Here is a 288,358-nt window from a genome sequence, read left to right as displayed (position 1 = left end):
GTTCATCCAGCTTTTTTCTACGTGTTGATTTGACCCCAGCATCTGCAGTGTACCTTGTGTTTGCATATTAAAGCTTCCCCCCCTCACCCTAAACCGGTGCCCTCGATTTCTCAGCTCTGGGGAAAAAGACTGTGCCTTCACTGCTCGGTAATGGCGTTATTAGGTACAGGAGGTGCCTAATAAACCGGCCTCTGTGTCTATGCTTGTGGCCTTCTGCTGTTGTAGGCCATCCACTTCGAGGTTCGACATGGTGTGTGTTCAGAGATGCTCTTCTGCTCACCATAGTTGTAACACATGTTTATTTGAGTTACTGTTACCTTTCTGTCAACTTGAATCAGTCTGCCACCCTCCTCTCATTAACAAGACATTTTCACCCACAGAACTGTGACTCAATGGATGTTTTTCTTTTCTCTGTAAACTTTAGAGACTCTATGAAAATGCCCAGGAGATCAGCAGTTTCTGAGATACTCAAACCACCCCATCTGGCACCAACAAGCATTCCACAGTCAAAGTCATTTAGATCACGTTTCTTCCCCATTCTGATGTTTGGTCTGAACAACGAATGAACCTCTTGACCTTGTCTGCATGCTCTTATGCATTGAGTTGCTGCCTCATGATTGGCTAATTAGATATTTGCATTAATATACAGGTGTATAGGTGTATCTAATAATGTGGCCACTGACTCTGTTTATACACTGGTATCTTCAAATGATTTGGTTGATTAAGATGATCTCTTAAATCTCACCCCGTAGCTTGTGTATGAACCTAACGGGTTACCTGGACAAACACAAGTTCACAGATTGGAATTTGAGTTGAAGTTATTATTGTCTCACGTATCAAGATACAGTGAAAAACTTGCCTTGAATGCTGTGGAATGGACAGTCACTTTGTCACAGAGGTTATCTCCCTGACATGCATTTCTGCACATTCCCCAGCAGGAGGCAGCAGAGGGCAGCCTCTGCAACGTAGTCTGGATGGTGCCCTTCCTCTCTGCAGTAATACCAGGCAATTGTCGTGTTGCTATGGGCAACCAGGGAAACAGAGATCTTTAACTTCAGTGCACCTACTGAAGGTATAGTGCTGGCCAATATTTTAAAAATAGGGATGTGATTTTACTGCTAATCACGTTTGTGTAATTTTATCAACTGGGTACACAAAAGCTATACCAAATTCATGCAAAGGGAGATGAGCTTTGACCATTAGCCTGGAGTGCGCCAATTTTAATAAATTGCCCGTTACTTCAAACACCAAATCCGCATAGCATTTCTGTTTGAACATAGAACACAGAACAGTACAGCACTGTATGAGCCCTTTGGCCCATTGTGTTGTGCTGACCTTTTGATCTACTCCAAGATCAATCGGACTCTTCCCTCCTACACAGCCCATAACCCTCCATTTTTTCTTACATCCACTTGCCTGTGTAAGAGCGTCTTAAATGTCTCTATTGTTTCAGACTCTAACACCACGGTCTGCCAGGCACCAACCACTCTGTGTAAAACAAAACTATCTCTGACATTTCCCCAAAGTGTTCCTCCACTTGCCTTAAAAAGATAACGGCTGGTTTTAGCCATTGTCACCCTGAGAAAAAGGTTCTGGCTGGCCACTTTATCAAAGTCTCTTATCATCATTATCAAGTCACCTCTCATCCTCCTTCACTCCAAAGAGTAAAAACTCAGTTTGCCCAACCTTTCCCCGTAAGACATGCATGTTAGAGAGAAACTTGATGACAGTAGGTTAAGATTGCAAAATGCTAGTTCAATTAAATAAAAAGCTAGGCCTTGATTCCTCCAAAGGGACCATAATTTTGTCGTAGGGTTTGGAGGCTTGCTTGCCTCAACGACTCCGAAAGCTATGTTGGCTGGAATCAGGACTTTATTGTTTTGGCTCTTGGTAGGGTCACCCACGCCAAATAGGTTAAAGGGTAGAGGCCAGACTAAGAGTGGTCTACTGGTCCTCCAGGTTTGAGGGTGCAGATCAGGGCTAACAACCCTGACTGGTAACAGAAACAGCGATGAAGTGTGACATCTGAGTGTGACGGTATTCCTGAGTCTCTATCTGGGACTACATGACTGACAGTAGTGAAAACCGAGAGGAAGGTACTGACACGATGAAGGAAGCTTTGAACACCACCAGAGATGGAGGACCTTCACTGCTGCCCTAAACACCAGCAGCATAATGGGCCAAAAGTAAGTAGGCCTCGATTACAGAATAAAATGATTATCCACGTCTAACTTAGTTAACAGTATTACAATAATGGTTGTACTCAATAATATAATTAACTTGGGTGCCATCGCTCTGCTTACAAGTTAGCACAATCCACATCCCTGCAAGATATTAGCCCTTGTGATCCTTTCCCCGACAACACAACTAGTCACACAAAGGCTGACTCCTGGTATGATTTAAATCGTTTCTGATGGGATCTTGTCATGCAGAATTGCATGTAGTCATGGAGAGTCGTGGAGCACTAAGCAGGCCCTTCAGCCCATCTAGTCAGTGCCAAACTGCTGTTCTGCCTAGTTCCATTAGTTCCATCAATTTGCGCCTACATAACCCTCCCATCAATGTGCTTATCCAAACTTCAAAGTTCAAAGTAAATTTATTATCAAAGTACATATATGTCACCATATTCAACCCTGAGATTCATTTACTTCAGGGCATACTGAATAAATCCATAGTAGAATAATAACCGCACCAACTTGGGTGTTCAACCAGTGTGTAAAACCCAATAAACCGTGCAAATACAAAAAAAGAAAGAAAGAATAAAACATAAACAAATAATCAATAGATATCACAAACATGAGATGAAGAGTCCTTGAAAGTAAGTCCATTGGTTGTGGGAACATTTCAATGATGGGGCAAGTGAAGTTGAGTGAAAGTATTCCCTTTGGTTCAAGAGCCCGATGGTTGAGGGTAAAAACTGTTCCTGAACCTAGTGTTGTGAGTCCTGGGGCTCTTGATGGCAGCAGAAGAAGAGAGCTTGTCCTGGACAGTGGAGTCCTGATGATGGATGCTGTTTTCCTGTTGTTGTGGCATCATTCAACCAGATTTTCAATCTCCTTCCTACATGCTGATTTGTCACCGACTTTCATTTGGCCTACGACAGTGGTGTTGTCAGCAAACTTGAATATGTCATTGGAGCTGTGCTTAGCCTCACAGTCATAAGTGTAAAGCGCGTAGAGCAGGGGACTAAGCACACACAGCCTCGTGCTGCACCTGTGCTGATGGAGATTGTGGAGGAGATGTTCCAAACTCACTGGGGTCTGCAAGTGAGGAAATCCAGGATCCAATTGCACAAGGGGGTATTGAGGCCCAGGTCTTGGAGCTTATTGATTAGCTTTGAGGGTATTGAATGCTGAGCTGTAGTCGATAAAGAGCTTCCTGATGTATGCATCTTTGCTGACCAGATGTTCCTGAGTTGAGTGACGAGCCAATGAAATGGCATCTGCTGTGGACCTGCTGTGTCCTTAGGTAAAATGGTAAGCAAACTTCTCTTAAATGTTGAAGTTGACTGGGAAACCGAAGCAGACTGGGAGACCATTTCGCTGAACACCTATGCTCTGTCCGCCAGAGAAAGCAGGATCTCCCAGTGGCCACGCATTTTAATTCCATGTCCCATTCCCATTCTGATATATCTGTCCATGGTCTCCTCTACTGTCAAGATGAAGCCACAATCAGGTTGGAGAAACAACACCTTATATTCCGTCTGGGTAGCCTCCAACCTGATGGCATGAACATTGATTTGGCTAACTTCCGTTAATGCCCCTCCTCCCCTCTTACCCCACCCCTTATTTATTTATTTATCTATCTATCTATCTATCTATCTATTTATTTATTTATTTGTTTGTTTGTTTGTTCATCCATCCATCCATCCATTCGCCTTTTTTTCTCTTTTTTCTCTCTCTGCCCCTCTCACAATCATTCCTTGCCCGCTCTCCATCTCCCTCTGGTGCTCCCCTCCCCCTTTCCTAGGCCTCCCATTCCCATGATACTCCCCCTTCTCCAGCCTTGTATCCCTTTTGCCACCTGTCGGTAGGTGACCAAAACTGCACACAATACTCCAGAATAGGCCTCACCAACATATTAGTACAACTTCAACATAACATCCTAACTCCTGGATTCAGTGCCCTGATTTAGGAAGGCCAATGTGCCAAAAGTTCTCCTTACGACCCTATCTACTTGTGACTCTGCTTTCAAGGAATTATGGATTTGTATTCCCAGATCCCTCTGTTCTACCATACTTCCTTACTGCCCTACTGTTCACTATGGAAGTTCTACCCTGGTTTGTCCTGCCAAAGTGCAACAACCCACACTTGTCTGCATTAAATTCCATCTGCCATTCTTAGCCCATTTTTCTGTCCTGTGTTCTAACTCAGTGGGTCAGGTGATGTCTGCAGAGGGAAAAAATATAGACACAAGAGGAACTGCAGATGCTGGAAATCTAGAGCAATACTGTACACACAATGAGCTGGAGGCTCAGCAGGTCAGGTAGCATCTGTGGATGTGAATAAACAGTTGATGTTTCAGGCTGAGACCCTTCATCAAGGCTGGAAAGGAAGGGGAGAAGCCAGAATAAGGTGGGGGAAGGGGAGGAAGAAGTACAAGGTGGTAGGTGATAGGTGAAACCGGGAAAAGGGAAGGGTGAAGTAAAGAGCTGGGAAGTTCTGGGAAGAGATAAAGGGCTGGAGAAGGGGGTATCTGATAGGAGAGGATAGAAGACCAAGGAAGAGAGGGAAGGGGAGGAGCACCAGAGGGAGGTGATGAGCAGGTAAGTTGAGAAGGTGTGTGAGAGAAACAAGAATGGGAAAATATCTTTACATTTTTTTCCCCGCAGATGCTGCCTGACGTACTGAGTTTTTCCATCTTCCTGTGTGTTGCTCCAGATTCCAGCATCTGCAGCTTGTTCATAGAACAATACAGCACAGTACAGGCCCTTTGGCCCACAATGTTTTGCTGACCCTTAAACCCTGCCTCCCATATACCCCTCCATCTTAAATTCCTCCATATACCTGTCTAGTAGTCTCTTAAATTTCACTAGTGTATCTGCCTCCACCACTGACTCAGGCAGTGCATTCCACGCACCAACCACTCTCTGAGTGAAAAACCTTCCTCTAATATCCCCCTTGAACTTCCCTCCCCTTACCTTAAAGCCATGTCCTCTTGTATTGAGCAGTGGTGCCCTGGGGAAGAGGTACTGGCTGTCCAATATCTTGTATACAATATCTTGTATACTTCTATCATGTCTCCTCTCATTCTCCTTCTCTCCAGAGAGTAAAGCCCTAGCTCCCTTAATCTCTGATCATAATGTATACTCTCTAAACCAAGCAGCATCCTGGTAAATCTCCTCTGTACCCTTTCCAACGCTTTCACATCCTTCCAACCAGAACTGATCACAGTACTCCAAGTGTGGCCTAACTAGAGTTTTATAGAGCTGCATCATTACCCCGCGACTCTTAAACTCTATCCCTCGACTTATAAAAGCTAACACTCCATAAGCTTTCTTAACTACCCTATCTACCTGTGAGGCAACTTGCAGGGATCTGTGGACATTTATCCATAAATCAGAAAAAAAACTCTGTCCATTAAGATGTTGGGGGCTTGTGGTGCCAAACCAATAGATTTGAGACATCAATGTGGAATAACATCCAATAGTTAATAATACCCCAACACTTTCCACTGCTGATATACAACAATGTAATAAATTTTCCGGTGCAAGAGGTGAGTTTCAAGGGGACTAGAACTAAGTGTCCTTGGTATGGCAACATTACAACCACTTTGCCCGAAATAGACATTTTTTTGTTTCCATGTTTTTTTATATATAATTTTGTTTAATTTGTGTTTAATTTGTTCCCCCCACCCCCATCTGATGCTCTGTGGCCGGTGATGCTGTTGCAAGTAGATTTTTCGTTGCACCCATGCAGACCCAAGACCTTAGGAGCAGAATTAGACCAACACATACAAAATACTGGGGGAACTCAGCAGGCCAGGCAGCGTCTACGGGAAAAAGTAAACTTTTTTTCCATAGATGCAGCCTGGCTGGGTGAGTTCCTCCTGCAGTTTGTGTGTGTGTCTGTGTGTGTTGCTCGGCTTTCTAGCATCTGCAGATTTTCTCTTGTTTGTGAGCAGAATTACTGTAGACCATTTATTTAATTATGGTTGATTTATTTTCTCTCTCAATCCCACCCTCCTGCATTTCCCCATAACCTTTGACATCCTTGCTAATTAAGAACTAGTGCCTGTGCATATAACAATAAACTTAAATTTGACCTGTTTTTTGACAAGTTTTTCTTTTCTGATTTATGGAACAGACTGCAGATCCTGGAATCTGGAGCAACACACAGGAAGCCGGAAGAACTCAGTCGGTCAGGCAGAATTTAAGGGAAGGAGTTGGAGGGGGGAGGGATCGGTGACCCTGGTGTGCGGGAGGGAATACGGAAAACACGCTATGTTGTGTTGAAGGGAGTGCAGGAACGTACTGAACCATTGGGTCGCTCACCGTCCAGGACATGCCCGCTTTGCACTACTACCATTGAGGAGGAGGTACAGGAGCCTGAAGGCGCACACTCAAAGACTCCTGGCTATCACGAGCAGTCCACGGTCTATGATTGACTGTTATTTATATAATAAAGTCCTCTGGGGAGGTCAAAGCCCTGTGTAAGCGGCCCCAAGTCCATGTCCAGTGGAGGCCCAATCTGGGGTTAAAGGACTGTGTGGGTGGGAGGAAAGGTGGCTTGCTTGTGCTCTGTGCTGTTCTGCTGAACACGGTGGGCACTGGAACGTGAGGCGGCTCTCGCAGGCTGCCTCGGGCGCGATGCTTGATGGTGCAAACAGCGCATTCCACTGTAATGTGCTGGTTGTCCGTCGTATCCGACGATGACGGGGAAGCAACCTGTCCGGGTGAGTTTTTCGATTGGAAAAGACCTTGCACTGTGGGGCAATTCCACTCTCTTGGCCTCAGAAATCCGGGTCCAGTGGTACGAACAAACGTCACCAACTGGGGTTTGCATTGGATGACCACGACGTCTTCTGTGCCTTGTCCTGCTCTCCGCTCTCCACGAGCGTTGCAGTGCCACCTTCCTGGCCGTCAGATCTCACTGTAGATCTCGTTCGCCCAGTCCGCCAGAGCTGACATCGCACACTGGGACAGGCATGTCCCTATCTCACTGGGGTATGAGGCCACCGGCTACCCTCACCTGCTTTAGCCCACCCGTTGAAGCAGTGTACCAGGATGTGGCCACTGTCACATGCAAACAGCTACTTGGAACCACAGGTGAGAGCTGAACGTCTGGTGGAGGACCAAAGGTGAGTGAGGTGCCCCGGAATGGACATTACAAGCCTCATCACCAGAGGTGCTACCCCCTCCCTGGACACTCCATATCCCCCAATCACACATGACAAATAAACTTGAATCTTGAATCACAGAGAAAGAGAGTCCCACAGACAGAAACAGGCCCTTCAGCCCAACTGATCCATGCAATCTATCCACACCTGTCCCACATGCTTGCATTTGGCCCATAACCATCTAAGCCAGTGTTCTCAACCTTTTTTTTTACATCAGGGACCAATAACATTAACCAACAGGTCCGTGGGAACCACTGCAGTCTGAACCTTTCCCATCCTTGTACCTTTGAAATGAGGGTAACCGGGTACCTCCAACCCCAGTGAGATAGGGATATGCCTACCTCAGCATGTGAAGCCAGTTCTGGCTGACTGGGCAGATGAGACCAACTACAAGATCGAATGGCCAGGAAGGTGGTGCTGCATTGCCTTGTGGAGAGTGAGGGGCACGACAAGGCCAGAAGGTGTCACGGCTATCTACTGCAGCCCGGGAAGTCTCCAGTCATGACTATTCCTTGTACCATTGCACCAAGGTTTTTCAGGCCGAGTGAGTGGAACTGCCCTGGTGCAATGGCTTTTTCACTACCAAACAGGTTATGGCATCGTCAGGAACAGCGGACACCAACACCTTTTAAATGTCATCAATGTACCTGCCTCAACCACTTGCTCTGGCAGCCCGTTACATAGGCAGACCACCCACTGGGTGAAAAAATCTGCCTGGCAGGTACTCGTTAAATCTCTCCCCTCTCACCCTAAACCGGTGCCCTCGATTTCTCAGCTCTGGGGAAAAAGACTGTGCCTTCACTGTGCACTCAGTAACTGCGTTATTAGGTACAGGAGGTGCCTAATAAACCGGCCTCTGTGTCTATGCTTGTGGCCTTCTGCTGTTGTAGGCCATCCACTTCGAGGTTCGACATGTTGTGCGTTCAAAGATGTGCTTCTGCGCACCATTTTTGTAACACATGTTTATTTGAGTTACAGTCACCTTTCTGTCAACTTGAACCAGTCTGGCCATTCTACTCTGAACTCCTCTCACCAACAAGACATTTTCACCCACAGAACTGTGACCCAATGGATGTTTTTCTTTTGTTTCACACCATTCTCTGTAAACTCTAGAGACTGTTGTGTGTGAAAATCCCAGGAGATCGGCAGTTTCTGAGATACTCCAACCATCCCATCTGGCACCAACAATCATTCCACAGTCAAGGTTACTTAGGTCACATTTCTTCCCCATTCTGATGTTTGATCTGAACGACTGAACCTCTTGACAATGTCTGCATGCTTTAATGCATTGAGTTGCTGCCATGTGATTGGCTGATTAGGTATTTGCATTAATGAGAAGGTACACAGGTGTACCTGATTAAGTGGTCACTGAATGTATCTTGTGTTCCTCATGAATTTATACTCCTCCGTAGGATCAGCCCTCGTTCTACTCCTGATGACTTTATCAGAAAGGGAAAGACTTGAGTTTGAGTTTCATGGCCTGTGAGCGACAAGGTGATTTACAGCCATTGGCAAACGTCCAGCCACACACACACACACAGACACGTACACACACACACACACACACACACACACACACACACCCTGGGAAAGGACAATAGCTGTGTAATGAGTCCTGACAGGCAGTCCATCCATCACCCTAAACATTTCCTTCCTGCCCTCTGTGCCAGCCACAAAGCACGCTGTGTTACAGCCCAAGGTTACTGCAAGGCGGCCTCCCAAACCCACAAACTTAACCACCATGGTCAAGGGCAGTGTGCATAGGAGAAACCAGAGTGTTGTAATGCTCAGCCAGAACAACACTGGAGGACATCTCAAGAGGCAGCACCCAAAACTAAAGACCCTCACCATCTGAAACAAGCCCTCTTCTCATTACAATCATCAGGGCACAGGAGCATGAAGAGCCACATCCAACAATTGATCAACAGCTTATTCCTGGTCACTGTGATCGGTCCATGAACCCATGAACAGACACCTCGTTAGTCCTCTCATTTGACGGAAGTGTGTAAGATGATCGCAGGCATGGATAGAGCGGACAGCCAGTGCCTTTTATCCCAGGCAGTAGTATTGAACCTGGGAGGATGTAATTCTAAGGAAATTGGAGGAAAGCGTAGGGTGGACGTCAGAGGTAGTCTTTTTTTTAACGGAGAGTGTGGTGGGTGCAAGGAACACCCTGCCAGGAGTGGTGGTAGAGGCAAATACATTAGGATCATTTAAGAGACTTCTCGATAGACACATGGATCAAAGCAAAAGTGAAGGCTATGTAGGAGGGTTAGGTAGATCTTGGAGAAGGTTAAAGGGTCAGCCCAACAACCATGAGCAAAGGATTGTGCCACAACGTTCTTTGTTCAATGTTCTATTTATGCATTTTTGTAATTTACAGTAACTTTTATGTCTTTGCACTGTACCGCTGCTGCAAAACAACAAATTAGTGTCATCTAAGCCAGTGAATAAACTTGATCCTTCCTGGTTCTCATTCTGATTCTTAATCCTGCAACCTAACCAGGAAGTGTTCCTCTTCCATAGTCACTGGGTCAAAGGTGAATACGGGCCGGGGTGTTCTCACCTGGAGTTAGCTCGGTGTTAACTGGTGAGACCGTGGCCAGAACATTCCATACAAATGGGTAAATTACAGAAAGGGTGAGAAATTACCAGTGAGAAATTTAACCCCTGTCCTGGGAACTCCCTACCGAGGTTCTGCAGGTGCTGGAAATCTTGAGCAACAAACACAAAATGCTGTTGTAATATTTAACAACGGTCTAATACAGTGGGCACAGTCCGGTCCATCACAAGCCAAGTCCTCCCCACCATTGAGCACACCTACAAGGAGCGCTGCCACAAGAAAGCAGCATCCATCATCAAGGACCCCCACCATCCAGACCATCCTCTCTTTTCAATGCTGCCGTCAGGAAGGAGGGACAGGAGCCTTGCATCCCACACCACTAGGTCAGGAACAGTTATCACCCTGCAACCATCAGACTACTGAACCCACATGGATACCTTCACTCAACTCATCACTGAACTGATTCCACAACCTTTGGACTCATTTTGAAGGACTCTACAACTCTTGTTCTCAGGGTTATTTATTTAAGTGTTCATTTACTATTATTTGTTTATTTTAATTTGCAGTTTGTTTTCTTTTGCACATTGGTTGCTTTTCCATCGGTCCTGTTGTATTTCCTTGTTCGACTGTGAATGCCTGCAAGAATATAAATCTCAGAGTCATATATGGTGACACTACAGTATCTTGACATTGAATTTATTTTGAAATTTGGGCCTTGAATCTGCTTCATTGTCCACGACACCAGCAATCTACAACATTACTTATTATTCCATCTCAATTCTCATCTGAATCACTTATATATATATATATATATATATATATATAACATCAAGGTCAGGAACAGAGGACCCAGCACTGAACTCCATGGCACATGACTGGTCAGAAGTGTCCATTCTGACAATCAATCCTCTTCCACCCTCCGACTGGCCAGCTCACCATGTGATCTGAACTTCTGGATCAGCCTGCCATGTGGGACCTTGTCAAAAATCTTTCTAAAGTCCATTCAGACTACTTCTATCCTCCATTCTTCCACTAATCCTCTTGGCCACCCCTTTATGAGGCATGCACAAAGCCATGCTGACAATCCATAATCAAGTCTTTGTCTTTCCAAATGATGGTGGATCCTGTCTCTCATATCCCCCTCCAATTGGAAACACCTGGTCAGACCTGGGAGATTCACCCTCTTTCTTGAGTTTCAGACCCTCTAACATCTCCTCCATGAAGTTGACATGCTCCAGGTTATCACTGGCCCTACACAAAATGCTGGAGGAACTCAGCAGGTCGGGCAGCATCTATGGAAAGGATTTGGGTGGGGACCCATCATCTGGTCTGCCAGAGTGTGTGTTAGGCATCCTTGTCAAAACTGACGGCCTTCCTCTGTGAAAAGTGGGCACTCAGATACAGAGGGTGGGGAAGGGGTGGTTAGGGAGAAAGATGGAGGAGATAGAGAGAGAGATAGATTGATAGAGAGAACTAGAAAGAGAAAGAGGAGAGGGAGGGCGTGGGAGAGAGAGAAAGAGAGTTCAGGAGAGACTTCAGTACGTGACAGTTGGTGTTTCCAGCGAGGTTTTGAAAGACTGCCAAGTTAATAAGGTTATCCTAGTGGCTTCCAGAGAGGACACGAAGAAGGTCTCTGAACCGTGCCTCCTTTAAGATAAAGCACTGGAGCTCAGTCTCGCCTGTTCCCTCCCGGTCCAGAATCTTTCGCACACCCGTGACGTTTTCTGTCCGTGGGTTGCACATGCTCGTTGCGGGAGGGAGGCATTCCTCGGCGTTCTCCGTGAGGAATCGGAGAGGGAGAGAGGAGGAACGGGAGCAGCAGGACAGGCGCAAAAGCCAACGGTGGGCTGGTTCTGCTCCGCAAGGTTTCTCGGGCGTGTTTTGGAGCCACACTGTCACCAGCTCGCCCCCGGAGCTGACACCCGCCGTCTGGGGGGAGCCGGCAAGAGCCTGAGGTGAGCCTTGTTAAAATACCCGCTGGCATTCTGACCACCTCGCTGGAACTTCTGACGGGAATTGGTTTGCGCGGCTCTTCTGCGCCTCAGGGAACAATGTCGGGGTGTGAAGCAGAGTGTGTGTGGGGAGAATGTCGGTGCCTGTGTGAGGTGATATTTCAGTGTGGGAGGAAGTATGTTTAATGTGTGTGCAGGGGTGTTTGGTATGTGTCACACACCGCTTCTGTGTGTGTGCATGCGGGGAGAGAATATATGGGTGTCAGTGTGAGGGGGAGTGTGTCGGTGTGTGTCCCCATGTCTGGGGGGGGGTTGTGTGTCGGTGTCTGTCCCCATGTCTGTGTGAGGGGGTTGTGTGTCGGTGTCTGTCCCCATGTCTGTGTGAGGGGGAGTGTGTTGGTGTGTGTCTCAATGTGTGAGGGTGGAGTGTGTTGGTGTGTGTCTCAATGTGTGAGGGTGGAGTGTGTTGGTGTGTGTCTCAATGTGTGAGGGTGGAGTGTGTCAGTGTGTGTCCCATGTCTGTGTGAGGGGGAGTGTGTCAGTGTGTGTCCCATGTCTGTGTGAGGGGGAGTGTGTCGGTGTGTGTCCCCATGTCTGGGAGGGGGTTGTGTGTCGGTGTGTGTCCCGATGTCTGGGAGGGGGTTGTGTGTCGGTGTGTGTCCCCATGTCTGGGAGGGGGTTGTGTGTCGGTGTCTGTCCCCATGTCTGTGTGAGGGGGTTGTGTGTCGGTGTCTGTCCCCATGTCTGTGTGAGGGGGAGTGTGTTGGTGTGTGCCTCAATGTGTGAGGGTGGAGTGTGTCGGTGTCTGTCCCCATGTCTGTGTGAGGGGGAGTGTGTCGGTGTCTGTCCCCATGTCTGTGTGAGGGGGAGTGTGTCGGTGTGTGTCCCCATGTCTGGGAGGGGGTTGTGTGTCGGTGTCTGTCCCCATGTCTGGGAGGGGGTTGTGTGTCGGTGTCTGTCCCCATGTCTGGGAGGGGGAGTGTGTTGGTGTGTGTCTCAATGTGTGAGGGGGAGTGTGTTGGTGAGTGTCCCGATGTCTGGGAGGGGGTTGTGTGTTGGTGTCTGTCCCCATGTCTGGGAGGGGGTTGTGTGTTGGTGTGTGTCCCCATGTCTATGTGAGGGGGAGTGTGTCAGTGTCTGTCCCATGACTGTGTGAGGGGGAGTGTGTCGGTGTGTGTCTCAATGTGTGAGGGTGGAGTGTGTCAGTGTTTGTCCCCATGTCTATGTGAGGGGGAGTGTGTCAGTGTTTGTCCCCATGTCTATGTGAGGGGGAGTGTGTCGGTGTTTGTCCCATGTCTGTGTGAGGGGGAGTGTGTCGGTGTGTGTCTCCATGTCTGTGTGAGGGGGGAGTGTGTTGCTGTGTGTCCCCATGTCTGTGTGAGGGGGAGTGTGTTGGTGTGTGTCTCAATGTGTGAGGGTGGAGTGTGTTGGTGTGTGTCCCCATGTCTGTGTGAGGGGGAGTGTGTTGGTGTGTGTCTCAATGTGTGAGGGTGGAGTGTGTCAGTGTGTGTCCCATGTCTGTGTGAGGGGGAGTGTGTCAGTGTCTGTCCCATGACTGTGTGAGGGGGTTGTGTGTTGGTGTGTGTCCCCATGTCTGTGTGAGGGGGAGTGTGTTGGTGTGTGTCTCAATGTGTGAGGGTGGAGTGTGTCAGTGTGTGTCCCCATGTCTGTGTGAGGGGGAGTGTGTCGGTGTGTGTCCCATGTCTGTGTGAGGGGGAGTGTGTCGGTGTGTGTCCCCATGTCTGTGTGAAGGGGGAGTGTGTTGCTGTGTGTCCCCATGTCTGTGTGAGGGGGAGTGTGTTGGTGTGTGTCCCCATGTCTGTGTGAGGGGGAGTGTGTTGGTGTGTGTCCCCATGTCTGTGTGAGGGGGAGTGTGTTGGTGTCTATCCCATGACTGTGTGAGGGGGTTGTGTGTTGGTGTGTGTCCCCATATCTGTGTGAGGGGGTTGTGTGTTGGTGTGTGTCCCCATGTCTGTGTGAGGGGGAGTGTGTTGGTGTCTGTCCCATGACTGTGTAAGGGGGTTGTGTGTTGGTGTGTGTCCCCATGTCTGGGAGGGGGAGTGTGTCGGTGTGTGTCCCCATGTCTGGGAGGGGGTTGTGTGTCGGTGTCTGTCCCCATGTCTGGGAGGGGGTTGTGTGTCGGTGTCTGTCCTCATGTCTGGGAGGGGGAGTGTGTCGGTGTCTGTCCCCATGTCTGGGAGGGGGTTGTGTGTTGGTGTGTGTCCCCATGTCTGGGAGGGGGTTGTGTGTTGGTGTGTGTCTCAATGTGTGAGGGGGTGTGTGTCGGTGTTTGTCCCCATGTCTATGTGAGGGGGAGTGTGTTGGTGTGTGGCTCAATGTGTGAGGGTGGAGTGTGTTGGTGTCTGTCCCCATGTCTGGGAGGGGGAGTGTGTTGGTGTGTGTCTCAATGTGTGAGGGGGAGTGTGTTGGTGAGTGTCCCGATGTCTGGGAGGGGGTTGTGTGTTGGTGTGTGTCCCCATGTCTATGTGAGGGGGAGTGTGTCAGTGTCTGTCCCATGTCTGTGTGAGGGTGGAGTGTGTCAGTGTTTGTCCCCATGTCTATGTGAGGGGGAGTGTGTCAGTGTTTGTCCCCATGTCTATGTGAGGGGGAGTGTGTCAGTGTGTGTCCCATGTCTGTGTGAGGGGGAGTGTGTCGGTATGTGTCCCCATGTCTATGTGAGGGGGTGTGTGTCGGTGTCTGTCCCATGTCTGTGTGAGGGTGGAGTGTGTCAGTGTTTGTCCCCATGTCTATGTGAGGGGGAGTGTGTCAGTGTTTGTCCCCATGTCTATGTGAGGGGGAGTGTGTCAGTGTGTGTCCCATGTCTGTGTGAGGGGGAGTGTGTCGGTATGTGTCCCCATGTCTATGTGAGGGGGTGTGTGTCGGTGTTTGTCCCATGTCTGTGTGAGGGGGAGTGTGTCGGTGTGTGTCCCCATGTCTGTGTGAGGGGGGAGTGTGTTGCTGTGTGTCCCCATGTCTGTGTGAGGGGGAGTGTGTTGGTGTGTGTCTCAATGTGTGAGGGTGGAGTGTGTTGGTGTGTGTCCCCATGTCTGTGTGAGGGGGAGTGTGTTGGTGTGTGTCTCAATGTGTGAGGGTGGAGTGTGTCAGTGTGTGTCCCATGTCTGTGTGAGGGGGAGTGTGTCAGTGTCTGTCCCATGACTGTGTGAGGGGGTTGTGTGTTGGTGTGTGTCCCCATGTCTGTGTGAGGGGGAGTGTGTTGGTGTGTGTCTCAATGTGTGAGGGTGGAGTGTGTCAGTGTGTGTCCCCATGTCTGTGTGAGGGGGAGTGTGTCGGTGTGTGTCCCATGTCTGTGTGAGGGGGAGTGTGTCGGTGTCTGTCCCCATGTCTGTGTGAAGGGGGAGTGTGTTGCTGTGTGTCCCCATGTCTGTGTGAGGGGGAGTGTGTTGGTGTGTGTCCCCATGTCTGTGTGAGGGGGAGTGTGTTGGTGTGTGTCCCCATGTCTGTGTGAGGGGGAGTGTGTTGGTGTCTATCCCATGACTGTGTGAGGGGGTTGTGTGTTGGTGTGTGTCCCCATATCTGTGTGAGGGGGTTGTGTGTTGGTGTGTGTCCCCATGTCTGTGTGAGGGGGAGTGTGTTGGTGTCTGTCCCATGACTGTGTGAGGGGGTTGTGTGTTGGTGTGTGTCCCCATGTCTGGGAGGGGGAGTGTGTCGGTGTGTGTCCCCATGTCTGGGAGGGGGTTGTGTGTCGGTGTCTGTCCCCATGTCTGGGAGGGGGTTGTGTGTCGGTGTCTGTCCTCATGTCTGGGAGGGGGAGTGTGTCGGTGTCTGTCCCCATGTCTGGGAGGGGGTTGTGTGTTGGTGTGTGTCCCCATGTCTGGGAGGGGGTTGTGTGTTGGTGTGTGTCTCAATGTGTGAGGGGGTGTGTGTCGGTGTTTGTCCCCATGTCTATGTGAGGGGGAGTGTGTTGGTGTGTGGCTCAATGTGTGAGGGTGGAGTGTGTTGGTGTCTGTCCCCATGTCTGGGAGGGGGAGTGTGTCGGTGTGTGTCTCAATGTGTGAGGGGGAGTGTGTTGGTGAGTGTCCCGATGTCTGGGAGGGGGGTGTGTGTTGGTGTGTGTCCCCATGTCTGGGAGGGGGGTGTGTGTTGGTGTGTGTCCCCATGTCTGGGAGGGGGTTGTGTGTTGGTGTGTGTCTCAATGTGTGAGGGGGAGTGTGTCGGTGTGTGTCTCAATGTGTGAGGGGGTGTGTGTCGGTGTTTGTCCCCATGTCTGGGAGGGTGTTGTGTGTTGGTGTGTGTCCCGATGTCTGGGAGGGGGTTGTGTGTTGGTGTGTGTCCCCATGTCTGGGAGGGGGTTGTGTGTCAGTGTTTGTCTCAATGTGTGAGGGTGAGTGTGTTGTTGTGTGTCTCAATGTGTGAGGGGGTGTGTGTCGGTGTTTGTCCCCATGTCTGGGAGGGGGTTGTGTGTTGGTGTGTGTCCCGATGTCTGGGAGGGGGTTGTGTGTTGGTGTGTGTCCCCATGTCTGGGAGGGGGTTGTGTGTTGGTGTATGTCTCAATGTGTGAGGGTGAGTGTGTCGGTGTGTGTCTCAATGTGTGAGGGGGTGTGTGTCGGTGTTTGTCCCCATGTCTATGTGAGGGGGAGTGTGTTGGTGTGTGTCTCAATGTGTGAGGGTGGAGTGTGTCGGTGTTTGTCCCCAAGTCTATGTGAGGGGGAGTGTGTCAGTGTCTGTCCCATGACTGTGTGAGGGGGTTGTGTGTTGGTGTGTGTCCCCATGTCTGTGTGAGGGGGAGTGTGTTGGTGTGTGTCTCAATGTGTGAGGGTGGAGTGTGTCAGTGTGTGTCCCCATGTCTGTGTGAGGGGGAGTGTCAGTGTGTGTCCCCATGTCTATGTGAGGGGGAGTGTGTTGGTGTGTGTCTCAATGTGTGAGGGTGGAGTGTGTCAGTGTGTGTCCCATGTCTGTGTGAGGGGGAGTGTGTCAGTGTGTGTCCCATGTCTGTGTGAGGGGGAGTGTGTCGGTGTGTGTCCCCATGTCTATGTGAGGGGGTGTGTGTCGGTGTTTGTCCCATGTCTGTGTGAGGGGGAGTGTGTCGGTGTGTGTTCCCATGTCTATGTGAGGGGGTGTGTGTCGGTGTGTGTCCCATGTCTGTGTGAGGGGGAGTGTGTTGGTGTGTGTCTCAATGTGTGAGGGTGGAGTGTGTTGGTGTGTGTCTCAATGTGTGAGGGTGGAGTGTGTCGGTGTGTGTCCCATGTCTGTGTGAGGGGGAGTGTGTCAGTGTGTGTCCCATGTCTGTGTGAGGGGGAGTGTGTCGGTGTGTGTCCCATGTCTGTGTGAGGGGGAGTGTGTCGGTGTGTGTCCCCATGTCTGTGTGAAGGGGGAGTGTGTTGCTGTGTGTCCCCATGTCTGTGTGAGGGGGGAGTGTGTCGGTGTGTGTCCCGATGTCTGTGTGAGGGGGAGTGTGTTGGTGTCTGTCCCATGACTGTGTGAGGGGGTTGTGTGTTGGTGTGTGTCCCCATGTCTGTGTAGGGGGAGTGTGTCGGTGTGTGTCTCAATGTGTGAGGGTGGAGTGTGTTGGTATGTGTCCCCATGTCTGTGTGAGGGGAGTGTGTCGGTGTGTGTCTGTATGCATGAGTGTGGATGTACATATCTGGTTCGCTCGCCACACAGTTAAAAATAAAATCAGTTTTCTCTGTGACTGCGTTGGGCAGGAGGGACCTGGCAATATCTGCTCAGCTGCTTTTGACTATTTCATACCAGCTATCACTTTACAGCCTTTTGTCAAGAGTTTGCGCACTGGACACTGGCCAGGTCTGGAGGGAGTAATTCCCCCTTCTCGGCTTTTTATAAATCCTGGAACAATTTTGGCAGTGAGCGGGGAATTGTTCCTTTTCCTATATGGAAGGATTGAGTTGTTCCTTAAAGGGACATTCACTCTGGGTAGAACTGTCCAGCTGACGTACAGCTGGGTTTGGGGGAGGGGTGGGTGGATGAAATGGTGGAGCAGCCTCGATGGTCTAATTCTGCTCGTATATCTTATGGTCTTCTGGTCTTTGGAACGTGAGGGGAAACCGGAGCACCTGGAGGAAACCGACGGGGTCATGTGTGGAACCTGCAACCTAACAGGCAGCGGCTGGAATTGAACCCGGGTTGCTGGCACTGTAAGGCATTACACTAACCCCTACGCTACCTTGCTCCCTCGTTCTTGTCACACGTGCCAGGAATTAGTGAAAAGCTTTCGTTTCGTGCACCATCCAGATAGATCACTCCGTACGTAGGTACATTGAGGGAATAGAAGGCAAACAGAATGCAGAATAGAGTGCTACAGGGAAAGTACAGTGCAGGTAGAGAAATAAATTGCAAAGACCATGACAGGGGTAGACTGGGAGACCCACAGTTCATCTTCGACTGGATGAGTTAAGGAGTCTGAGAGCAACAGCATAGAAGTTATCCTTCGGCCCCAAGGTACTTCAGTACCATACATATACTCTTTGCTGGGGGAAAATCTCCATTCAATGCAGGTTGACACTTCCACTGTATCCTGACAGACCACACTTTGTGCTGCTTCAGAGCTGTGTGTCAGACTTGGCTATAAGCAGCACTGGGGCCCCACAGGGTGATGTATTGGTTCCCTTCCTGTTTACCCTGTACACCTCAGACTTTAGATACAACACTGAGTCATGTCATCTGCAGAAATTCTCCGATGAATCGGCAGTAGTTGGGTGTACACGGGGAGGTCAGGAGGATGAATTCTGGGCCATAGTGGAGGACTCTCACATTCCAAAGGCCGAGTCAGAGTGTTAATTGGCTGCTCTAAATTGCCCCCGTGTGTGAGAGAGGGATAGAATCATGGGGGGCAATGGAGAATATAAAATTCTGAGATTTATGCAGGATTAGTGCTTGATGGTCAGCACAGGCTGAAGGGCCTGTTTCCCTCTCCACAATATGAGTCTATATGTTTAAAGGGCTCCCTGGGGACTCAGGCCCCCGCCCCCGTGACTCTTCTGTGGGAATCACAGCCTGGTGAATCATCATGATTTCGGAAAAATTGGATAGCAGATTATTGGAGTATTCCTGTTTATAAAACAAATTCAGAACTTCCATCACAATGAGGGGACCAAGGTCAGAGTAAGTTTATTATCAAAGTACATATGCAACTCTGAGATTTGTTTTCTTGCAGGCATTCACATTAGAACAAAGAAATACAACAGATCAATGAAAAGCAACACAGACTGACAAATAGCCAATGTGCACAAAAGAGACAAGTTGCACTAAATAAATGAATGAATGGATAAATGAATTGATAAATAGGGGGATAAAAACAATACTGAGAACGAGTTGTACAGTTCTTGAAAGTGAGTCCATAGATTTAGGTGAAATTCTGAGATTTCAACAGATGGATTTAAATGGATTGTCCTTTTCATTATTCTTTACTTCCTTGTGAAATTTGTGCATAATTGATGTTTTTGGTTTTCCTGTGAGTGCTGCCTATCTGAAGCTCTGTGCTCTGTGCCACAGATTGGTTCAGTGTTGGTGTGAATTGAAGTGATCACATTTGGCTCAAGAGTCTGATGTCGTGAGGCTCCTGAAACTCCTTCCCCACAGCAGGAGTGAGAAGAGAGCACGGCCTCATAATGAATGCTGTGTTTTTGTGACTGAAATCACAGTGTTGTGTATGATGACATATATGTACTTTGATAGCAAAGTTACTTTGAACTTTGCAGCAGCACTCTTTGTAGATGTGCTCAAAGTTTACCCTTTTGTCTTTGCTATGCTATCACTACATTAATAGCATCAGTTTAGTTCAAAGTAAATTTATTATCCGACTACACATATGTCGCCATATATCACCCTGAGATTCATTTCCCTGTGGGCATTCACAGTAAGTGGAAAGAAAGACGATAGAAACAGTAAAAAAAACCGCACAGAACAGTGATTGACGTGCAAAAGACAACAAATGGAAATATAAAAGGAAAATTTTAAAAAGTAAGCAGTAAATATTGAGAACACGAGTTGTGGAGTCCTTAAAAGTGAGTCCATGGTTTGTAGAATCAGTTCAGCGTTGCGGTGAGAGAACTTATCCCTCCTGTTTAAAGAGTCTGTGGTTGAGGGGTATTAACTGTTCCAGAACCTGGTGTCAAGGGACTTGAGGCTCCTGCAGCTTCTTCCTAATGCCAGCAGTGAGAAGAGAGTATGGCCTGGGCATCTTTAAAAGTGCACTCTTTCTTCGAGCATTCCCTCCAAATACCACACTTTAATGTGTTCTGTCTCTCTCTCTCTCCCTCTCTCCCCCTCTCCCTCCCTCCCCCCCTCCCTCTCCCCCTCCTTCTCTCTCTCTCTCTCTCTCCCCCCCCCCCCTCCCTGTAACATAGTGTTGTAGTTACAAATATCAGCAAGGCATGGGGCCACCATTAGACTGACTATATTCAAGGTGCATTCTGACAGATGTTCAGACATTGTTGTATAAGGATGGGGCAGGAATGTGGACAAAGTATCAGGAATTATCTTACCGCAAGGCAGAACAGAAAAGCCCTGAGGAGCTGTGTGAGCCACTCCCAATTAGTTCTGTAATGTGGACAGCTCTGGGCCTGTCGTGGGAAAGGTTTACACAGCTAATCAGAGGCACAGGTTCTGCAGATGCTGGAAAATCTTGAGCAACACACATAAAATGTTGGAGGAACTCAGCCGATCAGCCTGCACCTGTGGAGGGGAATGAACAGTCGACATTTCGGCTCGAGACCCTTATGTTCAATTCCTCTCTATAGATGCTGCCTGACCCGCTGAGTTCTTCCAGAATTTTGTGTGTGTTTCTATAAACTTCTTGTCACTGACTTTCTGTACAATGTTAACACTGTTCTAGCAACTGCCAATGATCCAAGTCAAAGTCAAAGTGGTGTTTATTATCATCTGCACAATTATGGGTGTGCATTGGAGCAGAATTAGGCCATTCAGCCCATTGTGACTAGTACACCATTCCATTATGATGTAATGAAAATCCTTCTTACAGCAGCATCACAGGCTCAGAGCGTCAGATAGACAGAACTCACAGGAAAACCAAAAACATCAATTGTACACAAATTTTACAAGAAAGTGTAGATTGCAAATTGTGAATACAAGAGATTCTGTAAATTGATCAGAATCAGGTTTAATATCACCGGCATTTGTCATTAAATTTGTTGTTTTGTGGCAGCAGTACATTGCAATACATGAAAAACTATACATTACAGTAAGAAATGTAATAACTTTAAGTAGTGTAAAAAAAAAAGAAGAAAAAAAGCGCACAGGTTTATTGTCCATTCAGAAATTTGATGGCAGAGGGGAAGAAGCTGTTCCTAAAGTGCTTAGTTTGTGTCTTCCGGCTCCTGTATCTCCTCCTTGATGGTAGCAATGAGAAGAGGGCACGTTTTGGGTAATGGGAGTCCTTAATAAGATCATAAGACATAGGAGCAGAATTAGGCCATTCAGCCCATTGTGTCTAGTCCACCATTCCATTATAGCTAATTTATTAATCCTCTGACACACATTTTCTTGCCTTCACCACATAACCTTTGACTAATCAAGAACCTATCAACTTCTGCTTTAAATATAGTCAATGACAGCCACCTGTGGCAATGCATTCCACAGATTTACCACTCTCTGGCTGGAGAAATTCATCTTCATGTCTGTTCTAAATCTATGGCCCTCTATTATGAGATAATGCCTTCTGGTCCTAGACTCCTCTATTATAGGAAACATCTTCAAAGTTTCATTTGTTATCAATGTATACAACTCTGAAATTCTTCTCCAGATAGCCACAAAATCAAGATAGAAAAGAACAGCAGCACGATCATCAACCCACAAATTTTCCCTCCTCAGTACAAAAAAACCAACAAAAATGGAACAGGCACATTGGACCCCCCCCCCCACCCAAAGACCCTCCCCCACACACACAAATTGAAAAAGATTGAGTGAAAAACACAGATCATAAAAAAAACTGTAAGACTTTAAAAAAAAAAGTCCAAGTCCATATCCAAAACGCAGAAAACCTGGGTGATGCTCTCCGGACACAGCAGCAGCCTCTCCCCTGTCCGGCAGCAGAGTGATCCCACCAACAATCAAAAGGCAGTTTCCCATCTCCAGTAGCAGAGTGATCCCTCCAGCAATCAAAATACAGGCAACCAGCGCTCACCCTCTGCATTCGCCACTATGTTTCAGTCTCCCTCGTCACTTTAATCGACAGACAATGGAAGTTTTCATCAGCGAAATGGAGTCGGACAGCCACTCCCACCCCGCCCTGCAGTCTTCTCACCACGAGGTTTGCGCACTCTGCCTCTGCCTCCCAGATTCCTCTTGGAGGCTGCAGAGTGTTGAAACACCCAAACGGTATCTAAACTGCAAATCACAGGCTCTAACAGTTCCAGAATCACACTCAAGATGAAAAACAAATGTAAAGGACATAAAAGAAGTGAAATATATGGTTTCATGATCTGTCCAGAAGACATCGACCATGGGAGTGTTGCACACAGGTGCCATCTTGACCAGAATAGCAATAATCACATCTACTTTAGCTAGGCCTTGCAATGTTCCATAGCTTTTAATGGCATCCCCTGGTTCTTCTAAACTCCAGCGAGTGCAGGTGCAGAACCATCAAACGCTCCTCATACGTCAACGCTTTAATTCCCAGAGTCATTATAATTATTCTCCTTTGGACACTCTCCAATGCCAACACATTTTTTCTTAGATAAGGGGCCCAAAACTGCTCACAATATTCCAAGTGCGATTTGACCTGTGCCTTAAAGTCTCAGCATCATATCCTCGTTTTTATATTTTGCTCCTGTCAAAATGAATGCTAACATTGCATTTGCTTTCCTTGCCATTGACTCAGCCTGCAAGTTAACCTTCTGGGAATCCTGTACAATGACTCCAAAGTACATTTAAACCTCCTGATTTTTTATTTTTTTCCCCATTTATGCGTTTGTGCTTTTATTCCTTCTACCAAATTGCATGACCATACTCTTCCCGATACTGTATTCCATCTGCCACTTCCTTGCCCATTCTCTCAATCCAAGTCCTTCTGCAGATTCCCTGTTTCCTCAACACTACCTGCCCCTTCACCTATCTTCATATCGTCTGTAGACTTGGGCACAAAGCCATCAATTCTGACTTCCAAATCATTGACATATGTGCAAAGAAGTGGTCTCTACGAGAATAGGCCCCCTTTATTCTCACCCTTTGCCTCCTGCCTGTCAGCCAATCCTCAATCCATGCTAGTGTCCTTCCTGCGATACCAAGGGCTCTTATCTTGTTAATCAGCTTCATGTGCGGCACCTTGATAAAAGTCTTCTGAAAATCCAAACAAACAACTGCCTGTTACTTCCTGAAAGGATTCCAACAGATTTGTCAGGCAAGATATCCCTTAAGTAAACCAGCCTGACTTTGGCCTATTTTATCATGTGCCTCCAAGTACCCCAAAACTTCCTCCTTAATGGATTCCAGCATCTTTCTAATACTGAAGTCAGTCTAACTGGCCTATAATTTATTTTCTTCTCCTTTCTCCACCCCCCCCCCCCCTTTGAAGAGTAGAGTGACATTTGCACTTTTCCAGTCCTCTGGAACCTTTCCAGAGTCCAGTGATTCGTGGAAGAGCATTACTAATGCTTCCACAATCTCTTCAGCCTCCTCTTTCAGAACCCTGGGGTGTGGTCCATGTTGTCCTGGTGACCTTCAGACTTTTCAGCTTTCCCAAGCACCTTCTCAATAATAGCAACTACACTCGTATCTGCCTCCTGACCCTTAACAATTTTTGGTATGCTGCTAGAGTCTTCCACAGTGAAGAATGATGTAAAATACATAGTTTGTCCACCATTTCTTCGTCCCCTATTACTACTTCATCAGTGTCCTTTTCCAGTGGTGTGATGGCCTCTTTGCCTATTTTCACTTTTCATAGTTGAAAAATCTGTTGGTATCCTCTTTGGTATTATTGGCTAGCTTACCTTCATATTTCATCTTTTCACTTTCTATGGCTTTGTTAATTGCCTTCTGTTTTTAAAGACTTCCCAATCCTCTAACTTCACACTATTTTTTGCTCTATTATATGCCCTCTCTTTTGCTTTTATGCCGCCTTTGACTTTCCTCATCAGCCACAGTTGCCTCATCTTCTCTCCGATGATGGATGCCATCTTTTTGAAGCACCGCACTTTGAGAATTTCCTCGACGCTAGGGAGGCCAGTGCCCATCATGAAGCTGGCTGAGTTTGTAACTTTCTTCAGCTTTTACCAGCCCTGTGCAACACACACACACACACACACACACACACACTCTCTCTCCCCTCCTCCTCCTCCTCTCCCCCCCCCGTTTATGAAGGGAATGTGTGGTCGCCATTTCAGGCGGGTCCTGAAATCCTGCAGGGAAACACAGGTGAATGGGAGCAGGAGGAGGTGATAGAGTCTCGTAGAGAGAGACAGCATAGAAACAGGCCTTTCAGCCCATTGAGTCTGTGCTGACCATCAACCACCCATTTACACCAATTCTATTTTATTTTTTGCACATTCCCAAAAACTCCCCCTTCCCACAATAAAATCCTGTCCCCCCACACACTAGTGGAATACAGGAGCAATTAACACTGACTGGCGTGTCATTGGGATGTGGGAGGGAACTGGAGTACTTGGGGGAAAACCGCATGGTCACAGGGAGAATATGCAAACTCCACGCACAAGCAATGACAGAGGTCAGGATTGAATCCGTGTCGCTGGCGCTGTGACGCAGTGACTCTGCCTGCTAAGCCACAGAGTCACCCAGTAGGTACACGCTATGGTCTTCCCTTTCTGCAGTCTCTCTTGGTCCAGCCTTGGAGGGTAGAGGGTGTTCTGGAGGCGCTGAGATGGCCTTTCCTGGGTTAGAGGACAGTGTGTGTGGGAGGGAGGGGCTTATTTTGTTGATCTATTTCTGCTGAACATTGTGGGCATGCTATGTTGGCAGTGGAGTGTGTGGTGACACTTGCTATGCTGGTCGTTAAGGTAAATAATAAATTGCACTGCATGCTTCAATGCGATCTGAATCTTCAAAGGTTCAGTTTATTGTCAAAGTATGCATGTACAATGCATGACCAATATATTGGTCTTCTCCAGATAGCTATGGAATACAGAAAAACCATGGCAGTCGTTGAAAGAAAAAACATCAAACCCCCCTCCCTGCACAAAAAGAAAAAAGAAACAAAACTTGCAAATCCAACCCCCCCCCCCGGAACAAAAAACACTAACAGATTGCCCACACGGAGAACAGCAGCTGGAACACCAACCCCTCCCTTTCAAAAATAAACAGCGACAACATCAAGCCCTCAACCCCCTCCTCTGCTGAAAGAACAGCAGCACCAGTTGAACAAGGACCGATATTGTTTAGTTGCACTGAGTGCAGGATTTGGGGCTTCGCACTGTGGTTGGTGAGGCTGCGCTTGGTTCAGTTTTGGTCGCCTTGCAGTAGGTAGGATGTCATTATGCTTGAAAAAGTGCCAAGGAGATGTACGAGGATGTTGCCGGGACTCGAGGGACTGTGTTATGGAGAGAAGTTGGGAACCTTTTCACTGAAGTGTGGGAGAATAAGGGCTGACAGTATAGAGGTGTGTAAAACTACAGATAGAATGAATGCATACAAGTCTTTTTTCCCCCCAGGGTTGGGGAATCAAGAACCAAAAGGCAGAGGTTTTTAAAATCAAAGTAAATTCATTATCAAAGTACACACCATATACAATCCTGAGATTCATTTTCTTGCTGGCATTTACAGGAAAAATACAGTAACGCGATAGAACTTGTGAAAAACTGTGTATAAACAAAGACTGACAAATAACTAATGTACAAAAGATAGCAAATTGTACAAATTTTAAAAATAACGTGCGTTGTAGAGTCCTTGAAAGTGAGTCTGTAGGTTGTGGAAATATTTTCTCCCAGAGGGTGGTCCATATGAGGAAGTGGTTGAGGCAGGTACATTAGCCACACTTAAAGGTACTTGGACGGGCACGTGGATAGAAAAGGTTCAGAGGGATATGGGCCAATAGCTTCGATGGGAATCTTGGTCAGCACAGCCCAATTGAGCTGAATGGCTTGTTTCTATGCTGTATTACTCTACGAAAACAGACAGGGCAGCAGTGATGGTGACTCCCCAGCAGAGAGCCGTTCTGTTGGACGTCCCTTTAGAACAGAGATGAGGAGGAATTTCTTTAGTCAAAGGGTGGTGAATCTGTGGAACTCATTGCCCCAGGCGGCTGCGGAGGTTAAGTCGCTGGATATACTTAAAGCAGAGGTTGATAAGTTCTTGATTAGCAAGGGTGCTAAAGGTTATGGGGAGAAGGTAGGAGAATGGGGTTGAGAGGAATAATAGATCAGCCATGATGGAACGACAGGGCAGATTTGATGGTCTGAATTGCCAAGTTATGCTCTTATGTCTTTTGGATCTATGGACAGAGTCACCAAAAGTGGGATAGATACACTTGTGGATTGTTGAGTAAGTGGAGGTGAAGACAGTGATCGGTTTTGAACAGCGGATAGAGGGGCCGAATAGCTCACCCTGTGCTGCTTATGTAGGAGTCAGCTGATAATCGTTTGAGTTGTGTGGCAGCACAGATCCGATGCTTTTCCATTGGCAAGAGAGGGAAGTGTTTAGTCAGAGAAACCGTCCCACTGCCCCAGTTCTACGTTGTCAGTTTTGATGCCAAACAGACTCTGTCTCCCTTCTCCAATTATCGGCTGAGCCGAGCGATGCGACAGACTTGGACCGAACCCGGCCAGAACTCTCCACGTGACATCAAACCTCAGGGAAGGAGGAGGGGAAATCTGGGAGGCAACGTGAAATTAAAGGCGGCGGCAATTATTTCGGGCTACCGGCTATTAAGGATAAAGTTTCATCACTATCTCCGCGGAGTGCGCTTTGGAGACGGGCCAAAAGTTAACCCAGTATTTCCCCCGTGGTTCTAATTTCACTTCTTTTCCCCTGAAATGAGCATAAAGTTCTGGCAAGATTTTTTTTATTGACAAGAGGGAAAGTTCTTCAAGAGAAACAGCTGACTGTGCTGCAAGTTTTCATTGGCGTGGAGTTTGGGCTGGAGCTGGTTGGACGTGGGGAGCTGCCTCTCGCTGGAGAGCACGATTAGAGTGTTGAAGCTGGGAGACAAAAACAAAAATTCCATTTCCCTCCCGTGTCTCTAAAAAAAAGAAATAGATCAGTTTTCTGGGTGGAGATTTTAAGTGCTGGAAAATTTCACTGTACGAAACTCCGGTTTAATATCACTGACACATGTCGTGAGTTTGTTTTTCAGCAGCAGCAGTCCAGTGCAATACTAAATTAGAATAAGAAATATATATTGTATATAATAAATTAAATCAAATAAGTAATGCAAAAATAGTGAGGTAGTGTCCCTTCGGAAATCTGATGGTAGCGGGGAAGAAGCTGCTTCCAAAAGGCTGAGTGTGTGTCTTCAGGCTCCTGTACCTCTCTCTGACGGTAGCAATGAGATGAGGACATGGCCTTGGTGATGGAAGTCCTTAATGATGGATGGCTCCCTTTTTGAGGCTTTGCCTTTTGACGGTGTCCTGGATGCTGGGCGGGCTAGTGCACACGATGGAGCTGGCTGAGTTTACAACCTTCCGCAGCTTTTTCCAATCCTTTCTTTCCAAGTTCTTTATTTTAAACTTTTTAAATTTTACTTTTGAGATGCCTGGTTTCTCTAGGTAGGTTCTTCAAGCCAGGCCGCCACGCTAAGCCCTGACAAACCTGATATGTAGCTTCATATTGAGATTTCATAATTCTTTATGATGCAGAGTATTTGGCCCATCGAGTTGATGCTAGCTCTCAGAGTAAATTCATTCAAACACTATTTTTCTCATGCTGCACTAACTCCTCCCAGATTATACTCCTCACCCTAGGGCTAATTTACAGCCGACAGTAAATCAGCCCACTCACACAACTTAGGAGCTGAGTAATCATCGGGAAACGATGCAAACTCCACACAGACATTGTACTCCAATGGACCTCCTCAACAGCAGAGATTCTGCAGATGTTGGAAATCTTGAACAGCACACACACAAAATGCTGGAGGAACTCTCCTCCCACCACCTTACCCTGTCATCCTCTCCAGGTCTGTTTTATACTCTCAGTAGTCACTTATTCCCCACCCCCCGTACCTAATAAAGTAGCCTCTATGAGTGTATGTTCATGGTCTTCTGCTGCTGTAGGCCATCCACTTCAAGGCTCAACGTGTTGCCCGTTCAGAGATGCTCTTCTGCACACCACAGTTGTAACCTGTGGTTATTTGATTTACTGTTGCCTTCCTCCCAGCTTGAACCAGTCTGGCCATTGTCCCCTGACCTCTCTTGTTAACAAGACATTTTTGCCCATGTAACTGCCACTCACTGGGTGTTTTTTTTTATTGCTTCTCGCACTATACTCTGTAAACTCTAGAGACTGTTGTGCATGAACATCCCAGAAGGTCGGCAGTCCCCGAGATGCTCAAACCACCCTATATGGCACCGACAAAGCCATTTCGATCACATTTCTTCCCCATTCTGATGCTTGGTCGGAACAATAACTAAACCTTGTGACCATGCCTGCATGCTTTAATGCATTGACTTGCTGCCACATGATTGGCTGATTAGATATTTGCATTAACGAGGTATTCCTGATAAAGTGGCCACTGAGTGTTTGTGAACAGCCCCTGTGTCTTGTCATGGGCCTCTGAGAAAAACAAGAGAAGACATTCCTGCAGAAAACAGTCACAGTGCAAGGGAGGTCAGGGAAAACGCTCCGGAAAGATGGCACAGTCAGGAACATTAAGGGATTGTCAGTGGGAAGGCCTGGGGGACCAGTGTGAGACTGAATCAGTGGGGAATCAGAGTTAGATTTATTATCACCAGCATATGTGGTGAAATTTGTTATCTTTGCGGCAGCTGTACAATGCAATACTTAATAATAGGAAAAAATACCAACTACAGTAAGTGTGTGTGTATGTGTATATATATTTTAAAATAAGTAGTGCAAAAATAGAAATTTAAAAAAGTAAAAGTTCATGGGTTCAATGTCCATTCAGAAATCTGATAGCAGAGTGGAAGAAGCTGTTCTTGAATCATTAAGTGTGTGCCTTCAGGCTTCTGTACCTCCTTCCTGATGGTAGCAATGAGAACAAGGCATGACCTGGGTGATGGGGTTTTTTTGATGATGGATGCTGTCTTTTCGAGGCACTGCTCCTTGAAGATGCCCTGGACACTACGGAGCCTGGTGCCCGTGATGGAGCTGACCGAGCTTACAACTCCCTGCAGCTTATTTTGATCCTGTGCAGTGCAGTGCCCCTCCCCCACTGGAAAATCTGTAGAAATTTGCTGGAGTTTTTGGTGACATACCAAATCTCTTCAAACTCCTCATTCAGTAAGCTACTGGCCTGCTTTCTTCATGATTGCATCAATGTGTTGGGTCCAGGAGATGTTGACACCCAGGAATCTGAAACTGCTCACCCTTTCCACTGGTGACCCCTCGATGAGGACTGGTGTGTGCTCCCTCGACTTCCCCTTCCTGAAGTCCACAATCAATTCCTTGGTCTTACTGATGTTGAGTGCAAGCTTGCTGTTGCAACACCACTCAACCAGCTGATCTATCTCATCCCCATATGCCTCCTCGTCACCGTATGAGATTCTGCCAACAACAGTTGTGTCATCGGTGAATTTATAGATGGTGTTTGGCTTCAGGTGGAGCAAGAGCTAGTGAGGCGGGGTTTGCTAGGCAGGTGGGGGAGTGGGAATGGTGTCAGAAGCTGGCAGATGATTGGTGGAGGTGACAAAGGGCTGAAGAAGATGGAAGCTGATAGGAATAAAGGGAGGGAAGTGGGGAGTCAAATGTTTCCAGCTGAGATCCAAAATCTGGACTGATGAAGAGTCTCAAATCATAGATGTGAGAAATTCTACAGATGCTGGAAGTCACACAAAATACTGGAGGGACTCAGCAGGTCAGGCAGGAACTATGGAAATAAACAATTGATGCTTCATGCCAAGACCCTGTTTCAGGACTGCAAAGGAAGGGGGAAGATGACAGAATAAAATGGTGGGGGGGAGGGGAGGGGAAGATTCTCGACCAAAAGATTGTACTGAGCGATGAAGATGCTCAACCAAACCATCAACTGTCCATCTCTCTCCTCAGATGCTTCATGATCCATTGAATTTCTCTTGCAACTTGTTTGTTGCTTGAGATTGGCTCAGAATGAACGTGGGATCGAAGCTGCAGTGGCCAATTACTACCCTGTGGTTGGGATGGGTGAGAGAGAGAGAAGAGCTTAATTTTCCACATGTACATTGAAACATCAAAACCCTACAGCCAAAATGTGTAATTTTTGCATCAAATCAAATCAGCAAGGATTGTGCGGAGAGCAGCCTGCAAGTGTTACCATGGTTCCAGAGCCAATGTGACTAACCCATACATCTTTGGAATGTGCGAGGAATCCGGAGCACTTGGAGGAAACCCACGTGGTCATGGGGAGAACATACAAACTCCTTACAGACAGCAGCAGAAACAAACCCCAGCAGATTCACGGGTGAAGTGTTGCCTCACCTGGAAGGACTGTAGCGACCTTGAATGATGTGAGGGAGGAGGTGAATGGGTAGGCGTAGCACCTTGGCCACTGCAAGGATAAGTGCCAGGAAAGAGATTAGTGGAGAGGGATGAATGGAGAAGAGAATCGCAGAGGGAGCGATCCCTGAGGAAAGCGGAGGAGAGTTTGGAGATATGGGTGTTGTGTGAGGTTGTGTAGACAGGGAGGCGGGTGTGTGAAGACAGAGAAACTGTCATGTGGGTTTGGGGAGGTGGGGAGACGGTTGTGTGGGGTTGGAGAGGTGGGGAGAAGGGTGTGCAGGGTTAAGGAAATGGGGGCACTGTGTGTGGATTCAGAGAGATGGGTTTCTGGGGTCAGATGGGGAAACGAGTGTGGGGTTGGGCGGACGGGAGGACAGGTGTTCTGATTGGTGATTGCTGGTGTTGTAAAGTGATTGTGCTAGCCTCTGTTAGTGTCCTTACCCCCCCCCCCACCCCCCTTGGTAACTATGCTGTGATTGTATGGGACTGTGGCGGGGTTAGATTATAACTGCACTCTGGCTGCATTGGACAGTTATTGATTTGGAGATTTGCCAATCTAAATAATAGACGGAAAAGGCCAACTTGAATAAAGTGTAGCAGATCTGAAAGGGGAAGGCCTCTCTTCCTGATGAAACCACCATGCCCAGGATGGAGTTGTGTCATTTTGAAATCAACAGTCTTGTTTACTTTATTCTTTAACACGCAGCCTAGGGAGAAATTGATCAGATTTTCCATACATTCTGCAGCTCAGACCCTGGTCAGAAACTGTGCAAAGGACTGGTGTCAGGAAGCTACAGCAAGATCACTTGAATCAAATGGGCAGCAGCGGAAGCCCTGAAGATACTGAGTGGGGGGGGGGGTGTTTGGCTCCAAGTGGTGTTCGAGCTCAAGGTCTCCCTTATCCTATCTGTGACCTGGTTCCATTGTGGTAATGAAAAGCAGGAATAATATCCCCACTGTGTTTAGAACAGCCCAGGGAAAGTTCGGCTTTATCTGTGCTCTGTCATTAAACTGAGGAACTCATGCTCTCTAATCTGGCTGTAAACCAGTCCCACAGAATCAGAAAGCAGATCAAGACGGATCAGGTCTGGGATACATTACAAGGAGCCTGAAAGGGTTAGTGAGCTGGAAAGATGCCTCTGTCCCTACATTAATTGAATGGTTTTCTCAAGTAATGTTATGTCTCAGTTTGGAAAAAATTAGAAATTGAACTTTTGATCCCCGATTCGATTTTGAGTGAAGATGGGGCTCATTTGCCAACTATTATCATTTAATTTGAATTATTTTATATGGTTTCCTTCCAATCTTATTTTATATAAATATGAATTGGCGGTTGATGATTCTTTTTCTTTATATGTATAAAATGGTAAGACGTATTGCTCTGGGGGTGATTCCTAATGGTTTTCCCCCCTTTTTTAGTAGTCAGTGGGGGTTTTTTTCTCTTAGATGGGGTTCTTTTTTTCCTTCTTTTTCTTACATATAATTTTTTTTTCATTTTTATATATTACGATCAGTTTTTATTTTCTTCAGCTTTATTAATTGAATATATATTAATTTGTTGAAGTTTTGTATCATTTTATAGCTGTAGAAGATTATGTACCAATAAAAAGATTCTAGAAATGAAAACGAAGTGAGCTGGGGGACATAACGCTTCAGGAACAACTTCTTCCCCTCTGCCATCCAGTTTCTGAATGGACATTGAACCCATGAACACTACTCCACCACTTCTTTATTTCTATTTTTGCACTACTTATTTAGTTTAACTATTTTCACTGGCACAGCATATGCCGGTGATATTAAACCTGACTCTGATTCTATATCAGCACTGGAAGCATGGCAACACTTGCGAGCTGGCCCCAGCACATCCTTGGACTGTGTTGGTTGTTGAAGCGATTGACGCATTTCACTGTATGTTTCATTGTACACGAGGGACAAATGAAGCTAATCTGATCTAAAGACTCACAGTCAGTGTTTCAGGAACAGCTCCTTCTCCTCTGTAGTGTAGCAGCCAGCATAACGCTTTACAGCACCAATAATCGTGATTGAGTCTGTAAGGAGTTTGTACGTTTTCCTGTGACCACGTAGGTTTCCTCTGGGTGCTCTGGTTTCCTCCCACATTCCAAAGATTCACAGGCTAGGGGTGGTAACTTATGGGCATGCTGTGTTGGCACCGGAAATGCAGAGACACTGTGATGTCTGTGATGGTTGTTGATACAAACAACTCATTTCACTGTATGTTTGGGATTAGAATCTGCCCAGTACAATCTTCGCTGATCTGATTTGACACCAATGATGCATGTCGCTGTATGTTTCGATGTACATGTAACAAATAAAGTTAATCTTCATCTCTTTCCCGCTATCAGATTTCTGAACTGTCCCTGAACCCGTGAACACCTTGTTATTCACCTTTTACACTCTCCATTTATTTTTGTAACTTCTAGTCATCTTTATGTTTTGCCACAAAACAACAAATTTGACAACATGTGATTCTGATCTCTCTGCCTTGGTTTGCAATACCAAAACCCAGATCACGGCTGATCACTGCCACTGTTTGCAAAAATCATCGGTCACCTACAACACTCACTGGGCTCCTGAAGTAAACCCCGTGGGAAATCAAAATGTCTTTTCTGGGAACACTCACTAGATTAGGCAGTGTCCGAGGGGAGAGAAGCAAAAAGAACATTGTATTAGTTCAAACTAAAGGCCTTTTCTCAGGTTTGGGTGAATCAAGAATTTCAGGGCATAGGGGTTAAGGTGAGGTGGGGGGGGGGGGAGAGGTAATAGGAGAGGCTTGTTCACCTATGGGGTGGTCAATATATGAACCAGCTGCTAGAGGAAGTGGTTGAGGCAGGTACATTAATAATGTTTAAAAGGTACTTGGACAGTACATGGATAGGAAAGTTTAGGGCAAGGGTTCCCAACCTGGGCTCCACGGATCCCCTGGTTAATGCTGAAGGTCCATGATGTTTAAAAAAAAAAGTTGGGAACTCTGGGTCTAAAGGGATATGTGTCAAATGCAGGCAAATGTCACTCTTGGTCGGCCATAGTGGTCGAAGGGCCTGTTCCATGCTGTGTGATTCTGAAGATCGAACCGTGACCCGCACTTCAGTAGGTGGGTTATAGGTGGTTTGCTGCCCCTCCCCTCCCAAACCATCCCACCCAATACCTTCCCCAACCTCCTCCATTGTCCCCTCACCCTCCCTCCCATCACTCAAACCCTCCCCCACCCCAACACTCCCGCAGAAACCCCCGCAGTATTCCACCCATCCTCCATCCCCTTCCCCACTCTCTTCCCAATACTCAAACATTCCCTCAAACCCCACTCCAACTGTCCATCCATCATCTCACCCCTCACAAAATGCTCCTGCCCTCCCTCTCATCACTCAAACCCCTCCATCCACCTTCCCACCCCTCCCCCACCCTAACACTCCCTCACTGCTCCACCTATCCTCCACCCCCACCCCCACTCTCCTCCCAACACCCAAACACCCCCTCAAACTCCATCCCCCCTTTATCCCACACTCCTCCCAACACCTCTTCATCAAACCCCACTGTATTTCCAACAAGGAGAGAGGAGTTCCACCCCCATCCTCCCCCTCAGACTCTGCTTTGCCCCTTCAGGGAGGCTTTAGCTTCAGCTGATGGCCTCAATGCGCTGGCTTCTCCCAGCCCCTGTCCCCTCCCTGCCCTGGGCAGCTCAGTTGCCCTGGCTGAGAGTTGCATTATTACACAGAAACCAGGGCTGTGACTGGGCTGATTGACCGTGTCCTCACCACACATGGATGCACACATGCATGTACCACACAAAACCATACGTGCAAAAGAGATGTACACATATGAGCATCCACACGAAAGCACATACACAACAAAAACATGCATGCAGAAACACATTCATATGCACAACAATGCACAAAAACATGCGTGCATGGTTGTCTTTCTCAACTTTGGAGTGTTGAAGGCTGAGGGATAATAGAGTTAAGAGTCTTTTTTTCCCCCAGGGTAGAAATGTTAAATAGTAGAGAGAATGTGTTTAAGGTGAGAGGGGGTAAGTTAAAAAGAGATGTGCTGGGCAAGGTTTTTTACACAGAAAATGATACAGGGGGCTGGTGGTGGAAGCAGATATGATGGAGGCACTTGGGCTGTTAGACACATGAATACACAGGGATCGGTGGGATGTGCATCAAACACAGTAAGAGATTTAGTTTAATTCGGCATTGTGTTCTGCAGACTTCATGGGCCTGATCCTGTACTCTACTGGTGTATGTTCCATGTACTAAATCTGGAAATTAAAAGTAATATCAATAATGATAACTATATTGTTGTAAAAGATTTAAAATGTTCTTCAGATAATATCGGCAGAGATCATCCAGTTTGGTTTTCACTGGAATTGGTTTATTATTGACACGAGTACCGAGATAACAGTGAAAAGTTTGTCTTGGATAGTGTTCATACAGATCAGATCATTACATGGAGCATTGAGATAGAACAAGGACAAACGGTAACAAAATGCAGAATAAAGTGTAGCAGCTACAGAGAAAGTGCAGTGCTGGTAAACAATGAGGTGCAGGATCATAACGAGGTAGATTGTGAGCTCAAGAGTTCGATTCTCCTACTAGGGAACTACGCAATAGTCTTATGGTGGCGTAGAAACTGTCTTTGGGCCTGGTGCTACGTGCTTTTAGACTTTTGTGTCGTATGCCTGTTGAGGTGGTGGGGAGAGAAGAGAGATTGTCTGGGGTGGGTGATTATGTTGGCTGCTGTGTTACTGAGTCAGTGGAAAGTGCAGGAGTCCATCGAGGTGACTCCAGATGAATCAACTTGCGATTAGTTCTCAATTGCCCTGTGAAGTGGCCCTCACAAGTTCAAAGGCAATTGGGGGGGGGAACAGAGGGGATGATAAATGTGGGCAAAGGTAACCGTGTCCAGTTGCTGAAATCTAAAACTGAAAATATTGCCAACACTCAGCATCTGTGGAGAAAGAAACAGTCAATGAAATGCTTCAGGTTCAAAGCCCTTTCGCTGCTAGGTACTTCCTATAAATGAATTGTAAAAGTTGGCTTCGAGTTTGTTTCTGTTTGATGAGCCCAATTCGGTTGTCTTGGTGACATATCTGCAATCAGTTCCTGGAAGCTGGATGTCCAGGAATATGGGGAAAGAAAAGACTGAAACAAGTAATAACTTGATTTGGGGGAATTCATTGTGATTCCAATATGATGTGGCTTACTGTAAATGGCACAAGTCAGTCTCTTAGAATCAGTTTTGCTATTACTGTACCACCCTGTGACCTCTAGAAGCCACAAATTCTCCGACAGACAATGAAGCTGTTTGCAAAGGTAGGCTCTACTGGAATGTTGAATGACGGCACTGGTCAACAGATATGGGTTGAGCAGGTTTTAGTGGTGCTGTTCAGGGCCAAGGCATAGGGAGAATAGTCCTCTTGTGTTCATAGGACTGTCATGTCCTCGAGGAACAGGCGTGGCCTCTGATTACCATCTCGTGTCCAAGAAAGTTCCTCTGACAGTTCCATTCTACCACAGTACAAGATTTATCGATTCATACAGCTCGGAAACAGGCCCTTTGGCCCATCTAATCCAGGTTTTTATTTATTTAGCCATAGAGCATGGAGTAGACTCTTCCAGCCCTTCAAACAGCTCTGCCCCAGCAACCCCCAACTGATCACGGGACAATTTACAATGACAACTTAGAGCGGGCGACGGAGTAGAGGGAGACAGAGTAGGAAGGCCTTGGTTCAATGGAGCTTAGGCAATAATGGGTCGAGGTGAGGTATGTTACTTGTGTAGAATACAGACAGAAAATATGTGTGTGAGGCTGGTTTTCTGTGCTCGGTGTCGGATAGCCACATCTGTATCAGGTGTGTCAAGCTGCGGCTCCTTAGGGACCACGTTAGGGAACTGGAGATGCAACACAATGACCTTCATCTGGTCAGGGAGAGTCAGGAGGTGATAGAGAGGAACTATAGGCAGGTACAGTAGTCACTCAGGGGCCTCAGGAGACAGATAAGTGGGTAATAGTCAGAAGAGGGAAGGGCAAGAGGCAGATGCTAGAGAGTACCCCAGTGGCTGTCCCCCTTAACAATAAGTACTCCTGTTTGAGTACTGTTGGGGAAGATGACCTACCTGGGGGAAGCAACAGTGGTCGTGCCTCTGGCACAGAGGCTGGCCCTGTGGCTCAGAAGGGTAGGGAAAGTAAAAGGATGGCAGCAGTGATAGGGAACTCTATAGTTAGGGGGTCAGACAGGTGATTCTGTGGACACAGGAAAGAAACGATACCTTGAAGTGAGAAGGAGAACAGCCAGAGGTCATGGTACATATTGGTATCAATGACGTAGGCAGGAAAAGGGAGGAAGTACTGAAAACAGACTACAGGGCGTTAGGAAGGAAGGAAGTTGAGAACCAGGACCTCAAAGGTAGTAATGTTAGGATTACTGCCTGTGCCACGTGACTGTGAGTATAGCAATAGAGTGAGATGGAGGATAAATGCGTGGCTGAGGATTGGAGCAATGGTCAGGGATTCAGATTTCTGGACCATTGGGACCTCTTTTGGGGCAGTAGTGACCTGTACAAAAAGGACAGGTTGCACTTGAATCCCAGGGGACCAATATCCTGGCTGGGAGGTTTACTAAGGTTATTGGGAAGAGTTTAAACTAGAATTGCTGGAACCGAACTGAGGTGATGGAGGAATGGGCGGTTGGCTCACAAATAGAGAAAGCTTGGAGAAAGTGCAAGAGGGAGGATAGGCAGGTGATAGAGAAGGGAAGCGCTCAGACCGATGGTTTGAGATGTGTCTATTGTAATGCAAGGAGTATTATGAAGCTGATGAGCTTAGAGCGTGGATTAGAACTTGGAGCTATGCTGTTGTGGCTATTACAGAGACTTGGATGGAGCTGGGGCAGGAATGGCTACTTCAAGTGCCAGGCTTCAGATGTTTCAGAAAGGACAGGGAGGGAGGCAGAAGAGAAGGGGGCGTGCCACTGTGGATATGAGATAGTGTCATGGCTACAGAAAAGGAGGAAGTCATGGAGGGGTTATCTATGGAGTTTCTGTGGGTGGAAGTTAGGAATAGGAAGGGGTCAATAACTCTACTGGGTGTTTTTTATAGACCACCCAATAGTAACAGGACCATTGAGGAGCAGATAGAGAGACAGATTCTGGAAAAGAGTAGTAATGACAGGGTTGTTGTGGTGGGAGATTTTAATTTCCCGAATATTGATCGGCATTTCCCTAGAGTGAGGGGCTTAGATGGGGTGGAGTTTGTTAGGTGTGTTCAGGAAGATTTCTTAATACAATATGTAGATATGGCTACAAGAGGAGAGGCTGTACTTGATCTGGTATTGGGAAATGAACCTGGTCAGGTCTCTCAGTGGGAGAGCATTTTGGAAATAGTGATCACAATTCTATCTCCTTTACCATAGCATTGGAGGGGGATAGGAACAGACAAGTTAGGGAAATGTTTAATTGGAGTAAGGGGAAATATGAGGCTATCAGGCAGGAACTTGGAAGCATAAATTGGAAACAGATGTTCTCAGGGAAACGTATGGAAGAAATGTGGCAAATGTTCAGGGGATATTTGCGTGGGGTTCTGCGTATGTACATTCCATTGAGACGGAAAGGATGGTAGGGTACAGGAACCGTGGTGTACAAGGGCTGTTGTAAATCTAGTCAACAAGAAAAGAGCTTACGAAAGGTTAAAATAAACTAGGTAATCATAGAGATCTAGAAGATTATAAGGAGCTTCAGAATTCAATTAGAAGGGGCCATGAGAAGGCCTTGGCGGACAGGATTAAGGAAAACCCCAAGGCATTCTACAAGTATGTGAAGAACAAGAGGTTAAGATGTGAGAGAATAGGACCAATTGAGTGTGACAGTGTGAACCAGAGGAGATAGCAGAGGTACTTAACGAATACTTTGCTTCAGTATTCACTATGGAACTGGATCTTGGTGATTGTAGGGATGACTTGCAGTGGACTGAAAAGCTTGAGCATGTAGATATATTGGAAAGCATCAAGTTGGGTAAGTCACCTGGACTGGATGGAATGTACCCCAGGCTACTGTGGGAAGTGAAGGAGGAGATTGCTGAGTCTCTGGCGTTGATCTTTGCATAATCAATGAGGGTGGGAGAGGTTCTGGAGGATTGGAGGGTTGCGGATGTTGTTTCCTTATTCAAGAAAGGGGGTAGAGATAGCCCAGGAAATTATAGACCAGTGAGTCCTACTTCAATGGTTGGTAAGTTGGAGAAGATCCTGAGATGCAGGATTTATGAACATTTGGAGAGGCATAATATGATTAGGAATAGTCAGCATGGCTTTGTCAAAGGCAAGTTGTGCCTTACGAGCCTGATTTAATTTTTTGAGGATGTGACTAAAACATTGATGAAGGTAGAACTGTAGATGTAGTGTATATGGATTTCAGCACAAGGCATTTGATAAGGTACCCCATGCAAGGCTTATTGAGAAAGTAAGGAGGCATAGGATTCAAGAAGACATTGCTTTGTGGATCCAAAACTGACTTGCCCACAGAAAGCAAAGAGTGGTTGTAGATGGGTCATATTCTGCATGGAGGTCAGTGAACAGTGGTGTGCCTCAGGAATCTGTTTTGGGACCCCTACTCTTCGTGATTTTTATAAATGTCCTGGATGAGGAAGTGGAGGGATGGGTTAGTGAATTTGCTGATGACACAAAGGTTGGAGGTGTTGTGAATAGTGTGGAGGGCTGTCAGAGGTTATAGTGGGGCATTGATAGGATCTAAGACTGGGCTGAGAAGTGGCAGATGGAGTTCAACCCAGGTAAGTGTGAGGTGGTTCATTTTGGTAGGTCAAGTATGATGGCAGAATATAGCATTAATGGTAAGACTCTTGGCAGTGTGGAGGATCAGAGAGACCTTGGCATCGGACACTTACAGCTGCTACTCGGGTTGACTGTGTGGTTGAGAAGGCATATGATGCATTGGCCTTCATCAACCATGGGACTGAGTTTAAGAGCCGAGAGATAATGTTGCAGCTATGTCGGACCCTGGTCAGACCCCACTTGGAGTACTGTGCTCAGTTCTGGTCACCTCAATACAGGAAGGATGTGGAAACCATAGAAAGGGTGCAGAGGAGATTTACAAGGATGTTGCCTGGATTGGGGAGCATGCCTTATGAGAATAGGTTGAGTGAACTCCTTAGAGTGAATGAGGAGGAGAGGTGATCTGGTAGAGGTGTACAAGATGATGAGAGGTATTGATCGTGTGGATAGTCAGAGGCTTTTTCCCAGGGCTGAAATGGCTAGCATGAGAGGGCACAGTTTTATGGTGCTTGGAAGCAGGTACAGAGGAGATGTCGGGTAAGTTTTTTATGCAGAGAGTGGTGAGTGTGTGGAATGGGCTGACAGCGACAGTGGTGGAGACGGAAACGATAGGGTCTTTTAAGAGACTCCTGGGTGGATACATGGAGTGTAGAAAAATAGAGGGCTATGGGTAAACCTAGATAGTTCTAAGGTAAGGACATGTTTGGCACAGCTTTGTGAGCTGATGGGCCTGTATTGTGCTGAAGATTTTCTGTTTCTATGACCAATTAATCACTCGGTACATCTTTGGACTGTTTGGAGGAAACTGGAGCACCCTGGGAAAAGCACAGCATTCCACAGGGACTACTTACAGACAATGTTTGCTTGATGTCTGAACTCTGACACCCCGAACTGTAATAGTGCCATGTTAGCCGCAAGATTTTGATTAAGATTCCCATCTGAGCTAGTCCAGTTTGCCTGTTGAGTCCCTGAAGTAGGTTGTGGAATATTGGTTAAACAGCATTTTGAAAAGTGTGAGCAATTTTGGGCCCTGTATCTAAGAGAGGATGTTCTGACATTGGAGAGGGTTCAGAGGAGATTTATGACAATGACCCCAGGAAAGAAAGGGTTAACATATGAGGAGCATTTAATGCTATGAGCCTGTGCTCGCTAGAGTTTAGAAGAATGAGATGGATTCTTATTGAACCCTACTGGATATTGAAAGACCTAGATAGAGTGGAGATGTGTCTCTACGAAAGGAGATGTAAGATGCTCCTTCCGTGAAGCCAAGGGAGCTGGTGGTGGATGGTTGTATGAGCAGCTGGTGTACATCACAAGTCCTGGTTATGCCTGTCGACCACTGGCGCCAGGCAGACCGTCTCTAAAGAATATTGATAATGGCTGGGTTCACCCACCTTGTAAAGACACTGCCCAGAAGAAGGCAATGGCAAACCTCTTCTGTAGATTTGCCAAGAACAATCATGGTTATGGGACCATGGTCGCCCACGTCATATAACACAGCACACTATGAACGAATGAGATAGCGGTTGTGGGAAAGTTAGTGGGAGAGTCTAGGACCGGAGGGCACAGCCTCAGAATAGAAGGCTGTTCCTTTAGAACAGAACTGAGGAGGAATTTGTTTAACCAGAGGGTGGTGAATCTGAGGAATTCACTGCCACACATGGTTGTGTCAAGTCATTGGTTATAGTTAAAAGTGGAGATTGGTAGGTTCTTAATTAGTAAGGGTGCCAAGGGTTACGGGAAGAAGGTGGAAGGATGGGGTTGAGGCTTATATAAATAGCCATGATGGATTGGTGGATCAGACTTGATGGGCCGAATGGACTTATAACCTCAGTCTCAGATGTCTGCTGGTGGGTGAAGGAGAGAGTTGACACACCCTCGTATCCTGACAGAATTTGATACGATTGGGAGGAATAGGCAGCCAGTATCTTTTTCCCAGGGTTGAAATGTCCAATACTCAAGGACATACACTTAAAGTGAGAGAGGGAGAGTTCACAAGAGTGGTGTAGGACAAGGATTTTCACACAGACAGTGGTGGGTGCCTGGAATACACTGCCAGGCATTGTGGCAGAGACAAATATGATAGAGGTATTTAAGAGGCTCTTAGAGAGACCCAAAATATGCAGTGAATAGAGGGATATGGGTGCAGAAGGGATTAGTTTAGTTAGACATTTATTTTGTTGTTTAGTTGGTTCATTGTGGTGGTTCCCATGTTGTACTGCCCTCTGTTCTATATTCTATCCTACATGGGGCTTGGACTTTACACCTGAGGGATGATGATCTACAAATGTATGCTCCACATCCTGTTGCCCCACTCCCAGGGCAGGGACACAGCCGGGCTGAATGGAGACAGGTGGGTCCATGGTTTCTGCAGTTCAGTCTGCGGCAGGTTAGAGCCAGGATGAGCTGGAGGCAGGTGAGGTACAGATGGAGATTTGGGGGGGGGGTGAAAAGGGACAGCAAAGCCCCCCCCCCTCCATCATTGAGCATATCTACAAGGAGCACTGTCACAGTAAAGCAGCATCCATGTTCAAGGCTCCCCACCACCAAGGCCATGCCCTCTTCTCTCTGCTGCCGTCAGGAAGGCTCGGGTCCCACACCACCATGTTGAGGAAGAGTTAATAACCTTCAACATGAGCCTGCTGAACCATTTTGGATAACTTCACCTACCTCAACACTGAACTGATTCCACAACCTACAGACTCTCAGTCATGGGATTCCACAACTCAGCTTCTCAGTATTTTGTTTATTTGCATGATTGTCTTCTTTTGCACATTGACTGATTATCATTTTTGTTCCTTATATTCTGTGCCATATGATGTGATGATCATGGTCTTTCCATGACTGTGATGGTTCTTGGCAAATTATTTTCTACAGAAGTGGTTTGCCATTGCTTCCTTTTGGGCAGTGTCTTTACAAGACAGATGACCCCCAGCTATTATCAATACTCTTCCGAGACTGTCTGCCTGGTGTCAGTGGTCACGTAAGCAGGTCTTGTGATATGCACCAGACTGCCCACCACCTGCTCCCATGGCTTTATATGACCCTGATTCAGGGGGCTAAGCAGGTGCTACACCTTATCCAAGGGTGACATGCAGGCGAGTGGAGGGAAGGAGCACTTTACACCTTCTTTGGTAGAGACAAATCTTCACTCTACCTCCCAAAGTTGTTTATTTGTCTTTGTTCATGTATAGTTTTTCAAATTCTGTTGCATTTCCTAATGCCTGGAAGAAAGTGACTCTCAAGATATCTATGGTAATATATATGTACCCTGATAATAAATTTACTTTAAACTTTGAGCTTTTAAAAGGCAAGATGACACAAGGGAAAAGTAAGTCCCTAATGTGATAGGAGACAAAGTTACAAGAGGAGGAGGTGGTGATATTAGAACACAATATCAGAGGACAGAGGACCAGGCCATTCGGCCCTTAATACCTGTGCTGGACGTGACACCAATCAAAACTATTCCCATCTGCTTGTAACAACACCCACCAAATGCCGGAAAAATTCGTCAGGACAGGCCACATCTATGGAGGGGAATAAACAGTCAATGTTCACTCCATAGATGCGGCCTGACCTGCTGAGTTTCCAGTGTTTTTGCATATGGTGCTCAAGATTTCCAGCATCTGTAGAACTCTCATGTTCCCATCTGTCAGTACATTGTTGACATTTCTCCTTTCCCAGCATGTTCTAAATGCCTCTGAAACATAGCTATCCTATCTGCTTCCAGCACCTCCTCTAGCAGCACATCCCAGGCACCTTACACTCCCTGTGTGTGTTTTTTAAAAAAAAATCTTGGCATCTACCACTCTGTGTTTATTAAAAAAAAAGAAAAAAAACTTGCTCATAAATCTCTCACCGTAAACCTGTGACTTCTAGTGTTTGATGTTGGAGAAAGAATCAATCTACCCTCTCCATTGCCTTTCATAACCTTCTGTGCTTCTATCTGGTCTCCTCTCAGCCTCCAACACTCCAGAGAAAGCGGTCCAAATTTGTCCAACCTCTCCTTGTAGATAATGGGTAGGGATGGGGTTCCGGAAGTGTTAGAGTCAGAGAGCTGGTGAGGTCGCAGTCTTCCTCACTATGAACACTACCTCAGTACTTCTGCTCTCTTTCTGCACTACTTAATTAATTTTAAATTTAATTCAATTTGATTATTTAAATTTTATTTTTTTAAAATTACATATAATTTTAATACATGCATAACATTTTAATTTGTATATAATTTTATAAACTTTAATTTTATACATGATTATTCAAAATCAGATGTTTTGTCACGGACGTGTGTTGTGAAATTTGATGTTTTGTGGCGGCAGTACAGTGCGATACATAAATGCACTAGAAATTAAAATAAGAAATATGAAATTATATATCTATGATTTTTGAACAGTAATGAACCTGTGGGCAACACTTCACTATTCATCTTTTGCATTCTTTATTATTGTAATTTATGGTACTTTTAATGTATTGCAATGTAATGCTGTCACGATGTATGTCAGGGATAGTAACCTGATTCTGAGGTACACGCTGACCATCAGCCACCTATTCTTGCACACCCTCCCATCAATTCTCCTCAGGTATACTGCTCACCCACACAACACAGGCAAGTTACAGTAACCTATGCTTTTTGAGATGCTGGGAGCAAACTAGAACACCCGTGAGAGAAGGCTCTGACAAAGGGAGAACATGCACCTTTCACACAGGCAGAGGTCAGGATTGAACCCACGTCACTGAAGCTGGAGTAATTTTGCACTGTTCTCACAAAGACCGACTAACACATGGAAAGGCCAACAACTGGTTAATGCATTTATATAGCACCTTTGCTGAAGAAAAATGTCCTAAAACATCTCATATTTGAGAATTGGGTTTAATATCACTATCATATGCCATGAGATTTGTTTTGCGGCAGCAATACATTAAAAATTACGATAATTTGCAAGAATAAGATAAACCAAGTTATAGAAGGAATGTTGAAATTGACTAAACGCTTGATGAGGAGGGAGAGAGAATGAAAGGCAAAGAAAGACAGAAAATGAGTAAGAAAGAGACAGCGAGGTAGAAAGAAAAGGGGGGGGGGGAAGACAGATGCAGAGAGTTTAGACAGGGACAGACAGGAAGACAGGCAGACAGTTGGTGAGTGGGCACTTGGCTGGTGTAAGCCACCTCTTCGATTTAGGTCCAGTCACAAACGATTGTTTACTGTCTTGGCTTTGAAGGTTTGACCACCATGCGAGGAGTGGTTAAGACTGGAACATTTCTGGGCCAGCAGTGGATACGGGAGGTCTGAGGGAGGGCCAGAGGACAAGACAGAAGAACAAAAAATAGAAGCAGAATCTCAACCAACCAGGTGCTATGAAGACTAGGGAAAGAGACTAATGCTTTGTACTTGTCTCATTATCTCCTAAAACAGCCCCTGTACAAGGACATAAAAAAGAAGATTTTATTTTGTTGGCAATGCGAACAGCTGTAATTTGAAACCTTGCTTTGTCTGATTTGGCTGGGGAGATGTTACTGTGGCCACAGGCATCTGCTTTTAATCAGCGCCACTCTCCTCTTGGATACAGCAGAGCCTAATTGAAACCACATTCAGCGGGGCGGGCCGGTAGCTCGGTGGTTGGGTTCCAAGCCATTTGCAGGCTTGGGGAGGGGTTGAAGGGGGCAGGCAGCTGACTCCACACGTGTCCACGTCACAATCAACTTCATTCATTGGACCTGGGGCAAGGAGATGTACAGACTTGGACCCAAGTTCACATCTCAGCATGGGATCCAAGGAACTCAGATAAACTGCAAATTGGTGGAAATCTGGAGCCACAGTGATTGGATAGAGCAGTGGCCTGACGTGGGGTCCATGGTCTCCTCAATTAATGGCAAAGATCCATGGCATAAAAAAGACTGGGAACCCCAAGGAGAGTGGGATTTGGGCCAAGCATAGAGAAGTGGGTCAAGGTCAGATGGGCACCTTGGTTAACATGAATTATTTGGGCTGAAGGGCCTGATTCTGCGCTGTATTTACACTTAAAACATAGAATACTACTGCATAGTACAGGCTCTTTGGCCCACGATGTTTTTGCCAGCCTTTTATCCTACTCTAAGATTGATCTCGGATCCCTTGGTTAATGGTAAGCCTCCATGGCATTAAAAAAAAGATGGGAACTCCTGATCTAACTCTTCCATCCCACATTGCCCCTCTCTTTTCTATCATCCATGCACCTATCTAAAAGTCTCTTAAATATCCCTAATGTATCTGCCTCTATCACCACCCCTGGATGTGTTCCACCACTCTGCAAAGAAAAACTTGGCTCTGACGACCTCCCAATACTTTATTCTAATCTCCTTAAAATGATGTCCCCTCATATTAGCCATTTCTTCGCTGGGTCGAAGTCTCTGGCTATCCACGCAATCAATGCCTCTGATCATCTTGTTCACCTTTATCAAATCACCTCTCATCCTCCTTTGCTCTAAAGAGAAAAGCCCTATCTCGGTCAGCCTGTCTTCATAAGACATGCTCTCCAATCCAGGCAACATCCTGGTAAACCTGCTCAAGCTTCCACATCCTTCCTATAATGAGGTGAGGTGACCATTACAGAACACAATACTCCAAGTGTGACCTAACCAGAGTTTTATAGAGTTACAACATTACCTCATAGCTCTTGAACTCAATCTCCTGACAGGTGAAGACCCAAATACCATACGCCTTATTAACCAACGTATCGACTTGTGTGGCAACTTTGAGAGGTCCATGGACATGGACTCTACAGTCCCTCTGTTCCTCCACGCTGTTAAAAATCTGGCCATTGACCCTGTATTCTACCTTCAAGTTCGACTTCACTCTTTGCTGCTTGTTGGATTATTCCATGACTCGATGATACAAGAGTGCAAGGCACGCTCAACTTGGCAGTGTTGGTCTTTGAGCCAACCTGACCAAACCTTACAGTCCCTGTTGGACTTGATGCAGGGAAGCACGTTGTGAGGGCAGGTGGGGGCGCGCACACACACACACACACACACACACACACACACACACACACACACACACACACACACACACACACACACACACACACACATACACACACACACACACACACACACACTTCGATAGTTGCAGAGCACAGACTCTGGGACTGGGGAGGAGTCTTAAGGAACAGACCTTGATGCTGGCCAGTTTGGTGGGAGCCCTCCAGTGCTGGGGCCCTGAAAACACTGGGCTTGAAGAGAACACATGAGGCTGGCCCCTCACTCTCCTGAAATGGTTACTTTGGCAAAACGCCAAGGGTTCTGAAATGCAAACATGAAACTCAATTCCAGTAACTGGCTGTGTCCTCCCAAAATACGGCCAGCACTCAGAGCGAGGCAGTGACACAGTCCACCCAGGATAAATTTAGGAGCCTGTAATACCCCCCCCCCCCACTCCCCTCAGGAATAGCTGCTCCTGATAACAAGAGCCAACCTGCACAGTTCATCTATCTGTTTCCAACCAGAACTTCCAAGTGGCTGACACCTGATGTCACTGGGTGTGGCTTTCTGAAACAGCTGCTGTGTTACATTAACCATGACTTGGCTACCCATTAGTGATCTGTGTGTTTTCATTTATCTATCCTCAAATGGCTGGTGGCTCAGAATGATTTATTTTTAAGGTCTATTTTTTTAACTCCTCCCCAAGGTATGTCTCCAATTTTAGCCACTTTGAGGATACAATTCTATTTAAGGATACAACTCTATTCAGAGTTCAGTATTCAGATTCATTTATTTATCGTAGATGCCTTGAAACATGGTGAGACACGTTGATGAGTTGTGGATATGGTGCAAGTGGTGCCTGTGTGTGTGTGTCTCGCTCGCTCTCTCTCTCTCTCTCTCTCACACACACACACACACACACACACACACACACACACACACACACACACACACACACACACACACACACACACACACACACACACACACACACACACACACACACACACACACACACACACACACACACACACCAAGCAGAACAACACAGAGCACGACAAGCAACAAAACAACAGCAAAACGAGCCCCCCCCCCATTTATCCCCCCCACCCCCCCCCGATCACCCACACACATGGACAGTTCTCCAACCACAGGACAGGCCTCTGGGCCTCCAGGCTTCAGCCTCCAGTCTCTGATTGACCTTCGGGCTTTGATCTTTGCTGTTGACCCCTGGACTAGCCGCTGATGGGAGCCCAAACTCTAGGCCTCGAACTCTGGGCTCGAAATCATGCCACGTGCTCGCATGGACATCTCACCTTGGCCCCGTCAGGTTTTGAAGTCCAGACTTCCGATTGACCTTTGGGTTTTGATCTTTGGTGTTGACCCTTGGACAAAGCCGATGATGGGACCATATACTCCATGCCTCTAACTCCTGGATCAAAATCGCATTGCCTGCTCGCACGGACATCTGATTCCGGGCCATTCTGACCTGGGACAGTCCAACTTTATCTTCTAGACCTTTCCTGTCTCTGTATCTTTAAATATTTTTAATCTATCTGATTGAACCACTTCCTCTGGCAGCCTGTTCCACACATACACTATACTATATATATAAAAAAAACTAAGTTGCCCCTCAAGTTTCTATTAAATCTCTCCCTTCTCACCTTAAACCTATGGCTTTTAGTTCTTTATTCCCAACCCTGGGGAACAAAACTGAGTACATTCACCCTCATGATTTTATATACCCCTAATAAGATCACCTCTCAGTCTCCTGCACTCTAAGGAATAAAGTCCTAGCCTGTCCAATATAACTTAGTCCCCCGAGTCCGGCGGAGTCCTTGTAGATCTTTTACGCACTCTTTCCAGTTTAAATAATATCTTTCCTGTAGCGGGCAAGCCAAACTGAACACAGTACTTCAAGTGTAGCCTCGCCAGCAGTCCGTACCACTACATGACCTGACGATGTCTTGCAAATGAACGATGTATTACCAAAAGAACTCTTTCATAGTCCACACTTGGAGTTTTGTGTTCCGTTCTGGTCACCTCATTCTAGGAAGGAGGTGGAAGCTTTAGAGAGAGTGCAGAGGAGATTTATCAGGACGCTGTCTGGATTGGAGGGCGTGTCTTGTGAGGACAGGTTGAGTGAGTTGGGGCTTTTCTCTCTGGAGTGAAAGAAGATGAGAGGCGACTTGATAGAAGTGTACAAGATGATAAGAGGCATAGATGGAGTGGACAGACAGGATGGCAATGGGTAATGCAAGAGGGGATCATTTTAAGGTTACTGAAGAAAAGTAATGGTAAGTATTTTATACAGAGAACAGAATAGGGCATGGGACACCCTGCCAGGGGTGGTGGTAGAGGGGCTCTCAGATAAGTACATGGATGATAGAATAATGGAGGGCTATATAGGAGGGAATGGTTAGATTGATCTTAGAGTAGGTTTTTCAGTTATCCTTCTCCTGTATTTGCTGTACTGTTCTATGTTGTATGTTCTAGAAGTTACAGGGTAGGATTGGTGTTTCAACGTGTGGGCTCTCTGTGCTCTTCCCCCTTTCCCTGGCCCCATCTCCCACACCATGTCCTCTGCTGTCTCTGCACACCAGTTCAGCTGGCCATTGAACCTGCACACTGCGCGATGGAAATGCTGCAGCTGACGGTGAATATCCAAGCTCATTGCCAGAGATGAACGACTCAACGTCTTTGTTTAAAAGAGCATTTCCAGGTTCTCCCTACTCTGTTGATCTATAATTAACCATCAAAAGGCACAGCATCTAACACTTTTATTGCCTCCATAAACCTCTGATCAAGCCTATTTGCTTTTGGATAAATAGACCACCCTGTCTGCTACCTAGTCACAAGCAGCCGTGATCTATTTAACAGTACCTCTGGCACCTAATAAAGTGGCTGCTGAGTGTACATTTGTGATCCTCCACTGCTGTAGCCCATCCACCTCAACGTGTTGTGTGTTCAGAATGCTCTTCTGCACACCACTATTGCAACATGTGGTTATTTGAGTTATTGTCGCCTTCCTGTCAGCTTGAATCAGTCTGGCCATTCTCCTTCGACCTCACTTATTAACAAAGCACTTTCACCCACGGAACTGCCACTCATGGGATTTTATTTTTTTGTTTTTTGCACTGTTCCCTGTAGACTCTGGAGACTGAGTTGGCTGGTTAAATATCTGCATTAATGAGCAAGTGTACAGGCGTACCTAATAAAGTGGCCACTGAGTATAGTCACAGCATTACAGCACAGAAGCAGGTCATTCGGCCCATCTAGTTTGTGCCAAACTATTTATCTGCCCAGTCCCATCAACTCACACCTAGACCATAGCCCTGTATACCCCTGCCATCCACTTACTTGTCCAACCTTCTCTTAAATGTTACAATTGATCTCACATCCAACATTTCCACTGGCAGCTCATTCCACACTCTTACCGCCCTCTGAGTGAAGAAGTTCCCCTTCGGGTTCCTCTTAAATATTTCAGCTTTCACCCTTAACCTCTAGTTCTAGTCTCACCCAACCTCAGTGGAAAAAGCCTGCTTGCATTTACCCTATCTATATCCCTCATAATTTTGTATACCTCTATCAAATCTCCCCTCATTCTTCTACGCTCCAGGGAATTAAAGTCCTAACCTATTCAACCTTTCCCTATAACTCGCATCCTTGAGTCCCCATGGTACGGTAGCGTAGTGGTTAGCACGATGCTTTACAGTACCAGCGACCTGTGTATGATTCCCACCACTGTATGGAATTTGTATGTTCTCTCCATGATCGCGTGGGTTTGCTCCCATAGTCCAAAGATGTACTGGTTGGTGGGTTATTTGGTCATTGTAAGTTGTCCCGTGATTAGGCTAGGGTTAAACTGAGGGATTGCTGGATGGCGCACTCGAAGGGCCAGAGGGACCTTCTCCGCAATGTCTCTCAATAAATAAATTTTCTCTGTACTCATTCAGTCTTATTGATTTCTTTGCAGTGGGTAGGTGACCAGAATTGCACGTGGTACTCCAAATTTAGCCTCACCAATGTCATAACATCCCAACTCCTGTACTCAATACTTTGATTTATGAAAAGCCAGTGTGTTTGTTTGTTATCATGGGCACACATACACAGAATCAAAACACACAAAAATCTGCAGGTGCTGGAGATCCAAAGCAATGGTGTAGGAATCCTGCAGGTCAGGCAACATCTATGAAAAGAGTAAACAGTTGATGTTTTGGCCCAAACTGTCAACTGTACTTTTTTTCCATGGATGCTGCCCGGCCTGCTGAGTTCCTCCAGCAATTTTGTGTTTGTTGCATAAATTAACACAAATTAACATAAATTCAGCATAAATTGTGTGCAAAATAGCAAGACTAATGCAAGACTGAGATTGAGAAACCACTGTAGTTCAAGGGAGCATTAGGGCCTTTCAGGTGGGTCCAAGAATGTGCTGGGAGTGGGGGAAGAAGCTGTTGTTAAAGTGTGAGCCTTCAGGTCCTGTGCCTCCTGGTTGGTAGCAGCAATGAGAAGAGGCCATGGCCTGAGTGGTGGGGAACCTTCCTGAGGCATTGCTCCTTGTAGATGTACTCACTATTGGGGAGAGTTGGAACTGGTACAGCTGTCTGCAACCCCTGCATTCTTGTGCATTGGAGGCTGCAAAGCAACCAGACAGGATGGCTGTATTTAGTTCATTCCCAGAATTATCCACACTTCAGGGTGAGACCGACAGAGACAGAGGTTTCCGGGGGGGGGAATTTCACTCTGCCGTAGGGCAAGAAGTGGAACCAATTATTCATGTGGTGAGAATTGGGAATCCTCTGAAACACACCCATATTAAATTGCTAGGACATGTTTAGCACAGGCAGCCTGTGCCAGGGCTGTGTGATCTGATTTCCACACATGCTCACAGGCCAGCTGCTAGAACACTTGCTTCAGATGTGGCCGTAACTGACAAGAGCTCATCCCTTGCTGTCCTTGAGAAGGTGACGGGGCCACCCAGGGGGACAGGGTTGATATAATGAAGGGGGGTTGATATAATGAGAGGGGAGTTCATATGACAGGAGAATTGATATAATGGGTATAGATATAACAAGGATGAGGAATAATATAATGAGAGGGGTTGATGTATGGGTAATGGGAGCAGAGGGTTAATATAACAGTGAGGTCAATATAATGGGGACAGGTGGGGGAGTGTTATAACAAAGGGAATGTTGATATAATGAGGGGCTTGTTAATATAATGGCGGGGGTAGGGGTTGATACAACTTGTTAATAGGGTGGAGGGTTGTGATTACAGGAAGGGTCTATATAACGGGTGGAGAGTTGCTATTCCTGTGGTGGGGAGTGTTGGTGTAACAGAGGCCTTGCTGGGCCATACGAAAGAATCGGCAGTGCTGCCTTGGTGGGGGCGTTCCCTGGATCCGTGGAGAGGTCTAGCTGGGATCCTGAAGGAAACCCAGGAGCTGTGTCTCGGCCTGGCATCGGTCCTGGAGCCGGGGAGTGGCCATTGTGGCCTCGCAGTCAATGCAATGCTGCTGAGTCGTTCCAGCTCCTCTGGGAAGCTGCCCACTGCGTGCTGGGTCTGGCGGTGGGGATCGGAATCAGGTTTATCATCGCAGATAGAGGTTGTAAAATTTACTATACAGTGCTGTGACCCACCCCACGTGCGCCAGCCCTGACCCTCCCCTCTCAGTGTGTACCAGCCCCACCCACTCTGGCTTCACCCCAAACCAACCCACATCCCATATGCTGCAGCCCCAACCCCACCCCCTCTGCCTATAGCTCTAGCCTTCTCCTGCGGTCCTGAGCACTCTCTATCTCTCTCTCACTCTCTCACAGCCAGTGCCCACTGGGGGCTGAGCAGAACGAAGAGGAGCAGGGCTGCTACGTGACCCACGCTCTGCAGCGGTGAACGTGAACATTCACGCTCCCTCCACGACTGACCGATAAACTGTGTAACCTCTCCCTGCCTCTCCTTTGCAGCCCGACTTGCGGGGAGAAACTTGAAGCAAGGGGAGCGTGGGAAGGAGCGAGAGAAGCGAGCGGGCACCATGTCTCTGAAGTACTGCGATGCGCCGGGGCCTGAAGCAACCAGAAACAGCTTCTGGATGGTAAGTGGTCACAGACCAACTTAACAGGCTGGGTGACATAGCATGCAAAACTTAACTGCCGTCACGGTGAGTAATGTGTTGTTTCATCAAGGAGCTGAAAAATACATAGAACGCAGAACACCGCAATATTGTGCTGGCCTTCTGCATGATCAATCTAACCCTTCCCTCCCATGTAGTTCTCCATTCCTCAATCATTATGTGATATCCAAGAGTTGTTAAATGTCCCTAACGAATCAGCTTCCACCACTGGTCCAGGCTGTAGGTTCCAGTGCACACCACTCTCTGTACAAAAAAAGCCCATCTCCTGATACTTTCTTTCACTCGCCTTAAACAGATGTCCTCCGGTATTGGCCTTTGCCACTCTGGGGGAAAAAGTCTTTGGCTGTCAACTCTCTCCATGGCTCTCATGATCTTGTACATCTCCATCAAGCCACCTCTCATTCCATAGAGAAAAGTCCCAGCTTGCTCAGCCTTTTCTCATAAGATAACCTCTCTAGTCCGAGGCGTGTCCTGGTAAATCTCCTCTGCACCCTCTCTAAAGCTTCTACATTCTTCCTATAAGAGGCAACTACAACTAAAGATAATATTCTCAGACTTATATAGAACTGTACCATTTATAGGCACTGACGCAACAAATAAAAGACGTTCTCTTGTTGCTCAGCCAGCCTTGTGATCTTTATCTGAAAGGGACGTGGTACGTGTCCATGAGTGTGTGAATGACTGGGAGATGTAATCAGTCAGAATGTTACAGTTAAGTAAAATTTAAAAAAACACAACTGCAGATAATGAAAACCTAAAATAAAGGCATATTCTACCTTGAAATTCAGGCATTTAAAGAAAATTAAAGAAATGCAATAGGATTTCTGGAAAAACGCTAAACATAAACAAAGACTGACAAACTACCAACGTGGAAGAGATGACAAAGTGTGCAAGTAAAAAGAAACATAACTGAGAACGTGAGTTGTAGTGTAGGTGGAATCAGTTCAGAACTTATCGATGTTGGGTTCTGGACCCTGAGGGCCATAATGTTCCTAGGCCTGGTGTTGTGGGACCCAAGGCTCCTGCACCTTCTTCCCGATCGTAGTAGTGAGAAGAGAGCATGGCCTGGGTGGTGGTGGTGGGGGCCCCTGATGATGGATGCTACTTTCTTGTGGCAGTGCTGCTTGTAGATGTGCTCAGTGGCGGGTAGGGCTTTGCCTGCGATGGGTGCATCATTGCAGGAATACCGGCAACTGAGGGTAGGTAACTAGTGCATGTGTGTGCATGCGTGCGTACGTGTGTGTGTGTGTGTAGGATTTCACTGGCTCTATTTGGGCCGTGTACACACTTTAAAAAAAAACAATGATAGTGGACCGATCTACATATCTAAACCAAACTGTAGCAATCACTTGAAAATAAACCAAAACCACTGAGAGACTAAGCCAAGGTACTTGACGTTGTTTCCAAATTGAGAAAGGTACAGTCAATTCTTTATCACAAAACCAGAACCATCTGGTAGCAGGAAAAAACTAACAAAACTAAATTAGTGATATAATGGTCTAGGTTGCAGTCTAATAGCAATATTAGTGTTTGAACAGCCATCTAGTTCGTAAAATAATTAGCATAACTAATTGACGTATCAACAAAAATATCATTCTCCATGCACAACCCCTAACTAACCCCAAGGTGAATATGTAACTAGACCCACTTGCATCTACCAAGCCCCAACCTACAGGACCGATTACCATAATAAACACACCACAAAATACGATACAGAAAATAGATACATGGTTCCTACACAAAGCACGGTAGACCTTTGATATCTGACCTGGATACTTTTGCTTTGACCAACCTATCCAGATGAAGTCAACAGTCTGAACCCCCCGTATAGTCCATTTGAGGTTACCTCACCATCCAGCCCCCTTTGGAACAGTTTTTGGTTCCTTAACCACACTGGAGTATAAACCCCATTGAGACGATCCAGTCAGGAGTCACTTTCTTGAACAGTGTGGTTGATTAGTTCCGTCAGTGGGAGAGTCTCAGATCCGAAGGCATAGCCTCAGAATAAAAGGCTGTGTCTTTAGAGCAGAGACGAAGAGGAATTTCTTCATTTCAAGGGTGAAGTTCGTTGTCCTCACCTCTGACTGAAGAAATTCAGGCAATGAAATCTGGAGTTTGTTGCCTTAGAAATGTGGTAGAGGCTGAGTCATTGGGTGCAGAGATTGATTGGTTCTTGATTTGTAAGGAGGAGAAGGATTACGGGAAGATGGTGGGAGAATGGAATTGGTGGGAAAGAAATATCAGTCATGTTAGTATGGCGGAGCAGATGTGATGGGCTGAATGGCCTGTTTTTGCTCCTATCTCTGATCTAATGCTTTGATGTCCTCCCTTCGCAGCCAGACAATTATAGAAGCACAACGAAGCAGGTTGACGATGGCTATAAAGTCTGCAATGACATCATCCTGTGTTTCCAAGAACGGGCAAAGATCGAGAAGCAATATGCCCAGCAGATCGCGGCGTGGTCACGCAAGTGGAAGCCGCTGGTCGAAGCGAGTGAGTATATCATGGAGTGCTTGAGAGCTGTTTGTGGGGTTTAGCCTGGGTAGAACTGGCCCCTTCCCTCCCCATGTGGTTCCCATTGTCACCAACACAAAGAATTCTGTAGATGCCAGAAGCCTTGAGCAATGCATATAAAATGCTGGAGGACCTCAGCAGGTCAGGCAACATCTAAGGATAAGAGTTAACAGTCAATGTTTCAGTAATGATGGAGGGTTTTGGCCCAAAGCGTCGTCTGTTAATTCTCCTCCATAGATACTGCCTGATTTGCAAAGTTCCTTCAGTGTGTGTTGCTCAGTGGCAGAAGAACCAGTATTGGGGGTTGGAGAATGTGGCAGCAAAGGGAAGGGATGTGAGAGAGGTGGCTGGTTCAGGAGTCTGACGGCAGTGGGGAAGAAGCTGCTCTTGAGTTTGGTCGTGCGGGCTTTCAAACTCCTCCTGGAAGAAAAGCGAATGGTAGGCAACTTTGGCGATACTGTTGGCTGGCCTGAAGCAACGCACCGTGAAAGTGGACTGGATGGAAGAACATGACACGAATGGGTTGTGGGAACTTTAACATCAATTACATTTGTAGAAGACACCAGAAAGGCTGCACTTAATAACAACATCATCCAATCACCTCCATTCTGGCCTGTCATGGTTGGTCAGACTCGGTGAACTGGGTGGACACCATGGTCGACATGGACTCAGTGGGCCGAAGGGCCTGTATCAGTGCTGTATTGCTCTATGAACTCTGCTGAAGGTGAACAAGGCTGAATCTTTGCTCAGAATTTATATGCAACTGTTCCCCACTCGTTCACTGTTCTTCAGAAATGACACCGGTGTTAATGGAAGAAGTTGCCGTCAGTTACTGGGTTTTGCTCACTGGGTAAATTGATGCTGTTTACTTCACAACATTCAGTCCCCACCCAGTCGAGTGTGATGTTTTTTCTAAGGGTGGAACTTGGGTGGTTATAGAAGCTGGTCTGATATCGATATATTTTCCCCTTATCTGTATGTGACATTGTTTAACATGGGGAGGATGATGCATTTGCAGCCACTCCATGCTCCTTGACAGATTAGGGTCAGGGAACAGTGGTGTGGAGTGCAAGATGTCTGGGGACCCTACACTGCCGTTGTGATGTGTCATCATCTTCCACCAGATCCACCATTGAAGACTTGGTTGGATTGCTCTTTGTCTGGAACCTTTTACTGCCTCAAGTGACCCTACCAGGAGTTAAACTCCAAACAGCATCACTCTCAGGATCTCAGGGATTCACAAGCCACAACAAAGTGACGATCCTTGGAGAAGCTGTCCACGTCCATCGCAGTGGCTGTTAATGTCACCATCGAGTCCTTTGAGAGAGGAAGAGCTGGTGGAACAAGTCTTGTACAGTCACACACACAAAATGCTGGAGGAGCACAGCGGATTAGGCAGCATCTGTGGACGGAAATCAACAGTCGACATTTCAGGACAAGGCCCTCGAGTATAGATGGAGGGTCTTGGCCTGAAACGTCAATTGTTTATTTCTCTCTATGGATGCTGCCTGACTTGCTGAGCACCTCCAGCATTTTTGTGTGTGTTCCTCAGGCTTTCCAGCATATGCAGAATCACTTGTGCCTCCATCACAGCAACGATAGGTTGAATGGTCCATTGGTTCTGTAGTTACCAGTAAGTGCCAAAGGTAGGCTCCAAGATACCCAAGGTAGTGAGAAGACAACGGCTATATTTCGTTAAGGGTTTGAAGAGATTTGGTTTGTCAACTAAAACACTCAAAAACTTCTATAGATGTACCATGGAGAGCATTCAGACAGGCTGCATCACTGTCTGGTTGCGGTGGCGGGGGGGAGGATTGGGGGGGTCTACTGCACAGGACCAAAAGAAGCTGCAGAGGGTTGTAAATTTAGTCGGCTCCATCTGGGTACCAGCCTCTGTAGTATCCAAGGCATCTTCAAGGAGCGGTGTCTCAGAAAGATGACGTCCATTATTAAGGAACCCCATCACCCAGAACATGTCCTCTTCTCATTGTTACCCTCCGGAAGTAGGTTATAGAAGCCTGAAGGAACAAACTCAGCAATTCAGGACAGCTTCTTCCCCTCTGACATCCAATTTCCGAATGGACATTGAACCCAAGAACACTACCTCATTTTTTAAATATACATATTATTTCTGTTTTTGCACAACATTTAATCTATTCAATGAACATATATATACATACAGTAATCTATTTATTTATTTTCCTATTTCTATATTATCATGTATTGCATTGAACTGCTGCTGCTAAGTTAACAAATTTCACGACACATGCCGGTGATAATAACCTGATTCTGATACACATTGGAAGTGTGGGTTCAGCTGAGGTATTTAAATCCTTGGCCTCGATGGTACAATAGTGGTTAAATCAGTAGGCTAGCAGCAGAGTGGTGGAGCGTTGATTAAGTGTGGCACAGTACGAGGTGTCTCCTCACAACTCCAGAGACACCGGTTCAATCTCGACCTCAGGTGCTACCTGTGTGGAGTCTCCCAGTTTCCTCCCATATCCCAAAGACATGGAGGGTATTACTTTAGTTGGCCACTGCAAGTGTGTGCGTGTGTGGGTTAGAATTTGGGGGGAGTTGATAGGAAGGGGGTGAATAAAATGAGGATGGTGTAAATGGGTGGTAATAAGACTGAGGTCCTTCCCCAAAGAGTCTTTGTGGTGGCTGCACCCTTCAGCATGGACCCCTACAGCCTGGACCGTGCCAGTCGGCAGCATTCCCTCACGGACATCTCACTGTGCTGGCAGACCAGCAAGTTTCAGGACAATCGAAGGGGTCTTTCATGGCCTTCCATGGCCTTCCAGCAGCATCTGACGTTTGTCCCTGTAGATCAGAGAACTCCCTGCTGGGGATGAACCCAAGAACCCAAGATCCTTGTTATCTTCTCCACACCCGCTTAGCAAATCCCCAGTCCGCAAAGAGATGGGTGGCCATTGCTCCCACCTCAGCCAGCGTGCATTGGGAGTGAAATTCTGGCTGTATCGGAAGGATCTGACTGGTGGGAACCCTCTCACTGATGTGTTGGTGAACTCAGGCAAAGAGATGTTCTGCCATAAATAAAACGATTTTATTTAGAGGTACAGTGCAGAATAGTTCCTCCGGCCCTTCGAGCTGCACTGTCCAGCAACCCCCAGCAACCCTGCTTAACCCTAACCTAATCGTGGGATAATGTACAATGACCAAATTAATCTATCCGGTACGTCTTTAGACTATGGGAGGAAACCGGAGGTCCTGGAGAAAACCTACACTTTCCACGGGGAGGATCCAGGTACAGAGACTCCTTACACAAAGCTGGGATTGAACTCTGAAATCCGACGTGCCGAGATGTAACGCATTGTCTGTGGCACCCTGACAATCTGCTGAGGGAACGACCCTGCAGTCTGCATCAAATCCTTGTCTCACTGTGTCTGCAGGCCAGTCAAACAAGGGCACTGGGTTCAAAAAATAAGGTTATTCAAGGCTCTTGTGGGGTCTGGGTGTGTTAAGGCCATTGCATACTAAACAGACTGAAGGGATGGGGGGGGGGGAACACAAAACCCCAGAAATTTCAGTCTAGAAATTTGAACCAAAGACTTATCACACTCAGCATCTGTGGTCCAAAGTAGAGTTCGTTATCAAAGTACGAATATGTTAACGTAAGCTACCTTGAGGTTCATTTTTTGGAGGCTTTTATAGGTAAAATGATAAAATACAAGAGATTCCCAAAAGCTATACATAAATAAAGACTGATAAATAACCAATGTGCAAAAGAAGACAAACCGTACAAAATAAAAACAGAAATGGTTAAGAGTCCTTGAAAGTGAGTTTGTAGGCCATAGGATCTGATCAGAGAATGGAACTGACTCTGCAACCCTACTGAACTGAATTAGAAGAGAGTTAGTCTTTCAGATTGATGGCCTTTTGTGTGAGGAACTTGGCAGGTCTATAGAGAGGAATAAACATACAACACAGAACAGTACAGCACAGGAACAGACCCTTCAGCTCACAGTGTTGTACAGAACCAATTAAATTAGTAATCAACTGACCAACTAAACTAACCCCTTCTGCCTACACAATGTCCATATCCTTCCATTTCCCTCAGATTCACGTGTCTAAACAACTCTTAAAAGTCTCTGCCTTAATCACCACTCTCTGTTTTTAAAAATTAATTGCCCCTCATCTTCTTTGAAATGATCCCATCTCACTTTAAATGCATGTCCTCTGGTACTAGACATTTCAACACTGGGAAAAAGATATTGTCTGTGCACTCTATCTATGCCTCTCATAATCTTGTAAACCTCTATCAGATCTCCCCTCAGCCTCCGTCGCTCCAGAGAAAACAATCCGAGTTTGTCCAACCTCTTGTTATAGACTGTTGTCATTTTTTGCCAAGACTCTTTATCGGGACATTTTCATTCTACCAGAAACTGTGTGTACGTGCGTGGCGTTGCGTTGCTCTGGATTTCCAGCATCTGCAGAATCCCTTGTGTCCGAATGTAGGGAGGGAGGGAGAAAGTGAACTAAAGGGAGGGTAGGGTGAGACAGATTGATTGTATACCCAGCCTGTCTGTCGTACTCACCAGGTCCTATGTACGGTACTCTATTGAAGGCGTGGCACGCCTTCCTTACCTCCGCAGACCGCCTGAGTGAACTGCACGTGGGGATCCACAAATCCCTGCTGACCGAGGATACGAGCAGGATTCGGAAGTGGCAGAAGGAAACGTACCACAAGAAGTTCTTCGGGGGCTTCAAGGAGACTCACGAGGTGGAACACGGCTTCCGAAAGGCACAGAAGCCCTGGACAAAGAAACTGAAAAAAGTAAGTTGTCACTTGATGGTTAGAAAGGTTGTGGGGGGTCTGCTCTGTGCAGCAGATGTCGGGTGTGCCTCCTGCTGTACTCACTATAAAACTGCCATCTACAATGCACATACCCGGTGTCCACTGTGAAACGGTAAATTAGTTTAATATTGTCACAGGTAAGGCTTTGAACAGACTGCACTTGGAGTATTATAAACAGTTTTGGGCCCCTTATCTCCTGATACACTCAAAATCTTCTATATATGTACCGTGGAGAGCATTCTGACAGGCTGCATCACTGTCTGGTATGGGGCGGGGTTGGGGACTACTGCACTGTACTGAAAGAAGCTGCAGAGGGTTGTAGATTCAGTCGGCTCCATCTTGGGTACTTGCCTATAAAGCACCCAGGACATCTTCAAGGTACGGTGTCTCAGAAAGGCAGCATCTATTATTAAGGACCTCCAGCACCCAGGGCATTCCTTTTTCTCACTGTTAAAATCAGGTAGGAGGTATAGAAGCCAGAAGGCACGCACTCAGCAATTCAGGAACAGCTTCTTCCCCTCTGTTATCTGATTCCTAAATGGATATTGAACCTGTGAACACTACCTCACTTTTTTAATATTCTGTTTTTAATATTACTGTTTTTTGCATGATTTTTAATATACGTATTCAATATACTACACTGCTACTTATTTATTATTATTTTATCTATTGTATTATGTATTGCATTGAACTGCTGCTGCAAAGTTAACAAATTTCATGACACATGCTTGTGATAATAAACCTGATTCTGATTCTAGTGTAGGAGAGGGTCCAGAGGAGGTTCACAAGAATTATCCCAGGAATGAAAGGGTTAATATAAAAAGAGCATTTGATGGCTCTGGGACTGTACTCACTGGAGTTTAGAAGAATGAGGGGAGGATCACATAAAAAGCAATCGAATATTGAAAGGCCTAGATAGAGTGGATGTTTCCTATAGTGGGGAAGTCTAGAACCAGAGAATGTTGCCTGGATTACAGGGTATGAGGGAGGTTAGAGGGCACAAGGACTTCCATTTAGAACAAGGATGAAGAGGAATTTTTTTAGCTCGAGGGTAATAAATCTATGGAATTTATTGTCACAAACAGCTGTGCAGCCCAAGTCATTGGATATACTTAAAGTGGAGTTTGATATGTCCTCGATTAGTCAGGGCATGAAGGGAGACAGGGAGGAGGCAGGAAAATGGGGCTGAGAGGGAAATGGATCTGCCATAATCAAATGGCCGAACGCCTAATTCTGTTCCTATATCTTATTGTATTACGTACAGTGTAAAACTTGTCTTGCACTCTGTCCATTCAGATCTATTCTTTACAATAGTACATTGAGGTAGTACAAGGGAGAACATTAAATACATTAATAATATCTGAGATACGCACAGGGCATAAAAGAAAACTGGAGGGCTATGTAGGAGAGAAGGGTTAAATTGATCTTAGAGGAGGTTACAAGGTCGGCACAACATTGTGGGCCGAAGGGCCTATACTGTTCTGTGTTCTAAAACAATAAGAGAATGCAGAATAAAGTGATACAGTTACAGAGAAAGTGCAGGCAGACTATAAGGTACAAGGTCATAGTGAGGTAGATTGAAGTCAGGAGACCATCTTACTGTACTAGGTGACAGTTCAGTGGTCTGATAACACTGGGGTGGCAGCTGTCCTTAAGCCTGGTGGTACATGCTCTTGGGCTTTTGGATCTTCTGCCCAGTTGGAGAGGGGAGAAGGGAGAATGGAGGGGGAAGGGCTCTTTGATTATGGCGGCTGCTTTACTAGATATTGGTCTTTGTTCTTTAACTGCGTGGACTGTCCACAAGACATTGGGATGCATCCATTAAGTAACTGGTACATTAAGTATTAAATTATTTTATTATTGTCACATGTACCACAGTACAGTGAAAAATATTGGTTTGCATGCCATAAATACGTCATGCCATCCCATCGGGATGTCGGAAAATAGTAAGAGAGCATAGTGCTACAGTTACAGAGAGTGTGCAGTGCCGGTAGAGATTAAGGTGCAAAGACCATAACGAGGTCAAGAATCCATCTTTTCCTACCGGGGGAACCATTCAGCAGTGTGTATGAGAGTGTGGCATGTAATAGGCATGGATGGATTTGAGCAGGAGTTTCCAGTACCTGGAATGCACTGCAAGGGGTGGCAGTAGAGCCAAATACAAGAGGTTTGAAGTTCTCTTATGCTGCCACATGAATGTGCTCAGGCAGGAGAGATTAGGTGTTGTACACCTCTGTCAAATGATTTCTCATCCTCCTTCACTCCAAAGAGAGCTCACTCAACCTATCCTCATAAGCTATGCTCTCTAATCCAGTCAGCGTTTTGGTAAATCTCCTCTGGATCCACTCCAAAGCTTCCATGCCCTTCGTATAATGAGACAACCAGAACTGAACGTAATATTCCAAGTGCGGTCTAACCAGAGTTTTACCTCGTGGCTCTTGAACTCAATCCCCCAATGAGGGCCCACACACCGTATGTTAGAACAGTATCATGGGCTGAAAGGCCTGCTCCTGGGCTATACTGTTCGTTCTTACAGCCTGGAGGAGACCATTCAGCCCTTTGTAGCAGTACCACACTGTAACGTTTGTCTTATTACACCCTCATTCCCAGTCCTGTGAACTCTCCCTTTACAAAAGTTTATCACAGACAGCTTTATTTGTTACTTGTACATCAAAACACCAAAACATATGGCTATCCACTATGATATTGTGGTGCCCTGATTATATCCCCTGTGCAAGTTGACTCTGACCCCCTTTGTTCAAAGTAAATTTATTATCAAAGTACGTATATGTTACCATCTGCTACCCTCATGTTTTCTTGAGCAGAGCAAATAAATACAGTAGAAACAATGGAGAAACTACACACAAAGACTGACAAACAACTAGACAAGCTGTGCAAATATGGAAGAGAAAAAATAATAAATAATACTGAGAACATGAGTTGTAGAGTCCTTGAAAGTGAGTCAAATTATGCATTGTGGAATCAGTTGGGTGTTGGGGTGAGAGAAGTTGTTCATGCTGGTTCAGGAGCCTGGTGATTGAGGAGTAATAACTGTTCCTCAGCCTGATGGTATGGGTCCCGAGGCTCCTGTATCTCCTTAGACCCTAAGACAAAGGAGCAGAAGTTGGCCATTCAGCCCATTGAGTCTGCTCTGCCATTTCATCATGAGCTGATCCAATCTCCCCCTTAGTCCCATTCCTCCACCTTCTCACCATCACCTTTGATGCCCTGACTACTCAGATACCTATTAATCTCTGCCTTAAATACACCCAGTGACTTGGCCTCCACTGCTGCCCATGGCAACAAATTCCATAGATTTTAGGAGTGATAGGAGAGAGAGAGAGAGAGAGATGGGGAGTGAGAGTGCGAGAGACCATCAAACACCACCCTCTGGCTAAAAAAAAAATTTCACATCTCTGTTCTGAATGGGCACCCTGCAATCCTCAAATCATGTCCTCTCATACTAGACTCCCCCACCATGGGAAACAACTTTGCCACATCCACTTTGTCCATGCCTTTCAACATTCGAAATGTTTCTGTGAGGTCCCCCCTCATTCTTCTAAACTCCAAGGAGTACAGTCCAAGATCGGTCAAACATTCCTCATATGTTAACCCTCTTATTCCCGGAATCATTCTAGTGAATCTTCTCTGAACCCTCTCCAATGTCAGCACATCCTTTCTTAAATAAGGAGCCCAAAACTGCACACAATATTCCAAGTGAGGTCTTACCAGTGCCTTATAGAGCCTCAACATCACATCCCTGCTGCTATACTCTATTCCTCTAGAAATGAATGCCAACATTGCATTTGCCTTCTTCACCACCGACTCAACCTAGAGGTTAACCTTAAGGGTGTCCTTCCTGATGGCAGCAGCGGGATGAGGGCATGGCCTTGGATAGTGGAGGTCCTTAATGATGGAGGCTGCTTTCTTGTGGTGGCGCTCCTTGTAGACGTGCTCAATGGTGGGGCGGGCATTGCCTGTGATGGACTGGGCTGTATTCATTGCTTTCTGTAGACTTCTCTGTTCTTGGACATTGGCGTTTCGTCATCTCTAATTATGAGGTGATGACAGACAGGTTTTCCGTGCTGTGCATAAACTCTCCCCACTATCTCTCCAGCAGTTAACGATGATCTGATTTCTCCCAACAGCTGCTGCTCATGGTCAGAGTTAATACCCTAACTTGCACAGACTTCTTCATTTGCGTAGATTCAGCTGGATGGTCCTAACCTTGTACATCCCTCTCTCCCTTGTCCACAGGCAGGAAAGCTGAAGAAAGTCTACCATGCCAAGCGGAAAAAGGAGCGTGTTGCCGTTCTCCGGGAAAATAACTGCAGGGCAAACCCGGCCTCTTCCTCATGGAAGCAGCAGAAACTCCAGCGACTGAGAGAAAAACGCAGCCAGGAGGCAGAAAAGGTGAACGGGGAAATTCTGTACACACATCCCGTACGAATATAGTGTGCACTCGATGGCTACTCTATTAGTGTGGAACCCACTGTGGTCTTCTGCTGCTGGAGCCTATCCTCTTCAAGGTTCTACACACAAAATGCTGGAGGAACTCAGCAGGACAGGCAGCATCAATAGAAAAGAGTAAACAGTTGACGTTTTGGATCTTTCATCAGGACTCGGCCCAAAAAGTTGACTGTTTACTCTTTTCTATTGATGCTGCCTGTCCTGCTGAGTTCCTCCAGCATTTTGTGTGTATTAATTTGACTTTCAGCATCTGCAGCTTTTCTTTTGTTTGCTCTTCAAGGTTTGATATGTTGTGGGTTCAGAGATGCTCTTTTGCACACCACTATTGCAAATGTGTGGTTATTTGAGTTGTGAGTGAGCAATCATCGGGAAACGATGCAAACTCCACACAGACATTGTACTCCAATGGACCTCCTCAATAGCAGAGATTCTGCAGATGTTGGAAATCCTGAACAGCACACACACAAAATGCTGGAGGAACTCTCCTCCCACCTTCTTACCTTGTCATCCTCTCCAGGTCTGTTTTATACTCTCAGTAGTCACTTATTCCCCACCCCCTGTACCTAATAAAGTGGCCTCTGAGTGTATGTTCATGGTCTTCTGCTGCTGTAGGCCATCCACTTCAAGGCTCAACGTGTTGCCCGTTCAGAGATGCTCTTCTGCACACCACAGTTGTAACCTGTGGTTATTTTAGTTACTGTTGCCTTCCTGTCAGCTTGAAAATGTCTGGCCATTCTCCTCTGACCTTTCTCATTAACAAGGCATTTTCACCCACAACTGTTGCTTGCTGGATGTATTTTCACACCATTCTCTGTAAACTCTTGATGGGCATGCAAATCCCGGGAGAATGGCAGTTTCTGAGTTATTCAAACCACCCATTCTGGTGCCATCGATAATTTCGCAGTCAAAGTCACTTAGATCACATTTCTTCCCCCATTCTGATGTTTGGTCTGAATAACTCCTGAAACTCTTGACCTTGTCTTCATGCTTTTATGCACTGAGTTGCTGCCACGGGATTGGCTGATTAGACATTTGCATTAACGAGCAGGTGTACCGGTGTACCTAATGAAGTTTCCACTGAGTTCTGCGGCACTATAAAATTCTGGTCAGGCTGTACTAGGAGTACTTTATGCAGGTCTGGTCACCCTGTTGAGGGAAGGATGAGGAAAAGGGTGCAAGCAGGGTTGCCTGGATTACAGGATATGAGCGGGTAGAGGGTACAAGGACTTCTCTTCAGAACAGAGATGAGGAAGAATTCCTTTAGCCAGAGGGTGGTGAGTCTGTGGAATTCATTGCCACAGACGGCTGTGGAGGCCAAGTCATTGGATGTATTTAAAACGAAGGTTGACAGGTTCTTGATTAGGAAGGGCATCAGTTACTCAGAACAGAGTTCAGAGGGATAATAAATCAGCTGAGAAGGAATGGCAAGCAGACTCAATGGGCTGATTGGCCTACTTCTGCCCCTATGTTTGTAGTCTATATAGGGAAAAGTGTAATCACAGTTAGGAGCTAGTTACTGTCTGTCCCCCACGGTCTATCACAAGGTGGAACTCAAATTGCAGAGCAGATTTAATAGGCCGAATGGCCAACTACTGCTCCTATGTCTTATGGAGAGATTGGACAAACTTGGGTTGTTTCTTCTGGAGTGTTGAAGGCTAAGGGAGAGCTGATGGAAGTTATGAGAGGCATGGAAAAGTCAGAATCTTTCTTTCCCCAAGGTGGAAAAGTCAAGTTCTAAAGGACGAGGTGAGAAGGGGAAAGTTTAAAGATATGTGGGGCAAGTTTTTTTTAAACAATGAGAGTGGAGGGTGCTTGGAATGGACTGGTGAGAGTAGTGCTGGAGGCAGATACAATAGTGGTATTGAAGAGACTGTTAGATACAGTACATAAATTCACAGGGTATGGGGCCATCTGGATCATGTGCCAATAGAAGGTATTGGTTAAGTTGTCGTTGTCTCTGGTGCAGATACTGTGGGCCGAAGAGCCCATTGCTGTTCTAAAAACAGTATCAGTTCGGGTGTTGGAAAAGACCAGCAAGGGTGTGTGTGTCTGAGCTGAGGCAGTCAGAATTGCAGAGATGGCACAGGGACAGCTCCACACCCTCAAATTGAAATGTAATTGTCATTCAACCATTCATGTGGTTGCAGCCAAACAAAGCAGTGTTTCTCCAGGGCCAAGGTGAAAACCACAGTACCAACGGTCACCCACGGCATAAAGCACACGTAATTACAATAGCAGAAAAACATTAGCAGTATACAGTAGCCATAGTCCCTGAGTGTCATGGCCTGCAGGTTGCTGGTGCAAGGGATGTTCTCCTGGAGCCATGTTTCTGCAAGAACAAGCACGCAGCAGTTCCCCATCATGCGCTAGTGCAGCTGTAAACGCAATCCACCCAGCGAACACTGGGGGGCAGCGTTGATGGGAGGAAACATCCCCCAACCCAGCTTGGAATCCAGAGCACCCTCTCCTCTCTCTCACACAACTTGTGCCTTTCCTCCCCTGGGTGCTTGCAGCAGGCAATCCTGTGGCACGAGGGCCTGTTGTGCCCAACACCCGAGACCACGCAGCTCCCCTGCCATTGGTACACCAATGAACCAGTGTGTAAGACCATAAGACAGAGCACAGTACGGGGCCTTTGGCCCACTATGTTGTGCTGACCTTTTAACCTACTCTAAGATCAACCGAACACTTCCCCCTACATAGCCCTCCATTTTTCTATCATTAATGTGCCTATATAAGAGTTCCATAAATGCTCCTAATGTATCTGCCTTACCACCACCCCTGGCAGGATGTTCCTGTGTGAAACCTACCCCCTGACATCCCTCCAGACTTTCCTCCAATCACCTTAAATTATCCCCTCTTGTATTAGCCATTGCCACCCTGCAAAGAAGTGTCTGACTGTCCACTCAACCCATGTCTTTTTTCATCTTATACACCTCTATCAGGTCATCTCTCAACCTCCTTCACTGCAAAGAGAAAAGCCCTAGCCTGTTCAACATAAGACATGGCCTCTGGTCCAAGGAGCATCTTGATACATCTCCATTGCACCCTCTGTGAAGCCTCCACATCCTTCCAATAATGAGGCGACCAGAACTGAACACAATATTAGTGTAACCAGGGTTTTATAGAGTTACAACATTACTTCGCAGCTCTTGAACTCAATACTCTAACAAAGAATGTAGGAAAATAATTAGACCATTTGACTCATTGATTCTGCTGTGCAATGGTCAATTTATTTTCCCTCTCTTGGTAACCTTTGACACCCTAAACTAATGAAGAACCTATCAACCTAAGCTTTAAGTATACCCAATGACTTGGCCTTCATGGCAAGTGATTCCACAAATTCACCACCTTCTGGCTAAAGAAGGTGGTGAACATCTCTGTTCTAAAGGGACATCCTTCTGTTCTGAGGCCGTGCCCTCTGCTTGGTGTGATGTGTGGTCTGTGAGTTTATGACTCTAGAAGCTGAGTCAGGTTTTCTGATAGTACTGACAGATGGAAGTTTGTAGATAAGGAATTGGAGGATCCCTAGGTTAGATCTTCCAAGAATACCGAAGTGACAGGAGGAGGAGCCATTGCAGAGGGAATCTCTATCAATAACGATACATATAAGAATAGAAACGCAGGTCCCGCCAGATTTGTAAGATAGTTTGGAAGTCCAATCCTGAAGATCACGCAAGATGTCCAATGTCCGTGGTAATGTGGGACATCCAGCAGCAAGGGCAGCACGGTGAGTAGTTGTCAGCAGAACACTATGACAGACCCAGCGACCTGGATTCGAATCCCACCGCTGCCTGTCAGGAGTTTTTTAATGTTTTCCCCATGGCATTTCCTCCAGTTGCTCCAATTTCCTTCCACATTCTAAAGACATTTGGTTTAGCGGGTCAATTGGTCAAATGGGTAAAATTGGGCTGCACAGGTTCATTGCACTGGAACAGCCTATTACCATGCTGTATCTCTAAATTTAAAGAAAAATGTATGTAGTAAGCTCTCAGAAACAGCATGAGATTGCAGCCAATCAGTCTGTATAGTTTTGATGATGGTTGTGTGGGAGATAAAGGTTGAGATGATCAGTGGCTCCATTTAATACTGGAGAATGTATACAATATACAACTTGAAATTCTCACTCTCCGCAGACATCCTCGAAACAGAAGAAAGGCTTTGCTTCAGAGAAAAATTCTTATTTTCTGGGAATCTTTCACCACTGCACCAGCATGCAAAGCCTCAGACCTGTGGTGCAGACAGTGTGCTCAGATCTCGTGTGTGGGACCACCTTCTGATTCAGATCAACCCGATGAAGGGTCTCGGCCTGAAACAGTGTGTACTCCTCTCCATAGATTCTCCATAACATAGAGTTACTTCAGCGTTTTACATGTGTTTCTCTAGATTTCCAGCATCTGCAGAATATCTTGTGTTTCTGATTCAGAGCTGAGTTCTATCCATGAGTCAGAATACACACCCTAAGCAAACACTGTAGCGGACGTATGTGCACACCAAGGTAGACTCTACTGAAAGCATGTTGTTCAGCTGGACAGGGCTCAGAAAAGCTTCACAAGAATGTTACTGGGCTACAATTATGAGCAGAGGTTTATAAAATCATGTGATGTATAGAAAGGCTGGTAGACAGAAACACACAAGGGTCTTGGCTCGTTACATTGATTCTTTATTGCTCTCCATAGACGCTGCCTGACCTGCTGAGTTTGTTGCCCTGGATTTCCAGCATCTGCAGAATCTCGTGTTTAGGTAGTCATAATCTTTTTACTGCCCGTATAGCAGGGGGATCAAAAATTAGAAGGCAGAGGGTTTCAGGGAAAGTATTTACTCGAGGGTAGTGGGTATACAGAGTGAGAGGACAGAGGAAGTGATAGAGGCAGGTACAGGAACAGTTAAACAGGTACATGGATAGGGAAGGGAAAGGGTTATCAGCCAAATGTGGACAAATGGGACTAACTCAGGCAATGGCTGCTTTGAATAAGTTGGACTGAAGGGTCTCTTTCTGCGCTCTATAACTCAAATTAATTCTACCACTTTCTCAAATTGCTGTCTTTGCCCGCAACTTAATAAGCATATCGGATCTTGACTAACATATGGTTTGAAAGGCAGCACATCCAGTTCAGCACCCGTATTGGGGCGTCGGCCTCACCTGGAGCAGATCCTGAACCCGCAACTTCCTGAACCAGACATGCTGCCTGTGAACCCTGGCTCTGCATGTGGGTGTGGAGCACTCACAATCTCCCCTCTCTGTTCTCACACCCACCCCCACACCCCAAGGTTAAGCAACGTTACGCCAAGACCATAGAAGATTTGAACAAGTACAACCCAAAATACATGGAAGAGATGGAGATGGTGTTTGACCAGAGCCAGCAGTTGGAGCAGAAACGCACAATCTTCCTCAAACAGATCTTCCTCTCTATTCATCGGCACCTTGACGTCGCCAACAACGAAAGGTGAGATTACATAGAAACATAGAGATTGTACGACAAAGGAGCCATTTGACCCATCGTCTCCAATATTCCATCATGGCTAATTTATTATCCCTCTCAACCCCATTTTCCTGCCTTCACCCTGTAACCTTTGACAGCCTTACTAATCAAGAATCTATCAACCTCCACTTTAAATATACCCAGAGACTTGGCCTCCACGGCTGTCTGTGGCAATGAATTCCAGTCACCACTCTCTGGCTAAATAATTTGCTCCTCATCTCAGTTCTAAAGAGATGCCCTTCTATTCTGAGTCTGTGTCCTCTTGTCCTGGACTCCCATCCCCACTGTTGGAAAGATCCTCTCCACTCCATCGAGAATTTTCAATTTCAATGGGTTTCAGTGAGATCACCCTTCATTCCTGTAAGCTCCAGTGAGTACAGGCACAGAGCCATCAAACGTGTGGTTAAAGCTGCACTGGGAGTGTGTTATTTGTGAGTGTTGAGTGATAGGAATACAACGTACTGTTCGTTAAGTTTGTGTTTGGCCTCCCTACACAGCAGGCAAAGCAGAGCTGTGGGAACAGGAAGGGAGGTTGAAATGAGAGGCAACCGAATGCTCATGGTGCTCATTGCCCCCCAGTCTTAGAACATAGAACTTTGCATCACAGTACACGCCCTTTGGCCCATGATGTTGTGCTGACTCTTTAACCTACTTTATGGAATAGCTATCTAAGAGTTTCTTAAATGTCCCAAATGTAACTGCCTCTACCACCACCCCTGGCAGGGGGTCCCAGGCGCCAACCATTCTGGGTAAGAAAACTCATCTTTGACCTCCTTCTTATACTTCCCTCCAATCATCTTAAAATTATACCCCCTTGTATCTGTCATTTCTGCCCTGGGAAAAAGTTCTCTGGCAGTCCACTTGATCTATGCCTCTTACTATCTTATATGCCTCTATTAAATCACCTCTCATCCTCCTTCACTCCAAAAAGAAAAGCCCAAGCTTGCTCAACCTCTCCTCATAAGCTATGCTCTCTATTCCAGACAGCGTCCCAGTAAATCTCCTTGCAACCTCTTTAAAGCTCCCTTATCCTTCCCATCATGAAATGACCAGAACTGAACACAATACTAGAGTTTTATACAGCTGTAACATTACCTTGCGGTTCTTGAACTCAGCCAGTGAAGGCCAACATGCCATACACCTTCTTAACATTGTTCAGGCTTCCAGCTGTACCTCCCAGTTTCTCACTTGATTCCCTCCTCCCCCACCCACTTTCCCCCTCATCTGATCTCACCAATTGTCTCCCACTCTTCCTTATTCTGGCTTCTTCCCCATCCGTTCCAGTCCTGATGGGTCTCAGCCCAAAACATCAACTATTTATTTCCTTCCATAAATGCTGAGTTTCACCTGCATTTTGTAAGCTTTTCTCCTTCATAAAGGGCTGCATCTGAGATGTAGCAGGGGGCAGATCTACCTGAAGCAGTTTCTCAATCAATCCCAATACTTGCCACTTCCCTTTCTGCAGCTTCCGGAATATTTTTAAGGATCTACACCAGACCGTGCTATCAATAAATGACCAGAATGACTTAAAATGGTGGCGGAACACGTATGGCCCAGGAATGCCGACGAACTGGCCGTACTTTGAGGTGAGTTTTGAAGCACCTTCTCCATTTGAGATAAAGATTAGCTTTATTTGTTACACGTACATCAAAATGTTAGTCTCAGAAAGACCTAGACAGATTGGGAGATTGAGCAAAGTTGGAATATTCTGTAGGGAATTGAATGGTAATGCACTTTGGTAGAAGGAATAAAGGGATAGACTGTTTTCTAAACCAGGATAAAAATTCAGAAATCAGAGGTGCAAAGGGACTTGCAGGATTCCCTAAAAGTTAACTTACAGGTTGAGTTGATGGTAAGGAAGGCAAATACAATGTTAATGTTAATTTTGAGAGGACTAGAATTTTTTTTTATGGATACAGTGAAGAGTGTGCTCTTCCAGCCCTAGGAGCTGAGCTGCCCCACCAATCCGCTTCAATTTGGCCTAATCATGGGACAATTCACAACGACCAATTAACCTACCAACCAGAACGTCTTTGGACTATGGAAGGAAACCAAATCTTCTGGAGAAAACCCAGGCATTCCTCAGAGAGGACGTACAGACTCCTTACAGATGATGTCGGAATTGAACTCCAAACTCTGATGCCCCTAGCTGTAATAGTGTCACACTAACTGCTACGTTGTGCCTGTGATCCTGGGGCTTTAAGGCAATGGGGAGGGGGGGGGGTTCCAGAAGAGGTTCATGAGGATAATCCCAGAAATGAAAGGGTTAACACCTGAGGAGCGTTTGATGGCTCTGGAGTTTAGAAGAGTAAAATGTATCACATATTGAAAGGCCCAGATAGAATGGATATGGAGAGGATGTTTCCTAGTCTGGGGGAACCTAGGACCAGAGAGAATAGAGATTAGGAGGAATTTCTTTACCCAGAGGGTGGTCAGTTTATAAAATTCATCGCCACAGACAGCTGTAGCGGCCAGGTCATTGAGAATACTTAAAACCGAAGTTGATAGATTTTTGGTTAGCCAGGGCTTCAACAGTTAAGGAAGACAGCAGGAGAATAGGGGTTGAAAGGGAAAATAAATCAGCCATGGTGGGAAGACACGATGGGCCAGTTGGCCTAATTCTGCTCCAGAGTTTTTATAGTCTGTATCGGGAAATGGGGAGCCAGTTACTGTTCCAGCTACTAATGTCCACCTCCCCACCACCGTCCATCTAAGGGTAGAAACTGGTTCAATTGGCGAGCCTCTTGCCCAAGAGTCAAAGGTTGATAATTGAAAGTTCCCTCTGGATTATGGCCAACACTTCCAAAGCAGCACAGAATAATAGTGTAATTGCTAGATAAACCTATTTGATCCTGCCAACACCCTCCTGGCCTTCCAGCTACATCTTTGCCACAGAAAACCAGGACAGTTTTCCCAGTAATGTGACTAATCTGGTTCGTGATCTGCTTATTAATTTACGACTCCAGGGAACATGTGGCGACTTGGAAACTACCTCCTATACTTTAGTGGTGTCTCATAGTCATAGACCACTACAGCACAGAGGCCCCTTCGGCCCATCTAGACCATGCTGGATTATTAATCTGCCTAGTCCCACTAAACTGCTCCGAGCATAATCCTCCATATCTGTCACATCCATGCACCTATCCAAATTTCTCTTAAAACTTGAAATTGAACCCAAATCCTCCATCTCTGCTAGCAGCTTGTTCCACACTCTGAACAATTACTTAGTTTCAAACCTAGTACAAGATGAGGAACTGCTGCGTGCTTGTTCTTGCAGAAAAATGGCTCTAGGACAACATCCTTTGCACCATCAATCTTCCGGCCTTGCCATTCAAGGACTTGTACTAATATTATATTGTGACTGTACGTGCTACTCTAACGATATGTGGTGTGTGTGACTGTATGTACTGTTTTGCACCTTGGCCCAAGAGGAATGATGTTTCATGGAGTCACATAGGAGTACAGCACAGAAACAGGCCCTTCAGCCCAACTAGTCCATGCTGAAACCATTTAAATTGCCTGCTCCCAGCAACTTGCACTGGGACCACAGCCCTCCATACCCCTACCATCCAGGTACCTATCCAAACTTCTCTTAAACATTGAAATCAAGCTCCCATGCACCACTTGTTCTGGCAGCTCACTCCACACTCACACGACCCTCCGAGTGAAGAAGTTTCCCCTCCTGTTCCCCTTAAACTTCCCACCTTTCACCCTTAACCCATGACCTCTGGTTGTAGTCCCACCCAACCTCAGTGGAAAAAGCCTGCTTCATTTAGCTCCATTCATTTAGTTGTATACTGTATGTGAGTACAGTTGAATGACAATTAAGCTTGACCTAGATAACTTGGACTGTAATCACTTGAACTGAACTCAGTGCCTTACTGGCATCTTAACGTTAAGGTTTTAATCTTACAGGAATGGAGCCCAGAGATGGAGAACATAACAGACAAGAAGGGGAAAGGACAGAAGGAAGGAGATAAGGTCGTACTTCAGAGCTTAAGGTAAACAGTGAGGATCTGGCTTTTTTCCTAAAGAACTACTGCCCTCCTCTACTCATGTTTTCCCCCTCTTCTATCCAACTTGCTCATTCACCTACAGTGGCACCAAGTCCCCTCCGTACCTCAACCTTCCTGGCCAGTGTACACATGCGAGTGTCCCCATCTTCCGCCACAGGATACTAGCCTCACCTGCTCCAGTTCAAACCGACCCCGTCAGGGTTACTGGATGGCAAGGACAACTAATCCTCCAGCTCAAAGCACCGAGTCCCTCTGTGGGTATCCTGATATCTGTTCATCAGGTTCTACAATGTGGTTCAGATGCTCCAGGAGAACCAGGGATCGATAATGATTTCATACTCCCCTGCACTGTCCTTTCCAATTAGGCATTTGCTGTTGCTTTGTAAGCGAGGAGCTCAAAGGCCCCCTTTGTCTGCCAACTAGTGAGTACATTTCAGATTGGTCCTCATTGCCCATGTACGTGGGAGCTGTCAGGTTGTGAGAGATGTGCGCTCGGTTCTGGTTGCCTCAGTATGGGAAGGATGTGGAAGTTTTAAAGAGGGTGCAGAGATTTGCCAGGATGCTGCCTGGAGTAGAGAGCATGCCTTATGAGGATAGGTTGGGTAAACTAGGGTTTTGGAACAAAGGAGAATGAGGTGTACTGAATGATCAGAGGCATTGATTGGGTGGAAATGGCTAGTATTAGGGGGTATAATTTTAAGGTGTTTGGAGGAAAGTACAGGGTGAATGTCAGATGCAGTTCATTTTTTTTTTACTGTGGTGGGTGTGTGCGTGGAACATGCTGACAGGGATGGTGATAGAGGCAGATATATTAAGGAGACTTGAGATACAGAAAGATGATAGAGAAATGGAGGGCTATGTGGGAAAGAAGGATTAGATTGATCTTGGAGTAGGTTAAAATGTTAGCACAATATCGTAGGCCAAAGGGCCTGTACTGTTCTGTCTTCTAAATGCAAGCTGCTTTCCTTACTTCTTTGTGGACACAGCTCAGGCCAGGCATCAAGGCTGTATCCCTTCCGAAGGCATAAGCATTCCCCGTGAACTGGGACGTTATTAAAGTGCAACAATCCATTTGCACAACAACCAGAGTAAGAAAGGAAGAGGGAACTGAGAGTGAGATCCATTCCATCTTGACTTTTTCACCAGAGAAGACCCTCCCACCCCCCAAAAAAAATCTTACGGTTCAACTTCCTATGGCCCATGATAAGAAGCATAGATCAAATGGACATCCAAGGCAGAAATGGCCAATAGCAGGGGTGCATAATTGGAGAAATGTATGGGGGAGGGAAGGCAGGTGTTATAAAAGATAAGTTTTGTTTGCACCGAGAGTGGTGAGTGTGTGGAATGCCCTGCAAGGGTTATGTAGGAGACCAGAGTTAGATTGATCTTAGAGTGGGTTAAAAGGTTGGCACAACATTGCGGGCTGAAGGGCCTGTTCTGTTCTATGTTCAGTGATGGAGTTCATGACTTATGCATGGATTTGTGAAAGGCAGTAATTGCTTCACTAAGGTTGCCCTGGGCGAACCACCTGCTCAAAGTGCCCTTGTCCTTCCGGATACCAGAGAGCTCAGGACAGGGACATGATGAGGCATGCTCAGGGACATGCAATCACCCTGAGTCCCAATTTCTGTTCAGTAATGGAGAAGGTAACCAGATTCAACTTTGATGCTCTTCATGGTCAAACATTATAAATAATAATGAATTAATGGGGAAGAGCAACAATGTGATGCTGAGGCTTTATAGCACATTGGTCAGACAACACATGGGAGTACTGAGCAGTTTTAGGCTGCTTATCCAAGAAAAGATTTGCTGGTATTGGAAAGGGTCCAGAGGAAGTCAATGAGAATGATTCTGGGAATGAAAGAGATATTAAATGCTCCCATGTGTTGTGTCTTATTGAAAACTATCAAACATTGAAAGACCTAGATTTCCTATTGTGGGGGGAGCCTCAGAATAGAATGTCCCTTTAGAACAGAGATGAGGAGGAAGTTTGGCCATGGAAGCCAAATCATTGAGTATAATTTAAAGTTGAGGTTAATTAGGTCTTGATTATTCAGGATATTAGAGTTACAGGGAGAAAGTAGGAGAACGGGGTTGAAGGAGATGATAAGCCATGATAAAATGGCAGAGCAGACTCGATGGGCTGAATAGCCTAATTCTGCTCCTATGCCTTATGGAATATCGAGACTCTTTGAAGTCAAACTAAAAGACGTCAGGACTATACAGCAAGTCAGTCGGTAACTGGGGAATGAGACAAATTCAAAGTCAATTTATTCACCACGTACAACTCTGCGATTCATTTTCTTGCAGGCATTCACAGTAGATCCTTCAAGGAAACAACAACCTTGTCATGGTTTGGAGGCTTGCTTGCCTCAATGACCTGGAGAGCCATGTTGGCTAGAGTCAGGGCTTTATGCTTTGGCTCTGAGTAAGGTCCCCCCACGTTCGATGGTTTAGCTCAGGGCTAACGACACCGACTGGTCAAAAAAATTGTTATGGAAACAGCAATGGAGAATCCTTCTACATCTGAGTCTGACGGTATCCTTCATTGCTGCCAGTGGCATTACAGGCACTGATGATTCACAGATACAAAGAAACAATAGACTTGATGAAAAACTACACTAACAACCAAGGACAAATTGCAATTATGAAAGATAAGTAATATTGAGAACATTAGTTGCAGTGTTTTTGAAGTTGGGTTTTTGAACAGTTAATAATTGATGGATCAGATGAAAGGTCACCAACTTGAACCATGAATGGCTTCTCCCTCCAGGGACACCCGAGTTGTTCTGTATTCCCAACACTTTCTGTTGCTTTAGGTTTCCAGAATCTGTAGTAGAGTTGGTTTCCTCTCACTACTCACTATCTAAGGCATCTCAAGTGGAGGAATCAAAATGCAACAAAGAATTGTTAATTCAATTGCTGGTCCTCGAACATGTCGATTGATGCCCAGGTTCGAAGCCTTGGATCCAAAAAGAGGTTGCTGTGAACAGGAGGCTCTCCCCAAACCCGATGGTGACCATTGCAGACGCCGGTTCACAGCCAGAGTTCGTTTTAAAAGCCACTCCTCTTTTGCTTTGGTTTCACAGTTTAAATAAAGGTTATTCCCTTGGCGAGGATGGCACAAACATCCCTGGCGTCAGAATCCGAGCACTGTATGATTACTCCAGCCAGGAAGCAGATGAGCTCAGTTTTAAGGCGGGTAAGCTCTATGTCATCAACTTATGCCTCTTAATGTTCCCCCAAAACGCAGGGCTGGAAGCAGCAGAAGAGAAGGGACTCGAGGTTCAATTCCTCTCCTTCCTGTACCCTCTGAACCTTGTGGTTGGAAGGCATGTTCTCAATCTATGTCTCTCCATGAACTTTGCACAGCAATAGGCAGCCTGTCCCTACAAATCAATGTTGCTGTTTACGTTCTTTAAAAGACTCCTTGCATTCTTCTAAACTCAACAATGGCAAAGAAAACAACAGTACAGAGACAGACCCTTTGGCCCATCTAGTCTGGTGTTTTGTCTTGTCCCAACTACTGTTCCATAGCCCTCTAGACCTCCCTCATCCATTTAAGACATTTAACATTTATCTCTCATTTAACACTTCTCTTAAATGTTAACAATTGAACTCACATCTATCACTGGCAGCTCATTGTATTCATTCACTCCTTTGTTCCTTGTATTATCCCATCTAACCAGTCTAGGATAAGGGGTTTATCCTGGATTGCCTACTATTTTATCCCATTCTGATATTGTATGTCCATTTCTTCTATTATTCTTGTAGTTATCACCCCTGTTCTGTTCTTATCTACCAGTACAAACATCTAATATTTATCCTATTAAACCTCACTTCAAAGAGCTTCACTCAGCCAAGCTTTGATTTCTTTCTTAGTGAAGGATTCCAGCCTGCTCACAATTCCCAGATAATTCTAACCTTAGATCATGTTCATCTTAATCATTTTTATGCACCTTTTTCTGTATTATTTTTAAAAGTTCTCCACCTACTGTCATCAGAAAGTTTCCCTGACTGGCTGTTCTTCTCACGCCTTCATTTCCTTACCATTTTCTTTCCTGCTCAATCCTCCTTTTCCATTTAGTTTCTTTATATCCACTTCTTCTTGAGTTATTTAGCAAAGCCGTCTCCAGTTCTGCATTGTTCTGTTTGCTAAAGCCCTCACCAGTCTGTGCTGGCCGCTCTAAATACGCCAGTCATACAGCATTCCTTTGTGATGGCCCCTTCAGAGTCCGATACTAAATCATCTCCCCTGGCCCAAGCACAATCAGTACTCCATTACTCCCTGCTGTCTGACCCTCTGGGGTCTTGTTCTAAATCATCTCCCCTGGCCCAAGCACAATCAGTACTCCATTACTTGCTGTCTTCAAGCTCCTCATCTCACCACTGAGAAACTTCAGCTTCACATCTTCTTCATTCACATTCTTGAAACCTTCATCAAGATCCTGTTGGACTTACTTTGTCACATCTGAGTTTAGATAAGACATAGGAACAGAATTTGGCCATTTGGCCCATTGAGTCTGCTCCACCATTCCATCATGGCTGAATTATTTTCCCCCTCAACCCCATTTTCCAGCCCTCTCCCCATAAGCGTTGACACCCTAAGAACTTATCAACCTCTGCTTTAAATATGCTCAATATCTTGCCCTCTACAGCCATCGGTGGCAATGAATTCCACAGATTCACTACCCTCTGGTTAAAAAAAATTCCTTCTCATCTGTTCGAAATGGTTATTCCTCTATTCTGAGGCTGTGCCCTCTGGTCCTAGACTCCCCCACTGTAGGAAACATCTTCTCTATCTAGGCCTTTCAATATTCTATACATTTCAATAAGGCCCCCCCCCCCCCAGCCTCATTCTTCTAAACTCCAGTGAGCACAGGCCCAGAGACATCAAACACTCCTCATACATTAACCCACTAACTCCCAGAATAATCCTTGTGAACCACCTCTAGACCCTCTCCAATGTCAGCATATCCTTTCTTAGATAAGGACCCAAAACTCTCACAATACTCCCAAATGTGGTCTGACCAATGATTCATAAAGCCACAGCTTTATATCGTTGCTCTTAAATTCTAATCCTGCCAAAATGAATGCTTTGTCACCACTGACTCAACCTGTGAGTTAGCCTTTAGGGAATTCTGCACAAGGACTCCCAATTCCTTGTACCTTTGATTTTTCAATTTTCTCCCCATTTAGAAAATAGACTATGCCTTTATTCCCTCCACTATATTCTATCTGCCATTTCTTTGTCCATTCTCCCAATCCAAGTCCTTCTTCTGCAGACTCCTTGCTTCCTCAACACCACCTGCCCTTCCACCTACCTTTGTATTTGTAAACTTGGCCACAAAGCTATCATCCAAATCACTGACATATAATGCAAAAAGAAGCGATCCCAATACTGACCTCCGTGGACCACCATTTGTCACAGCTGCCAACCAGAATAGGCCACCTTCATTCCTACTCTTTGCCTCCTGCCAATCAGCCAATCTTCTATCCACGTTAGTATCTTTCCTGTAATACCATGGGCTTTTATCTTGTTAAGTAGCTTCATGTGTGGCCCCTATATAAATCCAAGTAAATAACATACATTGATTTTCTTTTGTCTTTACTGGCGGTTAACTACTTGGAAAAACTCCAACAGATTTGTCAGGCAAGATTTCCCCTTTAGGAAACCATGGTGACTTTGCTCTACTTTATCACGTGCCTCAAAGTACCTGGAACGTCATCCTTAATAATTAACTCCAACATCTTCCCAACCACTGAAGTCAGGCTAACTGGTCTATAATTTCCTTCCTGTCTTCCTCCCTTCGTAAAGAGTGAAATGACATTTGCAATTTTCCAGACCTCCAGTACCATTCCAAAATCTATAAATTCCTGAAAGATCATTACTGATGTCTCCACGATGTCTTTAGCTACCTCTTTCAGAACCCTGGGGTGTAGTCCATCTGGTCCAGGTGACTTACGTACCTTTACACCTTTCAATTTGCCATGCACCTTCTCCTGAGTAATAGCAACCAAACTCACTTCTGCCCCGACACTCTCGCATTTCTGGCAATCTGTTAGTTTCTTCCACAGTGAAGAATGACTTGACTGTTGAAGACAATCTTTCTAACAAACTTTTTTTCCTCTTTAAAATGCTGGGTTAAGTTCAAAGTTAATGCTAGTTGTTTTGTTAACTAGGAGGCTGGGACAATTCTGCATTTTAATTAGGATTAAAGCAGAAAAGAGGGAGTTTTCTCTCTATTTTCAGTAGCACTTGGTCTGAGGGCCTGCAGATCACAGAGCACTCTGGATCAAAGTGAGTTGACCTTACTAGCATTATACTGGATTGGTGAAGACTGCATTCAGCTCAGCCAAGTATATAATGCTTAGATTGATGGGATCCAGACAGTCAGATGGTTATCACATGAGGTAAGTGATACAAACATCGTAACTCCAGCCTTCGTTTATGTGCCTATTAAATGTCATATCGGTTCATAGCCTCCTCTACTGTCATGATGAGGCTGGTTTCAAGTTGGACAGAATCACCACATTTTCCATCTGGGTAGCCTCCAACTTGACGGCATGAACATCAATTTCTCTAACTTCCAGCACTTTTCTCCCTTTCCCCATTTTTCCCAATCCCCATTTTGACTCCCCTTCTACACTTCGTCTTTTCATCTGCCTATTAGCTCCCTCTTCCTTCCCTTTCTCCCATGGTCCACTATCAGATTCCTCCTCCTCTTTCAGTCCTTTACCTAATCCACCTATTATCTTACAGCTTCTTGCTTCCTCTCCCCGTTACCTGCCAACTCGTCCTCCTCTCCCACTGTAATTTCCCATCTTTTCCAGTCCTGATGAATGGCTGTTTATTTTCCCTCCACTGAAGCTGCCTGACCTGCTGAGTTCCTGCAGTATTTCGTGCGTCTACATCCAGACGTCCAGCAAATTCTCTTGTGCTTAGCAATTGGTTAGTTCCCCCATAGATCATCTTGTCTGCCATCCAGCTGGTGTTTGGTCAGGGGATTGTGAAGCAGAATGGGAAGTTGAGCAAATAAGCATCAGCACATTTAAGAAAAAGATAAGTTGGCAATTGTTAAGTTTGTGAGGTCTTGGCCCAAATCATTGCTTGCGTGACTTGGGTAGAGGCTGACACCTAGTGTCTGGAAGCAAGCTAGGTGATTTATTTTGGACAACGGTCAGAAAAATGAAGTTATTCTAGAAATGCTGTGTATGAGGAGGACATGCAGTTGGGGAGATTTGACAGTGTTGCCAGAAACAAGAATTCTAGCTACAGGAAAAATCAGGTAGGCTGGAGTTGCATTCCTCTAACATCTTGGTTATTTTGAGTTTTAGACCTGGAACAGTCGAGTTATAAGGGATGGAAAAATAATGCTTTTCTCTGCTTGAGGCCATTGTAAACAAGCAGTTAAGGCAGAACAGGAAACGTTTGTGTGATCAGTGATTTGCAGAATAATGTGCCAGGACTTGGGAACCAAGTTGCTTGCACTTGCTCTGTATTGATATGTTAGAGCAACACACACAAAATGGAGGAACTCAGCAGGTCTGGCAGCATCTATGGAGGGGAAATAAAGCCAATTGGGCCGAGACCCTTCATCAGGACTGGAAGGGATGGGAGAGGCCAGAATAAAAATTTGGGGGTGGGGAGGGGAACTAATACACATGACAGTTGAGGGTGAAGGAGGGTGTGGGGGGGAGGGGGTATGAAGTAAGAAGCTAGGTGATAAGTGGAAGAGGTAAAGGGCTGAGAAAGGAGGAATCTCTCAGGTCAGGACAGTGGACCATAAGAGAAGGGAAAGGAGGAGGGTCAGCAGAGGGAGGTGATGGGTAAGTGAGGAGAAGAGAAGGGATAAGAGGGGAGCCAGAAAGCGGAATGGAAGAGGATGGATGAGAAATCAATGTTCACGCCATCAGGTTGGAACATGACTCTATTGATGTTCTTTAACATTGTTTATCGGACACTTGTGTTTCTGTGTGTGTTTTCCAGGTCAGGAGCTGACTAAAGTAGAGGACGAGGATGAACAAGGATGGTGCAAAGGTTACCTCGATGGAGGCCGCATCGGACTGTACCCTGCAAACTATGTAGAAGTTATACAGTAGAAAACATTCACCCAAAGAGGACATCTAAGCCAAAGGTCTCTGCAACACCAGGAACCATCCCAAAGCGTGTCTCGACATCACCGCTTTCAAGAATTTTAGGTTATTTTTGTTGTTTTTAATAATTTAGCCTGTGGATACTAATGACACTATTACCTGGGTGGACTTAACAAGTCAAATTATACAAGGGAGTCAAGATTAATATTGATGCAGCCAAAATAGATTAGAGACTGTGGGGTATTCAATCGATTTTTACTGGCAGTTGGTTCATTGATAAATTTACAGGACATCCATCTGTTTAAGATTTTCTAAGCTTGGCAATGTGAGAAAGTTAGAGCCGCATTCAAACATTTAATGGTTACACACAAACAAAGCTGCACTGGTGTCAAATTCCAGTGTGTTGTTAGGGAGACAATACTAACCCACCAGCTTCCTGTCAAAATCACTGTCAAACAGTGACTGGTGTCAAAGTTCTTTTCAGGTACAAGATCCCTCATGCTGGAAAATCTTCAACTCTTGATGAGGCCAGTTACCTTCAAAGTATTTTAGATGCTACTTTATGTACAGAATTTTCAAACAAAGCCCACACCTTGTGCATCATGAACACTTAAGTGAATGCTCGAGAAACTCATACCAAAATGGAAAGGTCAAGTGCATAAGTAGTACAAGTTAGACTCCTTAATATACAAAACAATAACAATAGTTTACTCACCCCAAAACCATAAATCCCACCTGCAGTACTTACAAACTGGTTCCATTTTCACAGAAATCCTTCAGTTGATTTTGTTTACAAGTTTCAAAATGCACAAAAATCACTAAATATAGCAACCTTACTGCTGGCACCATTGTAATGAAAGGCATGAAAAGCACTTAAGAATTACTAAAAGTGGAGAGAGAGAAGAGACTAGTTCTGCGGTTTGTGGGAATTAACATACTATAAAGTGTGTACATCAAACTTCTGAAGTTAACAACATTATAGGAGCTTGTTCGTGCCCTTAAGTGGGCATTTAAAACTCAGGATGGCCAGTATGTGCCAGAGGGCTTTGCAGCCAAACATTCAGGACTTAATCCAGAAACACGTGTTCAAATACAGCACCATAGCAGCTGGGGTGTTAAATAAACCTCAAATTTAAAAAAAGCAAATCTCAGTAAACTACGAACACCGGACATCTGCTAAAAGATGTTTCACCCACACTTGTAGGGAAGGAAATCTACTGCCCTTTGTCTGGCCTGTTTGTAACTCCAGTCTCTGGGCAGTTCAGCCAGCTGATGCCCCACATCCTTTTCACATTGTTCCCTGCAACACACCCACTAAAATCTGCCTTAACCACTCTAATAATACTCAGTCTATTAATATAACCTTTACTGCAACTCTGATATGTCTAGACGCCTTAAAGTGAAAATATCCTTCAACCTTCATAATATGCCCAGGTAATTCTCTCCCTCAAAGCATGAAGAACCATATGAAAGTCTGTCTGTACTTTTATTATTGACCATCGACTAACAGCAGAATAGAAACATGTTAGAATTGCACCTTTAGTCAAGCCTTGATGAGAAATCTAGTTGCTACCAATGAGAAATATTAGCCCTCTTCATCTCTGGTGCATTTCCAGTACTGTCTTCTTTCAGGTGCTCATTAGATCAGGTGGCATCCGTGGAGAGGAATGACTGTCAACGTTTTGGACCGAAACCCTTCATCAGGTTCAGGAACTCAGTCTGAAACATCAACTCTTTATTCCTCTCGATAGATGCTGCCTGACTTTCTGAGCTCCTCCAGCATTTTGTGTGTTGCGCTGGAGTTCCAGCATCTGCAGAATCTCCTGCGTCTATGCTCAGCATTCAAAGCTACTTTTTTCTACATGAAACTGTAATCTCTGTAAATAAACTTATTTTAGCTCAAGGGGTAGAGACTATATGCAGAACTACTGCAAACCGAGACCTTAACATCTAACGTCATACAAGAGTTCTATCTCTTAAATGACAAGTTTTTTTGTTAAAATCACAACGTTCTATTTGTATTTTTATTGCAAGACCACTCTGAAACAGTCAATAAAGGAGAGTCCCATTTCATTGCTACAAACTAGACGACGCTAGTGTAGCAGCAAGAGGAGCTATTGGCAGAGGGGAATAGTCATCCACCAAGTGCCTTGTCATTTATCAATAAAATCTGTGGTCCAGTGGATTTGGGAATCTGGCTGTGATTTCTTTTCCTACCTGTTCCACCTCATCACATCCAACTGTTAATGACTAGCCTGATGGAGATGCATTCAGTGAATGGAGAGCATTCAGTGAATATCACAGGTATGCTGTGCCGTAGAACAGTGACCTGATTTTCCTCAGCACTTAGGAATTACAACAGAACTATTATTGCCTGTGGAAGCAACCTCCAACATGTCCCCTACCCAAGACCAGGGTCAGTCGCTTCAGGAAAGAGAGGAACAAGTAGAAATTGAAACTTGGATAATATATTCCTTACGAAACAGTGCAGTATTTCATATTCATATCCTAAGAGCGGGGGGGGGGGGGGGGGTTCCCAATCTTTTTTTAAAAAACCATGGACCCCTAACCTTTAACCCAGGAGTCCGTGGACTCCAGGTTGGAAGCCCCTATCCTAGAGATATATATTCATGAATTTTTAATAAATTCATTACAGCCACTTTCTAGCCTCCCCCAAAGAAACAAATTGACCAGGATTTCCAGGTAGATGCATTAATTATCCTAGCCAGAGAGGGTAAACTTGAAAGCCATTGTTATACCATCAAACTGACTGTTACAGACGGTTTCTCCTTTTAGTTCAGCTAAGGAAAAACATTTTGTTTTATAGCTCCCTCCTTATGAACTGTGACATTATGACAAAAATATCGAAGGAATTTTTTTTGATTTGTACAAAATATATATTAACTGACAGGAAGCTACATTCACAAATCTTTGTACACTGCAAACGCTTCTGATTTCAATATGTAGCAATAAATTAACTTGACTGAGACATTGAATCTTCTGCTGATTGTGTCCTCTTCACTTGGATCATTTATCTGAAGACTAGGAGATAGAATGTAACCCACAATCTTTAAAGATTAGAGTAGTTTTGTCACATGTGGAATGCGTCATTTGTGTCAAATCAAATCAGCACTGATTGTAGCCCGCAAGTGTCAAAGTTCAAAGTAAATATATTGCCAAAATGTCACCACATATAATCCTGGGATTCATTTTATGGTGGTCATTCACACAAGAAACAATACAATCAATACAAACAAGACAACCCCTGGAATAAGGATGACAACTAATGTACAAAAAACTGTACACATACAAAATGAGAAAATAATAATAAGCAATAAGTATTGAGAAAATGAGTTGTAGAATCTTTGAAAGTGAATCCATGGGTTGTAGGAACTATTCAGTAATAGGGCAAGTGATGTTATCTCCTCTGGTTCAAGATCCTGATGGTAGAGGGGTAATAACTATTCCAGAACCTGGTGGTGTGGATACCAGGTCCTGTACGCCTCCTTCCTCGTGGCAGCATTGAGAAGAGAGCATGACCTGGATGTTGGGGGTCCCTTGATGATGGATGCTATTTTTCTACAACAGCGCTCCAATAATGGGAAAGGCTTTACCCATGACGGACTGGGCCGTATCCACTGCTTTTTGCAGCACTTTCCATTCAGAGGCATTGATGTTTCCATACCAGGACATGATGCAACTAGTCACCATACTCCCCACCTCTCATTTACAGAAGTCCGTCAAAGTTTTGGATGATGTGCTGAATTTTCACTAACTTCTAAGAAAGCAAAAGGCACTGTGATGCTTCCTTCATAATGGCACTTACATGCTGGACCCAGGACAGATCCTCCAAAATAATAACACCCAGGAATTTAAAGTTGCTGACCCTCTCCAAGTCTGACCCCCAATGAGGACTGGTGACATTGAGAGAGAAGGGTTGTTGTTGTGGCACCACTCAGCCAGATCTTTATTCTCACCCCTGTAGGCTGATTTGTCACTACCTTTGATTTGGCCAATGACAGTGGTGTCAGCAAGCTTGAATATGCCATTGGAGCTGTGCTTAGCCTCACAGTCACAAGTGTAAAGAGAGCACACACACCCGTGGTGCACCTGTGCGGAGATGTTGGTGCCAATCTGAACCAACCGAGGTAATCGAGGATCCAGTTGCAGAAGGCAGTACTGAGGCCAAGATCTTTAATCCTATTGACTGGTTTTGAGGGGATGATAGTGTTGAGTGCCAAGCTGCAGATGATAAAGAGCATCCTGATGTGTGCATCTTCACTGTTTCAAGCTCTAAGGTTGAGTAAAAAGCCAATGAAATTGACCTTTTGTGACAGTAGGCAAATTGCAGTGGATTCAACTCGCCTCTCAGGCAGGAGTTGATATGTTTCATCATAAAACTCCCAAAACACCATCACAGAGGACGTAAATGCTACTGGATGATCGGCTCTTCTTAGGCACTGATGTAATTGAAGCAGGTAGGTATCTCGGACTGCCGAAGCGAGAGGTTAAAGATGTCAGTGAACATACCAGTTGATCACAGGTCTTCAGAGTACTCCGCCAGCAACCGTTCGGGCCAGATGCCTTCAGTGGGGTCACCCTCCTGAAAGATGCTCTCACTTGGCCTCAAAGACTGAAGTCACAGGGTCATCGGGTGCTGTGGGAGTTCATGAAGGTCCTCAACGTGTTGAGAGTCAAAGCGAGCAGAAAAGGTACTGAGCTCATCTGGGAGCGAAAGCTATTTTGCTTGGTTTCAGTTTGTAGGAGGTGATAACATTCCAACCCCGCCACAGCTGTCAGGTATCCTTTGCTGACTTGCGTTTGGTTCAGAATTGCCACTTTGCATGTGACATGGTTTTCTGGAGATTGCACCTGGACCTCTTGTATTTTACTTGGTTGCTAGATCTGAATGCCACTGACCTGGCCCTGTGTTTACAAGACCATCTCAGCCTTATTATCATAGCAATCACTTATGGTAAGATGACATTTTAAACTGCAGCACTCTAAACAATCAAACCACATCAATCCCTCTATTTGAAAACCAGCAATATTTCAATAAACTAAAGAGTCAATACAACTTTACAACCAATGTTTATTAGTTTACTTTGTGAACTATTTGCTCAGTAAACAGAAATACAGGTGCTCTTCACACTTTTCTATAAACGTAATTTAGATGTTATATATTGCCAATTCTTCTGAATGGAAGCTTCAAAATACTAACTTCTAATTCGGGCTCCTAACCTGGGGCCCATGGACCCTTAGTTAACGGTAGGGATCCACTGTATAAAAAAAGGTTCTAAATCCTGTCTTCTGATTCCCCGATAGTTTCTGAGAGGGTCGACCCAAATTTGAGCAAGTGAAGCGGCCATTACGCTAGGAAGCAAAATGCTGAAATATTGAAAATGGATTTAAGGGAGTGCTCCATGGAGTAGGGAACTGGGTCTTGTGGGATGCAGCTTATTGCACGTGAGCACAATTGTGTGATTACAGTAGAACTCCCATAATCGGGACATATGCAGTACTTTAACCATAGCTGGACTGAGAGATTTTCCAGATGGATGCATGATTTAGACCTGAAATGTCAACAATTCCTTTACCCCCACCTCCCCCACCACACAGATGCTTCTCAGCCTGCTGAGTCCCTCCAGTGGATGGTCTGGTGCCCGATTCCAGTATCTGCAGTCTCTTATGTCTCCATTCAACCTTTGCTTCTGAAAAATTTATTGAGATAAAACACACGAACAGGCCCTTCCAGCCCAACGAGCCCACGCTGCCCGATTACACCCAGGTGGGTGTATTAACCAATTAACCTGCTAACCCACACAGCTTTGGGATGTGGGAGGCAACCCAAGCACCCAGAGGAAACCTACGTGGTCACCGGAAGGACAGACAACTTACAGATAATAGCAGAGCTGAACCCAGGTTGCTGGTGTTGTAATAGCACTGTACTAACCACTATACAACCATACCACCCACTGTACTCCAAGCCTCGCTCTGCAGACTTGACACTGCCCTGCCCCACTGTCATTCTCAGCCTACACCATCTCGAATCTCAGCTACAACACTTCCACTTTTTTTATAATGCATCTTGAAGCTTCCAAATTGAAACTAGGACATTGACAGAGCTTTCATCTTTTAGTTTATGTTTATTACTCACAAGTAGAGAAATCCATTGCAGTTCTGCCTTCCAATAAACTTATTTTGTCAGTGTGGATCGGAATAGACCACCTCCATCTGCCACTATTGAGGTTCAAGGTGCTGAGACTGATTATAACAAACCTTCACATCTGCTGATTCACAAGGGATTTAAGTAAATATGAGTAGACTGCTTTTCAAATCATTTAAAATAAATTGCAGTAATCAATTTAATACAGATTGAACAAAAATAATACAAAGCAAACAAACTGCAGTACTCAAAAAGATAGGTTCATAAGGACTGTCTTAATTGACCTATTCAATCCACTAATTTTATGAAAAATCTAAATATATTTTTAAAAATCCCACATACAGACACAAAGTTTCCAACTGCTGTCCACCTATTTAAATAATTCTTTGCTCTGTATGGGTAGAGAGCATCTCGGGTCTGGGCTTCTCAACCTTTGACAAGGCAGGTCGAGCTTGCGAAAGTTTTAGATAAGGTCCATCAGAATTTCTTCCTCCAGCAGACTTGTACCTTGCTGCAGTCCAGCCTGGGCAACTGGACCTCGTGGACCTGAGCCCATCATCATTTGGCCTGCAGATTTAAAATGAAGATTTACACCAACGCAATCATGAGTTCTTTTACATTCCTGCCGCCTGAATCTACAAAATCAAAAATAAATGCCAAATCCCAAGAGTTGCTGCTGTGATGGTCAAAGCAATTGCTGTGTAATAGTACTGGCACCCACAGGAAGAGGTAGCAATAGATGAAGTGGAGAAGAGATTCACCAGCATATAGCCTGGAATGGAGGATGGTAACCACAAGGAGAGATTGGATAGACAGGGTTTATTCTCACTGTTTGTAGGAGGCAGAGGACGACCTTAGAGGTTTATAAAACTATTCAGGGCAGAGGATAGGTAGATAGATTATTTCTCAAGGGCAGGGGAGTCCAGAACCAGACAGTCCATATTTAAAGTTCAAAGTAAAGTTTATTATCGAAGTACACGTTACTATATACTACTTTGAGATTTATTTCTTGCAACCATTTACAGGAAAATAAAGACATACAATAGAATATATGAAAGTGTCCACCATTTCCTGTTGCCCTTTCCATTCTGGGGCTTTTGTATTAAAGGACATATGAAGGGTAAGTTTTTTCTCCACACAGAGGGTGGTGGTGATTATGTGGTATGGTAGTGGCTGATAAAATTACAACATTTAAAGGGCATTTGGACAAGGTGTTTGGATAGAAAGGCCTGGAGGGAAATGGGCCTCAAAACATGTAATTAGTAAGCATTATGCTATCACAGACTAGGTGGCCCGCGATGGATAATCCCCTGAAATCAATGTACCCAGGTCAAAATCATTAAAACTTACAAACACTATTGCTACTATTGGCCTTACTGGCAAAAACAAAAACAGATTTTTGTGTCACTGCTGTGACAAATAAAAAGTGTAAGTAATGATTTTGTTGCCTCGTGCCATTACACCATACAAGCTCCAAGCACCGAGAGAGGCTCAAGGTAAATTTATTATCAAAGGACGTATACATCATCGTGTGCCCATTTTCTTGTGGGCATTTATTGCTAGATAAAGAGATTAAATAGAATTTGTGAAAAATTATAAAGACTGACAAACAACCAATGTGCAAAAGATGACAAATTGTGGAAATAATATATCGGCCCACACGTTGTATTGACCTTTTAACCTACTTCAAGATCAATCTAACCCGTCCCTCCCACGTAGCCCTCCATTTTTCTTTTACCCAGACACCTAATAAGAGCTTATTAAATCCCTCTGCCATCACCCTGGTATCACCCACCGCTGTGTAAAAGACCCCACTTCTGATATTCTCCAAACATCTTAAAGTTAAGTCCCCTCAATCGTGATCTCCTGTTCTGTGTCTGTGTAGGGTTTCCTCCCGCATCTTAAAGATGTTGGTTGGTACGTTAATCAGCCACCGTGAAAGTGATTGCTAGAGTGTGGGGAGTTGATGGAAATACAAGGAGAACAACATTAGATCAGTCTGGAATTAGCATAAATATGTGCTCAATGTTCAGTGTAGACCAAATCAAAGGGCCTGTTTGTCTCTCGTTTTTTTTTACCAGACAATACTTAGACATACTCAAAGGAACACCCTGAGTTCATATACAGTGGGATGATGGGCAGAAATCACAAATTGGAAATCAAACCTTGGAATATCTGGTCTAAATGTTCTGTTAAAAGAGTCTTCACACACTTACTTAGTGTGACAGCACGGTAACACATTCTCACAGCACAATGACTCTGCACTGCCTAATCACACCGTCACCAATTACTCCTGTATCTCTCTGGCACGTGGGAGGAAATGCACGCGGTCACAGAGAGAAGGTACAGACTCTTTATGGACACTGGTGGAAGTTAACTCGGGTTGCTGGCTCTGTAACAGTGTTACGCTAACTGCTCCAACACTGCGCCGACCCCATGATCTTACGATCATGCCTCACGTCCACTCTCCCATCCAATCCCAAACTTGCACATCATTAATGGGGCATTCGCTGCCCCAAAGCAGAATTGGACTTCTTACCTTGTAAAGGTGGTCGCTGTGCCATCTGACTGCCCCATGGCTGCCCAGGACCTTGGTGCAGTAGCTGCTGTCCTTGCATCTGCAGCTGCTGTCCTTGGGCATGATGGGGCATCTGTTGACCCATAGACTGGTGAGGCATCATCTGAGAGGCTTGCTGCTGGATGTGATGCATGGGTTGTTGGGGCTGTGGAACTCCACTTTGCGACTAGGAGAGAAACAGAAGTAACACAAACTATCAGGAAGCACAGCTGGGCTGAGAAGCGGCAGATTGAGTTCAGTCTGGAAAAGTACTCTGTACTCTGCCTTTGAATACAGGATTAATCGCAGGATTTCTTAGCAGTGCGGAGGAACAGAGGGATCTCGGGGTCCATGTCAATAGATCCTTCCATGTTGCTACACAAGTTAAGACGACGGATGGTGTGTTGGCCCTCATTAGTCGGGGGTAATGAGAGTAGCTCTTAAAGCTCCAGTTAGACCAGACTTGCAGTGTTGGGTTCAGTTCTGTCCCCTTCACTAAAGGAAGGATGTGGAAGTTTTAGAGAGGGTACAGAGGATACCTATCAGAACGCTGCCTGGATTAGAGAGCATACCTTATGAGGAAAGGTTGAATGAGCTAGAGTGGTGAATCTGTAGAATTCTTTCCCACAGACAGCTGTGGAGACCAAGTCTGTATGTAAATTTAAGGCAGAGGTTGATAGATTCTTGACTGGTCTGGTCATGAAGAGATATGCGGAGAAGGCAGGAGAGTGGAGCTGAGAGGAAATTTTTTATCAGCTATGATGAAATGGTAGAGCAGACTCGATGGGCCACATGGCCTAATCATGTCCTATATTATAAGGACTTTTCTCTGTGGAGCGAAGGAGGATGAGTGGTGACTGACAGATGTGTACAAGATGGTAAGAGGCATAGTCCGAATGGATAACCAGAGACTTTTTCCAAGTGCAAAACTGGCTGAAATGAAGAGGCGTAATTTTAAGGTGATTGGAAGAATCTATGGGGGGGGGGGGGGGAGTATCAGAGGTAAATTTTATTTATATTTTTAAAAAAAACAATGGTGGGTATGGTGGGTATGTGGAACCCAGTTAGATGAAGTCAGCGACAGTAACCTGGAACACTACCATGGTTTGTAGAAATGCCTTTAAGCACCATAGCTGCATCAGATTTTTACATTAATCTAGAACTAAAGTTTGGAACAATAAAAGAAACATTTCTCCAATTTGATGTTTGACAAGTCCATCAACACACGCTTATTGAGACTTAACTTTCTCTGTGAGGTTCTTGGCACATTAGCAAGTTCCTTCAGAATTCTCTGACAAAAGAAACATTCCAGCTGAAAGCTGGCAAATGTTATTGCTGGTTGTTTTTCAGGTCAAAACCATTTCTTTACTGGTAACCTTGGAGGCAGTAACTGTGATCTTAATCCATTCCCTCTTCTTGATGACAGCACAATTTGGCAAAAACTTTTCCAATAACACAAAACAGAACACCTCTATGCAAACACACCTCGTATTCCACCTGCGCAGTCTCAAAGCTGGTGGCATGAACATCCGATAACCATTTCCACTCTGGCCCAATTCCCCCTTTTCTCTTTCCTCTCTCCCCCTGATCACCAGCCACCCCTCTTAATGTCTCTTTCCTCTCCTGCACCCTTTCCATCTGCCCATCACCCACACGCTCCTCCCACCCATTTCAAGCTTCACCTTCTTCTCCAATCAGATGCCACGTCAGCCCTTTGTCACACCCACCTGGAATTTCTAACAGAATAGGCAATTTCCCCCAATAAAAGCAGGACAATTTATCCAGAAAAACACACCGTAGTAGGGGATATCTACATATTAATTAGCTGCCAGGAATCAGCAGTCACTTAGGGCAGTGCAGTGCACTACGGCCGACTCACTAACCCTAACCTGTACATCTTGGACTGTGGAAGGAAACCAGAGCACCTGGAGGAAATCCACATGGTCATGGGGAGATTGGGCAAACTCCTTGCACACAATCTTACAACTGGTGCTGAAAAGCGTTGCACTAAACATCTTACTACCATGTTGCCCCTAAGGAATAGCAAAGGCATATTTTTCTGCAGATATGTGGACCAGGGCCCTGACCAAACTTTGCAGGCAAAGAATTTGGCATCTGCTACTCCTGCCTCAGCAAGCCGACAGCTGTTACTGGAAAGCAAAATACTGAAGTTGCTCGAAATGGAAACGGAAGCAGAAAATGTTGGGAATGTCCAGGCAAGCCAGCCAGACTCTCTTAAATGTTGCACGATCAAAGTTGTCCCAAGAGCTCTGCTTTGTTTGCTGGAGGAATCCAGTAGGTCAAGCAGCATCGGTGGGGAGAAAAGGGATTGTTCACGTTTCAGGTTGAAACTCTGCATCAGGACAGAGGGTGCAGAGGTGAGAGGGAGGGCTTCCATAGATACTGCCCATCCAAGACACCCATTCCTTCTCCCTCCACAGATGCTGCTTAACATTCCAGCATTTGAGTCTCCTGTCTCTTGCTGCCTTTGTCCACGTTTTCAGCAACTTACACTCTGCTGGCCTTAATTTTGGAATCTTCCTGCCACAGTTAATGTTCCCCCAACCTGAAAGCATGAACACTGATTTCTCTGGTAATTTCTCCCCCCTTCCCTCAATTCTCCCTTTTTTCCCCATTTCCAATTCTGGCTCTCCCTTCACCCCCTTCTCTTTTCAAATACCCTTCACTTCCCTCTGATCCCCCTCCTTCTTCCATGGTCTATCACAGTGATTCTCAACCGTTTTTTGGCCACAGCCCCCTTTCGAGCTCTTCTCAGGTTCCAGGGCCCCCCTTTCAAACAGGGATACAACATGAACAGGTAGACAGAAAATCATTTATTACTGATCACCAAGAAAACTTGAATATTCTAACAAAACTTAAAAAAAAGACTGGACAAAACTTAAAAAAAGACTATGAAATTAAACATCTATCAGGCCTAATACGATTCTTGAGCTTGGTGCTTTTCAAGTTTCATGATATCGGGCTCCAAATTAGACAATGACAGTTGGAGGTCACCTCTTGTTGAGATATCAAATTCAAACAGTGTGTTGGAAAGATATTATAAATCAGAAGGAAACTATTGACTCCAATGAAGGTTGCTGCTTCGGTATTTCATCGGTTCAGTTACCAGGGCCCCCATAAACACTTGGGGCTCCCCTTCTCACAGTTTTCAGTTGGTGGCCCCCTTCAAATGTGCCAGGGCCCCCGTTGAGAATGGCTGCTCTATCAGGTTCCTTCTTCTTCAACCCTTTAGCCTCCCTACATCTCAGGTTCTCACCCCATTCCCCCACGTCCATCCCCATCCACCCATCTGGTCTCCCCTATCACCTGCCAGCTTATACTCTTCCTGCTCCTTAATCTGGCTTCTCTCCAGTCCTGAAGGGTCTCAGCAGGAAACATTTACTATCTATTCCCCTCCATACATGCTGCCTGACCCGCTGAGATCCTCCAGCATTCTGTGTGTGCACTTTACACAGTGACGCCATAAAGCATCAGCAACCGCTGGGAGAGCCAACGTGTTTGGGGTGGTACTCACCGTCTGCTGGCTGAGGAGCAGGCTGCGAAGCTGAGGGTTAGCGCCAGGGTTGGGTGGTCGGAGCAGGGCGCCCGCCTGCTGCGGAGCCGGAGGCTGACTCTGGGGCGGGCCGCTGGACTGTTGCTGCTGCGTCGCAGCCTGCGCCTGCTGTTGCACTCGGAGCTGCATCTGCTGCTGCTGTTCGTGGGAGAGAGACGTGGAAAAACAACGATCAATAAAAGCCAATTCCAAAGGAGAGAGAAGACCAGTGGCACAAGTTTCCAGGTTGTGCTGCAACTGCAGAGGGTAGCAAGGATTCGGCCATTAGCCTTACGATTAGTAAGTACATGGAGTCAACCACCTGGGCCACTGAGCCTGCTTCCTCAATCAATAAGATCATGGCTGATCTGCCTGTGGACTCAGCTCCATCTACCCCATAATCTTTAATTCCTCTGCTATGTAAATGTCTAAGTTTTAAATATATTTCAAGGTATAGGCTCTACTGCTTCCCTAAGTAGAGAATTTGACAGATTCACTACACTCTGGGAAAAACAGTTCCTCATCTCCATCTTAAATTGGCTCCTTGAATCTTGAGGCTACGTCCCCTAATTCTAGACTCTTATATTAGTGGAAACAGCTTTCCTGCCTCCGTCTTACACATCCCTTTCATAATTGCATGTTTCTATCAGACTCCCTTTCGTTCTTCTGAATTCCAACAAACATAGTACCAGGTGACTCAAATCTCTCCTCACAGGCAAACCCCCTCATCTCTGCACTGCCTCCAAAGCCAGTAGATCTTTCAAGCAAGGAAATCAGAACAACATGTAGTACTCCAAACGTGGCTCCACCATTAACCTGTATAGTTGTAGCACAACCTCCCAGTCCTTCAATTCAATCCCACTGGTAATGAAGGTCAGCATTCCATTTGCCTTCTTGATAACCTGTTGCACCTGCAAACCAACCTTTTGTAATTCATGCACAAGCACTCCCAAGTCCCTCTGCACAACAGCACACTGCAGTCTGTCACCATTTAAATAATCATCTGATTATCTAGTTTTCCTATCTAGATCTGTCTGCAGACTCTCCACTCTGCACAGTTTGCTTTTTCCAGATCTGGTTGTAGTCATTGGCCATGCCTTACTCATCAAGATCTATCACCTTAAAACAAACATGCTGTCCTTGAAGGAGGAGTATTTTGAACACTCACTCTCAAAAAGTATTTTATATATTCTATATTAAGTGATGAATTTCTAGTTCTAGATTCCCCCACATATCCACTCAGTCAAGGTTTTTCAGGATCAACCAAGTCACCTCTAAACTCCTGAAAACTCTAGTGGATATCCCATGACAACCGCAGATATTCCTTCTGTCCAATCGATCATCCTCCCTGCAACTTCAAATCAAAGCACTCTCACCTTGAGCAACACTCCCAAAATGCTGGAGGAACTCAGCAGGTCAGGCAGCATCTGAGATGCTGAGGCCCTTCATCGGGACAGGAAAGGAAGGGGACCTTCCCAGTTTTAATGAAAGGTCTCCAATCTTAAGCATTAACCGCCTCTCTTTCTGCAGATGCTACCTGATTTACAGGAGTTTCTCAGCATTTTCTGCCTTTTATCCCACCAGAGCCAAATCTTTTATAAGATTACTTGCCCAATCCAGGTATTGTTTGATTAGATTTACCCTTAAAGGTTAACATCTGGGCGATGCCATTTACCTGTTGCTGCTGCCATGGGCACAGAAGCCTGAAGTCCCATACAAGCAGGTCTTGAACCAACCTGCACATTCAAACCCTACCTCAGCAACAGCATACTATGGACTACGCCCCTGAAAAACGGGGAGAAATAATGATGATCACGACAATGATGTGGTGTTTCCTCATTGAAAAATATATACAAATTACAAAAAAACATATCTTCATAACAAATTGGTTGTGTCAGAGTACATACCCTCTGTAAATTACAGCAATATATAGTATTTGCCTGTGACATCATTCACATTTTCTCAACTGTTACTGGTGAATAATGCGTAGCATTAGCTCAGTAACCTCTCACAACTTAATGAAGTTACTAAATAAATAACACACAAACAATTGTGCAAAATACATTTACACAGGTGCACATGTAAACTCACAAAATGGCAAAACAAGCAGAACTGTTACACAAAATATTGGCAGCTTCACTCACACACACTCTTTAATATACTCGACAAAACATTACTCTTAACTTAGTCAAAACGTTGCATAAACACTCTCCTGACACTTCAAATATATTAGAAAGTTATCATGACCCCTTTAACAGCGTAAATCACCGACAACATACCTGAAAAATGGGGAGAAATAATCAGGACAGTGACGGGTTTCCTAATTGAAAACTGTTACTCAAGTGAGGAAAATACCATGATTTCCCCGGGGTATGTGGGTGGAAACAGAAGCAATCGAACTCAGGCGAGCAGATCAAGGCTACTCTGCAGACTTTTCTTCACTTAAACGTTAATTTATTATATTTTTACGGGAGAGTTGGACTTCCACGTCTCGATCCTACGTCATCACGTGACGTCTATGATATACAATGATCTGTATAAACAGTCTATGAATTGTCCATGACATTAGTCAAACATATCAAGTCTGTAGGCTCACGCTGGCTGGGGGGGCTGGAAGTAGTATGGCTGTACGGGTGGCAGCCATGCGACCAGTCCCGGTGCACGGTAGAGAGGCAACGTCTGGCTGGACACTGTAGCAGGAAGGGACGCCAAGCTGATCGTAGGTCACACGTCTCGGCCTTTGTGGCAGCTGATAGGCGGCTCCTCAGGTTCAGGAGCAGCGCTTGATGAAGAGGAGAGGTGTGAGGAATGCTCATCAGGCAGATTTCCAGCAGGTAAGTCTGTTTCCTCACCAGGCGGGTTTTCAGCAGGTGCACTAAACCCCTCCAGCTGATCCCCTTCAGGGGGCTGCGCGGGTGGTGCAACAGGAGCTTGCGTTTCAACCCTCCTTACTGTTGGTGGGTGCCTGTGTTCAGGCTCCATCTCCGGTCCACCCAATGTCTCTGCTGGCACCGTGGGGGGCCGGAGCGGCTCATAATGAAGCTCATACTCATCCTCACTGTCCTCATCCGGTTCCTGAGTTTGATGTGCAGGCTGGTGTCTCTTTTCCTGTCTCCCCTGGTCATTTGTAGCTATCTCTGGTTGTGTCTCAAAAGGTAAGTGATCACAGGGCATTAGTGGAGCGTCGCTTACCCCTTTTTGGTCTCAGTTCATAAACTGGCAGGTCTGACCCCATTTGTCTCACCACTGTGTGGACTGTGTCCTCCCAGTAGTTCCGGAGTTTACCTGGTCCTCCTCTGGGTGTCAGGACACGCTCACTGACTCGTAGCACTGAACTCCTTACTTTGTGTCATAGTACCTTTAACTCCTTCTGGCAGCCCTTACAATGGCGTATGCTTCCTCCATACTTTGTTTCCACTTTTCCACATAATTTCGCTGATCACTGGAACCAGTCCAACGAGCATATCAGCTGGCAGCCTGGCTGATCTCCCGGACAGGATGGTGAGTAGCCCATCACTTCGCAGCATGTGCAGTTATAGGCACACACCAGTCTGTTCAGGGACTCCTTCCAGTTTGATTTCTGTGTCTCCGTCAGTGTCCTTAGCATTTGCAACAATGTGCACTCGACCGTTCCCCATCGGGTGAGAGGGCGTTGTTCTGGACCCCGCCACTCCGCTAAGTTTCTGACTGAACAACTGATTCTTGAACTCTCCTCCTTGGTCGTGGCGGATGCGAGAGGGGAAGCCAAACTTCAGGGCATAGTCACTGAAGATGAGATTTGCAGCAGCTTTCCCCGACTTTGATGTGGTTGCGTATGCCTGAGCAAAACGTGCGAAATGATCAACAATAACTCATCTAACAATAGATGTACTCATATCCACCTCTGCATCGGTCGAGATGGAGGAAGTCAATGCACACCAATTCAAATGGCTGTGCCGTCACAATGGGGCCCTGGTATCGTGGCAGGGCTTTTTCTGTTTGAGACAAGTGCAGGCTTTGGTCACATATGTCTGATTGCATCTCTGGCCAGAAGAAGCAGTCACGCACTAAAGATACTGTGCGATCAACACCTTGGTGTCCCATGTGATCGTGCAGTTCTTCCAACACCTTCCCTTTGTAGCTTTCTGGCAAGACTAATTGCTTACGGGCAGTGGTGGTTCGGTGTAGAATGCCATCATCGTCTATTGTCAATCTGTCCCTCTCTGAACAAGCATTTTGTCCTCGGACTGAATGCTCTCAGCTCTCTGACTGGTGGCTTGGAACCTGACAGTTTACTTTCTAACACAAGACAGATGACGGGGTCTGATGTTTATGCTACTCTTAACTGTTCTTTTGGTATGGGGCTGATTGATGCAGTGGCTGGCTCATCTTCAGCTGAGGCTGACATGGATACAGCTGTGAGTGAACAAGTTGCAGGGGGCTCTTTCTGTACCTCAACAGCTTGTATGGCGGCAGCGATGGTGTGAGGCGGCAGTTCCTCCGAACATTCTCTCATCAGTGACTCCACATCCAGCGGCATTCTCGACAAAGCATCGGCATCACTGTTCTCTTTTCCCAGTCTGTACTTGATGGTAAAGGGGAAATAATTTTAAAGCCAGGAACTCTAGCTTGCCTGCATGGAGGTGATAGACAATAGACAGTAGGTGCAGGAGTAGGCCATTTGGCCCTTCTAGCCAGCACCACCATTCACTGTGATCATGGCTGATCATACACAATCAGTACCCCGTTCCTGCCCTCCCCATATCCCTTGACCCCGATATCTAAAGAGTTCGATCTAACTCTCTTGAATGCATCCAGAGACTTGGCCTCCACTGCCTTCTGGGGCAGAGCATTCCACATATCCACCACTCTCTGGGTGAAAAAGTTTTTCCGCATCTCTGTTCTAAATGGCCTACCCCTTATTCTTAAACTGTGCCCTCTAGTTCTGGACTCACCCATCAGCAGGAACATGCCTCCTCCCTCCAGCGTGTCCAATCCCTTAATAATCTTATATGTTTCAATCAGATCCCCTCTCATCCTTCTAAATTCCAGTGTATACAAGCCCAGTCGCTCCAATCTTTCACCAGGGCCCTGTACAGCTGCAGAAGGACTTCTTTACTTCTATACTTAATTCCTCTTGTTATAAAAGCCAGCATGCCATTAGCTATCTCCACTGCCTGCTTGCTTTCATTGACGGATGTACAAAGAACACCTAGATCTCGTTGTACTTCCCCTTTTCCTAACTTGAGTCTATTTTGATAGTAATCTGCCTTCCTGTTCTTGCCACCAAAGTGGATAACCTCACATTTATCCACATTAAACTTCATCTGTCATACATTTACCCACTCACCCAACCTATCCAAGTCATCCTGCATTCTCATAACATCCTCCTGACATTTCACACTGCCACCCAGCTTTGTGTCATCAGCAAATTTGCTAATGTTACTTTTAATCCCTTCATCTAAATCATTAATTTATATTGTAAACAGCTGTGGTCCCAGCACCGAACCTTGCGGTACCCCACTGGTCACAGCCTGCCATTCCGAAAGGGACCCATTAAGCACTACTCTTTGTTTCCTGTCAGCCATCCAATTTTCAATCCATGTCAGTACTTTGCCCCCAATACCATGTGCCCTAATTTTGCCCACTAATCTCCTATGTGGGACCTTATCAAAAGCTTTCTGGAAATCCATGTACACTACCTCCACTGGCTCTCCCTTGTCTATTTTCATAGTTACATAGTGATAGTTCCTTTCAGCTGTGTGAGAGCCATAAGCAATCACTCTAAGCTTGCCGTCTTGTTTCTGATACAGTACCGCTCCCAAGCCCTGGGGTGATGCATCCGTGTGTACAATGAATGGCTGAGTGAAATCAGGGAAACCTAACACTGGTAGATAGAGCAGGCAGTCAATCAGCTGTTCAAGTAAATGTTGGTGCTGGTCTGTCCACATGATCAGTTTGTTTGAGGGTACAACATGGCTCACTTTCTTTACCCTGGTTTGTGGCTTTCAGTTGTCGGGAACTTCAGCTGGATCTGCTTTCAGTAGCTCATACAGACAGCTGGCTTTCCGTGAAAAGTCCTTGATGTACTGCCTGTAGTAGGTGAGCAAACCGAGCATTTTTCTGAGTTGGCCCACAGTCTGAGGTCTGACGTCTTTTAGTGTCTAACAGCTTCGAAGTCGGCTGGATCAACTCCACTGTCCTCTGCCGAAACCCTTCTGCCCAAACAGCGGACCTCACGCTTGAATAGGTCACACTTACTTGGCTTGAGTTTGATGCCGTACTCTCCGAGGCGTTGCAGCACTGTTCGTACGTTATTCACATGGTCAAAGGTTTTACTGAAAACCAGTGTACGGGCAGTCCCCGGGTTACGTACGAGTTCCGTTCCTGAGTCCGTCTTTAAGTTGGATTTGTATGGAAGTCGGAACAAGTACATCCGGTATTATTTAACGTCAGTTAGTCCAAACATTGGTCTTAGTATATATTTTACCTTTCTATGCACTTAAGAAACATATGTATTCCAATAATTAAACCACTGCGTTGCTTAGTAATAATTGTAGCTTTCATCGGGGCAGGGCCTTTCACATGCTCCATTATTCTCACTTTATCCATTATCCTTTTGAGATTGTTCTGATCGTTGACCGACTGTAGCCTAACACTTTACCAATGATCGATGGAAATTTTCCATTATATTTTCAATCGCGATCGCTTCCCGTCAATGGAACAGAAAGACTGCGGGTGGCGGCTCCCGAGGTCCGCTGGGTCCTAAGGACCACCGCGATGAGACAGGCTAAATGGGACAAGTAGGGGCTGTGCTGGGTTTGGGTATTTGATCCTCCATAATATTCTGCGCAGGAATTTAAACTGGCGGTGGCAGTGTTTTTTTTCACGAGGTCGAGCTGCAAGCTCGACATCAACCCGGCACACAGAGTCACTGGATCAACATCAACCCGGCACAGATGGTCCGGGAGTCACTGGATCGACATCAACCCGGCACACGGAGTCACTGGATCGACATCAACCCGGCACGGACGGTACGGGAGTCACTGGATCGACAACCCGGCACGGATGGTACAGGAGTCACTGGATCGACATCAACCCGGCACGGACGGTACGGGAGTCACTGGATCGACATCAACCCGGCACGGATGGTCCGGGAGTCACTGGATCGACATCAACCCGGCATGGATGGTCCGGGAGTCACTGGATCGACATCAACCCGGCATGGATGGTCCGGGAGTCACTGGATCGACATCAACCCGGCACACGGAGTCACTGGATCGACATCAACCCGGCACGGATGGTCCGGGAGTCACTGGATCGACATCAACCCGGCACACGGAGTCACTGGATCGACATCAACCCGGCACGGATGGTCCGGGAGTCACTGGATCGACATCAACCCGGCACGGATGGTCCGGGAGTCACTGGATCGACATCAACCCGGCACACGGAGTCACTGGATCGACATCAACCCGGCATGGATGGTCCGGGAGTCACTGGATCGACATCAACCCGGCACACGGAGTCACTGGATCGACATCAACCCGGCATGGATGGTCCAGGAGTCACTGGATCGACATCAACCCGGCACACGGAGTCACTGGATCGACATCAACCCGGCACGGATGGTCCGGGAGTCACTGGATCGACATCAACCCGGCACGGATGGTCCGGGAGTCACTGGATCGACATCAACCCGGCACGGATGGTCCGGGAGTCACTGGATCGACATCAACCCGGCACACGGAGTCACTGGATCGACATCAACCCGGCACGGATGGTCCTGGAGTCACTGGATCGACATCAACCCGGCACGGATGGTCCGGGAGTCACTGGATCGACATCAACCCGGCACGGATGGTCCGGGAGTCACTGGATCGACATCAACCCGGCACGGATGGTCCGGGAGTCACTGGATCGACATCAACCCGGCACGGATGGTCCGGGAGTCACTGGATCGACATCAACCCGGCACGGATGGTCCGGGAGTCACTGGATCGACATCAACCCGGCACGGATGGTCCGGGAGTCACTGGATCGACATCAACCCGGCACGGATGGTCCGGGAGTCACTGGATCGACATCAACCCGGCACGGATGGTCCGGGAGTCACTGGATCGACATCAACCCGGCACGGATGGTCCGGGAGTCACTGGATCGACATCAGCCCGGCACGGATGGTTCGGGAGTCACTGGATCGACATCAACCTGGCACGGGAACTGTCTATCACTGGATCGAACTCGGGAAACTCTGTTCTCCAGCCTGGCGCTGATCTCACTGCGCCACCAGCTGACTGGAAAGTGGGGGGGGGGGGGGGGGATCAGGGTGAATCTTACTAAGAAAAATTTAAGCCAAATTCAAAGTTAAACACTCAACACAGTGTCAACGACAACGACTTAAAATGGCAGATGGCGTCGCGATCCGACTTAAAATGGCGGACAGTATGAGTTGTCCGTTAAGTCGGATGTTTGTAACTCGGGGACTACCTGTATCGTCCAGATAAGGAATGCAGATGTCATCCCAAAGCCCTTCCAAACAGTTGCACTACCATGGACTTGTCTCTGATTGTATAAATATGAGAGACTGGGGGGAAAGGGAGAGGGGGAGGAGGGAGACCCCACACCATCAGGCTTAAAGACCATTTCTATCCCATCGTTGCCATTTGTGTTAACAACCAATGCAAGGACGTGTTTGGGGGGGGGCAGGGGCAGGGACAGCCCACAAGTGTTGCCACACATTCCAGCACCGGGATAGCATGCCAACGATATTCAGCACAACAACAGGTAACACAAAACAGAACATACCAAGCAATTAAGCAACAACGGTGAAACAAGCTCGTTCCTTCCCTCTTCCCACGCATATACACAGTGCTCAACCCCAGGGCAGCCTCCAGTGCTGCGTTCTTTGTAAGTGTAACCTCAAATACTATATTCTGCATTCTCCTTATTGATTGTCCCATGTACTGCCTTAAATACCTATGCTTGAACTTAACTGTATTAATAAATTGCAAGGCTTTTTCCTTTTTCCTTGTGACAATAACAAATTAACACCGATGCTAAGACTTCAGTTAGACCTACCAGATTTTGTTGTCGTTGCTGGTCATCCATCGTCGTCACCGTGTGAACCTGGGGTATCGAGGTGGTCACAGGCTGTCCTGGCATCTGACGAGGGAGGAAAAAGGAGAAAAATGTTTATAATCATTTAAATTATTAATGCTTGCCAAAAGGATCAGGGTTCATAGCCATCTTCTGTCAGATGGTATATATCAGCAGGTTCGGGAAAGGATCTGTGGATTTTGACCTAGTTGACAATCTCACTGTGTAGAAGGTTGTTGTAGGTTACAATGGGACATTGACAGGATGCAGAGCTGGCCTGTCAAAGGGCAGATGGAGTTCGATCCAGAAAAGAGGGAAGTGATTCACTTTGGAAGATCAAACCCGAGCGCAGAGTAGACGATGCCAAGCTCTTCTTCTGTCATTCAGTCTCCGAGCCCACTTCTTTGGCAAGAATTCCCCACCCTACACTGATAACCACTTCTGTCTCCAACCTGCCTCTTCTACTTGGTCACCCTCCCCTCTGGTCTTCTGCCTGCTCTGGATCTCATCTCTAATTGCCGACGAGTCACTAACCGGCTCAACTTCAGCATTCCTCACTCCTCCTTGAACCTTACCCCTTCTAAACACACTGTCCTCCACATTACCTAATGCACAGACAAAGGGGGTGTTGTTGTAATGTTGGGGAGTGACCTCTACCTTTCTAAGGTCAAGTGGCAACTTTCAGACACCTCCTTTTACTTAGCCCTTGAGAAAGGCCCCAGTCTGGACCATCGGAATATTGCCTCCACCATCACTAACCTCATCAACTCTGGAGAACTCCCATCCACAGCCAGCAAACTCATAGCTCCCTCACCCCATACTGCCCATTCCGATCTTCTACCCAGATCCACAAACCTGACTGTCCGGGTAGACCTATTGTCCCTGCCTGCTTATGCCCTGACCTAGACACTATTCTGTCCCCCTTGGTTCAGTCCATGACAGTTTCCATGCTCTTGGTCTCAACAATGCTCAATTCCTTGGCCCTGATTGCCTCATTTTTACCATGGATGTCCTGTCCCTATAACACTTCTATCTCCCATCAAGGCCTTAAAGCAGTGGTCCCCAGCCTCTGGGCTGCGGACCGATACCAGGCAGCGCACACCCAGCATATCTTTAAGAAAAAAAGCCGAAATAAACAAGCAAATTAATTAGGTGCTGCCTGGCACGTAAATGTTGGCCCAAATCAATCGCCTTTGATCTAGGCCGAATTTACATGCCAGGCGGCACCTAATTAGCTTGTTTATTTCGGCTTTTTTCTTAAAGATGCGCTGGGTGCGTTCTGGCTACTGCTGCATCCCTGCATGCTTTGCTGCCCGGTATCAGTCCGCGGCCCAGAGGTTGGGGACCACTGCCTTAAAGCTCTCTGCTTCTTTCTCAGCAAAAGAACTGACAAAGGGTCTAAGCCCAAAATGCCGACAGTGCTTCTCCCTATAGATCCTGCCTGGCCTGCTGCGTTCCACCAGCATTTTGTGTGTGTTGCTTGAAATTCCAGCATCTGCAGATTTCCTCGTGTTCTCTGTGACCACGTGGGTTTCCTCCAGGTGCTCCAGTTTCCTCTTGCATTCCAGAGACGCATGGGTCAGTAGCTTAATTGGTCACACTGGTGACCAATTGGTCTTATTGGTGACTTGGTCTTATTGGGCAGAAGGGCCTGTTACCGTGCTGTATCTCCAAACAAAATTCAGCAGAAGTTACAAATCTAATCACATTTATGAAAGTTGGAAGGAAATGTTTAGGGAAAAAAATAGTACCACACCAGCCCCCACAGACATCAAAGAGACTTTTTCCTATGTAAACTGGTCCAGTTAATTGGCCAATCTCAATGCCCCTGCACTTTGGCAGCCAAGGCATTAGTAAAGCACTTTTATTATGCCTTAAAAGTCAGGAACTACAAATGCCGGAAATGTGAAGTGGAAGCAGAAAGGGATGGGAACACTCAGCAGGGCGGGGAGCATCTGTGGAGAGAGTTAAGATTTCACTTTGCAATTTCACTCCTTGAATTGAGTGCAATGAGAAATGGCATTCACTTGCTAGGTTGCGTTCTGCAGCATAAAAATATTATACGTACAGCCACACTCGGTGACTTGAACATGACATTTTATAGGGTGCTCTTACGCTCAGTGGCTACTTTAATAGGTACACCTGCTCGTTAATGCAATTATCTTATCAGCATCTCAATGTATAAAAGCATACAGACGTGGTCAGGAGGCTCAGTTGTTGTTCAGATCAAACATTAGAATGTGGAAGAAATGTGGTCTAAGTGACTTTGACCGGGAATGATTGTTGGTGCCAGATGGGGTGGTTTGAGTAACTTAGAAACTGTTAAGCTCTTGGGATCTTCATGCATAACAGTCTTGAGAGACTGCAAAAAGCAAAAAAAAAATGCAGAGAGTGGCAGTTCTGTAGACAAAAACGCCTTGTAAATGAGAGAGGTCGGAGGAGAATGACCAGACTGGTTCAAGCTAACAGGAACTCAAATAACCATGTGTTACAACGGTGGTGTGCAGACCAGCATCTCTGAATGCACACATACTGAACCTTGAAGGGCTACAGTAGAAGTCCATGAACTTATACTAAGCGGCCACTTTATTAGGTGTAGGAGGTACCTGATAAAGTGGCCACTGAGTGTATATTTATATTTACTGTGTGTTTTTACCGCAGCAGATCCAGAGTAACAATCATTTCATTCTCCTTTACACTCGCATACTGATGAATGACAATAAACAACCTGGAAACGAAATGAAATAGGGCTAACAATTAAAACCAAATGCAGAGTAGATCATGTAGCTCCTCTGACCCACAACACAGTAAGTTCAATGTCAACATTCAGCTCAAAAGCGTCACCTGCTGCTGCTGCACTCCTTGAGATACTGGCATTGCTCCAGGCGGCTTCTGCATGAAGGCTGGATTGGGCATTGACCCAGCTCCCATCTGCTGTGTCCCCCCCAGTTGCTGCTGCGAAGAAAAAGCTAAGATTAAAAAGGGAGATTAGCTTTATTTGTCACGTATGTCAAAGCACATGGTGAAATGTATCGTTTGCATTGTCAAATCATCGAGGATTGTTCAGAGCTGCCCATGAATGTCACGTGCTTCAGGCGCCAACTTAGCATTCCTAAACACACGAAGCCTCACCCAGAGGAAACCCGTGCATTCACAGGGAGAACGTACAAACTCCTTACAGACATATGCAGGAATTGAACCTCGATCTTGCAGTCGCTGCGAACTGCTAAACTACAGTGCCACACACATATATATGCTCTTGTACTTGTCTAGCTGAGTCTAGACCATAGAGCCATACAGCACAGCAGTACCCCACCCAACTCATCCAGACAGATCAAGATGCCCATCTGTTGGACTGATTCGGCCCACCTAAACTTCTCCTATCCATGCCCTGTCCAATTGTCTTTAAATGTTTCAAGGAGAATCTCACCCTCAACACCAGCTCCATAGCCAAGAAAGCCCAGCAGCGTCTCTACTTTCTGTGAAGGCTGAGAAAAGTCCATCTCCCACCCCCCATCCTCATCACATTCTACAGGGGGTGTAATGACAGCATCCTGAGCAGCTGCACCACTGCCTGGTTCGGAAATTGCACCACCTCGGATTGTAAGACCCTGCAGCGGATAGTGAGGTGAACTGAAGGGTTCAGCGGGGTCTCTCTTCTCGCCATTATGGACATTTACACCACACGCTGCATCCACATAGCTAACAGCATTATGAAGGACCCCACGCACCCCTCATACAAACTCTTCCACCTCCTGCCGTCTGGGAAAAGGTACTGAAGCATTCTGGCTCTCACGACCAGACTGTGCAACAGTTTCTTCCCACAAGCTATCAGACTCCTCAATTCCCAGAGTCTGGACACACACACACACACACTCAACAGAAAACCACTCTACATCCTTTGCAATTTTTGCTCATTTCTTTCTCAATTCCTGCTAAAACATTGTTTACATTTACATCATTTATTATATTGTAATTTGCCCTTTACTGTGCACTTTCCTCCCATATACCCTCCACCTTAAATTCCTCCATATACTTGTCTAGTAGTCTCTTAAATTTAATACCTCTAAAGGGGCTTTGGAGTTTATCAGTATAGGTCTGAAATCTAATGTATTTGTGTTGTTTCATGTAGCACCAGGGTCCTGGAGGAACGTTGTTTCATTTTTAATGTGTACTGTGCCAGCAGTTATAGTTGAAATGACAATAAAAAGCGACTTGACTTGATGTTGTCACCGTACTTCCTCAGGTAGTTTGCTCCACGTACAGGCCACCCTCTGAGCTCCGACTCACTAACCCTGACCCGTACATCTCAGGAATGTGGGAGGAAACGGGGGAACCCGGAGGAAACCCATGAGGTCATGGGGCGAAGGTACAAACTCCTTACAGACACGGGCAGAATTGAACCCTACCTTACAGCGGGAGCTGTAAAAGTTCTGCGTTGACCGTTACGCTACCATGCCGTCCAGTAATACAGTTATCCATCATTGCTTTAAAGTCTAAATGAAGCATTCAAGGATCAACTTTATTTGCCTTATATGTACATTTACATGTATTAGGGATTTGCTATGGTGTGTTGGTCAGGGTGTGACATGCAACAATAAAAAGCAACATTTAACAATTATAAAGAATAAAAAATTATATAAAAATAAAGTTGTGAGTATGGAATAAAATGAGTGTAAATATATAAACACCATGTATTTACAATGTAAGCCCGTGACAGGGGTAATAGATGGGGGGGGGGGAGGCTAAATAGAATGGCTAAGGCACTGGTGACCCCTGTTTCCATGTAAGGGGTCAGTGTGGACATGGTGGAGGATTACAAATACCTGGGGATAAGAACTGACAATAAACTGGACTGGTCAAAGAACACTGAGGCTGTCCACAAGAAGGGTCAGAGCTGTCTCTACTTCCTGAGGAGACTGAGGTCCTTTAACATCTGCCGGACGATGCTGAGGATGTTCTATGAGTCTGTGGTGGCCAGTGCTATCATGTTTGCTGTTGTGTGCTGGGGCAGCAGGCTGAGGGTAGCAGACACCAACAGAATCAACAAACTCATTCGTAAGGCCAGTGATGTTGTGGGGGTGGAACTGGACTCTCTGACAGTGGTGTCTGAAAAGACGATGCTGTCCAAGTTGCATGCCATCTTGGACAATGACTCCCATCCACTCCGTAATGTACTTGTTAGGCACAGGAGTACATTCAGCCAGAGACTCATTCCACCGAGATGCAACACTGAGCGTCATAGGAAGTCATTCCTGCCTGTGGACATCAAACTTTACAACTCCTCCCTCGGAGTGTCAGACACCCTGAGCCAATAGGCTGGTCCTGGACTTATCTCCACTTGGCATAATTTACCTATTATTATTTAATTATTTATGGTTTCTATAGCTATATTGTCTACACTATTCTTGGTTGGTGCGACTGTAACGAAAGCCAATTTCCCTCGGGATCAATAAAGTATGTCTGTCTGTCTGATCAGATTAACTGATTGGGGGAAGAAACTTTCAAGATGAAGTTTTTGTTTCAGGATACTATTAATATGCCCTAACACATACAGAGGAAGAGAATTAGGAACACAAGGGAAAAGTAACCTGGCCAGTGACTGAAGAAATGCAGTGGGGAAATTAATGATTCCATCACTCCTGAGCCTATGAAACCATGTGGAATTTCAGTTACGAGAGTGGAGAGTGGAAGGCAGGTGGGTGGTCAGTGCCGTCTGCCTGCATTTCACTGGTCTCCCTCTCGTTCACTGCTGCTAGAGGAAGATGCAGGAGTCTTGGGTCTTGGACAAGGTTTGATTGGCGTGGTTTGTGAATTGGACTCATTTTTAGGGCACTCTGCGGTCATGCTGTGTGTGCTTCTGGTTACTCTTTTAAAGATGGCTATTTTGCGCTATTTTGATTGTGACAGATGATCAGGAGTCTGGGCTGGGCTTGTGATTTGATGGCTCAGTCAACGAATGACACAGCGCTAAGTTGAATTGAAATGAGCTAAATTGAACAGTCCTAGTCTGTTTCAAGGACTCTGTAGTTTGATGTTTAAATATTCTCTGAATTATTTATCTTTTCCTGTATGCGCAATTTGTTCTTTTTTTTTGTGCGGTGGGCGTTTAATGTTTTCTTTGAACCAGTTCCATGGTGTTTCTTTGTTTCCTGATGGCCTGAGGGAGGACAATCCCAGGGTTGTATTCTGTATACATACTTTGATATAGATGTACTTGAAATCTTTGATCTCCTTCCTAATAAGATCAACATGTATCAAGCGTACGTATGCCTTTTCACACACAGGGTGGTGAATATATGGAACAAGCTGCCAGAGGTGGTCGAGGCAGGTACAGTAGTATCACTTAAGCAGCACTTGGACAGGTAGATGGAAGATCAGGCCTTGTAGGGATATGGGCTGAAACACAGGAAACTGGGACTAGCTGGGTGGACAGTGTGGTCAGCAGAGACTAGATGGGCTGAAAGGCCTGTATCCATGCTATATTGCACTATTACTCTAATAGTGTGATGACACAACTATCATATAATTATATTATTAAATATTATATACCAGTTACAAGCTGGGCTACAGGTACCATCCCTTATAAATATATTTTCTAAGATCACTGGTTACATCTGTTAATGGTAAGTATGTTACAGTATTTAATATTAATGCACTTTAGTTTGTTATTTGTGTGAGATTCATCTGTAGATTTTACCTTTATCTTCATAAGTTATCATGTGTTATGTGAACTACTATGCTTTACTCTCTGGTTCAGAGAAAAGTTGTGTTTCCATATACATTATATGGTTATATAACTTATATACATCTATATATTTAAATGACAATAAACTTATCTTGAAATCAGGATTAAATCACTTGGATATTGTTCATGAGTGACCTAGATACCTAATTGAGATTGACAGAATTTCCCAGTTGATGATACAAAAATGTGGACATCAAACTTTCAGCAAGGCCAGACTTCAGCAAGACTCCGTGGTCTGGAAGCTGAGAGGAGATCTGACCCCAGCACTGAAAAACGCAGGAGTCTGGGCTGGGCAGGCTGGTGAGGAGCTGTTTTCACTGGTGAGATCGCCAAGAACCATTGGACTAAGGTAACTGGCAAAAGTGGCAGGAACAAAATATAAACACAAAGTACACTGCAGATGTTGTGGTCAAATCAAGATGTACAGAAAAGCTGGATGAACTTAGCAGGTCGGGCAGCATCCGTTGAAAGGAGCAGTCAACGTTTCAGTTCGAGACCCTTCATCAGGACTGAGTCCTGATGTAGGGTCTCAACCCAAAATCAAGGAACTAAACAAGTCAGGCAGCATCTATAGAGGGAAATGGACGGTCGATGTTTTGGATTGCAAACTTTTATCGGGACTAGAGGAAAAGGGAGTAGCTGACACAAAAAGGGTAAGAGGAGGGAGTGAAGTAAGAGCTGGTGGTTGATAGGTGGATCCAGGTGAAAGGCAAGGGGTGATAAACAGATGGGGAGGGGGAGAGTGGGAATGATGCACAAAGCTAGGAGGTGATTGGTGGAAATGACAAAGGGCTGGAAAAGATGGAAGCTGATAGGAGAGGATTTCATGTGATTAATAAATGTCTGATCTAATAAGGGGAGGAATGAGTGCCATGAAGATTTCTTTCTGCCCTCCTTTTATAAGAAGGCACTTTGAGTCTGGAAGCACGCTGTTGGGGTTATGTGGTGCAGACATGCCTAATTGTGGTGCTTAAAAACAAATGTCTAAGTACTTGAGTGGGGAGAAGACAAAGAATCACAAATACTGTGGGAAAAAGTGTGAAGACATGGTAGGCAGCCATTCGATTTGTCAGATTTTGTGGGTAAAATTGTCTCCTCTAATGTGGTAACATCTGAGATACGATACACCCAGATACATGGAAATGGACAAACCACCTTGAAATGACTGTGTCACCTCCTCCCCCACCCAAACACAAGTTACACTGAGAGAAAGCCATTTTCTTAACCAGTGGTGCCTAATGAAAGGGCTTACATTTCTCTGCTGTTCAATTTTCTGCTGCTGGGCTTTCTTGTGGTTGGTTATGACCAGTCGGATTCCATTCACAAAGCCACTCTGATCATTTGGAATCAGACCCATGAAGATTTTCTTCTTGGAGGAGTACAACAGCATCAAGACTCTGACCTCACACGGAGCACTGTGTGGGAAATGGACGCAGCCCGCCTGAAAGAAGCACAATGATGTGGTATTAACACGTGACAGAAATCCAGAGGAGAAAGCATTCGGTTAATTTATTAAATTGAAATTACCCATAAGGCATTTTTTAAGAGACGAACCACAGAAGTACCCTGATCAGATGCAACACAGATTAGTATGGCAATTGCCATACTAATGTGCCCAAGACTTGTGCACAGTACTGCATGTGTCAGATATTCACTTTACGTGAACTTGTACATCTCCAGAATACTTTAGTCACCAAACAATTGATACTAGAGCGTACAATCATCACAGCGATATTTGATTCTACGCTTCATGCTCCCTGAAGTACAAATCCAAGTAAATATAATAAAAAATTTAAATTATAAATCATAATTAAAAAATAGAAAAGGGAAAGTAAGGTAGTGTAAGTCAGGTCCGGATATTTGGAAGGTACGGCCCAGATCCGGGTTAGGATCCATTCAGCAGCCTTATCACAGTTGGAAGGAAGCTGTTCCCAAATCTGGCCGTATGAGTCTTCAAGCTCCTGAACCTTCTCCTGCAGGGAAGAGGGACAAAAAGTGTGTTGGCTGCATGGGTTGTGTCCTTGATTATCCTGGCAACACTGCTCCGACAGCGTGTGGTGTAAAGTGAGTCCAAGGATGGAAGATTGGTTTGTGTGATGTGCTGGGCTATGTTCACGATCTTCTGCAGCTTCTTCCAGTCTTGGACGGGACAACTTCCATACCAGGTTGTGTTGCACCCTAGAAGAATGCTTTCTACAGTGCACCTATAAAAATTAGTGAGGGTTTTAGGGGACAGGCCAAATTTCTTTAGCTTATTAATTAAATAATTAAAGTTTTACTAAATAATAATTTTAAAAATTATTAATACAATTGTGTTCACCGGGAGCACTTGCCCTTAACCTGAGGTTTACCAATGGAGTAATTTCTTTTAGGGTCACTCCAGCACTACAGAGAAAGTCATTTGCACTTACAAAGCCATTGGCCATAATTCGATAAAGGCCCTTTAACGATTCCAAATCCTTGTTCGTGAACTGGAACTGGACCATCCGAGAATTCCGGAACAAATGGCCAAGGGTTGTCTGCACATTGACGGACAAGAACAGCAAAACAACAAGATCAATAGGGGCTAAATGTTTGCCCCCGATCCCTTTGAACATTATCTCCAATAAAACCACAGTGGTTTCTTTGCAAGTCTGTGTATGTACGAGTGGCTTTGTAAGCAAAGAATGAGTCTTTGACAGACAGAAACTAGGGAATTGAAGGTATCTGGTCAGGATGTTGCAGTTTGTCAGGAGTCAGCTTGATGGAGAACCCAACCTTTCTCCTGGGTACAATGGTGTGCTGCTCGAATTGCAGGAATGCTGTGCTGAATAACTGGAGACTCAAATTCAAGTCCCACGGATGGGCAAAATTTTAACTAATTAGATCTAGAGTAAACCTGTCTCAGTAGATATAACCACAGACCATCACAGAACAAGTACAGCACTGGCAAGGTCATGCAGCCCACAATGTGTGCAATCTCAAAGCCAGTTTGTACTACATATCCTCCTCCTGTGTATCATCCCTATCCCCCCCCCCCCCCCCATTTCCCTTCAGATTTATGTGTCTATCTAAAAGCTTCTTATCACTCCAAACTGATTCCACTACCAGTCCTGGTAAATTATTCCAAGCACCCATCACTCTGAGAAAAACTTACCCCTCACGTTACCTATCAACTTCCTTCCTCTAACCTCTTTTGTTTGACATTTCGCTCCTTACAGATAACATCTGCACAGTTGATGCACATTGTTCAAACTTAAAAAAGACCCTGATCTGCACCCCCCACTGCTCCGCTAGTGAGATACTGTGGCACGTTAAGCACAGTTGAGGTAGTCAGAAGGCTTACAACAATTTTCAATCCTTTTATTAAGCATTTCAAGTTCTACTTGACACCACCCTGATAATTTCCACTTGACCCGAATTACATTGTCAACACGTGGGAGGGAAAGGGAAACAGACTGAAACACAAGTACAAGCCAGCTTGATACATCTAAAGAGTAAACTTATTTGTCACTTATACATCGAAACATACAGTGAAATGCATTGTTTGCATCCATGACCATCACAATCTGAGTATATGCTGGGGACAGTCTACGACTGTCATAACATTTATAGTGCCAGTTTAGCATGCCCACAACCTAAGCACCCTAACCCGTCCGCCTTTTGAATGTTGCAGGAAACTGGAGCACCCAGAGGAAACTCACGCAGTCACAGGAAGAAGTTAACCGCATGATTTTCCCGGGAATTGAACCCCAATCGTGTTGGCGCTGTAAGGTGTTAAGCTGACCGCTATTCTACGATGCTGCCCAGCTGACCAGAGAACACTACACCACAGAAACTCACCCTCTGCCCCATGAAGCCTGTGCCTTGATGCCATATAATCCATATCCCTCCCTCTGTTCCTGCAATGTTCATGTGCCTGTCTAAAAGCCTCTTTCACACCTGCTTCCACCATTATCTGTGACAATGTGGTTCAGGTACCTACTGTGGTAAGTGCAAAAGAACTTAACGCGCAAATTTATATAAATGTTCCCCCTCTCACCTTCAATATATGCCCTCTAATAATTGAGTACCTACCCTGGGTAAAAGACTATATAGCATTATGCTGACTGCTTCTCTGGTAATGCTTCACAGCACCAGTGATCACTGACTGGGGTTGAGTTCCCACTGCTGTCTGGAAGGAGTTTGCATGCTCTCCCCGTGACCACGTGGGTTTCCTCTGGGTGCCTCAGTTCCCTCCCACATTCCACAGATGTATGGGTTAGGGTCAGTAAGTTGTGAGCAAGCTGCGTTGGCACCAGAAGTGTGACAAAACTTGTGCACATCTTCAGACTGCGAAGGCCACCTGATGCAAGGGAAGCATTCCACTGTACACTTTGATGATTAAGTTGCAAATAAAGTTCATCTTTAAATCTTTAGACATGGCAGCTTCCTCAACTCCTTTTCATCAACTACCCTTCCACTTCTTTTCTCTCCCCGCACCATACACCAGATTGATCAAGTCCCCTAGTTTTAATGAACATCCAATTCACATGGAGACGCGCGAGAATCTCACTTACCAGCAGCTGCTGGGGGATAAGCTGCATGATCAGCTTCTGAGGCCATTGGTCTGTCTTCCTGTAAAACAATTACTTATTTAGAGACTGTGCAGAACAGGCCTGTCCGGGCAAACGATCCACATCGCCTAGCAACCCACCCATTTAGCCCCAGCCTAACCACTGATCAATTTACATTGACCAATTAAGCTACTAATCAATACGCCTTTGGAAGGTAGGAGGAAGAAACTCACGTGCACACAGGAAGAACGCATAAACCTTCTTATAGAGGACGCCAGAATTGAACTCCAAACTCTCTGACACCCCGAGCTGCAATAGCGCTGCACTAAATGCTATGCGGCCAGGGTGCCCCCATCCAGATAGAGAAAGAGAATTCTTTGGGACAGGTACACTGGCTGCACACAAATACTGCCAACAACCAAGAATCCTGAAATATCTTCCACTCAAAACAATCACAAAATGATCAAGTATATAAAGACGCCAAAGAGGTTTTCCCCATGGTAGGAGTATCGAAAACAAGAGGGTGTAAAGATGATTAGAATAATACCTTTATTTGTCACATGTACATCCAAGTACCAAAGCCCAAAACAGTCGGAGGATGCGATAAGGGCAGCTCACAAGTGTTTCCATCCTTGCAGCATCAATATAGTTATACCCACTGATTGTGGAATGCAGGAGGAAACCAGAGCACCCAGACGAAAGCCACGCGATCTCAGGGAGAATGTACAAACTCCTTACAGACCGCAGAGAGAAACAAACCCTGGTGATCACTGACCTACCCCCCCCCCCCCACCCCCGGTAAAGAGTTTTAATTGGATTCGAAGGGGATTTTTAATACCGAGTTGCTGGTATCTGGAATGAGCTGACAGAGAAGGTGGTTGAACTAGATATGATTAAGACAGTAGGAGTATAATCACTCGAGTGTGATGTTCTCCTAAGGGTTCTGTTCTCCATTGGTGAGTCCTCAGGTGGGTGAGGAGACCAATCCAGAATCCACATCTTAAATGTTCAAGACGCATCTAGGCAGGTACTTGAATAGGTAAGGTACAGAACTGGTACAGACAAATGGAATTTGTGTAGATGGGCAAAAACTTCAGCAGAAGGCTGATAGGACTATTTCTATTGTGATTTTCTTAAAGAACTCAAGAAGTAATTTTACAGACATCAGAAAAAATGGCAAATTTGTGGATAGTTTGAAAGATCAAAGGATTCAGCAGGATAAACATCAGTTGAAGATGCGGGCAGAGAAATGGCAGGGGGGAGATTAAAATGGCCATTTGGTCTATCAAGTCTGCTCTGCCATTCCATTATGGCTGATCTACTATCCCTCAGTTAATGGTAGGGGTCCATGGCAGAAAAAAGGTTGGGAAGCCGATTTAGACAGACAGGGATGGAGGGATATGGACCACATGTAAGCAAATGGCATTAGTTTAAACCAGTATCATGGTTTACCCAGACAAGAAAGGCCTGTTCGTTTGCTGTTATCATTCTATATTCCACAAGTCCTTCACATACAAGTCAGGAGTGGTTATGAGAGAGAGGAGAAAGACATTCTTCAGTGAGACTTAGAAACCGAATTAAAAAACAATATACAAGGTACAAACAACAATTTATAATTTATGCAATATGCAAATATGGAAAAGCTACAAGTACGTGTGTTAAAGGTACTGGGCACCATCACTGGAACCCAGCGGTTAAGAGTAAAGCTTTACACAGCCAGCGACCGGGTTCAATTCTGCTGCTGTCTGTGAGGAGTCTGTACATCCTCCCTGTGACCACACGGGTTACCTCCGGGTGCTCTGGTTTCCTCCCATATTTCAAGATGGATGGGGTTAGGGTTAGTAAATTGTGGGCATGCTACACTGGCACATGGCAACACATGTGGGCTGTCCCCAGACACTTTTGGTCGTTGGCATAGAATGGCGCATTTCCATAAGACCAGAAGACATAGGAACAGACTTGGGCCAAACAGCCCATTGAGTCTGCTCAGCCATTCCATCACGGCTGATTTATTATCCAGCTCAACCCCATTCTACTGCCTTCTCCCTCCACTTTACATATACCCAATGACTTGGCCTCTACAGCCGCCTGTAGCAATGAATTCAACAGATTCACTACCCACTGGCTAATGAAATTCCTCCTTATCTCCGTTCTAAAGGAACGGCCTTCTATTCTGAGGCTGTGAGGGAGTCTAGGACCAGAGGGTACAGAGAGGATTCCACCCCTTCGTTTTTCCAATCTGTCATGTTACTGTATGTTTTGTTGTACTTGTGACAAACAAAGCAAATCTTCTCAAAAAAAAATGTCACCATGAAAATGAAGAGGATGGAGGAAAATGGAAAAGGTTGATTATTACTTGGGATCTATCAGGCAAGGTTTCTTTATAACATAACACCCGCTTATTTCAATCTGCATACTTACAGGTTCTCTCCTGGGTTCACGTACACCTGGCATGGAAGGGAACGTGTGAGCTTCGCATTTAAATCTACTGAAGCCGGTTTAGGTTTCTGAGAAGAAAAAGTAAACGTCAGCTTGGGCAACTGAGAGATGCGTGAAGTCAGTCTTTTGATGAATTATGTCAATGCAACTCAAGCCTCGTGTTGGGATATTTTAAGGAATACAATAATATATACTTCAACATGAAATTGTTGTGTGGTTATATAGTCACAGAACATTACAGCACAGAAACAGGCTCTTTGGCCAATTAGTCCATGCCAAACTCTTAATCCGCCTAGTCCCATCGAACTGCACCCAGACCATTCCCCTCCCACTCGCGTATCTATCCAAATTTCTCTTAAATGTTGAAATTGATCCCCCATCCACCACTTCCACTGGTAGTTCATTCCACACACTCACCACTCTGAGTGAAGAGGTTCCCCTTAAACATTTAACTTTTCACCCTTAACCCATGACCTCCAGTTCTAGTCTCACCCAACCTCAGTGGAAAAAGAATGCATCTACCCTATCTATACCCCTCATAATTTTGTATACCTCTATCAAATCTCCCCTCAATCTTCTATGTTCCAGAGAATAAATTTCTAACCTATTCAACCTTTCCCTATAACTCAAGTTCTGGCAACAGCTTTGTAAATTTTCTCTGCACTCTTCAACCTTATTGATATCTTTCCTGTAGGAAAGTGCACATAACACTTCAAATTATGCCTGACCAACGTCAAACACATCTTAACACCTCATCTCCTAACCCAAATACTTTGATTTATGAAGGCCAATGTGCCAAAACCTCTCTTTACAATGCTATTTACCTCTGACGCTACTTTCAAGGAATTATGAATTTGCTTTCCCAGACTCCTCTGTTCAACCACACTCCACAGTGCCTTACTGCTCACCATGTAAGTCCTTTCTTGGTTTATCTTCCCAAAGTGCAACACCTCACACTTGTCTGCATTATATTCCATCAGTCATTTTTCAGTCCATTTTTGCAGATGATCCAGATCCCTCTATAAGCTTTGATAAGACTTCTTCACTGTCTACTATGTCCCCAACCTTAGATGGTAAGAGATAGGAGCAGAATTAGGCCATTCAGCCCATTGAATCAGCTCTGTCATTCCATCATGGCTGATTTATCATCCCTGTCAACCAAATTCTCCTGCCTTCTACCTTTGACTAATCAAGAGCCTCTCAGTCTCCGCAATTTGTTGATCCAATTTATGACAGTATCACCCAAATCGTTGATGTAAGTGACAAACAACAATGGATCTAGCACTGATCCCTGCAGCACACCAACAGTCACCGTACGTCCAGTCAGAGAGGCAACCATCTACCACCAATCTCTGGCTTCTCCTGCAAGGCCAATGTCTAATCCAACTTACTACCTCATACTGAATGCCAAACGAGCGAACCTTCTTGACCAACCTCTTATGTGGGACCTTGTCAAAGGACTTACTAAAGTTCATGTAGACACATCCACTGCCTTGCCTTCCTCAACTTTCTTGGTAACGTCCTCAAAAAACTCTAAAATTTGTAAAACACGACCTATCATACACAAAGCCATGTTGACTATCCCAGATCAGTCCCTGTCTATCCAAATACTCATGTATCCAATCCATTAGAATACTTTACAACAACTTTTCCACTACTGATGTCACGCTCAGCGGCCTATAATTTCCCATCTTATTCATAAAGCCTTTCCTAAACAATGGAATAACATTAGTTACCCTCGAATACTCCAGCATCTCACCTGTTGTGAAGGACATTTTAAATATCTCTGCTAGGGCCCTTGTAATTTCTGCATTTGCCTCCCACAAGGTCCGAGGAAACACCACGTCAGGCCCTGAGGAGTTATCCACAATAAAATTTGCCTCAGGACAGCAAACGCCACCTCCTCCTCTGTAATCTGAATAGAGTCCATGCCCTCACTGCTGCTGTGCCTCACGTCAACAGACTGTGTCCATCTCCCAGGTAAACAGAGATGCAAAATATCCATTTAAGACCTTCCCATCTCTTTCTGCTTTAAGCTGAATGATCAGTCTGATCTTCAAGAGGACCAATTTTGTTCCTCGCTATCCTTTTGCTCTTAATATATCTGTGGGAACTCTTGAGATTCTCCTTCACTTGGTCTGCTAGAGTAACCTCATGCCTTCTTTTAGCCCTCCTGATTTCCTTCTTAGTGTTACTTGCATTTCTTACGCTCAAGTACCTCATTTGTTCCTTCCTACCTATAGTACCATGCACTCCTTTCTTGACCAGGGCTTCAATATCTCTTGGAAACTAAGGTTCCTTAAACCTGTTATCTTTGCCTTTTATTCTGACCGGAACAAAAATTCTGCACTCTCAAAATTTCACCTTCGAAGGCCTCCCACTTACCAAGCGCACCCTTTGCTATAAAACAACCTGTCCCAATCCACACTTGCCAGACCCTTTCTGATGTCACTAAAACTCCAATTTAGAACCTCAACCCAAAGACCAGAGTTATCCATCTCCATAATTACCTTGAAACTAATGGCATTATGATCACCAGATGCAAAGTGTTTCCCTACACAAACTTCCATCACCTCCTTGGTCTTATTCCTTAATAGTATCTCATTCTCTTTAGTTGGGACCTCTATATATTGGTTAAGGAAACCTTCCTGAACACATTTGACAAACTCTATCCTATTTAGTTCTTTTACAGTATGGGTGTCTCAGTCAATATGTGGACAGCTAAAATCATCAACTATTATAATCTTACGTTTCTTTCAACAGTGGACGATCTCTATGAATTTGCTCCTCTAAGTCCTGCTGACTACTAGGTGGTTTATAATATAATCCCACTAATATGGTCACCCCTTTTTTATTCCTCAGTTCCACCCATACAGCCTCAGTAAACAAGGTCTCCAGTCTGTCCTGACTGAGCACTGCTGTGATATTTTCCCTGACTCGCAACACCAACTCTTCCCCTTTAATCCCTCCTGCTCTATCATATCTAAAGCAATGGAGCTCTGAACATTGAGCTGCTAGTCCTGCCCCTCCTGCAACCGAGTCTCACTTATAGTAACAATATCAAAATTCCATGTGCTCATCCATGCTCTAAGCTCATCTGCTTTTTCTACGATAATCCTTGCATTGAAATTTCATTAGTCCCACCGTGCTCAACCTTTCAATTCTTGACTTTGCATGTAGATTTAACAACATCTTTCCCCACAACCGCTCTACTATTTGCTTTGTCACTCTGGTTCCCATCCCCCTGCAGCTCCAGTTTAAACACCCTGCTCAGCACCAGCAAAACTTTCTGCAAGGATATTAGACCCCACCGGTGCAAGCCTTCCCATCTGTACAGGCCCCTCGTTCCCTGGAATCTGAAGCCCTTCCTCCTGCACCACCTCCTAAGTCACACATTCAACTGTATTATCTTCCCTATTTCTGGTGTCACTATTACGTGGCACAGTTATCTATCCTGAGATCACAACTCTGGAGGGTCCTGCCTTTTAACTTAGCACCTACCTTCCTGAACTCACTTTGCAGGACCTCATCACCCTTCCTACCCACGTCATCAGAATTGACGTGGACCCCAACATCTGGCTGCTTACACTTCACTTAAGCTGTGAACTCGATCCGAAATGTCTTTGAGACTCTGGCACCTGGGAGGCATCATACAATCCTGGAATTTGCTGCTTCCCCTCCCTTTCCTTTTGAACCACAGAGCCAGACTCAGTGACAGAGACTTGACCACTGTGACTTTCCTCCGCTAGGTCAACCAACCCCCCCCCCCCCCCCCCCCCCACCATCACCACAGAATCCAAAGCGGTATACCTGTAATTGAGGGGAATGGCCACAGGGGTACTCTGCACTGGCTGCCTATCCCCTTTCCCCCTCCTGATGACCTGTGTCCTGCCCCTTGGGCTGGATCCAGCGACTTACAGGTGCAGTTGTCAGGGACACTGGAGGTATCCCTGCCTTCCCACATTCTACAAGAGGAGCATTCCACTATCTTGTTTGGCATCCCCACTACTCCAACTGTGCAACGAGAAAGATGGAAAGATACCCTTCACCCATCTTGGCAAAGCCTCAAATCCCCCACTCCAACACTGGCCCACTCACAAAGTGGCTAACCCAACTTCTTTTTGTTGGCCAAGAGTCTAATTATATACACTCCAACATCTCCTCAGGAACTTGGCACACAAATGGCAAGAAAATTATATGCTTTTCTATGGAAACCCTTTGATGGGGCAGCTTATGAGAAAGAGGAAAAGTTTCAGGAATTTGGATTACCACATGCTAGCGCAATACACGATCGAACATTGAAAGGTCTAGATAGAGCAGACATGATGGTTTCTGGGGATGTCCAGGACAAGAGGGCACAGCCTCAAAACAGAAAAACAATCCTTTAAAACAGACATGAGAGAAATTTTTTTATCCAAGGGTCATGAGTCTGTGGAATTTACTGCTACAGCTGCCATTTGACTTGGTAAATGCGGACTCACTCTTAAGCTTTAAGAATGAATTGGATAGGTACATGGATGGGAGTGGTCTGGAGGGTTATGGACTGGGTGCAGGTCAATAGGACTAGCAGAATAAAGTTTCGGCACAGACTAGAAGGGCCAAATGGCCTGTTTCCTGTGCTGTAGCGTTCTATGGCTGCGGAGGCCAAGTCATTGGGTATCTTTAAAGTGGAGAATGATAGTTTCTTGACTACTAAGGGTGCAAAGGTTATTGGGAGAAGGCAGGAGAATAGGGTTAAGAGGGATAATAAATCAGCCATGTTGCAATGGTGGAGCAGACTCGATGGGTTGAATGGCCTAATTCTGCTATGACTTATGCCATATTCTGAAGTATATCTTAAATCATACAGACTTTCTCTTTTAAATTAGTTCTATAAGCAAAATACCAGATGGGTTCGATCTTACCTCCTGCCACTCCAAGACCCCGCTCCACGCTAGGATTTTATTGGCCACTGAACCGGGTGTGGGGGCTACAGTTACGCTGCACACATTTCCAGCGCTTGGTCCAACACCTACAGTCTGTTTCCAAAACAAGAAATACCTTAATTATTCAATTACAGGTGCAAGATTCCTCCTACTTTGCTTCCTTCACGTCTTAAAAACCATCAGTTCAAAAAATCAGGCACAGTCATAGTCTTGACCAGGCTCAGTCAGACACAAAGAAGTAATCACTGGCAAGACAGAAATGGGGAAGAATCTCCCTGGGGAAGATTTAGTAGACTCTGGAGTGGAGTGGTGGTGCACTGTTCTACTATGCAGCGACACTTGCACAAATATGACCTTCATGGAGGAGTCATCAGAAGAAAACCTCTCCTGCGTCAGCATCAGAAGTTTGCATAAGAACATCTAAACAAACCTGATGCATTTTGGAAACAAGTCCTGTGGACTGATGAAGTTAAAATAGAACTTTTTGGCCACAATGAGCAAAGGTATATTTGGAGAAAAAAGGGTATGGAATTTCATTAAAAGAACACCTTTCCAACTGTTAAGCACGGGGTGGATCGATCATGCTTTGGGCTGGTGTTGCAGCCAGTGGCACAGGGAACATTTCACTGTTAGAGGGAAGAATGAATTCAATTAAATACCAGCAAATTCTGGAAGAAAACATCACACCGTCTGTAAAAAAGCTGAAGATGAAATGAGGATGGCCTCTACAACAGGATAATGATCATAAACACACCTCAAAATCCACAATGGACTACCTCAAGAGGCGCAAACTGAAGGTTTTACCATGGCCCTCACAGTCCCCCGACTTAAACATCATCAAAAGTCTGTGGATAGACCTCAAAAGAGCAGTGCATGCAAGACAGCCCAAGGATCTCACAGAACTAGAAGCCTTTTGCAAGGAAGAATGGTCAAAAATCCTCCAAGAATTGAAAGAATCTTATCTGGCTACAGAAGTTTACAAGCTGTGATACTTGCCAAAGGGGGTGTTACTAAGTACTGACCATGCAGGGTGCCCAAACTTTTTGCTTTGGGCCCTTTTCCTTTTTTGTTATTTTGAAACTGTAAAAGGTGGAAATAAAAAAGTAATCTTGCTTAAAATATTAAATGTGTCATCTTTAACTTTATGCCTTTTGGAAATCAGGTCATCTTTTACTTGCTTAGCTATTCACAGTAACAGAAATTTTGACCAGGGCAAGCCACTGTAAATCCCAGACCTGAGGGCAGAGTCTCAGAATAGAAGGATGTCCCTTTAGAACAGAGATGAGGAGGAATTCCCTCAGCCAGAGGGTGGTAAATCTATGGAATTTAATCCCACAGGTGGCTGTAGAGGCCAAGTCATTGGGTGTATTTACAGTGGGGGTTGATAGGCTCTTAATTAAGGGCATCAAAGGTTACAGGGAGAAGGCAGGAGAATGGAGCCTCTGCCTTCTATTCATTAACCAATCCACTATCCATGCCAATACATTTCCTCTGACTCCATGCATCCGTATCTTATTTGTAAGTCTTTTACGTGGCACCTTATTGAATGCCTTCTGGAAATCGACATCCACCTGTTCCCCTCTATCCACTGCACTCATTATGTCCTCAAAGAACTCCAGTAAGTTTGTCAAACAGGACCTGCGCTTTCTGAATCCATGCTGTGTCTGTTGAATGGAACCACTCCTTTCTAAATGTTTCGCTATTTCTTCCTTAATGACAGCTTCAAGCATTTTCCCGACTACAGATGTTAAGCTAACTGGCCTATAGTTGCCCGTCTTTTGCCTACATCCTTTTTTAAAAAAGTGGCGTGACATTTGCTGTCTTCCAATCCGCCGGGACCTGCCCAGAGTCTAGAGAATTTTGGTAAATGATAACCAGTGCGTCTACTATAACCTTCGCCAATTCCCTCAGCACCCTGGGATGCACCCCATCAGGACCAGGGGACTTATCTACTTTCAAGCCCTCTAGTTTACTCATCACTATCTCTTTAGTGACAGTGATTTTATCAAGGTCCTCACCTCCCATTTCGTCCGTAACATTTTTTGGCATATTAGACGTGTCCTCCACCATGAAGACCGACACAAAACAGTCTTCAATGCCTCAGCCAGTTCTTTATCACCCAATATCAATTTCCCCTTCTCACCTTCCAAAAGACCTACGTTGACTTTAGCCTCCCTCTTCCACTTTATACACATAAAAACTTCTGCTATGTTTTTATATTTTGTATTTTATATTTTTATATTTGTAATTTATTTTCATACTCAATCTTCCCTTTCTTTATTTCTTGTTTAGTTGTTCTTTGTTGCTTTTTACACTTCTCCCAATCCTCCAGTCTCCCACTACTCTTTGTGACTTTGTACACGAGCTTTTAATTTGATACTATCTTTTATTTCCTTAGTTATCCAAAGCTGGCTCTCCCCACACTTACTGTCCTTGCTTTTGACTGGAATATACTTTTGTTGAGCACTGTGGAAAATCTCTTTGAAAGTATTCCACTGTTCCTCAGCTGTCCTACCAAATAGCCTGTGCTCCCAATCCACATGAGCCAACTTCTCCCTCATCCCGTTGTAATCTCCCTTGTTCAAGCATAATACACTAGTTTTAGATCTATTTCATCCTCCATCTGTATGTGAAATTCAGTCAAACTATGGGTCACTCTTTTCAAGAGGATCCCTGATTACAAGATCATTCATTTTATCTGTCTCACTGCACAGGACTAGATCTAAGATAGCATTTTCCCTTGTAGGCCATGCTCTCTTCTTGCTGCTGCCATAGGGCAGGAGGTGCAGGAGCATGAGGTCCCACACCACCAGATTCAGGAACAGTTATTACACTCCTGAACCAGCACAGCTGAGTTCACTTGCCTCACCTCACTCTGAACTGACTCCACAGCTTTTTGATATCCCAAGGTCATGGCCTGGAAGACGAGCATGCCTTCCGGAATTTCATGGCACTGGAGACGCGCCCCTGACTGGAGCATCATGAGAGAACACGGAGCATCGGGAGCAGTGGGTTAGCTGCCGGGGGTTGTGAGTACGGAGAGGTGTGCCTCTCTGGGCGCAGAGCTCGGAAGAAGTGACGCAACAAACTTTTAACATCGTAAATCAGTGAGTTTGTTTGCTATGTCTCCCCTCTCGCTGTGAAACGGGGACACCTCGTTTTCCCTTATGGAGTGGGGAGGAGAGGGAGAGGGGAGAGAGAGAGAGGGAGGGGAGAGAGAGAGGAGAGAGAGAGAGGGGAGAGAGAGAGAGGGAGAGAGAGGGAGAGAGGGAGAGAGAGGGAGAGAGGGAGAGAGAGGGAGAGAGAGGGAGAGAGAGGGAGAGAGAGGGGGAGAGAGGGGGAGAGAGAGGGAGAGAGAGGGAGAGAGAGGGAGAGAGGGGGGGAGAGAGAGGGAGAGAGGGGGGGAGAGGGGGGGAGAGGGGGGGAGAGGGGGGGAGAGGGGGGGAGAGGGGGGGAGAGGGGGGAGAGGGGGGAGAGGGGGGGAGAGGGGGGGAGAGGGGGGGAGAGGGGGGGAGAGGGGGGGAGAGGGGGGGAGAGGGGGGGAGAGGGGGGGAGAGGGGGGGAGAGGGGGGGAGAGGGGGAGAGAGGGGGAGAGAGGGGGAGAGAGGGGGAGAGAGGGGGAGAGAGGGGGAGAGAGGGGGAGAGAGGGGGGGAGAGGGGGAGAGGGGGAGAGGGGGAGAGGGGGAGAGGGGGAGAGGGGGAGAGGGGGAGAGGGGGAGAGGGGGAGAGGGGGAGAGAGGGAGAGAGAGGGAGAGAGAGGGAGAGAGAGGGAGAGAGAGGGAGAGAGAGGGGGAGAGAGGGAGAGAGAGGGGGAGAGAGGGGGAGAGGGGGAGAGAGGGGGAGAGAGGGAGAGAGAGGGAGAGAGAGGGAGAGAGAGGGAGAGAGAGGGAGAGAGAGGGAGAGAGAGGGAGAGAGAGGGAGAGAGAGGGAGAGAGAGGGAGAGAGAGGGAGAGAGAGGGAGAGAGAGAGAGGGAGAGGGAGAGGGAGAGAGAGAGGAGAGGGGGGAGGGGGAGGGGGGAGGGGGGAGAGGGGAGAGAGAGAGAGAGAGAGAGAGAGACAGAGACAGACAGAGACTGTGCCACATTGAATGACTGGATGAATGAGTAATCTTTGAGGTACTGCAAGTCTGTGTCTTTGGTGCTTGCTGCATGCTTGAGTGCTTAGTGGAGGGCGCTGATGCTTTTTAGCTGGTGGGGGTGGGTCGTTGCTTTGCTGCTGCTAGTGCATAGGAGGGGGGGAGGCTTTGGGATTCTAACATTTGACTCTCATTCATTCTTTGGGGCACTCCCCTGTTTCTGTGGATGTTTGTGAAGAAAATGAATTTCAGTTTGTATATTGCATTCATTTCTCTGACATTAAATGTACCTTTTGAACTATTGACTCACTTTCAAGGACTCTACAACACATGTTCTCAGTATTACTTACTTGCATTTTTTATTTGCATAGTTGTCTGTCAGTGTTATTTATAGTTTTTCTTAAGATCTGTATTTTTATGTAAATGTCCATGAGAAAAATTAATCTCAAGGTAGTACAAGGTGACATATGTACTTTGATAATAAACTTACTTTGCAATCTGCCTCTATGAAATAAATATATTTTTCAAATCCAAAAATAACAGCGTTGTGGTTTTACTCACCAAGGACTGCTGGCTGGCCTGTTGCGTAGCCTGTGGAACTCCTGTGGTGACCGTGGATACCAGGCTGGACTGTGCTACTGCTGCAGTCATCATGGACGCTGTAGACGGGATGACTTTGGCCATACTGGCCACAGAAGTGGACGCTAACGTCTGCGAAGTAGCCTGGCTGAACATCGTTCCGACACCTGACACGGGAGGTATCTGGTTGACTGCAGGAACTGTGAGGTAGCAAAGAGACAACCAACGGGTGAGCAGAGAATTGGCTTTTAAAAACTTGATAAAGTTTTACAGATGCTGGAAATCCAGGCAACACATTCAAACTGCTGGAGGAACTCAGCAGGCCAGGCAGTATCTATGGAAAAGTGTAAACAGTCGATGTTTTGGGCTGAGATCCTTCCTCAGGTTGAATCTCTAAAACAATTCTCTTCTCCTAAAGGCAACTAGAGTAAAATTCCACGCACACTGGCTTCGAATACTTTTCCCATGGCCATACCAGGTTAAGGATGAAGTGCACAAGACAAGGTTGTACAGGTAATACTATCCAAGTAAAATTTTGTTACTTAACTAACCACTGTACTAACTCTTCACAAAGCCTGCAAAAGACACTTATGAAACCGAAACATCAACTGATTCTGTCACGTCGACCTTTCCCAACAAATGGCTTCAGCTTTGTGATTTCAACCTAGTTACCAGACAGTGATTAAGGAACGCCTGATGACATTTTCCTGATTCCCAACTTTCTCCCTCCACTTCTTTCAGGGTAGCAATGCCCTCAGTGAATGCAGGCTCGTTAGCATCTCCAAATCACAGGGTACAGGCTTGTAATACAACGTGCCCGTTAGATCAAGTCAACATTTTTGCACTTTATATCAGATAATTGTAACAGTATCATACTCCCTTTAAACCTATTGGAGCCCTGTTCCCTAGGAACTTAACTTTACTGAGAAATTTACTACTTTACTATATTGTGCAACATATAAAAAACAAGGGCGAAGTGCATTAGCTTTATAGGTCACATGTATATCGAAACACAGCAAACGTATCATTTTGAGACAAATCAGCGAAGATTGTGCTGATTGCAGCGCAAACATAACATGCCCACAATTTAACTGTACGTCGTTGGAATGTGGGAGGAAAATGGAGCACCCACGGGGTTACAGGAGTACGGACAGACTCCTTACAGACAGCGGCAGGAATTAGACCCCAATCAGTGATCGCCTGCGGGGTAAAGTGATTGCGCTAACCATGCTGCCCCTTAACTGGAGTAACACCCAGCAGTCCAGTTCGGCACCAAATCCCGATCGTTCCAGCTAAGTGAAGTTTTCCTGTACTGCTCTTGGGCCGACGGGAGAGTGCACGGAATTACACAGCCCAGTTTACGATAGAGTCACAGAATTTTCGGTGTTTTGCTCTTACATCGACTGGTTGACGGGACCACAGCTGCTTTCGCCTGATTGGTCGCTGTTTCCAAGGCGATCTGAGCCGCAGCCTGAGCACCAGCAAGGGAGCCGGACGCTGAAGGCCCCTGCAGACAAGAAACAGATTCCACAATAAACACTGAAGTAGTAAAACCCCAAAACTAATTTATAAACACAGATCCAGAGTAACAAATACAGAATGGATAAACTGAACAGCAACCATGGAAAGGGAAAAGAGTCGACATTTTGGGCCGGGACCCTTCATCAGGACTCCACGTAACTCAGTGGCCATTTAAGGTACAAGTGTGGAAGGAACACCGTGTGGTCTCTGCTGCTGCAGCCCATCCACTTCAAACTTCAATGTGCTGTGCATTCAGAGACTTTCTTCTACACATCACTGTTCTAACGCATGGTTATCTGAGTCAGCCTGAACCAGTCTGGCCATTTTCCTCTGACCTCTCTCATAACAAGACATTTTCGCCCCGAGCTACTGCTCACTGGGTGTTTTTCCGCACCTTTCTCTGTAAACTCTACAGACTTGTGTGTGATAATCCCAGGAGATTGCAGTTTTTGAGATACTCAAACCACCCCATCTGGCACCAATAATAATTTCACAGGCAAAGCCACTTCGATCACTTTTCTTCCCCATTCTGATGTTCGGTCTGAACAAATGAACCTCTTAACAGTGATGCATAAAAGCGTGCAGATGAGCTACTGTCATGTGACTGGCTGATTAGATATTTGCATTACCAAGCAGGTGTACCTATGAATTAACTCCTTCTGTAATACATGGATTTGCAACATCATGGTTCACAATGATTCTTAATAAACAAATTAAACATTAAAATACAAGATTGCGCAAACCAATACGAGTTCACTACAGGAACACATTGTCAACATGGGGATCCAGTCACAATGATTTCAATGAGGAAACAGCCCAGAGTTTTCTGGAGGTCTTTAACAGGGCCAGGTTTATTTATCACATGTACATCAAAGCACAGAGTGAAATTCTACTCCTTTGTTTTAATGGTTTAAAGGCGAGTCCTCCAGGGCACAGCCATGCTTTAGGATAGCACTTCCATTATTACACTTGGCTGCAGCATCAAAGAAGGGCCAAAAAAAATTGTAGCATCATCATCAAGCAGACCGTACCACCATGTCAGAGCAAGGACTGTTCGGCTGGATAACCGCTTCTTCTCCCGGGCTATGGGACTTCTGAACATTCTGTACACACTATTTACAGAATCACAGGAAACTACAGCACAGAAACAGGCCCTTTGGACCATCTAGTCCAAAACCTTTTAAACTACCTACTCCCATCAACATGCACCGGGACCACAGCCCTCCATACCCCTACCATCCACGTACCTATCCAAACTTCGCTTCAACTTTGAAATCAACTTCGCATGCACCACTTGCTCTTGCGGCTCACTCCACACTCTCATGACCCTCTGAGTGAAGAAGTTTTCCCTCATGTTCCCCTTAAACTTCTCACCTTTCACCCTTAACCCATGCCCTCTGGTTGTAGTCCCACCCAACCTCAGTGGAAAAAGCCTGCTTGCATTTACTGTGTCTGTACCCCTCAATCTTGAATGTCTCAATCAAAACTATTTTGACAGCACCAGTAGCACTGTTATGTACTTAACTATATTTTATATGCATTTTAAATCAACTTGTACATCTACAGAACACTTTCATTTTACAGAAAATAGATGCAGAAGTAGACCATTCGGTCCTTAGAGCCTGCACCACCATTTTGAGATCATGGCTGATCAATTACTATCAATACCCTGTTCCTGCCTTGTCCCCATATCCCTTGATTCCCCTATCCATAAGATATCTAGCTCCTTCTTGAAAGCATCCAGAGAATTGGCCTCCACTACCTTCCGAGGCAGTGCATTCCACACCCCCACAACTCTCTGGGAGAAGAAGTTTTTCCTTAACTCTGTCCTAAATGACCTACCCCTTATTCTCAAACCATGCCCTCTGGTACTGGACTCTCCCAGCATCTGGATCATATCTCCTGCCTCTATCTTGTCCAATCCCTTAATAATCTTATATGTTTCAATCAGATCCCCTCTCAATCTCAATTCCAGCGTGTACAAGCCCAATCTCTCTAACCTCTCTGCGTAAGACAGTCCAGACATCCCAGGAATTTACCTCGTGAATCTACGCTGCACTTCCTCTACAGCCAGGATGTCCTTCTTTAATCCTGGAGACCAAAACTGTACACAATACTCCAGGTGTGGTCTCACCAGGGCTCTGTACAAATGCAAGAGGATTTCCTTGCTCTTGTACTCAATTCCCTTTGTAATAAAGGCCAACATTCCATTAGCCTTCTTCACTGCCTGCTGCACTTGCTCATTCACCTTCAGTGACTGATGAACAAGGACTCCGAGATCTCTTTGTATTTCTCCCTTACCCAACTCTACACCATTCAGATAATAATCTGCCTTCCTGTTCTTACTCCCAAAGTGGATAACCTCACACTTATTCACATTAAACGTCATCTGCCAAGTATCTGCCCACTCACCCAGCCTATCCAAGTCACCATGAATTCTCCTAACATCCTCATCACATGTCACACTGCCACCCAGCTTAGTATCATCAGCAAATTTGCTGATGTTATTTTTTATGCCTTCATCCAAATCGTTAACATAAATGGTAAACAGCTGTGGTCCAAATACCGAGCCCTGTGGCACCCCACCAGTCACCACCTGCCATTTCGAGAAACACCCATTCACCGCTATCCTTTGCTTTCTATCTGCCAACCAGTTTTCTATCCATGTCAATGCCTTTCCCCCCCCCGATGCCCTGAGCTTTGATTTTACCCACCAATCTTCTATGTGGGACCTTATCAAATGCCTTCTGAAAATCGAGGTACACTACATCCACTGGATCTCCCCCGTCTAACTTCCTGGTTACATCCTCGAAAATCTCCAACAGATCAGTCAAGCATGATTTACCCTTGGTAAGTCCATGCTGGCTCGGCCCAATCCTATCACTGCTATCTAGATATGCCACTATTTCATCCTTAATAATGGACTCTAGCATCTTCCCCACCACCGATGTCAGGCTGACAGGTCGATAGTTCTCTGTTTTCTCCCTCTCTCCTTTTTTAAAAAGCGGGATAACATTAGCCATTCTCCAATCCTCAGGAACTGATCCTGAATCTAAGGAACATTGGAAAATGATTACCAATGCATCCGCAATTTCCAGGGCCACCTCCTTTAGTACCCTAGGGTGCAGACCATCTGGACCTGGGGATTTGTCAGCCTTCAGTCCCATCAGTCTTCTCATCACCGTTTCCTTCTGATTGTCAATCTGTTTCATTTCCTCTGTTACCTTATGTCCTTGGCCCATCCATACATCTGGGAGATTGCTTGTGTCTTCCTTAGTGAAGACAGATCTAAGGTACTCATTAAATTCTTCTGCCATTTCTCTGTTTCCCATAATAATTTCACCCAATTCATTCTTCAAGGGCCCAACATCGTTCTTAACTATCTTCTTTCTCTTCACATATCTAAAAAAGCTTTTGCTATCTTCCTTTATATTCCTGGCTAGCTTGTGTTCGTACCTCATTTTTTCTCCCTGTATTGTCTTTTTAGTTAAGTTCTGTTGTTCCTTAAAAACTTCCCAATCATCTGTCCTCCCACTCACCTTAGCTCTATCATATTTCCTTTTTTTTAAATGCTATGCAATCTCTGACTTCCTTTGTCAACCACTGTGGCCCCTTTCTCCCCTTTGAATCCTTCCTTCTCTGGGGGATGAACTGATTTTGCACCTTGTGTATTATTCCCAAGAATACCTGCCATTGCTGTTCCACTGTCTTTTCTGCTAGGATATCCGTCCAGTCAACTTTGGCCAGCTCCTCCCTCATGGCTCCATAGTTTCCCCTGTTCATCTGCAACACTGACACCTCCGAGCTGCCCTTATCCTTCTCAGATTGCAGATAAAAGCTTATCATATTGTGATCACTACCTCCTAATGGCTCCTTTACTGCTAGATCGCTTATCAAATCCTGTTCATTACATAACACTAAATCCAGAATAGTCTTGTCCCTGGTCGGCTCTCGTACAAGCTGTTCCAAGAATGCATCCCGTAGGCACTCTACAAACTCCCTATCCTGTGGTCCAGTACCAACCTGATTCTCCCAGTTCACCTGCATGTTGAAATCCCCCATAACTACTGCGACATTACCTTTGCCACATGCCAACGTTAACTCCCTATTCAACTTGCACCCAATATCCATGCTACTGTTTGGTGGCCTGTAGACAACACCCATTTGGGTCCTTTTGGCCTTACTGTTCCTCAGTTCTATCCACACAGATTCTACTTCTCCTGACCCTACGTCCCCTCTTGCAAAGGACTGAATCTCATTCCTCACCAACAGAGCCACCCCACCCCCCTGCCCACATTTCTGCCCCTACGATAGCACGTATACCCTTGTACATTCATTTCCCAGATCTGATCTCCCTGCAGCCATGTCTCCATTATCCCAACAACATCATAGTTACCCATTCGCACCTGGGTTTCAAGCTCATCCGCCTTATTTCTGACACTTCGTGCATTCAGATATAGAATTTTTAACCCATTTCTCCTCTCTCTGTTTGAATCGCTGCCTATTGTGCTTAACCCAGCTCCCCAAACTCCCATCGGGCTATATGCCCCTAGAATTTTGTTGTCCTTCCTAAATTTACTTATTCTTTCAACACATTTAACTCCATGTTCCGTCAGACCATCCCTCTGTATGAGTCCTCCTTATCACTTGTTCCGCCCCACCTTCCTCTACTACACACTTAATATTCCGGAACTGTGTAGTCCCCACCTGTCCTTTATTCTTCCTCTCGCTATCCTTCCTCACATTCTGGATCCCCGCCCTCTGCAAATTTAAATGTTATTGTGCTATTATTTTATGTGCTGTATATGATACATGTACTGTGTTTTTCACCTTGGTCCTAGAGGAACGTTTGCATGACAACAAACTTGAACTTAAATTTAAATCTGAAAGCCACACCGTCATAATTTGTCGATTAATAATTTTGATCTCAAAGGACTGGGAAGAAATCCGGGGGGGGGGGGGGGGCGGGGGAGATCATACTGCACAATTCTATCATTATCTATTGTTTATGGTTCCTTAAGGTTGTTATAGCCAGGGGTGGTAATGGGGACAAGCTCCCACTGCCTATTAAATGCTCCAATGGCATGCGCATCAAATAGCCTCTGACAACCAAGTCAAGCTCCTGGCCTTTCCGGGTGGCTTAGCTACTAGGTCTGGTGTAACCACTTCTACTGACAGGAGAAGGGGCAAAGGCGGGTTCCTGGTGCCTTGAAACCAGGCGCTGAGGGCAGATGGGGCAGATGGGGCTCATCAGCCGTGGTTGGCAGCTCATGTAGGAGAAGGAAAATTCTGATCTCAAACCTCAGCTGCCTTGCGGCTACACCCACTCATGGGGAAGGCTTCAGGAGTAATCTCTGAGGGAAAAATCCGGAGCTGGAGTCCCTAAGACAGTCTTACATTTTGTTCAATGCCAATGGCAACTCCTGCAACATTAATGGTACCAAACTGCCATTCCTTTGGGTTCGCAAGTTGCGTGGGGGGGGGGGGGGGGGGGTGGAGCTTGATACATGGGCAACAGCTCGTTTTCCATATCGTCCTGTCCAGGCTTGCCTATCTAGACAGCTGGGACGCAATATCCGTGGTCAACTCTGACCGACGGAGGCCTCAGCAGCATGGAATTACAGGGTGTATGGGGTGTCCAGCGATGGGTAGTGCCTCTGGCGAAGGGGCTTGTATCCATCGTGTGGCACTTGTGGCTTCAAGTAGCTGTCTGCACGCCACAAGCTGGTACACCGGTTCAACTGGCAAGCTAAACCAAGCGATGGTAGCCAATTGGCCTCACAGGGACGTGCCCAACCTACCATGCAATGTCAGCTCCAGAGGACTGAGCAGATGAGATTAGCAGTGAGGAAGGTAGTTCTGCAACGCTTAGTGGAAAGGCAGAGGGCATCAAAACATGGAACATAGAACAGTAGAGCACAGGAACAGGACCTTTGGCCCGCAATGTTATGCCAAACCAATTAAATTGTTAATTGAATGGCTAATCAAACTAATCTCTCCTGCCTACACAATGTCCATACTGTTCCATTCCCCTCATATTCGTGAGTCTAGCTGAACATCTCTTCAAATTCTCTCACGTGTCTGCCTCTACCACCATCACCCCAGGCAGCGCATCCCAAGCACACACCGTGCTGTGCAAGAAACGTACCCTTCACACCTCCTTTGAAATGACCCCCTCACCTTAAATGCATACCCTCCAGTATTAGATATTGCAACCCTCGGAAAAAGATATTCTGTCTATGCCCCCTCAATCTTATAAACCTCCATCACAGCTCCCCTCAGCCTCTCCACTCCAGAGAAAACAACCAAGTTTATCCAAACTTGTTGTAGGACATGCCCTCTAATCCAGACAACATCCTGGTAAACTTCTTCTGTGCCCTCTCCAAAAGCTCAACATCGCTCCTACATGGGATAACCAGAACTGTATGCAGCCTAACTAGAGTTTTATAAAGATGCAACATAACTTCCTCACTTTTGAACTCATTGCCTTGACTAATAAATGCAAACATATCATATGCCTACTTATCCACCCTATCAATCTCTCAAATATTGAAATCAAATCTGCATTCACCACTTCCATTGGCAGCTCATTCTACACAGTCATCATCCTCTGATGAAAGTTCCCTCTCAGGTCCCTCTTAATATTTTAACTTTCGTCCTTAACCCATGTCCTCTCGTTCTAGACTCACATAAACTTATGTGGAAAAAGGATGCTTGCATTTACCCTACGACTTTGTATACCGTTATTCCCTGGAGTGCAGGAGAACGAGGGAGGATTTGATAAAGTCCTAACCTATTCACCCTTTGGCGTGTGGCCAGGTGGTTAAGGCGTTCGTCTAGTTATCTGAAGGTCGCTAGTTTGAGCCTTGGCTGAGGCTGCATGTGTATCTTTGAGCAGGGCACTTAACAACACATTGCTCTGTGACGACACCGGTGCCAAGCTGCTTGGATCCTAGTGCCCTTCCCTTGGACAACATCGGTGGCGTGGAGAGGGGAGGTGTAAATCCATGGTCTATCAAGACTAACAGAGCCCTACACTACACTATACATTCACCCTTTCACAACACCTCAGGTTCTCAGTCTTGGCAACACCCTTGTAAATTTTCTCTGCACTTTGAGAAGTCAAAGAGCTCGTCAGCATCACAGTTCAAATTAGGTAGCAAAGGCCAATCGCATCTCAGCCAGCCAACGCAGAAGTTTGAGTGAGTTAGATGAAGAGGCAGCCACATGCATCTACCTGATATGCCTGTGAGACAGAAGGGATTGCCTGGGGCTGAGATGGTGGTTGTGACTGCGACAGTTGGGGTGCCTGCGACTGACTGGATAACAGACTTGGCGGCTGTTGTACCGACGACTGTGGCTGCGGTGGGACTGGCTTCTGTGGCACCGTGTTGGTTGCTACTGTCCCTCCACCTGAATGGGCACAAAAAATAGTCAATGTGGACCAGTGATTAGCTGAAGAGAACGCTTCCATTCTTTAAGTGCACATTACAAACTTTCATGGTAGAGATGGCACAGTTGTTCCTGAGTGTAAAATGAACTGCTACATTCACTTTCCCCACAATATTACAATCCTTGCCCCAGAAAGTGTGTCTAACTCAAGTGGCCATATATTTGCAAGTTTCAAGTTAATCACAAAAAGAATCCCACAATGAAGTAGTAAATATTTGAGGAGATTTTGATAGTATTGACTTGTACTCGGAGTTTAGAAGAATGAGGGGGAAATCTCATTGAAACCTATTGATTATTGAAAGATGAATGGAATGGATATGGAAAGGATGTTTCCTATAGTGGAGAAGACTCGGACCAGAGAACACAGCCTCAGAATAGAAGGAAGTCTGTTTAGAATAAAAATAAGGAGAAATTTCTTTAGCCAGAGGGTGTTTGAAACTGTGGATTTCATTGTCATGGATAGCTGTGGAGGCCACTTCATTTGGTATATTTAAAGTGGAGTTTGCTATGTTCTTAGTGAGTAAATGTGTCAAAGGTTACAGGGAGAAGGCAGAAGAACGAGGTTGAGGGGGTTAATAAATCAACCCTGGTGGAGACGACTCGGGTGGGCTGAATGGCCTTATGCTCCTTTTATGGTCTAAGCAGAAAAAGGTACAAGCTTGGTCTTCAAGTTGAAGTCTTAAACTGGTGGAAGGCTGGTTTCAATAAGAGCAACAGAGAACGACAAAAGCAGGCTCGCACATCTGACAAGTGGGTCAGTTCAGTAGGGTGAAAGGAACGGTTTGCAGGGATTAAGAAAACTTGGATAACAAAAGTTATTGAAGATTTGATCGGAGGAAAAAGGAAGCATATTATAGGTATCGCTGACTACAATCAAGTGAGTCACATGAAGAATAAATAAGATTAAGGAGAATCTCTAATTATTCAAAACATTAGGAGTGATAGGGAAAGAATGGGACCAAAGGGGTATTCTACGCATGGGGCCAGCCGTCCGAGATGAATATTTGCATGGTATTTGCCATGAAGAATGGAGTATATTCTGCCTGGAAGTTGGTGGTCTGATAATCTATTCTGGGACCCCTGATCTTTGTGATTTTAATAAATGACTTAGATGAGGAAGTGGAAGGTTGGGTTACTAAGTTTGCAGGTGACATGAAGGTTGGTGGTAGTGTGGATTGTGTAGGAGGTTATTAGAAATTACAACAGGACATTGACAAGGTGCAGAGCTGGGCTAAGAAGTGGCAGATGGAGATCAACACAGTAAAGTGTGAAGTGAAGGTCAAACTTCAAGACAGAATACAGGATTAATGGCAAGATTCAGAGCAGTGTGGAGGAACAAAGGGATCCTGGAGTTCCAATCCATGGATCCCTCAAAGTTGTAGACGACCAGGTTCTGTCAGTAACCTGACTGTGTGTGTCTTTTTTAAAAAATAAATCGGGAGGGCAGCTCTACAACTCACACCCCCAATCTCTCCTCATTGATTGGAACACCCAATGTGTGAGAGAGAGAGTGTGTGAGAGAGAGAGTGTGTGAGAGAGAGAGTGTGTGAGAGAGAGAGTGTGTGAGAGAGAGTGTGTGAGAGAGAGTGTGTGAGAGAGAGAGTGTGTGAGAGAGAGAGTGTGTGAGAGAGAGAGTGTGTGAGAGAGAGAGTGTGTGAGAGAGAGAGTGTGTGAGAGAGAGAGTGTGTGAGAGAGAGAGTGTGTGAGAGAGAGAGTGTGTGAGAGAGAGAGTGTGTGAGAGAGAGAGTGTGTGAGAGATCACATTTTGGGTCATATTTATGCAGAAACAGAGAAAATTCCACAAGGTTCACAAACTTTCTAGCACCACTGAAAATCAAGTGGACAGCCAGAGCAGCCATAGGGGAGATGTCGGAGGTAAATTTATTTTCTACTTAAGAGTTGTGGGTGCATGGAATGTGCTACAGGGGTGGAGGCAGAGGCAGAGGCAGATACATTTGGAGCATTTAAGAAACCCTAAGAAAGGTTGAACAAGTTAGGTCTCTATTCATTGGAGCGTAGAAGGTTGAGGGGGGGATTTGATCGAGGTATTTAAAATTTTGAGAGGGATAGATAGAGTTGACGTGAACAGGCTGTTTCCATTGAGAGTAGGGGAGATTCAAACGAGAGGACATGATTTGAGAGTTAGGGGGCAGAAGTTTAAGGGAAACACGAGGGGGTATTTCTTTACTCAGAGAGTGATAGCTGTGTGGAATGAGCTTCCTGTAGGCCAGTTCAGTTGTGTCATTTAAGGTAAAATTGGATAGGTATATGGACAGGAAAGGAGTGGAGGGTTATGGGGTGAGTGCGGGTAGGTGGGACTAGGTGAGATTAAGAGTTCGGCACGGACTAGGAGGGCCGAGATGGCCTGTTTCGGTGCTGTGATTGTTATATGGTTAAGCATATGAATGATAGAAAAATAGAGGGCTATGTAGGAGGGAAGGGTCACATTGATCTTAGAGTAGTTAAGTGGTTGGCACAACTTTGTGGCTGAAGTGCCCGTATTGGGTAGTGATGCCCTCTTACAGCTCAGAATGACGGAGCTCACAGTTCAGTTCTGTAAGGAGTTTGTACATTCTCCAGTGACTGTGTGAGTTTCCTCTAGGCCATTCTGGTTCCATCCCAGAGTCTAAATACCGATTAGTGGGTTAATTGGTCATTGTAAACCTTCCTGTGATTAGGCTCGTTTTAAACAGGTGGGTTGCCGGTCAGTCAGACTCATTGGGCTGGAGGGGCCTGTTCCATGCTGTATCCCTAAATAACAACAACACTTCGGCATGGACTAGAGGGGCAAAGGACCTATCTCTGTAACTCAAAGGCATTTTTAAAGGGGTGTTTGAAGAAGTACCATCATCATTTCTCTGCAGCAGCCTCTGCTGAGAAATATGCACGCAAATGAAGTGCCTAATGAAGTCAGCGTGTGGCACCGGCTGCCATTCTCTGCGACAGAATAACCTGCCAATGATCGCTATTGTGAGAGACATTGGAAAGTAATATATTAGATGGAGAAAGGAAAAAAGTAAAGCCCCGAGTCCTTTTTAATTGTGGTAATGCGATCAATTGAATCGACTATGATGTTCTTCTAAGGGGATGTCTAACGGTGGCTATAGAGGGCACCTGGATCTGGGATCCACTTGTTATCTTTGAAATGTTTCCTTTGCCCACCAGGGGATATTTGCACAGCAAGTTATTGATGATATTGAATATACATCATTTCGAGAAGTTTTCTCAGAAACATCTTAATTGTTGTATTGCTGATGCCCGGAGGTTCACAGCTTACGGTGTCACAGGTGGCCAGTGGAAGTGGTGGTCCTTACCTGGAAGTACTATCCCCCGAATCATGATCATATGGCGAGGATCCTGGCTGTAGTCCTTCAGCTGAGTCTCTATGACACCACCCAAGGCCGCCTTTTCAAAAAGCACTCTCAAGGCAGGCAGCTTACGAGGCGAGACCACGGAGAAATGGATCCCTCTCTGCACAATGCAACGTGTTATTAAAGGACGGTGGGAGGAACGGGGAGAGAGAACGCAGATATAACCATACACACATGTCACAAATTCTACTGCACCACTTCCTCCAGTACGAGCGAGACGATAGGTAGAAGTGAACCCAGTGATCACAACCTATGGACTCGCTTTAATAGGACTCATGTTCTCGGTGCTGTTTATTTGTTTTTGCATTTGCTCAATTTGTCTCCTTTTGCACATTTGTTGCTAGTCAGCCTTGGCTTGTGTGTAGTTTTACATTTCTTTGATTTATTGTGTATGCCTGCAAGAAAATGAACCCCAGGGTAGCATATGGTGATATACACACTCAGTGGTCACTTTATTAGGTACACCTGTAAACAAGAGCACAAGACAAAGGAGCAGAAGTAGGCCATTCTGCCCATCAAGTCTGCTCCGCCACTCCACCGTGAGCTAAACTATTCTCCCATCTAGTTCCAATTTCCGGCTTCTTCCCCATATCCCTTGATACCCTGACTAATTAGATACCTATCAATCTCCTCCTTAAACACCCTCAATGATTGGGCCTCCTCAGCTGTATGTGGCAACTAATTCCATAAATCCACGACCCTCTAGCTAAAAAAATTTCTCCGCATCTCTGTCTTAAATGGGTACCCTCTAATTCTAAGACTGTGACCTCTTGTCCTGAACTCACCCACCAAGGGAAACAGTCTTTCCACATCTACTCTATCCAACCCTTTCAACATTCGAAATGTTTCTATGATATCCCCTCTCATTCTTCTATACTCTAATGAATACAGTCCAAGAGCCGACAAACGCTCCTCATATGTTAGTCCCTGCATTCCAGGAATCGTCCTAGTGAATCTTCTCTGAACAGTCTCCAACATCAGCACATCCTTTCTAAGATAGGGGGCCCAAAACCCACTTGTTAATACAAATATTTAGTCAACCTATCAAGTGGTGGCAACTCAATACATGAAAGCATGCATGCCTGGTCAAAAGGTTCAGTTGTTGGAAGACTGAACATCAGATGGGGAAGAAATGTTGCCCCCACTAGCAGCTGAGTCCCTGGACCCTGAGTTCTAGAGTCCCTTCACTCAAACCTTTCCACCTTGTTGATTATTTCCTGCTATAAGATGCTTTGGTCAACTGCCTCAATGAGCTTTTATCTATCCTTGATTTCAGCTTTTGTTTTGCTTGATAACCATAAAACATAGGTGTAGAGTTAGGCCATTCAGCCCATCGAGTCTGCTCCATGATTCGATCAGGGCTGATTTATTAACCCTCTCAATCCCATTCTCCTGCCTTCTCCCATAATGGGAGAGGACATGGGAGAGGACATCTCCCTAATATTTGAACAGTATACTTGCAACACAGTCTAAAACACATAATTTGACTATTCAATAAAATTACAATTGGTGTGTGCCTCACTATCAACATCCTGGGGGGGGTCTCCACTGACCAAATACTTAACTGGATTAGCAACATTAACAGTTATTCCAGGGAAATTTTGGGCTGAGATCCTTCACCAGCACTAAAAAGGAAGTCGACAGAAGCCAGAATAAAAAGCTATGAAGACAGGGAGGAATAAAAGGTAGCAGGTGATGGGTGAGACCAGGTGAGGGGGAAGATGGGAAAGGGAGAGGTCTGAAGTAAGATGCTGGGAAGTGATAGGCGGAAAAGGTAAAGGGTTGAAGGAGGATTCTGACAGGGGAAGAGAGTGGACCATGGATGAAAGGGAAGGAGGAGGGCACCAGAGGGAGGTGGTGGGCAGGTGTGGAGAAGAGGAGGGGTGAGAAGGAGCCAAAATGGGGGGGGGGGGGGCGGGGGAAGACAAATTACCAGATTCTAGACAAATTAATGTTCATGCCATCAAGTTGGAGGCTACCAAGCCAGAATTTAAGATGTTGCTCCTCCAACCTGGGTAACCTGATCAGCAGACATCTCCACTTCTGACCTTGTGGGAGAAAGGCCTCCCGTGAAGTATCTGAAGTTGGCTGGACAGAGGAGTGTTAAGTGACAATGCTACACTGGAAGGAATGAGGATTGAACTCAGTCCTGCCTTTATTTAACAGACTTGGCATGTTTCCACATGGATTCCTTCAGAAAACTGGCAATGGGAGCCCTGACCCTCTTCCTCTTTTTAATCTCAGAGTGCTGAGAGCCAATGCACTGCTTTGGCAGACAAATTAATTCATTTTTGTTCCTTCCCTTAGCTTTGTTTAACATTTTCCTCCCTTATCTTTAAGACACTATATTTTAGAAAATGACACTCGCCCAAACTCTCGTCTGCAAAATATTTTAAGACCATAAGACATAGGAGCAGAATTAGGCCATTTAGCCCATCAGGTCTGCTCTGCCATTCCATCATGGCTAATCATGGTATTACCCCTCTCAGCCTCAATCCCAATTGCCTACCTTCTCCCCATAATCTTTGACGTCCTTATTAATTAAGAACCCGTCAACCTTTCCTTTAAATATACCCGATGACTTGACTCCACAGCCATCTATGGCAAGGAATTCTACAGATGCACCTTCTAGCTGTAAAAATTCCTCCTAATCTCTGTTCTGAAGGAACCGTCTTCTATTATGAGGCTAATCCCTCTAGTTCCAGACTTCCCCATGATAAGAAACGTCGTCTCCACATCCACGCTATCTAGGCCTTTCAATATACACCCTCTCCCATTCATCTAAACTCCAGTGAGTACAGGCCCAGAGCCATCAACCCCTCCTCATACATGAACCCTCTGGTCCCTGGATCATTCTCATAAACCTCCTCTGGATCCACCCTTCCTTAGATAAGTGGCCCAAAACCACTCACCGTCTTCTGAGAGAGCTCAAAAAGCATTGTTGAGGATTCCGACCACTACCATCAGGGGGGAGGTAACAGGAGCCCTCCGACTGGGACTGCCAGACCGAGTAACAGCTTCTCCCCTCAGGCTCCGAGACTAATGAATACCCTGCCATCACCGAGGTCGTATCTCCAGGACAGCGAGATGTTTACTGTTTACCTGTGCTGCGTACTTCACGTGCATTTTGAATTAAATTTTATTAGCTTATCTGTGGTAATATTTTGTTTCATGTGCTGTGTGAGACATATGTATTGTGGGTGTATTGCAGTCCTGAGGAATGCTGGTTCATTTGGTTGTATAGTTAGATGACAATAAACTTGAACTTTTAGGTTAAAGCTTACACTGCAGAAGCTGGGGTTGGACCTGTCCAGGAATGCCTCACTAAAGCAGCATTAGCATCAAAACACGGTTCCAAGTCCTCAACCGGGGTATGAGCCACGAGTAACAGGGACATATGTAGTAAACACGACATTCAGCACAGCCATGAAAAGGTCACCTTCCCAATTTAGATCACACGCTGCACCCTCTGCAGTGTCCATGATCACCCGCTCACTCACACAGTGGGAATACTCACATCGCCAATCATCTGAACCAGATTGTCTGTTGTGAAGCCTGAATACGTGGTGCTCTCCACGGCTGGCAGGAGGTATGGAGGAGAGTTGCAGATCAGAACACAAATTTTGCGGGTCTGCCCTCTGAAACAGAAGAGGCAATTTTTAAATCAATGCCCTTTAAATCACTGCAGAGTGGATCAGCAGTAGGCGGGTCACACCGTAGTGCTTGGCGTAAACACTTTACAGTGCCAGCGAGCCAGGCTCAATTCCGACCACCTTCTACAAGGAGTTTATACTTTCTCCCCATGACTGTGTGGGTGCTTCTGGCTTCCTCCCTCATCCTGAAACTGCACGGGTCAACTGGTCACATGGGTGTAACTGGGAGGAGTAGTCTCTGGAGACTTGCAAAGTTATATAACAATTACAGCATGGAAACAGGCCATCTCGGCCCTTCTAATCCATGCTGAACGCTTACTCTCACCTAGTCCCACCGACCTGCACTCAGCCCATAACCCTCCATTCCTTTTCTGTCCATATACCTATCCAATTTTTTTTTTTTTAATGACAAAATCGAACCTGCCTCTACCACTTCTACTGGAAGCTCATTCCACACAGCTACCACTCTCTGAGTGAAGAAGTACCCCCTCGTGTTACCCCTAAACTTTTACCCCCTAACTCTCAACTCATGTCCTCTTGTTTGAATCTCCCCTACTCTCAATGGAAAAAGCTTATCCACGTCAACTCTATCTATCCCCCTTATAATTTTAAATACCTCCATCAAGTCCCCCCCTCAACATTCTACGCTCCAAAGAATAAAGACCTAACTTGTTCAACCTTTCTCTGTAACTTAGGTGCTGAAACCCAGGTAACATTCTAGTAAATCTCCTCTGTACTCGCTCTAATTTGTTGACATCTTTCTTATAATAATCACAACTGTTATAACTGACAGGTGTGTAAAAAAATCACAAAATCAGGTATGCATTCTGATTGTGAATGCATTCCTATTGGTAGGAGCTTGCGGTATGCAAATGGCTGCCACATGCCCTATATTACAATAACATCTAAACTTTAAGGAATGGGTAGCAGTTGATAAATTAATACTAAAGCGAAGTCAGCTTAATTTATCACATGTATATTGAAGCACACAGTGAAACGCATCAATTGCTCCAATGACCACCACAGTCCAAGATGTGCTGGGGACAGCCCGCAAGTGTTGCCATGCTTCCAGTGACAGCTCCTCACTTACCCTTTCTGTCGTTGGAACGTGGGAGGAAACCAGAGCACCCAGAGGGAAAACGTGCGGTCACGGGGGGGAAGAACGTGCGAACTCCACACAGGCAGTGCCGGGAATTGAACCTCGATCTTACAGCCAGCGCTGTAAAGCATTACACTCACCACTGCGCTGCCATGCTGCCCAATCGTTCCACTCCACATGTATTAATCCTTTTGGCAGGGGAACCTAGACAGAAACCCGCACCTTGCTACGTGCACAAAAACGAGAGAATCTAATCTTCTAGCTGCCGGCTGGCGGCGCAGTGACATCAGCACCGGACTCCGGAGCGAAGGTTCCCGAGTTCGAACCCAGTCGGGCCTCTCACGGACACGCTTTCCATCCGAGCCGGGGTTGCGTGTCGGGCTCGCAACTCGGCCTCGTTAAAATAAAAACTGTGCTGTGAGAAGGATGTGGAGGACCGTTCACAGAATCTTTCCCCCAAGACAACCACTTGAAAAGAAAAGTGGTCGCTGAGGCTCTGGCAGAGTATGGCATACACAAAACAAAATAATCTTCTAGCTGCAAACAAAACTAATGAAACTGAAACAAAGATTTCTCACATTTGTTCTCGCATTTTCTTGAAGTCGTCAAACAGCTGCAGGGCTGTACTGAGTCCTTCTGCAATAAGGCTGCAGCTCTCCCCTCCACCGCCCATGAACCTGTGATCAAAGCAGATGTTAGTAAGCCTCGACAAATAACATGGCACAATTTGCAAGAACAGGAGATTTCCTCAAAGTCAAGGCGCAGTTTAACTTGTGGGGACCTACTATACACAGACTGGCCGTGGGAAGTTGCTGCTGCACAACTGCGGCTATGCTATAAAATTTCAACAGTCGATCCCAACTGTTTGTACCTCTGCCTGGTATGGAGAGGCGACTGCACAGGGTTGGAAAAAGCTGCAGAGGGTTGTAAGCTCAGCCAGCTTCACCTGGGCACCAGTCTCCTCAGCATCCAGGACACCTTCAAAAGGCAATGCCTCAATTAGGCATACCCATCATGCCCACCACCTCACGACTTTTTTCTGTTTCTACACTGCTTATTTTAACTTATTTAATATATATACACTCACTGTAATTTTTTTCTATATTTATCATGGACTGCATTGTGCTGCTGCCGCAAAGTCAACAAATTTCACAACATATGCTGGTGATATTAAACCTGATTCTGAAGGACCTTCACCTTCTGGGACATGCCCTCTTTTTATTGCTGCCATTAGAAATGAAATGAAATCTTTATTGACAATGCATAGTACAATCTGTCACGCAGCGAGAATGGGTTTGCAGCTCTCGTACTCAATGCTATAAAACGACAAATAAAATAAATAATAAATAAAATCAGGTAACCAGCCAGTCCAAACAATGTCCAGCAGTACAAAAGCGCAACTCAGATGCATGATAGCCATAAAACCAGTATTAAAAGTAGCAATATAATAAATTTATGGATGACGCCTGATCAATTGGTTAGGGAGGAGGTACAGGAGGCTGAAGACCCACACTTAAATGTTTTAGGAACAGCTTCTCCCCCTTTGCCATCAAATTTTTGAACAGTCCTTGAACACTGCCTCATTATTTTGGCACTACTTTTTAAATATATAGTATGCACCACTTTTTGTGGGCTTTCCCATTCCTGGGCATAGCCGTTTTCATACCAGGTTGTGATGCAATCAGGACACTCTCCACTGTTAAAGGCTAAGCATGGGATTATGCAAAGAAAAAGACCCTTTCTTCATGCAACAGAACTGCTTCGTTCATTCAACGCCGTTTGAGAGAATACATGTACAAAATAGATGCTGCATTCTCCAACATCAAATGTAACTGAATGTGCCCAAGTGTGCAAAAAAATGAAAGAGCAGTAACAAAGCCAACTGTACGCTCATTCCTCTTTGAAAGCTTCCTTTTCATGCACTGAACCAGTTCCTTTAGTTGCAAACAAGCTTGCTTTCACTGCCAGCTCCACTTTTGCCATGTAGACCGTGACAATTAAATGCTTTGACCCTGAAGTTTAAATCTCCCCTTCGACGGGAGTTCAGTGATACTCTCACTCACTGCTCCCCTGTGATCTCTGTGTCCTTTCGACTCTCGAACATGCGTTCACCCTGACCCGCTACTACAGCCACGCATTCTTCCTAGGAATGTCTTCGTCGCCATCTTGTGCCACCCGGCTTCTCCTTACCTGCCCATCGCCTCCGTCTGGTGCTTCTTCTTCCCATGGTCTTCTCCCTCTCCCATCAGATTCCCTCTCCTCCAGCCCTTTACTTCAACCCTCCCCTGGTTTCACCTATCACCTCACATTTCTTCCTACCCTCCCCCACCTTCTTACTCTGACTTTGCCCTTTCCAGTCCTGATGAAGGGTCTCGGCCCGAAACATCGACGGTTTACTCTTTTCCATAGATGCCACCTGACCTGCTGGGTTCCTCGGGGGTTGGGGGGGGGGGGGTGGAGTGAGAGTGTGTGAGAGCGAGAGAGAGAGAGGGTGTGCGAGAGAGAGAGCGTGTGTGTGAGAGAGTGTGTGAGAGAGAGTGTGTGAGGGAGAGAGTGTGAGGGAGAGAGTGTGAGGGAGAGAGAGTGTGAGGGAGAGAGAGTGTGAGGGAGAGAGTGTGTGAGGGAGAGAGTGTGTGAGAGAGAGTGTGAGAGAGAGAGTGCGTGAGAGAGAGAGTGCGTGAGAGAGTGAGTGCGTGAGAGAGGGCGCGCGAGGGAGAGGGCGCGCGAGGGAGAGGGCGCGCGAGGGAGAGGGCGCGCGAGGGAGAGGGCGCGCGAGGGAGAGGGCGCGCGAGGGAGAGGGCGCGCGAGGGAGAGGGCGCGCGAGGGAGAGGGCGCGCGAGGGAGAGGGCGCGCGAGGGAGAGGGCGCGCGAGGGAGAGGGCGCGCGAGGGAGAGGGCGCGCGAGGGAGAGGGCGCGCGAGGGAGAGGGCGCGCGAGGGAGAGGGCGCGCGAGGGAGAGGGCGCGCGAGGGAGAGGGCGCGCGAGGGAGAGGGCGCGCGAGGGAGAGGGCGCGCGAGGGAGAGGGCGCGCGAGGGAGAGGGCGCGCGAGGGAGAGGGCGCGCGAGGGAGAGGGCGCGCGAGGGAGAGGGCGCGCGAGGGAGAGGGCGCGCGAGGGAGAGGGCGCGCGAGGGAGAGGGCGCGCGAGGGAGAGGGCGCGCGAGGGAGAGGGCGCGCGAGGGAGAGGGCGCGCGAGGGAGAGGGCGCGCGAGGGAGAGGGCGCGCGAGGGAGAGGGCGCGCGAGGGAGAGGGCGCGCGAGGGAGAGGGCGCGCGAGGGAGAGGGCGCGCGAGGGAGAGGGCGCGCGAGGGAGAGGGCGCGCGAGGGAGAGGGCGCGCGAGGGAGAGGGCGCGCGAGGGAGAGGGCGCGCGAGGGAGAGGGCGCGCGAGGGAGAGGGCGCGCGAGGGAGAGGGCGCGCGAGGGAGAGGGCGCGCGAGGGAGAGGGCGCGCGAGGGAGAGGGCGCGCGAGGGAGAGGGCGCGCGAGGGAGAGGGCGCGCGAGGGAGAGGGCGCGCGAGGGAGAGGGCGCGCGAGGGAGAGGGCGCGCGAGGGAGAGGGCGCGCGAGGGAGAGGGCGCGCGAGGGAGAGGGCGCGCGAGGGAGAGGCGCGCGCGAGGGAGAGCGCGCGCGAGGGAGAGCGCGCGCGAGGGAGAGGGCGCGCGAGGGAGAGGGCGCGCGAGGGAGAGGGCGCGCGAGGGAGAGGGCGCGCGAGGGAGAGCGCGCGCGAGGGAGAGCGCGCGCGAGGGAGAGCGCGCGCGAGGGAGAGGGCGCGCGAGGGAGAGGGCGCGCGAGGGAGAGGGCGCGCGAGGGAGAGGGCGCGCGAGGGAGAGCGCGCGCGAGGGAGAGCGGCGCGCGAGGGAGAGGGCGCGCGAGGGAGAGGGCGCGCGAGGGAGAGGGCGCGCGAGGGAGAGGGCGCGCGAGGGAGAGGGCGCGCGAGGGAGAGGGCGCGCGAGGGAGAGGGCGCGCGAGGGAGAGGGCGCGCGAGGGAGAGGGCGCGCGAGGGAGAGGGCGCGCGAGGGAGAGGGCGCGCGAGGGAGAGGGCGCGCGAGGGAGAGGGCGCGCGAGGGAGAGGGCGCGCGAGGGAGAGGGCGCGCGAGGGAGAGGGCGCGCGAGGGAGAGGGCGCGCGAGGGAGAGGGCGCGCGAGGGAGAGGGCGCGTGAGAGAGGGCGCGTGAGAGAGGGCGCGTGAGAGAGGGCGCGTGAGAGAGGGCGCGTGAGAGAGGGTGTGTGAGAGAGAGAGAGAGAGAGAGAAAGAGAGTGAGAGAGTGTGAGAGTGTGAGAGAGTGAGAGTGTGTTGCTGTGGATTCCCAGCATCTGAAGATTTTCACGTTTGTAAATGCTTTAATGCTCAATCTTACTTCCCCTCCCCCACGCATCCCCCACTTGTCCTGTTTCTTAAATCTTAACGGTTCAGGTTCAAGTTTATTGTCATCTCAACCGTACACACGTATACCGCCAAACGAAACGACGTTTCTCCGGAGCAAGGAGCACAACACTGTACAACTCACACACAACATATAAAGTAATATTACCACAAGCAACAAGATGCAATTCACAGCACAAGTTAAACAGTAAACAGTACAATGCCAGAGTTCAAATTTCTCATCCTAACAGTCCTTGTCCTAATGCTATGTTAACTCCTGCTACCAGTGGTGGCGGGGGCATTCAAAGAGATTGTTGGATGGATGGCGTTCCTGGTAGTTCCAGCCAGTGGAAATGGTTCCTTCCCTTGGAGTTTACTAAATTTTATCATATACTTGAAATCTGGGGCTGTACTTGCTGCAGTTTAGAATGGAGGTGGGGTGGAATCCGACAAGAACCTCATTGAAACCTACCACATACTAAAAGGCGCAGCTAGAGTGAACGTGGACAGGCTGCTTCCAAATAGTGGTGGAGTCTAGGGACAGAAGGTACAGCCTCAGAGTAGGAAATCCTTTTAGAACAGAAATGAGGAGGAATTTCTTTTGCCAGAGGGTGGTGAATCTGTGGAATTCATTACCACTGGCGGCTGTGGAAGCCAAGTCATTGGGTATATTTAAAGCAGAGGTTGATAAGTTCTTGATTAGTCAGGATGAAAAGGTTATGTAGAGAAGGTAGGAGGATGGAGTTGAAAATAAACCAGCTATGATTGGATGATGGAGCACACTCGATAGTCCAAACGGACAAAAATCTTATATAACATCTTACGGTCATTATATAACAGAGCTCCAAAAGACTGGATTGCAAGAGGGTTTTAGATTCAATCAGCTCCACCATGGGCTTAAACCCGCCATGGGACATCTTCAAGAGCTGGTTGTCTCAAGGAGGCAAAATCTACCACCAAGACCCTCAACATCTGGGATATGGTCTCTCATTACTACCATCAGGGTGGTGAAGACCCACACTCAACGATCTATCATTCTGCTCTGCCATCAGACTTCTGAACGGTCCACAAAATCCTTGAGCACTACCTTACTATTCCTTTTTTTCCTGCACTATCGATTTTTATAATTTATCCTGGTTTATAAATGGCAAACAGCAAATTTTATAAAGCAGTCAATGATAATAAATCTGATTCCAATTCTGATCTCTTAACCTCCTCTGCCCTGCTGAACTTTACTGAAGATGCTTAAGTTAGTCAATCATCAAACTGGAGAACGTGTAGCTGCACCCGAGGAGTTCACCGTATACTTACTGAATACTGTCAAGCCAGGTGACAAATTCATAAGCACTGCTGGTGGGGGCGTGACACTGCACATACGATTCCGGCGCACAGTCCACCGTGTTGAACACAACTAAGCTGTACTGTGTGCCTCCATACTTGGGGGGTGGGGGGGGGGAGGGAGAGAAGACAGAAAAAAAAACTGAATTAGTAGGGAGCAAGCAAGCCATTGACAGAGTGAAAAAGAAATGACACCAAGTATTGCTAGCTCAATGTGACAATCAGTGATGGAAACAATCAGCTTGGCAGGCAGCAAATGCAGAAAGAGCAAGCAATTTTTTTGGTTTAGCGAATTTTTCATTATCATCTCCCATTCTCCTTAATTATTTTTTTTATCCCTTCCATGACTGATAAAGTCTTTAAAGATTGGGATGAACTAGGTATTAAGTGTTTTTGGGATCTGTTTATCTCAGGATCTCTTGCTTCATTTGACCAATTGTCAAATAAATTTGCACTCCCAAAAACACATTTTTACAGATACCTTCAAATTAGAGACTTTCTATGTTTCCAATTAGCTACTTTTCCTATAGGTCCTGATAAAAATTTACTGGACGATCTTTTAAATTTAAAACCTTTTGCTAATGCTTCTATTACCGGTATCTATAACTTGTTGATTGATTCTAGACAAGGCTTTTTAGATAAAATAAAAAAAGCTTGGGAGGATGACCTAAATTGTCAGAACTCTGATGATAGATGGAATAAAATTCTTAAACAGGTTAATAAATCATCTTTCTGTGCTCGTCATTCTCTTCTACAATTTAAAGTGGTTCATAGAGCTTACATTTTTAAACAGCTCTCCAGTTTTTACCCGAATGTTTCTCCACTTTGTAATAAATGTAACTCTGCTGATGCCTCTTTAATTCATATGTTTTGGTTTTGCCCTACAATTGAAAAGTTTTGGCGGGAAGTATTTCATACCTTCTCTCAACTTTTTAGCATCCAATTTGACCCAAATCCCCTTACTGCCTTGTTTGGTATTATTGCAAATGAAGATATAACTTTAAATACTCCTAACCTACAGGTTTTAGTTTTTACCTCTCTTTTAGCAAGAGGAGCAATTTCAAATTCCTGAGTGTCATTATCTCTAAGGACCCAACACAGCTACAAAGATGGCATGACAGCAGCTATATTCAATTGGGAGTTTGAGAAGATTTGGTTTGTTCCCAAACACACTTGAAAATTTCACATGATGTACCATGGAGAGTATTCTAACCGGCTGCAGCACCATCTGATATTGGGGGGGGGGGGGGGCACTGCACAGGATCGAAGAAAGCCGCAGAGAGTTGTAAACTCAGTCAGCTCTATCAGGAGCACTATCCAGGAAATCTGGATAGCATTCAAACATCTTCAAGGCACAATTCCTCAAAGAAGGCAGGGTTCAACGTCAAGAACCCCCACCACCCAAGTCATTGCTGCATCTGGGGAGAAGGTATAGAAGTGTGAAGGCACATACTCAATGATTTAGCAACACTTTCTTCCCTTCCGCCATCAGATTTCTGAATGGACAATAAACCCATGAACACTACCTCACTCCTCTCTTTATTTCTAGTTTAGCTCTACTTATTTAACTATATATTTAAGTTAATTCAGCTTTATTCCCCCTCTATTATGTATTGCATGTACTGCTGCCACAAAGTCAACAAATTTCACGACATGCGGGTGATAATAAACCAGGTTCTGATTCTGAAGAAACAGTTAACGTTTTTTAAGATTTTTTAACCACTGTGGACTTGCCCCTTTTTTTTACTGCCCCCAAGGTAGGCGTTAGAAACGTGTGCTTCTAACCACAGTAAGGGAACAAGGCACCTGGGATCAAGGCACCAAGTAGAGTAAATATTGACAGATGGAGAAGTTAACAAAGACCGAGAAGCTCTTAAAGCAGAAGAAAGTGATGTTGCTCAGACACAGGGACAGAAAATTATGTATTAGTATAAAGAGAAAAATTCAAAAGTACAGTAAAAAAAATATTAATGCCAATGAATTTTAGAATATTTACTCCGTTTTAGTCCACAGCTTTATAAGAGAAAAGCACACATTTTCCTTCAGCCGGAAGTCATCAACTATTCTAGAATAACCAGCGTACCTTCAGGGTTTCAAAGGATACGGGGAGAAGGCAGGAGAATGGGGTTGAGAGGTAAAATAAATCAGCCGTGACTCGATGGGCCAAATGGCCTAGTTCTGCTCTTATGCCTTGAGGTTTTATGATTGGGTGTAAACGCTGACAGCAACTGAGTTTGAATCATGCCACTATGGTCCAGCTCTGTACTCCATCCAACCAGGATCACTTTCTTAATGTAAAGGCATACATCTTTTGCTCCTGAGCAGTAGCAATGCAAGTCCAAAATAGGCTGCGTCTCTCCTGCATTTCTGCAAATGCTTCCGAGTCAGGTCAGGTATGGAAAAACTGAGTGCACGCAGACTGGAGATGGATGGGTCAAATGTGGGCATAAATCTTTATAGCAAGTGATTATCCAGCTTAGCACTCAAATCCTCACTGAAAATAACAAGCTCACTGCCTTTGGTGACAACTTTACAAGCTGCAACCACCAGGGAACAAGTCGTTTAAGTGCCACGTAAAAATGAGGAAAATTTGTTATGAGACAAGCCACATTCTCTTGTAGCAATATTAGTACGATTTTGTTTGTTTGTTTTTTTTTTAAAAAGAAAAGCTTCCAAGTCGTTTTTTTAAAACACAGAATGGTGGTTGCCTGGAACGCACCACCAGGGACAGTGGCAGAGGCAGATACTTGAGGACATTTAAAAGACCCTAAGGCACATGGATGATAGAAAAATGGAGGGCTACTTGGGAGAGCAGCATTAAAAAGTCAGCACAACATTGTGGGCTGAAGGGCCTGTACTTTGCTGAAATGTCTTTAAGTTCTAAAGCCATCCCTACAATTTTTTTTAAAAACTAAATCTGAACCACAGCCTTGACAGAAGGCACCTTCTTGAAGTTTGGGGATTCATTCTAAGTCCACAGTTCCTTGGTTGGTTAATTACCCGAGTGTAGGTGGATGGTAGGAAACAAGGCAAGAGTCAATGGGCATTTAAGAAACACAGAGAAATAGATGATAGAAAAACGGAGGGCTATGTGGGAAAGAGGGTTAGATTGATCTTAGAGCTTGTACTGTGCTGTAATGTTCAATGTTCTTATTGCAAGCCAGAAATTAAGAGCATTTTCAAGCATAAATTAATAAAGTTTAGAAGATGACGTACATCACCACCAAAATCAGTTTCTGCAGGGGGACCATCGTTAAAATACCTGTAAAAGAAAAGCAGAAATCCTTACAGACCAGTTCCAAATTATGATCTTTTCAATCAGACTGAAAAGGCTTAGGGGCTGGATAGTAAAAACTGTACAACTATGGAGAAACAGCAGGGGGAGACAAGCTATTCAAATAGCTCATTGTAAACGCCGCCACGGGAACAAATGAGCTTCTTTTATTCTGCATGACTTCACTTTCAATCATCTTTCATTCGTGGCCACAGGGGGAAATGAAAAAACAGATTCCCTTTGTCTGGGCCTGCCCTGAAGCGCGAAGCCAAGAATGATAGGTCACTGCTCTGACTTCCTGTTCAGTTGGTATATCAGAATCAAAGCTCGGCTCTGGTTTCTGTTTGAGCACCATGACAGGCTCGACAACACATTTAGACTACAGAGCCTCTCAGAAGTTAATCGGTCAAATATCTTAACAGGGACAATTTTATCTTCAGTGATTTTCTGAAGTGTGGTTTGAATGGCAATTACTCTCTGCTCCCAGGAAAGACAAAACTATTCTAATCGTCTCAGGAAAAAGTAGTATTTCTTTTAGCCAGAAGGTGGTGAATCTGTGGAATTCATCGCCACAGATAGCTGTGGAGGCCAAATCACTGCGTATAGTTAAAGTGGAGGTTGATAAGCTCTCAAACAAGAGAAAATCTGCAGATGCTAGAAATCCAAGCAACACACACAAAATGCTGGAGGATCTATGGAAAAGAGTAAACAGTTGATGTGTCAGGCCGTAGACCCTTCATCGGGACTGGAGAAAAAAGATAAGAAGTCAGAGCAAGAAGATGGGAGGAGGGGAGCAAGAAATACAAGGTGATAGGTGAAACCGTGGTGGGGAGCAGGTGAAGTACAGAGCTGGGAAGTTGATTGGTAAAAAAGGGTTAATTAGTCAAGGTGTCAAAGGGAGTAGGCGGGAGAATGGGGTTAAAAGGGTTAATAAATCTGCCATGATGGAATGGTGGGGCAGAATCAATGGGCCAAATGGCCTAATTCTGCTCCTATGTCTTATGGTTTCAGAGTCCAAGTCAAAATAGGATGACTGTGTCTGAGAGTTTACAGAGACTATCCCCGGTCAGTTTTGGGCTCAGCTGATGCAGTACTAGTCACATGACCGGTGTGCACATAACTGAGCTGAAGAACTTAAAGGGGAAACGACCACGGAATTCCAGCTTTAAGTGTGTAGCTCTGGCAAGCAGATATGCAGGATGATACTACCCTCACCCGTAACACCTGGTGAGCAAACGAGATGCTGTCACTAATGAATGCTCATTTACAACAAATATACTCAGGTACGGTATGGTAGTGCCTACAGAATCAGAACTGTCTGGAGGAAAGGTGGTTCAATATAAACAAATGAGAAAAAGCAGCAACTGCCAGAGGAGCCTGCGTGGCCTATTGTTGTGCCAGAGGGTAGCCCTCTGCATTCAAGCTGTGTCTCTCTTTCCATGATGTTGTAGAATGTTACCAAGGCTCCATGTTTTTGGATTTGGACTAAGGACCTTTTCAGTCTTATGGTTTTTATATTCTGTGTTTTTTTTTTAAACTGTTCTTTCTAGTTGTTTTCTTTTGGGCGGGGGTTGGGGGCTGTTGTTCTTGTGTTTTTGTTAAGTTTTTGTGTAGGGAGGGGGGAATTGGGGGCCCGTGTTCTTATTGCATTTTTGTGCAGGGGAGTGGGGGTTAGGAGCGCTGATGTTCTCGTTGCGTATCGTGCCATGTCGCCATTTTTTTGTGGGTGGGTGAGTTGGGTTTGCGGTTTCTCTTTGAACTTATTTCTACGGTTTTCTTTGTTTTGTGGCTATCTGGTGAAGACGAATCTCAGGGTTGTATACTGCATACGTACATACTTTAATATTAGTACTTCAAGGACACAAGGTTCAAAGGTTAATTTATTATCCAGAATGCTGTCTGACCCCAGACCCACTGAGCTATGGCTAGTTGTTAGGTGAAGTAAGTTAGCATGGTTTTAGATGGGTAGTAAATGCGGCCTCAAACAATATAGAAATCAGTAAGATAAATACCAGGAGGTCCGTTATATGCAACCTGAGATCTACGACGTTTTAAAAAGCCTGCAGATCAAAGGCAAGTAACAGAAGAGAATACATTAAACATTACGGAGCGGGGGAGGTGGGAAACACATCGTCTGGAAGAGGCAGTTGGGGTGAAGTGCCTTGGGGTTTAAAAAAAAGGATCATCCAATGATTACATCACCCAGAAACTCGTACGCAAAAGAACATACAAGGATGCCTACAGTGTGCTACACAGTATACAAAATACTGGATTGGCCACAGAAATAATTCATGTTTGGAAATTTCATAATTTGATACTTTGCTTCTAAAAAGAATGCCTTCACTGAGATTCTAATCAACTCTGGGAAAGATTTGTGGCAAGAGATTAATCAAGCTAAGGTTACTTCGATAGCTCCAAATACCATGCAACTTGAGAGGTGCTTGCTGTTTACCTGGAACAGTGACAAAACTAGAGGAATGAATGGAGTTACCTCACACATAATTTAGATAAAAAATTAGCGTTTTTATCACCTTTTGCACTTAATTTGATTACCTACACTGCACTTTCTCTGCATTCTGGTTTCTTTTTACCTCACTGTATATAGCTTTATTTGTCACGTGTACATCGAAACAGAGTGAAATGCACCGTTTGTATCAACGAGCAGCACAGTCTGAGGATGTGATGGGGGCAGCCCGCAAGTAGCGCCACAACTTGCTAACCCTAACCAAATGTATTTGGGCTGTGGGAGAAATCCAGTGGGGAGAGCATGCAAACTCCTTACAATGGCAGGAGTTGAACCTGGATCGCTGGCGCTGTAAAGCACTGTGCTATGCTACTGTGGAATCCACAACAGATACCATACAACAATTCTCATCATTATAATTAACTATATACTGCGGAACTGGTGACAAATAGGTGCCACTGAATTGGGATCTGAAAAACGAGATATAAACCAAGCAAAACTATAACCTCTGGGATACTTGCAGAGTATCGTATCCATTAGATGACAACATCCACCTTAAAGGCAGTAACTGAAGTTTTGGTCATATCCAAAGATGGCCTAGCTCTGCTCCTGTGTCTAATAGTCTTATAGGTTATGGGGAGAAGGCCGAGAACTGGGGTTGAGGAGGAGAGAGAGAGAGAGAGAAAAAAGATGATCAGCCATGATTGAATAGCAGATGGCCAGATAGCCTATTTCTGCTCCTATGTCTTGTAGCCTTATACTCACTCAATCGCCGGAAGAATGTAATGTTTCCGCAGAGACTCGAAGTATGGCCCAAGATTTGCCGTTCCCTCAATAACGAACACCACATCTGCCACCATATTGGGAGGAGTGGGAGTGTCAATCAGTGGCACCACCATGGCGTCTATCGGTCACCGTAACACCTTTACTTTCATAACTGGGGCAGCTGGGCCAAACAAAATAATGCAGGGCTCTGAGTGAACAGCACCGACTCCTCAGTCACGTCATTCTGAAACACAATACGGCAGAAAGTTAAACAAGTCCCAAGGAAATATTCAGCGATCTGTGGGGAAGGGGAGACCACATTTCAGGTGTACAAGCTTTAATCAAAGAAAGAAACCAACCACTTGACAAAGGGTCTCAGAACTGAAACGTTCACTATTACTCTTTCTATAGGCCAAATGACCAATCTAAGGTTAAGATCCAAAGTTTAAGTGTGGTTCTGAAAAATACGGTCTGAGCAGTGTGGTTTCAGGTAAGGATTAATCTTTGCTTTTCGTATATACATTGAAACATACAGTGAAATACACCATCTTGTGCCAACAGTCCATGAAGTGGGCGGAGTTAACATGGCACCAAGTTGCTGCCTCTTCAAGCTCATCTGCAAAAATCAACTTAATTTCCCTGGGGGGGGGGGGGGGGGGGGTTGTTACATTGACGCTTGCTGCCGCTTGCATAGGGAGGGGGGCTTTGGGGTTCTAAAGATTTTCTGTTGTTCATTCTTTTGTTTTTCATGGATGTCATGGAAGACTAAGGCTACGTCCACACTACACCGGATAAATCCGTAACTGAAGCTTTTTCTCTTTGTTTTTACCCTCCATCCACACTAAAACAGCATTTTCTCCCTCGAAGACGGAGATTTTCAGAAACGCTCTCCGACGTGCCGGAACAGATTGTGATGGCAGCGCGCCATTTCATTGTTTTCTTGAACGCAACCTAACAATTTCAGAACAGACGGCAACAAGACTGAAGACAGAAGAGTTAGAAATGTACTCACTAAATACTTTGATCCATAACTTACTGAATAAATAAGTATACTCACTTTGCCCTGTTTTATGTCCTTGCTCGTATGAAGGTGGTTTACCTACTTATGCAAGTACTTCTCTGGCAATAGATGTGTAACAGCCTAATGTAACATTGTATGGAAATACAACACTGATGCAGACATGTTTTACACATTTAACAAGGTGCTTTATTAATGCAACAGAGTTAATCAGTTTTTCAATGTTTGCCATTAGCTGGGTCATACTGTCTGTGAACTCCCTGTCGGTTGCTGCCATACGCTCCAGTATTTGTTTTTTTAACTTTTAAGTCCTCCTGCGCAAGAGCCAACAGCTGTCCGTCGTTTAAGTTTCTCTAGTCTGTAACTGAACAAACGCGCAGCAAGTCTTTCACGGTGAGATTCGACACCAAACATGCCGCTTGTTTTCAGTAGATGTGTCCTGTGCATGCGCAGTAGGAGATTCGCCGAAATATCTGTTTTAATGTGGACAGAGATATTTTAAAAAACTTAGTGTGGACGCCTATCGTTTTTACACGAAACCGGCGTTTTCAAAATTATCCGGTCTAGTGTGGACGTAGCTTAAGTGTTTCAGGTACACTGTTTCCATTCTCTGTTAATAAACAGAACCACTTGAGTCCAAGGACATGCTGGGAGCAGCCTGCAAGTGTTACCACACTTCCCACGACAACATATCACATCCACAGTTTACTAATCCTAACTATATGTCTTTGAAATGTGGGAGGAAACCCACGCGGTCACGTGGAGATCGTACAAAGTTCTTACAGACAGCGGCGGGAATGGAGCTCTGATTGCTGGTGCTGTCAACCGATTGCACCAACCACTACACTACCGTGCCACAATCTGTCAAGTGTTTCTGGCATTTTATGCTTTTATTTGAGAAAAGGTAAAGAGATTGATAACACAGTGATAGGCAAGAATCATTACAGGGCAAAATGGGATGATAACATATATAAACACAAGAGATTCTACTGATGCTGGAAATTGAGAGCAACACACACACACAAAGCGCTGGAGGAACTCAGCAGGTCAGACAGCAGCTATGCAGAGGAATAAACGGCTGACATTTCAGAGGAAACCCTTCACCATGACTGGAAAAGAAGGGAGAAGAAGCCAGAACAAGAAGGCAGAGAGGAGGGGAAGGTAACAGGTGAGACCAAATGTGGAGGAAGGTAGGTGGGTTCGGGAGCAGGGCAGAAGTTAGAAGCTGGGAGATGATTGATGGAAAAGGTAAAGGGTTGCAGGAGGAATCTGATAAGAGAGGACAGTGGACCATGGGTGAAAGGGAAGGTGGAGGGGCACCAGAGGGGAGGGAGGAAGGGGAGGGAGGAAAAGTATGGGAAGTTCATGTTCTCTTCCAACCTGAGAATGACCTCATCAGAAGTCTATTAGGCGATTAAATGTCAAGAAATTTAATGACCAAAGTAATGTGAAAGAAATGCAAGACTGAAGTGCAAAAGTCTAAAGACATTGGCATCTGGAGTTATTGAATTCAGAGAGTGTGCAAGGTGGCCAGTTCAGAAGCTGAGGTAGTGGCTCCTTGCATTTGCATTAAAGCTTAATTTGGACAATTCTGGTAGCAGATGACAAAGGTTACTCGTGTGCAAGATGGTGAATTAACAGTGTGATTGCAATTTGCTAAACTGAAAGTAGTAACGTTAAACTGCTGTCTCAAAAGGGAAGACAATTTAGTAACAAGCCACCTTCACTGGGGAGGTGAGGAGGCAATGCTTCATAATAATTGTGTAGAAGTGCAAAGTGTGTAAACACAATCAGGAAATCAATTCCCAATTCATAAAACAGACAGGCATTTAGTTTAAAGCATTCTTCATTGAAGTGCTGGTGGGGAATAGGATTCAGGTTTAATATCATTGACACGTCGTGAAGTCTGTTTGCATCAGCTTTACAGTGCAATACAAAAAATACTATAAATTGCAATAATATAAAAAAATTAAATAAATGCAAATAGAGAGCAAAACTAGAGAGGTAGCGCTCATGGGTCAGTTCGGTATCTGTTAAGAAATCTAATGATAGAGGGTTAAAAAAGCTGTTCCTACCACAGGGGTGGTGGGGGAGGGAGGGAGTAGCTATTCGTAAAGAGAGAGTGTGAAGTGGGGAGGAGACAGATTGAAATGGATGTTAAATCTGAAAAGAAACCATAGATAACATTTCTCACTTCTGTTCTCTGTTGGAGTGTTAAAAAAAATCAGTTTTCTTTAAAATATCATGCCACAAGCCTCAAGAGTTACTGCTCAATTATTACAAGACCTGCAGAGGTTACAGTGGCTACTTGCTGGGATGAAAGGTCATGTGTGCAAAAATATTAAGCCTGAATGAATACATTTAACTGGTAATTTGACTTGTTACAACACAGATCATTCAGCTCTTTGGACGTACGCCAGCTCCTAAGGAGCAATCCCATCAGTCCCATTCCCCCTCTCCTGGTTTCTCTGCAATCCTGCAACTTAATTCCCATCACCTCCCCTCTTATTCTTCTGTTGCTCTGACCACCAAGGAATTTACAGTAACCCAATAACCCACAATGTGAGAGGAAAGCGCAGCACTCAGATAAGCATATGGTCACAGGAAGAATGTTCGAACTCCACACAGGATCAACCCTGGGTCCCTGGTGCAGAGAAGCATTGACACTGAAGGCCGCATCGTGGTGCTACCATCTCTTAACTGCCTTTTCCAAAAGCTCCCTTCTGAAAAGTGCAATAGGGATAGTCCTGAGAAGGGTTTTGGCCTGAAACATCAACTTTCCACATTCATTTCCATAGATGCTTCCTGACCTGCCTCAGCAGCTTGCGTGTGTTGCTTTGGATTTCCAGCATCTGCAGACTTTTTTGTGTTTATTAAAACAAAAGCTTGGTTTTTTAAAAAAATTTTTACTCATGTAGAGATACAGCACAGAACAGGTCCTTTTGGCCCAATGAGCACTCACCGAATTAACTCGGGACAAGTTACAATGACCAAATAACTTACTAACCAGTCCGTCTTTGGAAACCCGAGCACCCAGAGCAAGCCCACACAATCACAAAGAGAACATACTAAATCCTTACAGATGGTGCTGTAATTGAACTCTGAACTTCAAACTGTAATAGCACCACACAACTGCTACACTACCCTGACACCCTTCTTGCCATCTTAAAGATTTCTTCCCTCCAGCAGTTCACCTGATTAACCATTCTAGCCCCCCCACCCCCAACAATTACCCCCATCACTACAATGTAAACACCTTGAACCACTTTTTATAAAGCTGCTTACATTGTGAATACGTGCTGGTATTTATGTATTTATGCATATTTTATTCCATATCTGTACTTTTAATGACCAACTTTGTTTTTGATACAATTCATTATACAGGTGTATAATACCCTTTTACAAAGGTAGAGCGTTCCTATGAAACCTCTCTTAAGCTGAAATGGCGTAAAGCGAAGACCCATTCATTTATATGGGGAAAATTTTCGTAAAAGCAAAGTGACATAAAGTGAAGATTCGTAAAGCAGGTGACACCCGTAATTGTAGAATGTTAATTTTTTTGTTGCATTTTGCACCCTAACCAACACACAACAAATTCCTAATAATGTAAACGTACATATATGGCCAGTAAAGTTGATCCTTGATAATGTGAGTCTCAACAACTGACAGGAGTGTGGTTAATAACCAAAGCAGATACGTTTAAGGTATCTGCATAAAAAGACTTTTGTAGATAATGACTACAGTCTGCTTGAGAAATATCTAAAGCATGGATACGACATTCCTTACCAGAAATGACAAAAGCAGGTTTATCTTCCAAAAGGGAATTGGAAGTGTTTTGAATAATTAAACAGTTTCAAAATACAAAGCAAATTTATTATCAAACTATGTATGAGGTTCGTTTTCTTGAGAACATTCACAGTAAATACAAAGAAACATAGTAGAATCAATGAAGTGTGCACAAAGACGAACAACCAGCTTGCAAAGAAAAACAAACTCTGCAAATACAAGCATTAATAAAAAAAATAACAATAATAAATATTGAGAACATGAGTGGTAGGTCCTGATGAAGATTCTCGGCCCAAAATACTGACTATTTGTCTCTGTGGATGCTGCCTGGCCTGCTGAGTTCCTACAGCATTGTGAACGTCTTGCTTTGGATTTCCAGCATCTGCAGAATTTCTTGTGTGTATAAGTGGTGCAGTCCTTGAAAGTGAGTCCATAGGTTGTGGAATTAGTTCAGAGTTGAGGTGGGTGAAGGTATCCATTCAGGTTCAGGACCCTGAAAGGTTGAAGGGTAATAACTGTTCCTGAACCTGGTGGTGAGGAGCCCAAGGATGCTGTACTTCCTTCCTGATAGCATCAGTGAGAGGAGAACATGGCCTGGATGGTAGGGGTCTCTGATGATGGATGCTGCTTGCCTGCAAAAGGACTTCTTGTGTTACATAGTGGGGAGAGCTTTACCTGTGATGGACTGTGCCGTATCCACTATTTTTTTGTAGTATTTTCTGTTTGATGGTATAGGTGTGTCCATACCAAGCCAAGATACAACCAGTTATGATACTCTCCACCGTGCATCTATAGAAGTTTGTCAAAGTTTTAGATGGCATGCTGAATTTTCGAAAACTTTCTAAGAAATTAGAGGCGCCGCTGTGCCTTCTTTGCGATGCCACTTACCCAGGACAAATCCTCTGAAATTCTAACAGTGAGGGATTTGAAATTGCTGGCACTCTCCACCTCTGATGATGACTCGCTCATGGATCTCCAGTTTCCTCCTCCTGTAATCAATAATCAGCTCTTTGGTTTGACCGACATTGAGTGAGAGGTTGTTGCTGTGGCATCATTCAGCCAGATATTCAAATTTTCCTTCCATATGTCGATTCATCACCACCACCGATTTGTCCAACAACAGCTGTGTCGTCAGCAAACTTAAAAACGGCACTTGAGCTGTGCTTCGCCTCACAGTCATAAGTATAAAACGAGTAGTGTGGAGGGGGGGGGGGGTGTTGCTAAGAACACATCCTTGTGTAGAAGATGTTGCTGCCAATCTGAACAGACCAGAGTCTGTGAGTGAGGGAATGATGATCCAATCGAACGAGGAGGTTTGAGGCCGAGGTCTTGGAGCTTACTGATCAGTTCTGAGGGGGATGATATTGAATGCCGAGCTGCGGTCAATGAAGAACATCCTGATGCCTGCCGCTTTGCTGTCTGATGTACCACGGTTGAGTGAAGAGCCAATGAAATGGCATCTGCTGCTGACCTGTTGTGACGGCAGGGAAACTGGAGCAGATCCAAGTTGCTCCACAGGCAGGAGTTGATGTTTCATCACCTGTTGTGTTTAATATTTCAGTAACATTTGAGAAATATTGTAAATATATTGTTTAACTGTTCTTTGTTTACATAATGCATTGTGGGTTATATGCAGTACATTGATGGCAGATGACATTACACCACCATGTGATACATGCATGTCTCACTTAAGGTAAAAAGGAAGTTAGTCTCACATTTCAGTCACTGCTCTTTTTCTTTCAATTAGCATAAAGTTTTGGAGTTACAAAGTATAACATCACCAACCTCTCAGACTTCAGGGTGGATGCAAGTGGCACTGGGTGACAGTCACCGAGGCAGGTTGCCACGTGGGTCTTGGGGAACAGTGGGCACTCAGACTGCCGAAATGAGAGATTAAAGCTATCGGTGAACAGTCCAGCCAGCTGACCCGCACAGATCTTCTTACTCGGCTAAGTACTCCGTCTGGGATGGATGCTTTCCATGTTGGGGCAACGAGAGGGAAATAGTTCAGTGACAGAAACTGGGTGGCTCTTTCAAAAGGGCCACTACATTCAGGAAGGGCCGAATTGCCTCATTTAGAGCAAGCAACACTGCAGGTGCAGGCCCAACAGCCCATGTTGCATTGAAATAATTAGACTAGAAATTAAACAATTAAACTGATCTACCTTTCCAAAGCCCATACCCCTACATTCTCTGCACATTCATGTGTCTTAACAGCCTCTTAATCTTTTCTATTGCATTCCTTCCACTGACACTACATTCCAGACTCCCACCATTTTGTGTAAAAAACTGCCCCATCATCTTCAAATGCTTGCCTTCCAGTGTCCACTCTCCTACATTTATTTTGTCCACTCTCCTGCATCTATTTTACCTACCATGATCAGTGATAGGCTGACAGGTTGTTGATAGGTAACAGTGCCAAAGGTGAGAGGGAGAAGGCAGGAGAATGGGGTCAAGAGGGAAAGCAGATCAGCCATGACTGAATGGCAGGGCAGACTAGACGGGCCAAATCCCCAATTCTGCTTCTATTCCTTACTGTTATTCACCAGTTCCTCCAGAGGAAAAAAAAGAGGGGAAATGCAGGAACTCAGCAGCCTTGGGATTGTCTATGCAAACAAATGGACACTGTAAGCTTTGGGTTGACACCCTTCATCTGGTTCACGTGAAAGATATTAACCTGAAAAGTCCATTCCCTTCCACGTATACTGCCTAACCTGCTGAGTTCCTTCAGCACTTTGTATATTGCTCCAGGTTCCGGCATCTGCAGTCACTTGTGCCTCCTCCATTGTAATCAGGTCCCTGATGACCCATTTAAATAACACCATTAAAGGATAGTCATTTCCCATTCTTCAAAATATTTAGTGGGACAGTGTCTGAGAACGCAGCTCCGATGGGATATGATTGCACAAGCAGGGCAGTGAGTGGGGTTGGAACCCTCCCAGTACACCTGGATTCCCTACCCCATCACCTACAAACTGCTAGAGGAACGCAGCAAGTCGTGCAGCATTAATGGAGAGGAAGAAACAGATGACCTGCTAACTTCCTGCAGCAATGGGCTTCTCAGAACCTCCAGCATTTGCAGAATCTCTTAAGCCACCCACCGCCTCTTTATAGCGCCCATCTCCCGTCCAGATCCAGGGTCCCGACCCGAAACGCCAGCTGTCTGCAGATGCTGCCTGGTTGGCCGAGATCCTCATTTCTGGAGAGCAATGCAGTCGAGGTTTCGGGCCGAGACCCTTCATCCGTACTCGCATCCAGGGTCTCATGCACGTCGCAGGGTAAACACAGCCCGAGGCCCGTGTAAACCCACCGGCCGTCACAGCGCTCCTCTCGATATTACCCAACTGGACGCCACTCTCCACGCCTCACCGACCCCCGGGCGACCGCACCAAACGCCCGCCTACCTGCTGCCCCCTCTGAGGTGTTTTATCAGCCTCCGCCGCCAGGCCCCCCAAGCCCAGGCGCCCGCCTTCTCCGTCAGCACACGTGATCGGGTACGGCTCGCGTGTGATCACGTGGCTCCGCCCACTACTTAATATTTTTTAAAAAAATCTTCCGCGACAGACGCACTTGACGTCCTCCAGGGCGCGTCACGCGTTGTAACTCCTCCCCTTCACGTGACAGGTACCTACTGCTCTAATCCGTCCTATGACGAGCGGCGGGCGATAAACCCCTCACTGCTCCAGGCACCGCCTCTCGGAACACGTGGTGTCCTTGTGCTCACGTGACTCAACCCAGCCCGTTGTGGTCACGTGACCTCTGACAATGAGATAGAGCGCTTTCTAGTGATGTCACAATCATGAGCCTTTCCTCTCCCATCGAACGAAACGCTGCAGAATTAGAATCAGGTTTATTATCACTGGCATGTGACGTGAAATTTGTTAACTTAGTGGCAGCAGTTCAATGCAATACATAATCTAGCAGAAAGAGAGAAAAAATAAATAAAATAAAACATAATAATAAACAAGTAAATCATCTACGTATATTGAATAGATTATTTAAAAATGTGCAAAAACAGAAATACTGTATATTAAAAAAAATGAGGTGGTGTTCAAAGCTTCAAAGTCCATTCAGGAATCGGATGGGAAAGGGAAAGAAGCTGTTCCTGAATCGTTGATGCCTTCAGGCTTCTGTATCTCCTACCCGATGGTAACAGTGAGAAAAGGGTATGCCCTGGGTACTGGTCTTTAATAATTTCACCACCGGCTAAAACAAAACTTAATACAAGAAATCTCAAATAATAAAACACTACTGTGAGCACTCAGTTGGGCAGGCAAAAATAAAAAAGTTAACATTTTAAGTTCAAATGATCAAATGATTAAATGCTACTTTTTTTTGCTTTTCTTTTTCTCAGTTCCGAGATAGGGTCTTCGATCTGAAAGTTCACCCCTATTTTTATTTCCGCAGAAGCCGCTGAGTTTTTCCGGCATTTCGCTTTTATTTCAGAATCTCTAACATCTGTGGTTTTGGTCTTATTTGGGGAAGAATGTTCTTGCCATAGAGAGCGAAATGTAAGTTTACTGGTCTGATTCACGAACTGGGCAGATTGGGCCTACATTCGCCACTGGAATAGCAGGGGACGGCTCTGGAATTATTGTGGATGTTTTAGCTGCCTCATGCTTACAGGTTCAATTCTGATCTTGGATGCACTTTGTGGCGCTCTGCTCTCCTCTCTCATCCCACAGAGGCCCTGCTTGTTGGGTGAATTAGCGAATATAAATCACTATTTACGACTGTAAATAGGTGAGAGGTTTAATAAGAAATAATCGTGAGAGTGGGACATAAGGTAGCCAGTAACGACTTAGTGGACCAGTTAGTCTCCTTCCATGGCACAAGGGAAGAAGCGCTCTATGGCAGGCTGGATGAAGGGAAGAAATTCCCGGTGGGCGGGGTTGACAGCGTCAGGTACAGGATTTGTATCTTGACACAATGGTGGTAACCAGGGAGGGATAGCACCTCTAGGAAGGGGCTTGTCGTGTCCATTCTGGGGCCGCTCACTCACCTTTGGTCTTCACTGGACACTCAACTCTCACCGATAGCCGTAAGTAGCTGTTTGAATGCGACTGCGGCCACGCTTCGATACTCCACTTTGACGAGCGGGCTGGTTTTGCAAAGCCCGCTCCGGTGGAATGAGCAGATGAGATCCGGTGGCCAAGCAAGCAGTTCTGCCGCGCTCCGGGGAGAGCGAAGGGCGTGACAAGGCGCCGAAGACGTCACAACCATCCATTGCAATCCAGGAAGACCCCAGATTGCGACACTCGTTCGCACAGCTGGACCTGACGTCAAGAGCGAGTGCAACGGCCTAACTCTCCCGCACAGGTAAGCTAGGCCTTTTCAGGGACTGGGCCGGCGATCGAAAGGACAGTCCAGGAGGAGATGTGGTCCTTGCAGCTATTTGAATAGAGACCACTGAAAAACCTCCTGCAGATCGATCAAAAAGGCTGATAATCTTCTGTCACGTCGTGGAATATGAACTACTGCCGTCTGTGATCCTAAAGTAGTTACCTTGCTGCGACCCCGTCCTGCCACCACTGATGGTTTAGCTATCGGAGATTGAAGAGGACTTTCTATTGCCATCTCTGCACAGTCTTGTGGATAGGCAGTTAGGGACGTCAGATAGTGTAGATGTACTGCAGGTACAAGGGATCCGAAGTGAAGGGCGTTTTTGCTGCCTTAAATTTCCTTAAAATTTAGCCTTCCCGGGACAGATTTATGTCCAGGGGCCAAGAGGGAGGCATGTTAATAAGTATTCTGGAATTATGAAAGTATAGCAAATATCAATTCAAACAAAAATCAGGCTTCAGTTCTTATTGTAAAAGTGGTTTTCCAATTAGCCTTAAATGTGTTTTTTTTTGTAAATTGCTCCGCAGACTGAAAGACTGCACATACAAGAGCCAAACATTAAGAAATGGAAGTCTGTGAACGGGTTTGCATCAAACCAGGCAACATGGCAAAGTTATTTACATCATTGTGGCTTAAGTATCACTTAGCATGTCAACCATGGTCACAGGTATAGGCAATTAATACATTTTGTGTACTCAAGAGACAACCCTGACAACATTAATTTTGGGTTCTCGGTCGTCAAAAGGATTTAGAATGTTCGCGTTAATTAGTTTCTCCCAAAGCTGTCTGGACTTTTAGAGGAGTCTTGTCACTTACAATGTGCTACCCAAAGGAACCATTTGTCAACACTAAACAATGTCGATGTAACTACTGAAATTTGTATTGCATCAGCTACTGTTGCCGTTGATCTTTCGGCTATAAAAACGTGATGTGCCTTTGGGTTTGAGACCCTCCATTGAGAAGGTCTCCAGCATGATGGCTGCTTGTGTTGAATAAAGACTTTTAGATCACCAGCTTCAGTGTCTCTCTGGTGACTTTGATCACATCGAATATTTTTTTTATTTGCACACTTTGTTGTCTTTTGCAGATCGAAAGTCCGACTGTCCTGTTGGGGGCGGTCTTCTGTTCATTCTATTGCGTTTCCTACATTTACGTCTGCAAGAAAACGAATGTCAGGGTTGGTGATGGTGACAAATAAGTACCTTGATAATAAATTTACTCTGAACTTTGACTCTTATTTTCTGATTCTAAAACATCGTCTCTGATGGAGACCAGAGTGCATCATCATTCAAGATGTTTGCATCAGTCGCCCTGACTTTCAGGATCCGCAGACCATACGATTCAGTCAAAGGTTCATCTTATTATCAAAGTATGTCCGCAGAATACAACGCTGAGATTCATCTTCTCCAGATAGTCATAAAACACAGAAAAGCCATGGAAGTCCTTGAGGTGCCCCCCCCCCACCGCACAAAAAAACAAGACTTGCAAATCCCCAAATGCCCCCATTCTCTCCCTCGCACAAAAACTAACAGATCACCCACCTGGGCGTGGCAGCTAAAACTTCACACACCTAACAACCCGCCCCAAGCTCTCCCCCCACTAAAAAAGTAAATTTATTTGAAAAATTACATATATGTCATAGTATACTCCCCTGAGATTTATTTTCTTGCAGGCATACTCAATAAATCCAAAGACTGCACCAACAGGATGGACAACCAGCCTGCAAAAGACAGCAAATTGCAAACACAAAAAGAATGAAGAGAAATAAATAAATAAATAAATAAATAAATAAGCAAGCAAGCAAGCAATAAATTGAGAACATGAGATGAAGAGTTTCACAAAACAGTCCGAGACAAAAGGAGAAATTCCTTCACATGGAAGATAGACCTGTGGAACTGTGGGTGCCGCTCCAGATTTCCAACGTATGCAGAATCTCACGTATACAGTCTGTCTTTTCTCAATCACTTTAGTCTTTTGAATGTCACACTCAGGATTCAAGTTCATTTATCATGCGTACATCGAAACATAACAGTGAAATGTGTCATTTCCGCACACGGGTTCTACACAACCGAGAGGTGTGCTGGGGGCAGCCCACAAGCCCACAGCGCTCGGCAGAACACAACAAGCAGCAATACAGGCTGTGTTACTCCCTGCCACCCATGCACAAACCCCAGACGAAGCCTCCAGCCGACTCGAACCTACAGACACCGGGCTTTGACCTCCCCAGCGGCCCGCGACTTCCGATTTGACCCTCCCTCAAGGCAATTGCAGCCACCCGAAGACTATGGCAGGTGGGAAAGATGGGGAAAAAAATGGCACAGCAGAAATTTGCAATTAAATATATAAAGCCAAAGTATACAAATCCAAAAGTAACCGGCTTGTTAATGACTAACTATATAACTACTACATGATCAGTTGATTACCGATCAATACTAAACTATTCAACTGTTGTGCAGAATGTTGCAAACAAGGTTAGATGCTTTGATAGAAATTAAAATTCACTTAGCAACTTGCATCCGATTAATATACTGAAATGATTTGAGAAGGGAATAAAGGAGCAAAGGGTTTTCCTTAACGTCCTCAGTCATTTCTTCAATCATTTTCCATGTTTCCCTCCCAGCCTTGAGGGTTATTAGCTGCCTGCTTTCGATATACCTGACTTGCAGGAAGGTGAGATATTTTTCAGAACTTATATGCAGGTATTCAAAATGATGAAAGAAATAAAATTAACATTTCCCTTTCTAGAGAAGCATACAACACGGCTCATAACTGGGAGAAGAATTAGAGGGAGTTGAAGCAAAGTCTATTTAACGGCGAGTGGTGGTGTCGGAGAACTCACAGTCTGAACTGATTCCACGACCTACAGACTCACTTTCTGGGCTCGAGTTTTCTGTATTTTTACAGTTGCACAGTTCGTCTTCCTTTGCACATTGGTTGCTTGTCATTCCTTTTGCATGGTAGATTCTGTTGAATTTTATTTTTCCTGTAAACACCTGCGAGAAAATGAATCTCAGGGAAGTACATGGTGATACACATTCAGCGGTCACTTCCTGTGTCTGATAAAGTGGCCACCGAGTGGACGTTTGTGGCTTGCTGCTGCTGTCGCCCATCCACTTGAAGGTTCAACGTGCTGTGCGATTAGAGATGCTCTTCCATCCATCACTGTTAGCAACACGTGGTTATTTGAGTTACCGTCTCCTTCCAGTCAGTTTGAACTAGTCTGGCCGTTCTCCTCTGACCTCTCTCTTGACAAGTAATTTTCGCCCACAGAACTGCTGCACACTGGATGTTTTCTTCCCTCGCTCCATTCTCTGTAAACCCTAGAGAATGTTGTGCGTGAAAATCCCAGGAGATCGGCAGTTTCTGAGATACTCAAACCACCCCATCTGGCACCAACAATAATTCCACAGTCAAAATCATATTTCTTCCCCAATCTGATGCTTGGTCTTAACTATTAAGCCTCTTGACCACGTCTGCATGTTTTTATGTATTGAGTTAATGCCACACGATTGGCTAAGATAGCTGCATTACCGAGCAGGTGTTTCTAATAAAGTGCATATGTACTTTGATGGCGAATTGACTTTGAAGGGAATTAGAGGCAAAGAACATCCTTGCCACTTGTTCACAGAGCATCATTTGACCAACTCAGGTTAAGTAGCGCTTCGAAGATCCATAGCCAAAAGGCAACGTAGCAGTTAGCCAAGTCACTCTACAGCATCAGGAAATCCCCAGTCTGGGCTCGATTCCCACCGCTGCCTGCATGGAGTTTGTCCATCCTCCGTGACCTCCTGGGTGCTCCGGTTTCCTCCCACATTCTAAAAACTTACTGATTCGAGTTGGTCAGTGGTGGACATGCTACATTGGAGCCAGAAGCACGTTCGCACGTGCCCCCCCGCCCCCCCACCAGCACATCCTCAGAATATGCCTGCTTGCCGGTGCAGCTACGACCCATTTCACCGCATGTTTCGATGTACATATGACAAATAAAGCTAATCTTTTAAAATAAAACCGTAACAGCTGAAAAGCTTGTCTAGCATGCGTAAATGTCAGAAGTGTATTTGACATTTTTTTGTGTGTTGCTTCAACATCTCCAGCAGAAAATCAGGGATACACAACCAGTGTTGTACAGCCATTGCTGCCTGGGGAAAAGTCGCTGGCTGCACACTCGATCTGAGTCTCTTTTTTAAAAAAAAACTAGGTATACAAGCTGATGAACAGTTTGCCTGTTGAGGAAAGGTTAGAATTTAGAAGAATGCAAGAGATTTGATTGAAATGCAAGATCCTGGGGGTTCTTGGCCGGGCGTGTACAAAGCTGCTACTGTTTCTTGTGGGAGAACCGCGAATTAGAGGTTGCTGTTTGTATGTTACATGGTTAGCACAACATTGTGGGCCGAAGGGCCTGTAATGTGCTGTAGATTTCTATGTTCTGTGTTCTAAAACAGGAATTTTACAGTAGAGTCAAGATAACTGTTTTTGACACATCTGCATAGGAATTAGGAATGGGAGCAGGGCATTCAGCCCCTCCAACCTACTCTGTCAATTCACTAAGATCATGGCTGGTCAGCTCCACGTTCACACCTTCCTTGCTTACCAAGGGTAAACCCATCTGATTAAAAGATTCGCTTTCTTAAATGACAATGGAAGAGAGTTCCAAATCCTTGGAGACAGACAAAAAAAAAGTACCTGCACTCTGTTGCCACTGACCCGGGTTCAATACCCGCCGCCGTCTGTAAGGAGTTGGTACGTTCAGTCTGTGACCGCGTGGGTTTCCCGGGTGCTCCAGTTCCCTCCCGTGTCCCAAAAAAGTTAATAGGTTAACCCGTCACATGGGAGTAATCGGGCTGAGCAGGCTCCTTGAGCCAAAAGGCCCTGTTTGTAGCTCTTAATTTAGAAAAATCATCTCGGATACATAGTTTAAAAAAAAACGAGGCACATATAGTAGACAGTCAGTGACAATTTCCTGGGTAGAAAAGGATTATATAAAGTGGCATAATGATTGGAGTAAAATATAGGTGGGGGCGGGTAAGGATATCAGAGGTAATATTTATTTATTTTTTATACAGAGAATGGTGGGTGCGTGGAACACACTGCCAGAGGCGGTGGTAGAGGCAGATACATAAGGGACATTTAAGAAACTCTTAGATTGGCTCATAGTGGGGGAAGGGTTAGATTGATCTTACAGAAGGTTAAAATAGCAGCTCAACAGTCAGGGCTGAAGGCCCTGCACTCTATTGGGCTTTGTGTTCTATTAACTGTTTCCAATGTATTAAATAAGGAGAACAAAATGATACACTGCCTAAGGACTCACCAATCCAATGTACAGTACTTAGGCATACATATATAGCTAGGGTATCCTGGACTTTTACACAGTGCTGCAGTAACTTTTATGTATTACACTGCAAAAAACAACAAATTAAATGACGTATGTGAGTGATGTTAAACCTGATTCTGATATGGGTCTCTGTCGTGGAGTGAGAGTGAGAAGGGAGCAGGGAGAGGGGAATCATGGTTGGGAAAAGGGGAAGGGAGAGGGGAGGGAGTGGGAAGCACCAGGGAGACATTCAGAATGATCAATAAACCAGTTGTTTGGAATCAGTGACGTTGCCTGGTGTCTCGGGGCTGGGTGTGTCTGCACTCGCGCCACCCCCCACCCTGGCACTTTCTTCTCTGCCACCTGTCCCACACCCCTCCCACGGCACTCCACCCTCACCATTCCCGGCATCTTTTGCTCCCGCCACATTTACAAACTCCCTCTCTACTCCACATTGACAAGTACAGTACTGTGCAAAAGTCTTAGCGACATACCCTAGCGATATACGTGTGCCTAAGACTTTTGCACAGTACTGTATAAATGAAACATAACCTCCCTACTTTAATGCTCATTTCCCCTCAGAATAAAGAACAACATTTTTGTTTTTTCTGATTACGTGTTGCATCTGAAAACCAAACACTGGGAGCCTCTGGCATTGTTTTACAATCTCTCACCGTTTAGAGGGAACCATTCGATTTTCCTGCTTCATCTTCACGTCTCCCCACATCGATTTGTTTATGAGGAGGAAAGTGTAGTGCCAATCCATCACTAATTACAACAACCCCCACCCCGTGATATTTCAGAGAGTCTATCAGATGGATGAATCTGGATTTACATGTAGACAGGCCTGGGTCAGGATGACACGTTTCTGCTCCTGAAGGACATTAGTGAATTAGACCAGATTTTGATGACAGTTCACGTGTACAGACTCTGCACTAACTCGATCTACAATAGTTTCAGGTTGGGACTATGAGGAAGGAGACAGACAGCTGAGTGACATTATGTCATGGCAGCAGTCTTTTTCTCAAAAGAACCAGTCAGGCGGGGAGGTGGTGCACATGCTCCCCTTTACATCAACAGTGTTAAGGTTGAGAGGGCTCAGAGCTTCGAGTTCCCAGGAGGAACATCGCGAATAGCCTGTACTGGCCCTCTCCTGCCTCGGGAGTCTAAAGAAATTCAGCACATCCCTGCTGCCCCTACCCAATTTTTTTTAATCAATACACCACAGAAAGCTTCAACCTGGATCTGTGTTGAGGTTGAGGGGGTTCAGAGCTGCGAGGAACATCACAAATACCCTGTCCTAGACTTCTAGTGCCTCAGGAGTCTAAAGAAATTGGGCACATCCCTGCTGCCCCTACCCAATTTTTTATTGATACAACACAGAAAGCTTCCTATCTAGATGTATTATGGCTCGTCACGGCAACTGCTCTGCATATGACAAGAAATCAACTTTCCCTCCTGGGTTTTGGCCTGGAACGTTGACCGTACTCTTTTCCATAGATGCTGCCTGACCTGCCGAATCCCTCCAGCATTTGTGTGTGTTGCTTGGCTCCATGGACTGCCCACATCTCTTGCTGCCCTAGTAAAGCAACCAGCATTATCAAAGACTCCACCCACCCTGGACATTCTCTCTCTTTCCCTCTTCCAGGAGGTAGAAGATACAAAAGTCTAAAAGCACATGCCACCAGGCCCAAGGACAGCTTCTACCCCGCTGTTGTAAGACTATTAAACAGTTCCCTGGTACAAGTTGGACTCTTGATCTCACAATCTTCCTTGCAGTGAGCTTCGACCTTACTGTTTACCTGCACCGCACTTCCTCTGTCACTGTTACTCTCGATTCTGCACTATTACTGCTTTAACTTGTTCTATCTCAATGCACTGTGTAACGATCGGATCTAATATGAACAGTGTGCAAGACACGCTGTTTTCTCTGTATCTCGACACGTGTGACAATAACAAACCAATTCCAATTTTTGAACGTACAGATTAAACAAATCTGGATTTAATTCGGGGGCTGCTGTGTTGGAACTTGAACTTGTGTTCCAAAATCAAAGTCTAGGGGTTATGGAGCAACTTGACGTCCATCATCCAGCGACAAAGCGATTTGAGCCAATGGGAGAACAGTTGCACGAGACAAAATGCCCTCCTGTTCTCATATCCTACAATCTAACCCTTTCAAAAAACGGTCTAAATCCCCCCCCTCCCCACCCCCTTCGTCCGAAAGCCAAAATCCACCAGGTGAATCCCCAAGACCAAGAGCCGTCCTCGTGATGGACTTGCTACCCGCAGCAGTCTACAAGCCAGAGGCAACATTCGAGAAAGACTCACGCACCAGCATACTAAAGATTTTAAAAAATTACTGTAGGCAGCACAGGAATTATTCGGCATTTAAAACATGAAAGAGGTTAAACTATTTTTTTTAGGAAAAAACAAAATACAGAGGAAGAATGTGTTTTTCTTTCATATTGTGGACACAGTATACAATGCAAGTTGTACATTTTGCGAGGGGAGGTAGGGGGGTGGGGAGAGGGAGAAGTAAGGAAAAGAAAAAACATTTGCAGGACATTGTTAAACAATCAAAAATATATAATATATGTAACATCAATACAAGAACACAAATCGAAAACGGTAACAATACCTTTCAGGCCATAACATTGTACAGTTAGAACACATCATTAAAAAAGGTTAATAATAAGTATTACATAAAGAGAGAGAGTGAGAGAGATGAAAACATTGCATCTCCGAAGGCAGCTTATGACAAAATGGATCAAAGTGTGCCTGTGCCCGTCCCCAAACCACAAGTCTCGGGTCCTATGAAACTCTAACCACACACTCGCTCTCTGCGCACACTACCCCAGTGGGGAAAAGTTTTACGACATGCCTCAGCCTCTTCTCTCCCAGGCCTTCGCCCCTTCCGAACCTTCACCAGCCCCCTCCCGGAGCCTCCAATTCCGATCCACACTTCATCCATCAATCACACACCCATAAAAGGGAATTACAACACAAATCCTCTTTTTTTTAAATATAAATTAATATTTTATCAAATTGGAAATCACTGGAAAACTGGGCTTTGATGGGAGTTAATGATCGATCTGTGATGTAAGACGGTGACCTGACAGACTTGGCAACCTCCGAACCCAAGGTGGGCCAACAAAATTGGCCAAGGTGACTCCTCACTGGGACTCCAAGGGACTTGTGAGCGATTTACTTAGAACAGTTTTTACAATCTCCACAACCTCAAACCCCAAGGCAGGCCAAAAAAAGAAAATGCTCAAGGTGACCCCTCACTGGGACTCCAAGGGACCTGGGACGGTTTTATTCAGAACAATATATTTTTTTTGGGACAGCTTTACTTTACAGGCAGAGGAAAATCCATTATTGGGAGTTGACTGCAACTATTTTTTTGGTATGGAAAAAAAAATGAAACAATAGCGTCGGAGCAAGCCTCTCTCTCCCAGTGAGCCCAGAGGCAAGATTGGGTCAGGCACAACTTAAAGGTGAATGGAGGAAAGCGTAGGGCAAATGTCAGAGGTAACAGAGTGGTGAGTGTGTGGAAGGCCCTGCTAGGAGTGATAGTAGGGGCAGGTACCTTAGGGGCATGTAAGAAACAAGGGTGACAGAGAAATGGAGGGCTATGCAGGAAGGATTAGATTGATCTTGGGATAGGTTAAAAGGCTTGCACAAAATCGTGGGCCGAAGGGTCTACACTGTGGTGTGGTATGCTATGCTTTACATTCTAATACCTTTGGATATGAAGATACAGGGATAACAATAATTTCAAGTTGAAAATGAAGTCCCTTCTGATTGAGGATGTTTCTCCCCCTCTCCTCTCCCTTCATCTTCACCAGAGAAGCCCCAGCACACCAATGGACACCCAAAAACGACTGGGGTGGCCACAGAGGATTACCTGTCCCATTGCAGTTTAATGACCTGAAATGTTAACCATTTCCCTCCCCTTCTATAAATGCCGTTCGACTTGCACCGTGTTTCTAGCACTTCCTGAAATTTTGTTTTAAAAGTTCAAGGCCAGAATTACTAACTCCCCCGAGTTATCGCCAGCTTTTTCAGGGTTAATCTTTCAGGACACTTTCTTGCAGAAGAAAAAAAGTTCCAAAAGAGAGCAGGGGTGTGGGGAAGAAATGGAGTCAATTCACTTTGAATCCTGTTATCCTGTTACACATTAGAAACATGTTGAGAGGTGGGATTCAGGGGTAAAGGTCAGGGGATGAAGCCACCTGGACTGTGCGTGGCCAGAGCTGGCAACTCTGCTAAAATGTCAACAGAAGTTCCAGGGGAAGTGTCCCCTGATTGGAAACAGTTTTATCTCCGCAGATACCGTTTCCTCCAGAAGGCCGTACCTTTCTATTCTGATCTATTTCCACTTCCAGGATAAGAGTGTTGAACTGAAGGAAACCCCCCAAAAGAGTTGGGAAACAGCATGTCATTGGAATCTATCTCAGGTCCCAAACAATGTCTGTGTTGTGGGCAAGTCGTGTTGGTGCCAGAATGTGTGGTGGGCAACACTTGCACATCCTCGGGTGTGTTGGCTGTCGACACAAATGACGCAGTTCACTGACTGCTTCCAGGAACACGTGATGAATAAATGTGAATCTGAGTGGGTCCAGGAATGTTCTATTCAAACAACCTTTGCAATGGTACCCCCCCCCCCCACCCCTCAACCCCCGCATGGGGAGTGTTCGTTTCTGAGACCCAGCTTCATATCCCCATGTCCTCATCGTGCTTAAGCCCGGGGAGAGATTGGACTCTCCTCCCTGCCAGGTATGATCCACACACAGAGACAGACACAAACACACACGCACACGCCACGGCAGAAGGTTGAACCAGGACAGGCAACCCCGGGATGACATCATCTTTGACCCTTTCTCATCCAGGGATAATTGTACCACTCCCTAGCTGTCCTGCGTGTGAGTCACGGGGGTTGGGGACTTACTATCGCACATAAACCCCAGGCCACCAGCCTCCCCTCATCCACCCTGGGGTGCATCACTCCATTTTGTCATAATCTGTCTTCCTTCGAGTAAAATAGGACACTTGACAAGTCTCAGAACATATTATATAAACCAAGTACTAATAAGGCCCAGTCATACTGGACATCACAACTAAGCAACCTTCTGTGATTTTTTTTCTCTGTTAAGTATTGGTTAGCTCTCTCAAATACAATATAGTACATGGACATTTGTTCTGTACAATATATATACATGGGAGACATGACAAGTTGCCTCTGTTTCTAAAAACCGTTTACGACAGGCGAGCACCCAAGATAGGACAGATCCCAATTTTTTTTTTTGTAAAACTTACATTTTACCAGAAGGGAGACAGGGAATCTGTAAGATATTTTTAAATAACATAAAATGATTAAATTATATTCAGCCAGCGTTAAGTTGGTGGAGTTTTTTTTTGCATTTTTAAAATAGTTAATTCCTTTTGTTAACAGGGCAAGGGGTGGGAATGGAAATATTTGATTAAAATCTGAAAAAAAAACACATTAGGGCTAAAATATAATGCAGCATTTGCTTGACCAGACCCTCAAAGAATTGTTTTTAAAAAACTTGGAGCCTCTCCCACAAGAGTTATTTTCCTGTGGGTATCTCCCTCCCCTCTCCCTGCCATCTCCACTCTTACCCGCCACATCCCACCAACGTCCCACGTCCAACCCGTCTTGGCCAGACATCATGTCTAGACCACGTCCAACCCGTCTTGGCCAAACATCACGTCTAGACCACCCTCTTTGTAGCAAGCACTCATTTTTAAACTGTTCCGTTTTATCTTCCTTCTTTTTTTTGGGACATTTCTCTTTGGGGTGGGTTGTGGGTGAGGGAATAATTTTACAGTGGCTACTGTTGATAGAGGGGATGAAGTTGGAGTCTTCAAGTTCAGGCTCCATTTTCCAATGAAATCCGATCTTCAGACAAGGCAGTCTGATTAGTCGCCCCTCAAGACTGACAGCTGTTTGCAGTGTCCAATCACTTTATTCCAGGCCTGCAGCCATTTTCAATTTCCATTCACATCCCGCCTCCCAGACCAAGAGTACAGCTGTGTCCGGTTGTCACTTGTTCTTGAAGTCTGTAGACATTTGCAGTGATATCTTCTGTTAGCCATATGCAGTGCCTGATCACATGTCCTCCAGAGCGGCAGCCATATGCAGTGTCCAGTCACATGTCCTCCAGAACAGCAGCCATATACAGTGTCCAGTCACACCCTCCAGAATGGCAGCCATATGCAGTGTCCAGTCACATATCCTCCAAAACCACAGCCATATGCAGTGTCCCTCAAGCTACTCAATGTCCAGAGAATGAAAGGGTGCTCCAGCCACATGCATCTGCATTTCAGGATCATTCTAACCTTATTTTCAACTTAATGTTATTTCATAGAAACACAGTGGTTTTAGCCTTCTGTGAAGTGTGGTGAAGGAGCTTAGACCTTCCCAGATCAGATCCAACAGGGGAGAAAGGAACAGATCCAACAATCAATACAACCTCCTACCCTAAATTTAACTGGGCCTAGTCACTTTAACCTGGTAGGTACTGACCACTGCCAGAACTGCAGGAGATAGATGACCCTTCAATTTCCTCTACACCCTCTCAAATTCACCTGAATAATCCTCGAAAGGTCCCAAATATGAACATCACCAAGAGCTTTGGGGAGATCTTCAACCCGAGGTCAGGCAACTGAATATACGCCCCAGCTCTCCTCCTGGACAATCGTTGGGAAACGCCACAGTATGGCGGGAGTGTCCAGGGACAAGTCTCGAGTTTCTGGGTTGGGGGGGGCAGGTGTGAAGATCGGGGAGGAGATTGGAAGGCCACCCAGCACCTAGACCAGCCAGCTCTCTGGAAGAAGGGGTGGGGAGGGGTCAGGGAGAAGTAGGAACAGTCTTCAAAGGCCAGCAGTTGAAGGTATCCACTAAGAGGACCCAGCCACAGCAGCCAACCCTTCTTCAGCAGTTACCCAGGAACCATTGCACGGCTGGAGAACTGAATCTGCTGATGGGTTGGGTTGAAGGTTCTTCCGAAGGGTAGAAAGAGCCCCCACCAAAGCCTGGGCTACAGACCGCTGCCTGGGCTGGTGAGGGAGGGGCTGCCTTCTGTCCTCCACACGGATGTGACATTACCGGAATGAAAATGGGTGGGGCGTGGGAGAGCTGGGAAAGGCAGCAGGGAGGGAGTCTGGAATCCCTGCGGACAGGGGTTTCAATGTGACTCGCCACCCCATCGCACAGTTCAAGCCTCGCCCGGTTCCTTCAGACAAGCTTTCATCCAGCGAGAACCAAATGGAAACCCAACCCGACCGCCCCCCCCCCCCCCCAGGGCAATTGGCAGAAGGAAGGCGTGGGTGAGTGGTAGTGGGGAAGGAACTACGAAAGGGACAGATCAATGGGAGGGAGACAGGGGTGATGGAGGGTTGAGTGAAATGGCAACAGGGATGGGGGAGAGGTAGGAGACAGAGTGGCAGTGGGACGGAGACAGGGGCAAAGGGGAGAGGGGGTCACAGGGGTGGGAGTGAGGTGGGTGATGGAGGGGAAGAGGATGACAGGGGCAGGGAAGAGGGATGATGGGAGGAAGGGAGACAGAGGGGCAACGGAGGGGTGACAAGCAGCAAGGGTTGGGAAATGGATGGGTGCAGAGGGGTGATATGGGCAGGGGAGGGGGAAAATGGGGACCTAGCAGATAGGATATAAATATATGGGTTGGGATGAGTGGGGGGGGGGCACAGAGAGGAGTGACAACGGAAATGAAGCCAGTGAAACTGGGCTCATAGCAGCAGCCACTGCCTCAGTGGGGCATTAATTCCACCCCACCCCCCTTGGGCACCCACGGGTACCGGGTGGGATGGGGGAAGCAGTGTCAGCTATAGAGCTTTCTTAAAGGGGAATTTAAAAAAAACAACTCCTGAACAGTCCTAACTGAAAAACCAGCAGCAGCATTGCAAGGACGATGAGGAAGTTTAAATCTGATGAAAGGGTGTCACTGCGGGCAGTTACCAGTGGCCACCCCTCCCCGCCGACCCCGGGGAGGTGGTGATGGGGAGGGGCAGGTAGACCGGACAGCGCCAGAGAGAGGCAAGGAAGGAGGAGAGAGTACGAGAGAGGAGAGCGGTCACGTCTGCGGCGGCTGGGGCAAGGGTGCTTGGGCGGGGGGGGGGGGGGGTGTCACGCGCACTGTTGCTGAACCTGGGTGAGGAGCTCGCAGAAAGAGTCGAAGAGCTTCTCCAGCCACACCATGTTACGCATGCACTGCTGAACGATCTCCTCCTGCCCCAGGTCCTCATTCACCTCCGACAGGGTGTCCGTCTGTGGGGGGGGGGGGGGGGGTGCAAACGTGGTCACTGTCAGCTCTCTTCACCTTCCCCCCAACGAAGCCCTGCCCACCCGAGTCCCTTCCTCCCTCTACCCTCCCACCAGCCGACAAGTGACAGCCCCGACCCCATTAACGCGCGGTACCCGGGGGGTGGGGGGGTAGTGAGTGCAGCACTATCAGTGCAAATACAACATTACCACAAATAACTTGCGATGAGGAAATGGAAGGGTGGGTTACTAAGTGTGTATGTAACACGCTGTAATGTAATGGCTTCCCTGTAATGATCCACGTCTGAGGTAATGGTTTCTCTGTGGCTGCAATGTTTGGGTTATGACTAGAGATAACGGGGCACACTGGCCAATGAGCGGGATGTTGTTCTTTCTTGTGCGTCTGGGAGCCGGGAATTCGCGGTCTTTTGCTGGGGAGCGATGAGGAGAGAAGACGCGAATGGAGACGGTCGGTAGACCACTCGCATCAGATGTGCAGTGGAGAGCATCCTAACATGCTGCATCACTGCTTGGTACAGATAATGCACTGCGGCAGACTGACAGGCTCCACAGCGGGTAGCCAAAACTGCCCAGAGCATCACCAGCACCAGCCTACCCACCATCAAGGGCATTTACAGAAAGATGCCGGAAAAGGGCCAGTAACATCATGAAGGATCCCACCCACCTTGTTCGTGGACTGCCTGTCCCACTTCCACCAGGGAGGGGGGTACGTAGCATCCATACCAGGACTAACGGACTCAAAAACAATTATTTTCCCCAAGCAGTAACACCTCCACCAGACTAACTTCACCTTATGTACTGACACTCCTGTGCCTAGCGTCACTTTACAGACATAAAATCAATATGTGTATAGACGCAAGCCATCTTCAGTATTTATAATTATTGTGTTTTTTAAATTATTATTATTGTGTTCTTTAGCTTATTGTGGGGAGTTTTCCGTGCTGCATCAGACCCAGAGTAACAATTATTTTGTTCTCCTTTACGTCGGGAACATTAAACAATCTTGAGTCTTGATATGTCTTTATTAGTCAGGAGACCAGAGTTCAAGAGCTGCAGCTCTGCAGGTCTCTGGTTAGAGCACACTTGGAAAATCCACCAGCAGTTTGTGTGTGCTGCTTGAGTTTCCAGCATCCGCAGAATTCCTCATTCTTGGAATATTTTGTTTGGTTCTGCCTCACCTTGTTATAGGAAGGACATGGAAGCTTTAGAGAGCGTGCAGAAGAGATTTACCAGGATGCTGCCTGGATTGGAGAGTATGTCTTATGATGACAGGTTAAGTGAGTTAGGGCTTTTCTCTTTAGGATGAGAGCTGACTTGATAGAGGTGTACAAAATGTTAAAAAGCACTGATAGAGCGGACAGCCAGCTCCCCAGGGCAGAGATGACTAAGATGAGAAGGCGCAAGGAGGAAAGAATTGTGGGGGGGGGGAAGAATGCCAGAGGTAAGTATTTTACACAGAGGGTGGTGGGTGAGTGAAACCTGCCAGGTGTGGTGGTAGAGGCAAATACATTGGGGATATTTAAGAAATCCTTAGATAGGTACATGGATAATAAAATAATCCAGGGCTCTGTGGGATCATTATTCCTTTTCTTTCTCTGCACTGTTTATTTTTTTGTAATTCTTGCTAACTTTGCCCTTGCACTGTACTGCTGCCGCAAAACCTGAGACACAGGGGAAGGTCGAACAGGTTAGGACTTTATTCCCCAGAGTGCCTGAGGGGGCGACTTGATAGAGGCATGCAAAATTGGTGGGGGTAAATGGAAGCAGGCTTTTTCCGCTGAGGCTGGGCGGGACTAGAACCAGGGGTCAAAGGTTAAGGGTGAATGGTGAAACACTTGAGGGGGAGTTTTCTCCCCCAGATTGTGCAACGAGCTGCCAGTGGAAGTGGTAGATGCAGCTTCCATTACATATTTAAAAGTTGGGGTAAGTACGCAAGCGGGAGGGTATGCAGGGCTATTGTTCAGCTGCAGGTTGATGGGATTGGGCTGGATGACAGTTCGGAATGGACTAGCTGGGCCAAAGGGCCTGGTTCTGTCCTGCAGTGCTCAATGATGGCAAGTTTTACACCATTTAATTAAATGATAATAAACCTGATTCTGATATTCAAAGCTTCTGTGTGACCTTGTATGTCTAACCCAAAGCAAACCTGGGCCCTTCGGCAGGGCTGAAAGAAAGCCACCCAAGGTGCTCCTAAGGGTGATGGGACTCACCTGCTCCTTACAGTGCAATAACGTATGGTACTTGTAGTGATGAAGAGAATGGAACAAGGTGTAAAACTGCAGTTTCTCGGCCTCCACTTGAAAATCCTGCAAAAATAAAGCACGCAGGAAAATGTCACTGACCCGATGGGAAAAGCAATTCCAGCGACTACCCTGGATCGCGGGGTTGATCCCACACCGGGAATAGACAAGGGTAATTCACTCGCTCCCAACCGGATTAGGATCTGCCCCATCCCTCTCCCGGTGGTCATACCTTTCCAGATGGACAAAATGTTGGGAAAAGTGCTCTCGCCCCTCTCACCCTTGACGGCTGAACTCGAAGCAGGAAGGCCTCGAGGGCATTGGTGGTTGGAGGAGAGACATGTTGATGAGCAGTGGGAAAGGTGTACAAGGGTAGGAGTTGTTTTTTTTTACAGCTGCATGTACCAACCGTTGCTCCGAGCAGGACAATCTTACACCGCCTGAAAGATGTGTGGCACTTTACTGAAACATGAAGTAAAATTCCAGATGCATGGCAACGAAGGGTACGTGTGCGGAAGCATTTCGGTTGCTGCGCGGCCATGGATCTCAGAGGGAACGGTGCTCAGGAACAAAGAATCACCGGCACAGACTCACAGTCTCACCCCCTCCACAACTCCTTATTTCTCCAAATCCCTTCAACATTCTCCCCCGCATTCCCAACAGCTCCTCTCTGGACATTCACCCAAACTTAGAGGAACCAAAAATCCTTCAGACTCGGGACGAAACTGGAGCACCCAGGAGAAACCTTGAGAGAGTGTGGAAAAGCTTCCCAGGATATTCCGGAGTGCGTGAGTTATAAGGAGAGACTGAACTTGCTGGGACAGTCTTCCGTGGAGCGAAGGACGCTGAAGGGTGACTGATAAAAGTGTGAGGGGTATAGATAGACTATCAAAGTCTAAAGTTATGGTGGTGGGGGGAAGATTTATAGGAGATGTAAAGGGCGAGTTTCTCCACACAAGAGAGTGGCAGGTGCATGGAACAAGTGGGTAAAATTTAAATGTTTAAAAGACCTGTCGACTGGTACATGGATATAGAGTAGCGGCTCACAACCTGGGGTTCAGGGCATAAAAAAGGCTGGGAACCGTATGAACCTATTAAATGCACAGCCCAATCAGGAGGGAGAACGTGCAAACTCCACACAGACAGTTCAGGAGGGAACCTGGTTCTCTGGGGGGCAGCGAGGCGACAACTCTGCCAGGTTTACCAGTTTGCCCCTCTGCTACTGCCGACTGTGACCCCTTCACACCAGAGTGGAAGAGACGACGGAACGCGCCCTCACCTGCGGCCGCTGTACATTCTTCTTGAGCTGGTTGAGGGTCTTCCTGTTGTAGGGGGTGCCCGCCACTTTTAGCTTCACGGAGCTGGCAGGGGCGTTCCTGTGCTCGGTGTCGCAATCTTCCACGACCAGCTGAGGGAACGTCTGCAATCCTTCCTGCAACACACCCAGCAGAGGGGTTACAGCCCGTCCCGTTAGACCAGAGGGGATGCAAGGTTAAACTCACACCCACGTTGATTACTGCCTGGGGTAGCCCACTCCCTATTACCTTCTGGGATAACAGATACCCAAAACCAAGGAGTAACTTAGGGGAACCCAATAACTTTCAACTTTGGGATTTGGGATGAAACCAGAGCACCTGGGAGAGACCTAAAAGAGTGCAGAAGACCTTTCCAAGGATGTTCTGGAATACTGGAGTTATAAGGAGAGACTCGATAGGCTAGGACTATTTTTCCTGGGGTGAAGGAGGTTGAGGGGCGATTTATACAGCAAAAGTGTGGATCTTATACAGCAGTGGATTTATACAGCAAAAGTGTGGATTGATTTCAGGATAAACAAGTTCAAGAAAAAAGTAGTGACTATGGCCCAGTCTCTCTCAGGTAGAGCCTTCCCTGTCATCGAGCACAGCTACAGGAAGTGCTGTCGCAGGAAAGCAGTCCCCACCAGCAGGGACCCGCACCAACAAGGGCATGCTTGCTTCTCACCGCTGCCAGCAGGAAGTTGGCACAGCAGCCTCAGGACCCACACTGCCAGGTTCAGGAACAGTTATTACTCCTCAATCAACAGGCTCTTGAATAACTTCAGTCACCTTCACTTGCCCCTTCACTGAAATGTTCCCACTACCACAGACTTGCTTTCAACGACTCTTCATCTCGAGTCTCAATATTTATTTATTATTACTTCTTTGTATTTAGTATTTGCACAGTTTGTTGTTTTTTTGCACACTGGTCGAACGCCCAGTTGACGGAGTCTTTCACTGACTTTACCATGGATTTATTGAGTGACGCCTGCAAACAGATGAACCTCAGGGTTGTATATGGTGACATAGATGTACTTTGATAATAAATTAACTTTGAACTTTGAAGGGACCACGTTCTGAATATTATGTTTGGCTAAAGATGCCATTAAACTGGAAAGAGTGCAGAGGAGATGGGCGATACTCAAGGGACTGAGTTACGGAGTGATGAGCAGGTTGGAACATTTTCATTAGAATAAGAAACGATCTCACAGAACTGTATAAAATCATGAGGGTGTGCACACAGGCAGTGTGGGTCCAGGATAGGACTGTTCAGTCGTCAAAGATCCCACTGGTAAAGGAGTGGATGTCGTCATCGGATTCCAATGGACAACCGAAGAAGAATACAGGCAGTCTGATGTCACAAATCCAGGTTGGTGGGATCTGGGATCGGAAGCCTGTGACAGCAGGAGGCACAAGGGCTGGCGGAGTTAGCGAGTCCAGAGCTCGGGGCCCGGCTACTCCAGGGGTCGATTCTGCAGATCGAAGTCCGAAGGTCGAAGTGGATGTCCGGTGGCCTAAGCCTGGAGACCGGAGACCGGAGGCCTGTCCTGGGGTTGGAAGATGAACCGTGCGTGGGAAGGAGGAAAGGTGGCTTGCTAGGCTGTTTTTGTTTGTTGCTTGTTGTGTTCTGTTTTTGTTGTGCTCCGTGTCTCTCTCCTGAACATGGTGGCCTCTCCACGTTGGTGTTGGAAAGTGTGGCGACACTTGCGGGCTGCCCCCAGCTGGGTTGCGCTGTTAACATATTTCACCGCATGTTTTGATGTACGCACGATAAGTAAGCAAAGAACCTGAATCAACAGTTAGAGGGCATCGGTTTAGGGTGAAGGGGAAGAGGTCCAGCAGGAACCTGAGAAGCAAGTTTTTCCACCCAGAAGTGCTCCCCACTGAACATCGACGGTCCTCGGTAGAGATCGTAAAGAGCACCAGATTTCTTGCTGTTCACCTGGTGGAGAATCTCACCTGGTCCCTCAACACCAGCTCCATAGCAAAGAAAGCCCAGCAGTGTCTCTACTTTCTGCGAAGGCTGAGGAAAGTCCATCTCCCACCCCCACCCCTATCCTCATCACATTCTACAGGGGCTGTATTGAGAGCATCCTGAGCAGCTGCATCAGTGCCTGGTTCGGAGTTTGCACCATCTCGGATTGCAAGACCCTGCAGTGGATAGTGAGGTCAGCTGAGAAGATCATCGGGGTCTCTCTTCCTGCCATCATGAACATTTACACTACACACTGCATCTGCAAAGGAAACAGCATTATAAAGGACCCCATGCACCCCGCATACAATCTCTTCTCCCTCCTGCCATCTGGGAAAAGGCTCCGAAGCATTTGGGCTCTCACGGCCAGACTATGTAACAGTTTCTTCCCCCAAGCTATCAGACTCCTCAATGCCCAAAGCTTGGACTGACACCTTGCCCTATTGTCCCGTTTATTATTTATTGTATTGCCTGCACTGTTTTTGTGCACTTTATGCAGTCCTGTGTAGGTCTGTAGTCTGGTGTAGCTTTCTCTGTGTTGTTTTTTTTTAAACGTAGTTCAGTCTAGTTTTTGTACTGTGTCATGTAACACCATGGTCCTGAAAAACGTTGTCTCATTTTTACTATGCACTGTACCAGTGGTTATGGTCGAAATGACAATAAAAGTGACTTGACTTGACTTGAAGTGGCTGAGGCAGGCAGATTACCAACACTTAAAGGACACTTGGACAGGTACATGGATAGGAAAAATGTACCATACACAGGAGAATGGGACAAGTTAAGACAGGAGTCTTGGTCAGCAGGGACAAGATGGGCTGAAGAGAATGTCTCCTCGCTGCAGGATTCAACAAATAATCTTCCTAAAAGTTGGAGCGGGCTCAAAGGAGGTATCCTGCGTTTGCTCATTTTTAAAATAGGGCTTATTATTAAGGATAACTCAAGCAGCATAACGTTCCTGCACTTGTGCAGTGTTCAGGAACTAAATGCAGGTGCCACCTGTCACCAGAATCCTCTCTGACGCTGATAAATGAACTACCACTAGTTTCGGAGACACACAAGACTGCAGATACTAGAATATGGAGCAACAATCTGCTGGAGGAACTCAACTGGGGTTGAATAGAGTCCGCCAGAGGGAAATGAAGGCCCTTCATCTGGACGTTTCAATCCAAAACAACCACAGTCCATTTCCCTTCCACAGCTGTTGCCTGACCCTCCGAGTTCCTCAAGCAGTTGGCTATTTTTGCAATGGCACAAGTTTAGTCTTTCGGTTGTCAATTGCTCAATTGTCACAGGATGTTTAAAATCTCATTATTTATATTCAAAGTTCAAAAAGATCAAAGTAAATTCACCATATACAACCTTGAGACTCATCTTGTTTCAGCTACCACAGGAAAACAAAGAAATACAACAGAGTCCATGAAACACAAGGAAATCTGCAGATGCTGGAAATTCAAACAACAGGACACACAAAATGCTGATAGAACACAGCAGGTCAGGCAGTACCTATAGGGAGAAGCGCTGTCGACGTTTTGGGCCGAGACCCTTCGTCAGGACTAACTGAAAGGAAAGATAGTAAGAGGTTTTAAAGTAGTGGGGGGAGGGGGAAATACGAAATGATAGAAGACCGGAAAGGGTGGATGAAGCTAAGAGCTGGAAAGTGATACAGAGCTGGAGAAGGGAAAGGATCATAGGACGGGAGGCCTCAGGAGAAAGAAAGTGGGGGGGGGGGAACACCAGAGGGAGATGGAGAACAGGCAAACAACTAAATATGTCAGGGATGGGGTAAGAAGGGGAGGTTTTTCTTCCCTCCCCCCCCTTTCTGCTTTTCGCAGGGATCGCTCCCTACACGACTCCCTTGTCCACTCGTCCCCCCCCATCCCTTCCCACCGATCTCCCTCCTGGCACTTATCCTTGTAAATGGAACAAGTGCTACACCTGCCCTTACGCTTCCTCCCTCACCACCTTTCAGGCCCCAGACAGTCCTTCCAGGTGAGGCGACACTTCACCTGTGAGTCAGCTGGTGTGGTATACTGCGTCCGGTGCTCCCGGTGTGGCCTTTTATATATCGGTGAGACCCGACGCAGACTGGGAGACCGTTTCACTGAACGCCTACCCTCGGTCCGCCAGAAAAAGCAGGATCTCCCAGTGGCCATACATTTTAATTCCACGTCCCATTCCCATTCTGATATGTCTATTCATGGCCTCCTCTATTGTCAAAATGAATCCAAACTCAGGTTAGAGGAACAACACCTTATATACCGGCTGGGTAGCCTCCAACCCGATGGCATGAACATTGACTTCTCTAACTTCCGTTAGTGCCCCTCCTCCCCTTCCTACCCCATCCCTGACATATTTAGTTGTTTGCCTGTTCTCCAACTCCCCCTGGTGCTCCCCCCCTCCTTTCTCCCGAGGCCTCCCGTCCCATGATCCTTTCCTTTCTCCAGTTCTGTATCACTTTCGCCAATCACCTTTCCAGCTCTTAGCTTCATCCCACCCCCTCCGGTCTTTTCCTATCATTTCGCATTTCCCCCTCCCCCCCACTACTTTCAACTCTCTTACTATCTTTCCTTTCCGTTAGTCCTGATGAAGGGTCTTGGCCCGAAACGTCGACAGTGCTTCTCCCTATCGATGCTGCCTGGCCTGCTGTGTTCCACCAGCATTTTGTGTGTGTTGTTGTTACAGTCCATGAAAATCCAGGCTGCAGATTGCAGAGATCATTGTACCATGCCTGGTAGAATATCGAGCATTTAACGACCTGTGTACAAAACATTGCCGTGTATCGCCTGCGCCATCTTACACTTCACTACTCCATTGTTCTCTTTTTTCTCACAATATTTCTTTTACTGCATTTAAGTAAACATTTCAATCTCAGTTCCTGAGCTGTTTAACTTTCCCCATTGGACTGACTGGTTAAGGAAATGCCCAATTGATTAAAGATCAGCTTTAATTTAACGTTAATATTTATTGTTAGCTTTATTTGTCAGATGCACGTCAACATATAGAGCGAAATGCGTCCTTGGCGTCAATCGACACTACAGTCCGAGGACGTGCTGGGGGAAGTCTGCAAGCGTCCAAATGCCCCAAGACAGAGAAGCAGAGTTTGTTCTGCCGTTCACTCATGGTTGATTTATTATCCCTCTCAACCCCATTCTCCTGTAGCTTGACACCCTCACTAATTAAGAACTCTCAACTCTGCTTTAAATATACTCGATGACTTGGTCTCCACAGCAGTCTGAGGCAATGAATTCCTCAGATTCACCACCCCTCTGGCTACAGAAATTCCCCCTTATATCTATCCTAAAGGGACGTTCTGCGGCTGCCCCCCCACCGGCCCTGGACTCCCCCACTGGAGGAAACAGCCTCTCCATGTCCACTCGATCTAGGCCTTTCAATGCCTGGCAGGTTTCAATGAGATTTCCCCCCCCCCCCCACCCCCTTTCTTCTAAACTCCAGTGAGCACAGGCCTAGAGTGATACTTCTGCCACCAGCATAGCATGCCCTCAGTTTACGTGCCTAATCGACACGTCTTTAGACTGAGGGAGGGAACTGGAGCACCGGAGGAAATCCACACAATCATGGGGAAACGTCCATGCTCCTTCACAGATAGCGATGGGAACTGATTTGTGGTTGCTGGTGTTTTAAAGTGACTGGGCTAACCACAATGCCACCGAGCCACCCCTGCTGCAAGGAGACGCTTGGCTAACAACGGACCGCCTCGCTCTCTGAATACGGGCACAGTCGGGTTGGATTTAGCAGGTACGTCACCACAGTCCTCGACCTCAAGCCCTGCTCAATGTGAGCAGGCCCAACGATGCCCAAGGTGCAAAGACAGCGCTACCACACAAACCAAACTTTACGCAGAGAAGCCGAGGCCTGAGGTACCTGCAGCAACGAGCTCAGAGAAACTCTTTTTGTCACGCGCTTCTTGTGTTCCGTTAAGATGCCATCGATCTTCTTCATGGTGGGTAAATAAAGTTCATCTGCAGAAGAGCAAAGATATCTATCAGTGGCCGGTCACCATAGCAACGGCTTCCACCAGCCCCACTTTCAAACACGCTCACAAATATTCCTTCTGGGCCCCTTCCACTTGCACCAAGATCCAGTTAGACCACCCTTGGGGGTCAGGAGGAGAATGGGACCGGTTTGTGAGACAGCAGGGCGGAGTGAATCATTGACTATTTAGTGAGACACTCACAGAGCACAAAAGCACTGAAACAGGCCCATCTAGTTCATGGCAAACTATTAATCTACCTTGTCCTATTGACCTGCACCTGGACCATAGCCCTCATACCCCTCTCAACCATGTACCTGCCCAAACTTCTCTTAAATTGTGCAATAGAATATCTTTCAAAGAGCAATATTCTTAAAGCAATACAGCACAGTGTAGGCCCGTTGGCCCATGATTTTGTGTCGACCTTATAAACCGATCTAAGATCAATTTAACCCTTCCCTGCTACATAACCCACCATTTTTCTATCATTCATGTGTTATCTAAATTCTCTTAAATGCCCCTAATGTATCTGCTTCAGTGAGCACCCCTGGCAGGGGATTCCATGCACCCAATACCCTTTGTGTTTAAAAAAAACTTGCCTCTGACATCAACCCTGTAAATGCCCCCCCCCCCCCCACCTCTGGAAGGCTCCTTTGCCTCCAACATCTATTCTGGCTGGGTTAATACGAGGAGCATTTGAAGGCCCTGGGTCTGTACTCGCTGTTTAGAAGAATGGGGGGGGGGGGGGGGGGGAGTGAATCTCATTGGAAACTATTGAACACGGAAAGGCCTAGTTAAGAGTGTTCACAGAGAGGATGCTTCCAGTAGTGGGGTTATCTGGGACCAGAGGGTGGTAAATTCGTCACCAAGGATGGTGGAGGCCAAGTCAGTGAGTATATTTAAAGTAGGCTCTTGATTAGCAAGGGTGTCAAAGGTTACGGGCAGAAGGCAGGAGAACTGGCATTGAATCAGGAAATTAAATCAGCCGTGATTGAATGTGAAGTAGCTCCTGTCTCAGAGCCTCAATACCCTGTGAGACAAGGGTTCCTAACCTGGGGTCCACGGACTCCTTGGTTAATGGTATAAAAAATTCTGGGAACTCCAGTTCTATTGAGAAGTAAATGGCAATCAATGGTCCTCTAATCCTCTGAAAATAGTTTTCCCTTCATGCATTCCTGAGGGAGATTATTCCTTCCAGCATGCTCTAACTTTGTAAATCTCCTCCCAGCCTCTTCTGTTCCAAAAAAAGCCAGCCAAGGTGTGAACCTCAAGCACTGATATGTACCACCCACCAACCCTGGCATCCATCTCCTCCATACTCTCAAATGCTGCCACCACCGTCCGGCGCTATGCTAACCGGAACCGTGCACGATGTAACTAACTGCGCCCAAGTTTGTGCTCGAGACAAATCCCCGCTCTCAGCCAAAGAAAATGGGCTTTGAACACTTGGCCTGCTGCCCTCTAGCAGAGTGTGGGCTCTGAGGTGCAGCAGGAGAGGAGGAAGAATATAGCTGCTGAGGGGAGTGGAAAGGGGATCTGTTTACCCTCAGCAGATGGAAAACAACCCCGGGAGGTTTTAGAGGAGCAGAATGAACACAGTACAGGTTACCCTCATCCGTCCGAACCTCACCGTGAATCCACCATTTACATTTTTTTTTAAATGATCAGATGTTCAGCATCTGCAATATTTTATTTTCGTAAATCCCCAGTATTTTGTTTTCGTAAAGGGGAATGCTCCCTCCAGGAACCTTGCAGAGCTCAGTGCAGGAACTGACAGGCAAGGCACAAAATGCCACAGGAACTCAGCACCAATGGATGGAAGTGGATAGTCGATCTGGATCATGGTTGCCATGGGAACGGGCCTTTCAGCCCACCATGCCTGTGCTAAAGGAGATGCCAAATTAAACCAATTCCTTGTTTCAATCCCCTCCATTCTCTGCACGCTGATGTGTCAAGAATCTGTTAAATGCTTCCAATGTGTCTGCCCCCACCGCTAGCCCAAGTAGCCCATTCCAGACGGTTATCACTCAGTGAAACAAAGTTGCCCCACACATCTCCTTTAAAAGTTACCCTTCTTGCACTAACTCTATGCCCTCTAAAATTAGAGATTTCTACCCCAGAGAAAGGCTCTATCTGCACCTGTCATCATTTTCTAAACTTCCATCAGCTCTCCCCTCAGCCTCAAACAGTCCAGAGAAAACAACCCAAGTTTGTCCGACCTCTCTTTGTACACTCAGTGGCCAGTTTAATAGGTAATATTTGTGGTCTTCTGCTGCTGTGGCCCAACCACTTCAAGGTTCAACTTGCTGAGCATTCAGAGATCCTCTTCTGCACACCACTGTTATAACACATGGTTATTTCAGTTACTGTCGCCTTCCTGTCAGCTTGAATCAGTCTGGCCATTCTCATCTGACCTCACAAGATGTTTTCACCCACAGAACTGCTGCTCACTGGATGTGTTTTTCTGTAAACTCCAGACACTTTTGTGCATGAAAATCCCAGGAGATCAGCAGCTTCTGAGATACTCAAACCACCCCATGTGGCACCAACAATCATTCCACAATCAATTGAAGAGGCACTGGCAGTCCACTCTATCTATGCCTCTTAATATCTTGTTTCCCTCTGTCACGTCTCCTCTCATCTTCCTTCTCTTCAAACAGTAAAGCCCTAGCTCCCTTAATCTCTGATCATAATGCATACTGTCTAAACCAGGCAGCATCCTGGTAAATCTCCTCTGTACCCTTTCCAATGCTTCCATGTCCTTCCTATAGTGAGGTGACCAGAACTGGACACAGTACTCCAAATATGGCCTAACCAGAGTTTTATAGAGCTTCATCATTACCTCACGGCTCTTAAACCCTATCCCTCGACTTATGAAAGCTAACACCCCATAAGCTTTCTTAACTACCCTATCTACCTGTGAGGAAACTTTCAGGGATCTGTGGACATGTACCCCCAGATCCCTCTGCTCTTCCACACTATCAAATATCCTGCCATTTACTTTGTACTCTGCCTTGGAGTTTGTCCTTCCAAAGTGTACCACCTCACACTTCTCCAGGTTGAACTCCATCTGCCACTGCTCAGCCCACTTCTGCATCCTATCAATGTCTCTCTGCAATCTTTGACAATCCTCTACACTATCCACAACACCACCAACCTTTGTGTCATCTGCAAACTTGCCAACCCACCCTTCTACCCCCACATCCAGGTTGTTAATAAAAATCACGAAAAGTAGGGGTCCCAGAACCGATCCTTGTGGGACACCACTAGTCACAATCCTCCAATCCGAATGTACTCCCTCCACCATGACCCTCTGCCTTCTGCAGGCGAGCCAATTCTGAATCCACCTGGTCAAACTCCCCTGGATCCCATGCCTTCTGACTTTCTGAATAAGCTCACCGTGTGGAACCTTATCAAATGTCTTACTAAAATCCATGTAGATCACATCCACACTACCCTCATCTATATGCCTGGTCACCTCCTCAAAGAACTCTAACAGACTTGTTAGACACGATCTGCCCTTCACAAAGCCACGCTGACTGTCTCTGATCAGACCATGATTCTCTAAATGCCTATAGATTTTGTCTCTAAGAATCCTACTTTCACTCCTGTCATCCTTTTGTTCTTCACATAATTGAAGAATGCCGGGGGGTTTCCTTTAACCTACTCGCCAAGGCCTTCTCATGCCCCCTTCTTGCTCTCCTGAGCCCCTTCTTTTTAAGTTCCTTTCTTGCTACCTACTCTATATTCCTCAATATAGGCTTCCTAAACCTCATGTATGCTGCCTTCTTCCACCTGACTAGATTTTCCACCTCACTTGTGTGTGGTTGTTTGTCTAAGCACAAACAAGAGAAAATCTGCAGATGCTGGAAATCCCAGCAACACACACAAAATGCTGGAGGAACTCCGCAGGCCGGGCAGCACCTTGTGTGTGTTGCTTGGTTGCTTGCTTGTCTTGTTGTTTGGCTTTTCATCGATTCTATTGTGCTACTCTGTACTGACTGTGGATGCCCCGAAGGGGTTGTATATGGTGACATATATGTACTTTGATAATAAACTACTTCGACTTTTTAAACATGTGGGTGTACCTAATAAAGTGGCCACTGGGTGCAGCTCGTGCCCTCTAACCCTGGTAAACCCCCTCTGCTTGCTTTCCACATCATTCCTGTACAGTAATGGAAAGGCAAATGCAGGAGCAAGGCCCCCCCATTCCGTTCCTACCGTTGTTGGCTTCGATGGTCTCGATCATGGCTGGGTCGAGGGCCGCACTGACCAGCAGCTCAATGTAGCTCTTGTACATTTCCTTCATTGCCCGAGTGTTCAGGATTCGGCCAGTGGGGATCCGTTCTGTGACACAGACAGGGCAAGCAACAGGGATCATCATTCCTGGACCACGCACTGTTTTTGTCCACCCCGATTCCCGCCCACTTACAATCACAAGGAATCTCAGGCTGGCAGACAGTAGCGTTTACAAATAGCTTTAGTTCTCACTTTATTTACAGCGAAATGCGACGTTGTGTGTCAGGCCAAATCAGCGGGAGTTGTGCTGGGGGCAGCCCGCAAGTGTTGCCATGTTTCCGGCTAACCGTAACCCTACCCAGTACGTCCTTGGAACGTGAGGGCAAACTGGAGCACCCAGGGGAAGCTGCACAGTCCTGCAGACAACGTACAAACTCCTCACAGGAATCGAACTCTGATCTGTGACTGCCGGTTAGTTACACAAACCACTACACTACCGTGTCGCCCTTTGGCATACACACTCGGCAAAAGGATTTTACTTTGAACTGATTTTCATCACAGAGTGTTTCATTCATTGAACAAATTTCTTTGCTCACAATTACAAAGGGGACAAGCCAAGTGAACACAGCATGTTGTGTCACTCATGGGGTGTTGTCCCCGTGGATGTCCACTCTCTTCTTTCTTAACCGCGTCTCAGGAGGAGATTCAACCCATCTATCAATTTCTGAACTGTCCCTGGGTGTAAGCATGTGTGACAGGAGAGTCTGGTGAGAGATTCACTCTGCATCTAATCCCAGGAATGTGTGATGGGTCAGTATACAGAAAGCTTCACTCTTTCTGACTCTGGGAGTTTGTGAAGTGACAGTATGGAGAGAACTTCATTGTGTCTTACCCTGGGAGTGTGTGATGGGACAGTGTGCAGGGAGCTTCACCCTGTGTGATCTTGGGTGCATGTGACATGATAGTGTGGAGAGAATTTCATTCTGTGCCTGACCCGGGGAATGTATAACGCGTGGAGGGAGCTTCACTCTGTGTCTGACCCCGGGAGTGTGTGATGGGATTGTGAAGAGGGAGCTTCACTCTGTGTCTGAACCCGGGAGTGTGTGATGGGATGGTGTTGAGGGATCTTACCAGGGTGGAGGGGTGAGACTAGGTTCCCTCTGCAGGAGATTCAGCCCCAGGACCTTCCCTGTCCCCACTGCATTGACCCTGTGAATACTCCCAACGGCGGGGGAGCCAGTGGAAGGGACGAGGACAGAAGATCGGTCACTCACCCTCCTCACTTTGCTGGTTGGGCGTGGAGTCTGATTCCGATGATGAGGCCATCTCCCTCAGCCACTTTTTCCTCTTCTTTGGAGGGGGCTCGGCCTTGGCTTTGGACGGTCGCTGTTTGGGTTTGGACGCTGGGCGCGGCGGTGGTTCCGGTTTAACCACGACCGGGACCCGGTTCGGAGTGCTCTTGGCCTGGTTCTGGCGTCTACAGGTGTAAACGGAGCATTACTGTAAAAGGCCGGAGATCTGTTACACCCCCCCCCCCCCACACACACACACTCATTGTTCTCCATCACACACCCCCCACCCCCATCATTGTCATCCTCCATTACACCCCCACCCCCAACGCTGCCCTGTCCCACGAGACAGCTGACAGGGGCGTCAGCCTGACTGGGGTTGGGAGGAGGCAACACTGCCCCCATTCCTGCTGCTACCCCACTGCGGAAACCTGGATCGCAGGGACTCGGCACTCCAGGTGTGATCTCTCCACTTCGAAGGCGGTTCGGCCCCCTTCCCTGCTCCAATCCCCTCAGTCCTGAGGGCTTCCCTCCTCCCTCCAATTCAAGGGCTTCCGGAACCCAACCCCCCACCCTCCCTTCTACATTCCTTGATGGAAGCCTCACTCAGATGCCCACAACCACGGGCTTCTGACTCCATCTCCAAAGATGTCCAACCCTCACTATAGCCAGAGACTGACCACCAAGTACACAGAGTCCCCATTCCTATGCCAATAACCCTTTAATCCCTTTACGACAGAGAGCAGGAAGCCACACAAGGGCACGCACAGCCCAGCCCAGCAGCGGGGCCCCTACCTCAGGGACTGCTGGGGCCGATGCCAAGGTTTCTTCGAGCACACCCTGACGTAGTCCTTCTTGTTCACATTCTCCAGGAACTTCACGTAGAGTCGCTGGTACTCGTTCTTGGCGTGACCAAAGTACCCGAGATACTGAAAGAGAAGGCGGGACCCGCTGTCAGGCCTCCCGATACCCGCTGCACTTTGTGAGGACAAACCAGGGGTAGGACTTACACCGCAACCGGTAAAGCACTGAGGGGCACATTGGAACAGAGGGATCTGAGAATACTGATCCATAGTTCCTTGGAAGTGGTGTCACAGATAGATAGGGTGGTAAAGAGAGATCTCGGCACATTAGAGTCACAGCCATGGAGACTACAGCGCAGAAACAAACCCTTTGGCCCATCTGGCCCCTGTTGTTTTTCACCCTAGTCTCAAGACCCACTTCTGGGACCATAACCTTCCACCCCACGTACTTATGTAAACTTCTCTTAAATGGTCGCTCGTTCCACACTCACACTACCCTCTGAGTGAAGTTGTTCCCTTAAATATTTCACCCTTTACCTCTAGTTCTAGTCTAGGGGCCCTCAACTATTTTTTTTAAATGGCATAGACACCTACCATAATCCGAGGGGTCCATGGACCCCAAGTTGCGAACCCCTGTTCTAGTCTCACCCAATCTCAGTGGAGAAACATGCTTACATTTATCCAGTCTACACCCCTCATACTTTTGTATACCTCTGTCAAATTTCCTCTCATTCTCCTGCACTCCAGGGACTAAAGCCCATAAGATGCATCCTTGTAAATTTTCTGTGCACTCTTTCAACCTTATTGATATCTCGCTTGTATTGTCTTCCATAAGTGAAAGATTTGAGTACAGGAGTTGGGATGTTATGTTGTGGATGAGGCCTGATTTAGACTGCTGTGTGCAGTTCTGATCACCTACCTACAGGATAAGATAGAAGCAGTTGGCCAGAAATGCACATAATTCTGGTTGAATCAAACCAACCACCCCCCCCAGCCCTCAGCTGTCTGACACAAGTCTCGGGTCCCACGTAACCCAGTGCACCAACGGGGGACAAGGACTGTCCAGGAAAAGGGAGATCCCTGGAGGTCCACTTGATACCAGCCCCATCTTCCCCGAAACCTCAGGGAAGGCACTGAGGAGGTAGGATGGGAGGAACGTTATAACTGAGATTTGCCCTGATGATCAGAATTTCGGACCCACATTCCCACTGCTACATTGATTAAACACAAAAAATCCAAACAAGAGGTATGGGTGTTCACACAGGCACTCCATGGCCAACATTCACCGCCCCCCCCCCCCCCCCACCAACATCACTATGGGATCACGGCAAATCTTGCCAATGGGATCTCCCTGTGTCCTCTTACACAGTGGTGACCAAACTCTGCAGGGTTTCATTGGCTCAGTAGCTTCTAGAACATTCCAGATGCTTCACCCAGACACCAACCCCCCCCACCCCCCCCCACCTTACCTTGCTGGTTGCACAGAACTGCCGCTGCCCGTCGCGGATCTCGGGGGTGAACTTCTGCAGCAGGGCCTTCTGCACGCGCCAGACGGGAGGGGGCTCGCGCCCCGCCTGCATCGCCAGCTGTATGGACAACAAACCATTAGCCTGGTGCCAAATCCGGGTACCCGGAGAGGCTGCTGAGAGAAGTGGCTGGTGGCGTGGAAACCAGCCTCCCCTCCGCTGACCGCTGCCCCGCGAAAGCAAGCGGGCAAAATCAAAGACCCCTCCCATACTGGTCATTCACTCTTCTCCCCATGGTACACCTTCAGCTAGACGCATTGTCTGGTTACAGGGGCAGGTTTGAGTGAGGGTCAGGGACAATGTGTTCGGTCACAGGACACCGGACACAGGTTATGGGGGGGTGGGGAGCAGGTGATAGGTATCAGCGGCGAGGTTGATCTCCAGTCAAGATGGTGCCTGCGTACAACACTCCTTCAGACGACATCTTCTAGATAGACCACAAAACTATTTACTCCACGCCTTTTACGTCTGTTTTTTTGTCTAGAGTGCATTTCTGGAACTGTTGAGCCAGCGACCTGCAGTTTGGGGATCATTTGGGTGACCCAGTGCTTTGTTACCTCCAGGAGGATTCCGGGAGGCAGTGAGCGTAAGCCTCGAGGCGAGGAGGCTATGGGAGCCGATGTTGGACTCCACTTCGCCAGTTTAGGCGACGAGGCAGATTGAAACATCGAGGTGAGCGCTGACTGCCTGCCTTCTGATCGCTGGTGGGATCGCCCTGCTACCGGGGAGGGGAGCCCTTGTGGCCTGTCGCCGTGACCGGAGAACGTTATTGAGGTTTACTGCTTCTATGGATACGGATTTGGACGATGGTCCTATAGTTTTCAATATTCTGCTATTTTTCGTTATTTTTTTATTCTGGGAGAGGGAGCAATGTTCTTGTTGTGTATCGTGTGAGGGAGGAGCTTTGGGAGTTGGTGATCGTGTTGCCGTTGTTTTTTGCGGGGGGGTGGGGTGCTGCTTCTCTCTGAACTGACTTCCATGATTTTTCCTGACAAAGGGTCTCGGCCCGAAATGTCGACAATGCTTCTCCCTATAGATGCTGCCTGGCCTGCTGTGTTCCACCAGCATTTTGTGTGTGTTGTTCCATGATTTTTCTTGGTTTTGTGGCTATCTGGAGAAGACAAATCTCAGAGTTGTAACCTGCATACAACTCCGATAATACATGGACCGTTGACCTTCCCCACAGCATCGTGTCATCCCGTGTGAATGGTTTCAGCAGACCTCCATCCCTCCCCCCCCACCTACTGGTTTCTCCATGACAACCCGATTATTTTCACTACAAACTTATTTCATCGCTCGGACTTGACCCAGTCTGAAACCAAACCAGGCAGAAGAGATAAAAGCCACCCTGCCCGTTCACTCCGTCCACCATCAGCGGATAGCCGTGTATGTCCAACCCACAGAAATGTCCTGCACCTCCCAAACTCGTGGCCTCAAGCACCAAGGTCAAAGGCAGCTGATACAAGGGAACGGGCCCCAAAGCCCCTTTCGTCAGTGTTCTTTCACGGGCCCTGCCTCCAAACCCTAGAACTCACTCCGTAAGACTGCAACAGCCCATGATAGTGGCTCACCCCCACCCATTGGGTGTGGCTGATAAACTACGCATTGGCAGGTTCACTGCACCCCAGGAGGAGAAAGAGGAATCTACACTCACTCCCCACACCCCTTCCCCACCAGGTCTGGCCCGCTGCCCACTCCCATTCCCCTGGCCACCTGCAGGGGATGTGCCTTCAGCTACCTCCTCCCGAACCTCTCCACTTCACAGAACACTGAACAGATCCTTTGGCCCATAATGGTGTGCTGGCCCTTTAACCTACTCCAAGATCAATCTAACCACAAGACCCAATTAAAAACCTATCAACCTCCGCTGCCTGTGATAGTGAACTCCACAGCACCACCCACTGGATAAAGAAATTCCTCCTCATCTCTGTGTTAAACGGATGTTCTCTGTTCTGAGGCGGTGGCTTCCCTCTATAGGAAACATCTCCACATCCATTTTATTGAAATATTTCAATATATAATGGGTTTGAATGTGATTTCCCCTCATTCTTCTAAACTCAAGTGAGTACAGGCCCAGAGCCATCAAACGTTAACCGTTTCATTCCTGGGATAAATCTCGTGAACCTCCTCTAGACTTCTCTAATTCCAGCATATCCTTTCTTAGCAAAGCTACACACAGTACTAGTTGTGTAGGCACTGTGGAGACCCTTCCCTCCATGGCCTAAGAGTCTCTTCAAATGCCCCTAATGTATCTGCCTCTACCACCACCTCTGGGACTGTGTTCCACATGCCCACCACCTCTGACATTCCCTCTATGTGCTACACCTTTGACCTACCTACGGTTACCTGAGCTAGATCAAACTACCCCCAGGAGGGCCTCCAGGTCATTCACCTTGAGTGCCTTAATGTCATCGATTTTCACCACAAACTCATCCCGCTCCCGGAACACGCCTTCGCCTCCGCTCTCCTCATCCTCCTCGTCGGTCTCTCCGGAGATGGCCACCGACTCCTGCTTCTTGGCCAGGTGCAGGGGCCGGTGCCAGGGCTTCTTGGAGCAGATCCGGACATAGTCCCTCTTGTCCGTGTTCTCCAGGAACTTGACGTAGAGGCGTTGGTAGTCAATCTTCACCTCATCTGGGTACTCCACGTACTGGCAGAGAAAGGACAGCAGACACTTGTCACTGGTCCCAGTGCTCCCTAGCCCCAGGGGTGGGGATGGGAATTGCGGGGAGGGGGGGGAAGAGAGAATCTGCTGCAGAGGAGAAGGGAGGGGGAAGGGGGAGACGAGGGGGGAAGAGAGGATTGTGGAGGGAGAACGAGGAGGGACAACAAGGATGTAAAGGAAAACAAGAATGAGGGGAGAATGGAGAAAGGGGGTTGGGGTGAGGGATGGAGGGCTGTGGTTTTGAACACAGCAGGAAGGGGTGAAACAGAGGTGGGGTACAAAGCCGGGAATGGAGCGAGAGGAGAGCATGGGATAGGAGATTTAGGGAGGGATGGAGCAGGGGTCTCGGCTGGGGTGGGGTGGTGGGGGTAATAGAGACTCACCTGGGTGCTGGAGGCAAAGTGCCGCCTGCCTTCCCGTACCTCAGGCACGAACCTCTGCAGCGAAGCCTTCTGCACACGCCAGATGGGGGGCGGCTCTGCCCCGTTCTGCATGGCCACCTGTGGCGGAAGGGGGTGGGGGTACGTCAGATACCGGGGAACTGGGCCCCTCCTCCATCCTCTCCCCCCCCAACAGAGGATCACATAGTGCCCCCTTGTCCAGCCCAGTCCCCCCAGAGGATCGCATGGTGCCCACCCTCCAACCTGTACCGGCTACAACAGACCCCAGCCGGCCGCACAGTCCGGTCACGGGTGCGGGACTGAGTGAGGAGTTTGCTCACTTGGTCACAGGATGTGGGCCTGGGTTGGTCAGGCGATGAATGTTAATGCTGAGGCTGACACTGACCCCATTGCTCTGAAATCGTCCGTCACCCAACAGACTTACTCCACCCAAAGTAACTTGAAATAATTTGGTCATTTTAATTAAAAATTTATTTCACCAGTCAAACTTAAACTTCTCTGCACCCAAATCTCCCGTATCTCCTCTCCCCCCTCCCATCAGGCAGAAGATGCAGAAGCTTAGGAACACTTAGGGACAGCTTCCACCTTGCTGATACCTGACTGCTGAACACACCTGGCCTGTGCCAGCTCTGGGTCTCCCAATCGAACCCTGTTTAATCCCTTGCACTTTGAGACACTTCAAGCTTCAGGAACAGCTACCTTCCGAGCTCTATCAGGTTCCCGTACTGACCTGCACAACCTCCACCCTACCTGAACAATGGGACACTGTGGGCCACATCTTGCACTGCCATGACTTCTCTTCAATGGTGTCTGGTTGTTGCATGAGGATTTTGCTGCTAAGCCCATAGGAGCAGGATTCGGCCATTCTGTCCATTGAATCTGTTCTACCATTCCATCTCGGCTGATTTATTATCTCAACCCCTTTCATTAGCCTTCTCAAAACCTTTGACAGCCTTACCAATCAATTCTAAGTACTTTATTGATCCCGGGTAGGAAACTATTTCATTAGAGCAGCAACATTTAAAAACACACTTAGCAGTATTCAAACTTAACTAAAGTACAGAATAATAATATACACAATAATTTACCAATGTGCAATAATAATGTTCTAAATAATAAAACTATTGTACTGTGATGTGTGTGCTCCTGTCACACAGAGATGAACTGTTATATATGCTTATTGGTTTTGTCGGAAAGATTTTCTGTAACGATCCTTGTGACAGCAGAGCTGAACGAGTCTGTTTGAAAGGGGGCTCTGCTGTTTGTTCAATAGGTCTTGGAGAGGATGTACCTGATTGTCCGTAATGGATAATAGTTTGTTAAGTGACCTCCTCTCAAAACAGTCCAGGTTATAGACGAAGCTTTTTGATGAGTTTGGTTAGTCTTTTTGCATCACCAGCACCAATGCTGCTCCCCCAGCATAAAGCCGCAAAGAAGACTGCTCTCGCTACTGCAGGGCACGGAGCGACCACTCCCCGCTGAACATCGACGGCTCCTCAGTAGAGATCGTTAAGAGCACCAAATTTCTTGGTGTTCGCCTGGCGGAGAATCTCAACTGGTCCCTCATCACCAGCTCCATAGCAAAGAAAGCCCAGCAGCGTCTCTACTCTCTGCGAAGGCTGAGGAGAGTCCATCTCCCACCCCCCCCATCCTCATCACATTCTACAGGGGTTGTATTGAGAGCATCCTGAGCAGCTGCATCACCACCTGGTTTGGAAATTACACCAACTCGGATCATAAGACCCTGCAGTGGATGGTGAGGTCAGCTGAGAAGATCATCGGGGGTCTCTCTTCCCGCCATCACGGACATTTACACTACACGCCGCATCCGCAAAGCAAACAGCATTATGAAGGACCCCACACACCCCTCATACAAACTCTTCTCCCTCCTGCCGTCTGGGAAAAGGCACCGAAGCATTCAGGCTCTCACGACCAGACTACGTAACAGTTTCTTCCCTCAAGCCATCAGACTCCTCAATACCCTGAGCTTGGACTGACACCTTACGGCCCTATTATTTATTGCAATGCCTGCACTGTTTTGTGCACTTTATGCTGTCCTGGGTAGGTCTGTAGACTAGAAAAGTTTTTTTCTGTGTTGTTTTTTTACGTAGTTCAGTCTAGTTTTGTACTGTGTCATGTAACACCATGGTCCTGAAAAAACGTTGTCTCATTTTTACTAATGTACTGTACCAGCAGTTATGGTTGAAATGACAATAAAAGTGACCTGTATTTGTAACAGACTGGTAAAAGATCTCCGTCATCCTGTTGCACATGTTGAAGCAACATCACTCAAGTTATCAAACTCTGCTTTAAATACACCCAATGACACAGCCTCCAACTGTCAGTGACAATGAATTCCACAGAAACACCACACGCTGGCTAAAGAAATCCCTCCTCATCTCTGTTCTAAAGGAACATCCCCGTTCCAACTCGGCTACACCGTCCAATTACACTCATGTGACCAATTAACCCACTACACCCCTGGACAGTGAGAGGAAACCAAAGCACCCGGAGGAAATCCATATGGTCATGGGGAGATCGTGCAAACTCCTCACAGACAGCAGTGGAATTGAAACCCGGTCGCTGGTGCTGTAATAGAGCTACGTTGACCACCACAAAACTGTGCCCCCGCACCCCCCCCAAGGTACTTCACCCAACCGAAGCATTCAACACTAGGCCAATAAAAAGGACCAATGCCTGAGCAGAGAGGTCAAAAGCTAGAGGGCATACTTCTGATTAGGCAGTAGGCTTAGAGGGGGGCAATTGCATCAAAGCAAAGGACACCGCGGTTAGGAACTCTGCCAGGAAGAGTGGTGTAGACAAGGAGTTGAAATTTACCAAGTATTGAACGGCCTAGGCGGAGTAGGTGTGAAGAGGTTTCCAATATTGGGAAAGCCTAGGACCAGAGGACACGGCCTTAGAATAGAAGGAAATCCCTTTAGAACAGAGAGGAGTAGTAATTTTTTTTTCCAGACGATGGTGAATCTGTGGAATTCATTGCCACAAACGGCTGTTTGTCCTTGGTGTATTGAAAGCGGAGGTTCTTGATTAGTAATGGTGATGAAGGTGATTTGGGTCAAAGGGTCTCTACTAAAGGAGATGGCCTGCAGGTCACCCTTGGACAAGGTGTGCACCTTCTTAGCCTCCTCCCACCCCTCAATCAGGGTCACGTGAACCCATGGGAGCAGGTGGTGGACTGTCGTATGAGCAGCCGGTGCAGATCACAAGACCACTGATGCCAGGCAGACAGTTTCTGAAGAGGATTGATAATGGCTAGGGTCATCTGTTTTGTAAAGGCGCTGTCCAGAAGGTAATGGCAAACCACTTCTGTAGAAGAATTTCCCAGGAACAATCATGGTCATGGAAAAGCCATGACAGCCTGCGTCATGGTGCATAACAACGGTGACGTCAAAGATTCTGGAGAGAACGAAAAGGCTAAATAAATCTGCCATGATCAAATGGCAGAGCAGAAGTGATGGGCTGAATGGCCTGATTCTGCTCCTAATGCCTTATCTGGGCGTGAACCAGTCAGCTTCTGGGTTTGGGACTTAAAGCGGAGGCATTGATTAACCTGATCCCGTTCTTGGCCGGCAATGACTGGCCCTAATTTGAGGCACCAGTCTCCAATCATCCCAGATTTTTACCTCAGGGATGCAACCTGCACACCCAAAATGTTGCGAGCTCCACATTAACACCACCAGCGAGCAGGACTGAGTCCGGGTCACGGGTCTGTTGAGGGAACAGATCCACTGACAGGCCCACAGATCTTTACAAAGTTCAAAATCAATTTATCACAAAAGTACCACTTGCTACCCTGAGATTCTCTTTTTTTTTGCAAGCATGTACCAGGGGGTGAGGGAAGGAATACAACAGAATCTTTCAAAAAACTGTACCTAAACAGAGAAAAACTGAAAATCAGCCAATGTGCAAACAGAAAATTAAAAAATAGCACTGAGAATGCAAGTTGGACAGGGTCCTCAAATGCCAGCACAAAGCCATCCTCGGAAAAGATACTTGATAACTAGGACAGGTCAAAGAGATTGGCTCCAAGGGGGGAGCCAGACGAGAAAGAAGAACAGCACGGTACAGGCCCTTTGGCCAATGTTCCCTGCAAACTTGTGTGGACCAACCATTGCGCTGAGCAGGAAATTGTTACGACCTGAAAACTGCATAGGACATTATACAAAATACCAGCTGCGCAGCAACAAAGGTTATGTGTGTGGGGGGGCATTTCAGTTACTGCGTGGCCGTGCACCCACACAGCTTAGAGTGAACAGTGCCTTCAGCCCACGATGGTGTACCAACCTTCTCGAAGGCCACCATTCAGGACATTTACAGCGACAGGTGCAAGAAAAGGGCCTGAAGGTTTATTGGGGACCCGAGTCACCCCAGCCACAAACTGTTCCACCATCCAAGAAACGGTACCGCAGCATAAAAGCCAGGATCAACAGGCTTCGGGACAGATTCTTCCACCAGGCCGTCAGACTGATTAATTTATGCTGATACAATTCTATTTCAATGCCAAATTAACAGGCCTGTTGTACATACTATTCATTACAAATCACTATAAGTTGCACATTCAGACGGAGACGTAACATGAGGTTCATTACTCCTTATATACGTGAAGGATGTAAGAGATAAAGTAAATTCAAAAAGCTCTGCAACCCTTCCCCTCCCACAAAATCCTCCAACTTTCTTGCGTAAGGATTCAGCCCAAAATGTCGACTGTTTACACCCCTCCATAGATGCTGACTGGCCTGCTAAGTTTCTCCAGCATTTTGTGATGGTTAGTCTGGATTTCCAGCACCTGCAGCTCCTCCTGCATCACAGTGACTAGGTGGTTGCCGGCAGATGTGGCAACATGGGGTAATTTCTCTCATTTTGGGGTTGGGAGACCAACAGTACTTTCAAAGCCCAGCCACAAACCGTTTAATGAGCAGCAAATCATACCTTCAGCTCCTTAATGTCATCAATTTTAACGACAAACTCGTCCCACTTGCGAATGGCTCCCTCTCCTCCGCTCTCTTCGTCATCTTCGTCCGTCTCTCCACAGATGGCCACCGAGTCTTGTGGCTTGGCGAGCTTGACGGGGGATGGCGCCTCCTTCTCCTCCGGTGGCGGTGGGGACTCGGGGGCCGGTGAAGCTTCCTCCTCTGGGACTGGCTCCTTAGGCAAGTCTGGGGATGGAGGTGCGGCCTGTTCCGGCTGAGAGACTTCTGACGGTGAACTGCTCGTTTCTTTATCCTCCGCGGTAATGTTCTCTGGCAAAGCAAGGAAACAAAAATGGGAAATGAAGACCTGCTCTCCCCTTTAAACTTTTATAAAGATTGAACTTTATTTGTCAAGTGTACATTGAAACACTCAAACACACAGTGAAATGCATCATTTGCATCAAAGATCAACACAGTCCAAGGACTGTGCTGGGGACAGCCTACAGGTCTCACCATGCTTAGGGCATCAACATAGCATGCCCACAGCTCACTAACCCTAACTGATATGTCTTTAGAATGTAGGAGGAAACCAGAGCACTTGGAGGAAACCCAAGCAGTCACGGACAGAATGTACTAACTCCCACACACAGAAGTGGGAATTCAACCCAATCTCCAGCGCTGCTAAGTGATTGGTCACTCTTGCTGAAGAAATTCTTCCCCTTCTGCATCCCAAATGGGTGACCCCTCATCCGGAGCTGTACGCCTTGGTCCAAGAAGGCCTGGCAAAGGGTGAAACACCCCCTCACCCCATGAAGCTCCCTCAGAGCCTTGTACATTTGAGTAGGAGCACCTCCCAACCATCTGAAGGCTGACAAGGATGAGCCCAGCTCACTCAAGTGTCCCTCGTTCCAGGGGTTGACCACTTACCCTACCAAATGGTTCACCACTCAACTGAGCCAACAGCCAGGGAGTTCTGCATTAGTGAAGTCTTGTATCTCCACAGGACACAGACTGAGATCCCTTTTCACTCTCAAAGGTGGATGTGAAAGATCCCACAGCTTTCAATTGCAAGGGCAGATGTCCTGGACAATAGCTACCCTCAACTCAATATTACCAAGAAATATCCAATAATGCCTGTGAACAAAATGGTTGCCTTGCTCCCAGCATTCCAACGACTTCATTTGGTGTGAAGTGCAACATCCTGAAAAGGGTTGCAAAGGTGCCACACCACTGCACACGATTGAGAAACCAGGAGTAGACCATCTCTCCCCCACCGAGTCTGCTCCTCCATTTAAAGTCGCTTTCACCTCAGCTCCATTTCCCGCCCAATTCCCAAACCTCTCAGCTGAGGGGCAAGATTACCTGTGTTGTCAGTTTCCTTGCGATCCATTGGGTCGTAGAGTGCTGAGATGGCAGACGTGATGCTCTTCTGTAGGTCCTGGTTCTTGCTGACGGAATCTTCCTCGTCCGAGGAAAACGATGGCAAGGTCTCCAGATTCTTCTTCAGATCCTCATCGAACCTCTTGCAGGGGCTGGTGCAGCTCATGAGGCTGTCGCTCTCCGAGGCGTCAAGCGGGCCTGACAGCATCGACTGCGCCAGGCCAAATGGGGCCTGTGAGGGCTGGTTGATGACTGAAGATGGCCGCCCCTTCTGGGGGCTGGACGTCGTCGCGGGCAACTGCTGCCTCTTGCCTGATTTCAGGAAGTCCAGGAACGATGCCATGAAGCCGGATTTCATCTCCGGCTGTTTCTCCTCCACCTCCTTTATTTTTTTCTTGATCTTCTCTTGGGTTTGACTATTCTCCAGCACATTTTCTGTCGGTAGGGTCTCCGGAACATCCACGGATAAAAGGTCGCTGGCTTTTGACCCTTGAACCTTGCCCTTAGGGGGTGGGGGGGAAGGAAGGAAAAAATAACAAACACATTCATGACCATCTGTCTCTCACCAACATGACAACCCATGTGAAAAACGATTAAGATCTTAATTGACAAGCACAAGAAGTCTCTCCATCAGGTGAGATGTCAAAAATGGCTGCACTAACTTGCCCCAGAGTAGAGATGGTTTAAATATACCCTTTCTCTCCAATGCTCCAGCTAAGTCTGGTTGCCCCACCAGAGGAAGGATGTGGAGACTCTGGAGAGGGTACAGATGAGGTTTACCATGTTGCTGCTTAAAGGCACGCACTACGAGGAAAGGTTGGACGAGCTCTTCTCTGAAAAGGTTGAGGCTGAGGGGAGCCCACCAGAGGTTTATTAAGGTTCTGAGTGGCACAGATAGAGTAGACAGCCAGGATCTTCTACCCACTGTGAAAGGTCTAAAACTAGAGGGCATAAATTTAGGGTGAGAAGAATTAAGTTCACAGGAGATGTGTTAGGTAAGTTTTTTTAAGACAGAGTGATGGGTGTCTGGAATGTGCAGCCAGGGATTGTAGGAGAGGCAATTACAATAGACATGTTTAAGAGGCTTAGACCATAAGACATAGGAACAGAATTAGGCCATTTGGCCCATCGAGTTTGCTCCGCCATTCAATCATGGCTGATCCTTCTTTTTCTTCTCTTCCTCAACCCCAGTTCCCAACCTTCTCCCTGTAATCTCTGATGCCATGTCCAGTCAAGAATCTTATCAATCTCTGCTTTAAATACTCCCAATGACCTGGCCCCCACAGCTGCAGGTGGCAACAAATTCCACAAATTCACCACCCTTTGGCTAAAGAAATTTCTCCGCATCTTAGATGGGGAATGAGGGGATATGGACACTGTGTTGGCAGAAGGGATCATAGAATATTTAACTGTACAACACAATACAGACCCTTCAGCCCACAATGTTGTACTAACCTTTAAACCTACTCTAAAATCAATCTAACCCTTCCCTCCCACATGGCCCTCCGTTTTTCTATCATCCATGTGACTATCTATGTGTCTATATAATATCTCCCACCACCATCTCTGGCAGCGCGACGCACGCACCCACCACTCTGTAAAATGCTTACCTCAGACATCCCTCCCTTATACTTCCTTCCAATCATCTTATCTGTTGTAATGTGAGTATTATCAAAAGTAAGTTAATACTAATCGGGGAGCCGTTGGTAGCAAGAGGCGGGATCCGGTTGGCGGGTCCGCTCTTTTTACTCCCAGTATGCATTGTAGATAGTTCCTCCACCCAGGCCGCACGAGATACCTGGAAGCCTCTGTATTGTAAATATCATTTGCCGTCCCGGATAAAGATGCTCTTCTGGCCATCAAGTTGTCGAGTGATCTTTTTGTAAAGTAGAAGTTACCACATTATCATTAGGCTTTTAATTACCAGCTGAATTAGTTGGGCCTCAAGGGCCAAAGGGCCTCCTGTACTGTACTGTTTAAAGTTCCAGGTTCTGGGAGATAACGGTGCCTCGAAAAGGCATCCAACCCCCAACCCTTTGTTTCAGGACTCTGACTCAGCCACTCCAGGACATCCATTTTCTTCATTTGAAGCCGCTCCGTGGTTACTCTGGTGATGTGCTTCGGGTTGTTGCCCTGTTGAAGGGTGAACTTTCTCCCCAGTTTAAGCTTTCTGGCAGAGGCTAGCAGGTATTTATCCAGGATCACTCTGTATTTAGCAGCATTCATCATCCCATCAATCCCGAGCAGGTTTCCAGTCCCTACTGCTAAAAGCATCCTCATAGAATGATGCTATCTCCACCATACTTTACTGTAGGGATGGTGTTAACTGGCTGATATACAGCATTAGATTTACACCAAGAAGTTCCACTTTAGTTTCATCCAACTACGAGACCTTCTTCCACATCAGTATCTTTGCAAATTGACACTTTGCAAAGAATTTACAAGTAAGGGTATGCTTTATTTTTTAAAGCCAAGACTTCTTCCTTGCCATTTTCCCCACAAATACCCTTTTTTGTTCAATGACTTAGGAAGACTGTGGAGCTATGAACTTCATGTCCAGTTGCAGCCGCTGACTTTTGCAGCTCACTCAGAGTGACAGCTTCTCTTACAAATGCAATTCTTCTCCAGCATTTAAGTTTAGAGGGGCGACCTGACCTAGGCAGTGTGGCTGTGGTTTCATGTTTTTCCACTTTTTCACGATGGACTGCATTGAGCTCTGAGGTACATTCGGTGCGTTTGAGATGGTCTTGTAACCTTCCCCAGATTCAGGCTTCACTATTATCATTTTCCTGACTTGAATGTACTTGTGTCTTCATTTGGGTTGGTCTGTTGAAAATCTACCATACAGTTGGACCTCACAGGCAGAGGGGGTATTTGATCTTATGCATTCATTGAAAACAGGTGATCAACCATTACTCTACATCAACAAATTGGGAGAGGTGGTAAGGTATACTGTCCTGAGGAAAGTTAGGAGATGTGCACTTTTTTTTCTATCTCACAATTCTTGTTTTTAATTTTTAGTAAATTGACAGGTTTTAGAATTTTTCTTTTGATTTAACATGATGCACAATGTCTTGTAGATGAATTCAAACACCCAGCTTCAATATATTTTTGAAATTTAGAAAATGAGACAGTAGGATATGGAAATAGTTGTGGGGGCTGAATACTCCCCCAAGGCTCTGCATTTCTAAAGCTAAGCACGACCACGGTTGGTGGATCAAGAACTGGAGAGCAAAGGTTTAAGGTGAATGGGGAGAGATTTAACAGGGACCTGAGGAATTTTGGTTTAAAAGGAACTTTAGCACACTGAGATGACAGTGCATACGTGGAATGAGCTGCCAGAGGAAGTTTCTGAAGGAAGCTCGTGAACAACATTCACAAGGTAACACACAGGAAATGCTGCAGAAATTCAGCAGGTCAGGCAGCATCTACAGAGAGGAATAAACAGTTGACGTTTCAGACCAGCACTTTTCATTAGGACAGGGAAGGAGCCAGAATAAGATGCTGGCGGGAGGGTGGGAGGGAGTACAAACTGACAGATGATGAGAGAGACCAGGTGGGGGGGAAGGTAGGTGGGTGGGGAAGAAGGATGAAGTTGAGAGGAGATAGGAGGGAAAGGTAAAGGCCTGAAGAAAAAGGATGTGGGCCAAATGCTGACAGATGGGACTGTCTCAGATGGGCATCTTGGTGAGTTTTGAGCAGATGGGCCGAACAACCTGCTTCTGTGCCATATGGGTCGATGAATACATTGTGGGATCTTACCATACTCAAACTGGCTGACACGTTTTCTATGTTACAACGATGACCACACCGGCCATCCAGATGTCAAACACTTTCAGAAACAACTAGAAAGGACTGCACGCCTGGCCTCTACATCACTGGATGGCACTGAGATCCCAGACTTAACGATGTATGCGTTCAGTTCTGGTTGCCTCATTATAGGAAGGGTATGGAAGTTTTAGAGGGGGCGCAGGGGAGATTTATGAGGATGCTGTCTGGAGAAAACAGCACGTCCGATGAATGAGATCGGGCCTCTCTCTGAGGAGCAAAGGAGACCGAGAGGTCAGTTTCAAGTGATGTATAAGATGATAAGAGGCATAGATAGAGTGGATAGCCAGAGATCTTTTCCCTAGGGTGGTAATGGCTAATACAGCGTGGTGGTCAAGGCAGATACATCAGGCACATAGATTATAGAAAAATGGAGGCCACGTTGGAGGGAAGGGTTAGGTTGCTCTTGGAGCAGGTTGAAAGGTTGGCACAATATCATGGGGCTGAAGGGCCTGTACTGTTCTGTATTCTATGCTGGAGATCTGAAATAGATGAGAGGATTACACAAGAGGGCGTCCTTTTACAGTGAGTGAAGCAAAGTATAGGGGAGATGGCAGATAGGTTTTAGATCGGATGAATGCACAGTCTTTATCCCAGGGAAAGAGAAGCAAAAACTAAAGGGCAAAGGTTTAGAGTGTGAGGTTTGGGATTGACAACAAATCTTGAGGGGCAACTTCTTAGCCCAGATGGTGGTTGGTATATGGAGTGAACGGCCAAATGAAGGAGGTACATTAACAAGATTTAAAAGACATTTAGATAGGTTCATGGGCAGGAAAGGTCTATAGAGAGGAACGGGCCAAACACTGGCAAATGGGACTGGCTTTGACAGGCATCATGGTCAGCATGGATAAGACAGGCTGAAAGGCCTCTTTTTCTGAATCTATGACTCTTTGTCCCAACCTCAAATTTGTAAACGCTTTTTCAGATAAAAACAAACGTGAGCGTGGCGAGATGTTTTTTCCTTACCTTGCTAGGCTTCGCCTGCTTCTCCATCTTGAAGCCCTCGTTCTCGCCCTCGGCCAGCTTCTTGCCCCTGCCGCGGCCCCGCCCTCTCTTTTTGGGGCCATCGAGAGCCACGCCCTGCGGGGGCTCCAGGGGCCGGATCCGGGGCCTGCCTCGGGGGCGCGGCGGCCCCTTCTCCTTGGGCTTGGAGGCCCGCTTGGGCTTCTTCTTGCCGCCGTTGAGGCTGCCGGCACAGAAGTCGATGTCGGAGACCGGGCTGATGCTGCCCCGGCCGCGGCAGCTGGAGATCAGGTCCGGCAGGAGGTCAGGGAGCCGCCGGCTGTTCAGCCGGATGTCGGCCGGCACGTCCTCCTTCTCCTCATCCTCAAACTCGTACTCCTGGGCGTAGGTCTTCTTGGGAGGCTGCGGGGGCGAGTCCTTCTTCTTCAGCAGATGTAAGGACGACGTCTTGAGGAACTTCCTGTTCTTCATGCTGCAGAAACTGGCGGTGGTGAGTGGCGACTTCAACTCAGAGCCGGCAGGCCGCTGGCTCGGCTGGGTCAAGGCCGCTGGCTCCATCTCGGGCTTCATGGACACTGGCTCAAGATCCAAGTGGACGCCCTGCTGTCCCCCTCCCGCCCCTCCGCCCCCACCGGCCCCCTCCTGGGAGCAGTAGCCGGGGAAGGTCTGGTTGGAGTGGATCATGTTCATGGTGTCCGGCCGCTCCAGGGCCTGGCTCCCCTCCTCACCGGCGTGTTTGCTGTACTCCTCGCCCCCGCACGCCGCCTGGCAGAACATGTCCTCCATGCCAGGGAAGAAGTTCCTCTCCTCGTCCTGCAGCAAGGAGTCCGGGAAGCAGATGGAGGTGAGTGGGACAAAGCGCCCCTTGCCGCTGGACGGGCTGGCCGAGCCGTACTGGTCCTTGGGCTCCAGCTGAGGCGGCGCCACTTGCTGCCGGGCCTCGGGCTGGTCTAGCTGCAGGCCCTCGCCTCCCCCCTCAGCCATCAGGTGGGACTGGGGGGCCCCGGCCTGGGACAGGTGGTTCTCCAGGTGCAGCTCCGGCTCCAGGAACTCCTGCATCTCCTGGGGTGGGGGCAGCCGCTCGGGCTGGGCCAGGCCCTCGGCAGCATTGGGGGCCGGGGCCGGAGGGGGGGGCGGGGGTGGCGGTGGGGGCGGGGGCGCCAGGCGAGGCGAGGGAGGCTCGGCCGGCATCTGCCGGGAGTCCAGCAGTGGAGGATGGGGATGCAGGTGGACCTCCAGCATCTGCAGCTGGGGAGAGGGGGCCTCCGAGTGCAGCCGCTGAGACTCGAGCAGGTGGACATCCATGGCAGAGGGCACCTTGCGGGGCTGGGGCTGCTGGGGGGGCGGCGGGGGCTGCTGGGGCGGGGGCTGCGGCGGGGGTTGGCTCTGGGTGTGGGTCAGCACCGAGGGAAGCAGCTGGGAGGGCTGGCCCGACCCCTGGTGGGGCAGGGCCAGGGGCATCTCTGGCGAGGCATCCAGCATCAGCTGGGAGCCCGGCTGCCCCTGCATCATGGCGTGGGGCTCCAGCCGATGGCCCCGCGACGACGGGTCACCTCCCTCTGTCAGGTAGCCGTGGCCCTGCGCCAGCTCCTTGCCCTGCAAGTGATCCACCGACTTCTTGATGTCCCGGGCCAGGCTGTCGATGCTATTGGCCTGGTGGCTGTAGTGGACAACGGTGGTAGCCAGGGCCTCTGCGGATGAGCGGACCACGTACTCCTTGGGCCTCTCTCCCTTCTTCTTCTCCTTCAGGCCCTGCAGAGACATCTCGAGCACCTGGCTGTCCAGGCTGGAGCTGGTGCGGATGACACTCTGGAGGTGGTAGCGCTCCTCGGGTTTGGACATCTCGTAGACCAGACCTTTGGGGGCCCGCTCCTCGCACTCGACCAGGCTCTGGGTAGAGACGCGCGGCGGGCTCTGCGAGTCTAGCAGGTGCTGGATGAGGAAGTCCTCGTCCTCTGTCCTCTCTGAGGACAGCAGATCCGAGTCGGGCTTGGCCTTGCCGTAGGCCCCAGCCCTCTCCATGGCGGGTTGGGGCGACTGGAAGCCCTGGGAGTGCGAGGACTGGATGAAGGAAGGTGAGAGTACTGATGGCAGGTATTTCTGGGGCTGGCCAGGCGAGGGAACACCCTGGGAGCGACCGGTGCCCGGCGACTGGAGCGGCCGGATAATAGGCGAGGGGCTGGAGTCGGGCAGGGCCTGCACGTGGCTGGCCGACGAGTAGACGATGGACGGCCCGTGGCTGGTCAGGGCTGGGGAGTGTCCCGGAGCGTAGCTGAGGGAAGGGCTGGCGACGGGAAGACCTTGCGAGTGGGCCGTCACGTAGCCCTGCGTCTGTGCTGAGTGGGGCTCTGACTGGACCCCGTAGCTCTGGATGGAGCCCACCGAGGCCAGGCCCGACAGCTGGGCCGGTGAGTAGCTCTGCGTCTTGCTGCCGGGGTCCTGTGACTGGCTGGAGGCAAAGGCCTGCGACTGGGTGACGGAGGCCAGGCTCTGGGCCTGGGCCTGAGCCTGGGCCTGGGCCTGAGCCACACTGTAGCTCTGCGACTGGGTCAGGGGCAGCAGGCTCTGGGTCTGACCGGGCGAGTAGGCCTGAGGCTGGCTGGAGATGACTGAGCTGGCCTTGGGCGCTGCTGACGAGTAGTGGTGGGACTGCCCTGTGGAGGAGATACTTTGGCACTTGGGGGTGCTGGTGGAGCGGCCCGCCTGCCTGGAGGACGAGTAGCTCTTAGACTTGGAGGAAGAGGAGGCTGAGGAGTAGCCGGGTGACTGGATGATGGGCCGATAGCTCTGCGAGGGCTCCCCGCCACCTCGGGCCTGTGAGCCCTTCTGGCTGCCCTCGCTGCTGGCGGGCGAGGGCTCCCCCAAGGGGCTGCAGGGCAGGGCCGGGTGCCGGGCCATCTGCTGGAAGCCATGGCTGCCGCCGCAGCTTAGGTAGTGCTGCAGGGAGTGGTGGGAGGCTGGCAGCTGGGGCTGGGCGCTGGAGGGCCGCTGGTAGTGCTTAATGACGCTGTCCTGCCTGGGGATGGCCCTCTCGATGCCTGAGGCGGGCGAGCCAGAGAAGACCGAGGTGTTGTAAAGCTGCGAGGCCTGCTCGGTGGGGCCCAGCGGCGAGGACAGCAGGTTGAACTGGGACTGGAGGTGGCGGGAGGCTGACTCCTGGGCCGTGCGGTAGGCCGAGCTCTGGGCGGGCAGGCCAGTGCCCAGCACGGCGCTGCCCAGCCGGTCGAAGGTCAGCGACGAGGGCACGCTGGACTGCGAGGACTTGATGTGCAGCAGGGGGTCGTGGGGCGAGAGCAGCCCGTTGGAGCTGGGGCTGAAGGTGGCGTCCGGCAGGGTGAGCGACGACGTGACCGGAAAGCTGCGGCCGCTGAACGAAGCTGGGTGCTGATAGGCTGAGAGGGTTGACGAGGACGGGAACGTTCCTGAACCCGGGATCGCTCCGGAAATGAAGAGTTCAGCTGGTCCTGGCGTGTGCATGGCTGGGAGAGGAAAGGAGAGGAAGATTAATTTATCATGTGATCCACATGACCCTGCAAACCCTCTGAAACTTGACCCATCCTTTACTCAGTGCTCTTTGGTGGGTGGTACGACAGCGTGGTGGCCAGCATAATGCTACTACCGTGCGGGCATTCCGGTTTCAATTCCAAAGTGTACACCACTGTGGTGTACACTCTGCAGTTTCCTCACACATTCCAAAGATGTACTGTACTGAGCAGAACTTTTCAGGCACATAAAATTGCAAGAAAAAGTTTGTGAGCCCTTTGGAATGACCTGGTTCTCTGCATTAGTTACTCATAAAATATTGTCTGATCTTCATTTGAGTCACAATAATAGACAAACACAATCTGCCCAAACTAATAACACACAAACAACTGTACTTCTCTGTATATACTGAGTACACCATTTAAACAATCAGTCTAGGTTCGGAAAAAGTTTATGAACCTCTGGGGTAATACCTTCTACAAAAACTACTTGGTGTCAAGTGTTCCAATCAATGAGATGAGATTGGAGGTGTGGGTTGTAGATGTGCCCTGGCCTATATAAAAAAAGACATAAAGTCAGGTTACTGACAGAGCCTGCTCTTCTTAAGAAAGATCTGTTTATAGGCACCGTGCCTCGATCAAAACAACTTGCAGAGGACTTTAGAAGAATTGTAGAGATGAATGAAGCTGGAAAAGGCTACAAAAGTATTTCCAAAGGCCCGAGTGTTCATCAGTCCACAGTAAGGGAAATTGTCTACAGAGGGAGGAAATAGTACTGTTGCTACTCTCCCTAGGAGTAGGCATCCTGCAAAGATCACACCAAGAGCACAATGTGTAAAGCTGCAGGAGGCGAAAACGAACCCAAGGGTAACAGCAAACCTTCTGCAGAAATCTCTGGAACGTGCTAAAGTCTCTGTTCACGTGTCCACTATAAGAAAAACACTGAACAAGAATGGTCTTTATGGAAGGACACCATGGAGGAAACCACTGATCTCCAAAAAAAAACATTTCTGTATATCTGAAGTTTGCAAAATACCGCCTGGATGTTCTACAACACTTCTAGGACAATGTTCCGTGGAGGGTTGAGACCTTTTGGTGGTTGAAAGTTGAACCTTTTGGCAGAATGCACACCAGCATGGTTGGAGGAAATTAGGCACTACACATCAACACCTCGTCCCAACTGTGAAGCACGGTGGAAGGACATCATGGTTTGGGGCTGCTTTGCTGCCTCAGGGCCTGGACAGCTTACAATTGTTGAGGCAACAACGTTCAAAGTTGTAACAAGACACTTTACAGGAGAATGTCGGGGTAGTGGTCCATCACCTGAGGTTTAGTAGAACTTGGATGATGCAACAAGACAATGATCCAAAACACGGATCAATATCAGAATGATTTAGGAAAAACAAAATTTTTGTTTTGGAATGGCCAAGTCAGAGTCCAGATCTTAACCCAATTGGGATGCTGTGCCGTGACCTGAAGAGATATCCCAGAAATATTGATGAACTGGAAGTTTTGTATGGAGAATGGTCTAAAATTCTTCCTTACAGTTGTGCAAGTCTGATCAGCAGCTACAGGAAATGTTTGGTGGAGGTCATTGCTGCTAAAGGAGGTTCCACCAGTTATTAAATAGAAGGGTTCACATACTTTTTCCAGCCTGGACTGTGAATGATTAAATAATGTGTTCAATAAAGACATGATAAGCACAGTTGTTTGTGTGTTATTAGTTTAAGCAGATTGCGTTTATCTATTATTGTGACTTAGATGAAGATCAGACCACATTTTATGAGTAATTAATGTGGAAAACCAGGTAATTGCAAAAGGTTCACAGACTTTTTCTTGCAGCTGTGTTATACAGCTAGGGTGCCGAAGACTTTTGCACAGTGCTGTATTTGTCAACGTGGAGCGGAGAGCGAGTTTGTAAACCTGACAGGAACAAAGGATATTGGTAATGGCGAGGGTGAAGCGCCGTGGGAGGTGGCAGAGAAGGAGTCACTCACGTATGCCATGAAATTTGTTTTTTTTTGGGGCAGCAGCATAGTGCAAAACATAAAATTACTACAGTGTTGTGCAAAGGTCTCGGGCATCCTAGCCATATATATGTGCATTGACTTTTGCACAAGACTGAATGGGTTAGGGTTAGTAAGTTGTGGGCGTGCTACTTTTCACGGGCTGCCCCTCCAGCTCATCCCCAGACCGTGTTGGTCATCGACGCAAACAACACATTTCAGTGCTTGTTTTGATGTTTTGGAGGTACGCATGACAAATAAAGCTAATCTTTTAATCTTCTTCCGAGCCGAGACCGAAAGCACAACATACCTGTCTGCCAAGATGGCGTCCTGAACTGAGAGAGGAGGGAAGATGCAGAGGGGCCGGGCTGCGGTGTTCGAGACTCCAGGGCTGAGATGAGGTTCATGACGGACGCGTCAGGGGTGGTGCTGCTGGCGTGATGCAGGCCTGTCTCGAAGAGGCCCGAGAGGCCTAGGGCAGAACAAACAGCACAGGCTCAGGACCCACGTCTAACTCCCTTCCAAAAAGCACTTTAGGAGAAACAGCAAACCGTTGGTGGGGGGGAACGAGGGCATGGGCAAGAGGCCGCCTGCACACAGCAAGATCCCAGGAACACCAACATGGCAAGGGCCACACCAACTGATTCCAGTGATGCTGGTGGAGGGGTAGATGTTGGACAGGCCGCTCTCTGAATGGGGCACATCCCTCCTAGACCCAGGGCACTGGAGATTGGGTCTACCCCAACCCCCAGCCCCAGGGCATTGGGGAATGGGCTCTCCACCACCCAGCCCCAGGGCCCTGGGGAATAAACTACGCTCTTTCCCCAGCTCCAGACCACTGAAGAATGGGCTCCTCACACCCCCCACCCCAATTCCAGCTCCAGCATATTAGGGATTGAATCCCTCCCCAACTATACTCAGGGCAACTAGGAATGTGCTCCTCACACCTTCCCCCACCAGGTTCAGGGGCTCTCACCTACCCCACCCCCAGTGTCAGGAAGTTTCGACGTTTTGGGACAAAAGCCTGCAACAAGGCCCGAAACATTGATGCTTCCTCCCCCTCCCTCCCCCACAGATGCTGCTTGACCCACTGAGTCCCTACAGCAGACTACGTGTTGCTCCAGATTCCAGCGCCTGTCTGTCTCCTGCGTCTCCTCATTGAGGGGAGGGGTGGCAGGAAAGACAAAAGTGTCCAGAAGTCGAGGCCCCAATGTCAAACCCACGATTGTCGAGTCCTCGGTTGAAGCCCAAAATTGGAGGTCCGAGGTCTGCAAGATTGAAAATTCAAGGACCAAGGACTGGAGGCCCGGGGTGGGAAGCCTGTTCTGGGGTTGGAGGCCTGACTGTATGTGTGGCTTTGTAGGTGGGTGCAAGGGATGAGAAAGGGGCTTATTTTGCTGTACTCGCTGTATTTTTCTGCTGAACATGGGCACTGTATGTATGCAGGAAGAACTCAGCCGGTCAATCCCACATCCCAAAGGCGTACAGGTCAGTGGGTTGACTGACTTGTAAATTTCCCTCAGCATGTGGATGAGGGGGAGAATCTGGAGAGAGTCGTTGTGGCTATCAGAAAGTGGGCCTAGTGTGAACAGGAGGTTAATGGTCAGTGCAGAGAGAGGGCTACAGAGATTACATCCATTGTTGGATTCGAGTGCAAAATTGTTACTTGCCTCTTGCCTCATAGTTTAACTTTGTATTTCTATATAATCATCTATATGTGTATAATTGCTTGGTGAACTTTCCAGTAATTGTAGTATAGTTGATTCTGCATTTTTACAGACAGACAGACTGATGTATTTTATTGATCCCGAGGGAAACTGGGCTTCGTTACAGCCGCACCAACCAAGAATAGTGACGAAATATAGCAATATAAAACCATAAATAATTAAATAATAAGTTAATCATGCCAGGTGGAAATAAGTCCAGGACCAGCCTCTTGGCTCAGGGTGTCTGACACTCCGAGGGAGGAGTTGTAAAGTTTGATGGCCACAGGCAGGAATGACTTCCTATGACACTCAGTGTTACATCTCAGTGGAATGAGTCTCTGGAAGTTTCTAGAAGCTTCTTTGTCTAGTATATTCTGCCCTTATGCACTGGATGCCGTGGAGATTTTCTGACCTGCACACGACACTCCTCTGATACATCAAGGTGTAGGACCCTGGCGACTTTACGATCCAAAGTTCTTTGCAAGTCAAGAGTAAGGCATAAAAATTGATGGCTCTACGCGTTTATTAAGCATAATAAGAATGAAGAATTTAAATCTGGCTACTTTGTGGAGTATTTGCTATCAGGGTATGTCTTGCTAACTCTCTAGTTCAAGCTTGTTTTTTATGCTCAAGACAACCATGACTTCTTTGTCTTTTCTTTGTCCATTCTTTGTCATTATAACACTTAATAAATGGCTGTAGCCATCAAATGTTATGCCTTATTCTTGACCTCCAAAGCAGCTTTGGATTGCAAAGCCAGCTGCATCTAACACCGTGCAATTTCACTTTATATCTGGGACTAGTGTAGAGTATTGGTCAGAAAACGTCCAAAGCATTCGGTGCAAGACCTCCAAGAGGACCACAGCCTCATTGTAGGGTTTGGAGGCCGGCGTGCCTCAATGACCTGGAGAGCTATGTTGGCTGGAGTCGGGGCTTTACGCTTTGGCTCTTGGTAGGGTCACCCATGCCAAACAGGTCAAAGGGTCGAGGCCAGACTAGAGGTGGTCCACCAGTCCTCCAGGTTCAGGGGTTCAGCTCAGGGCTGGTAACGGAAACAGCAATGAAGAATCCTTCTCCATCTGCGTGGGACGGTATTCCTGAGTCTCCACCCGGGACTCGCATGACTGACAGCTGTGAAAACCGAGAGGAAGCTACAGTCATGATGAAGGAAGCCCTGAACACCGCCAGAGATGGAGGACCTTCATTGCGGCCCTGAATGCCAGCGGCGTACAGTCAGTACAAAAGAGCAGAGGAGATTAGGTGATGCAGCCAAACTTTGCAGTGATCCACCTCCGACTGTCACTCAACGAAACATCTCACGCTCTCAGTAGGTCCCACCCAGTACTAGACCCACTGCAGACAGTGATTGGTGTTCCAAAGGAAGGGTTTTGTGGAAAGACAGGCTGTGAAATGACGGATCAGGGTGGGGCCAGCACATGTCCCTGATTCTGTCGTGCTGGGGTCTCCCCCCGGGCTCGATCCCACCTACCTGCTGGGTGGTGATTGGTGGCATAGCCTTGGAGAGGATGGGGGGTGGCGTAGGCCTGTCGGTGCAGGATATCCGTCTCTGGGTGCGAGCCTCGGGACCCTCCGTACACCAGGCTGTAGAGAAACAGAGACAAGTCTTGTGAGCAGCTGTGGAGAGTGGCTGAAACAAAATTATGCCCTGGGGGCAGCACTGTGGTGCAGTGGTTAGTGTGATACTTTACTGTGGCAGTCACCGCGATCGGGGTTCAATTCCCACCACTGGCTGTAAGGAATTCCTATCTTCTTCCCGTGACCATGTGGGTTTCCACTGGATGCTCCGATTTCACCCCCCCCCCCCCCACATTCCAAAGGTGTAGTAGGGGTTACGGTTCGTAAGTTGTGGACACACTATGTTGGCACTGGAAGTGTGATGACACCCTAATGTGGGCTGCTCCCAGCACATCCTCAGACTGTGTTGGGCATTGACATAAACGATATATTTCATTGTATGTTTTGATGTACACATGACAAATAAAGCTAATCTTTAGCTCCTTTGATGTGAAACCAAGCAGTACAGGAGGCTATTTGGCCCATTGTGTTCACGCTAGCCAATGAGTGCAACCGTTAACTCCGAGATCTGAGTCCAGGGTTGTCAGCCTCCTCAAATTGTCAGCAACTCGTACATTATAAACACAAGGGGGGGGGGGGAAGAGTTTCTGCCTCACCTCCCCAACACTGCCCTCCTTATCAGCGAGGGATTGGTTCCAGGACCCCTCACGGATACCAAAAATTGCGGATGCTCAAGTCCCTTATTCAACCTGTTTTAATACGGTGGTCCTTAGGACCCAGCGGAACTCCAGACCTTATTTAACTTGTCTCAGTGCGGCGGACATTAGGACCCGGTGGTGGGCTCTGAATCCGCACTGTTTCTGTTCACGAAAATAATCACGATCACGATTGAAAATAAGATGGAAGTAATAAAGCAATCGGAAAGAGGTGAAACGCCATCAGTCACTGAAAAAGTGTCAGGCTACATTCGGTCAAGATCGGAATAATTTTAAAGGATAAAGTGAGAAAGGCACTGCCCCAATGAAAGCTGTAATTATTACTAAGGAACGCAGTGGTTTAATTATTGAGTTTTGGGGTTTTGATCCTCCACACCAACCTGGCACGGTGGAGAGCGCACTCGGGAGCGATCTGTCACTGGATTGAACTCAGGAACTTCCGTCCCTGAGCCGGCTTTGAAACATACGTTCTTAACTGTTTTAGATGTATGAAAGGTAAAATATATACTATATACTAAGACAAATGTTTGACTGACTGACGCTAAATACCAGATGTACCTGTTCCGACTTACTTAGTAAGAGTACTTCTGATTTTTTTGATCCCGATCCACGCTAAGCCACACACATCCTCCCGTATACTTTAAATCATCTCTAGATTACCTATAATACCTAATACAATGCAAATGCCGTTTAAAATAGTTGTTATACTGCATTGTTTAGGGAATAATGATAAGAAAAAAAGTCTATACATGCTCGAACAACAAGGGCTGGAACAGCACTTCCGGGTTTTCGCGATTCGTGGTTGGTTGAATTCACGGATAAGGAGGGCTGACTGTACTTTCCCCCATTGCTACACCCCATCACCCAATGCCTCCAAGACCTGGGTTCTCAACTCTGTTTGAATGCATTCTTGAAGATCAAGTCACATGATCTCCAATTACATTGGCCCCGCCCAACAGAATGCCATTGGTTGCCTAACATGCCCATCTTTGCTCAATCCCCCCCCCCCCCCCTTCCCACGCTGGCTGGAAAATATATATATATTTTTTAAAGCCTCAGCAACATGATCAGACAGTTATTAAATACAGGCAACACACAGAAGATACTATACACAGGTTCCCCGATCACTGCCTGAACCCTTTGGGCCCTTTGGTAAATATTTAATGGACTGTCACTCTATTCAGTATTGGGGTATGAGCTTCACCATGGTTCAACGTCTGTCCATTACAAGTAAGGCAAGGCAGTGCCTCTACTTTCTCAGAAGTTTGTGCAGATTTGGCATGTCATCTAAAACTTTGACAAACTTCTATAGATTCACAATGGAGAGCATCCAGGCTGATTATATCACAGCCTGGCATGGAAATACCAATACCCAAGAACAGAAAAGCCCACAAAAAGTAGAGGGTACAGCCTAGTCCTTTACAGGACCAGCCTTCACCACCACTGAGCACATCTACAAGCAGAGCTGCCACAAGAAAGCAGCATCATCATCAAGTCCACGCTCTCTTTGGCCTGCTGCTCTCAGGAAGGAGGTTACAGGAGCCTTGAGTCCTGCACCACCAAGTCTAGGAACAGTTATCAGCGTGGATAACTTCACTCACCCCAACGTGGAACTGATTCCATAACCTATGAACTCACCTTCAAGGACTCTACAACTTATGTTTTCAACATTATGTATTATTTATTCAATCATTATTAGCTTTTATGTATTTGCACATTGGTCGTTTGTCCATCTTTGTGTGTAGTTTTCCACTGATTCTGTTGTGTTTCTTGAATTGAATCCATGAACACCACCAGAGTATTTTTCTCCTCTTTTTTTGAACTACGTACTTAATTTAAATTTTTTTGTACACTTATACTAATTCACAGTTTTTATTATGTAATGCTGCCACAAAACAACACAATTTCACAATGTATGCCAGTGATATTAACCCTAATTCTGATTAGAGACTAAAAGCTACAACTGATGGCACGTTTGCAGACAGACCTCAGCAAAATGGCACGTCCCTGGTCCGAGGAGCCGGTCTTTAACACAGGCCTGCCAAACCAGTTCTGCTGCCTGTAGGAATGATCCCACCCACTGATATCCCTGCACACTGTGGACTTGAACTCTGCCCTTTCTGCACAACAACCTACATTCCGAGCTAATCATTAGCCCGCACATCAAAAGCCCCAGGATGATCAGTCTGCCGGTGGAAGTGGCTAATGGCACTCAGTCCTATGCGTTAAGCACCCAGAAACTCAAAGCTGGCAGCTCTGGGGAGGGAGTGACCCCACAATCTCCAGCTCTAAAGGAAACTGCCGAGACAGTTCAACTCCTGTCCACCGTGGACACACAGCCAAGGCTGGAAATTTTCCAAATTTAACGACGGAATCCCGGGAGGATTAAAAAGGGGACAAAATAGCTTCAAGTATCTAGGTGTAATCATCACCAATAGCCTGTCCTGGTCCAAACATGAAAGCTCACCAAGTCCTCTACCTCCTCAGGAGGCTAAATAAACTTGGCATTTTCCCGTCAACATTAATAATTTTTATCAAAGCGCCAGAGAAAGCATTTTGTTTCGAAACATAACACCTTGGTGTGGCAGCTGTGCTGCCTGTGACTACAAGAAACTACAGCGAGTCGTGGACACAGCTCAACACATCAGAGACACCAGCCTCCCCTCCACAGTCTCTGTCTATATGTCTTGTCTCAACTCAAGTTCACTTGCCCCATCGGTGAAATGCTCCCACAACCAACGGACCTACTTTCAAGGACTCTTCATCTCAAGTTCTCAATAGTTACTGTTTATTTATTTATTTTTGTATTTGCACAGTTTGTTGTCTTTTGCATACTGGTTGAATGCCAGAGTTGGCAGTCTTCCATTGATTCTGTTATGGATATTACTCAATAGAGTATGACCACAAGAAAATAAATCTCGTGGCTGTGTATGGTGACATATGTATTTTGATAATAAATTACTTTGAACTTCGCTGCCTCACTAATGCAGCCAAAATAATCCAAAGACAAAATCCAACCCTCGACAGTCTCTCTTCACCCCTCTCCCATCGGGCAGAAAATACAAAAGCCTGAGAGCTCGTCCCACCGGGCTCGAGGGAAACATCTACCCCGCTGTTATCAAACTCTTGACTGGATCTCTTGTACAATATGACAGACTCTTGATCTCACAATCTACCCCTTTATGATCTTGCTCGTTATCATTTATCTGCACTACACATTTTAGATAACTTTATTCCAATTTTTTTTATTGTTTCACCTTATTCTACCCCTGTGCACTGTGTGAATATTTGGAACAGTACACAAGACAACTTTTTCCCCACTGTGTATCTTGGTACATGCACCCCCTCGGCTTACATGCCTCATTGACCTGGAGAGCTTCGTTGGCTGGAGTCAGGGCTTTGTGGTACGGTCATTCATGTCAAACAGGTCAAAGAGTAAAGGCCCAACTAAGAGTGGTCCGCCAGTCTTCCAGGTTCGGGGGGGGGGGGGGGGGGGGTCAGCTCAGCACTAACGATCCTGACTGGTCAAACAAAACTGTTACGGAGACAGCAATGAAGATTCCTTCTACATCTGAGTGGGACGGTATTCCTGAGTCTCCACCAGGGACTTGCATGACTGACAGTAGTGAAAACTGACAGGAAGCTACCGACAGGACGAAAGAAGCCCTGAACACCGCCAGAGATGGAGGACCTTCACTGCTGCCCTGAACAGACAGCAAGCCGGTCCACGTGACAGTAATAAAGCTTTACAACCTGCATCAGAGACTCTGCGACAAAAGCACTTCGTAACCACCAGGTATTGCTCTTCCCTGCTCATTTGCTATACGGGTGCTGTCCCTGACCTTCATGAAGGGACCTTCACTGACTGCGGAACACCGCCCCCCCCCCCCCCCCCCGTTTGTAAAGGGCTTGTGAGCACTTGGAAGAAGCTCTGATTCTGTCGAAGAAATCGTTGGCGTCCTAGATTATTGTTAATAAGTTGTCACGGTAGCACTCGTTCTCCCCGTGACTACGTGGGTTTCCTCCGGGTGCTCCGGTTTCCTCCCACAGTCCAAAGGCGTATGGGTTAACGTTAGGAAGCCAAGGCGACACTTGTGGGCTGCCCCCAGCACACGCTCGGACTGTGACTGTTGTCGACGCAAAATACACATTTTACTGTATGTTTCCACGTACTTGAGACAAATGAACCCAATCTTAAAAATTATCATCTTGTAATTTATAGTTTAAAAATTGATTTAACTCGTTGGGTGAAGGTTTTCAGCAATTAGTAAAATCTGATTTTAGAAATTAAAAAATACACTGAATTTAGCCAAAAAATAATTATAAACTCCAAATGCCCTCAATCTCTGTATCTCTCCAAATACCCCCCACTTCCTGTCTGCCCTTCACCCCAACCTCTTGCTCGCTCCCCCCTTCCACCCTCTTGCTCTCTCCATTGCTACACACTCCCCTTGTCACCCCATGCTACACCGCCATCTCTCACCATGCTCCATGTGGGCTATATTTAGCCAGATGACTGCAAAATCCAGCTGCTACACCCAGCCAGCCTCTTATCAGGGTTCTGACTAACAGACGAGTTCTGACTTTGTTTGTCACATGCGCATCAAACATTGAAGTAGACAGAAATGCATCATTTGTGCCAATGACCGACACAGACCGAGGATGTGCTGGGGGCAGCCCACAAGTGTCCCCACACTTCCAGTGCCAACATAACATGTCCAGTGCTTACTAATTCTAATCTGTACGTCTTTGGAATGTGGGAGGAAACCCACACAATCGCAGGGAGAAAATACAAACTCCTTACAGGCAGTGGTGGAAATTGAACCCTGATTGCTAGTGCTGTAAAGCATCACGCTCCATGCCAAAATCCTGGCCTTAAGCCTGCCTCTGCAGAGATCTGATGGGGGTGGGGGGGGGGGGGCAGACTTTTGGAGAAACTCAGTGCAAAAATTATGTCACGTGTTTCAGTTCCAAGCTGAGCAGCACTTAATATCATACTCCATCCAGCAATCCCCGATTTCAGGCTGGGAATCACCATTCCAACTATTGCCATCCTCAAATTCATCCCAGATCATGCTCATTTCTGAAGATGGAGATTATCGTGATCGAGACTATTCAGTCTATGGGTGTTCACTGGCCAGGTAGATCCACAAAACCCCAGACAGAGCTTAAAATACTTATCACTTTCCAAAGATCTTCCACTGAAAATTGCTGTGGCCAAATTTATCACTGCTTATGTAAACGTCACGTTGCAATCAAGGCTTCCGACCAGTGGGGGCACTGTTGTGTCAGTGCAACATTTCCCTCCTTGGGCCTTGCCAGAGAGATTAAAAGATTGAAGATCTTTTAAAGATTAGCTTTACTTGTTACATGTACATCAAAACATACGGTGAAATACATTATTTGTGAGGCATTTGATGAAGTCCCTCATGGGAGGTTAACCCAGAAGATTAAGATGCAAGGAATCCACAGCGAATTGGCTGTTTAGATTCAGAACTGGCTTGCGCATAGAAGGGTCAGTGGTTGAAGGGACTTAATCGAGCTGGAAGTCTGTAATTAGTGGTGTCCCGCAGGGACCTGTACTGGGACCTCTGCTGTTTGTGATGTTTATAAATGACGTGGATGAAAATGTGGATGGCTGGGTTAGTAAATTTGCAGATGATACCAAGATTGGTGGAATTGTGGACAGTGTGGAAGACCGGCAAAGAATACAGTGCGATATAGATCTGTTGCAGATATGGGCAGAGAGATGGCAGATGGAGTTTAACCCAGGTAATTGTCAGGTGTTGCACCTTGGCAGGACAAATGCAAGCAGACATTCCCCTGTTCAGGACAAGACCCTTAACAGTGTTGCTGAGTGGAGAGATCTTGGGGTCCAAGTTCATAGCTCCTTGAAAGTGGCTACACAGGTCGATTGGGTGGCTAAGGCAGCCTATGGAACGCTTGCTTTTATTAGGTAAGGCATTGAGTTCAAAACTCAAGAGGTTATGTTCCAATGTTATAGAGCCCTGGTTAGGCCACATCTGGAGTTCTGGTTGCCCCACTGTAGGAAGGATGTTGAGGCTTTAGAGAGGGTGCAGAATAAGTTTATCAGGATGCTGTTTGGTTTAGAGGGCATGTGCTATCACGAAAGGCTGGACAAACTTGGGTTGTTTTCTCTGGAACAGTGGAGGCTGAGGGGAGATCTGATAGAGGTTTTTAAGATTATGAGGGGCATAGATAGAGTAGACAGAAAATATCTGTTCCCAAGGTTGAAATGACGAATACCAGAGGGCATGCATTGAAGGTGAGAATTGGGTCAGTTCAAAGGGGGATGTGAGGTGGAAGTTTTTTTACTCAGAGAGTGGTTGATACTGGACTGCACTGTCTGGAATGATGGCAGAGGCAAATACATTAGAGCCTTTTAAGAGATGTTTGGATAAGCACATGGATGTGGGGAAGATGGAGGGATAGGGACATTGTGTAGGGAGGAGGGATTAGCTTTTGGGTTTTTAACATTTACTTTTTAGCTAATTTTGGCGCAACTTTGTGAGCCAAAAGTCCTGATCCTGTGCTGTACTGTTCCACGTTTGCGTCAACGACCAACACAGTCCGAGGCTGGGCTGGGGGCACTCACCCTCAAGTCTTTGGAAATGGGAGAAACTGGAGCACCCTGAGGCAAAAGTACAAACTTCCTACTGACAGCAGCAGGCATCGAACACAGTACCTGGTGCTGTAAATTGTTCAGCTAATCTCTCCACTGAACCACTGCAGCTCCAACACTTTGTCAACTGTGTTTTTGTTTTCTGCTCAAAGATGCATAACTGAAAAAGTTATTAGGTACTGAGAATTTTCTTTATAAATGAACCCACGAGGATCCAGCAGCGATCCTGGTCGATAAAAACCATCAAAATACCCCCCCGCCACCCGATTATCTGCATCTGTTAGCTGGGAGTTTGCTGCGTAAAAAATATTGGCTAGGTTTCCCAAAATAAAACTCTGTAAATGTATAGAACGTCTTTCTGACAAGAGTGTTTGTGAACCTCTTAGGTGTCAACTTGTAGACCTTAAATTCTGAACACCAGTCTAACTTGCTTATTGCTAATCCGCCTCGGTCTGCTTGGACCACATCTGAAAAAAGAATTAACTTTGAAAGAATAGTATTCCAACTTTCCTGTGTGATGTTATCAGTTTATCAGCATACCAAATGAGCAGTGGCGCTTCCTCACATCGACAAAGTCACCCACCAGCGTTCTCCGCTGACAGAATAATCCCTTAGGAGAACAATCATACGCGATTTGAGTGATCGCAATGTCACTGATCATTTATGCTGATTGGTGCCACTTCCTGCACCCACTTTCAGCTTTGCAGACATCCCACGTGTCCCGGAAGTTCCGGGAGTCTCCCACATATTGACAGCGGCTCCCTGATGCCCGTAAATTATATACAATATCCCGGAAATCGATTTTTTTTTAGAGGGGGGGGGCGTGAGAGGGAGAGGGAGGCAGGAGGGAGGGGGGGTGGGAGAGGGAGAGGGAGAGGGAGCATCCTGATTGGTCTCTCTTCATGCTAAGTAGACCTATCAGTTTTCTCTGTGGGCGGGCCTCACAGTCGACCTCAAAAATAATGACAGTGTTGCTCGCTGCAACAGTGACTTTTCTATCTCTCATGGTGGGTTAAAATGTAAAAGACATGTTAAGGTGAGTTTAACAGGTGTCATTCATTCACTAGCATAGCTAACGTTATTTAAACTAGCCGGCTAGTAGCTAAGGAGCTACTCCATTGATGTCCTAAGTGATGAGGCCAAACTCCCTGTAGACTTGCTTAAAGTTGTAATAAAACTTAAAAAAAAGTCTCCATGATAATACAAGTACCTATATTAATGTCACGTTTTCTGCAATATACCCAACTCAGTTTACAGAATAGCCAAAATCACTAAGCAAAGTATTACATACACCCTTGGAGGTCGACCGGGGGGTGGGGGGGGATATGGGGTTGCAAGGGGTGGGGGTGCTACCTCCCTGAGATGAGTTATTACAGGGTGGGATGTCTGCCTTTGCATGGTCCACCTTTGACTCCTTCCTCACTGTTCTTAACGTCTACCTCCACTTCAAGCGATAAGCTAGCCACAAACATCCCCCACAAACCCACAAACTATCTCTACGACACTTCCTTCTCCTGTAATGACTGCTCTCTCAGTCTCTCCGCCTCTGCTGCACTTGCTTTGATGGTAAGATGCCTGCCTACATCATTGCCGTCGACGCTGCGAGGGCGGCGAGATTCAAGTTCCTAGATCACCAACGGCCCATCCTGGTCTAACCACGTTAATATCACAGCCAAGAAATACTTCCTCAGGAGGCCAGAGATATTCGGCATGGAATTTCAAAGCGCCCTAGTAAACACTCTGGATGCACAATGGCTTGGTATGGTAACCACGGGTGGCGGACACACCTCAGCACATCAAAGAAACAAACCTCCACTTCATGGATATGGCCTACACTTCCGGCTGCCTCGAGAGGAGAGAATGTGTTCGATTAACACTGGCCAACATAACCAAACACCCCAGACATCCTCTCCCATCGGGTAGAAGATACAAGAAATAGAAACCATGCTCGAGGACAGCTCCTGTTATCAGACTCTTGAACAGAGCTCTAGTACAACAAGATGGACACTTGGCCATCTCATTATGATTCTGAGCTTTACTGTTTACCAGCTCTGCACTGCTTCAGTAGTTTTCACACTTTCTTCTGCCCTGTTTTTGTCTTACCTTGTCCTATCTCAAAGCACTGAGTAATAGTGACTGAGGTGTACAGTGGAGATAAGTGGTTCCATTGATAGAGGAGCAGTCAGGGAGTTCTGTAGACGTGTCAGCAACACCCAGATGGTACGCTGCCTCCCAGGTGCCAGGGTCAGGGTTGTCTCACATCTGACGTAACATTCTTAAGGATGGTGAGCAGCCAGAAGTCGTTGGACATAGTAATTACCAACAACACAGGCAGAAAGCCCTTCAGGGTAGCAGTCTGGATTTCTCACGCCGAAGAGGGTAAGAATAACATGATTTGGCAAATGAATGTGTGGCTGAGGAATGGGCACAGGGCTTCAGGATTTCTGGATCACTGGGATCTCTTCTAGGGAAGGTATGACCAGGACAAAAGGGTCGGGCTACACCTGAACCCGAGGGGGTCCAATATCCGTTTGCTAGAGCTGTTGGGGAGGGTTTAAACTAATTTGGGAGGGGGACGGAAACCAGGGTAATAGGACGGATGATAGAATAAAAAGAAAAGAGGGGGCATATAATAGAGCAAAAAATTAGTATGAAACTAGAGGATTGAGAAGCCTTTAAAAAAAACAACTGAAGACAACTAAAAAAAGGTATAAGGGGAGAAAAGATTAAATATAAAGGTAAGCTGGCCAATAATATAAAATAGAATACCAGAAGATTTTTTCTTCGTATATTTAGAGTTCACCATTCACGTGCGGCCTCCCCTACGTTTATTGTTTGGAGTGTGATCTTCTCTAAGTTCACCATTTAAGCACAGTCTCCCCTCTATTCACCATTCAGAGTACAGTGCCCCCTCTCTTCAGTGCTCACAGTTGTCTCCCCCCTGCTCACCGCGTCCCTCCTGTCTATTGACCGACCACAGTTCAGTCTCCCCCCGTTCACCGATCACAGTTCAGTCTCCCCCCCCCCGTTCACAGTTCAGTCTCTCCCCCGTCCATCAATCACAGTTCAGTCTCCCCCCCGTTCACCGATCACAGTTCAGTCTCTCCCCCATCCACCGATCACAGTTCAGTCTCTCCCCGTTCACCGATCACAGTTCAGTCTCTCCCCGTTCACCGATCACAGTTCAGTCTCCCCCCCATTCACCGATCACAGTTCAGTCTCCCCGCCCCCGTTCACCAATCACAGTTCAGTCTCCCCCCCGTTCACCGATCACAGTTCAGTCTCTCCCCCATCCACCGATCACAGTTCAGTCTCTCCCCGTCCACCGATCACAGTTCAGTCTCTCCCCCGATCACCGATCACAGTTCAGTCTCTCCCCCGTTCACCGATGACAGTTCAGTCTCTCCCCCGTTTACCGATGACAGTTCAGTCCCCCATTCACCGATCACAGTTCAGTCTCTCCCCCGTTCACAGTTCAGTCTCTCCCCGTTCACCGATCACAGTTCAGTCTCTCCCCCGTTCACCGATCACAGTTCAGTCTCTCCCCCGTTCACCGATCACAGTTCAGTCTCTCCCCCGTTCACCGATCACAGTTCAGTCTCTCCCCGTTCACCGATCACAGTTCAGCCTCTCCCCCGTTCACCGATCACAGTTCAGCCTCTCCCCGTTCACCGATCACTGTTCAGCCTCTCCCCGTTCATCGATCACAGTTCAGTCTCCCCCCGTTCACCGATCACAATTCAGTCTCCCCCCCCGTTCATCGATCACAGTTCAGTCTCCTCCCCGTTCACAGTTCAGTCTCTCCCCGTCCATCGCTCACAGTTCAGTCTCCCCCCGTTCACCGATCACAGTTCAGTCTCCCCGCCCCCGTTCACCGATCACAGTTCAGTCTCTCCCCCATCCACCGATCACAGTTCAGTCTCTCCCCGTCCACCGATCACTGTTCAGTCTCTCCCCGTTCACCGATCACAGTTCAGTCTCTCCCCCATTCACCGATCACAGTTCAGTCTCCCCCCCATTCACCGATCACAGTTCAGTCTCCCCGCCCCCGTTCACCGATCACAGTTGTCTCCCCCCCGTTCACAGTTCAGTCTCTCCCCCGTCCATCGATCACAGTTCAGTCTCCCCCCGTTCACCGATCACAGTTCAGTCTCTCCCCCATCCACCGATCACAGTTCAGTCTCTCCCCGTCCACCGATCACAGTTCAGTCTCTCCCCATCCACCGATCACAGTTCAGTCTCTCCCCGTCCACTGATCACAGTTCAGTCTCTCCCCCGTTCACCGATCACAGTTCAGTCTCTCCCCCATCCACCGATCACAGTTCAGTCTCTCCCCCGTTCACCGATCACAGTTCAGTCTCTCCCCCATTCACCGATCACAGTTCAGTCTCCCCCCCCCCCCGTTCACCAATCACAGTTCAGTCCCCCCATTCACCGATCACAGTTCAGTCTCCCCCCCATTCACCGATCACAGTTCAGTCTCCCCGCCCCCGTTCACCGATCACAGTTGTCTCCCCCCCGTTCACAGTTCAGTCTCTCCCCCGTCCATCGATCACAGTTCAGTCTCCCCCCGTTCACCGATCACAGTTCAGTCTCTCCCCCATCCACCGATCACAGTTCAGTCTCTCCCCGTCCACCGATCACAGTTCAGTCTCTCCCCATCCACCGATCACAGTTCAGTCTCTCCCCGTCCACCGATCACAGTTCAGTCTCTCCCCCGTTCACCGATCACAGTTCAGTCTCTCCCCCATTCACCGATCACAGTTCAGTCTCCCCCCCCCCGTTCACCAATCACAGTTCAGTCCCCCCATTCACCGATGACAGTACAGTCTCTCCCCCGTTCACCGATCAGTTCAGTCTCCCCACCCCCTGTTCACCGATCACAGTTCAGTCTCCCCACCCCCCCGTTCACCGATCACAGTTCAGTCTCTACCCCGTTCACAGTTCAGTCTCTCCCCCGTTCACCGATCACAGTTCAGTCTCTCCCCGTCCACCGATCACAGTTCAGTCTCTCCCCCGTTCACCGATCACAGTTCAGTCTCTCCCCCATTCACCGATCACAGTTCAGTCTCCCCACCCCCCGTTCACCGATCACAGTTCAGTCTCTCCCCCGTTCACAGTTCAGTCTCTCCCCCGTTCACCGATCACAGTTCAGTCTCTCCCCGTTCACCGATCACAGTTCAGTCTCTCCCCGTTCACCGATCACAGTTCAGTCTCTCCCCCGTTCACCGATCACAGTTCAGCCTCTCCCCGTTCACCGATCACAGTTCAGTCTCTCCCCGTTCACCGATCACAGTTCAGTCTCTCCCCGTTCACCGATCACAGTTCAGTCTCTCCCCCGTTCACCGATCACAGTTCAGTCTCTCCCCGTTCACCGATCACAGTTCAGCCTCTCCCCGTTCACCGATCACAGTTCAGTCTCCCCCCGTTCACCGATCACAGTTCAGTCTCCCCCCCCCCGTTCACCGATCACAGTTCAGTCTCCCCCCTGTTCACAGTTCAGTCTCTCCCCGTCCATCGATCACAGTTCAGTCTCCCCCCGTTCACCGATCACAGTTCAGTCTCTCCCCCATCCACCGATCACAGTTCAGTCTCTCCCCGTTCACCGATCACAGTTCAGTCTCTCCCCCATTCACAGTTCAGTCTCTCCCCCGTTCACCGATCACAGTTCAGTCTCTCCCCTGTTCACAGTTCAGTCTCCCCCGTTCACAGTTCAGTCTCCCCCCTGTTCACAGTTCAGTCTCTCCCCGTCCATCGATCACAGTTCAGTCTCCCCCCGTTCACCGATCACAGTTCAGTCTCTCCCCCATCTACCGATCACAGTTCAGTCTCTCCCCTGTTCACAGTTCAGTCTCCCCCGTTCACAGTTCAGTCTCCCCCCTGTTCACAGTTCAGTCTCTCCCCGTCCATCGATCACAGTTCAGTCTCCCCCCGTTCACCGATCACAGTTCAGTCTCTCCCCCATCTACCGATCACAGTTCAGTCTCTCCCCGTTCACCGATCACAGTTCAGTCTCTCCCCCGTTCACCGATCAAAGTTCAGTCTCTCCCCCGTTCACAGTTCAGTCTCTCCCCCGTTCACAGTTCAGTCTCTCCCCCGTTCACAGTTCAGTCTCTCCCCCGTTCACAGTTCAGTCTCTCCCCCGTTCACAGTTCAGTCTCTCCCCCGTTCACAGTTCAGTCTCCCCTCTGCTTACCACTCACAATGCTGTCTCTCCCGTTCACTGATCACAACGCTATCTGCTCTACATTTCTGGGACCTGTTGTTTTAATTTACCATCTTTCTCTCCCCTCTCTGTCTGTGGTATCCTGAACTATCCATTTCATTTCTCACTCTCTCTCTATCTAATGGACTCATCAATCAGATAACTCCACAACTTATCCGTACAACAACCCTGTCCTCACCTTCAGAGATACCACTTTTAACGATCAAGGTTCAAAGTAAACTAATAATCAAAGTATGCATATCATATACAATTTAGAGATTTTTTTTCAGGCACCCGCAGGAAAACAACGAAATAGATTAGAATCCTCGAGAAACCATACATAACAGAGACCGACAATCAACCGTTGTATAAACAACAAAACGTAAATAAGTATTTCTGGGAATGTTAACCGCAGAGTCCCCAAGAGTATGATGACAGCTACCAGAGTCAGTTCAGCGCTGAGGTGAACGAAGCTGGTTCAGGGGTCCAATGGCTGCAGGGCAGCACCTGCTCCTGAACTTGGTGGCGTGAGTCCCAAGACTCCTGCCCAACGGTTAGCGAGGAGACGGGTCAAATGCAGGCAGATGGGATGGGCTGAGGTGGGGGCAGGGTGGGGGTGGGGAATCTCGACTGACGCGGATAGCGAACACCAGTTCAGTATCCGCTCTCCCGCCCCCACGCTTTAATCCGGCTTGAAGTCCGGCCCAGCCTCTCTTCGCTGATGACGGCCGAGCTTCATCCACTTCCTGTGAGTCAAGTTCGCTGAGTACTTCAGGAGATTGTTTTAAAAAAATCACAAGTTCATTTAATTGCTGCCTGTTATGGCACCGGCATTTAGGGCAGCAATGAAGGTCCCCCATCTCTGTCTGTCCTTGGCCATCTTCTACATTGTGCCCCAGGTGTGGCTCAGGGTCCTCATTTCTGCCTCTACAGTTTGACGCCCAGCTGTCTTCGGTGTCCCGCGTTTCCTCCATCCTGCAATGAGGTGATGTCTTGACGATGGAGTCAGCCTCTCTTCTCATCATGTGCCCAATCCACCTCCAACGCTTCCTCATGATTGTGGCCGTGTCCTCTTGATGACACTGAACGCATATGGCGTGATTAGAGATCTTTCTTGGCCAGAAAATACGGAGGCTCATGGTGTGGAAGGACAACAGCTTGGCAAGTTCTCTCTCTGTCAAGCGCCAGCGTTTTGACCCGCAGTTCGTTTATAGGATTCAAAGAGTACACTTTTTAAAGGGAAACTACAGGCTGCACATTGCAGTGATTGTTACTTGAAAACCATATCTAATAGAATATCTAGCAGTTTTGTGGGTTGCTCGCTAAACGTTGCTGTATACTGCCACCGGTATCTTGAAACTTTTCTTTTCAATTCCCCCGCCTCTCTGTCCCTCCACTTTCATCTTATCACCAGTTCTGACAAAGGGTCTTTGGCTTGAAACTCACCCCACCCTCCACAATACTCACTGACCTGCAGAGATTTCCCAGCATTTTGTTTGCATCTCAAGATTTCTGGCATTTGCAGCAGCGTTTGATCACAAGACTCCGCCTTGCAACTGTGCCCCAAATTCACACCTCGCACAACACAACAAAGGCCACGTTAAAAACAAGCAGGAAGTAAATAGTCAGCAAATTCCCCTGACTGGCAGAGATATGCTGAGGGAGCAATAGATTATGGTTTTAAGTCACCAGCATATGTCATAAAATTTGTTGTTATGCAGCAGCAATACATGGCAAAACTTAAGAATAAATACTGTAAATTACAGGCAGTGTTGACATATCTCTCTACTGCCCGTAACGCCACTGGCCTCTACCTTTGACCTGTTTGGCATGGATGACCCTACCAAAGAGCTAAGGCTCTTGGTCCGACTTCAGCTAACTTAGCTCTCTCGGACGTTGAGGCACGCACACCTCCAAACCAAAACAAAGTTGTGGTCATCTTGGAATAAGTGTGTGTGCGTATATGTATGCTTTTTTAAAATTAGAATAAATAAATAGAGCAAAGAGAGGAGAAACAAGTAGCGAGGTAGTGTTCACGGGTTCAGTGTTCATTCAGAAATCTGATGGCAGAGAGGAAGCAGCTGTTCCTGAATCGTTGAGTGCGTGCCTTCAGGTTCCTGCACCTCCTCCCTGATGGTAGTAATGAGAAGAGGGCATGTCCTGGGTTAATGATGGATGCCGTCTTTCTGAGGCATCGCTCCTTGAAGATGTCCTGGTTGCTGGGGAGGCTACTGACTGGTTTTTATAACTTTCCGCAGCTTATTTTGATCCTGCGCAGTGCCCCCACCCCCGATACCAGACGCTGTTGCAGTTGGCACGTAACCACCCTCTACTTAGAGAGCATGTCAGGTGAAATTATGAGAGGAACTTTCTGTCAGAAGTCGTCTCGGTTCTTTAAATAGTGATTGTTTCCTGAGAAAAACATTCTTTAAGGAGCGTACTTGGCTGTTTGCTTTACAGCCAGACACATGCCTCAACCTGGCACTCCACACATGGTGGCAACTGGAACTCAGAACAAAAGATGAACTTTAATGAGGCGCAGACTAACAAGACAATGAGTTTCCTGCGTGACAACATTAATCACCCCACTCCATAAATTTCACAAAAACCCACCAGGACCATAAAGTTGTCGAGTCAGCGACCAAAATGGTACATAACACAGGCCCTTCTGCCCATCTATTTTGTGCCAGCTTGGTCTTCTCCTTCGTCTTACCTACCTGCACCAGGCCATATCCCTCCAAACCCCTCCTTACCCATGTGGCCATCCGAATTTTTCCTCAATGTTACAAGCGCCTCATTCCACCATCTGGAGTGAAGCAGCTTCCCCCCTCAAATTCCCTTTCAATATTTCACATTTCACCCTAAACCTATGACCTCCAGTGCTGAGGGGAGGAATGGTAGGGTAGTAATTTGCGTAATGCTATTACAGCGCCTGTAAGGAGATTGTGTGTTCTCCCTGTGTCTACTTGACTTTCCCACCACATTCCAAAGACATGGGTCAGTTGGGCAATTGGTCACATTTTTGTTAGCGGGTGGCGTGGGCTTGGAGGGCCAGAAGGGCCGATTACTGTGATGCATCTTTAAAATAAAGATAATTTTTTTTTAAAGTGTCGGTGACCCAATCTTCACCTGAAAGCCCATCTCAGAATGGGATCTCTCACCCTGCATTTGCAAAGCACCTTCACAACACTTCCCGGACCTTCCGCAGAAGTGCATGTGAGCCAGCACGTGCAAAATTTGGGCAGGGGGCCAAAAGCTTGGAAGAGGAGGCGGATTTCGGGAAGAACTGCAGGCAGAAGAGAAATTCCAGAGATTGGGACCTGAGAAGCAGCCTGGACTTCGGGTGCTCAGTCATCGTCACCGGGGTCCATTTCGGAGATCGAAGCCCGGAGGCCGAGCAGAGGTCCACAAGGCTCAATTTTCAGAGCCTGGGTCTGCCAATCTCCACGGGTCCCCAAGGAAAGTTGGGGCCCGGTGTCTGTGAATTCACATGGGAGGCTGCAGGCTGAAGAAGACTCCTGGGGTTAGAGGGCAGTGTATCTGCACTGGTGGGCGAGTGGGTGGGAGAAATGGGGCTTGTTTCGCAGTTGTTGCCTGGTAAGCTCCGTTTTGTGCTCTTCTACTGAGCACTGTGAATGTTTGGCTGCCTTACGGTGTATTGGTCAACACAATTGGCACATTTCACTGCATGGTTCGATGTATTTGTGATAAATAAACCCAAACCTGAAAATCAGGGAGAGAAGGGCCCTCTCCAAACATAAACCCAAACTCAGTCTGGAAAATATATAATTATACTGCAAAGTTTTGCTAAGGCAAAACGGTCTCACACACCACAGTACTCTTTACTGAATAGTTAACAGAAACACAGACTAATGTGACAGAAACACCTCCTGTTTCACATCCCAGAGCCATTTAAAGGTCCTTAATTTCAATAAATGATTTTCACCTGCTAGCATAAAGACAGCCCACAATGCTGTTCAAAAGTAGGTCACAAATCTCAACTGCGTCTGGCCGGTTTCGCACAGGCCAGCTGTTGAGACTGTACGATTACCAGCCACACATCTGGGCTTTAGGGGGGGTGGGGAAATGGGGAAGCTCTTGGAGCCAGCCCCCAGCCTCTCCTCCGACCATCGATAGGATGGCACTGCAGCTTAGCATCAAGCTCAATGGCTTTACTGTGCCAGCAATCTCTGGTCGGGGGTTCAATTCCTGCTGCCGTCTGTAAGGAGCTTCTATGTTCTCCCTTTTCCTTTGGGTACCCCCGCATTCCAATAATGTACAGGTTAAGATTAGTGAATTGTGGGCATGCTACATTGGCGCTGGAAGTACGGTAATGCGATCTGCTCAGAACCTTACTTGTCGATTTGACTTGATGCAAGATGATGCATTTCACTCTCTACATGCAACAAATAAAGCTGAGGTATTTTAATAGAAAGAAATCTTTCTTCTAAATTCCCAGAGGCCTCCTTCCATCCTTGTTTGGTGAACGCCCGATGGGGTGGGCCCTCGCTGGCCAGTGCGGACTTGGTGGGCTGACCAGTCTGGTTCCCTGCTGTAAGACTCTGGGAGAATCGTGGGGACTGAGAAATAAGTCAGTGCCATGGTTCCAGTCGATGTATTGTTTCTGCCCATTGATCACCAAGGGATGAAAAGGCAGACTCCTCCATCCCAGTGACTTGTGAATGATAACTTCAAACACCTCCCTACACCCTGTGCTATCAGGAACTCTTAATGGAAGAATGCAAAGGGAGGTTTGGACTGTATCTAACCTTCACTATCCCTATCCCGGGGACAGGGGGGGTGGGGAGCAGGTGATGGGACAGTGTAGAGTAGTGGTCGCCAACCCATCAATCATGATCAACTGGTCGATCTTCGAGACTTTCCCAGTAGATTCCCCCAAAAAAAGAAAAATAAATACACAAATACTGTTGAGAAATTGTTTGCAGGTTGTGGGGTTTTAGATCCGTTCTTTCTGCCCAGTGCGCATGCGTGTAGCTCCCCCGCCACGTGCCCCCAAGGAAACAATATGAGTCAGCTGCACCTTTCCTCATTCCCTGTCACACCCACTGTTGAACTTGAACCCACGCGAGGGTGTTACCCAAGCGCGTCAGGGATCACTGGTTGGCTTCGGGTAACCGGCCGGCGGGAAGTGCCACTGCTACCGGCCTGGAGCGCGGACAGATGGGCGCTGCCTCTAAACCTGTTTAGCACACCGGGAAAACCCGGTGCTAAAATATTCGCAGACAACCTAATTCGGGCTCAGGGTTTCGTAAGTAGCAGAGCAGCCACCTCGCTGCGATCTACTGAAACAAACTTTTGTCGGCCGATTGATCCTACAAGAGGGGGGGCGGACACGTCCTGTCGCACTCGTCGCTCGCTCTCTCCGGACTGCGATCGCCGCTGACCCAGTACGGGAACAGACGCTCCTGGCCAAAGCAGTGGGCGGTCAGGCAGGAGGCTGGAGCTCGGGCCTGGAAGCTGTCTAATGAGGCAATGAAGCCCTCAAACCTGCCTCGGTACCTTGAGTCCAAGCACCCTGAATTTAAAGACAAACCCGCTGAGTTTTTTTCCAGCGTAAAAAACGTGAGCAAGCGGGACAGCAGGTAATTGCTGAGAGCCACGTAAGCTAAATTGCGGAATAGAATGAACATAAGGAACCTGTTTCGAGTATTGCTCTACTCCCGTTGAGTTTAACACCACCCCCGTCGGCTGGTCCATAAACATATTGTCTATATTAAACAGGTCCGCGGTGCAGAAAAAGATTGGTGACCTCTGGTGTTCATTCATTATATCTACTTCCAGTTGCAGGGTTTTACTTCCGGTCTTTTCCTGCCCCGGTGCGCATGCGTGTAAATTATCGATTTGGAGTTGATCTTGCCTTTCACTAAGGCCGAGGTAGGGGATCTTGGGCTTCAAAAGGTTGGTGACCACGAGTGTAGAGGGAGCGTTGGACTGTATCTAACCTTCACTGTCCCTATCCCAGGGGTGGGGGGGGGGGAGACAGTGTAGATGGAGGTGTGGTCTGTATCCAATCTTCACTGTCTCCATCCCAGAAATATCTGATGTGACATAGAGGGAGTGTGAGCCTGTATCCAATCTTCACGTCTCTATCTTGTGGATATTTGATGGGACAGTGTAGAGGGAGCTTTAGCCTGTATCCAATCTTCACGTCTCTATCCCGGGAATTTTGTTGGGACAGTGTAGAGGGAGCTTGGTCAGTACGCAATCTTCACTGTCCCTATCCCGGGAATGTTTGATGGGACAATGTGGAGGGAACTTTGGTCTGTATCTAATCTTCCTTAGGAACATTTGATAAAGCAATGTAAGACGTTGGTACTGCATCTAACACATGCCATCCCTGACAGAGTGACCAGACAGCACAGAGGTACCTTTACCTTGTATCTAGCATTCACTGTCCTTGCCTTGGGAATGTTTGAAGGGCCAGTAATGAGGGGCTGATTTTGTATCCAACCACTGCGTGGTATCTTTGACACGACAGTGTCAATTACGCACTGATGATGTTCTTTGTGGAGTTCCCTTTAAATCCCTTTCCTAATTGTCGGCTCCCACTGGGATTTTTACAGTTTCACTGTCTGCTAACAAGGCTGTTTGGGCTGGATGGATGCAGGACCCAGACTGACACCAGTGGACCTCAGGCAGAGAGCATCAACCTTTGTGATAGGGTTGACTTTTCACAAGTCACGCCAAACCATTCTCAGAAGGGGTCTCTCGCCCTCCATGAATGCAGCACCAACTCCAAGGCCACGGCGCGACACTACGCATGCCACACCGCATAAAATTTGAGCAGGTTCCCAACATGGACGTCCAACGGCACCACACAGAGGGTGGCTGGCTCAATCTCAGACGTGGGGTTGGGATAGATGGAGGGCAACAGAGCCATCTTGCCCCAGGGTAGTTAAGTAGACTACCTGCTCAGGCCCAGCACACACACACACACACAGGTACAAAGGGTTAAGTGACTGGGCCTGGAGTTTGGAATTCAGGACAGAGCACTCCGAGGTCACAGGCCAGCAACCCCCCCCCCCCACCCCCCAAGGATGGAGGTCAAAGATTCGTTGATTGCGGGGTCCCAAGAACGAGGGCCGCTGATCCTCGAGGCCCATGAGTCCCGGGACTGGAGGTCAGACCTAAGATTGGAGGCCCATGATCAGCAAGTGCTGGGGACAAAGCCAAGAGGTCAGAGAGTCCAGAGGTTGAACGGGAAAGTCGAAGCCCTTTGGTCGGTGGGTCCAGAGGTGAGGCCTGATATCTGTGAATAGAGGGAGGGCCACAGTCCGAAGCACGAAGGCCTGTAGGTGGTCTGTCCAGGGGCAGGTGGGAAGGGGATATGTTTTGCCATTGTTGTTGGCTCTGTGTTGCTCTGTTGACTATTGGATGCTGCTGAAAGTCAGTGCGGATCAAAAATAACATCTCCTGGCAGACAATCAGTACTGGTACAACTCCTGGATGCGTGCCTACCCCACTGCTCTACTCTCTCTACACTCACGATTGTGTGGCGAGGCACAGCTCGAACAATACCTAAGTGCTTGCTGGTGACACAACGAATTGTCAGCAGAATTTCAGATGGTGACGAGGAGCCGTACAGGAGTGAGGTAGATCAGCTGGGTGAGTGGTGTCACAACAACAACCCTGCACTCAACATCAGTAAGCCTCAGGAACTGATTGTGGACTTCAGGAAAGGGAAGCCGAGGGAGCATAAACCAGTCCTCATCGAGGCATCAGAAGTGGAAAGAGTTTCAAGGTCCTGGTTAACATCTCTGAAGATCTATCCTGGGCCCAACATATTGATGCAATTACAAAGAAGGCACTTCTGCAGCTATGTTTCATCAGGAGTTTGAGGAAACTTGCAGTGTCACCAAACACACTCAAATTTCTAGATGTGCCATGGAGAGTGTTCTAACTGGTTGTATCCATGGTCTGGTATGGAGGGGCCACTGCACAGGATCGGGAAAAGTTGCCAACTCCATGCAGGGCACTAGCCTCCCCAGCATTGAAGAAAGGCGATGCCTCAAAAAAAAAGAACAGCATCCGTCATTAAGGACCCCACCACCCAGGCCATGCCTTCTTCTCATTGCTACCATCAGGGAGGAGGTACAGAAGCCGGAAGACACTCACTCAGGAACAGCTTGTAATTCATTACCATCCGATTTCTGAATGGAGAACGAACCCATGAACACCACCTCAATCACAAACAGGAGAAAAATCTGCAGAGGGTGGAAATCTGAGCAGCACACACACAATGCTGGAGGAACTCAGCAGGCCAGGCAGCATCTACGGAAAGGAGTACAGTGGATATTTCGGGCTGAAACCCTTGGGCAGGACGACCACCTCAGTACCTTTTTCTCTCTTTTTGCACCACTTATTTAATTATATATATTTCTTATTGAAATTTATGTTTTTTTAATGTATTGCGTCGTACTACTGCCACAATCCAGTAAGTTTCACACTGTACACCAGCGATTCTGATGTGCTGGCACTGGAATGAGTGGCGACACTTACGGGTTTGCCCCTAGCACATCCTCAGACAGCACTGGTTGTTAAAGCATTTCACTGCGTTTTGGTGCGCGTGCGATTAACAAATAATTCTAAATAAATATAATCTAACCTCAGCTCAGCTGGCCACCACTCAGCCCACTGAGCTCATGCTAGCCCTTTGTAATTCTATTCGCCCCCACTGCCCCTTTGTTGAGAGAACATTGAGCGGTGCAGCACAGTACAGGCCCTTCGGCCCATGATGTCGTGCTAACCTTTTAACTTTCTCCAAAGATCAGTCTAACCCTTCCTTCCCCCCATAGCCTTCCAGGTTTGTATCACCCATGTCACCTAAAGGTCCCCAGTGTATCTGACTCTACCACCACCCCTGGGAGGGGGTTCCTTGCACCCACCACTCTGTGTAAAAGACCTAGTCTGACATTCCCCCCCCAATACCTTAATCCAATCACCTTGAAATTATGCCCCCCTATATTAGCCCTGGGAAAAGTCTCTGACTGTCCACGCTATCTATGCCCTTTATTATCCTGTACACCTCTATCAAGTCACCTCTCATCCTCCTTTGCTCACAGAGGAAAGCTCTAGCTTGCTCAAACTATCCTCATTGCTCTCCAATCCAGGCAGCATCCTGGTAAGTCTCCTCTGCACCCTCTCTAAAGCTTCCACACCCTCCTTATAATGAGGAGACAAAAAATGAACACAATACTCCAAGTGTGGTCTGACCATGACATTACAAACTACGAACCTTAAACTCGACACCCTACCAAAGGTCAACGCACCATACTCTTTCTTAACAACCCTCTCAAACTGCGCAGCAACTTTAACAGATTAATGGGTGTGGACTCCAAGATCTCTCTGTCACTGCTGAGAATCTTGCCTTTGACCCTGAGCGCTGTCTTCCAGTTCGATCCCCCAAAGTGAATCACTTCACACTTTTCCAGGTTGATTTCCACCTTTCCACTTCTGTGCCCAGCTCTGCACGCGATCAGTATCCCACCGTAACCTACGACAACCTTCTACGCTGTCTACATCACTATACCAGCCTTTGTGTCAGCAACACACGCAAAACGCTGGCGGGACTCAGCAGGCCAGGCAGCATTGATGGAAAGCAGTAACCAGTCCACGTTTCATTCCGAGACCCTTCATCAGGACCCCTAAAGAATGCCTAACCTTCGTGTTATCTGTATTTGTCCAATGCCCTTTTGAATGATGGGAACTCAACACACTTTCATGTCCTCTCAAGCGTACAGTTCCCTACCACAGGTGGGTGTAAACAGCTCCTCATTGGAGACTGCCCTGGCTTGAAGAGAAAGCAAGATGGGAATAGGCAAGGAAACAGACATTTCGGAACAAATCCTCCGTCTACTCAACCAACACTGCCCTCTTCAGCACCTCCTCTCTAGATAAGATCTACACAGCATGGAAACAGGCCATTCGGCCCACAGAGGCCCTGTTTATCAGCAGGCACACACTTACACTGATCCCATTTTATTCCCCCCCCCCATGTTCCCATCAACTCATACCCCCCCCCCACAGATTCTGCCACTTATCAACCCACCACACCCAACTGACAGAGAAGTTTAACCCACCAATCCTCACGTGCTTGGGACAGAGGAGGAAGCCCCATTCGATCACAGGGAGGACGCGCAAACTCCACATGGACAGCACCTGAGGTCAGGGCCGAACCTGGGCCTCTGGGGCAGGGAGGCAGTAGCCGAGCTAACTGCAGTGGGGCAACAACACGGGGCTCAGAAAGCCCAGACGAGCGGGGCAGCATTCTGAAAACCGCAGCTGAGACTAGCTCGGCTTTCTGCACGACCGTCAAAGCGCACATCACACTCCATTTCCCCCTCTGGTTCCCAGCCCTGACAACCGTAGCCTGGATTTATGGAAGAACGTTAACTGGCTCTTCGGCCCAACTCATCCATGCTGACCAAAGTGTTACCTGAGCAGGTCCCACATGACAGATTGGGCATATCCCTCCAAACCAGGGGTTCCCAACCTTTTCTGATGCCATTGACCAGTATCATTAAGCAAGGGATCCATGGACCCCAGGTTGGAAGCCCCTGCTGCAAACCTTTCCCTTCCAAGTCCGAAGATGCTGGAATCCACAGCAACACACACAGAAAGTCCAGATGAGGGTCTCCGCCCAAAATTTTGACTATCCCTGCACCAATCTGGTTCCTCTGGCCTCAGCTGTTACCCTTTCCTGTCCCGTGTGCCTGAACCCTGTAACAGGACCTGCTACAACCACTTCCTCTGGAAGCTCAAACCACACCCTCAGTGTGGACAAACCTGTCCCTCAGGGCCCTTTCAGATTTTGTTTCTCACGCGCACAGTGTAACGAATCATTCGCATCAGCAACCAACACACACAAGGGCGTGCTGAGGGCAGCCTTCAAGTGTCACCACACAGAACAACACAGTTTCACCCTCCAGACTACAAGACACAGGAGCAGAATTAGACCATTCAGCCCATCAAGTCTGCACCGTCATTCTACCATGGCCGATTCTGGATCCCACTCAACCACACACGCACACCTTCTCATCATATCATTTCAAACCCTGACCGATCAGAAAACTACCAACTTGCGCCTTAAATATACGCACGGACCTTGCCTTTACTGCAGTCTGTGGCAGAGCATTCCACAGATTTACTACCCTCTGCATAAAAAATTTTCCTCCTCGCCTCTGTCCTAAAGGGTTGCCCTTCAGTTTTGAAGCTGTGCCCTCTAGTTCTGGATACCCCCACCATAGGAAACATCCTCTCCACATCCACCCTATCTTGTCCTTTCAACATTCAGTAGGTTTTGATGAGATCCCTCTGCATTCTTCTAACTTCCAATGAGTACAGGCCCAAAGCTGCAAAACACCCCTCATATGTTAACCCCTTCATTCACCGGAATCATCCTCGTGAACCTCTTCTGGACTCTATTGACAACACATTCTTTTGTCGTGGTTAAACTCTGTGACTGCTGGACATCAACCTCAGAACTCCCCAATCACAGGTTTGACCTTTGGCCTTGACCTCAGGAGTCACCAATCATGGTTTGACCTTTGAGCCTTGACCTCAGGACTCACTGATCATGGTTTGTTCTTCGGGCCTCAACTCCAGGACTCATCGATCACGGTTCGGCCTTCAGACCTCAACCTCTGAACTCACCAATCATGCTTTGACCTCTGGACTTCCGAGCAATTCTTTCCCCTCTCATCTAAACCTACACTCTTTAGCTTTAACAGTCTCCTAACATTTTGCATTTCACATTATCAGGCCATTAAAATTACTTAAAGCAGATAAAATATATTTTAGTGGAGTCACTGCCACAACATGGAAAATATAGCCAATCGATACACAGTTAGCTCCCTCAACAGTAGGGAGACCACGACTACAGGTTTTTATTTACACTAAGGTTGCAGGAGTAAGTATGACTACAATGAGACCGTACGAAATAGAGAGATGTTATTTCAGCTCATCGAGTCTCTGCTGGCTCACAGAGCAATTCCACTCTCCCATTAATTTTTCTTTCTCCGAGCATTCAGTGCAATCAATGCTGCCCCTGGTTCCATCACCCACCAATGCAATAGGAACAGCGTAAAGCAGCCAGTGAACCCCCTGACCCGCACGCCTTTGGGACACGACAGGAAACCAGGGCAAAGCCACGTGGTCACAGGGAGGAACGTGCAAGCTCCGTGCAGACAGCGCCAGAGGTCAGGATCGAACCAGAGACCCTGGAGTTGTAGGGCAGCAGCTCTACCCGCTGTGCCACCATGCTACCCGGGGGAAGTCCCCTGCTGCTGCAGTATAATTCATGCTCTCCTCGGTAGGCACACCGAGGACAAGATGTAGTCTAAAAGTCATCTCTCATCTTTCTTCGCTCCAGAGAGAAAAGGCCTTGCTCACTCAACACGTCTTCATAAGACATGCCCTCTAATCCAGTCAGCATCCTAGTAAATCCCTCCCTAAAACTTCCACATCCTTCCTATGATGAGGCAAATCTAACCAGCTGCAATTTGCCTCACAGCTCTTGAACTCAATCCCCCGATTAATGAAGGCCAACGCGCAATATGCCCTTTTAACCACCCTATCAAATTGCGCAGCAGCTTTGAGGGATTAATGGACGTGGACCCCAAGATCTCTCTGTAATTCCACACCGCTCAGAATCCTGCCATTAACCTCGTACACCATTAAATTAAGCCAACCCAAGTTGCCTTTCTCTCTTCCCAGTGAGTATATTCAGCCAGACACCTTAAATGCCAAATCTCTGTGCTCTCAGCTAAGTACCACACAATAAGATATAGGAACAGAATTAGGCCATTCAGCCCATCGAGTCTGCTCCACCATTCCATCATGGCTGATTTATTATCCCTCTCAACGCCATTCTCTGCCTTCTCCCCGTAACCTTTGACACCTTTACTAATCATGAACCTACCAACCTCCGCTTTAATCGTACCCAATAACTTGGCCTCTACAGATTCCTCAGATGAAATTCCTCTTCATCTCTGTTCTAAAGTGAAGTCCTTTTATTCCGAGGCGGTGCTCTCCACCCCTGATACTACACTCTCCCACTTTTGGAAACATCCTATCAAGACCTTTGAATATTCAAAAGGTTTCAATGAGATCCCCTTCCCCCTCATCTTCCAAACTTCTAAGCACTCTTCTAAATTTTGGTTGGAAGTTCAACAGGAGCCTGTTTGTGGAGTGAAGACTGTGGGATAACTCTGTGGAGGACTTCGGAGCATTTGCAGGCTCCCTGGTGTGCATCTGGCCAAAGAGTGTACCTACACTCACAGGGGACTGGAAACACTCAGCAGGTCGAGCAGCATCCATGGAGGCGAATGAAGAGTTGACATTTCAGCTCAAGACCTTTCATCTTCTTTCCTCACAGACATGAAAGGCTGGAGGCCAGCCCCAGCGAAGGGGGGGTCCTCAGTCTGTTTATTCTCTCTCCACAGGTGCTGCCTGACTGCTGAGCTCTTCCAGCATTTTGTGCTCCAGCATCTGCAGAATCTCATGTGCTTATGATATTTCTCTTCTTCAGTGGAGATTAATTCAGTGATTATAGCATCATATTTCTACAGAACCACAATATTCTACCATTCACACTATTTACAGCCAAGAGCCTCGGATTACAACGGTGTCCTCTACCAGAACACACGTGAATCTCTGTGGCACCCAGCAGTCCCGGAAATCCTCCTGCGACCCCGTGGGTACTCCCTTCTCCCTCTCCAGGCACACGCGGGCCGGGACGCAACTCCTGAAGAGGAGAGGGCAGTCAGCTCGGGCTGCATGCCACTTGGACTCATGAATGGCCACCTTGGCCAAGCCCAGAGGTGATTGCTATCCCCACCCCGCCCCAGATCAGGAGCGGGAGGTCTGAAGTGCAGCCAGAGCTCGAGAGCAGCCCCCTCACTGCAACCTCTCACATCCCCAGATACACAATGCACCGACTCCTCCCCACGGCAGGCAACTGGGGAGTCTGGAAACCAACTGAGGGTCCTGTTACATAGAGCTGCTCTGTGCAGCACGCCCACCCCCGGACCCCAGCGTAAACTGGGGGGAATACCAAAGACGATCTCCACTGTGGACCCCCCTCATTGCCGGGTGGAAAGGTAAGACTTTCACAGCGAGTCAGGATGGCTTAAACCCCACCTCAGAGACTGACCAATACTGGAGATCGGATCCCAGAAGTTGATTGGAAGTCTGGAATTCAAACCCCACTGGCTGAGGCCTGGGGACCTGGAAGCCTGGTGTTGGGAGGACCGTCCATGTGTGGGTGGTGGGTGGGCGGAACAGTCTTGCTCTGCTCCTGTTCTTCTTGTGTTCTGAGCTGTCCTGCTGCTATGTTGGGTGACGGGGCGTTTGGCGATACTAGCACGCTGTCCCCAACACATCGAAGGACACACGTCACGTGGAGTACTGAGGGAGTTCTACCCTTCCAGCAATACCCTTACTCAGCCCGTCAGCATAAGCGAAGACTTCCCATCATCCGGCCAGCTTCTCACCTACACCCTTTTGTGGTTCTCTTAAAGGTCAGAGCAGATCTCGACTTTGGCTGTTAACTAGGGCGAAGGTCTCAACTCCTCCTGCTTCCTCTCTGGGCTGAACAACAAGGCGCAGACCTACCACTACCCATGGCCACTCACCCCCCCACCATTCCAGTCCTGTCCGCACACCAGGAATCCTGGAGGGAATTTCCAAAGAAATTCTCAACAGGTTTATGACAACTTCTGCAGGATCCTGGCTTGGGACGTCGACCATGAGGAAGAGGAGATACATTGAGTCTCTATCTGCCCCTTCCTTCTCCTCCACTGTCCATCTGCCCCACCCCACCCTCCCACAGTCCAAAGACATACCAATTGGTAGGTTAACTGGTCATTGTTAAATTAGGCTAGGATTAAATTAGGAGTTGCTGGGCGCCCCGATTTAAAGGGAAGCAAGGGCCTATTCTGGGCTGTATCTCACTAAGTAAAACTAATCTTAAAATTAAAAGTGTGTCAAGGTGTCATTTAATTTCTCCTTCAGCCACACATCAAACCCTGAGCACTCTCTCCACTGCATTCACACTTTGACCAGAACAATGGCTGATAACACAGTTGTGATCTAACCGATACTTCCTTTATCACTTCAACATTCTTGTATTATACCTCAGTATCACAGAATTGTCCTTACAATCATCAAACCGCTCCCAAAATCCTCACCTTTCCAGTACACATCCAATTCACATTCCAAATGCTACTACCAAAGCCCCAACACAATTACTAGCTCTGCTCCCCTCCACCCTTGTGGCACGTTGGGCAGCAACCTTGCCGTTTCTTTAGTACCTTGTCTGTTTTTGACGAGACAGTGTAGCTAGCTCGATGCTCAACCCAGCACGGATGCAAGGAGCCGGCCAGATTTGAACCCGGGACCACCCGTCTCTCCTCAGGAGGAGCTTAGGAGGATTAATGGTGCCTAGCAGCGACTCCTTTGCTTGCATCTTCAGAAACAGCTCTATTTCCATCTTTAATATCTCTATTTTTCCCTCTCAAGGTTCTTTTGAAGACTCTGACCTGGAGTTACACGCCGACTTTGCAGTTCTTGGCGGGAATGGGACCCACTCTCAGGGTCTCACGACCGGCCGTTATTCGATACGCCAAGGACGCGACCCAAGAGCTTCACTCGCCTTCGGAGTGCCGGGATTTCGTGGCTCCGGAGACGGGCGGACTGAAGGCCGGTGTCTCTGCGCGAACTCGGTGTGTCGTGGGAGACGGGAGATCGGAAGCAGTGAGCTGGCTGTGTGCCCAGAGACCCGAGTTCTTTGGGCACAGAACTCAGAAAAGTGACACAACGGACTTCTAACATCGTAAATCAGCGAGTTGTTTCTTATCTCTTCCCTCTCACTATAAAATGGAAACACCTCTTTTAACTTTATTAGGGGGAGAGAGAGAGCCTGTGGTATGTCGAATACCGGGTGAACGAGTGGTCTTTGGGGTACTGCTAGTCTGTGTCTTTATTGATACTTTGCTGCACGCTTGAATGCTAGGTGGCGGGTGCCGATGCATTTTTTTTTGCTGGTGGGGGGAAGGGGGATCATTGCTTGCTGCTGCTTACTCGTGGGAGGGAGGGGAGCTGGGGGGGGATCTTTGGGGCTCTAACATTTAACTGTCATTCATTCTTTGGGGCACTCCTCTGTTTTCGTGGATGTGAAGAAAAAGAATTTCAGAATGTATATTGTATACATTTCTCTGACATTAAATGTACCTTTGAAAACTCTGAAGTCTGGTGTTAATGTCATTATGCCACCAGCCAGCACTCAACTACCAAAACTGGGGTCAAAGCGTTCACGATGTTCCTCAGCTTAGGTACCACCGCGGCTATTTATCTGTCCGGAAGCAGGGAGTTTTAAAGCGAGATGAGCTTAATTTGTCACACGTACATCAAAATGTACAGTGAAATGATCGTTGGCGTCAAATCAAATCAGCGGGGATTGTGCTGGGCAGCCCACAAGAGTTGACACTCTTCTGGCACCAATTCATTCCTACAAATCATTAACCGTAACTAATTCCTTGGAACGTGAGAAGAAACCCATATGCTCACGGGAAAATGTACAATCTTCATACAGGCAGCGGTAGGAATCGAACCCCAATCATTGATCACTCATGCTGCAAGATGGTGTTCTAACCACTACCCTATTGTGCCGTCTGAAACGCAGACAGCTCCCTCCCCCCCTACAGCTGCTTGACCTGCTGAGCTTCTCCAGTAGAGACACTACAGTTGCTGGAATCCAGAGTAACAACCAATCTACCGGAGGAACCCGGTGGGTCAGGCGGCAGCTGTGAGAGGTTCTGGTCGAGACCCCTGCTTTGGGGTGGGGGCGGAGAGGGGGGTGGTCCCAGCCTCCAAACAAGCGGCTGACCCTCTCGGGCCAGGTTGGGAAGAAACTCCTTTGGAACTTCTCTCTCCCGGAGGACAGCGGAGAATCGGTAGATGCGATTCCAAGAGGATATGATATTGGTGCAGGAAGGCCGCAGGAGTTACAACGATCGCTGTACAGCATCTGCAATTACCGTCTGCGGTTCGATTACCGCTACAGCCTGTATTGAGACTGCACGTTCTCCCCGTGACCGTGTGGGTTTCATACAGTCCAAAGATCTAAGTGTCTGTAAGCCGTGGACGTGTTCCGTGGGCGTTGGAAGCAGCTCATCACAAACGATGTTGCAAAAAAAAAGACGCATTTCATACTTTCCACTCGATGTTGGTGACAGGTAAAGCGAATCTAATCTGATCTGACAGTAGCGTAGTGGTTGGCATAATGTTTACAGCCCCAGTGGTCCAGGTTCAATTCTCACCACCATCCTTGAGGATGTTGTATGCCCTCCCCGTGACCGCGTGGGTTTCCTCTGGGTGCTCGCAGTCCCAAGATGTACAGGTTAGTGAGTCGTGGACATTCCGTGTTGATATGGAAAGCTTGACGACACTTGCCGGCTGCCCCACCCCGCTGGTTTGATTTGACCCCAAAAGATGTAGGTCACTGTATGTTTTGAGGTAACAAATAAGACCAACCTTAATCGTCAATGTTTTACCCAAAGGTCGGCCATGATTTCACTGAACAGTCGAGCAGCTGCTGACCAAAAGGCTCCTGGTTACGTTTGTGCCACAAACGCCAGATTTCAGCTCTATCTCATCCACCCTCGCCGGGGTCAGAGGTTAAGCAGCCACTAATAACTTATGAAAGGTCACAGACTGACCCAATTACTGATGCACCGGCCTATTCCCAAACATCAGCACCAAGGAGGGGCAGAGATGGGGGTTGGGGGGGGGGAGTGCCCCCAGTTATTCTCCCAGGGCTGGAGAATCAAGGGCAAAGGTTTAGGGTGAGGAATCTGTACAGGGAGCTTTGAACACTACAGCACAGTACAGGCCCTTCAGTACACAATATTGTGCCAAACTTTAACCTACTCCAAGATCAATCTAACATTTTCCCGCCCCCCCACATAGCCCTCCATTCTTCCATCATCATCCTGCCCGAGTCTCCTAAGTGTCCCTCCTGTATCTGCCTCTTCCACTAGCCCTGAGGGGCAACAGTTTCACTCACAGGATGGCCCATTTTTGGAATGAGCCGGTTGAGGAAGATACACTGACCAGATCTGAAAGACACGCGGACAGGCAGGTGGATTGGATATGAGCTAAGCGTGGGCAAATGGGACTAGGTTTGACGGCATGGAATAGTAGGGCCGAGCAGCCTGTTTCCACGGTGTCTGTATGATTAAAGATGCCTTCCTCGGCGTTGCCTCATCACCAATACCCCGGTCACTAATGGCCAGTCTGGGTCCTTCCAGGGCAGCTCATTTCCACAGCAGAGAGCCAGAAGTCCAGGGACAGGGTGAGGTTGACTGCCGCCGACACCAAGGCGGCCTTCTGCAGCCTCGAGGTAGAACAGGTGATAAGAGAATTGAGGAAAGCTCTGGTCCGATTAGAGTCGCGCGCCATGCCGAAGGTGGTTGTCACTGGAGGTAAACCACCCCTGCCCTGGGGCGACGGGTATGCTGCTCTTGCCACTCTGCACACTATGTCGGCACCTGAACGCGCGGCCACACTTGCGGGCCGCCCCCAGCGCATCCTCGGGTGCATTGGTTGTTAGTGCAAACAAAGGCTTTTCAGATGTACAGCTGATGGATCTAGCAATTTACTTACTTCGAGCAGCGTCGCCCAGCAACCCACCAATTTAACCCTATCCTACCTAATCATGGGACGATGTACAATGAGCAGTTAACCTTCCTACCAGTGGGGAGGAAACCGGAGCACCCGGAGGAAACTCACGCGCACACAGGAAGGAACGTACAAACTTAACAGCACCAACTACCTGCTACACTACCATGACACACCCCCCCACCAAAATCTAAATAGAATTATGGTTCACCATGGGAAGAATATCCATCATTTTTACCCTACCCAGCCTGACCATTGACTCTTTACTTCCTCTTCACTTCCAGGGCAACCCTGGGGCAATGGCCTTGCCCAAGGCCCAACCATTTCCAACTGCTTCATCCACATCCTTCCTGCCACAACTTGGCGTGGCGTGAAGTGCCCACTGATGGCAGTGAGCTGTTGAGAAGCACTTGTACGTCCTCAGTCACTGGAGCAGTCTCCAACCACAAGTAGCAAAGTGTTCTCCCCACCCTCATTGGGGCGAGTGAAATTCACACCTCACAAGCACTGGGAAACGCCTCATCAACATGGGAGGTCCTCGCCACCTCCCCAACGGTCCTCACTCAATGGCATTACCATCGCTGAATCGCCAACCCTCTCCCAAGGATCGGCAGTGCCTGGATCACAACTGCCCCAGCCACCTGGGGAGAAGACCCAATCAGAGGTTCACGTGACAAGCGAATCGTGAGGGACTCTCCACCACCAGGCCAAACGTTGGTAGAATGTTACAATACCAAAGACACAAGAGCTGAATAAGGCCTTTCAGCCCATCGATTCTGCTTGATCATGGCTGATTTACTTTCCCTCTCTCCGGCCTTCTTCCAGTAACCCTTGACGTCCCTAGAACCTCTCGGCCTCCGCTTTAAATATATCCAATGACTTGGACACCACAGCCATCCACCGGTTCACCACCCTCAAAAGAAATTCCTCCATCTCTCTTCGAAAGGACGTCTTTCTATTTTGTGCCCTCTGGTTCAAGACACCAGCTACAGAAAATATCCTCTCCACGTCCACTCTACACCTTTCAATATTCAATAGGTTTCAATGAGATCCCCCTCTGATTCTGCTAAACTCCACCGAGTACAAGCCAAGAGACATCAAATGTTCCTGGTGTGTTAACCCCTTCATTCCCAGCATTATTCACATAAGCATCCTCCGAACCTTCTCCAGTGCCAGCATATCCATTCAGCCTGACTACTCCGTGACACCAAAGGTGGCGCGGACAAGTCAGGAGTAGAATGGAGCTGAAGGGGGAAAATAAATCAGCCGATGGGGGAACAGAATCGATGGGCCGAATGGCCGGCTTCGGCTCCTTTGTCTTCTCGTCTAACAACTTCAGCTGAGGTGACCACTGGTCAGATCATGCATTCTTGCTCTAATTATGTCAATAGCACAGAAAGCAGGTGCCGACCAAAGCTGGTCCTGTTCGTCTGCATATGGCCCACATCCCTCTAAACCTTTTCCAGCCATGTACCTGTCCAAATGTCTTCGAAATATCATGATTGCACCCACTCCTACTGCTTCCTCCGATGCTTGTTCCACATAGCCACCACCCTCTGTGTTGGAAAAGTTTCCCCTCAGGTTCTGCCTAAACCTCACCCACTCACTTTAGACCTATGCCCTCTGGTTTTGAATTTTCCTACCCTGGAGGCGGGGTAAAGATCTTGACCTTTTCACCTCATCTATCCTGCTCATGACTTTATAAACCTCTATAAACTCATTAGATCCTGAAGGTTGTCATAGACGGGGGGGGGGGGGGGAAGGGAGAGCGAGGAAGAGGGAATGAGCTCCCACTACCAATTACATGCTCCCAATGGTGTGCGTCTCAAATAGCCTCCGACAACCAAGTCCAGCTCCAGGTCTTCATGTGTGGCCTAGCTTCTAAGCCCAGTGGAACCATTTCTACTGACACGAGAAGGGGCAAAGGCAGGTTACTGGCATCTTAAAACCAGTCATTCCTGGCAGATGGGGCTTATCAGCCATGGTTGGCAGCTCATCTTGTTGAAAGAAAACTGATCTCAAACCTCCGCTACCCTGCAGCTGTACCCACACATGGAGAAGGCTTCGGGAGTAAACCCCAAGGATAAGTCCAGAGCTGGAGTCCCTAAGTTCAGCCCCACATCGAGTTCAATGCTGATTGTCAACTCCTGCTACGGTACTGGTACCAAACCATATCGGTCTCTGCTGTTCCTTTGGACTTATCAGCTGTGTGGAGTGGGGAACCCCGCTACGTGGGCAACAGCTTGCTCCACATATCGTACTGCCCAGGCTTGCGTTCTGAATACATCTAAAATGTAATATCCATGGTTAAAGTCACTCCACAGTCTCTTGTGCTCCAGGGAAAACAGACCCAGTCTGCCGTCTCTCCTTGTAACTCAAGCCCTCAAGTCCCAATTGTTGGACGTCTCTCCAATTTAATCACAACCTTTAATCACAGGGTGACCAGGACACCCTCACTCCTGACCTTCAGATGTCTCTATCACGGCCAGAGGTTTCTCACTCCAAGCGTGCCTTGTCGATCTCATCCAACTCGCAGAGGTCTTCAGACCACTCGAGAACCGCCTGTACTCATCTGATTTACCAGCACCGATTCACGTGCTTGGCTAGATACCTCTGTGAGCGGCTCAACCTCCACATTCCACCAGGAACTGTGTTCCACACTCCACCTTTGCGCAGTCAGTCGGGATTCCATTCCCACTTCTGTCCGTGCGGAGTCTGCATGTGCTCCCTGTGCCCACGTGGGTTTCCTCCCACAGTCCAAAGATATAGCGGTTAGGGTAAGTGAGCTGCGGGAGTACAATGTTGGCTCCAGAGGTGTGGGGACACTTGCCGGCTGCCCCCAGCTCACCTGTGGACTGTTGGTCATGTACACAAAACGTTTTCTCTGTTTGTTTCAATGCACATCACTAACAAAGATATTCGTTATCTTTACCTCCTGGGTGAAAAACTTTGCCTCCTAAACCCCTCACCTTAAACACACATTTTCTGGTTTCTGAGGAGATGTTTATCATCGTCCACTATATCAATCCACCTCATTGTTTTATACACCTCTCTCGTGCATTCCCTCTGCCTCCTCTACTCTGGGGAAATCAATCTCAGTCTCTCCTCATAACTGAAATGCCCCATTCCATAAGACATAGGAGCAGAACTAGGCCATTCAGCTCATTAAGTCTGCTCTGCCATTCCATCATGGCTGATCCTGGATCCTACTCAACCCCATACACCTGCCTTTTCACCATATCCTTTGACCTGACCGATCAGGAAACTAACAACTTGTGCCTTAAATTTATGCACGGACTTGGGCCCTACAACAATCTGTGACAGAGCATTCCACAGATTTACTACACTCTGGCTAAAAAAAATTTCCCCCTCACCTCTGTTCTAAAGGGTCACCCCTCAATTTTGATGCTGTGCCCTCTAGTTCTGGATACCCCATAACATAGCAAACATCCTCCCTACATCCACCTTGCCTAGTCCTTTCAACAATTGGTGGGTTTCAATGAGATCCCCCCCTCCCCCATTCTTCTAAATTCCAGTGAATACAGGCCCAAAGCTGCCAAACGCTCTTTGTATGTTAACCCCTCCATTCCCAAAATCATCCTAGTGAACCTCCTCTGGGCTCTCTCCAATGAGGGATCCTGAGGACATCTCCTCAGCATCTTCTCCAATGCCATCACACCATCCCTATCATCTCATCTCCACTTTCCCTCCATCTCGTGCTGTATTTAAGTTGGAGGTGTTAGATGCAGGCAGTGGAGACTGCACAGATTTGGGAAGTGCCATGGATGGGACAGGTGGTTCAGGGAGTCTGGGATGATTCTCAAGACTCTCAGTTGTTAAAGCTCTTGGACTGGCTCCTCATACAGACTTACACACATTCAGCTACTTATCTGCTGACTAAGGGGTAGTGTTTCTGTTTGCCATTTAAAACAAAGGTGCAGATTTAGGCCATTCAGCCCTTCATCTTCTCTGCTATTCTATCATGGCTGATTATTATCCCTCTCAACCTCATTCTCCTGCCTTTTCCCTGTAACCTCTGACACCCTTATTAATCAAGATCCTATCAACCTCTGCTTTAAATATGCCCAATGAGTTGTCCTTCATGGCCACCTGTAGCAATGAATTCAATAGATTCGTCCACCCTCTGGCTAATGAAATTCCTCATCTCTGCTCTAAAGTGACATCCTTGTGTTCTGTGCCCTCTGATCCTAGACATCCCCACTATAAGAAACATCATCTCCATGCCCACTCTATCTAGGCCTTTCAATATTCAATAGGATCCACCATCATTCTTCAAAACAACCTGCGAGTACAGGCCCAGAGACATCAAACACTCAAACGTTAACCTTTCGTTTCCTGGGATCATCCTCATAAACCTCCTCTGGACCCAACCCAGCATCAGAACATTCTTTCTTAGAGAAGGGACCAAAACTGTTCACAATACTCTTGTCTGACCAATGCCTTATGAAGCCTCACACTGCAGGGCCTTTTGTAATGCAGAGTCAGTGATTATGATATAATCCCATAATTAACAAAAAGAGGTTAATCCTCACAATAAATCTACAGTCAAAAAATGACAGTGAGGCCAACACATGAATGGCTGCCCCAAGCCTGTCCTCCAATTAGCCCTTCCCTTCACTCTGGAGTGCTCACCCTTTCAAATCCCTTTAGAAAGTTACTAATGAGAGATCTTCTAACACTTGCTCAGGCAGGGAATATCAGAAATGATAAGGACTCATGTCTCACCCCACCTCTCAGTCTCCCCGTCAGGTTCAGATGTAAATAATCACACATAGATGGAAACATACAGCAAAATGTGTAGCACACACAAAATGCTGGAGGAGCTCAGCAGGTCAGGCAGCATCCAAGGAAAAGGATAAAGAGTCGATATTTCGGACTGAGACCCTTCAACCCCGAAATGTCGACTGCTTATTCCTCTCCACAGATGCTGCCTGACCCGTCGAGGTCTTCCAGCATTTCACTCATGTTGTTCTGGATTTCCAGCTTCTACAGAATCTTGAAGCAGGCAGCGGAATGCACCCTCTGCGTTAACAACCAACACAACCAAAGTGTCACCACACATTCCACCACCGGCACAGCTTACCCACAATGTCAGAATCAGGTGGGTAATCACTGGCACGTAATGAAGTATGTTGTTATGCAGCAGCAGTACAGTGCAATACATACTAATAAAACTATAAATTACAGTAAATATATATATTGAAAAGTTAAATTAAGTTAGTAGTGCAGAAAGAGAAAACGAAAGTGGTGAGGTAGTGTTCATGGGTTCAATGTCCACTCAGAAATCTGATGACAGAGGGAAAGAACCGGTTCCTGAATCATTGAGTGTGTGCCTTCAGGTTCCTGTACCTCCTCCCTAATGAGAAGAAGCATGTTCTGGGTGGTGGGGGTCCTTAATGATGGATGCCGCCTTTCTGGGTACCACTCCTTGAAGGTGTCCTGGACGCAGGGGAGGTAGTGCCCATGATGGAGCTGACTGAGTTTACAACTTTCTACAGCTTATTTAGATCCTGCGCTCCACTACCCCCATCCCCTCCACCTCCTCACAACACCAAACGTTGATGTAGCCAGTTAGTATGCCCTCCGCGGTACACCTGCAGAAATTTGCGAGTGTCTCCGGTGACATACCGAATCGAACATTCAGCGGAACAACACAGAACATAAGCAACAAAACAAACCATTTTCCTATACCTCCCGCCCACTCAGCCAAACACACACACTCCACTCCCCCCCAAACACACCCCCTCCCACCCCACACAGTCCTCCAATCTCCATTAGATACAACACAGAGGTATGGAACACAGGTCAATAGTTTTGGTGGAGATAAAAAGGGAAGAACTATTTAAGGAATTCTGCTCATTATTAACGTGTTCAGCGCTGGATGCAAACATTGAGGTCAGTCTCAGGAGTTGAGGCTGAGGTCTGAATCGGCTTGTTGGGGCTGTTGTGCCTCATTCCACTCCCTGCTGTCACCCTCTCGTTCAGACCCCTGCTACTTGCGCAGGCAGATGTGCCAACTGCTCTCTCACCACCAGGCACAGGCAAGTGAGGCCTCACCCACCCCTCCCATCTTCCCGAGCGACTGGCTGGATCGATGGTCCCACAATTCCCAACTTCTTTCTTTGTTTGCTCCATCAGTGGCATTCTACCAACAACCAGAGCCAACAACCAGTCTCTTCACGCGAACTAAACAAAAGAGATGGTTGTTGACTTCAGGAGGGCACGGAGCGACCACTCCCCGCTGAACATCGACGGCTCCTCAGTAGAGATCGTTAAGAGCACCAAATTTCTTGGTGCTCACCTGGCAGAGAATCTCACCTGGTCTCTCAACACCAGCTCCATAGCAAAGAAAGCCCAGCAGCGTCTCTACTCTCTGCGAAGGCTGAGGGAAGTCCATCTCCCACCCCCACCCCCATCCTCATCACATTCTACAGGGGTTGTATTGAGAGCATCCTGAGCAGCTGCATCACTGCCTGGTTCGGAAATTGCACCGTCTCGGATCGCAAGACCCTGCAGCGGATAGTGAGGTCAGCTGAGAAGATCATCGGGGGTCTCTCTTCCTGCCATCACGGACATTTACACTACATGCTGCATCCGCAAAGCAAACAGCATTATGAAGGACCGCATGCACCCCTCATACAAACTCTTCTCCCTCCTGCTGTCTGGGAAAAGGCTCCGAAGCATTCGGGCTCTCACGACCAGACTATGTAACAGTTTCTTCCCCCAAGCTATCAGACTCCTCAATATCCGAAGCCTGGACTGACACCTTGCCCTACTGTCCTGTTTATTATTTATTGTAATGCCTGCACTGTTTTGTGCACTTTATGCAGTCCTGGGTAGGTCTGTAGTCTAGTGTAGCTTTCTCTGTGTTGTTTTTGTACTGTGTCATGCAACACCATGGTCCTGAAAAACAGTCTTGTTTTTACTATGCACTGTACCAGCAGTTATGGTCGAAATGACAATAACAGTGACTTGACTCTTGTCTCCTGCTTTGGGGGGGGGGGGGGGTGTCCTGAGCTCTAAAATACCCCACTTCCCCCACCTCTCCCATCAAGATGCCCCTCATGGTTTCCTCATTCACCCCCCCACCACCAATAACATGGCATGCTGCAAACATTTATCCTGCAGCTTTACCGCGTCCAGGGCCTCAGGACGTCAAGTGAAGGGTGAACACCGGCTGGATGTTCTCATCAGGCCATGCAGCGTCCGTGGAGGAGGGACTGGAGTTAACGGTTCATCATTAACTCTGTTCTGTCTCCACTGATGACCCAGGCTGGTGATGCTCTGCCAGCGACGGCAGACTGGGGTCTCCGAGAGCGGTCTCCCATTGGGAGAGCATGCCACCCCCGGGGTGCTGTCAACCCCCTGAAGCACCGTCCAGCCACCTGACCTACCATGGGAAGCTGCGGGGCAAAGCTGATAATAGATACCCCGTTCCAAGCTGCCTTGAGGAATGGAGGGGCAAGGAGTGGTGCTGGGGCGAAACTGGCAAGGCTCTCGTTCCTTCCCCTCAACATCCAGGTGCATCGCACTAGCACCAACATCAGACCGCAGAATCATCAAGCCCCAAAGAATAAAAGAGCTTTAGATGCTGGAAATCCGAGATAAAATCAGCTGCTGGAAAAACACAGCAAGTCAGGCAGCCTCTGCAGAGGTAGATAATGTTCCCAGTTGCAGAACAGACCTCCACTCTGAAACATTTAACTCTGTCTCGCCCCACAGACACTGCCTGGCAGAATCCTTCCATCCTTTCCTATTAAACGGGGATAAAATTCTGGACTCTGCAGTGCAAAGGGACCTAGAAGTCCTCGTGTAGGATTCCCTAAAGGTTACCCTGCAGGTTGAGTGGGTGGTGTGGAAGGCAAACGCAATGTTAGCATTCGTCTCGAGAGGGCTAGATATAAAAGCAAGGATGCAATGCTGAGGCTTTTATTGGTCAGACCGCACTTGGGAGTATTCTTGAGTAGCTCTGGGTCCCTTCTCTAGGGAAGAATGTGCCTGTAATGGAGAGGGTCCAGAGGAGTTTATGATAATGACCCTGGGGGTGAAAGCGTTAACATACGAGGAGTGTTTGATGGCTTTGGGCCTGTACTCACTGGAGTTTGGAAGAATTGGGGAGGGGCGTCTCATTGAAACTTATCGAATGTCGAAAGGCCTAGAGTGGATGTTTCCAGTAGTGGGAGAGTCTGGGGGCAGAGGGCACAGCCTGAGAATGCAAGGGCAGAGGAGGAGGAGGAATTTCTTTAGCCACAGGGTGGTGAATCTGTGGAATTCATTGCCACATACATCTGTCAACAGATCTATTTAATGTGGAGGTTGATAAGTTCTTGTGATTAGTAAGGGTGTCAAAGGTTATGGGGAAAAGGCAGGGAAAGGGGGGATCGTAAATCAGCCATGATGGAATGGTGGAGCGGACTCAATGGGGTGAATGGACGAATTCTGCTCCTTTTGAACATCGTCTCTCCTTGCTTCTGTCCAATCCAGCATTGGCAGCGCATCATACCTTTCCTCTCAAACATTTCCTTTAAATAATAGTGCAAAAGCCTTTGAATGAACCATAGCTGTCATGCCTTGCCCAGTAACAACTGTGACCAAGCAATGTATTGGTGAGCTGTGGTCTATTTATGGGCAAAGAACAACATCTCAAAGCAACGGGCAGGCACAAAATTCTGCCAGCCATATCATGGGCACTGCCACTGAGGACAACTTCACAGGCCATGCCTCATTGAGGGCCCTCAACAGCCAGGACGTGCCCTCTTCTCGTTACTGCCACCAGAGACGAGGCACAGGAGCCTGCAGACGGGCACACTGAAATGCTTTAGGGTCAGATTTCTACCCTCAGCCATCAGGCTTCTGAACGGACCATGAACCCTTCAACAGTACCTCACTTTCTGCAAACACAAGATATTCTGCAGATGATGGAAATTCAAAGCAACACACACAAAATGCTGGAGGAACTCAGCAGATTAAGCAGCATTTGTAGAGAGCCGAGAACCTTCATCAGGATTACCCACTCTCTGCAATGCCTATTGTTTTTTTTAATATATATAGATATATATACACACACACACATTTCTTGTTGCAACTTATAGTAATTTTTGATGTCTTGCACTGTACTGCTGCCGCAAAGAAACAACAAATTTCACGACATATATCAGTGATAATAAACCTGATTCCGTCTCTCCCTACAACAGGCCAAAACACCGGAGTGCAGGGTGAGGGGAGAAAAAAATCAACAAAGGAGCCCAAACTAGGATACAGAAATAGTCTAACTACCACCTTTACAAGAGTTATTGGGTTTAGGGTTATCTTTCGTCTGAGCACCAAACTAAATCTGGTACGGTAAACAGGCTGTAGTATTAAATTTTGCAACTTGCCATATTATTTATCGCGTATATTGGGCACCACCCCCCTCGCCAAACTTCACTGGTGAATCTGTAACATAATATTTGAACCCAAATGGCAGGAGAGCGGGAGGAAGGGGGAACGCACTTCCTAAGTCAGACAGATATTGCAAATGAGGCCTAGCTGGATATGTGATGCGGGAAGAGTCTACGTTTTGAAACAAGAGGGGATTTTTTTTTAAATGGGAAGGGGGAAGAGCAGGAGGAAGGCGGGGAGAGTTTTAGGCGCTGCAAATCGTGTTGATTTGCACACAAAACGAATAAGGAAAGGTTAGGGAACCGAAGGGGAGGTACACAGACTCAGGCACAGGGCCTGCAGGTTAATGTTACCAATAACATGCAATTCTTTCTATTCTCTCGCCCCTCTCTCTCCCTTTCATCAGTTTCCAGCCGCTACATTGTATCCTGTATTTGTTGCCATCTCCTTCGCCCCACCGACACAGAAAAACCCTCTCCCCCTCCTCCTCCCACCTCTCTCGGATACATTAAAGGCCCTTTATTCGATTCCTTCTTTTTGTGTGTGTTATATCTAAAACCTACACGCAAACACACACAAAAAACCCTTCCGATAGCTTGTTAACTTTGCAATTCGTTAAATTGTAACCGGCGTCTGCAGACAAACGACTTTGCAATCGACTCCCATTACAGTCCACCCCAAACTCCCAGATTCACCGGTTTCTTTTTATATTCTGGGAAAGGAGGGGGTGAGATTGAGGGAAAGGGGGGGGGGTTGAAGAAAGCTTTTTATTACCTGGCTTTTACTCCTGACGTTGTCCTGTCGTAGCTCCATCCTTGCCCTGTACCCAAAGGATCTCCAAAACTAGATGTGGGATAGTTTCTATCCATTAAATTCACTTTGCGACGAAGGGGGGTTTTCCTCTGTTTAAATTGTTAAGCCCAGGTTTTCTCTCTCTTATCTACAAGCGTCCCTGGATTACACTAAACCACCAGAACTGTTTAATTTAATCTATGAGCATTTGTATGCCTGATCCTTCTTTCTGTCTTCCCCCCCACCCACCTCCGCTCTTGGTTTAAAGGAAAATGCAGTGTGCATATAAATATTTTCTAAAAAAAATCCTTGCAGGGGGACTACGATGCGGCCATATTTCAACCGCTCTCTCTCTCTCTCTCTCTCTCTAGCTCTCTCGCTCTCTCTCTGCCTGCCTGTGATCTCAATACCCAGAATACATTTCAGAGAGGGCGAGGGAGGGAGCAGAGAGAGAGAGAGAGAGAGAGAGAGGGAGAGAGAGGGAGATCAGATGTCTGAGGCAGTCTCCACCAGTGAGAGGGGAACGGGCTTGAAGTGCGCTCCCGGACCAAGCAGCTGCCACAGGGACCCCACGGGGTGGGGTGAGGGGGGGAGCAAAACTCATAGGTACCTTCGTTAAAGGGGAGGGGGAAGACAATGGGAGGTCCTCTTGCAAGGGGGAGGGAGGGAAATGTATTCAGTTCACCAGGGCTTGGGTGAAAAGGAAACTGGACAGTGATACATACCCCCCCCCCCCACACACACACACCTCACCAAACTCACAACAGTAGTCCTGTGCATTTGTTGGCAGGAAACGTTTTCCAAGGGTCAGAGTCCAGGGCTGTGCCAGGGCAGAGTGGGCCCTTGGCAGGGTTGCTCTGGTGTTGCCCCTCATTCAGGGCTGCCCACGTCTCTCGTCTTGGATGTGGTGAAAGATCCACACCGCACTGATTACAGCCCCGGGGTAGGGGCATCTTCGTTGAAGTCCATGGCCAACCCCCGAAGAGTGGTCACTGCTGCGGTCAGGAAACGTGGAGGCGATGGGACCAACCTCACTGCCAGCTGGTGTGGACTCGACGGCCTTATACCGCCAGCATTTAAGAGGAGCGCTGCTGTCATCCATCATCAAGGCCCCCCACCATCTGGGCCATGCTCTCCTCTTGTTACTGCCATTGGGAAGGAGGTACAGGAGCCTTAGGTCCCACACCACCAGGTTCAGGAAGAATTATTACCCTTCAACTGTCAGACTCTTAAACCAGAGAGGATAACCTCAACTCTGAATCCACACACTCACTTTCGAGGGACTCTACAACTCGTGTTCTCAGGATTATTTATTTACACTTTTATTTATTATTTGCGTGATTTGTCCACTTCGGTTCTCGTTCTACTTTGGCACAGTTTTGCACATTCAAGGTTCAAAGTACAGCTATTATCAAAGTGTGTATTCATTGTACAACCTTGAGAATCGTCCCCTAATAGGCATTCACTGTTCTGTTGTGTTTCTTCGAACTCGCTGGGAATGCCCACAAGGAAATGAATCTCAGGATCGTTTATGGGGACATACATGTGCTTCGATAATTTGAGTGTTTGTCAGACAATTTTCACAAATTCTACTGAATTTCTTTATTTTTATGTAAATGCCTGCAAGAAAATAAATCTCAAGTCAGGATATGGTAATGTATACGTTCCTTGTTGACAAAGTTAATCCAAATATTTTTAATGACTAAGAAGTACCGCAATTAATCGATTAAAGATTGACTTTATTTGTCACATGTACATCAAAACATTGAAAAGGACAGTAAAAGGCGGTGTTTGCATCAACGACCAACACAGTCTGAGGTTTTGCCGGGGGCCGACCGCAAACGTCACCATTCTCCTAGCGCTCGTGCAGCAAGACACACAAAATGCTGGAGGAACTCAGCGGGTTCGATGCAGTGGAGAGAATACCGACTGGCTGCATCACAGCCTGGTATGGAAACACCAGTGCCCTTGAACGGAAAAAGCCGACAGAAAGAAGTGGATGCGGCCCAGCCCATCACGAGTAAAGCCCTCCCCACCACTGAGCACATCGACACGGAGCACTGTCATAGGAAAGCAGCCTCCATCATCTGGAACACCAACCATCCAGGCCATGCTCTCTTCTCGCTGCTGTCATCAGGAAGGAGGTACAGGAGCCTCGGGTCCCACACCACCAGGTTCAGGAACAGTTACCACCCCTCAGCCATCAAGCTCTCGAACCAGAAGGGATAACTTCACTCACCCCAACTATGAACTGTTCCCACAACCTACCAGCTCACGTTGGAGGACTCTTTATCTCATGTTCTCAATATTTATTGCTTTTTTTATTATTATTATTTTTTTCTTTGTATTTGCAGTTTCCTGTTTTTGGCACGTTGATTGGTTGTCCATCCTGTTGGGGGTGGGGTTTCATTGATTCTATTGTGTTTCTTGTATTTACTGTGAATGCCCACAAGAAAATGAATTTCAGGGTTGCATATGATAGCACATTTGTACCTTGGTAATAAATTTACTTCGAACTTTGAATAAATGGGGGCAATAAACCGTCGACATTGCAGGCAAAGATGAAGTGTCTTGGCCTGAAACATCAACTGTTTATTCCCCTCTATCGATGCTGCCTGACTTTCTGAGTTCTTCTGGCGCTTTGTGTGTATTGCTCAAGGTTTCCAGCATCTGTGGTGAATTCGGAGGCTGGAGTATAAAATGGGACAGCCCCAAGAAAAATGCTGAAGTGACAATAATGGATTAAAGAATACGTACACAACGCTGGAAGAACTCAGCAGGTCAGGCAGCATCCGTGAGAAAAGAGTAGCCAATGTTTCGGGCGGAGACTCTTCAAAAGGATGAAGGATCGGGGACCATTCCTGATGAAGGGTCTCGGCCCGAAACCTTGGCTACTCTTTTCTCACGGATGCTGCCTGACCTGCTGAGTTCTTCCAGCATTGTGTACGTATTCTCTGATCCACAGCATCTGCAGTTGTATTTTTGAATAATGGATTAAAGATAGCGGTAGAGTTAATGGTCCGAGAACTTGGCCACACCACCAGGAAGGGGACATGAGAGAGGTGGCTGGTTCAGGAGTCTGACACTTACTGCCCTTTACAACACTGGCGTTTAGGGCAGCAATGAAGGTCCTCCATCTCTGTCTGTATAGAAGAATTCTTCATTGCTGTTTCCTTTCCAAAACAATTGTTTTCTGACCAGTCAGGGTGTTAGCCCCGAGCTGAACCCCTGAACCTGGAGGACCGGTGGACCACTTGTAGTCTGGCCTCTTGCCCTTTGACCTGTCTGGCATGGGTGACCCCACCAAGAACCCAAGCACAAGGTCCTGAGTCCAGCCGACACAGCTCCCTGGTTCATTGAGGCACGCAAACCTCCAAACGCGACGACAAGGCTGTGGTCCTCTTGGAGGAGGAGTGGGGAGAAAGCTGTTCCTGACTGTGGCTGTGTGGGCTTTCGTGCCCCTGCAGCTTCTCCCGGGTGTTAGACGTGAGATAAGGAAATGGAAAATGGCTCCTCTAACAGTGAAGCACTCCGTCAAGCGCCGGCCTTGAATTCTGCCCTCTTCTCACAGCTACGGAAGCCTGAAGAGCCACAGTCACCAGCTTCAAGAACAGTTTCTTCAACCATCCAGTTCTCGAACCAACCAGCACACTGACCACTGCAATTTACAAAGCTGTTTATCTAATGCTGTGTGTCCGTGACGCTGCTTCACCTGGACGCACAAGTACTTCAAAGTCAATTTATTATCAAAGTACATGTACATCACCGTATACAACCTTGGGATTCATTTTCTTGTGTGCATACTCAATAAATCTATAGAATAATAACTATAACAGAATCAATGAATGACTGCACCAACCAATTCAACCAGTGTACAAAAGACAACTGCACAAACACAAAAAGACGGAAATAATAATGATAGTAAATAAATAAGCAATAAATATCCAGGACATGAGATGAAGAGTCCTTGAAAGTGAGATCCCAGGAACGCGCTAAGACAGTAGTGTGATATTAACACACAGCAGCCTCTCCGGACTCTGGATTGGGGATTGCCAAGCATTATGTGGATTTTCTGGTGTAGTCTGTTTTGTCATGTTCTTTTGTTGATATCATTCTGGAGGAACGTTGTCTAATTTTTTAACTGCTTTGCATTTGTGGTTTCTAAATGACAATAAACTGAATCTGAATAGGTTGTGGGAACAGCTCAATGATGGGGTGACTGAAGTTACCCCTTTGGTTCAAGAGTCTGATGGTTGAGGGGTAATAGCTGTTTCTGAACCTGGTGGTGTGAATCCTGAGGTTCCTGCACCTTCTTCCTGATGGCACCAACAAGAAGAGAGCATGACCTGGGTGGCAGGGGTCAACGTTTTGGGCCGGAACGCTTTATCAGGACTGGAAAGAAATGGGCAGAATAACATATAATTGGGCGTGTGATCTCTTTACTCTGGTAATACAAGTAAGAAAGAGCCTGTTCTGGAGTAATGCCAGTCATTCTTGTGATCACTGGGCTGTTATGGTTTGTTTCTAGTCCTTCAGCTTCAATTTTTATACAATTCCTATCAGCAGTAATGAAACAAGTTCCGCCTGTCATGATTTTTGAGGGAAGATAATGCCTAGGGAGCAGTGCCAAGAGTCCCAGGGTCTCGGCCTGAAAAGTCAACTGTTAATTCTCCTCCATAGATGCTGCATGACCTCCTGGGTTTGTTAGTTAGTTTGTGTGTGTGTGTGTTTTTGTTTTTTTTTGCTCTGGACTTCCAGCATCTGCAGAATCTCCTGTGTTTACAATAAACTTGTCTGATTTTGATATCAGATCTCTGGAATGGAATTTGAGAAGTGAGAGTGTGACCACCAGCGGCAAAGTATAGACTGTAGTGTTACAGTGGGTACGAGTCTTATAATTTAATTGTTCATTTTTCCATTTTTTATTCAGCTTATTTCACAGATTAAGTTTTAATTTTCTGATATTACCAGTGCACTCTCTCACTGTATTGATTTATGTTTTTATTTACAGACTTTGGTACAACTTAGAGTGACCTATATATCCATTAAGATGTTTTTGTGAAATTATTCTGTATGTCTAACTTACCTCCTCATGATAAGCATACATAGCATCAGGAACGCCAGTGACACGACCACGCAAAAGGCTGTCTGCACACTGGTGGAAACCAGTGTTACCCTAATGTTACCCTTACAGGGCAACTCACTGTACAGCTTAGAGGGATCATTACTCTGTATCTAACCAGTCACATCAAGTTATAGAACTCCACAGCACAGAAACAGTCCGTGGTGAACTACCGATCTGCCTAGTCTCATTGACTTTTTCCTGGACCGCAGCCCTCCATATCTCTCCCATCCATATATCTATCCAAATTTCTCCTAAATGTTAAAATCAAACCTACATCCACTACTTCTGCTGGCAGCTCGAGAAATCCACCCTCATGTTCTCCTCAAATATTTGACCCTTCACCCTTAATTCATGACCTGAGTGGAAAAAGCCTGCTTGCATTTACCCTATCTACACCCCTCCTAAACTTATATTCCTCTATCAAATCTCGCTTCATTCTCCTACACTCCAGGGAGTAAAGTCCTAACCTATTCAAACTTTCCCTACAACCCAGGTCCTCAAGTTCTAGCAACGTCACTCTTATTTTTCTCTGCACTCTTTCAATCTTATTGATATATTCTCTGTAGGTAGGTGACCTTGTCAAATATTCCAAATTAGGCCTCATTAATGTCTTAAACAAATTCAACATAACATTCCAATTTCTGTACTCAATTCTTTGATTTATGAAGGCTAATGTGCCGAAAGCTTTATTTACGACCCTATCTCCCTGTGACAACTACTTTCAAGGAATTATGGACCTGTATTCCCAGATCCCTCTGCCCTACTACATGCCCAACAGCTCACCAAGCAAGTCCTACCCTGGATTGTCCACCCAAAGCAAAACAGCTCACACTTGTCTGCTTTAAATCCAATCCACTATCTTTCAGCCCACTTTTCCTCATGGTCCGGACCCCACAGCAAGCTTTGCTGGGCTTCCTAGTTGTCCATTACACCTCCCAATCTTGGTGTCACCTGCAAATTTGCTGATCCATTTTATCACATTACCATCCAGGTTGTTGATATGCAGATCCGTGCCAATCCCACTAGTCACAGGCCTCCAGTCAGAGAGGCAACCATCTACTCCCACTCTCCGGCTTCTCCCATGAAGCCAATGTCCAATCCAATTTACTACCTCATCTTCAGTGCCAAGTGACTGAACCTTCTCGACCAACTTTCCATGCAGGACCTTATCTAAGTCCATCTAAGCAACATCACTGCCTCGCCTTCATCAGCTTTCCTGGTAACTTCCTCTATAAAATTGGTTAGACATGATTGACCACGCACAACGCCACATTGACTGTCCCTATTCAGTCCACCTCTCTCCAAATATTTATATCTCCAGTCCCTCAGAATACCGTCCAATCACTTTCCCACTGCTGATGTCAGCCTCACCAGCCTGTAATTTCCTGGCTTATTCTTGGAGCCTTTCCTAAACAATGGAACGAGGTTAGTATCCTCCAATTCTCCATCACCTCACCCGTGGCTAATGACGTTTTTAATATCTCTGCTCGGCCCCCTGCTATTTCTGCACTTGCCTCCCCTAGGGTCTGAAGGAACACCTTCTTGGGCCCTGGGGATTTATCTCCTCCAATTTGCCTCAAAGCAGTGAACACCTCCTCCTCTGTAGTCCGGGTAGGGTCCGTGTCCTCGCTGCTGCTTTGCCTCACTACTGTCTGTGTCCGTCTCCCAAGTAAGTACAGATGCAAGAAAAATCCATTTAAGATCTTCCATGCATGGATTACCACTGACTGTCCAGAGAGCTAATTTTGTCCCTTGCAATCCTTTTCCTCTTCATATATCCATGGAAGCCCTGGGGATTCTCCCTCACCTTGTCTGCCAGAGCAACCTCACACCTTCTTTTAACCCTCCAGATTTCCTTCTCAAGTGTTCTCTTGCATTTCTTATACTTCTCAAGCACCTCATTTGTTTCTTTCGGCCTATACCTGCTATGCACTTACTTCTTTACCTTAAACAGGGCCTCAATGTCATAAACTCATAAACTAGGATTCCCTAATTCTATTATCCTTATCTTTTATTTTGACAGACACACGCAAACTCTCAAAAATTCATTGTTTAAAGCCTCACACTTACTGAGTACACCTTTGTCAGAAAACAGCCTGTCCCAATCCACACTTACCAGATCCTTTCTGTTACCATCAGAATTGGCCTCTCTCCAATTTAGAATCTCAACCCGAGGACCAGACCTACCCTTTTCCATAATTACTGGATGCAAAGAGCTCCCTCTCACAAACCTGTCACCTGCCCCATCTAACAGGAGATCTAGTATCATACTCTCTCTTGTCGGGATTAAAAAAACTTTCCTGTACACAGTTCAGTAAATATGCAAAAGGATAGGTCTAGTCCGCGGGTTTAGATTCTGAATTGGACAAAGGCCAATTTTGATGGTATCAGAAAGGATCCGGCAAGTGTGGATTGGGACAGGTTGTTTTCTGGCAAAGGTGTACTTGATAAGTGGGAGGCCTTCAAAAACAAAACTTTGAGAGTACAAATTTTGTATGTTCCTGTCAGAATAAAAGGTAAAGATAACCAGTGTAGGGAACTGATGCTCCATCAATAACTCTCTGAGACGTGAGGCGAGATATCGGCTTTTATTGACTGGAAGAAAGAACAAACAGTAATCGACCACCATGCTACATCCTGGAGACTGAGAGGCAGGGCTCAGGCCTCAATCGTCTTTATACCGGGGTCAGTGGGAGGAGCCACAGGAGCAGTCAGCAGGGGGCGTATCCAGACAGGTATATGTAGTTCACCACACGGGGTCTGTGGGAGGAGTCACAGGAGCAGTCAGCAGGGGGGGCGTGTCCAGACAGGTATATGTAGTTCACCACACGGGGTCTGTGGGAGGAGTCACAGGAGCAGTCAGCAGGGGGGGCGTGTCCAGACAGGTATATGTAGTTCACCACACGGGGTCAGTGGGAGGAGCCACAGGAGCAGTCAGCGGGAGGGGGTGTGTCCAGACAGGTATACGTAGTTCACCACAGGAACCTTGATTTTCAAGCGATATTGAGGCCCTGGCTAACAGAAAAAAAGGAGGTGATCGCAGGCACTTAAGAAAAAAATCAGGAGGGCTAAAAGAAGGCATGAGGTTGCTCTAGCAGACAAGGTGAAGGAGAATGCTAAGGGATTCTACAGATATGTTAAGAGCAAAAGGATTGTAAGGGACAAAATTGGTCCTCTGGAAGACCAGAATGTTAATCCATGTGTGGAGCCAATACAGATGGCGGAGGTCTTAAATTAATTCTTTGCATCTGTATTTACTCAGAAAATGGACACAGAGTCTATAAAAGTGAGGCAAAGCGGTATTGTGGCATCAACTTCATAGACCCTGTAGAGAATACAGAGGAGGAGTGTTTGCTACTGTGAGGTAAATCGGGGTGGATAAATCCCCAGGGCCTAACAAAGTGTTTCCTTGGACCCTACAGGAGGCAAGTGCAGAGATATTTAAATCTTCCCTAGCGACAGGAGAGGTACAAGAGGATTGGAGAATAGCCAATGTTATTCCACTGTTTAAAAAAGGTTCTAAACATAAACCAGGAAATTACAGGCTGGTGAGTTTGGTGAAAGTTATTGGAGGGTATTCTAAATGATCAGATATATAAGCATTTCGATTGGCACGGGCTGATTAAGGGTAGTCAGCATGGCTTTGTGCATGGTCTAACCAATCTTAAAGAATTTTTAGAGGAAATTATCAGGAAAATGGGTGAAGGCAAGGCAGTGGATGTTGTCACCATGGACTTTAGTAAGGCATTTGACAAGGTCCCACATGGGAGGCTGGTCAAGAAGGTTCAGTCGCTTGGCATTCAGGATGAGGGAGTAAATTGGATTAGACATTGGCCTCGTGGGAGAAGCCAGAGAGTGGTAGTAGATGGTTGCCCCTCTGACTGGAGGTCTGTGACTAGTGATGTGTCACAAAGATTGTGATGGGTCCTTCGTTGTTTGTCATCTATATCAATGATCTGGATTATAATGTGGTAAACTGGATCAGCAAATTTGCGGATGTCACAAAGATTAGGAGTGTAGTGAGGAGGACTATCGTGGTTTGCAGAGAGATCTGCATCAGCTGGAAAAATGGGCTGAAAAATGGCAGATGGAATTTAATGCTGTGGTGAACTATATATATCTGTCTGGACACGCGCCCCCCCCCCCCCACTGACTGCTCCTGTGGCTCCTCCCACAGACCCCGGTATAAAAGTGATTGGAGCCTGAGCCCTGGTCTCAGTCTCCAGGATGTAGTGTGGTGGTCAATTGCTGCTTGTTCCTTCTTCCAGCCAATAAAAGCCTATATCTTGCCTCACGTCTCCAAGAGTTATTGATGGTGCATCAATTTTATTGGCTGGAAGTTTTAAAACATGGAAAGCATTTTACGTCTGGAAAATTTAGACTTTGATCCTCAAAACTCAGAAGCAGCTCTTGCCTTTGAACTCTGGCTTGCATGCTTCCAATCGTACTTGGAACAGATTCCAGTGACTGAGCCTGCCACAAAGTACAAAATATTACTATCTAGAGTAAGTCCAAAAGTATTCTCCCTCATCAGAGACCTACTGACCCACACATCCCCAGCACCATGCCGACAGCTGCGCTACTGACACCACTTGCAGCCTCTCCACCCTCAAGGTCCCTCCCCCACCGCTGTTCGCCAACCTAACCCCCAACTGTAAACCTGTGGCAACTAAAAGCAGGAGGTACAGCGCGGGGGACAGGGCCTTCATTCAGTCGGAGGTGCAGCGGCTGCTCAGGGAGGGGATCATTGAGCCAAGCACAAGTCCTTGGAGGGCCCAGGTGGTTGTCGTTCGGACCGGGCAGAAAAATAGGATGGTCGTGGACTATAGCCAGACCATCAATAGGTTCACGCAGCTTGACGCGTAACCCCTACCCTGCATCGCGGATATGGTCAACCAGATAGCTCAGTACAAGGTGTACTCGACAATAGATCTGAAATCCGCTTATCACCAGCTCCCCATCCGCCCAGAGGACCGCCCCTACACTGCCTTTGAGGCGGGGGGGCAGGCTCTATCACTACCTGCGCGTCCCCTTTGGTGTCACAAATGGTGTCCCTGTCTTCCAGAGGGAAATGGATCAGATGGTGGACCAGTGCCAACTGAAGGCCACATTTCCCTATCTGGAGAATATCACCATCTGCAGTCACGACTGGTCAGATCACAACGCCAACCTCCAAAGATTTTTCCAAGTGGCCAAAGCCCTGAACCTTACTTATAACAGGGACAAGTGCGTGTTCGAAATCACCCGACTCGCTATCCTTGGGTATGTCATGGAGAACAGGGTCATTGGCCCTGATCCCGACTGTATGCGCCCCCTGTTAGAACTCCCTCTTCCCACCACCCTCAGATGGTGCCTGGGCTTCTTTTCCTATTACACCCAATGGGTCCCCCATTACGCAGACAAGGCCCGCCCCCGGTCAAGTCTACCACATTTCCTCTCTGCCGAGGCCTGCACAGCCTTCAGCCGCATTAAAGGGGACATTGCCAAAGCAATGATGCATGCGGTGGACGAGACCATTCCCTTCCAAGTAGAGAGTGACGCTTCCGACCGCGCTGGCTGCTACCCTCAATCAGGCAGGCAGGCCAGTAGCATTCTTTTCTTGTACCCTTCAAGGCCCTGAAATTCGGCACTCCGCGGTGGAGAAAGAAGCCCAGGCTATAGTGGAAGTTATTAGGCACTGGAGGCACTATCTCACCAGCAAAAGGTTCACCTTGCTGACCGACCAGCACTCAGTTGCATTCATGTTCAGCAACCAACAGAGGGGCAAAATCAAAACTGATAAAATTTTGCAGTGGAGAATAGAATTCTCCACCTACAACTATGATATCCTGTACCGGCCTGGGAGGCTCAATGAGCCCTCTGATGCCCTGTCCTGGGGAGCGCGTGCCAGCGCACAGCTCGACTAGCTATACGCCCTTCATGCACATCTTTGCCATCCAGGGGTCACCCGATTTTACCATTTTGTGAAAGCCTGGAACCTGCCGTACTCCCTGGAGGACATCAGGATGATGACCAGGGACTGCCAAGTCTGCGCTGAGTGCGAACCACACTTCTACCGTCCTGAAAAGGCGCAATTTATCAAGGCCACCCGCCCCTTTGAGCGACTGAGTGTTGACTTTAAGGGTCCCTCCACCAACCGCAATGTCTACTTTCTCAACATTATCGACGAGTACTCGCGGTTCCCCTTTGCCATCCCCTGCCCCGACACCACTACCACGTCCGTCATAAAAGCCCTTTGCCAGCTCTTCACTCTGTTCGGATATCCCTGATATATCCACAGTGATAGAGGGCCCTCCTTTATGAGTGATGAGCTGCGCCAGTACCTGCTGGCTAGGGGCATTGCTACTAGTAGGACCACAAGCTATAATCCCCGGGGAAATGGACAGGTGGAGAGGGAGAATGCCACAGTGTGGAAGGTCACACTTTTAGCCCTTAAGTCAAAAGGGTTGCCGGTCTCTCGATGGCAGGAGGTCCTCCCCGAGGCACTCCACTCTATCCGCTCCCTGTTATGTACGTCCACCAATGCCACCCCTCATGAGTGCCTATTCTCTTTTCCCAGGAAGTCTGCCACTGGGACCACCCTACCAGCTTGGCTGACATCCCCAGGGCCAGTGCTGCTTCGGAAACATGTGAGGAGTAATAAATACTCCCCGCTGGTAGAGAGGGTTCACCTTCTACATGCGAAACCCCAGTATGCCTACGTGGTCTTACCTGATGGGCGGGATGACACGGTCTCCGTCCGCGACCTGGCGCCTGCAGGAGCAGCAGACCACTACCCCGAACACTCCACCGTAACTATGAATCCCGTACCCAAGGTGACACTGCGCACACCGAGCCCTACACAGACTCCTCACGACAATCCTATACCGGGCGTCTCGCACGCGCATATACCAGGCGCCTCGCACACGCATGAGGGATCACTGACGCCTAGTGGGCTGACACCTCCAGTTAGGGCAAAACCAGCACAACCACCGTCTCCGGTGCAATCACAGCCGGTGTTACGTAGATCGCAGCGACTGATAGACTTAACCTGTAAATATACTTGTAAGAAACTTCGCCCCAAGGGGACTCTCTTTTAAAACAAAGGGGGGGGGGTGAATGTGGTGAACTACGTATACCTGTCTGGACACGCCCTCCCTGCTGACTGCTCCTGTGGCTCCTCCCACTGACTGTGGCTCCACCGACAGTCCCCGGTATAAAGGTGATTGGAGCCTAAGCCCTGGTCTCAGTCTCCAGGATGTAGTGTGGTGGTCAATTGCTGCTTGTTCTTTCTTCCAGCCAATAAAAGCCAATATCTCGCCTCACGTCTCCAAGAGTTATTGATGGTGCATCAAATGCAGACAAGTGTGAGGTGTTGCATTTCAGTAGGACAAATCAGGGTAGGTCTTACACAGTGAACGGTAGGGCACTGAGGAATGTGGAGGAACAAAGGATCTGGGAATAGAGGTCCATAGTTAATTGAGAATAGCATCACGGGTAGATAGGGTTGTAAAGAAAACTTTTGGCACATCAACCTTCAAAAAGTCAATGTATTGAGTACAGCAGATGGGATGTTATTTTGAAGTTGTATAAGATGTTGGTGTTTTATAATCTGGGGTATTGTGTGCAGTTTTGGTCACCTACCTACAGGAAAGATGTAAACAAGGTTGAAAGAGTACAGAGGAAATTTACAAGGATGTTGCCCGGTCTGGAGGACCTGAGTTATAAGGAAAGATTGAATAGATTAGGACTGTATTCTTTAGAACATAGAAGATTGAGAGAAGATTTGATAAGGGTATACAAAATTATGAGGGGTATAGATGGAGTAAATGTTAGCAGGCCTTTTCCACTGAGGTTGGGTGGGACTACAACCAGAGATCATGGGTTAAGGGTGAAAGGTGAGAAGTTTGAGGGAAACACAAGGGGAAACTTCTTCACTCAGAGGGTCATGAGAGTGGGGAATGAGCTGCCGGCACAAGTGGTGCATGTGACCTTGATTTCAATGCTTAAGAGAAGTTTGGACAGGTACATGGATAGTAGGGATATGGAGGGCTATGGTTCGAGGTTGTTGGGAGGAGGCAATCTAAATGGTTTTGGCATGGACTAGATGGGCCAAAGGGTCTGTTTCTGTGCTGTACTCCTCTATGACTGTGACCGTTGGGTGGTCTATAATATAATCCAATTAACATGGTCATCTCTTCCTTATTCCTCAGTTCTACCCATACTCACTGGATGAGCTCTCCAGTCTGTCCTGACTGAGCACTGCCATGATATTTTCCCTGATTAATAATATCACCCTTCCCGCGCCATCACGTCAAAAACAATGGAAGCCTAGAACACTAAGCTGCCAGTCCTGCCCCTCCTGCAACCACGTCTCACTAATGACTTGAATGTTATAATTCCAGGTGCTGATCCATGCCCTGAGCTCATTCACCTTTCATACAATACTCCTTGCATTGAAATATACACAACTCAGAACATTAGTGCCACCATGTTCAACCTTTGACGTTGTATGTAGGCATAACATCTTTCACCACTGTCTGCTCTGGCACTCTGGTTCCATCTGCCTACAACTCTAGTTTAAACCCTCCCCCTGTGCAGCACTAGCAAACCTTCCTGCACGGATATCAGTCCCCCTCCAGTTCAGGTGTAGACCATCTCTTTTGTACCAATCCCACTTCCCTGGAAGAGAGCCCAATGATCCAAAAATCTGCACCAACTCCTTAGCCATGACCAAGTTTTCACAATCTATGGAAACGTTTTCAAGGACTCTTCATCACATGTTCTCAATATTTGTTGTTCAGTTGTTTATTTGTTTTATTATTATTTCCTTTTTTTCTTTTTGAATTTGCGCAGTTTGTTGTCTTTTGCACATTGGTTGTTTGACCATCCTGTTGGGTGTGGTCCCTCATTGATTCTATTGTGTTTCTTGTGATTGCCACAAGCAAATAAACCTCAAAATTTACTATGAATGTATCTAGTGTCTAATCTTCATATTTCTGGCCTCACTAGCACAAGGAATGAGTAACAATCCTGAGATCACAACCCTGTAGGTCTGTCCTTTAACTTAACACCTATCTCCCTGAACTCACTTTGCAGGATGTACCCATGTGCACCAAGACATCTGGCTGCCCGCTTAAGAATGCTGTGGAGTCGACCCAAGATATCCCTGACTCTCGCACCTGGGAGGCAACATACCATCCAGGAATCTTGTTCTTGTCAACAGAACCACCTGTCTGTTCCCCTAACCAATGAATCTATCACTACAGCTCTCCTCTTCTCCCTTCCCTTTCTGAGTCACAGAGCCAAAGACCTGACCACTGTAGCGTTCCTCTGCTAGCTCATTACCCCAACAGTATCCAAAGCAGTACAACTGTTGTTGAGGGGAAGGGCCACAGGGGTACTCTGCACTGGCTCCCTATCCCCTTTCCCCCTCCGGATAGCCACCCAGTTACCTGTGTCCTGCACCTTCGGTGTAACTACCTCCCCATATGTCCTATTGATCAAACACTCAACTTCCCAAATGACCATGAGAACAATCCAGTTCCAGCTCCAGTTCCCTAACACAGTCAGTAAGAAGCTGCAGCTGGAAGCACTTCTTGCAGATGGAGTCATCAAGGACACTGCAGGTTTCTCTGCCTTCCCACATCCCGCAAGAGGAGCATTCCACTGTCATCCCCACTGCTCTGACTCTGAGAAATGAAGATTAGACCAAAATCTACCTCAGACTTTCTCCCCACATCGCCGAAGCCTCCATGAATCAAACCTGAACTTCCCACTCTAACACTGGCCCACTCACACAGTGGTCACTCCACTTAGACATAATTTATTTTTATTGGCCTTTGCCAAGTGCCTAATTATGCACAATCCAACATCTCCTCAGAAACTGTGGCGCCGTCTCTAACTATCCCAGGATGTTTGAAGGACATTTACTCCAACAGTAATCAGTCATTGCCTACCTACCCGGGAGAGTTTGATGGATGATGCAGATGGTGCACGTCTGGATGGGCGGAGCAGGGCTCTGAAATAATCAGAAAACGGGAGCAACCATTAGAAGGCGTATCTCTGTGCCTTGTGGATCAGTACTGGGGGCATCTTGAAGGGGCAGCCAGTGTTGTGTGAGACCAGCTCTTAGGGAGGAGTCACTTCTCCTGGAAACAATCCACACTCAGTGTTGGACCATGAGAGCTCTCAGCCATGAGCCCCAGTGGGTGAGACACCAGTGTAGTCCATCTCCATATGCTGGGCAACCAGAGAACCACTTCTTTTCCTCCTGATCTATTCACTTCTTCCTGCTACCACCCCAGCTCCCCATTACCCTGTCTCTTCCCCCATCCCCTCAGCTACTCCGTCTTAAAAACACACACACACACACACTTACTTCTCCCGGGTCCCCTCCTTCTCATCTGCTGTCCCCACCACCATCACGTAGTTCCATGCTCTACTTTCCTCTTTCCTCAGATCCCACCTTCAGAAGCCCTTTCTCACATTCACATCTCACCTCTGAGCCTCTGTCACTATTCCCACTCTCCCCTCCTCCATCTGCCAATCTCAGCTGGATCCACCCATCACCTCCTGGTCTCCATCACTCCCTCCTCAGCTGGATCCACCCATCACCTCCCGGTCTCCATCACTCCCTCCTCAGCTGGATCCACCCATCACCTCCCGGTCTCCATCACTCCCTCCTCAGCTGGATCCACCCATCACCTCCCGGTCTCCATCACTCCCTCCTCAGCTGGATCCACCCATCACCTCCCGGTCTCCATCACTCCCTCCTCAGCTGGATCCACCCATCACCTCCCGGTCTCCATCACTCCCTCCTCAGCTGGATCCACCCATCACCTCCCAGTCTCCATCACTATCCGCCCATCACCTGTCAACTCTTGCTCCACCCTTTCCCTCTCACCCCTTTACACCCGGCTATCTCTCCCTCCATCTTTCTGTCCGGGCAAAAGGGTCTCGACCCGAAAAGTTTACTGTCCATTTCCCTCCACAGACACAAAGTACACTGCAGATGCTGTGGTCAAATCAAGACATACAAACAAGCTGGATGAACTCAGCAGGTCGGGCAGCATCCATTGAAATGAGCAGTCAACGTTTTGGGCCGAGACCCTTCGTCAGGACTGAAGAAGGAGGGGGCAGGGGTCCTATAAAGAAGGTGGGGGGAGGGTGGAAAACCAATCAGAGGAAAGATCAAGGGGTGGGGGAGGGAAAGCAGGGAGGGGATAGGCAGGAGAGGTGAAGAAGGAATGTAAAGGGAAAGCACTATGGGTAGTAGAAGAAGGCAGAATCATGAGAGAGGTGATAGGCAGCTAGAAGAGGAGACAGAGTGAAACTGGGATGGAGGAAGGTAGAGGAAGGGAATTACTGGAAGTTGGAGAATTCGATGTTCATAACAAGGGGCTGGAGACTACCCAGCCGGTATATGAGGTGTTGCTTCTCCAACCTGAGTTTGGCATCATGGCAATAGAGGAGGCCATGTATGGACATATACGAATGGGAATGTGAAGCAGAGTTGAAGTGGGTGGCAACCGGGAGATCCTGTCTGTTGTGGCGGACAGATCGGAGGTGCTCGCCGAAGCGGTCCCCCAATCTGCGTCGGGTCTCGCCGATGTAGAGGAGGCCGCACCGGGAGCACCAGATGCGATAGATTACCCCAACAGATTCACAAGTGAAGTGTTGCCTCATCTGAAAGGACTGTTTGGGGCCCTGAATGGTGGTAAGAGAGGAGGTGTAGCACTTGTGCTTGCAGGGATAAGTACCAGGTGGGAGATCTGTGGGGAGGGACACAGGGATCGTTCCTTCCGCGACTGCCTGGTCCACACGTCCCTGCGGGGTAGGTTGTTTAAACTGAGTGTGGTGGATGCCTGCAACAGGCTGTCAGGGGTAGTGGTGGAGCAGATTCAATTGAGGCATTTAAGGGTCTCTAGATGGCACCGAGCCGGCCACTGAGATCGTGGCTCGGATTTAGTCAACTTTTAGTTTAGTCAGGATGGCTTTGGGGTCGAGCAGAGAGTTAGGAGTCAAGTTAAGAGTTTAGGACCAGGGATGAGGTCAGGGACAGTAAATCTGGGGCAAGAGCCTGGGTGCAGGTCAGAGTGTCTGTGCTAAAAGGCTGGTGATCCGCATGATGGATGTCTTGTCAGCAGGCCATGTGGACAAGGTCCATGCAGGAAGGAGCTACGAGGGCCAATGACCCCAAACCCCTCCCTGCCCCAGGTTGGCATGTCCCAGGGCTGGAGGTCTGGAGTTCAAAGCCCTGTGATCAGCAAGTCCTGGGGTTGATACTGAAAGTGGAAGCACGAAGGTCAAAGATGTGGTCAGCAGGTGAAGAAGTCCAAGTCCAATGGTCTAAGATTCCAGGGCAGCGTGTCTGGACATTGGAGGCCTGATGTCTGTGACTCTGGGCCAAGGACTGTAAGTCGGAAGCAACCTGCCCTGGGTTTGGAAGACTGTCTGTACGCTTGTGGGTGGGAGGAAGGAAAGGGGTTTTTTTGTTTTTGTTGTTTTATTCCGTTGTTTGTGTTGTTCTGCTGAACATTGGCACCAGAATGTTGACACTTTCGGGATGCCCCCAGCACAAATGATGTATTTCACCGTATGTGTGATAAATAAATCTGAATCTGACTAGACACATGAATGGAGAGTATGGATCATGGGCAGGCAGGGGGATTCGTTCAAAGTGGCCTTATTGTTGCACAGACATCATTGTCCAAAACGTCCATTCATTGGGAGAGGAAGAGAAAGAGGGAAAAAGGAGAGGAGAGGGAGATGGAGAGGGAGAAGGAGAGAGAGGATTTGGAGGTTTGACATTCTTGTTGCCGATTGCATGATTTGTTTTTTATGTGAGGGGTCGTTTGGGGTTTAACGTTCTTGTTGCCATCTGCACGATTTGTTTTCTGCGCGCGGGGAGGGGGGGGGGGTTGATGTTCCTGTTGCCACTTGCACTTTTTTTTTGCGTGTGGGGGGGAATGGTGTTCTTCTTTGAACATCTTCCATGGTTTTCTTTATTTCGTGGCTGTCTGGAGAAGATGAATCTCAGAGCTGTATACTGCGAACATACTTTGATTATAGAGGGAGAGGGGGAGGGAGAGAGGGAGAGATTCTATTGTCCCCAGCTACCTCATGAGTTGTTCAAGGGTTCTGAATTATGAGCACTGATAAAATCTACCTCAGCGTACACATCTCACTACTCCTTCCTGTCAACCTGAAATTATTAACCTGCTCAGTTGAGGAAAAACACCAGAGACACAAAATTACCTCTGAAACGGTTTTTATTCAGAGAGGAGTTCGCAGCCCCACGCACTTCGGGCGTAAGGTAGCCAACTCCCAATCTGTCAGTTTACGAAGGTCATACTTATACCCAAAAGCAGGGTATTACATTCACAAATATGGTTACCGATTCAAATTCATCGATTGGCTATTGCATAGCTAAGCACACAAAATACTCGGAATAAGCATAGACAAAAGCGTAATACTTGGAATAGGTATGGACACAAGCAAAACACTCAAAATAGGTATGTAGCTCAAAATACTTTGCCGAACACATTGTCTTGTGGTCGCAAGGTTCCTCTTCTTTATGGTTTCCACATGCTGTCTGGAATCTTATTTTAGCTACCTCTTCCCTGTCCTCCTACACTTCCCCAATGACATATCCTCTCCCTGGTCCTGTCTACATAGTTTGCTACACTTACCCCTCGCCCACCTCTTCTACATGTCCCCCTTACCCTCTTCACATTCTCATTCCCACCATCAACATACTATACTTGCATACTCTTGCAGTGTTAAATAACCCAAGAAAATCCCCAGGGGAGCAGGGAAAATTCCTTTTGGAACTCCCCTTCCACATGGATGTTCACAAACAATTTGGGAACTTCTGGGGTTATCAGGAAGATGGTACCTGTCGAGACATTTGATAAGCACTGCCTGATTTCAGTACCAGAACTAATGAAGCCAATTTGGTTGCAGTACCAGAGGGACATCAGGGACTGCTGTGTGCTTTGCATTGCTTCATGGAAACATGGCTCACCACCCCCATTTCAAATTAAGCGCCGTAGCTCAATGGTTTCACCATTCACCACAAAGACAGACATCTAAAGGTAGACAACGCGGAAAATGCTTTATGATTAACCTGTCATGGTACACAGATGTGGCAGTTCTGTCTCCATCCTGCTCACCCGACCTTGAACATCTAGCAGTCATTTATCTGCCAAGGTGTTCTTCCGCCATCATCCTGGAAGTGGTGTAGGCTTCATCTCTGGCCAAAGTCACGCCGGTACAGGAGGAGCTGAGGACCGTGATCAGCAGTCATGAAACAGCACACTCAGATGCCTTCCCTATCATTTTGGAGGATTTAAACCAGGCCAGCTTGAGGAAGTTTCTGAACAACTACCACCAACATATCACCTGCAGGACCAGAGGAGCCAACACACTTGACCACTGCCATATCACCATCAAGAATGCTGTCCCATCAAGGTGTGCCGTCCCACACCTGCAGTCACCTGGCTGTACTTCTGTTCCTGGCATATAGGTTGAGACTAAAGACCAAGAAGATATGGTCAAAGGAGGCGGAGGAGTGTTTACAGGTCTGCCTTGAGGGGTGGACTGAACAATATTCAAGAATTCATATTTAAATCTGATTGAATACGCCACAGTTATCACCGACTTCATCAAGATCTGCGTGGATGAGTGTGTGCCTTGGAGAACAAACCAAACACACCCAAAACCAAAGTCATGGTGAACGAGCAGATTCGTAGTCTATTGACCTGCGGCATTCAGGACCGGTGATCCAAAACTATGCAAGACGTCCAGGTATGACCTGCGGAAGGTGATTTTAAGAGTGCAAAAACAATTCTGATTGAAGTTACAGATGGAATTAGATGCACGTCAGCTCCAGCAGGGTTTGCAGGCCATTTTTTCCTACAAGGCGAAACCCAACATCATGAATGGTTGTGATGTTTCGCTCCCAGATGAGCTCAACGCCTTTTATGCACACTTTCAAAGGGAGAGTAAATCTACACTTGTGCGAATCCCTGCAGCACCTGGTGGCCTTGTGATCTCTGTCTTGCAGGCTTGACGTCAGAACATTTTTCAAGGGGGGGGGGGGGAACTCTCGCAAGCCATCAAGCCCTGCTGATGTATCTGGTTGAGCTCTGAAAACCTGTGCCAACCATTTGGTGGGAGTGTTTAAGGACATCGTCAATCTCTCATTGCAGCAGTTCAAGGTTCCCACTTGCCTCAAGAGGGCAACAATTATACCAGCACCCAAGAAGAGCAGGGTGAGCTGTCTCAATGACAATCACCCGGTTGCACTCACATCTATTAAGTGCTTTGAGAGGTTGGTCATGGCCAGAAACACCTCCTGCCTTAGCAAGGACCTGGACCCCTGAAAATTACCTGACACTATAATCGGTCTACAGTGAATGTAATCTCACTGACTCCTCACTTGGCCTTGGATAACCTGGACAACAGTAGTAACTATGTCAGGCTGTTGTTTGTTGATTACAGTTCAGCATTCAACACCACCAAATCCTCAGTGCTAATCAAGAAGCTCCAAAACCTGGGCCTCTGTACCTCCCTCTGCAACTGGATCACTGATTTCCTCAATGGGAGACCACAGTCTGCGCAGATTAGAAATAACAGTCCTTAATCAGTACATAGAAGTCCCAATAAGAGAGTGTACGATACTGGATCTGCTATTAGTGAATGAGACAGTGCAGGTGACAGAAATTTGTGTAGAGGAACACTTTGCATCCGGTGATCACGATACTATTAGCTTCAAAGTAAATATGCAAAAAAATAGGTCTGGTCTGCGGGTTGACATTCTAAGTTGGAGAAAGGCCAACTCTGATGGTATCAGGAAGGATCTGACAAGTGTGGATTAGGACAGGCTGTTTTTTGGCAAAAGTGTGCTTGGTAAGTGGGAGGCCTTCAGGAGTGAAATTTTGAGAGTACAAAGCTTGTACGCGCTTGTCAGAATAAAAGTTAAAGATAACAGATGTAGGGAACCTTAGTTTTCGAGAGATATTGAGACCACGGTTAAGCAAAAAAGGGGGTGAATAGCAAGAATAGGCAGATAGGAACAAATGAGGTGCTTATGGTGTATAAGAGGCACTTATGAAATAAATCAGAGAGCTAAGAGAAGCCATGAAGTTTCCTTAGCAGACAAGGTGAAGAAGAACCCTAAGGGATTGTAGAGATATGTTACGAGCAAAAGGATTGCAAGGGATAAAATTGGTCCTCTGGAATATCAGAGTGGTAATCCATGTGTGGAGCCAAAAGAGACGGGGGAGATCCTAAATAAAGTTTTTGTATCTGTATTTACACAGGAGATGGACACAGACTCTATAGAAGTGAGACAAAGCAGTATCAACTTTGTGGAACCTATACAGATTACAGGGGAGAAAATGTTTGCCGTCCTGAGACAATTTAGGGTGGATAAATCCCTAGGGCCTGACAAGATGTTCTCATGGACCCTATGGGAGGCAAGTGCAGATATTGCTGGGGCCTTAGCAGAGGTATTTAAATCATCCTTCGTGACAGGTAGATACTAGAGGATTGAAGGATAGCCAGTGTTGTTCATGCTAATCAAGAAAGGCTCTAAAAATAAACCAGGAAATTGTAGGCCAGCCTGATATCAGTACAGTAGTGGGAGTTATTGGAAGGTATTCCTGAGGGACTAGATATATAAGCATTTGGACAGATGTAGACTGACTAAGGATAGTCAGCATGGCTTTGTGCATGGTAGGTCACATCTAACCAGTCTTATAGTTTTTTGAGCAAGTTACCAGGAAAGTTGATGAAGGCAAGCCAGTGGATGTTTTCTCCATGGACTTTAGCAAGGCATTTGACAAGGTCCCACATGGGAGGTTGGACAAGAAGGTTCGATTGCTCAGCATTCAAGGTGAGGTCACAACTGAGACGTCAGCTTTGTGGGAGAAGCCAGAGAGTGGTAGTAGATAGTTGCCTCTCTGACTGGAGGTCTGTGACTAGTGGATCAGTGCTGGGTCCTTTGGTGTTTGCCATCTATATCAATGATCTGGATGATAATGAGATTAACTGGACCAGCAATCTTGTGGATGACACCAATATTGGGGGTGTAGTGGACAGCGAGGAAGACTATTGTGTCTTGCAGTGGGATCTCAACCATCGGGAAAAATAGGCTGATGGAATTTAATGCAGACAAGTGTGAGGTGTTGCATTTCAGTAGGACCGATCAGGGTAGGTCTTACACAGTGAATGGTAGGGCACTGAGGAGTGTGGTAGAACAAAGGGAATTGCAAATACAAGTCCATAATTCGTTGAAAGTGGTGTCACAGGTAGATAGGGTCGTAAAGCAAGCTTTGGCAAACTGGCCTTCATAAATCAATGTATTGAGTACAGGAGATGGGACATCATGTTGAAGTTGTATGAGACGTTGGTGAGGCCTAATTTGGAGTATTGTGTGGCGTTTTGGTCACCTTCCTACAGGAAAGAAAATAAGGTTGAGAGAAAATTTACAAGGACATTGCCGGGACTGGAGGACCCAAGTTATAAAGAAAGATTGAATAGGTTTGGAATTTATTCCGTGGAATGTAGAAGATCGAGGGGAGATTTGATAGAGGTATACAAAATTATGAGGGGTTATAGATGGGGGTAAATGCAAGCAGGTTTTTTCCACTGAGGTTGGGTGAGGTCATGGGTTAAGGGTGAAAGGTGAGAAGTTTAAGAGGAATATGAGGGGAAACTTCTTCACTCAGAGGGTCATAAAGGTGTGAAACAAGCTGCCAGCACAAGTGTAGCATGCAAGCTCGATTTCAACGTTAAAGAGAAGTTAGGATAAGTACATAGATGGTAGGAGTATGGAGGGCTATGGCCCCAGTGTAGGTTGATGGCAGTTTAAATGATTCAGCATGGACTAGATGGGCCAAAAAGCCTGTTTCTGTGTGCTGTACTTTTCTATGACCTTATAAGTCTATAACATCTTTCCCTTACTGACAATCAACACTGGTGCACCCCAAGGATGTGTGCTTAGCCCACTGCTCTGGTCTCTACACACACAACTGCGTGGCTGGGCACAGCTTAAATGCCATCTATAAACTTGACAATGACATGAGTATTGTTGGCAGAATTTCGGATGGTGACAAGGAGACAAGAAGGCATGCCGGAGTGAAATAGATCAACTGGTTGAGTGGTGTTGAAACAACAGCCTTGCACTCAATGTCAGTAAGACCAAGGAATTGACTGTGGACTTCAGGAAGGGGAAGTCAAGGGAACACACACAAGTCAGCAGTGGAAAGGGTGTCAATACCTGGGTAACAGCGTCTCTGAAGATCTATCCTGGGCCCAACATATTGATGCAGCTACAAGGAAGAAATGACAGCACCAATATTCCATTAGGAGCTTGAGAAGACTTGGTATGACACCAAAGACTCACACAGACCTCTACAGATGCACTGTGGAGAGCTTTCTAACTGGTTGCATCACTGCCTAATATGGAAAGCCCAATGCACAGGATCGGAAAAAGCTGCAAAAGTTGTAAAGTTAAGTAATACAATGCAGTGCTACCTCGAAACCACAATTTATGACATATGCCAGTGATATTAATCCTGATTTTGATTCTTATTCTATCAAACCCTTTCTCTTGTTTGCTATTAAACCTTGCTTTGTTTTAATTAAAAAGTGTCCAAATTGTGGTCTACCTATGCAAGTGAGTTCAATGTGGGCTTGCATTGTGAGAACAAATGGTTCCAATCAATATCAGAGATTGTATACAGTACACAACCTGAAATTCTTGCTCCTCACAGACATCCACGGAAAACAGACCCCAAAAAGAATGAAATATTAGAACCCCTAAGTCCCCTCCACCCCCTCCCTTGCACAAGTAGCAGCAAAGCATCAACCTCCCCCCATTTCAGCAGAAAACACCCGCACCTACCACCCACCAAGCAATAGCAGAGCACCCAAAGAGAGGCCATGATCTGCAGTCAACAAAAACTATTATTCATCCAACAGTTCGACATGCCACAGGTTCTCTCTCACTAACAAGGGAGAAGGAGATGTCACCCATTTCTCAGTGAAAGGGGAGACTAACGAACAGTCACCATAACGATGTTAGAGCCTGCCATGACATTTCTATTCGGAGATTCTCCGACTTGAGAATCAACAGAAAACTCTCCCTACCATTGAGAGGAGGAGGGAGGGAGGGATCACTCGAGTACAGAGATCTCTGTCTGCAGCATTCACCGTCGCAATGTTCCTCCTCCCGCGATCCCTCAGTCAGCAGCATCGACATGGAAACAAGACCAACGACCTCCTGATAAGTCCTAGTAGAACTGGGTCAAGGGGCAGCTGTGGCCTGCAACTAATGTGCTCCTGGATTGAATACAGTGATGACTGGCTTTGTGGTTGGGACTTGATTTTGTGAACTTCAGTTCTGAATGTTAGTTGTTTACTTAAATTGTTTGCACGATTTGAGATTTTCCACACATTGGTCTTTTTCTGTATTGGGTCCTATTGGGTTTCTTTGTATTATGGCTGTCTGCAAGGAGACAAATCTCAAAGTTGTATATCATATTTGTTCCTTGATAATAAATGTATTTTGAACTTTGCAGATTGAACTGGTGAAACATGGTGACATGTGACAGGCAGCTTACAAAACTTATACTTCTTCTGAACTACTCTCACTGTAATTGGCAGCCTGTGATTTCCCTTTAAGTAATGTACTTTTGAACTGTCTTAAAGAACTAGCAATTTCACTATCTTCTGATTGACTCAGCGGACTTAACTGTAAGGAATGCAGGTGCAGCTCCTTTTAGCGGCTGAGAGGGAGGAGGACTCCAAGCCAGACTAAAACGCTAGGGTGTGAAACTTCCTCTGCCCAGTATCTTGTTAGCAAATGTACAGTTGCTGGAGAACAAAACTGAGGACGTAAGCGCAAGATTGCTGTATTGAAGGGAAATAAGGGATTGCTGCGTTCTGTTTTTCACGGAGACATGGCTGACCTCAGACATGCCAGCTACGTCAGCAAGACTTGAGGGCTTCTCAACACACCAAATGGACCGGACAGCTGATTTGAAGAAGACAAAATGCGGGGTCTGTAGTTCCTGATAAACTCTTCACAGTGCTCGGACACAGCAGCCTTATTACAATCTTGTACTCCTGACCTGGAAGCACTGATGATTAAGTGCCGATTGTCCTACTTACCAGGAAAGTTCTTCTCTGTGATCCTGACCACAGTTTACATACCGACAAAGGCTGATGTTAAGCAGGCACTGAATGCTGCCATCTGCAAACAAGAAACAGCCTACTCCAATGCCTTTCAAGTCATTGTTGGGGATTTCAATCAGGCTTGTTTGAAGACATCTCTGCACAATTATCATCAACATGTTGCCTGCAGCACCAGGAGATCCAACAGACTCAGCCACTGCTATATTAACATTAGGAATGCCTAATTTCCATCCCTTAATTGCATTTTGGGAAATCTGATCACCTGGCTGACCTCTCCCTACCTGCATACAGGCAGAGGCTATAGAGCAAGGCTCCAGAGGTAAGGAACAACAAAGGTCCGGTTGCAGGAGGTCGATAAGTGGGTATGGCCGGGGTTCCCAACCTGGGGTTCATGGCACAATAAAAGTTGGGAACCCCTGGGCTATGGGATTGTTTCGAGTCAGCAGATTGGGCTATGTTCAAGGCCTCATCAGAGGATTGTCCTGATTGATCAGTCATAGACAAGTGTGTCCCCTCAAGATCACTCAGAGCCTTCCCCAATCAGAATACCTGGGTGAACCATGAGATCTGCAATCTGCTGCGGTCAAGATCAGTTGTGTTCAGGCCTGGCAACCAAGTACAAAAGGTCTAGGTACAATCTCCAGAAAGCCATCTCACCTGTGAAGTGGCAATTTCAGACTAAACTTGCATCACTGAAGGATGCAAAATAGCTGAGGCAGGGCTTAAATGATATCACCTCCTGCAAAGTGAAAATGTGATATATGTGAGCACAAGGTTTTGCTCTCAGATCCACTCATGCCTTTTATGCTTGTATTGACCAATAAAACATGGAGGCACCTTCATGAACTTCCACAGCCTCCGATAATCCTGTGATTTCAGTCTCTGAGGCCGAAATGAAAACATTCATCAGGTGGGTGAACCCACAGAAA

The 288,358-nt window shown here is 47.0% G+C and overlaps 3 protein-coding genes across 13 annotated transcripts; 1 reads left to right on the top strand and 2 right to left on the bottom strand.

Annotated features, from left to right (window-relative positions):
• The first annotated feature begins 11,552 nt into the window (after window positions 1-11,552).
• Window positions 11,553-84,665, top strand: si:ch211-51c14.1 (protein kinase C and casein kinase substrate in neurons protein 3). Of its 2 annotated transcripts, XM_059953945.1 has the most exons (10): window positions 11,560-11,856; window positions 52,111-52,238; window positions 54,614-54,770; window positions 59,354-59,589; window positions 63,868-64,023; window positions 69,352-69,527; window positions 71,029-71,149; window positions 73,479-73,564; window positions 76,669-76,781; window positions 81,570-84,665. In XM_059953945.1, exons 2-10 carry the CDS (start codon window positions 52,179-52,181, stop codon window positions 81,680-81,682), a joined length of 1,218 nt encoding a protein of 405 aa, XP_059809928.1. In that variant the 5' UTR covers window positions 11,560-11,856; window positions 52,111-52,178; the 3' UTR covers window positions 81,683-84,665. The 2 variants fall into 2 exon arrangements, with proteins under 2 accessions (XP_059809929.1, XP_059809928.1); XM_059953946.1 differs by lacking the exon at window positions 76,669-76,781 and having other exon boundaries at window positions 11,553-11,856.
• Window positions 84,666-86,750: 2,085 nt separating this feature from the next.
• med25 (mediator complex subunit 25) lies at window positions 86,751-165,573 on the bottom strand. Of its 10 annotated transcripts, none has more exons than XM_059953937.1 (22): window positions 165,430-165,573; window positions 164,056-164,257; window positions 155,624-155,867; window positions 152,337-152,382; window positions 149,094-149,218; window positions 144,006-144,104; window positions 142,193-142,313; window positions 138,619-138,775; window positions 135,090-135,265; window positions 127,730-127,838; window positions 126,314-126,531; window positions 121,657-121,770; window positions 116,735-116,820; window positions 114,317-114,374; window positions 112,190-112,297; window positions 111,031-111,219; window positions 105,875-105,985; window positions 103,013-103,096; window positions 98,385-98,516; window positions 93,935-94,111; window positions 90,382-90,586; window positions 86,751-88,409 (listed from the first exon to the last, which is right to left on the bottom strand). In XM_059953937.1, exons 3-22 carry the CDS (start codon window positions 155,755-155,757, stop codon window positions 88,306-88,308), a joined length of 2,553 nt encoding a protein of 850 aa, XP_059809920.1. In that variant the 5' UTR covers window positions 155,758-155,867; window positions 164,056-164,257; window positions 165,430-165,573; the 3' UTR covers window positions 86,751-88,305. The 10 variants fall into 10 exon arrangements, with proteins under 10 accessions (XP_059809920.1, XP_059809919.1, XP_059809918.1 ...); XM_059953936.1 differs by having other exon boundaries at window positions 164,060-164,257; XM_059953935.1 differs by lacking the exons at window positions 164,056-164,257; window positions 165,430-165,573 and adding exons at window positions 162,213-162,401; window positions 163,832-163,925.
• A 7,881-nt stretch (window positions 165,574-173,454) lies between these two features.
• LOC132383115 (proline-rich protein 12-like) lies at window positions 173,455-262,544 on the bottom strand. Its single transcript, XM_059953916.1, has 16 exons — window positions 262,100-262,544; window positions 219,614-219,726; window positions 216,729-216,890; window positions 210,934-214,409; window positions 206,122-206,641; window positions 204,779-205,089; window positions 199,811-199,927; window positions 199,155-199,412; window positions 196,706-196,822; window positions 195,229-195,362; window positions 194,419-194,621; window positions 193,127-193,252; window positions 188,797-188,894; window positions 182,927-183,079; window positions 181,618-181,713; window positions 173,455-179,392 (listed from the first exon to the last, which is right to left on the bottom strand). Exons 1-16 carry the CDS (start codon window positions 262,192-262,194, stop codon window positions 179,252-179,254), a joined length of 6,120 nt encoding a protein of 2,039 aa, XP_059809899.1. The 5' UTR covers window positions 262,195-262,544; the 3' UTR covers window positions 173,455-179,251.
• Between the last annotated feature and the right edge of the window lie 25,814 nt (window positions 262,545-288,358).

This window comes from Hypanus sabinus, chromosome 29 (genome assembly GCF_030144855.1).
Source record: "Hypanus sabinus isolate sHypSab1 chromosome 29, sHypSab1.hap1, whole genome shotgun sequence".
Classification (NCBI taxonomy): Eukaryota; Metazoa; Chordata; class Chondrichthyes; order Myliobatiformes; family Dasyatidae; genus Hypanus; species Hypanus sabinus.
Note: the sequence above shows the minus strand (reverse complement) of the source record. Positions and strands in the feature narration are given on the sequence as shown.

Coding starts and splice junctions, on each gene's coding strand:
- LOC132383115 (XM_059953916.1), bottom strand. CDS start 262,194: ATGGATAGAAACTATCCCACATCTAGTTTTGGAGATCCTTTGGGTACA. Junction 193,253..194,418: donor CAACCAGCAAAGTGAGGAGG/GTGAGTGACCGA, acceptor TCTGTGTCACAG/AACGGATCCCCACTGGCCGA. Junction 188,895..193,126: donor GACCATCGAAGCCAACAACG/GTAGGAACGGAA, acceptor GCTCTTCTGCAG/ATGAACTTTATTTACCCACC.
- med25 (XM_059953937.1), bottom strand. CDS start 155,757: ATGGTGGTGCCACTGATTGACACTCCCACTCCTCCCAATATGGTGGCA. Junction 144,105..149,093: donor ACCTGGCTTGACAGTATTCA/GTAAGTATACGG, acceptor CTTTGATCACAG/GTTCATGGGCGGTGGAGGGG. Junction 142,314..144,005: donor AAGAAAATGCGAGAACAAAT/GTGAGAAATCTT, acceptor CTTCTGTTTCAG/AGGGCAGACCCGCAAAATTT.
- si:ch211-51c14.1 (XM_059953945.1), top strand. CDS start 52,179: ATGTCTCTGAAGTACTGCGATGCGCCGGGGCCTGAAGCAACCAGAAAC. Junction 59,590..63,867: donor GGACAAAGAAACTGAAAAAA/GTAAGTTGTCAC, acceptor CCTTGTCCACAG/GCAGGAAAGCTGAAGAAAGT. Junction 71,150..73,478: donor CGAACTGGCCGTACTTTGAG/GTGAGTTTTGAA, acceptor TTAATCTTACAG/GAATGGAGCCCAGAGATGGA.